The sequence below is a fragment of the Mytilus galloprovincialis genome, chromosome 4, assembly GCF_965363235.1.
Source record: "Mytilus galloprovincialis chromosome 4, xbMytGall1.hap1.1, whole genome shotgun sequence".
Lineage (NCBI taxonomy): Eukaryota > Metazoa > Mollusca > Bivalvia > Mytilida > Mytilidae > Mytilus > Mytilus galloprovincialis.
In genome coordinates this window covers 30976215-31264572 of record NC_134841.1, presented here as the reverse complement: position 1 = coordinate 31264572, position 288358 = coordinate 30976215, and the positions used below count along the sequence as shown (strand labels likewise).

General features: G+C 32.0%; 10 protein-coding genes and 1 long non-coding RNA gene across 25 annotated transcripts; 5 read left to right on the top strand and 6 right to left on the bottom strand.

Annotated features, from left to right (window-relative positions):
• Nucleotides 1-30643: 30643 nt before the first annotated feature.
• On the bottom strand, nucleotides 30644-36367 carry LOC143071879 (uncharacterized). Of its 2 annotated transcripts, XM_076246519.1 has the most exons (5): nucleotides 36059-36367; nucleotides 35181-35244; nucleotides 33399-33479; nucleotides 31562-31992; nucleotides 30644-31028 (listed from the first exon to the last, which is right to left on the bottom strand). In XM_076246519.1, exons 1-4 carry the CDS (start codon nucleotides 36287-36289, stop codon nucleotides 31574-31576), a joined length of 795 nt encoding a protein of 264 aa, XP_076102634.1. In that variant the 5' UTR covers nucleotides 36290-36367; the 3' UTR covers nucleotides 30644-31028; nucleotides 31562-31573. The 2 variants fall into 2 exon arrangements, with proteins under 2 accessions (XP_076102634.1, XP_076102633.1); XM_076246518.1 differs by having other exon boundaries at nucleotides 30936-31992.
• Nucleotides 36368-50987: 14620 nt separating this feature from the next.
• LOC143071878 (uncharacterized) lies at nucleotides 50988-58659 on the bottom strand. 2 transcript variants are annotated; one of them, XM_076246515.1, is made up of 2 exons: nucleotides 58545-58659; nucleotides 50988-52353 (listed from the first exon to the last, which is right to left on the bottom strand). In XM_076246515.1, exon 2 carries the CDS (start codon nucleotides 52351-52353, stop codon nucleotides 51274-51276), a length of 1080 nt encoding a protein of 359 aa, XP_076102630.1. In that variant the 5' UTR covers nucleotides 58545-58659; the 3' UTR covers nucleotides 50988-51273. The 2 variants fall into 2 exon arrangements, with proteins under 2 accessions (XP_076102630.1, XP_076102632.1); XM_076246517.1 differs by having other exon boundaries at nucleotides 58533-58613.
• Nucleotides 58660-65879: 7220 nt separating this feature from the next.
• LOC143071876 (ras GTPase-activating protein 1-like) lies at nucleotides 65880-95919 on the bottom strand. The gene is made up of 25 exons (XM_076246512.1): nucleotides 95718-95919; nucleotides 89850-89999; nucleotides 89057-89192; nucleotides 88688-88758; nucleotides 87801-87918; nucleotides 87345-87429; nucleotides 86711-86855; nucleotides 85845-85920; nucleotides 84622-84760; nucleotides 83690-83772; nucleotides 82356-82429; nucleotides 81816-81906; nucleotides 80803-81044; nucleotides 78956-79032; nucleotides 78127-78302; nucleotides 77218-77377; nucleotides 76558-76700; nucleotides 75172-75287; nucleotides 74161-74247; nucleotides 73399-73466; nucleotides 72299-72387; nucleotides 71622-71699; nucleotides 71243-71374; nucleotides 67585-70312; nucleotides 65880-66592 (listed from the first exon to the last, which is right to left on the bottom strand). The coding sequence occupies exons 1-24, from the start codon at nucleotides 95891-95893 to the stop codon at nucleotides 70244-70246; spliced, it is 2781 nt and encodes a 926-aa protein (XP_076102627.1). The 5' UTR covers nucleotides 95894-95919; the 3' UTR covers nucleotides 65880-66592; nucleotides 67585-70243.
• Nucleotides 95920-95943: 24 nt separating this feature from the next.
• On the top strand, nucleotides 95944-115344 carry LOC143071877 (uncharacterized). Of its 2 annotated transcripts, none has more exons than XM_076246513.1 (6): nucleotides 95944-96145; nucleotides 98797-99173; nucleotides 100986-101212; nucleotides 105945-106014; nucleotides 107885-108073; nucleotides 112633-115344. In XM_076246513.1, exons 2-6 carry the CDS (start codon nucleotides 99002-99004, stop codon nucleotides 112860-112862), a joined length of 888 nt encoding a protein of 295 aa, XP_076102628.1. In that variant the 5' UTR covers nucleotides 95944-96145; nucleotides 98797-99001; the 3' UTR covers nucleotides 112863-115344. The 2 variants fall into 2 exon arrangements, with proteins under 2 accessions (XP_076102628.1, XP_076102629.1); XM_076246514.1 differs by lacking the exon at nucleotides 95944-96145 and adding an exon at nucleotides 96159-96274.
• Nucleotides 115345-120727: 5383 nt separating this feature from the next.
• On the bottom strand, nucleotides 120728-176048 carry LOC143071874 (treslin-like). The gene is made up of 18 exons (XM_076246510.1): nucleotides 175250-176048; nucleotides 174207-174501; nucleotides 169016-169067; nucleotides 168073-168358; nucleotides 167446-167695; nucleotides 165689-165800; nucleotides 165092-165234; nucleotides 164666-164857; nucleotides 163869-164020; nucleotides 163300-163400; nucleotides 161869-161962; nucleotides 160998-161080; nucleotides 158054-158275; nucleotides 142952-143045; nucleotides 142407-142440; nucleotides 139393-139503; nucleotides 124961-125110; nucleotides 120728-123762 (listed from the first exon to the last, which is right to left on the bottom strand). The coding sequence occupies exons 1-18, from the start codon at nucleotides 175940-175942 to the stop codon at nucleotides 121745-121747; spliced, it is 5082 nt and encodes a 1693-aa protein (XP_076102625.1). The 5' UTR covers nucleotides 175943-176048; the 3' UTR covers nucleotides 120728-121744.
• On the top strand, nucleotides 125309-138237 carry LOC143071875 (uncharacterized). Its single transcript, XM_076246511.1, has 10 exons — nucleotides 125309-126709; nucleotides 127793-127893; nucleotides 128783-128845; nucleotides 129262-129345; nucleotides 130169-130894; nucleotides 131500-131612; nucleotides 132093-132215; nucleotides 132997-133773; nucleotides 134814-134985; nucleotides 135581-138237. The coding sequence occupies exons 5-10, from the start codon at nucleotides 130285-130287 to the stop codon at nucleotides 136231-136233; spliced, it is 2448 nt and encodes an 815-aa protein (XP_076102626.1). The 5' UTR covers nucleotides 125309-126709; nucleotides 127793-127893; nucleotides 128783-128845; nucleotides 129262-129345; nucleotides 130169-130284; the 3' UTR covers nucleotides 136234-138237.
• An 8065-nt stretch (nucleotides 176049-184113) lies between the features above and the next one.
• LOC143071873 (ceramide glucosyltransferase-B-like) lies at nucleotides 184114-221595 on the top strand. Of its 6 annotated transcripts, none has more exons than XM_076246504.1 (12): nucleotides 184114-184235; nucleotides 199188-199414; nucleotides 203959-204158; nucleotides 207093-207205; nucleotides 212387-212528; nucleotides 213020-213122; nucleotides 214821-214922; nucleotides 215544-215659; nucleotides 216235-216422; nucleotides 217161-217247; nucleotides 217871-218063; nucleotides 218783-221595. In XM_076246504.1, the coding sequence occupies exons 2-12, from the start codon at nucleotides 199351-199353 to the stop codon at nucleotides 218969-218971; spliced, it is 1497 nt and encodes a 498-aa protein (XP_076102619.1). In that variant the 5' UTR covers nucleotides 184114-184235; nucleotides 199188-199350; the 3' UTR covers nucleotides 218972-221595. The 6 variants fall into 6 exon arrangements, with proteins under 6 accessions (XP_076102619.1, XP_076102620.1, XP_076102621.1 ...); XM_076246505.1 differs by lacking the exon at nucleotides 184114-184235 and adding an exon at nucleotides 193615-193711; XM_076246506.1 differs by lacking the exon at nucleotides 184114-184235 and adding an exon at nucleotides 195539-195615.
• Nucleotides 221596-231842: 10247 nt separating this feature from the next.
• On the top strand, nucleotides 231843-243780 carry LOC143071872 (uncharacterized). Of its 5 annotated transcripts, none has more exons than XM_076246501.1 (5): nucleotides 235400-235995; nucleotides 238238-238390; nucleotides 239056-239103; nucleotides 241128-241371; nucleotides 242747-243780. In XM_076246501.1, exons 1-5 carry the CDS (start codon nucleotides 235816-235818, stop codon nucleotides 242758-242760), a joined length of 639 nt encoding a protein of 212 aa, XP_076102616.1. In that variant the 5' UTR covers nucleotides 235400-235815; the 3' UTR covers nucleotides 242761-243780. The 5 variants fall into 5 exon arrangements, with proteins under 5 accessions (XP_076102615.1, XP_076102613.1, XP_076102614.1 ...); XM_076246502.1 differs by having other exon boundaries at nucleotides 235401-235995; nucleotides 241128-241350; XM_076246500.1 differs by lacking the exons at nucleotides 235400-235995; nucleotides 242747-243780 and adding an exon at nucleotides 231843-232107 and having other exon boundaries at nucleotides 241128-242166.
• Nucleotides 243781-253671: 9891 nt separating this feature from the next.
• On the bottom strand, nucleotides 253672-273863 carry LOC143071870 (coiled-coil domain-containing protein 122-like). 2 transcript variants are annotated; one of them, XM_076246494.1, is made up of 11 exons: nucleotides 273734-273863; nucleotides 263471-263619; nucleotides 262611-262841; nucleotides 261996-262156; nucleotides 261872-261887; nucleotides 260196-260309; nucleotides 259488-259569; nucleotides 257937-258064; nucleotides 257068-257207; nucleotides 256050-256106; nucleotides 253672-254079 (listed from the first exon to the last, which is right to left on the bottom strand). In XM_076246494.1, coding segments are annotated over exons 2-11 (1065 nt in total). In that variant the 5' UTR covers nucleotides 263472-263619; nucleotides 273734-273863; the 3' UTR covers nucleotides 253672-253944. The 2 variants fall into 2 exon arrangements, with proteins under 2 accessions (XP_076102609.1, XP_076102608.1); XM_076246493.1 differs by lacking the exon at nucleotides 273734-273863 and adding an exon at nucleotides 267323-267543.
• LOC143071871 (uncharacterized) lies at nucleotides 270219-272440 on the bottom strand. 2 transcript variants are annotated; one of them, XM_076246496.1, is made up of 2 exons: nucleotides 272353-272440; nucleotides 270219-271046 (listed from the first exon to the last, which is right to left on the bottom strand). In XM_076246496.1, the coding sequence occupies exon 2, from the start codon at nucleotides 271031-271033 to the stop codon at nucleotides 270317-270319; it is 717 nt and encodes a 238-aa protein (XP_076102611.1). In that variant the 5' UTR covers nucleotides 271034-271046; nucleotides 272353-272440; the 3' UTR covers nucleotides 270219-270316. The 2 variants fall into 2 exon arrangements, with proteins under 2 accessions (XP_076102611.1, XP_076102610.1); XM_076246495.1 differs by lacking the exon at nucleotides 272353-272440 and adding an exon at nucleotides 272167-272346.
• A 1839-nt stretch (nucleotides 273864-275702) lies between the features above and the next one.
• Nucleotides 275703-279912, top strand: LOC143071867 (uncharacterized). Its single transcript, XR_012976987.1, has 2 exons — nucleotides 275703-275991; nucleotides 278103-279912. It is a non-coding gene; the product is annotated as an uncharacterized LOC143071867 (long non-coding RNA).
• Nucleotides 279913-288358: the final 8446 nt, after the last annotated feature.

Here is a 288358-nt window from a genome sequence, read left to right as displayed (position 1 = left end):
CTATGTCTAGATTATTAGACTTATGGAAAAGCACTTGACAGATTATAATACTGTCTCCAGGTAAACTGATTAGCAATAAAGACAGGTGATAACAATTTCTCCAGATATACTGATTAGTAATAGAGACAATGATGGCTCTGTCTGATAAATATTTTCATTGATGACTAAGAAAAGCAAATAAGTATTTTACTTATTGATTCTGTTTAATTGACGACATTGAAATGCAGAGGATTCAATTTGAACAAAAACCAAATATGTTCTTTCAAATCACCAGCAATATCTCCGTCGAAAAAGAATCAACTTATAAAATATCAAACGCGTAAATCAATGGAATCATGTCAACAGCTTTGCACTGGAAGCTCATGTACAAACACCAATATATTCCTCCCACGAAATGTCATTCATAATAACAATGTACTAAATGAATTCATCAAAAATACCATGTTACAAATTGTGTACGCCAAACGCGCGTTTTGTAAGCGAAACTCATCAGTGACACTCGAATCAAAAGAGTTAAGAAGGCCAAATAAAATTAGAAGTTGAAGAGCATTGAAGACCCAAAATTCCTAAAAGCTCTGTCTACATGAGTCGGAAACAAGCATTGCTATTGTTTTACTCATTTTATTTATATTCATACATCAACATTTATTTGTTCAGTGTATTTTTTTGTTCTTGTTAAGGGAGTTCGCTTCTCTGTTAGGGGGATTAATAAAGGAATCCAAAGAGCAAAAAAAAAAATATATATAGGTCACCATGCTCGTTTTCGATAAATAAGCCGTTGAAATTTTGGCAGGAAAATGTTCTCTCTTGACTTTTCATAGCTTTATCATTGACAAGTTTAAGTCCTCAAAAAACTATTAAAAAATAATTAAAATTTTATAAGACTTTCACAAACAGCTTATCATTATACTTGTAAAAGAATTATAAAAAGAAAATGAGGATCGCCGGGCAAAATTTGTTAAGGCATTCAAATTGATAAAACCAGAGGATTCCGGAATCTGATGAAAGTTCCAAAACATGACAAGCAAACATCCTTAATATTTCTTTTTGGTCATGTTAAACCATTTACATTGATATTTTATAGTCTGTCTTTCTTTGTTGTAATGTTCTACTTCTGTTTCAGGTTATGGTGAAGGTTGTGGTATGAGTGTCAACAAGACAACTCTCCATCCAAGTCACAATGTGTAAAAAGTAAACCATTATAAGTCGAAGTATAGCCTTCAACATGGAGATTCGGCTCACACAGAACAGCAAGCTATAAACGACCACAAAACGGCTATTGTAAATAGGTACAAGGATTATAATTTTGTTCGCCAGACGCGCGTTTCGTCTACATATGACTCATCAGTCACGCTCTTATCAAAATAGTTATCAAGCCAAACAAGTACGAAGTTGAAGAGCATTGAGGATCCAAAATTCAAAAAAGGTGTGCCAAATACCACTAAGGTCATCTATTCCTGGGATAAGAACATCCTTATTTTTATTAAAAAGTTCAAAGTTTTGTAAACAGGAAATTTATAAAACAAATAATGAAAACAAACGGTCTAATCTATTTTGTAGTGCAACATTAAAATATAGTAAGACAAACTATAAAATATTAATTGAAATGGCTTTACTCGATCAAAAAGATATATAAATATAGAAACAAATAAATATAAACTGAACGAATACGTCTGATCTATGATACAATGTAAATACAATATTGATATATAAAAAAAGATGTAGGATCGATGTCAAAATGCCGTTGTTTTTTTATAATAGCATTCTCAATAAGAGATTTCAGCAACTTTATTTTAATTTGTTTACAATGTAACAAAAAGAAGTGCCAATGCATCATTTTCCGGACCAACATGAAAGGCTTTATTTTTATTCATACGTGCATTTGCTTTATCATACAGTTCTTTGAATAAAAATTAATTGGAATCTAGAAGTTTCTTTGGTGGCCATGTTTTTATTTCCCTTATACAGTTTTACCAGATTGAAATAAGAAGTTTTGAATGTGCTTCCACTGATTGTTTAAGCTTCTACTAGCTCTAACTCACATTTCCTTTGCTGTTTTTAAGCTTTTATACATCAGGTAAAAAAATTTCAGGTTTTAAATTGGGAAAAGCTTAGACGCAATCACAGCAAAACTAATTTTTGACGGACCAGTCCAGAAATGTATTGAGACCTAAAGGCAAGTTTTTAACCGTACGAAACGTTATGTGTTTTATCGTTGGAGCATTTGTGCGTAACGTAGTTAGTTTCCTACTGATATCGAATTGTTTATGAGTGTCAAAGAAATGGTCATATATGTCTCCTATATAGCTTCAAAAATGCGTCCCTACTTCACATGATTGGTAGCAATCCGAACTCTTCACTTACAATGATGTAAGGGGAATAATACATATATTGACAAATCATTTTCTAGCCCAGAGTAAAAGAGTAAAAGATGTATCTACGTCAATAGCATAGATGGGGGGAAATGTAGCTAAATGGATTAGTGTAAGCTACGTCAGGCGCGCCTTTCGTCTACTAACGACTCATTAGTAAAGCTTGATTCAAATCAGTACAAATAAAGTATGAAGTCAAAGTATCAATCGAAAGGTTTTGTCAAAAAAAAGTTGTCTACGATTGACATCAATATGGCATCCGTATGAAATAATTGTTTGTTTTTTTTTTTTAAATGCTCTACCATTCATCATTCCTTCCTTTGACGTTTAAAAAAGGATCAACTTCGGTTCAGAGGGAAAAAATTAGTAAATTGAACAATTATAATGAAAAATGATTACTACATGTCCAAGTATCTAACTTTCTTTTATTAAACCTTAAAAGCATAGGTTATTTTACTATAGTTTGTCAAATTCGGTTACGAATACACAATGAAAGAAATGTATTATGCATTACACATAAAAATGTCACGTGAATTCGAAATTCGTCCTATCTATTCCGTTAGTATATTTGGATGATTTAATTTCGATGTTGAATAAAAACCGATATATTTTGGTTTTATTTTACATAAAAACAAGTATGGACACAGACGCAAATTGTCAGTGGGGTTAAAGGTCGTTACAAATGTATTGAAAGCTAGACTGGAAATGTGTATTAACAAATTGAGTTGATGTGTACATGTCTTCATTCAAATGCATTGACTGATAAAAAAAAAAGGGGGGGCTTCAACTTCCACCCCTCTCTGTGAATTAGTTGTTTGAGTGTTTGAATATGGAGTTTGTTAATAAATAGCTGCACTGTAAGCGCATGATATGTCTTGATTCCTTTTAAGCTTGCTTAAAGGTTGACCTATTTTGTTTTGTACAATTATTAGTCTATTTGTTTTCTCATTTCAGTTGTTTTATATTTGTCATTTTAAGGTCTTTTATAGCTGACTGTGCTGTATGAGCTTTTGTCATTGTTGAAGGCTATTTGGGGACCTGTAGTTGTTAATCTTGTTTTAAATTTTGGAATGTAGCTGAAGTCAACAGACATAGACAATTCACCCAAGTTTTATAAAATGATGTGGAAGTGTTTATGTGAATAATTGAGATGGGAAATGAGGAAAGTGTCAAAGTGACAACAACCCAACCATAGAGTAGACAACAGCTGAAGGCCTCCAATGGGTTTTCAATGTAGCCAGAAACTCCTGCACTTAAAGGTGTCCAAAAACTATAAAATCCCTTCTTTTTTTAGCATATATAAAAATTCATAACACAGAAATGTATAATCTGAAATTTATTACAATCAAAAGGGACCTTAGGTCAATGGTGTAAACAATTCACCAAAGTTTAATTAAAGGTGATGGATGCATTTTTGTGTTATTGTTCAAAATTGGAAAATTCTCTCTTTTTTAAGGATAAAATCTCTCTTCATAACATGATAATGAAAATTCTAAAATTTATAAAATCGATGTGGAGCTTATGTCAATAGATATAAACATTTCAACAAATTTTCTTGAAAGTAGGGGGAAGTGTTTTCTAGTTATTGTCTGAAGTGTGGATGATGGACTAATAGACAACAGTATACTATAATATGTTGTGTGTGAGGCATTGGTATAATAAAATGGTTTCGAATGAATAATGATTAGAAACTGTTTAATGCAGTTATTGAGGGAACGACAGTGAAGAAATTCCTGAGATCAATGCGTTTGAATCCTAAGAATTCAATTTTTGTTGAAATGAAACAAAGTTCAATTTTTAACCCTTTGGATCTTAATGTAAACCAATTTGAAAAAGGGACAATCCTGTGCAATTGAATATTTCTTGCTATTGTGCAATACTGTGCAATTAAAAATTTCTTGCTATTGCACAATACTGTGCAATTGGAGATTTCTTGCTATTGTGCAATACTGTGCAATTGAAAATGTCTTGGTATTGAACAATACTGTGCAATTGAAGATTTCTTGCTATTGCAGAATACTGCGCAATTGAAAATTTCTTGCTATTGCACAATACTCAGTTAGTATAATAATTTTTGACCCCGATTTGGACCAACATGAAAACTGGGCCCATAATCAAAAATCTAAGTACATGTTAAGACTCACCATATCAAAGAACCCCAAGAATTCAATTTTTATTAAAATCAAGCTTATTTTAATTTTGGACCCTTTGGACTTTAATGTAGACCAATTAGAAAACAGGACCTAAAATTAAGAATTTGGACATGGTTAGATTTGGCATATCAAAGAAGCACAATACCGTATTTCATTTTTTTGATGAAATCAAACAAAGTTTAATTTTGGCCCCTTATTCCTTGGGACCAAAATTAATCCAAACCTACCTTTTGTGGTCATAAACCTTTATAGATTTCAATTAACTTATACTAAAGTTATTGTTCAAAAACCAAGAAAAATGCTTATTTGGGGCCTGTTTTTTGGCCCCTAAATCCTACACTGTTGGAACTAAAATTACCAAAATCTATCCCAACCCTCCTTATGTGGCCATAGACCTTATGTTAAAATATCATAGATTTCTGTTAACCAACTTAAGTTATAGAGCAAAAACCAAGAACAATGCTAATTTGGCCCCTTATTCCTAAACTGTTGAGACCAAAATACCCCAAATCAATCCCACCCTTCCTTTCATGGTCATAAATCTTGTGTCTAAATTTCATATATTTCCATTTTACTTTTACTGAAGTTAGAGTGCGAAAACCGAATGTCTTTGGATGAAGACGATGATGCCAACGTGATACCAATGTACAACCAAAAAGTTTTCAATTTTTGCGGTTGTATAAAAATGATGTCAAATCAAATTTTTAATGGAGTTTGCAACAGTAATTATTCAACTACTCATTTTAATACATCATAAAGTATTAAAGTGTAAATGTCATACAGTCATGGTGATGATGCCTCCGCTAGCATATAACGTTATAAAGGTACATAAATCAAGAACTGTAAAAGTGAAGCTGCTAAAAATTGAACTTAAACCAAGTTTAGAGGTACCGGTAATAAGCATTTGTATACACATTTCACTAAATTTAGTTGAGACAAACTTGAGAAATTTTTCCATTTGTGAAAGGGGATAACCCTAGAATGATAATCAAAGTGCTTGTAATCCCTGAATGGCTATTAAAGACTGCTTAAATTTATCAGTTGGTAGTAAAGTGAATTTTGCATTGTATATTGTATACATAGCATTATTTTAAGTCGATTCAACTACTTTTCTGGACAGAGACAGATAACTCCAATTTTCAAAGAAGATTTCATAAAGCAATGGTTTTAGGTAATATTAATTCAACAACCATTCTGGACAAAGAAAGATAACTCCAATTTATTGCCTTGAATCTACAAAAATGTTTGTTTTTGGCCCTCAATTCCTCGACTGTTTGCCCCATAACCCACAAAATAGACCCCAAACTTCTACTTATGGTATTAAATATTATGGTACAGTTTCAAAACAATTGAAATACTTATACAAAACTTTTTGTACTGACACAAGATTAATGCTTGTTTTGGGCACCTTTGGAACCCTTATTCATAAACCTTAGGGACTATATATATATAACCGCCCCAAAACAATCCCAAGCTTCCTTTTATGATTATAAATATTATGTTATAATTTAATGGCTTCCTTTTTACTTATACTGAAGTTATTATCTGGAAACCATCCGTCTTGGGAAGACGACGACAGGATACCTACATGTATTTAACTGCAAAAATTTCTGTGGTTGTATAAAAATTTCAAATATGTACAATGAAATATAGTTTCAAAATTGATAAGCCTAGATAGGCCTTATAATTTTTTCCCCACATAGTTGAAGGACCATTTACACTCAGGACTGAGTCATAAGTAGGCAGTAAAGTCTACAGATGTATTAAAACAACCTAGCATCATATTGCTAGTAGTGGGAGTAGCATTCTTGGGTAAATTTGTTCTTTTTTTATATAATATGTTTGGTTCAAATCAAAATAGAATGCTTTTATCTCCCTAATACTTACATTGTAAATAGAGGTGGTACTACTTTGACAAATCCTTGTACATGAGAGTCTTCTGTCAAATCTTTATTTCACAAAGAATGAATTACATAACAATGAACTGAGCTCAAAGCAAAGTACTTTAATAATACACTTAGACAAAGAGCTAAATCCAGTGATATACTTTGTACTACTGGTCCTTCATTAACATCCATTGACCAAAACCACATCTCAACGACATTCCATACTACATGGTTGGATTCGGAAGTCCTGAAAAAGACATGATTTTTTTTAACATATTTTAAGTATATATATACACAGGTTAAAACTTTCTTGTTGTATAATCATTCCGTATCTAGCAACTATCAATTTGCTTAATGCACATATTGATATATGTTGAGTGTACCTCTGTTGGAAATAAGAACACACAAACCTCCACCTAGTTTTAGTCAATGGACAAAACATTCAAAACTATAAAATATTATAGATCTAAGACTTGTCAGTGTCTATTTACCATTGCCACTGAATCAGTGATATATGTATTGTACACATAATTATATACATGCAAGACTAAAATTATAAAGTACATACATGTTTGTATATAAGACTAAAACTGACATTCAGTCTTTACAACATCTTCATTCCCAAAGTCATTTTCAAATCTGACTTCATGGTAAAATAAGATTCCATATCTACAACCAATTAAAAGGAAAAATCTCTCTGATAGACTAGCATTTAAATCCGATTTCTAAAATGGAAGCTAGGTCACCTTGGAACTTAGAACTAAAAAAAATCAAACAATATATCTGATATATTTCAAATGCATGTACATGAAATAATATAAATCTCTAAAATTCACCATATTGTTCCCTTTTTCATCTTCTGTTAGATACTGTATATCCAGTGGCGGATCCAGAAATTTTTTTAAGTGGGGGCCCACTGACTGACCTAAGAGGGGGCTCGCTCAAGTCATTATTCAGTGATTCCCTATATAAGCAACCAAATTTTGTCTCAAAAAGCAGGCCCCCCCTAAATCTGCCTCTGATATCAACCTCTAGATGTCTTTCAATTACATTCAGTTTAGTGTGGGTTGATCTTTGATTGTTGTACATGTTACAACCAGATTCCCGGCAGGGGGCAACTTTGTAAGACCGCAGAGGTTCAAGCTTAGATTTTGAAATAAGGGGGAAAATGTAACCTTTTCAATTTATAAAACAGGTTCAACATCATTTCTGTACATATATAAACATATTCTAAATTGTGGACACACCTTCATTAAATATTCTACTTCAATTAGTGGAGGAGATCAAATTAAAAAGTTGCAATGGTTAAATACTCCAATCACAGTCTTTCCTGCTAAAATCTCATGTGTAGAATGTGATAAACGGTTTTTGGGTCTATATATTGTCCTTGATATTGAGGTTATCTTGACACAGCAAAATATAAAGAAAATGTAAACTATGATCTGGAAATTGACTTCGTTTTCCCAAAATAAGCCCACTTAAACTGAACTTTAAATGCAAAAGACCTCTAAATGGCTAACAGATATTGCTATATAAAAGAATAGTCCATGATTATACATGTATAATGATATTAAAGAATTCATGAAATTTACACTGATTCTGTCAGTTGAATGGACTAGAATGAGATAAGTTATATACATGATAGACATAAAGGTTTTTTCCAACAGTTGTGGTGTAAATTAATTCAGTTGTATTTTATGGTTGATATATTTATGTATATACATGTATGTAAATCATTGGCTCTTCAACCAATGATATTTTACAATATCAATTATTTGTTTATTTTTCTAATGTTGGTATTTTTCAGCATACTAAAAATGTTTTAGCACAACACGAGCACAAGCTTTATAGGGTGTCCTCACACAGGGTTTCCGCTGGCCGTCGCCATTTTTCCCAATTTGCGAAAAAATAATACTTGTGGCGATGAAAATTTGTCATTTGCTTAAGAATTTGGCGAAAGAAATATATAGAAAGATTTATTTTCCTCCTTCTTGTTTATTTAGTTTTTTCGAGTTTCTCAGACTTTAACTTATCAGACAATACTCGGAATTCACCTTGACCTCATTAAGATTTTGACAGAAAATCAATTATCAGCTGATTGCAATTTACAGCTATCGACAACAAAGGACTAATTAATAAAGGTGTTGATTGAATTGTTTGTCAAAATGATATGGTTGAATGACTTCCACTAAATGTCACATACAGGAGTTATTTACCACTTTTCGACTCATGTGTTTGAAGAACTCTTTTGACGTCTCCTCTCCATGTAAAGATAGTTTAGAAAAGAAAGTTGTTGTTGTGACAATAAATGTTAAAGGGCAAGAAAAATCTCCAATTTAAAACTTGAATTATCCTTTGACTTTGATGTAAGTAATTGATCAGGGAGACTACTTTAAAGTCGTTTGAGTGACACACGTGTTTCAAGCATAGTTTACCGTCTAAACTTTTTCATTTAAGATGGTCAAGAAAAGATGGTGGTTATGAAGAGGGGGGGGGGGGAATGCATTCTGGCATCACAATTTCAAATGACAGAGGATAACATATGATCTGTCCATATACATGTATGGGGGTATCTTATTGAAGTATTCTTGCCAAATGAAGATTAAACAGTAATTCTTAGACATGACAATAAAAGAGGGGGGATAGGACCTTTATCGGGACTCCGAGATCGGGTGTTTTTAAGCTCGGGATTATCCCCCCTCATAAAATGTGCACTTTTTTCAAGACGATTAAAAAATCAGCTGAATTTGACAAATCACACTATTTGTTTTCCAAAAATAACTGTAATTGGATGGGGGTTCTGTGTATTCACATTATTTTAACAACTCTCCTTGGGCCGAGAAAAAAAAATCTGTGTTTCAGGTAACCTGACCGACCCTGTTTTTTAGCCCCGACCCTAACTTTTTTATTGGATCTTTCAAAAAAAAAAAAACAATAATAATTATCAACCGACCCTGTTTTTGACACAGGCTTCTGATAAATGACATAATATTTTTTCTCTCTTGCTTCCTCTTGCATAGAAAGCCAGTAAAACATTTTATTAATGTCAAAAGGTATTCCAAATAGATTAAAATCCAAGAAATTTGCACAGCAGGTGCTTCAAAAACATTGCAAATGGCCCAAGACCACAATTAATGACCCCGCTTTTCGTTGTTCACGAATGTAGTTCCTTTTAATTAGAGTGTATTTTTCCTTAATTTTTTTTCTTTCCCTTCCCCACTCATTTCTTAGATTTTATTGGGTGGAAATGAAAGATGAGAGGTAAAATAATTTTTTGGATGTTGTATTTAAAACTCATTTTGATATGGAATGAGTGATTAGGCCAAGTGCAAAAAGGTCATATTTACAGTTTTCGGAACATCTCTTGACTTGTCCATAGCCATTAGGGGTATGGATGTATATTGGCTAAATTTGTAAAAGTGATTGCTTCAATCTTTCTGAATTTTGGATATATTTTTGGACTAGTGCTATACATAAGACACACAAAAAATTTGACAAAAGTGCATGGTGCAATTTTTTTAATGATACAAAATGTTCTAAAGAAATGATAGAGAAATTAATTGTGGTCTGTGGCCAAATGGCACACTTCCGGTTTTTGAAACTAATTATGGATCCGGACTTGGAAAAAACATGATAAATACTTAATAACTCAAATATGAAATTTTGAATCATCACCAAAAAGTATACAGATATTTAGATTAATGTAACTAAGAAGTGTTTAAAGTTTTAAGCCATAATCAAGAATTGTTTTTGAGATACGGTGTGACATGTGAAAAAAACACCCCCCTGTTTAAGTTACAATGTGCCGTAACTCAAAAAGTTTTAATCTTATTTTCACCAAAAAGTATACAGATCATGTGACCATCATAAGAAACAACTATATTAAGTTTCATGAAATTTGGATAAGTGGTTCTCAAGTTACGGTGCCACATGTTTACGCTGGACAGACAGACGGACACCTGACATTTGTATACCATAATAGGTCCCGTCTTTGACGGACGTATAAAAAGCAGTACTAAGCGTGCATGTTACGCTAGAAACATATTCAAAGAATAGTTTTATAACTTCTTAATGTCATATCCAATATTTATCAAAACCTAAAGGGGAGTTACATGTATCTTACTTCCTATATTTTTTCGTGGATGTCAATACACCTAATCGCTATTTATTCCATACCGGATGAATTCTAAAATTACACAACTTTTTCATCCAGTTGAAGCTATCTGGGGGCCGTTGAAACAATTCACCATGCACAATACTTTTTAATGAGACCCGTTTTAACTTATTGTAAATACTTAAAACAAAATAATTTTTTACTTCAATTTTCCATTTCGAAAAATAGTGGATTATTAACTATTAAAGTTTCTTGATGATCGCTTTCTAAAGTTTTTCCTCCCTCAGCTCTCTAGTAAAAAACCTTTATTTTCAGTCGCATGACCCAAACAGAAAGTTGTACATACAGTGTATTACTGTTTTTCCCAGATTGGACTAAATAGCGATAATTAAATAAAGTGTAGTATGAAATTCAAAACAGTGTAGCTGTGGCCATTGATTGACACATTAAAATCATTCATTGACTGGGACAATTTAGGTGAAAGTTTGTCTGTAACGACCAATGCTCACTATGTACTTTTTAAAGACACTTAAACTATGGGGTCACCAAAGGTTCTCAACACCTAAAATAAAGTAATTCGAAAAATTAATCAGAAATGACACGATATTTTGATTTATATCAATTATATAAATCAAAACACAAAGGTTATTCCTGATTAATTTTTCGAATTATTTTATAATTAAAGGCGTTAAGAAACCTTTGTTGACCCCACAGTTTAAATGTCTATCGTAGGTACGTCATGAACAGTGGTTGTTACAGACAAACGTTCACGTAAATTGTCCCAGTCAATGGATGATTTTGATGGGTCAATCAATGGCCACAGCTACACTGTTTTGAATTTCATACTAATTTCCGGGATTGTTGAAAACTTGCATATTCATCACTATCTGATTTTGTGGTTTTAACAATTTAGACAGACAAATAGCAATAAGGTGTTTAGAAAAAGATGACCTAAAACCTCCTTCATATAAGACAAAAAAACATGGGAACTCATACTGAATGGTCAAATGTGTTCAATATGAAAATTTGGTAAAATCACAAATCAGCCGTTAATGTAAATGGACTATAAGTATGACTTTTGAGCAAATTTAAAGGGAAATGACGGGGAAGGGGCAAATTAGCTTTCAAGGGGAGCAAATGCTGTTTAAATTGGTAAGCGGGTTTTAAATATAGAGGGAAAGTGGAGTCATCTTTTTAGACTTTAGTTACATGTAAATATAACTTATGTAGACTTACCTTCTAATTCTATAGACTATTTAAAAAAGACACACACACAACTCGGAACTATTTCTAATTCACTTGGACTACTGATATTCAAACCTAAAAACAAAAAGAAAAATATCATAAAATAGTGATTGAAAGATTCATAACACTTTAAAAGGATAATTCAGACACGTGTTACACGGGGAGCATGTTTGTTTACATATAATAATGTCACGTGATCGCGCACTGACCTCGCATGCTGCATCGCCCTTACAATTCACTAATACATGTACATAACCATTTTCATGCAAACATGCAACGTGAATGTGATTGGTTATCAAATAATACAAAAATAATGCATGAACCGTTGAAGAAGAAATTATTTCATCAAATAGAGTGGATTTTCACTTTCGACACGAATAGGTCGAGTTGACATTCCTGTCATCGGAGATAGTATTGAGATAAAAGGGATAAAACGGACCGTCAAAAAGGTCTAGAGAATCACATCAGTAGAACCTTAACATAAATAAGTAATACTTGCCAACATTTCTCTAATTGATAACCTATAGAACTGAAATTTCACAAAAATACCGGTAAATAATTTTGTTGTGATGCTGGTTTAATAATTGGCGCTAAATAAATATTCTTACTCCTATTGCTTCATGTAAAAAAAAAATGTATAGAATTGAATTCGACTACAGTTCAGAATAAAAAATAGTGAATATGCAAAAGCCAGGTAATATGTTAATGATAAAGTGTGTATAAATTTTCGTAAACGAAGTTAACCGTATACTTCCCCAAGAATTACATTTGAGCGCAAAGTTCTGTAATTGTGTGATATGGTTTTGGGTTTATGTAACATAATTTAGACTGGGATCCTGGCTAATCTTGACCTTACGACGCGCAGCTAGATTGGGCCGGATCCCAGTCTAATGTAACATCGTAGAACTCAGGGTAACGGAATTTTTTGCGTTGCTATTAGATCATTGAGGCCATCTATTTTTATTGCGGGTTCCACATATTTAAATCGGAATCATAGAAAAAATGGAATGTTGTGAGCAGAATCAAAACAGAAATGATGAACACTGCAACATTTCCAGAAAAATATAAATAGGATGGAGGATCTGTGTATTCACATTATTTGTAAAACTCTCCTTATTCATGTGAAGCGTGTGCTTTACATCGAGGCTTATTCTTTACATCGAGGCTTATTATGCTAAGCTAATCATTGACGCCACAGTACTTCAACCAATCAGACAATGTTTATTTGGGGCATTCGATCGATTTTAACTCAGATTTTGGAATATTTCAATCGAAATTATAGAAAAATGGAATGTTGCTGGTACATATAAAATACAAAATGATGAATACTTTTAGCTAAAGATAATTTGGATGGGGGTTCTGTGTATTCACATTATTTGCACAACTCTCCTTACTGATGCCATATTTTGGAATTTCCGTGACCTAAATGGTTCGCGAAAATTAATATTTTTATATATAGTATAGTAATAACATTAACGGTAAAAAAAATTCTGCACAAGGTGCACACTTCGGCAATAAAATTGTCGTTAGTGATACCGAGGTCAAAATTAATGTTGCTAAAATCACTCTTCGGATTGGATAGTGGAAATATCTCACATTGCGTCTCGATTTCACAAAATTCTTTCTTCGCTAGGAGAAATCTTAACCCCTGTGCTGAAATTATAAATAATTATGAATGAAACCACTCATTTCCGTTTTTCATCGAAAGAAGTTTATTCGTAGTTTTACCTATCAAACTTTATTTTAGGGTCACTGATGAGTCTTTTTTAGACAAAACGTGCGTCGAACGTACAAAATTTAAATCCTGGAATCTATGATGAGATTATTCACAATCACTGGGTCGATGGTCGAGGTTTCTCCTCGACGGTATAACAAGCCCAGGTTGACAGGAGTTATAATAAATATGGTCATAATCATAAATTAAGTGCTTACAAAACTATGAATAATTTGAAATATTTAGGAATTTCTACCCCAGGAATAGTTTATATTAGCTGTTCTTATCAAATTTGATAATCTATAAAATTTATAAACGAACAATCCAAGAAAGGTTTGTCAAAAAAAATTTAGTCAGTATCAAAAACCATCATGACCGAAAGTCTAAACACTAAATTATTGGCATGCATCCGAATTTCTGAATTTTATTTCATCGGGAAGGTTCAAAGCTAAATGTTTGGTACGCCAAAGATGTACAGGCTCTTTTATGATTTTGATTATCTGCAAAATTAACCACATCATCAGCATCAAGTAAAATGGAAATTTTCTCATCTTGTAAATCAATACCACACGCATATGATTCTAAGAACGAAACTATACCATTTATATAACGATACAGATACATATAAGAACAAATTAAAGAATCTGCTTTCTACCAATTTGCAGCTTTTTGCCTGATTTAAATTTCAGATAATTAGTTTTACTAAATGGCTGATATGATTCCAGCCTTTTAGTTTTCATGGTAACATGGACCATTCACAAATCTTTGATATTAAAAGTTCCTTATGAATTCAGTATACGGATGTGTGTTTATTGCTTAGTTTGATTCTTACTGATATCTAATAGTTGGTTTATAAGAACGCAGTTTTCGATGTACAATAAAGTGTATATTTTTATTTCATTTCGGTATCATCGTTAATCTATTTGCAGGATGATTGTGTTGACTATATCTCTTTATTTTAAGCATTAACAATTCATGGACGATTCCTTGGTACCAAGATAGTGATATTTATATGTTTTAAAGGTGATAAATGAAAATATGAGTAAACATCGTTACAAGTAAACATTTAAGTTCATTGCCTACTACTACACACCTGTTGAACCATGCATACTTCACGAGGTAATCTATAAATCGGATTTCGTTTGTTTGACAATACAACATACTGCACCGAGTTATGTTGACAAATGTAAATTCCTATGTTAACTCAATAGATGGACGAAAATGAGCTAGAATTTATAAAATTAATTGTATTCTATGTTTGAGCATATATGCTAAGAACAAACTAGTCGCGCAAAGCATAACGCCAATGATGATTTCCCCCACGAAAATAGCGCATCCATATTAGTCTTGCTAATTTATCTGCCTTGGTGGTGACAAAAAAACTAATTCTAATCAATAACGTTAAAATCATGTGTGATATTGTTGTATTGGTAATTTCGAGTTTTTCTCGTAGATATACTTTATTTTTTCCCTTATGGTATACTTCTAAAGTTGATAGCAGTCTATTTATAGTGTCTATTTAGACACGTTCGATCTGAAAATCCACATAATTTAAACGCCCGGTTTTTGGCAATGTTTATCTTTTGTTATTGAATTTATTGATTGTGGAGGCATACTAGTATTTTTCAGATTTTTTTTATGCACTTCAACTTATTGACATAATATATACAATTGAATTCATATTGAAGCAGTTTTCTAAAAAAAAATATCGAAAGGTACCAAAACCGTTTGAATAGTTGATGTTAACTTCAAAAATGATACACGATGGTCTTAAAATATATATTATATGGTAACTGACGTTGTTTATCGTCTAAATAAAGTGCTATAGTATTCTTTTAGTTGTCTTTGTGAATATTACTTTATTGCTTAATTTAGTTTTGGTAATATCCATTTGACGTGGTTTGGTACTTATACATCCCGTCATTGTGTTTCTGTGCTATGGGTAGTTTTTGTATTCTTACCTTTCATTTTTGCTTATGTGCTTTTCAATATGCCTTTTTGTGTTTCTTTCATGCCATATTTGATTGTTTTTATAGTAATTTAGATTATAGCATTATATTGACTGCTGTACTGGTAATTTTATCTTTTATGTCTGGATTTATTTTATTGTTAATACTCAATACAATTGAATTGTATGCGACTGTCAAACAAGTGAGAGGTTTATCTAGCTCTAAAACTAGGGTTAATCGACCATTTCTAAATTACAAAATGCATGTACCAAGTGCAATATCGTGTATAATTTTGATTGATTTCGGTATCATCGTGTATCATTACTCCAATGGTATTTCACAGTTTGATAGGATGATTGTGTTTTTATAAATCTTATTTAGCATGGACGATTCATGGACGATTCCTTGATACAGAGATAGTATATGTGTATGAAATGTGATGAATGAAAACATGAGTAAACATCAATAAATGTAAACATTAAGTTCATTGCCTACTATTATACACCTGTTGAACCATGCATACTTCACGTGGTTATCATTTCATTTGTTTGACAATACAACATTCTGCATCGAGTTATGTTGACAGATGTAAATTCCTATGTTAACTTAATAGATGGTCGAAAATAAGCTAGAATTTGTTAAATGAATTGTATTCTAGGTTTGAGCAAATATGCTAAGAACAACTAGTCTCGGAAAGCATAACGCCAATTATGGTTTCCCCCACGCTAATGGCGCATCCATATTGGTCTTGCTAATTTATCTGCCGTGGTGGTGACATAGTAATGTGCTAGGTTTCAGCAAATATGCTAAGAACAAACTAGTCGCTGAAAAGTCCAGTGATGATTTCCCCACGATAATGCAACATCCCTATTGGTCTTGCAAATTTATCTTTCTTGGTGGAGACGGAGTCATGTGCAACGTCATTATTTTGACTCAGTGCGTTTGTATTTAAAAGCTGGTGATTCTTATTTATAGTTCACTTGTTTTCATCCTCAATTTTAATGTATTTAATCATTACTAATGGAACATTATTCAAATCAAACAATCTTGTCTTTAACATTATTTATCGACACAGAAGGTATAATGTAATGCTTTGCTGTTTATATACCTGATGGTCAATAGGCATGGCTTTGACATTAATACGAATTAATGCTATTTTACAAAATTTGTTATCTTTGATCTTAATGACCGATAATTTCTTTTCTCGACACAATAGAGTGATATGAAAAACTAGTCATAGGTAAAATAGCGATAAAAATATTAGCATTGGTCATTTAAGCTCGATTGCTTTTCCCACTTTCCCCATATCAGCTAAAGAGAGAAAATCAATCTCGTTGAAGTGACCAACAATAATCTATACATATCTATTTGTTATTAAGAGCGTCCCATTCACCATCTCTGTATCATTAAAAAGGTGTCAATTTCGTAGTTTCAGAGGAGGAGATAGAAAATAAAATTAATGTAATCTTAACTCGCAACTATCAACCCTGGATTTCGCCAGATAAATTTTAAAAGATGAATTCTACTTATAAAAGACCTTCTACAAATTTATGTTTTTAAAGTGCGAATTAACAGAGAAATGTTCCAGAGAAAGAGTTACAAATACGAATCTCCACAAGAATTAATTGAACTAATATCCACTACTCTATCACCACAATATCGAGATATGTGTTTATAGGATCGAATCACCTTCATTGCAATAAAGTTCCAATTGAGAAACTAATGACGATCAGTATCTGCATTCGGTCTGTTTAGAATTTTCTATGGAGCTCTGTGTTTTTGTAATTTTCTTTTTTTATTATAAGTGCTGTTTACCCGAACAAACAAGCAACACGAAATTGGTTAAGTATTGCTGCTATGTTAACCCAGTTTTTGTCAGTAAAATTTATTTGATACTTTATAAACTAAAACTTTGGTCATGGTTTATACTGATAAGAACAAATACTGTTCTATTTACAAATACCTTCCGTGTATTATTTCTTGACTGTTTGTTTTAGTTCTCCATGTCCTTCTAATAGATTTAAATGTTACTTCTCATAAATCGGAACCTATATTGCACATCTGTCCAGGGATTTTATTTCAACGGGTCACACGACAGGCCACATGTGGAGCAGGATCTGCTTACCCTTCCAGAGCACATGAAAACACGACCTATTGTTGTTGGGGTTTGTTTTACTCAGTCTTTAGTGTTGTGGTTTTCTGTACTGTTGTTTGTCTGTTTGTCTTTTTCCCATTTAGCCATAAAGTTGTATGTTTATTTTCGATTTGTGAGTTAGAATGTTCATTTGGTATCTTTTGCCTTTCTTTTTCTTACATATGCGGAACCAAGAAAATATATATAAATGTAACCATTATGTCTGGAATCTTTAAAAGAACATTAACTAGTATATTCGTAGGAAAAAATGAAGATTTGATGACTTAGTAAGTAATTTCCTATTGCGTGCATTTTCCAATTTTGGCGCAGATCATCCTTGTTGCTTCGGAAACAAATAAAAGTGTACATTTCAATATGGTTCAATTGAAATGGCTGTGGTATCAGTTTGAAATTATCATTATTTATATAGGGTCTTCATCAATTCTTAACGTTGGGAAGGGTTTAGAGGATAAAAAAAAATTAACAATTTTTGGAAAATGGCCACTACCAGTCCTGCACTTGCCTTAAAGTTGGTCAGAAACGATGACATGAATTCTATTTATAAAAAGATTGAAGTGCTAGGAAACCTTGTAGTTGCAGAGGAAAATATCCAAATGTGAATTTCAATACGATTTTAATTGTTATGATGTCCACATTGAATATTTCAAACTTTTCAAACGTCCTTTAAAACATTTTTTGAAAGGCATGCACAGATATTAATTGGCTATCTAATTGTATGATCTTTATATTGTGTATCTGAAACTTTGCGTAGAAAACACATATTTTAAACTAAGTTCTCATTATTTAGAATACGAAAAATTACATCGTTTTTATTCAAAATGCTCTTACTCTAAAAACTAAATAATAACGCTTAGAAAACTCTCTCCAAAGTTGTGTATTTCGTTCCATTCAAAAATTTATGTTCTGAAGCGAAAACAGCACTCATTACATTAATTAAAAGAAGTTTACAGTACACAACGTTTGATGTGAACACGGCCTCATTTGATTTTACAGTACACAACGTTTGGTTTGAACACGGCCTCGTTTGATTTTACGGTACACAACGATTGATGTGAACATGGCCTCATTTGATTTTACAGTACAAAACGTTTGATGTGAACACGGCCTCATTTGATTTTACAGTACACAACGTTTGGTGTGAACGCGGCCTCATTTGATTTTACGGTACACAACGATTGATGTGAACACGGCCTCATTTGATTTTACAGTACACAACGTTTGGTGTGAACACGGCCTCATTTGATTTTATTGGCATCTGTTTTTTCTTTATTTTAATTAAATAGATGTCAGTACGGTGACCAATTGCTTTTATCTACTTCTTTAAAACATTAAGACTTATGCGAAATGCTGTTGTTTCATTGGCTGTTACACTTCATATTCTTATTTCTACAGTAAAGGTACTAGTTTTGTCAATTGGGCGATCATATATAGAAAAATAATTTAAAGTTTTCATTATGATACATGCAAACAAGTTAAATGTACTGACGTAAATGCTGATTATCAATTGCTTATTAAATAAAATAATCATACTTTCATAACCAAAATACGATACGAAATGAGAAAATCAAGATGATTTTATAATTTATACCAATGTTTATAATACTAATTACATAGGGTGCTAGTGACCTAATACGATATAAAATTATATATACAATTTCATATGGAGTGATATACTGACCCTTTATTTATCGTATTAAGTCACTAGCACACTAAGACAGACTATCTTAACATGTGGTATTTAGACTAGTGGTCTTTCAAAGTAATCAAGTTTTTAATACCGTTATTATTAAGAACCTACTACAATTGGTATATACACAAAAAAAAAATGCCAACAATAACAACTTGGTAACTTTAAATGTTTTTTTTAATTCATTTCAATCGCTTATCATCAAAGCCATATTGTTTTTATAAAGGGACATAACACCACTACCAACCGTAATTAACCTGCTTATTTACTCCATATATATTATACACGGTTTCCACGCGGATGCCATAAACCAATAACAATAGTACACAAAACACAACATACAAAAATAAAAACTAAGCAACACGAACCCCACCAAAAAATGAGGGTGATCTCATGTTCTCTGGAGGGGTAAGCAGATTACCGGATAATAAAGTAGGTGATTATAGTTGTTATTTTGGTAATTTAAACGTGGATTTCAAACGTCCAATTTGCGATTTTTTTTTCAAATAGTGCACCAGCAAGGGAAGTTTGTACTATGACGTCAGATGCGATGTTCTGAAGAAAGACAACTCTTTTCTTCAAAACGAACAAGAAAAAAACATGAAAATTGCTCATAACATTTTTGAAAGGTCGGTGACATACACTTTTTTTGGCTTTATTTTGAAGAGTACACGTGGCACTTTCCTTCTTGAAATTATTATAAAGAAATCACTGGTAGATATTTTTTGATACTGGAAACGTTTTTCATTTTTACGTTTTATTTTTGGCGGGAATGAGATAAATCATATTTTTAAAGATCAAAACAATACGAGGCTTAAACTCTTGAACATGTATTTGATAGATACAAATCTACTGTTTAATGTGAAACAAGAATTATGCTAGTAGGTTTGATATAAAGGAATTTTTTGAGAGTTTATATAACAAGCAAATATAATGTCAATATTCGGGAAAACACGAAACTGGGGTTGCTATAGCGACAAAACTAAGTCGGTGACCCCGAATTTTTTTCATCATTTTTATTCTTCAAATCATGAAATACCTTCACACAAAATTTTAAGGAAAAATCACTGGTAGAAATAAATATGCTGTTTGGTCTTTAAAAGAAGTTTACAGTACACAACGTTTGATGTGAACACGGCCTCATTTGATTTTACAGTACACAACGTTTGGTTTGAACACGGCCTCGTTTGATTTTACGGTACACAACGATTGATGTGAACACGGCCTCATTTGATTTTACAGTACACAACGTTTGATGTGAACACGGCCTCATTTGATTTTACAGTACACAACGTTTGGTGTGAACACGGCCTCGTTTGATTTTACGGTACACAACGATTGATGTGAACACGGCCTCATTTGATTTTACAGTACACAACGTTTGGTGTGAACATGGCCTCATTTGATTTTATTGGCATCTGTTTTTTTCTTTATTTTAATTAAATAGATGTCAGTACGGTGACCAATTGCTTTTATCTACTTCTTTAAAACATTAAGACTTATGCGAAATGCTGTTGTTTCATTGGCTGTTACACTTCATATTCTTATTTCTACAGTAAAGGTACTAGTTTTGTCAATTGGGCGATCATATATAGAAAAATAATTGAAAGTTTTCATTATGATACATGCAAACAAGTTAAATGTACTGACGTAAATGCTGACTATCAATTACTTATTAAATAAACTAATCATACTTTCATAACCAAAATACGATACGAAATGAGAAAATCAAGATGATTTTATAATTTATACCAATGTATATAATACTAATTACATAGTGTGCTAGTGACCTAATACGATATAAAATTATATATACAATTTCATATGGAGTGATATACTGACCCTTTATTTATCGTATTAAGTCACTAGCACACTAAGACAGACTATCTTAACATGTGGTATTTAGACTAGTGGTCTTTCAAAGTAATCAAGAGTTTTTAATACCGTTAGTATTAAGAACCTACTACAATTGGTATATACACAAAAAAAAATGCCAACAATAACAACTTGGTAACTTTAAATGTTTTTTTTAATTCATTTCAATCGCTTATCATCAAAGCCATATTGTTTTTATAAAGGGACATAACACCACTACCAACCGTAATTAACCTGCTTATTTACTCCATATAAATTATACACGGTTTCCACGCGGATGCCATAAACCAATAACAATAGTACACAAAACACAACATACAAAAATAAAGACTAAGCAACACGAACCCCACCAAAAAATGAGGGTGATCTCATGTGCTCTGGAGGGGTAAGCAGATCCTGCTCACCATGTGGCACCCATTGTGTAGCTCATAATAGTACAAACCCGGTAATAAGTCTAATTCGGTAGGTCACATTCTTTAAAAGGAAACGTGTTACGATATATGGAACATATCCGCTATCATCTGTGAAACGGATATTCTATAACGGTCAATCAACTCGTGATGATGTCCGTAAAATTTACGAAGGGGATGGTTTCAACTTCACTATTTGGAACTCTTGGTTTAATTGCTTCCTTGTGAGCAGCAACCCTTAATCAATGAAATCATGATAGGATAAACAAGCCCGGGAATATTGTATCAATTGGGATATATACCCAATATGCAGGCGCTATGGAATGTTGCTACATAGAAATGGAAAGTTCCAATTGGGAAGCTGAAATCATCTCTTTTAATGTAATGTTTTGTTTTCAACCTACCCTCATTGTCAATTTCTAGATGCAAGTCAAAATATGAGGCAGAATTAACTGTATCTGTTGTATCCTTTATCACTAGTTCGGTGGGATAGATGCGTCAACATAGTCAACAAATTTTGTATTATTTAGTGAGAGTAGTTATCAAAGGTACCAGGATTATAATCATGTATTGAAAAACACGTACTCCAAACGTAACAAATATGTTGTCCATTCTTTTATGAAACAAAGCAATCCTAACTCTTTCAATTTGTGTTTTATGGAGAATACTTATGTAAAGTGTAGAAAAAAGCAATCCTAACTCTTTCAATTTGTGTTTTATGGAGAACACTTATGTAAACTGTAGAAAATTCTATTTGCCAGATGAAGGAGTCTTAGATTGTATGTACCCTAAAAGATCTTTGGAATTTTTTAGTATCCACATCTGATTCAGGCCAACTCTTGAATAGGCAGTTTCACAATAACTTTGAAGCCCAGCTTTGATTGCTGATAAAATTAATGTTAATAATGTAGAAAGAAATTTCGCGGAGCACTTGGAAGACCCAGATATATACCATTGTTTGAAGGGTCACTTATGTAGTTTATGTATCTAATACAGTGGTGGAAGATCCAGTTCTTCGTGTTTGGTTGTAATTCCAAAGGAACGTAGAACAGACCTATGATTATCATCTTTAGTAAGTGTTGTGGGGTATATTTTGGGTTTCCAAGTGAATTGCTAATCCCTAATTCATTTATCAAACAGTTTATGTAATGCAATTTACACACAAAACCAATGTTGTTTGGGGCTTTATCTTTTCGAGGACAACAATATATTTGTCATGGAGTAAGACAAGTGTTTTGTAACATTTCGGTTTTTGAAGATTGGCGTTGCATGTGTATTGATAGACCTATTCAGTTTCTAAATTCTGATTTGTATCAACAAACTCACAGCCTTAATGTATTCGGAAAGGAGTATCGACGTATCCTTCTTGCATTTAACCCATTGACTGGCAGAATCCTAGACCTAATTCATCAGTATTTTGAAGTTGTATTTCCAAATGATGGATTTTGGCTCATGATATTTCGGACCTTAGGATAACACATTTTGCAGGTAAATTTATTGACAATGTTGAGGTCACCGGTAATAACATGGCAAGCCGGATTATATATGAATGGGGAACTAAGACCAATCAGGAGGTTAAGACTTTGAGTCGTGCAAGTAATTTAAAATTTTAGCAATTGGTTTGGTATATGTATAAGAAATGATTGATACAGACTGATCTTTAAAATAGGAAGGTATTTCCGATTGAACTAATTTATGATGAAGGATATTGCCCCGAGTATTTGTATCCATTATACGTATATTGGCTAATTCAGCCATTCAGTCAAATATAAATGTACATCAATCTACAAAACAAGAGACGTTTGAATTTTAAGTTTAATGAGTAGTGATTACTTTTCACACAAGCTTATTCTGATATTCCGAATAACTGCCTAGCTTGTGTTACCCAAACCCCCTTATAAAAAAATTATATTCTCGTGTGCAAATTAATCTCTACTTACCGTACTTGAAATAAACATTTTGTTTCTTAGTTTTTAGATTGGTGTTTATTTATGGTTGACTGGAAGGCTGTGTTTGAGCCCATATATCTATGACTGTTTAATTAAGAATAGGCCGTTTTGTGTTTCAACGGATAATGGAGAAAATTACATTAGAGTATTTTCTATACGTTTGGTAATAAAACGAATTCTACTCTCACAAGGAGAACTCATTTCTCATACATGTGTTGAGTTTTGTTGTATAAATGATTTATGTTCGCCAAAGCCTGGCGAATAAGAACATAATTTTCCGTATGCAGCTGCCTTTACCACGAGACCATTCGTAAGAATGTCGTCCAGCGCACAGCGCAAGTACGATGAGAAAAACATGATGTAAACAAATTTGCACAGGAAGGTAAATTAGAAATAATCTTTCTTAAATTTCAATTTTTTCACGTGCTCAACGTTGATTGATTATCAGTGTCACAATCCAGTAAACTTCCACAAAGAACACGAACGTTGATTAGCTTGCGATAATCAATCACTGAATGAAACATTAGTTGCCGAAAAAATGTTAAAGAGTATAAAAAAATTTTACAAAAAAACGGGAAATAGAGAACTTTGCTTAGTATATATGCATACATTGGTTTAACTATTTCAATAACATTATAATTACAAGAAAATTATTTAATATGACTTTAAGGGCATACGATACAGTTACAGGGGAGGTAATGACGTTGCTAACGTAAAATGTTATTTTCGCGACGTCAAACTGTGACATATCGGGAAAAGATGTATTTTTCGACTGATTTTTAGCATTAAAACTGATTTAATTTGAAAACGAGTTCATGGACCCCTATTTTTCACAACAGCAATTTTTTTCATTTTGCAGGGAGATTATGTGATCCAAATTTTATAAAACTGTAAATAGAGGATTTTTTTAAAATTTTGATAAACATGCAGTAAAAAATGACGTTTTTTCCTCAATTCATAAACATTTGATAAATATGAGTTATTTCTGAATAAAAAATTGCATATTTTTTTAGGATACTTATAAAATACAAAAATTACCGATTATTTAACAAAAAATAATTTGTGTTTATCTTTTATCACAAAAAAGTTATGTCTTTCTTTCGAAAAAGAAATTACGGCCACAAATCTGAATTTTGAGCATATATACAAAATTTCGACCTAATTTTACTCAAAAAGTAGCACATGAAGGTATATTTTTTATTACATATTTGATTTAATCAGGTAAAAAATAGCCTATATGCAAATTTTCATGAACTTGTAAATACAGGATCAAAACTGTATCGTATGCCCTTAAGTATCCCAAGTTCTTCGGGAATTTTAGACTGTGTTAATTCCTCGGTTTGATACTTACTAATTGCTTACTCGTTGCAAACATCAGTAATGCTAAAACAGTTTTCGAAGCAAAATATAGTATATAACAGTATAATCTATTTCGGTATCGTTGTGTTTCAATATATTCAATGTTATTTCGCGGGTTAAAAGGTTGATTATGTTTTTAGATATCTTTTTTTTTAGCAGAGCGATTCCTTAGTACAAAGATAGAAATATTTATATGTAAAGTGATGAATGAAAACATGAGTAAACATCATTACAAGTAAACATTAAGTTCATTGCCTACTACTATACACCTGTTGAACCATGCGTACTTCACGTGGTTATCATTTCATTTGTTTGACAATACAACATTCTGCATCGAGTCATGTTGACCGTAGTGATTTCATATCTAGATGAAATCAAATGACCTACCGTTTGTATTAAACCTGCATTTTAATCAAGGTTTGGGCAAACATGTTGAAAACAAATTAGTCGCGGGACGCGCATAATGCATGTGATAATTTTCCCACGTGAATGGCGCATCTCTATTCATCTTTTTCGTCTGCCTCGATGGTTACGTACTTATGTGTTTGGAAGGTCGTTATTTCCCTGGACGATGATACCAAGAACTAAAAATCAATTATTGCTGCTTCTCCGTCGAACTAGCAGCATTTTGAAGAAAGAGTAAAGTCTTTGTCTCTTATTTAGAATAATAAACCTGCTGAAATATGGTTCATTTTTTCCTACTCACTGTAACGTTCAAAATTGGGTTCAGTGCATTTGTATTAAAAAGAATATAAGTATAACACATCGTTGACCTGTTATCATCCTGAATTATGTGTTTCGTCATTGCCATTTGACGTTAAAAGATATTAATCAATCAATCAATCTTCAATCAATGCTTTTTACATTATCAATCCAAACAGTATGCATAATCTAATGTATTGCATATTGCTTGTTTAGTTCAAAATACTGTTATACGTACATGCTAATAAATCCGATCAACAACTAATCATATAGATATAATATCATGAATATGCCAATATGCCTGTTTCACTCTTTTTATTTGTTACGCAATGTGTTTATCATGGCTGCATAACGTCAGGTAAAATTGTGACTGGGACGACATGATGATAGAGCATGCGCTCTTCGAGCTTTCTTCGGGTACAACCAAGCGTAGACAAAAGATGTTTTATGCATGCAATTTTTTCTTCTTTATTTCTAAATGGGTACAATTGACAGATTCTCGAGTTTTCACCGCAAATTTTAGTCGCTAGACACAATGAAAAGCCCGTTCTCTGCTCTCATATGATTTCAAAGTGTACATTGTGACTCGTATTGGATATTTCACGCTATCAATGCAGAGGAACTCGAAAATATTTACTCTTCGGTGACGTCATGCTCATCGACGTAACAATGAGAAAGTAATTAAACGCCGGCTGAATAATCACGATAAGCATATTATTAGTTTACTGCATATAAATATCATAAGTTATCGGTTGTCCCACTGTCAATATCACTCTGCTTAGCTCTTAACAAGTTGAATATCACGTCGTTTTTGTGACGTCAAATACGATGATCAGTAGGTTCCGAGCATTCATTAATAAGGTATTATTTAGTATTATTTTCAGGGAATCAGGCTCTTGTGATTCTCTACATTATTGTTACATTAAAAATGTGGAGTGTCCTGAAGTATATAGCTGTACTTAATATAAATAGCTTTTTATGTAGTGGTGACTGACAAGGTTAATAAATGAATCTATATAGTATATTAAAGGTCACTGCCTACAACAATATACCTGCTGAACCTGACATATAAATCTGTTTATAGTGACATCGGCAAAACATGGTCACGAAACGGTCATTATGAAGATCAAGTCAGTAATATAACCAAAAAACTTAATTGTATTCGTAATGTAAAAGCATTTTGTGATGCTTAGAAATGCACAAAGAAATCCTAGTCATATATTTGACCTTGATCAAATGTATTTATGTATTATGAGTTTGGTACATAAATAAAAATAAAAAATCACAAAAAGTATCAATTAAAGTACTATTATGTTATGTATGCTTTACTATCCCCGGTATACACAGAGACTCGTTGTTTTTAATCAGTGTTTTTTCATATATTTATTCATACAAGTAACTTTAGTACCAAAATGAAAAGTTCGTTAACTAGCAAAATATTAAATACGAGAAATATCAAATTCAGAGACAGATTCAAAACGGAAAGTCCCTTATCAAATGACACAATCAAAAGCTTAAGCACATTAAAGGAATGGATAACAACTGTCATATTCCTGACTTGATACAAGCTTTTCTTAATAAAAATGATGGATTAAACCTGATTATATAACTAGGTAAACCTCTCGCATAAAATTCCATTTTATTGACAACGATGTCTGAACAAAACAAACAGACATAATAGGTAAAAATGTCAAAAATAATGGTACATCAGTCAACATTGTGTTATAATCATTATCACTATAAAAACAAACAAGAATCACAAAAAGGCATATACATGTAGTTAAAGCACATTAGCAAAAATGAAAGGGAAGATTTAAAACATTTACCATAGTATAATATATATATATAGTAAATACAATATAACACAATGACTGGGTGTGTAAGTACCAAGCAACGTCAAGTGGATATTACCAAAAAAAGATTAAACAGTATAAGTTATATTCACAAAGAAAAATAAAAGAATATTAAAACACGTTATTAAGATGATAAACAACGTCAGTACCTAGGATTTTTCAGTTTATGGGTATGGAATAAGCAATAAACACACTCAAAAAGGACAGGCTACATTCAAAGGCATCCACTATATTGCAGGCTCCTGAATTGAGACGGCCGCATATAAAATGTTGTGGGATTAAATATTTTGTGATAGCTCAACCCCTCTCTAACATGAAACAGTTGTGTAGAACATTAGAACAACTTATAAAATAAGTTTGAATGGCACGACGCATGGAAAAAACCTTATATAAACTTGAAGGCCAGAAAGAAAAGAACAAGGACCAAAATAACCAATCTAACACACATTGGTATACAGTATTGTATGTGTGATACAGCGCAATCAATATACTCTGGTTTAACAAATTCTAAGTATTCATTTTAAACCGACATGACTCTTCCGGATGAACCATGTAATACAAGTTTTTAATGTAACCTCTTTGGTCATTTTAAAGCATTTGTGTCTGTCTTTCTGTAGTCTGTATATTCATGCATGTGAATTTGATGTGTAATATATATGTGTATATCTTCATACCAATGTAAATTGATTCGTTGAGACATCTTTCGATCTGAATCACAGTGTTTGATTGCTGGTCTCGCCTGCCTTGAGGGAAAATCAAAATCACCAGTGACTAGAACGTGGATATCAATACGATCTTCTTTCAAAACTTCGGGTCAGAAAACTAATTGATCCATATATTGAAAAGGAAAATTCAAAACGGAAAGTCCCTTATCAGACGGAAAAATAAAAAGCTCAAACACATCAAACGAATGGATAACAACTGTCATTTTCGTGACTTAAAACAGGTAAATTTTCAATTTACGTCCGATCCATAGAATATGGTGTTATGAGTTTAACGGTCGTCCCAATTAATTTCGTAATTCAGTGCACCTATGTGTTTGTTTAACGGTCTAGACGACAATTTGCCAACTGCTGTTTATAATCAAACACATATTCATCATGGGCGATTCCACGGTTCAAAGTCTTAATTTCTGCAGAATGAAAACATTTGTAATTTTTTTTAATAAATATATAGAAAGGTTCACGTACAATCTACTATAATACACCTATTGAACCACGTCTACTGCACGAGGCTACCGCATGCTGATTTTAGGTTCGTCAATATATGGGTTATACTGACTTTTTCAGTGAAGAGTTCATTCACACTTAAATAGATATGAATTGTTACAACTCAATTTTCTGATTATTTTTGTCCTATCTCATTAGACATGTATATCATTTGTTTACTCAAAACTGTCAACACTGACTACATATTTATTATCCTTGGGGAAAGGTGGTTGAAATATACAGAAATTAAAATCTTGTCTATAGTGTGTCGCACCTCTTAAGGTGTCAGTAAAATGGCAACCACTTATTTTAATATTATCATAGCAGTATCTATTTCTAAAGGCGTAAAGAAAGAAATTATAAAAAATTGACATGTATCAAGTCTAGAATATAGTCTTTTGATTTTGTCGAAAAATATTTAAAAAATATTCTTTTAATGTGTATACCCTACATTTTCATAAGAAGGAAATCATCGTTTGTTTGTTTGTTTTCTGACAAAACACATGTATCCCAGAGCCTTCGTATCTCCAGCCCAAACATACCTCAGACCTAATTTCAGACCACCACAAGTGGAGCTGATAAATCATATCATTGGAGCACATATCTCTATAATTGGAGCATGTAGCCAAAAATCATTGCTCAAAGAAGTCCATGGCCTATAATATGAAGTCTGAGTCTCAAAGATAAAAAATACAAGCTTAGTTTTGTAGCAATGTCAAGCACCAAATGATTTTGGTGGGAGTCTTGAAAATCAAGAAAAGCCTGGCACATGGTACTAGAAGTCATCTCTTCACAAAATTGTAGACTTGACAGTTAAGAATTCATTCTACCTCCTGCAAAATCTAACCTAATGGCTATGTAAAGGGAATGAACACCGAGTAAAAGGTAAAATCACAAAAATATTGAACTCCGAGGAAAAATCAAAACGGAGAGTCCCTAATCAAATGCCAAAATCAAAAGCACCAACGAATCAAACGAATTAAATGGATGGATAACAACTGTCATTTTCCTAACTAAGTACAGACATTTTCGTATGTATAAAATGGTGGATTGAACCTCGTTTTATAGCTAGCTAAACCTCTCACTTGTATGACAGTCGCATCATATTCCAAAATATTGACAAAGATGCGTGAACAAAACAAACAGACATAATAGGTTAAAATGTCAACAATAGGGGTACAGCAGTCAATATTGTGTTACAATCTTGATCCTAATCCGAGTAAAATCGTAAAATACAAATGATACTTAAGGCATAAAATGGGGGTAGTCAAGTAAGATGAGAGCTGTTAGTATCAGTAAAATAATCTATATTGAGGAAAGTGGACAAACAATATAATACAATATTTACTGAAAGACAAAAAAAGCTTACCATTATAAGGTATTGAAAAATATACAACAGTAGTTTCATACTTTTAATTCGACAAAAAGCATTACATTATTTTGATGGTAATGAAATTAAAAAAAAAAGCAAACAAACGTCACACATTCACACTACCAATATTTTTTTAAAAACAATATGAATAAAATCGTGAACTGTGGTCTTTTATATGCTAAATATTAGATATATAATGTGCATGACAGTATAGATACAATTTAAAGAAAAAATTGTTCTCGATCATTAATAAAATAAGTTTTTTTCTATTTTTTCTATATTTTTGGAATACAATTTGTCTTTTGCATTTTTCGTCTGTTTTGAAGCTTAGCTCTTATAATATTTGTGTGTAAAATGGATTAGTAAAATTGTAAAATTAGTAAATTGCTTGTTACATTTATACATCTGATTGATTTTGAAAAAAGTTTAATGCAATTCGTTATTTAAATTTGATTTGGTTATTACATTTAAACGCTGCCAAGAAAGAGAATTAACACTGAAATAGTTACATTAAAAATTCAAACTCTAAACATCTAATGAGGTTATATCTGAACTACAACAAAATTCAAAACTAAAATGAAAATTACAACACAATTTAAAGCTTTGGTAAGCATACTTACATCTGTATTTTATTTTAAAAAAAAATATGCTATACTTTATATACAATTATAGTGCGTATGTGCGCTAAAGGGTAAAGATTTCTTTCGTGTTTGCAGTGGGAACTAAATACCTATCCATCATTGTAGACAAAGGAAGATAACTGCAATACTCAATATTGCTATTTAAGAACAGATTGTACAATGTATTGAATCAATTTGCAAAACAATGGTGTTCTTTACAATAATGGTTAAATGCAAACACATCATCTGTAAATCGGATATCTGAGTATTTTATGTATAAATTATTGAAACATTGCTATGATGTTAAGGATGTTAAAGAAGTTCCCATCAATGTACTATGTTAGTGATTGTGTCTAGAAAATATAGTTTTCAAGCCACTGTAAGTGAACGAATGTAGTCTTTACCCTAAAAAATGGGAAGAATTTATATCAAATCACCACAAATGCGTTAGTTTTTATATAAGTTATGATGTTAAATTAGATATGATAATGATTTTATGTTAAAAAAAATATTTACATTTGCAAACTGATTGAGTTCATAACTTGTTTTGCTAGTATTATGCATTCTGTCTACATCTCAGCATGTTGATATATGTGGGTACTTTACACCGGGAGAAAATGAAAAATATATAAATGGGAAATAAAATCAAAAATTCCCTTATGTTTTTGGTTATTTTAAATGAAAAAAAAACACATATTTCAGCTGTTCATAATATTTTGTTTTCACAAACAAATGATTCAGTGTTTTTTTTCAGCTATATATGATTCTTTTAAAGTTCTTTAACTCTGACTTTCTCACAACCTTGTAAAAACAAGGAATTATTCGAATCAGGAATAATTTTGAATTGATGGTTTATCCTATTTAGTTGGGTTAGTTTTTTACTCATACATTTCTTATCAATTTTCCAAAATTCAAAATTATTCCAGAATAAATAATACCTTGTTCAAAATTTATATCATATAAATTCCGAAAATGTTTTTAGGTGGACTGTTGACTTGTGAGATGTTAGAAACCTTGACATAAACTTCGTCTCCAGCTGTTAAATGTATGTCCGAACTCAGATAGGTGTCAAATCGACCGAATATGTCGTTCCTGGAGAATTCATAGGGATGACAGGTACTCAGCACCTCAATTTCTTCATTGTTATCGATATTTGAGAGGAAGATAGAGTGAACTAGAGAGGATTTCTCAGTCGGGGCGACTGATTGTCTGGAGTTGTCTTTCTCGTAGTGGTAACTAATATCCAACATGCTGTACACGTGGTAATATCCAGTGGCTGGAACACGCATGCGCCCGCTGTGCATGGACATTCCATTCAAGAGCAAACAGTTGTTGCCTAGGTACCATTTCGTTACTGGATGTGTCTTCACTGAAGTAAATGTTAAAAAAATATATCAGTACTATTTTGATGTATATATCAAAAATCTAATAAATTTGTTCATGCATTTCAGAAAGAGAACGTGAATTGAAATTTCAATAATTTTCGTGGCCCAGGATCACAATTTCATCAACAATCGCTTATTCAGAACAGAACTTCAACTATCACTTTTTAATTCGATTAAAACTATATACAAAATGATCATACGGTCAATCATGGTCAAAGAATGCATCTGTGGTCAAGGTTTTCGTCCTAATAGAATCAAAGAATGAGTTCTATAGAAAAGCTTTCACACAATGGTTATAAGGCAGTTTCAAAGAAGGTTGAAATGTGATTTCCAATAGTTATCATGAACAACCACTCAAGCCATGTTGGCCTCCCCACCAACTTAAAATGAGAATACAAATATTTCAATATTGACCAGAATCACAGAAAGCTTAAAATGTTCATGATTTTCTTCCAATGTGAACCAAATCAGAAAGACTATGAACTTCCATATATGAACCATGTTGATTAATAGTTGATTGAGTTGGCAGCAGTTACAGACACGGTATGGGACTATGCGTAGCCAAATTTGTCACCAAATAAAAAATTAATGAGGCTCAAGTGTAGAGCGTCTATAAATAATCAATAAAAACTTAGATTATATTAACATTTGAATAAAAACTGTATATATAGGAAAAGATTTTTTGGAAAATCATATCAATAGAATAAAACATTACTTTTAAAATGCGATAAGAATCAAATAATGAGGTCTGTAGAAAAGCTTTCACACATGGATATAAAGCCAGTTGGAACCAAAGGTAGTCGTTAAGGGATAAAAAAAAAGGTCTGAGCACAACTGTACGGACAATACTATAAACAAAAAAACAGCGATGAAAAGATTGGTTAGTTGGGGTAAACATTTTCAATATTTCTCTGTTATGAAAGTGGTGAACAATAATCCAAATAACACGTAAAGATGAAGGAAACAACAGCACAAATGAATGCAAGAAATTCTGTAAAACATTTTTTTCTCACTTGTACGAGAGACAAACAAACATATAGAATGAGAAAATACCCAAATAACTTAAGTATATGTAGCCAAACCCACACTTATTGCTTTTACCCTGGGATAAGTAATATATATTAAATGACAACAGTCGAAGGGCGATAAATCTTAGTAACAAGAATAAGTTACAAATAATAATAAGCAAACTTAAAATATAAAAATATCGATGAACCAATATAAATCTGCACAAAGTTATTTATAAGATTATCTCTTTCGGTATGCATAATAGTATTAAATCATAAATATAAAAATATCTTTTGAATGCTTGATTGCACAGAAATCGCCATAAAAAATTGAAATATATAAAAAAAAAAATTTTTAAAAAATACATTTAAAAAAAACTCACTGTCTTCCGATGGTTCTCTCATTTCTCCTATCATGTGAGCCACAGGTTTAACATCGCCAATATAACCTCCATAAATTTTGGCTAAAAGTACAGAACAATATATTTCAGTAATAAATTTTATAAATATTGAAATCTTTTAATGTACTGATTCAGGTGAGATGGCTCTCTGGTCGATGTTGGGAATCATTCCACGTCTTCTTATTTTCGTAAGGGTACTGATTCGGGGAAGATGACTTCAGAAAATATTAAAAGATGAATAATCAAAATCTCCCATAAGAAATATTGAAGTTGTCTTAAACATGTTATAAGTGGACAACTAGTGTGGTGACATTAAAATACTTTCAATGAATTTAATATATCCCTTTATTCTGAAAGAAGGTCAATAGTGAATTTTAAAATATTTTGAACAAAATTAAACGAACTTATTATTATGTTACATGGAGAGAGTCGTTAATAAATAAAGCGATTCTACGATTCTACTTGAAGTTTAAAACATATTTTGAATTAGAACACTATTTAAAACTAAATATGACAAAGAACCAGTAATCTATGCATGCTAGACCAGTTTAGGTGCAGGATATCATCAACTGAATCAGGCAACTGTCTCTGAAAATGCCTTATTAAATATATAGGAACTTTTTTCAAAGAATAGAATAGAATAGAAAATCTAATTTTAAGTCTGGTTTACATGAAACATTTTACACAAGATCTGTAGTCAGTAGAGCTTTTTGCTGACATTATAACAATAACAACACAACATATTAAGACCGAGACCCTCAAATCTGCCAACAGTAACAACTTGCAAGATTTTACTGTGTTTTCTAAAGGAGTAGGTCCGGTAAGGACCGATTTTGGCCTCAAATTTCAGGTTCATCTGACGAAAGATTTTGACCACTTTTTAAACACTTAAGTGTCTATTTTATTTTAATTAATTAGTTTATGTGAAAGATTTTAACAGATTTAGTCATTAAAAACGATCCGATTCAAGCTCAAATATGAAAAATCTACCTAATATGCCGAAAAATGTCACTTTTCAGATGGTTTTTGGTAAAAATGAAAGTGGCCGCATCCGTGTTCATCCTCAACCTTTATATATGTTATGTATTATCAAAAAATACAACTTACATTTCAATATTAAGGATGAACACGAATGCGGCCACTTTCGTTTTACACGAAAACCGTCTAAAATTTAACTAAAATGCTAGAATTATGAGGATTTCAGTAATTTAGCATGACTTAATGGTGCTAGTACCGGATATATGTGCATTGTATTGTCAAAAACAGCCCATATTTATGTAGCAGAAGCATTCTACTGCCCAATAAATAACTAAAGGTTTACATTTTAACAATTTTGTAAAACTGCTATATTTTGGGGCCAAAAAGGGGTCTTACTGAACCTACTCCTTTATTTCAATCATTCATCATCAATTTTTTCATCTGTTGTCTAGGCGGTGTTTCAACGTTTCAGATTTTTCCTCGAGGCCGTGTTGGTTTATAAAGGACGTATCATCACAACTAACATTCTTTTAAAATAAATACAATAAACCACTCCTGCTTACCCCATAAGAAATATACACGGTCTGCACACGGTTGCTTTTTTAACAATGATATTACTAGAAATGTATAGGAGCCTATATATTCAGAGCAACATAAGAACTTGAAAATCTACTATGCACCATTCAACAAAAGCTAATACTGGTGTATTACACAACTCTTCATAAACAAACCAAAATTACCTTGGATAACAAATCATGTCCCACTTTCTTTTTTTTAATTACTCACCAATTCTTGTATTATAGATTTTTGTATAATCCGAATCAACTTCAGCATAAGATTTGTCAAAGTTCTGAAAATTTGAAAATCATATCAATAAATTCGTACCAAATTACGTAATAAATATTTTTTTCTCCAAACAAAAATAACATTAAACTGGTATTCAAATTGTACTGAATAAAAAAATATTCACAGAAACATAATATACTTGATCCAACGCAACTTTTAATAATTTGGAATGATCTCAGTGTATATAAGCCACGCAATGCAAGCTTTTCTAAAGTCATATAATTCAATCGGAGACTAGTATACATCAATATAACTTCCCAGATTTAATTATTTTATCTATATATATAGTAAGTTTTAAATTAAAAGACTAATATACATTCAATAGCAAACATATTTTTAAAATGAGTAATTTAGATAGAAATATGAAGAGTAAAATTATATAAAGCAAACGATCATTTGTGAGTTGTTAACTTTTCAATCGGACGCTATTAATTTCAAATGTAGATCTAATTTGTAGTTCAAAAAAGTTGAAATTTTCCCGCCAAAATAACAATGAATAAGCTTGTACAGTCACGTTCACTGGTCACGCGTCTGTATTCAAAATGCCGGATCTTTCTACTTTCGGTTCTAAATCTTTGTTAAAATTTGATAATTATATCGAGAAAATTAGACTTGTGATTTCTTAATTTGATTATAAAAACCCTAAGAATAATACATAAATGTGTGTTTGTTTTCTAAACGATTTATAGAGCGTAGTACATTAATTTTTATTGATTTTTAATATACAGTTTGTATATAACATCCTGGGCGGACAATAAAATTTTACGCCATATGTTTTTCTCAGACTCTATATGTCTATCCGATTAAATGTTTCTTACCTCTTCTAAATACATATTCAGCCTTTCAGCCCTACATCCACAACATACTTGACTTTCACTTTTAGGACAAGGAAGGCACATATACCCACATTCTTCTCCAGGGGTTCTAGGTTCAGGCATTACCCATAAGATGATCAAAACGATAATTAGAATCACAACATCTGTTACAAATACTCCGAGTGTAAGTAGCTTTGTTTTGTCCTTCTTCAGATTATCGAGTTTACTACCCATGGCTACAGAAATAGGTCAGTACTACTGTCTGAAATATCAATACAATGATATCACATACCAAAGACAACCGGAAGTATATATACAGCCTATTTTTAGTTTTTAGTTTTAAAAAAGACCTGAGGAAAGTCTGGAATTTTGACATTTGGTTTTACTTTATTGGTATATATACGTATCATTTCAGTGTTAAGCACCAGTTCATGTGGAACTCTCGGTCCCTCTAACCATGCTAACAGTGCTTAATTAATCTATTTTGGGGTTTTAGTTTTCTAAGAAAATGTGCACCGTATTTTTCTGAGAAATCCGCGTTCACTAGTCTAGTCTGCTTTTCTAAGACATTGTGCATTATTTCAAGACTAGCGTCTGTCACAGTGTAACTGTTCCGGGTATTGTCAGATGTACAGTGTCAGTTGACCATGCGCAATTATATATGATACTAGAACACACCCGCGAAATAGCAGGCATTCAGAGCGTAGGAAAATGTTTTTTTTTATCCCTCCTCCTTTATTTCCAAAATTCCCAATTTTTGGTTTTCTATCAATTTCAATATGAAAATACATTTAGTATGTTATGAACATTTAAGTTAGGAGCCTGTAATTTAGTGGTTGTCGTTTGTTTATGTGTTACATACTTGTTTTTCGTTCATTTTTTTAGCATAAATAAGGCCGCTAGTTTTCTCGTTTGAATTGTTTTACATTGTTATTTTAAGGCCTTTTAAAGCTGAGTATGCGGCATGGGCTTTCCTCGTTGTTGAAGGCCGTACGGTGATCTATAGTTGTTAATTTCTGCGTCATTTTGGTCTCTTGTGGAGAGTTGTCAACATGGCAATCATACCACATCTTCTTTTTTTTTTTGTAATCAATGAATTTTGTAAAAGATTTAATGACTGGAGAATTTCAGAAAAGGTATCAAAAGTTCACATGAATAATTTTAGCGCTTATCTGTATATTATGAACATTCATTACCGAGTTCATTACTGAGGGAGGGTAGGAGGGGTCCTGATCCCAAATTCCCGGGCTTAAAAACATGAAATCCCGAAATCCCGGGCTTGAAATCACGAAATCCCGAGGTCCCGAAATTCAAAAACGAGAATTCCCTGATCCCGAAAGGGTCAATCCCGAAATCCCGAGCTTAAAAACACCCGATCCCGGAGTCCCGATAAAGGTCCTATCCCCCCCTCATTACTATATAAATAAAGTGTATTTACTTTCAATTCTAAGTTTTCTAATCGATCCATGGTGGTCATAGATATAGTATACAGACCATTAAGGGCATACGATACAGTTAACAGGGAAGGTAATGACGTTGCGAACGTAAAATGTTATTTCGCGACGTCAAACTGTGACATATCGGGAAAAGATGCATCTTTCGACTGATTTTTATCATTTAAACTGATTTAATTTGAAAACGAGTTCATGGACCCCTATTTTTTAAAACAGCAATTTGTTTCATTTTGCAAGGAGATTATGTGACCCAAATTTTATAAAACTGTAAATAGCGCAATTTTTTTAATTTTGATAAACATGCAGCAAAAAATGACGTTTTTTCCTCTATCCATGAACATTTGCTAAATATAGAGTTATTTCGGAATAAAAATTGCATAATTTTTAATGATACTTATAAAATACAGAAATTACCGATTATTTAACAAAAACCATTTTGTGTTTATCTTTTAAAACAAAAAAGTTATGTCTTTCTTTCGAAAAAGAAAATACGGACACAAATCTGAATTTTGAGCAAATATACAAAATTTCGAACTCATTTTACTCAAAAAGTAGCACATGAAGGTATATTTTTTATTACATATTTGATTAAAGGAGGTAAAAAATAGCCTATATGCAAATTTTCATAAACTTGTAAATACAAGTTCAAAACTGTATCGTATGCCCTTAATAAATAGATAGTAATGGATAGTAAACTTGAAAATGATAGCAGATAGAATTTTGAAAATACACTTTATTCGTTCAAAGTATACAGAAAAACGCAAACCGGAAGTCTAATCTGACTTAAAATTTTGTCCAATGACGGGACAATATCCGGATGCCTTTTTTTCTCGTTTTTCTCCCAAAATAACTCAATCTGAATAGTCATATGAATGGATGACAAATGCAACTATGCACTGTACCTATAGGACACAGAGGCGTGTTGATTAATTTATTGGGGAAAGAAGAGAAGCGACACACAAAATGAGGTCTTCTCGTTTAATAGTATAGATATCAGCAATAAATGCTGTCAATCTTTTTTTTCAATGATGAAAGCAAAACATGAGTATTAAATCTCCCCCGCGGATGTATAGAAATTAAAAAAAAAGTTGGTTCACTTACTTCTACTGTGAGAGGAGGCCCGCTTCAGTCACACCTCAATGATTCCCTAAATAATTACCCTTTTTTCCACAAAAGGGGGAGGGGCTAGTCCCGTTTAAATTAGCCTCTGATGTAAGAGTGGTTCTACTGACGGTCGTTGTCTTCTTTTTTATATTCTAAATTTTAAAAAATTCTACAAAATTAACGAAAGTTTCAATAAATCTTTATTACGTAATTTACTAGTGCATCTCTTATAAATGAGAGTGGAAAGTTATTAATTGATTTATGTAAAGAATCCGGACTCAGAATACTGAACGGAAGAACTATTGGAGACCCTTTTGGGCAAATGTACATGTATAACATATAATGGTTCCAGTCTTGTAGACTATACACTTGTGTCTTCTAATTTATTACAATGCATAGGAAACTTTAAAGTTAGTGATTTTACTCCAATATCAGATCACTGTCCTATCAGTTGCTCTTTTCTTACTTGCTTTCAAAAATGTAAAACTATAGAGACAAAATTAGATCCTCTCCCTGGTAAATTTTTTGGGGAAAACAAAGCAATTGATTATTATACTACAAACATTCAAAACTCACATGTAAAACAAAGACTAGATGAATTTGTAAATGATAAACAGATTGATTCTAATTCAGCTGCTGAAAAATTCAACGCTATTTTGTGTGATACAGCACTTTTATCCACTAAGTTTGTTCAAAAGAAAATCATGAATAGGCCTATTAAGAAAAATAAAAAACCATGGTTCTCAGACTCTTGTCATGACCTCCATACTACAGTTAAAAAGTACTGTTTACTTGTAAATAAGTTTCCAGACAATGGATCCTATAGAAAATCATTTTACTCATTCAAATCTAAATTAAGAAGAAGGTGTAAACAAGAAGAAAGAAGTTACAAGAGTCAAATCTGTGACCAAATTTCACTAAATATGAAAAAAGACCCAAACACATTTTGGAATTTACTTAACAAATTAAGTTCTCTTTCAGAAATAAAAGAGGAAAACCATTTTGATCAAGAATTATTTATAAACTACTTTAAAAAAATGAACAGTACTTCTAATATCCAAAACAATAAATTCCATGACATAATTATTGAAAAATTAAAGCCTTAAAAAAGACACTAAATACATGCAACTCTGACAACGAATTAAATAAACAAATTCAGCCAGCTGACATTTTAAATGCAGTTAAAACACTTAAAAATGGTAAATCATCAGCTGAAGACTTAATTTCTAACGAAATGATTAAATGCGGTATGCCAGTATTATTAGAACCCCTATTAAAACTTTTTAACCTAGTATTTATGAAAGGCAGCTTCCCAAAATTATGGAACAAAAGTCTGATTACTTTAATTCATAAAAAGGGGAACAAATCTGACCCCTCTAATTATAGAGGTATCTCATTGACTTCTAATTTGGGAAAATTATTCAATAAAATTATACACACTAGACTTATGAAGTTTATTAACACCAATAATTTGATAAGTGAAAATCAGATTGGCTTCAAAGAAAAAGCTAGAACAGCAGATCATATCTTCTCATTAAAGTCTATTAATTGTAGACAAATATAAAACTAAAAACAAGAAAATTTTTGCAGCATTTATAGATCTGCGAAAAGCCTTTGATACTGTCTGGAGGAAGGGTTTATTTTACATTCTACTCTAAAACAGACTTCCAGGCAAACTTTTTAACGTCATCCAATCAATGTATAATGACAACAAATGCAGAATTAAATTTCAAAATGGTATTAGCCATGAATTTATATCAAATTGCGGAGTAAAACAAGGGGACGTACTTAGCCCCACTTTGTTTAATATTTATATAAATGGCCTTGTAAATGACCTTGATCATGCAAACACTTAACCAATTATTATAGGAGATGTTAAACTAACATCATTACTATATGCAGATGACATTATTTTATTGTCTGAAACCCAAGAAGGGCTACAAAATGCACTATAAAATGAGTTAACTAAATTTTGTTCCGCATGGAAACTTGATGTTAACAAACAAAATCAAAAATTATAATATTCAATTCTAATGAAAAATCTCATTGTAATTATTTTAAAGTAGAAAAAGAACATCTAGAGACTGTTAAATCTATTTGTTACGTTGGAATAACTATAAATTCAGTCTATGGAAGTAGCGATTCGATAAAAGCTTTTCTTATATCAACGAGCGATATTGTCTTATATCAACGAGTTGCATTGTTGGAAATTTCAGACGAATGTTAGCATTTGTACGAAGAAAGGCATATTTCTCGGTATAAAGTAAAGACTCTTTTCTTAAAACAGGGTGATATTTAACATGACATACGTCTGGTGTATAATTTTCATGAGTTATTTTATGTAATAACAAGCAAGGTGTATTTAAACGAGAAAATTGAATTATTGAATAAATGAAACATAAATGCATGATTTATCATTTGTAGATGTACACATTCTATAAATATCATGTAGCAAATTCAGTGGAATGCAATTGAGATGAATTCAATTGTTTGCTACGCCAAAATCACCTATAAGTCAACAATACTGCTATATTTTAAAATATCAATGCGACATTTGTCTTATATCATAGCGATGATTTTTTAATATCAAAAATTTATTAATGCGATACTTTTCTAATATAACTGCTATAGTTTTCTAATATAGAATTAATACGACGACACTTCACAATGCATGTCAAGAAAACTGCAAACATAATTCACAAACTCAGATCATGACCAGTTCAATGTTTTAGGATCAACATCACTAAAATTTCGTAACTGTAACTCAATTAACGCTTACATGAACTTATCATTCCGAAAATGTTGCTTGACCCTATTGATAGTTGAAAGTGTTAACAACCTGTTCAGTCTATTGTTTTCAATCACATGGTTTAACCAACTAACTAACATGGTTAACCCCGCCACATTATTTATGTATGTACCTTTCCCAAGTCAGGAGCCTGTAATTCAGTGGTTGTCGTTTGGTTATGTGTTACATATTTGTTTTTCTTTTATATAATAAGGCCGTTATTTTCTCGTTTGAATTGTTTTACATTGTCTTATCGGGGTCTTTTATAGCTGACTATGCGGTATGGGCTTTGCTCATTGTTGAAGGCCGTACGGCGACCTATAATTGTCAATGTTTGCGTTATTTTGGTCTCTTGTGGACAGTTGTCTCATTGGCAATCTTACCACATCTTCTTTTTTATAATTCTATTTGAAGTGATGATGCAATGGCGGAATTTAAAAGCGGTTGCAAATACGTCTACCGACCTATTAGATTATAATTTACTGGTCACACTGCTATAGTCTACCCACCTTGGTAATATCGAAATAGACAAAAAATATCATTACTTAAAAGAAACATTCATTCGAACAATCCAATCCAATACAGCTCCAAATTACAATGAATATTCAAATGGTAAAATCAATAATCCAAACAAATTAAAATGTACAAATGCTGATGTCCCGCTCTTTGCAGATACCAACTGAGTAGCCTCAGACTATAAATTGGACAACTTCAGATACAACGAAAATCAAAAATTTTGTCAAACAGAAAATATATTTATTATTTTAAAACATAGCAAAAGATATTGAGAAGGAAGACAGTTCTTTTTGGATATCAAAGACTTTTCCCCGTTGGTAAATCGATATCTCTATGAACATAATCAGCTCGCCGCGTGGACGCTCTTTTACATCGCGATGACCGTGAGGGTATTCCGATGTATTGTTGCCGCAGAGATTTGACTTTCGTTTTTGGCTAGTAACCGATCGTATAAATACGCGAACTTTTCTTAGTGCAAAATAACAATCCGTATCGCTTGTTATAAATTCATTTCTTCAATGAGTACTAAAAAACATGTTTAGAACACAAATAAATAAGATGTAAATGTCTTTTCACGTTAAAAATGTGTATATTCGTTCATTCGTTCATTGTGTATTAATTTACGTTTTTTGATTGAGTTAAGTCTGCCAATTGATATTTTATCGTGTGTTTTACTATGTTGTGATGTTATGCTATTGTTTCAGAAAAAGGGAGAAGGTTTGGATCCATTAAAACGTTTAATCCCGCTGCAAATGTTTGCACCTGTCCAAAGTCAGGAATCTGATGTACAGTAGTTGTCGTTTGTTTATGTAATATATACGTGTTTCTCGTTTCTCGTTTTTATATATAGATTAGACCGTTGGTTTTCCCGTTTGAATGGTTTTACACTAGTAATTTTGGGGCCCTTTATAGCTTGTTGTTCGGTGTGAGCCAAGGCTCCGTGTTGAAGGCCGTACATTGACCTTTTATCATGGTTTACTTTTTTTTAAATTGTTATTTGGATGGAGAGTTGTCTCATTGGCACTCACACCACATCTTCCTATATCTATATATCTTTTCTATATTCATAAATTTAGATTGTTCAGTTGGGAGGACTGGAAAGCAGTTATTTATAAGGGGAAATTTTAAAGATTTATAGATATAAGAAGATGGTGCATGAGTTCGAATGAGACAACTTTCCATCAAAGTAATAATTTGTTTAAAGTAAACCATTATAGATCAAAGTAGGTCCTTAAACACGGAGCCTTGGCTCAAAGCGAACACCACGCTATATAGGAACAAGAACATTGCTAGTGTTAAACCATTCAAACAGGAAAACCAACGGTCTAATTTAAAAAAAAAAAAAGGAGATTCAAAAGTACAGGTCAATCATTCTGATACTTTGATAACGGCATTGTTTATTAAACTCTTATTTGATTAGATTTGCTTCCAAAACCAATTGAGAAATTTGTAAGATGTTTTCAAAAACAATTTGAATTTAAGCAATGGTCTTAAAACTGCTTATCTACATACAATACTACTAAGAAGTAAAATTTAAAAAAATACTGAACTCCGAGGAAAATTCAAATCAGAAAGTCCCTTATCAAATGGTATAATCAAATGATAAAACACACCAAACGAATGGATAACAACTGTCCTATTTCTGACTCGGTACTGGCATTTTCAAATTTTGAAAATGGTTGATTGAACCTGGTTTTATAGCACTTCACCTCTCACGTGTATGACAGTCTCATCAAATTCTGTCATATTTACAACGATGCGTGAACAAAACAGCCATAATAGGTAAAATTGTCAAAATATGGGTACAACAGTCTAATATTAATACTAATCGGTACTAATATTGATATAACAAAAACACCGCTATGATATTTTAAAAGTATCGCATTGTTTATTTATGTATATAAGAAAAACACAGCACTTCAAATTTTAAACTGACATAAACTTAAGCTTCTAACTAACTTCTGCATGTATATTTAGACTCAATTGTTGTTTATATTTGAACAATAAGTTTTAAAATTAGTATTTTCTTAATTTTTCGTTGCCGAAAATAACATTTTCCGCATGGAATGTCTGCATATTTACAATTGATATTAGACAATATCGCTATGTGATATAAGAAAAAAGTAAAAACACAAAAATACTGAACTCCGAGGAAAATTCAAAAAGGAAAATCAAAAATCAAAAGGCAAAATCAAAAGTCCAAGCACATCAAACGAATGGATAACAACTGTCATATTCCTGACTTGGTACAGGCATTTTCTAATGTAGAAAATGGTGGATTGAACCTGGTTTTATAGCTAGCTAAACCTCTCCCTTGTATGACAGTCGCATCAAATTCCATTACATTGTCAACGATGCATGAACAAAACAAACATACTCAAAGAGTAAAAATGTCAAAAATAGGGGTACAACAGTCAATATTGTGTTATCATCTTAATATCACTACATAAACAACAAATGTAACAAAGTAGCACAAAAAGGCATACATCAAATTCAACATTCTCATTTTGCTTTTCCTATACGGCTGAATTTATCTATGTAAAGTCTACCCATAAATGAAAGAAGGTTTTCATTACTGGTGTAAAATTGCGCGTTTGAAATTCGCACAGGTAGACATAAAAATAATTTTGTCGTATGACGGCATACATAAATGCAGACTCACGTAAAGTAGATATAACAAAAAACAGACTTACAGTAAAAATAATAAATAAAATAATGGTGTGGTTCAAAGTATGACGGGATACATAAGTACAGTTTCACGTCAAATACGGCTGAATTTATCTATGTAAAGTCTACCCATAAATGATAGAAGGTTTTCATTACTGGTGTAAAATTGCGCGTTTGAAATTCGCACAGGTAGACATAAAAATAATTTTGTAGTATGACGGCATACATAAATGCAGACTCACGTAAAGTAGATATAACAAAAACCAGATTTAACAGTAAAAGTAATAATAATAAATAAAACAATGGTGTGGTTCAAAGTATGACGGGATACATAAGTACAGTTTCAAATGTATATCATAAAAAACAGACTAAACAGAAAAGGTAGTCTTATTGAATAAAATAGTTTTGTCATTCATAGTATGTCAAGATCCTTAAGTAAAAGTAATATCAATAAATGAAATAATTTTGCCGTTCAAAGTATGTGGTTTTACATAACCACAGAGTCACTTCAAATGAATATCTAAAAAAGACATATAAAAGAATACTATAATACGTAATTAAGATGATAACAAACGTCAGTACGCAAAATCTATACTTCAAGACCATCTTGCATTATTTGTGAAGTTGATACGGAATATTTATCAACAAGTTCTGGGTATCTTCCGATGAACTTTTTTAGAAAAAGGACGAGACGTTCTTTGACATATCCCTGGTTCATCAATTTTCTGCTCAGACACTGGTGACGTTTTACAAAGTCTGAATAGGAGCTGCAAGCTCTTGAATACCTAATAAGTTGGGAAATGTATATTCCATATGCAGGTGAAGTTGGTATATTACTACTAAGGTGGGAGAAATTGATAATTTCAAAATTAAAATCGTCTCGTTTGTCATAGATTCTGGTACTGAGATGACTGTGTATGTCAAATTCGAGGTATAAGTCTAAAAATGAGGCAGAGGAAGCCGTGTCTGTGGTCTCTTTAATTTCTAGTTCTGGTGGGTATATTAATGGAATCCAATCAGAAAAGTTCGGATTGTTAATGGAAAGAACATCATCAATATATCTGAAAGTGAACTTAGGACCACGAGAAATCACCTTTCGGAGATTTTCATGTTGAATTATGTTTAGATCCCAAGTAATAACATGGCCAGAGGGGCTGTAATTGTAAGGCGAGTTGGAACAGTCACATGTCAGAGGTTTATTTAGGTATTGTTCTAAATCAAGGTCCTGTAATGCTTGTTTATAGTTAAATATTTTGGGTGCAATGGTTTTGGTGTAACTGTAGTTAAAGTTTTTATCGATACGCCTTCATAGACTGAAATTGTTCAGGAAGTTTAAGTCATTCAAAAAAAAATCTTATGGAAAAAGGAAGAAAAGCTTGGTTTAAAATTAAAAAAACAGTCTCTTTAGATAATTCCTGCAGTATGCTTGAAAAATTATTTGATACTTTAGTTGTTCCAATAACTCTTTATGGAAGTGAAGTTTGGGGTGTAAGCCAAGTGTTCAAAGATTCAGATCCATTTGAACATTTACATATTAAATGAGACAAACAGAATCCCTTTGTACTTTAAAATTCACCTTTCAGCTATAAAATTTCTAAACCACATTGTAAACTCGCCTAACACTTTAGTCCATAAAATATATAATAATGTAGAGAAAACAAGTAAATGGGTTAACATTGTAAAAGACTGGTTAAATAAATTAGGTTTTGGTCATCTCACTTTTAATACTTTTAATTTAAAATATCACATAAATAGTATCCAACAAAGAATCTATGACCAGGCTTATCAAATTATGAATTGTTCTATCAATAAATGTGAAAAATTAAATTTCTTTTGTCATACTAAAAGAATTAGAAAAAGGCCCCCATATATTGATATATGTAAATTCAAAACCGACCGATCAGTTTTCAGTAAATTTAAACTAAGTGCGCATTCCCTAGCAATTGAAAGAGGGCGTTATACCAACATTGAAAGAAGTAAACGGATTTGCTTATCCTGTAACAGACAAGAAATTGAGGATGAATACCATTTCTTCTCAATCTGTCCATGCTATAAATCATTAAAGGATACCTATATACAAAATATTAATAAAAATCTTAATTTCAATTTTATTAAATTGCAGTCCACTATAACACTAAATCATCTGACTGTACTTTTAAATAGCAATCTACCAGTCATTATAAAAATTACCATAAAGTATATTAATGATTGTCTTTTATTAAGAACATCTGTATAACTTTTTTTAATTTGCAACCTAATTTTTGTTTGTGTTCTTTTTTTTTAATTGTTCATGAACATTAACAATGTGTTAACTGTTGATATTTATAGCCTTTTTCTTCTTCGCTGTGAATACCACTGTCACTCTAATATAATTATAATCAATTTAACTATTGTCAGTTTATTGTCTTAATTTTGTATGCCATAACCATTTAATGTAAATGTGTTTGTGCGAATAAAATATTGTCTATTGTCCATAACTTAAGTAATTATAATCATTTCAGGGGTTTCGATACCAGCACATGAATTCTTCAGTTTTATATTATTTGAATGATAAACATCATCAAGTTCCTCAATATTATTGAACCTCTTCATAAACAATCCTCAAAGGGTGACTGGGGTTGAAAATATTGTCACTTAGGCATTCTTCCTATCCAATGTCATTGTGGCAGAAAAAAAATGGTTAAAAAAAACGCACAAAAGTGGGGCGTCTGTTTGGATAAGGATGTACGAAGCAACGTCTGGTCATAATGGGGACGTTAAATCCAATCGGATCCCAGGTATAAAAAAAAAGTGCCACGCTCTCCGAGGCTGTACGTTACTAATAACCCTTGCAACAACACTTTGATGGGACAGTAGTCGTATGTTGCCCGAACGGTTGAAAGTAAAAATGTGTGTCCCTATCCAAATTACCTTCATTTTCCAGTGGCAGTCCAAATGTCCCTCCACTTTCTTCACTATCGGCCTCTTACATTACCTAATTATTGCATTTTAATATTGTTAATTTGTTCTCGTCCCAAACATGCATTAATATTTGTCACAGGACGTTATAAGCAAACAAAAATCAAATATCATAAACAGTGAATAGGTTAAATTTCCATCAAACTTTCAAGGATTCTTCATTACACAAGGGAGCTATACCAGTTGATTTTTAGGGTGGCAAGGATGAAAAATGTTGTCTCTGTCCTGCCTTGTTTATTCTGAATTTTTTACATATATTTTCATCCTGCATTTTTAGCTCGACTTGTCCGAAGGGCCAAATCAGCTTTTCTAATCACTTTGCGTCCGGCGTCCGTCGTCGTTAACTTTTATAAAAATCTTCTCTGAAACTACTGGGCCAAATTAAACCAAACTTGGCCACAATCATCATTTGGGTATCTAGTTTAAAAAGTGTAACCAGTGACCTGGCCAACCAACCAAGATGGCCGCCATGGCTAAAAATAGAACATAGGGGTAAAATGTAGATTTTGGCTTATATCTCTGAAATCAAAGCATTTAGAGCAAATCTGACGTGGGTAAAATTGTTAATCAGGTCAAAATCTATCCGCTCTGAAAATATCAAATGAATCGGAGAACCCGTTGTTAGGTTGCTGTCTCTAAATTGGTAATTTTAAGCCGGAAATTTTTCCGTTTTTGGTTATTATCTTAAATATTATTATAGATAGACAGGTAAACTGTGAAAAGCAATTAATGTTCAGCAAAGTAAGATCTACAAATAAGTAACATGATCAAATTGGTCAATTGACCCCTTAAGGAGTTATTGTCCTTTATAGTACATTTTTAACAATTTAGGGATCTACCATTTGATTTTTATGGGGGCTAGGATGAAAAAAATAGGCAGGACAGGAGTTTTGAGTAAAAAAAAAGGCAGGATGAGACACTTGCAAAAAAAAAAGTCAGGACGACAATTTAGGTAAAAAAAAGTCAGGATAAACTAAAAAAAAAAGACAGGACAGAACAGAGTGAAAAATAAAAAGGCAGGACAGAGATTACAGCTAAAAAAAATGCAGGACAAAATTTTTCATCCTAGCCCCCCCATAAAAATCAAATGGTAGCTCCCTAATTTTCGTAATCTTTTACAAAAATCTTCTCCTCTGAAACTACGAAGGCAAATTTACCAAAACTTGTCCACAATCATCATTAGGGTATGTTTTTAAAAAATATGTCCGTTGACCCGACCAGTTAACCAAGATGGCCGCCATGGCTAAAAATAGAACAAAGGGGTAAAATATAGATTTTGGGCTATAACTCTGAAACCAAAGCATTTAGAGCAAATTTGACAGTCACATGTAAAAATTGTTTATCAAGTCAAAATCTATCTGCCCTGAAATTTTCAGATGAATTGGACAACCTGTTGTTGGGTTGCTATCCCTTAATTGGTCATTTTAAGGAAATTTTGCCGTTTTTGGTTATTATCTTGAATATTATTAAAGATGGAGATAAACTTTAAACAGCAATAATGTTTAGCAAAGTAAGATCTGCAAGTAAGTTAATGACCTAAATGGTCAGTTGACCCCTTCAGGACTTATTGCCCTTTATAGTCAATTTTACCAATTTTTCTTAAATTTTTGTAATCTTTTACAAAAATCTTCTCTGAAACTACTATGACAAAATGTAATCAAACTTGTCAACAATCATCATAAGAGTATCTAGTTTTAAAAAGGTGTCTGATGACCCTCCCCGCAAATCAAGATGGCAGATATGGCTAAAATTAGTACATAGGGTAAAATGCAGTTTTAGGGTTATAAATAGATCTGACTGGTGGCAAAAATATTCATCAGATTTAGATATATCTGCCCTGAAATTTTCAGACTAATCTGACAACCAGTTGTTGGGTTGCTGCCCCCGAGTTAGTAATTTTATGGAAATTTTGCAGTTTAATGCTATTATCTTAGATATTATTATAGTATCTAATGATATCTTATACTATAAATTGTGATTTTAACCTTATTTTATATGATTTCCAAAGCATCAGTAGATACAGGTGAGTGACGCAGGCTCTTTAGAGCCTCTAGTTTTGATGCAAAGTTACTAATCTGGCCTTTTTTCTGTTCCAATTCCTGTCCTGCCTATACAAATTTCATCCTAGCGCCAACCACCCCTCGAAATCAAATGAAGTGCTCTAACTCAGAGAAAAAAAAACAAATTTTACTATCCAGACTATGTTTGTAAGTATGGATAGTAAAATTTGTTTTTTTCTCGAAGTTGTTTAAATCACTCTAAACTAGGTGAGACATGCACAGAAGTCATAGGCTGATCCCGAGGGCCTGGGCCCCCTCCCTTTTGTGGGAAAAATTTGGTTGATTATATAGGAAATCACTGAAGCATGACTGGAGCCCCCTCCCTCTATATCTGTATCATATACCTAAGCGCCTGTGATCTTGCCAAAATGAAAATGTCATATATGATTAAATTATCTTTCAAAAAACTAAGTGTAGCTATAGCTTCTTATAAGTGTTTTATTTTTTTTTAAAGAATAAAACCTACAAAATATATGCTTATTTGAATTGCGAAGAAAATGCTAGTGGTTCTGAGACTGTGTTATAGTGGTCTCAGTGTGGTTGGACTATTTGTGTCCCTCATCTTACAGAATTGCTATCCTTCCCAAAATATTGTCTGTAGGATATCTTCTCTACTTTGTCTGTCTGTTCCTTTGTCTGTATGTCATTAACAAATAACAGGCTATTATATGAACTTGGAATTATTTTTAATTATGGAATTTGCTTGATTTCTTGTTATTGAAATTTTTATTAAATTTCATGTTTATTTTGTACTGAAATGTTCTGTGCTGCACACAACACTTTCTATTACAAAGAAAATAGTATATTTTCAATAGAATGTACTGTGCCGCGCACAGCACTATCTAACCAAAATACATTGTATAGAAAGTGTTATTAACCGCTCAAAAGATTATAATACCAAATAAACATGGAATTTATTAAAAAATTTAAACACAAGAAATTATGCAAATTCCATAATTAAAAATAATTCCAAGTTCAAATTAAAGCCTGTTAAATGTTTCATGGATGATGACTCAAGTATGCATGGTATTGAATTTCTGTGGTCAATAGGTCAAAGTTCAAGGTCGCTGCTACTTTTTATCATTCCAGTATTGGAGAGTTGGTTGCCTTTTTGTAAAGATTTGAGCGTTTGTAATCTATAATACCATTTTAGTAAGGTTAAGTACCTTTTTGTTACTGATGTGTGTTTGTTAACTTATCTTTCATATGAGTATTTTCGACTTTAGTGCGTAATTTACCAGTTTGTGTGTTTAATGTCTATCATACAAGTATTGCAGAGTTAGGTACCTTTTGGTACTGATTTGAGTTGAAATGTATATTAATGTTTTTGTTTTCATATTGTTTACAGTTAGGCACATTTTTGCAAACGAAAGTTAAAGCATGAGCAATTTTTGACATTGTTTTATTTGCAAACATTGGCAATACTCTAGTTCAGTTTGCGATTTTCTACATCATTCCGTAAAAGAAAACCAAAATTATCAATTATAAAACTTCATGAGTTTTAACTTGGCTAACAACTCAAAAGGTAAATAAAATCACAACTATGTACATGTATATATACTAAAAGACTAATTTGTATTCATCGATATCATTTCACAAACTATATGAGACAACAGGCAAGTGCATATGACATAGAAATATAAAAATAAAAATCTGAATTTGTTTTCATTTCTAATTTATTTTCCCTCTTACTCTTCCAGTTCTCCTTTGATTTGAATATATTTTTGCTTGAGGCACTAATTTGAAAATATTGACTGGCCCCTTTAGGGATAATCTTAAATCTATATAAGTATGCTCCCAATGATGTTTGGTATAACTCCAAGGAGGAGGCTTACGTTTAACACCTTTCACTTTTAATGTCATGCACGCTTTTTGTTGAATTTTACTCAGTTTATAGAATTTTCCACATTGATGTCTAAACCAAAAATGCTTAGCTGGATCTACTGTTGGGAAGAAATATTCAGGAGGAGCTAAGTACGTAAAGTTTTCATTTGATGCTGCCATATTTGGATTTAACTGCATATAATCATTTAAAACTAATGTCATAAAATGTGGTCCTGTACTGTCAAGAACATTCCACATATGTTTGAATCGAGGTAGATTTTCCATCATGTTCTTCATAAACGGATGTTTTGGTCGACAACCAATCAATGCATTTATAGCTAAATTTTCAAAATTACTGTCTAACACAGGATGTTCGTATGGTTCCTGACTTACAAAACATGGATACTTTTTTAACCAGGGATCAATGGGTTTAAGACTTTCCATGTCCATATCTGCATAAACTCCTCCAAATTCATGTAGAATTATATATCGTAATGAGTCTGCTCTTCGTATCCCTTCATTGTAACCATTAAATGTGTCTAAAAGATGGGGATACTTTTCTTGAATTAAATGTCTTGCACTTTCATCTGTCCATAACATGTATTCCCAATCAGGATGATTCACCAACCATGTTTTAATCCACTTCATAAATTTACTTGGAATTTCTTTATTTTTCCAAGTCTGATGGAGAATTTTAGGAATTTTATCAGGACCTTGGTCGGGGAACTTTTCAGGATATTTTAACCCATATAAATCTTGTTCCCTTAAAATGGGAATATCAAGGTCTTGGAATGCACCATTGTCTTTTATCTGTTCAAACTTAATCAAACAATGAAGTGCCACCAGTAAGACTATGCCAGACATAATAGTAGGAACTGATTCTCCCCTGGCTATGGTCTTCATTATCAGTCTTTTCCAAGCCATCATCTGAGAAAATATATGTACAAAATATTTATTTTCATACATCAAAATATCCATTTTATTCAATTTAAAACAACTGTTGCTTTATATATTATATTTCACTATAAAATTTGACTATGAAATATTCAACAGTTCCATCCTCTTTCCACTGATCATTAGATTATACATGGAAATTTGCATAAAATTTGAACCATTCACAAGCCAGATGACAGGTGCTACTATTCCTACTAATGGAGCAGGAACCACTTAGTGCTGACCTTTCCAGGGCACATGGGTTTACCCTGTGTTTGCTAGTATTTGTCTTGCTCCATCAACTTAACTTATCAGTCCCTGAGGGTATAATCAGCTCAGTAGTCAGTACTTTGGTACTGACATGATTTAACAAAGTGAAACTTTTCTAAAATTGTCCATTTACAAATTTTGAAATTATTAAAAAACTAAGGTTTCATCTCCCTCAGGTAAAGTTGAATTTAGATAAATTTGGCTATCAATTTTAGGTATTTTTGTCATATAGCTCTTCAACGGTTTCGGTACTTATACATCCTCGGATTTCAAATGTTTGGCTTTGAGCGTTCCTGATGAAGTTAAATCCAGAAAAGTACTTCTGACGCATTGAAATTATTAAAAGTGTTGTTTTCAATTTTTTAACTTTTTTTGTGAATTTTCAAATTTTTTTTCAAAAACACTGTAAGTTTGAAAAATAACATACTGTAGTGATGATACATGTACAATACATCAGATGCATGTAAAGTATCTATGGAACTGATGGAATATATGATGTTTAATGCCTAGTGGCAAATCAGGACACAAATATGTTAATTGTGTAATGAATATATACACAAAGTATGAACCCTGCTTTGTACTAGCTATAGATTGATAATTGACAATATCAAAGAAAATATATTGTATTCTAGAAAATTTCCATTCAGAAAATATCTAAAAATCAATTGCTTGTTTTAAAGCATTATTGGGCTTCAATCTTACATTTGTTTTATTGAGAATTAATTTTAATGACTGTCATTGACTGTTGATTGCAATAATGAAACTATAACATTTTTTTAAATAAATTATGTGAATGGCCTTTACTCAATGATTGTTGAAGGCTGTATGGTGACCTATAGTTGTTTAAAATTTCTGTCATTTGGTGTCTTGTGGAGAGTTGTCTCATTGGCAATCATACCACATCTTCTTTTTGTATAGTCAGCTTGGACATGTTGGAATGATGTAAAATGAACAATGTAGGAAATGTAAGACATAAAAGGGATTTTTTTTCCATACAGCTTGACTCCTATAGTAATCTGAAGTTCTTTTGGACACATTTTCTAATACATGTATATACAATGTATGCTCTTTAAATTAATAGGGTAAAAAATAAAGACATAAATGGTATGTGATGCTAAGTTCGAATTGGATATTGTGATAAGTTAATGGTGAAAGTACACCAGGTGAATAGGTACTAGGGCAAACTGTTTTCAAAGTAAACAACCTGCATCGGCTGTACAGGTAGTCCAAATAATTTTGACCTCTTGCTCAGACTTTTTTTCTAGGACACCTTCACAAATGTTCCTTTAGGGTGACATGTCTTCCTGTACAGGTAGTCCATATAATTATGACTTCTGGCAAGGCTATTTTTTAACATATCACAATGATATTAAAACAGCAGCAAGAATTTTAGTAAATAAAAAGTGGCAACATAGATGGGATAATAGTGATACAGGAAGATTTTATTATAACTTTCATCAGACTGTCACCAAAAATCGACATTTGATTATCCAGATCATAAAACAGCAAAAATTATTAGAAATTTAAGATCCGGATACTACCTAAAAAATTACCAAAACAAAATCAATCAAAATATAGACCCCAAGTGTGAATGTGGTCAATTAGAAACTGTGGAACATTATTTATTATTTTGTGAAAATTATGAAGAGGCACGACAGAAACTTATACATGAAATATACTTTAACACAGGATCGTTGCATATTGATTTGGAACTTTTATTGTCAATGGAAAAAAACGACAATGTCTCTGTCTCTAATGAAACACTAATGCGATTGTTGGGTGACTTTATTTGCGATTCGCGCCGGTTTGTTTAAATATACAATTCCTTGGTTTGATTAATGTAATGTTAGATTATTTTTTTTATTTTTTCCTTTAAATTTTCATGTTAATTAATAAATGTATATATTTTTTAATTTTTGTAAAAATATGTTAAGCAGTTGCCACCTAATAGTATATATTTTAAAGTACAAGTGAGTTGTTTACCAGAGTGAAATATACAGCCCGTAACAGAGAAGCGATGTTTCTTTACCGTCAAAATTAGCTACATTATCGACAAACTGAATTAACTAGTGACCGAACTATTGGTACTTTAACGTTAAAAAGATTGACAATGCTGACAAACTTTCAGGTGTCGATAATCAAGTTTAATACCGATAATATTGAAAATAATTCTAATAATATGAAACAAAATATGTCCATGCACCATTTCGATTGGGCGAAAAGTAGTCATTTCTTCAAAGTCAGAACAGAAAAAAAACGATGTATGGAAGGACGTCTTGATAGTAGTATTTCCTTTACAATTTTACCCAAAACTAAAAGAAATATACTGGTAAACAATTTAAAAGGTGTTTGATAGAAATGAAGTCCTTTATTTTTTCTGACTACAATGTATACCGTATGTGTGATGGATTTGAATTCAATCAATAACTTTGAAATGTTTTCTCATATGCATACACAAAAGGGAGGACTGGTATTTGTACTTCTGTTAGAATGTCTTCGTCCGTTTCACATGCCAAACTTTTTTCTAGTACAGCCGTTTAAACGGGAAAATTTTGTTGAGAATTTTTTTTAATATGACAAAATAACGAGCAAAACTTTTTCTTGTAATGGCACACACAGAGAATATTTTTTTTAGTAAAAATCAGTAAAAAAAAATTCTCGAAATATACCATGGCCAGGACCTGACAGTTTTTAGCAGTGTACAAATGAAAAATGTTTGGTTATCAAGAGATTCTGGTTTCTCTTTTTGTGTGTCATAAACATTCAATTCGGATTTGAATTTAATTTACCGAAACATTTCCGTAAATTAAATCTTAGGACGGTCAGAACGTTTTAAGGACGCAACAGATCGAAGTACAATTTTAAATAGTACATAGATGTGCAATAATTCAGATTCCTGTACATGTTCATGAAGTTCTAAACTTTGAATGTTGATTTCTTAAAAAAACACCATTTTTTTACAATAAAAAATCTCAAAATGTCCGTTAACAATGAAAAAGTTTGACCATGAAAAATCACATATCTAAGAAAAGCAGTCGTTTAATTGATTATAAGAAAGTTTCAGTATATCATGTCAAATTTCTTTAATTTGAGAGTTTTCCTTTAGTTACAAATGTAGCTCCATGTCTGATGGTGAAATAAAAATGAATGTCTCAGAAAGTAGTGAATTAGTTTCCATAAATGACAGATGAATCGGGCCAAGCTTAGTAACTTACAGTAAACAAACTACTATAACATTGACGCACTCGTCGAACCTTTTAAAAGATTTGTGTTTATGACCAAAAATTTATATACAACTTTATTTATAAATTAATCTGAATTTCATAGCGCATCGTCACAATAATGAAAGTTATACAAAAAATCTATAACCAGCAGATCTATACTTCTATAAAGAAAGTATTATTGTACAAAAGGGTATTTATTATAAAATGGTCCTAACTATAGAATAGATAGTTTACCACAGAAATCTTAAACGGAAGTTTCGACAATTTTAAACAGAAGAGATTTGAAAATAAATTTAACTTTAAATAAACACTGAAATAATTTTAATACCTCGAAGGTGTAAAGAATAAACCAACAATCTCAATCTTTAAAAGTGTCTTCATTGCACTAACCGACGAGTTCATGTTTACAGTAGAAACAGTGGATGTGACTCCAATAAATTCATTATCATTGTAGTCATGAATATTTATTATCGTCTCCTATTAGACGATATTACTAGGAGACGTTATTAAGAATCGAACGATGGACAGTCAGTGCGTGAATGCTTCTTACTACCTGATTGGAAGATATTACGAGACGTGAATAATCAAAGTTTATTAATTGGTTAGGACAATCCAAACCTAGAAAATGTCCTTCAATCCCATAGAGTATCGGATTTGTCCTCTTTATTTTAGCAATTAGATTTTGCCTGGTCATTAATCATGCATATTCATGAAATTGGTTGGTATACAGGTAACTTTTATCTATAAATAGACGAATCTTCTGGAGTTTCGTAAACAACAACGTTAAACGATAATATGTACTATTTCATAACGTGTGACCTCACGTGTGTGGTAAAACTTGTTGATTGATGCACGTGGCTATTGTAGTAAATGAATTAACCTACAAAGCGAGAGCACTTTCCATTTTCATCAGCTAGGAGACGACTAGCCCTTTTGGAAAGACTAATACTTGTCGCTTATATTAAATTGATAAAGATTTTATCGAGGTCGCACCAACTGTTTTTACAGCTAAGATCAGTTACATGTGACATGATCTCGTCGATTCGCACGACGAAACCATTGTTTATGACAGAACACACATTCTAGATTATGTATTTTTGTTTCCGTCAGTTCGAAAGTATTTGATCATTTCAACTCCTTTGTATTTCATAATATGTGTCATGAACAAAGACATATGTTCGATTGAATAATGATTTCCTCGTAACAAATGATAGAAATTTCGGAGATCCCGTATTTGATCCTTTACCGTTAAAATGAAAATGCCAATGACTAGAGGTTGATTATAAAAAAATGTTTTACTGTGTTAAAAAAACTTCGACTTAAACAATGAAAACTTACACGTTGGACATGAAATATTTTGTCGATGAAGAAAATTAAATTATGTCACCTCTGAAATAAGTTTGTCGATAGCGTAACTTAGACCCTGTTCACACTAGGACATTTTTATCGATTTAAACTAGACCGGTTCACTTTAGATCGGTTTAAGGGCTAATGTGAACGCATTGAATCGATCTTCAATCGGTCCAAACTAAAACACCAAAAGAGGTAGTTTAGTTTGAATCGATCTAAAGTAAACCAATCTTACTTTAGATGTGAACGCAGAGATCGGTTTAAACTAGTACGATTGAATCGAAAATAACGTATGCGCATGTATAGCGACAAAACTATCTCAGAGGTTCGTTGTTTAACCCATATTTCTCTGTTAAAAGACCTTTAAAACAAACTGTAAACATGTTGTCTTCGCCATAGCATAGATTTGCGAAATCTGTGTCTTCTTTTCTTATGTTGATTTTTTTTCTTTGCAGGAACCGCAGTATTTCCGGCGTCGTATTGTAACTTCGTTGCTACAGTTATTTTTTTCAAAATTAAAGAAAACTGCAATAACACCAGTATCAAAATTTTAAATTGTAATTCAAGAGAAACAATAACTTTATCCAATTTTTTTTTCCAAGTGTGTGTATCAGTTTAACAGCACATGAATTTGATAAATCAGTTCTATTTATACACAGTGTTTACAGTTTTACGGGCCAAAAGGTTAGATCGATTGCGTTTTTAATTGTAGTGTGAACGCAGTGGTTCATATTAGACCGATAGAGATCGATATGATTAAAGATAATGTGAACGCTAACTGGTTTTATTTAGATCGATTCAAATTAGATCGATAAAAAAAAATGCTAGTGTGAACAGGGTCTTTAATATCCTGACGGTAAAGAAACGCGAATTCGATCACTACTCTGTTACGGGCTGTATATACACGCGAGACTTGAATAATTACAAGGGAGACAATCCAGTGTCAACAGCGACACCTACAGAATACAGAATACAATGCCTTCAAGGCATCTCAGAAAAAAACCTTTTCTCTTACTCATTGAGCATGTTGAGTCTGCATGAAAACCAAATAAGAAGCACATGTTACCAATTTTCAATTTTTCAAATTTATCTGACAAGGGAATGACCCCATCATCAGGTTGGGAACAGCGCTCCTGATCATGAGACATGACCTGAAGGTGAGACATACAGTCATCATACAAAAAATTGGTCTTTGACACATAATTTCCCCATTTCCATTGTCAATTTTATAACTGATTTTAAGATGATCTCTATCTTCTTACAGGTCATTAAAACATTGAATAACCAATAAGCACACAAATAAGCTATTGGATCAATAAAGTTGCTAACTATTAGTATAACCTTATCAGTCTATAGAGTGTCTAAAATGTAACATCGATTTGTTAACCAGGAATTGTAAACAGGAAGTACAACGGTGTATGTAAAATTTGATAATGCTGGTTGATTGATTTCCGGAATTGTCTCAAACTAAGTCTACTCCCTACTGTACATATAGAAAACTGTAGATTCTAATATGACGTCCTTAACCCAGACAACATGAGTATGTTGGCCCAACATTGGCACAACGTATATCATTGCATTGGTCCATCGTTTTATTTTAACGTTGGCCCAAGTTAATATAGTCCACGTATGCAACGATATGTAACCATCGGATGTCGATGGAATATTGTATACCTAAACAAGGAATTTGAGGAATCATTGACCTAAAGAAGAGGAATAATTTTTTATCAAGTTCCACTAATGTGAAATATACTATCAGACATATAATACAACTCTTGTATTATATGTCTCTGATCCTATTTAAACAGAAAACTGGCCATTAAAAACCTTAGATAATTGTTTCTGTATTTGTGTTAAATTTTAATTGATCAAACTTATAAAATTGTTTAAAACTCAAGCGGAAATATGGTGCACTCTGACACTCTCACGTACGTGGATAGCTCTAAGTTTGGCCCGACGGAATGCCAACTTTCGTTTTCTTGATGATCGTGATAGGTGACATCTGAACTGACAAATTAATTTCTCTAATTTTATGGAAATATATCCCTTTCCGAACCAATTGTATAAAAAAATTATCAACGTGTGGTTGCCGGTAATCTCAGAAGATAATTGGTTGAGTCAAAGGGTTATAACCTTTCTCAGCTCTCTGAATTGATCAAAATGTTCAAACAGGTGTTCATAGAAAGTGGAAGGCACATTTTGGTTTAGAAAAGAATTAAGGTAGATTCATGGTATATCGCCATCTTGGATTGTACAATCACAGTACAAAATCGGTCTAGTTATTTTCCCAAATCAGCAAATTTGGAAACAGATTTGCAATTTAATGGTTAGACTGTTTATTTATATAAAAAAAAACTTGTTGATTTATTGTATTATTCAAAATATTTTAACAAATATCAACCTTTTTTGTTTTTAAAATCATTTTTTTCAAATGAGCCATTTAAGGGGAGATAACTCTTTTAGTACAAAATTTATACTGGGCTAATAGGGAATTTTTTTATTTTTACTTGTGGCAAGAAAACAAGTTCGGTGACACCATGTTTTCTTTTTATTTTCTTAAAATATATTATGAAACCTATCTTCTCACAATTTATTTCAAAATTCTATCTCATAGAATTTTTTTTATGCGCTCTTATGTGTTTTTTCATGAACAAACTAACCAAATTTAGGCAATTTTCAACGACTCATAGCTTGAAAAATAGCACGGTGACCCACACTTTTTATTACATTTTTGAAAAAAACATAGTAAAATCTTCATTTTGGCAAATTATAAGAAAATTCTGTCTCAAAAAACATTTACTTATGATCTAATTAATCATTAGAGAAACAGATTATTACACAGTTACGCGTGGATTATCGGATTTATCCAATCGAGATAGTTAAATTATCAATTTTAAATCCGATAATCCACTTGTATCAATGTAAGAATCTATATTTATCATAAACCGGAGTCTCTGTATAAACCTCGTATTAAATACACGTATGTACGAAGACAGGTTTATCAAGCTACAGTATATGGTTAAAGCAAAGATGGGAAAAGGAGTCAAGCATAGGGCTATTAATTATAAAGTAAGACCCGTTTCTTTAACTGCGATATGTTGTAAAATTTTTGTAATATTTTAACAAGCAGCATTCGAAAACATCTCACAAATAATAATATATTTAATGACCAGTGGCGAATCCAGGAGTTTTGAAAGAGGGGGCGTAGTTTTTAAAGATTGCCGAGCGGAGCGAGGCGAAAATTTTTTTGGGCCCTTTTTAGGACTAAAAACATAAAATAAGTGAAATATGCACTTTTTAAATGGTGCCTGACGTGGGGCATGCATATTTTGTAGTTGCTATTAAGGTGTAAGTGTTGGACATTTTCGATGCTGTATTGATTGTCTACCATAAAATGATAGTATGGATCCAAAGCCATGTTCTGATACATTTAATGTGGGATTTTTCAGTAAAACATAGACATGGACAATTCTCGCAATTATGTTGCAAGTTAAGTTAGAATAACTTCACTGATTTCTTGTTGTAAACAAGATATACGCTGGGCTATTCAATTGAATTTGAAATACGAACGACACGAGTTAAAAAAGACAAACAAGCAATTGTTATCCAAATGTTTGGTTGATATGTTTCACCAACAACATTAAGGGAAGTAAAGGGTTCTAAATCAATCAAAGGCTAAGAATGAGTCTGAAATGACAACGAATTTATGAATGACGGCCGACAAATGGAGACATAAAGGCCACACCCAGCAGCCAGGTTGCAGTCTGGTCTTGAAAAAAAGTATTCCATATATATCAGTTCGGCGAAATAGACATTCCGGTCAGACATGAAAACCCCTGCCACAAAAAAATATGCCCGCTTTTATTCAGCATGTTCATTTAATGCTAAATAATTCTGTTGGGAATTTTCGTTTCTAATAGCAAAAAAAGTGGACAAGATTTTTGTTTTGCGTCCAGAATTTTTGCTTAAGGCAAAAATCAGAGTCAATTTTTTTTTCTCTCAAATATCTAAGACTGTCTCCTCAAATCAAATGGTTCGTACTTACGACTTTAAATCTATATAGAGCTTATACTGACTGGGGATCATTATTCAAGGCTGGGGCGTTTGGGGTCAAACATGTTTCCGTAGTTCGATAATATTTCTGTGTAACTTTTTTTCATGAGAGTGTAATAGTCAATACTAATAGAGCATTACTTTCTGTTTGGTGGAATAGTGAAAAAGAAGTCAATATGTTCTTGCTAAATCCTGTGTCGCTTTGAAGGTGTCATGATTGTTATCATCAGCCTACGCAATGTGTTACTGTAATTTGAATTTCAAAATGACAGAGACGTTTTATTCGACGCACTGCAGGTCAACTCCACCACAGCGAATCACATGATAATCAGTAAATTCCAGCGAAAAATATCTTTATAAGTCAAGAATTGTCGCATAAAAATTAAATAGTAGTACACGGGAAATGGCAAAGTTCACGAAGTCTAGTCTGATTAATCATTTTACAAAAAAAAAAAAAAAGTCCGAGCAAAAGGCTGGGGGGGGGCGTATGCCCTCTACTCCCCCCTCTGGATCCGTCACTGAATGACAGTCAACATGGGTTTAGGAGTAAAAACTCAGAGTCATTATCAGTATACAATTCAGATATAGCAAAATCATTAGCAAATGGCAATCAAATAGATGCTATCCTTTAAGATTATTTTTATAGCTTTTGATAAAGTCCTCCATGAAAGATTAAGTTAAAAAAATAGATCTTTACGGCATTAGGAATCAAATGTTAAATTGGATAACAGATTCTTTACGGCTGAAAGGCAACACCAGTTTCTTTTAAATGGTGCTAAATCTGCTAAATTAGCTGTTTACTCTGGTGTTTCTCAGGAGGGAACAGTATTATAGGCACAACTTTATTTTTATTCCTCAATAATGACTTACCAGAACATGTAACTTGCAATGCAAGACTTGTTGCAGATGACTGCCTATTGTATAGAAATGTAAATAATAATTCTGATGCACAATTACTTGAAAAAGATTTATATAGTTTAGCACCATGGGAACAGGGCTGGTAAAGGAATTTTAATCGTGAAAAGTGTTATGTTATACATCTCTTCGTATAAACTTATAAAAAAACACTGAACACGTAAAGTTAAAAACCTCATGTACACACTACTTTCCATCCCAGTCGTCGATCTACTCTTCCCCTGCCTGGGATTCATACAAAAAGCACCACATCACTTAGGTTGAGCAGATACAGTATCGTTTTGGCCATACTGCCAGTTCGCCAACACTGCCAAAAAAATCCCACAGTAGTTTCGGCCAAAAGGCATGCCAGTTCGCCTACAGGTGTTTCGGCAATATCACCCAAAACATGCAGCCCATACATTTAGTCGTTTCGGCCACACTACTAGTTCGCCCATAGTTGTTTCTGCTACACTGCCATTTCGCCCAATTTTTTTGGCCATACTACCAGCTCGCTTCCAGTTTTTTCAGCAACACTGCAAAGAACTACCCACAGTCATTTCAGCCACACTGACAGCTCGCCAACAGTCGTGTTAGCCATACTGCCAATTCACCTACAGTTGTGTCGACCAGACTGTCAGTTGGCCCTCGGTCGTTTCAACCTTATTGCCAGTTCACCTACAGTTATTTCAGCCACACTGACAGTTTGCCAATGCTTGTTCGCTTACATTTGTTTCTGCAACACTGCGAAAAACTCGCCCAGTTGTTTGATCTTACTGCCAGTTCGCCCACAGTTGTTTCAGCAACATTGCCAAAAACTGCCCACAGTCGTTTCAGCCCCACTGTCAGTTCGCCTACAGTTGTTTCGACCACAATGCCATTTGGCTCATAGTCATTCGCCCACAGTTGTTTCAGCAACAGTGCAAGTTCGCCCAAAATTGTTTTGGCCATACTTCCAGTTTAAAAACAGTTGTTTCAGCCACATTGCCAAAAACTTTTTGTAGTCGTTTCAGCCCGTATTGCATATATTGCCAGTTCGTCCACAGTGGTTTTGACCACATTGAGAGTTCGCCCTCAGTTGTTTCAACAACACTGCCAGTTCGCCCACAGTCGTTTTGGTCATACTGCCAGCAGTTCACTTAGGCAGCAACCATTTGATTTTCTGGGGGGGGGGGGGCTATGTTTTTTTTTGGAAAAAAAAGTTTGTTTCTAGTTTTTGGAGAAAAAAAAAATTTGTTTCTGATTCTGATAAAAAAAAATTGTTTGTTTCACCCTCAGCTGCCACTATATGTTATGCTAAAATTGAAAGAAAAAAATTGTTTTCGACTTGTCGTGAAAAAAATAGATTGTTTTTCGCCACAGGCGAAAAAAAAAAAATTGTCCAGAAAAAAAAACCATAGCCCCCCCAGAAAATCAAATGGTTGCTGCCTTACAGTTGTTTCGACCACAGACACTACCAGTTCGCCCACGATCATGTCACATACCGCCAGTTCATCCGCAGTTGTTTCAGCAACACTGCCAATCGCACATAGTCGTTTTGGCCATACTGTCAGTTCGCTTTAAGTTGTTTCAGCAACACTGCCAAAAACTATCCATAGTTGTTTCGGCCAGATTGCCAGTTCGCCCTTAGTCATTTCAGCCATCAGTCTGTCAGTTTTCCCATAGTTGTTTCAGCAACACTGTGTTCGCCCACAGTTGAAAGATACAATGTATTTAAAAAGTGTAAAAAACATAGATGTTTTTATCAGAGATACATGTCCCTGCTCTTGTCATAAATAATAAGGCACTGGATACGTTTACATGGAAGTGTAACAATAAGAAAAATATTATTGTTACATTGGAGACTAATTGCCGAAATGCAAGGTTGGGTAAGGAACCGGTTAATTTCGAATGTAATAATAATAATTGGGTCTACGATTACGGTTTGAAGTAGCAACTAATAGTGTAATAAATAAATTTGTAATGAAAGAAAAAATGTTCAAATTTTTGATGAATTTTTGAAAATAATCAGCCCTATGCAATTTTTTTATAGCTTATGTTGGTTTTTGTCGAGCCTGCAACTTTTGTCGCAGAAAGCTCGACATAGGGATAGTGATCCAGAGGCGGCGGTGGCGTTATCTAAATTCTTAAAAGATTTATGTTTTAAAAGGTGGAAGACCTGGATGGTTCATACTTTGTATATGGATGCCTCATGTTACGAAGTTTCCGTCAGTCACATGTCCAAGGTCCTTGACTTCATTTTCATGGTTCAGTGACTACTTGAAAAAAAGTTAAGATTTTTTTGTTATGTTAAATTCTTTCTTATTATAAGTAATAGGATAACTATATTAGGTATGTGCGTGCCTTGCAAGGTACTCATGCCTGTCAGTTTTCACTTGACCTTGACCTCATTTCATGGATCAGTGAACAAGGTTAAGTTTTGGTGGTCAAGTCCATATCTCAGATAATATAAGCAATAGGTCTAGTATATTCGGTGTATGGAAGGACTGTAAGGTGTGCATGTCCAACTGGCAGGTGTCATCTGACCTTGACCTCATTTTCATTGTTCAGTGGTTATAGTTAAGTTTTTGTGTTTTTGTGTTTTTCTTGTATTGTATGCAAAAGGTCTACTTAATTTGGTGTATGGATTGATTGTAAGGTGTACATGTCTAAGTGGTAGGTGTCATCTGACCTTGACCTCATTTTCATGGTTCAGTGGTCAAGTAAGTTTTTGAGTTTTGGCCTTTTTTTTAATACTATATGCAATAGGTCAACTATTTTTGGCGTATGGAAATATTTTATGATCTATATGACAGTCGCGCAGGTTTTATTTGACCTTGACCTCATTTTCATGGTTCATTGCTCAGTGTTCAGTTTTTGTGTTTTGGTCTGTTTTTTTTTAAACTTTAAGCAATAGGTCAACTATATTTGTTGTATGAAAGAATTGTTAACTGCACATGCCTGCCTGTCATGGTTCATCTGACCATGACCTCATTTTCATGGTTCATTGGTCAATGTTTAGTTTTCTTGGTTAATGTTAAGTTTATGTGACAGTTGTAATAAAGCGTTATATTTAAGACTATCAACATGATATCAATGATTGGCATTTCAGCGTGTGCACTCTTGTTAAGAAAATTAATAAGATTTTTCAATATTTTTTTAAATGGATAATTAAAATTCAAAAATTGGGTGCAATGTTTTTTCCTTTGTTTAAAGAATGTTAAGATAGAATCAACCATACAATATTCCTTTAGAATTTTGATCTAGATTAGCAAAGTACTTTCAGACAGATGAAATTAAGATTTCCAATAAATTTCATCCGGAACCCATGTAGAACTGTCTTGTAGTACTAAACTCTTATAATCAGTACAGTGTATTATAAGGTTTGAAAAGATGCTGCATTGTAGATGGATTTGACTTTCGGTGTTTTAAAGCCAATTTTAAGCACCACTTTTGGTCTATTTTGATGTGGCCATTTTTTATTGGTGGAGGAAGCCATAGTGCCGGGAGAAAAACACATACCTTTGTTATGAAATCTGACAATCCTAGTCAATAAAGATTTGAGTCAAGTGCACACACACGAGCAGGGTTACAACTCACAACCTCAGTGTTGACTGGCTAGTGATTACAGTTGTAACTACTTAGACCACTCGGCCACAAATGCCCCTGCATTGTCGATTGAAAGCAGAAGCAATATGAATATTGACCAATGAAAATTCAGAAAACATCCAGAATGTAGAAAAAAGATCATTATGTATTTCAGCAGCCAGAGACTGCACACTTTTATTAAAATATTGCACATGTGCTTCTTTAAAATATTACAAAATATCATTAAAAAAAATCTATTTTTACCTTAATAGCTAACTTATATGACTGTTATGTACTTTCTTAATATAATAAATCAAATAAAAAACAATAATTTATTTAAGGGATTTAAATTAAAGTCAAATATAAATATTAAATTATGTTTTCATATGTACAGAAATGTTAGAAATTCATAAACATACTTTATCATACATAAAAATGTTATAAACTGGCAAAAAAAGCGTCTTTGTACGACAATGCCAAATGTAAAGGGAAACCTCCTAAAACTTAGTCTAGAGAGTTTCTAGAACTAAATGCAAATGACAGTCTATAACTCATCTCAAAATTAACACTACAATGTTATTAGATAAAGTTTGATCAAATTTCATATAATATTCCTAGACCAAGAACTTTTGTGGTATGATTACCCGACAACAAAATTGGACATTGACTTTTCAAACAAGAAGCAATTATTGGAAGGTATTTTTGTTTAATTTTTCTTCAATTTATTGCGAACCCAATTGTACCTTTCCATATATTCACCTGATAGTTACCTGTCCATTTAAACTTTTGGTAGTTCTATTGTCCCATTCAACAAATACAACAGGTATAATATTTGTTCTCTGTTTAGTTTATTCACTGGGACTTTTAAATTTCTTCTATAGTGCCTAACAAGATTTTGTGAGGTAGACGAAATTGACTTTAAAACGATCGTATTGACTTTTGATGTGCAGAAATAGGCAGATCGGACATATTTTGACTTTAGTTACTTACTTCTTAAGTTTGGGATTAATTGTAATCAACATATTCCAATGAGACTGAAAAATGCTTTTTTTTTATTATGATAAATAACAATTTTACCTGCCGTAGTCGTGCGTAAAATATATTTCGGTATTTCTCTTACGAAAATGACTTGTTTAATGGAACAAAACGTATTATTTGTAAACTTTCTCTTTACTCTTCACAATAGGCTTTTAAAAAATAACCTTTCAACTGTATATTCCGAAAATTTTGTGAAAATCGAATAAGTGGCAATTCTTACCTTTCATACCTTAACTTTCATTGATAAAACATAATATTGACTCGTCCAGTGTCCAGTTTGAAGGTCATTGTAGTTACCGTACACATTCATGCACGTTCTAATTAATCAATAGTCATGTATGAAAAGCATAAACAAGTTTGAAGGTAAACTAATAACAACTTAATCCAATCAAATTGCCTACGATTCAATAACAATGACCAGTCCACATCATAAAATGTATAGGGGTAAAATGGGTAGGGAGAAAATGTCAGATATATTAAGTTCATTATTTTGCAATAACGAGTAAAAATTTGTTAATCAATAGATTTGTTATAATTTCATAAACATGTCGTTATGTATTGGTATAGTTTTTGGATCTTTCATTGGCGTATTTAAGGCTGTAGAAAGTTTGGCCTTCAAAAGTCAACATAATCATTGACTTTATAAAGAAAATTCGCCTTTTTAAAACATTGAATGTTTCACAAATAATACGCGACAACAAAGCAAAATCATTTCTTAAAACACTGCAAAAAAAATAATTCTGATTGATGCAGTGGTATTGTCATAAATTGCACTGGAGTGAACAGTGGTACATCAAACGTCGAATTCCCTCACACAATGTTATCACACACTATAGGAGAAATCTATTACTCATTGATTAATCTACCTGAGTAAAAAGATTATCTGCTAAATTGATGGAAATAACATGTTTACTATTAATAAAAAACTGCATATTATTTTGTGTTTATTCAACATTAATAATTATTTTTTTTCAATCTGTTCAAAATAAATACCAATTTAATCATAAAAAGTTTGATTTAAAAAAAATAAGTATTGTTCCTGTCAAAATTTGCATTTTCTAGTTTTTGTTTGGTTATAGAATACTTATAAGAAGGCATAAATATATAAACATCACCATTTTTAGGGGTTTTTTGCCAATTTTTTTGTTGAAATAGGAATAATGTGGATTTTTTTCAGAAATCAACTTTTATTAATGTTTGAATTAGTGTTTACATTCAACAGATTGAAAATATAATAAATTCAAACTTATATGCAGTTTTTAATTAAAAGTAAACATGTTATTTCCATCAATTTAGCAGATATTTTTTTTACTCAGGTAGATTAATCAGTGAGTGATAGATTTCTCTTAGAAGAAATTTAAAGGTCCCAGTGAATAAACTAAACAGAGGACAAATATTATACCTGTTGTATTTGTTGAATGGGACAAATGAACTACCAAAAGTTTAAATGGACAAGCTATCAGGTGAATCTATAGAAAGGTACAATTGGGTTTGCAATAAATAATCAAGCATATGAAGACTTATTAAAGCTTATTTCTATATCATGAAAAACTTTCAATTCTATTATTAACAGAATAATTAATTGTTGTTTCCTTGTAGGAATTTTGACATTAATAAAGACATGAGCCAGCCCACATATGAAAGGATTCCCTGATATTAAACAGTCAAAACATTCAATAAATGTTAGACACAGGCTTATTATAATGATAATTTATTTAACTTGGCACAGGTTTATGACTTTTTTTCATACAGTTTGCATAAGAGACAGGAAATATGTGGTATGACTAAATGTTAACATGGACATCAAAAACTATAAGAAAATAAAGAACATATATTAGAATTGTATTCTGGTGTGAATGTGAAAAGAAACTACAGGTAAAACGTGGCTTAGTAAGGAACTATATTCTAGTAAACAAATTTTCATTTTGAAACAATGTTTCCCAATTGCTATCTCTCTCATTTATTAGCAAATAAAATATTTTTTAAGTTTGAATTTGTTTCAAAGCTACAATGTAAGACTTGTATAGAACTACAAACAAGTTGGCTGATTAATATTACATTTACGAACTGTGGTCTCAAACTACAGACATCTTCCAAGTATGCCAAAACCCACTATTGTAGATTCTATATTTTAGTGGGTACCAATTTTTTGGTGGATTGAGAAAAAAGATTGTATTTTTTTTATATCTGAAATCTGCATATAAGCCTGTCGACTTTTTTTATTTTTACAAAACATTGAAAATCATGCATGGTCCACCTATAACCACAAAATCCACATAAATTGGTATTCCATGAAAATGAATTTACAGGAATTATTTAAATGACTTCCACCTTGTAAAGTAACAGCAAACTAAAGTGTTTGTTGCTCCCTTTTTCTTGTATACTGTTGGTGTGCAATTTCAATTCAATACTTTTCCATAGTAGAAGCAATGCTGGGTTTTCAGTACCTTGCATGTAATAAGAAGGCACTTATTTCATATGATTCCAAAATGGTGCTATGTATACCTTTATTATGACAATTTAATTGATTTGGTCAGCATAAAATGAATATTCAGTACCAATAAGTGTTTAGTCTGGGAAAGTTATTAATTAAAAATATCCATAAAAAAAATTGTGATTTTTATAACAAATCTGATAAAAAATAGATTAAAATATGCACATAATAAAAAACTTTTATATAATTTACTTCCTTTGCAGATGAAAATGTAGTAGAAATCTCTTTGGGACAATAGATATTTTACATGATTTATAAATGAATTTAATGTTGAGGATGATTAACAGGTAGAGAAAAAAGTATCAAAAGGAGGCTCTTAGTTAAAGGATATCTAAGTTGCCTGAATTTGATATCAGAATGTTCTATCTTTCCAATAATGTAATGAGAAATATAAAAGTTTAAAGCACTTACAAATCAGTATCACAGGCAGAAAAAATACATTTATTTGAACACATAAGCTTGAGGCACCAATTCATCATTTGTGTCATACATTAACAACAATGCTATCAATAAACAAATACAAAGACCAATTTCAAAACAGAGCACGACATAAGTTATTTCCCTTTCTTTATGAGTGAATTCTTAATAATATTCATTATTCTTACAATGAAGATTGCTTCCATAAAGTAGCATATATCTTTAAAGAATTTATGTGTTTAAGCTAACACTTAAATTTAGTTCACTCAAACACATAATTTGAAAAGAAAATAAGTTTTGAAGGTCTTTTGAATTCTTAAAGATCACAGCTTTGACATAAAAAAAATCTGTTAAATGCATCAATGGTGGCCAATGTTTAAAGCTAATGTTAATCTGCCACTACTGTTATATCACAGCCTATACTGGTTCAACATAAAGGTAATGCTAGGAAACCAGTGGATCATAATCAACCAATCAGTTGCTCTATAAGTGAACTACACTTAATGAACCAATCAGATTCACTTTTACAAGTGATCGAATAAGGATTTGAACACATTCACAATTAGTTCTTCTTTCATCAAGTCATATATCTTTTCTTGTGATCTGTCAAAATTTCTGTTACTGCAACCAGTTGCTTTAATGAAGGCTGAAAATCATAATTATGTTAAATTTAGACTTTTCAATTAAAATGAACAATTACAGTATAAGCTAAAGCACAATTGTGAGCCACTCATATACCCCACTCCCCCACACTGTTACTGTGTAAAACAAAACTTCATGGGCTTCCTGTTAAAGTTCAAAGATTCCTAATTCATGTAAAAATCATCTGATAATAAATTTCTTGTGGATATGCACTCTACATATTATGTCCACACTAACTAAAAAGTTTCATGAAATTCTATTGTGAGGTATCAGAAGAGTTGCAATGACAACATTAATAGTTGAAAATGGTGTATCTCCTATTAACAAAATTGAATCATAATTTCCTAATGCTATGCACACCAACATAATATGTCCTAATTATCAACAGGGTGTCATGGAATTCTGTTGTGTGGTTTAAGAAGAGTTGAGATAACAAACTTGTTGAAATAGTATATTTAGACCAAAATTTGAAGTTGTAAGTATAAAAGAAAAAAAATCAAATCATTATTTCTATTACTTTGAAATGTTGACCTATTACAAATGTTATGTTTCTGATAATGTGTGTTTAACTTTTGAATTAGCATCAATACATTTCAGTTTGAAGAAGAAAAAAACTTGATTCCTGAATTAAGCTTTGATGATTTCTGAACTTTAAGGTAATGTCAATGTATAGATTTGTAGAGTTAATCATGAACTGAGTTGTTAATGTCTATGTCATTTTGTCTAAAGGAGACTTCACACTGTAAATCATACCACTTCTTCTTATCTTTATATTGGCTGTTGTCATAGATATTAAATATGATGTTGTATTATGTTCCTGACTATTGAAAACAAATTTTTACACCATTGTCAAATTCAAAATTCAAAATTTATAATTGTCAATGATAAAATGAAAGTATTTAGCTATGACAATGAACCAAATTGTTATTCCTACCATTGTTTCACTGAGTTTCTTCAGATCATTTAGGTGTGTGGCACATATCTGATGTACAGTAGCCAAATCTCTGGCTAGATCGTCCACTACCGATTCTGTTGTCTGGCTGTCACAGATCTTATCTTGGTTTATCTTAAAATTCAAGGTTTAACAAATATTTAAATTAAGGATGCAGTGAATGGTTTAAAATTATAACAATTTTTTTTAATAACCTGTGAGAATATTATATTAAGTTGGCTTAAAAGGGCTAAAAATATAATTGGTTTAAAGTAATGGAAGATCAACATAATATGAATTGAATATATAGAGATTTTACCACACAAAATATTTGTTAAGATTGATTTTAATTTCCAAATCAGGAAAAATGCTCAAAACTTACAGATAGATTATCTAGAAACATAACCATTCTTGGCTTATTTTTCTTGATGAATGGGTTGATAACTTCCATGAACGATTCCTGAAAACAAAAGAATTGAATTATTCATTATGTAACTCTGTAGTAACAGTCCTAACATTAATCCAATGAATAAATAACAAAATAGTTTTGACATGACAAGCAGAAAGTATAATATATAGAACTTGACTTCAATGTTTGAAAAGAAATCTGTTTTATAATGTAATGAGCTGATTAGCATTAGATGCATTTTTTTTCATTTTGTGTCAGTTAAGAAAGTTTTTTTTTCCCTTTCACATCGTGAGAGTCATTGATATTATTCAATAATCTTAACATTTCCTGTACCATCTATCACACTAGGATACAAAACAAAACCTTTCAAATTAAAAATACTTCTGGACAACCACTGGTAAGATCCACCATGTTCTATTAAAAGCTGCTTTTAATACATGCTATTTTTTTTAAATACATATTTTCCCGCTACCTTTAAGTACTGAGATGGCAAAATAACTGAACAAATATTGAAGTACAGTCAGAATTATTTTTTTTCTATCCAAACTTTTGGTGTCCATCTTTTTTGGTGACGGATAGCCCAGGAACATGTCATACATATTGGAATCAGAAAAAATTGTAAATAGTGAACAGAACTGAATAAATCTTACCTTTGCACCAAATTCTACAAGGTTGGCTAAGTTCTGTAAGGCTTTAGCTATTAACTTCAAGGTTCTGGAAGCTGTCTCTGTTGGAGTTTCTGTATTAAACAGTGTATTGTAATACATTGTTTTCTTTATATTAACAAGTAAACAGCGAATTATTATTTCTTGATTTTAGTTTTTACAAAATTTATGAACTTTTTTTTAATGTTTTGTTGTCTTGTAGGTTAACTTGTGTTGTTATCTTGTTTATAACATGTTGTGAAATACATCATGAAAACAGCAAATACCATGTATTTCACAATCTCTTTGCCATAAGACTTTGTTTCAAAATTCTATCAAATTAAAAACTGTTCTTTAAAAAAAAACTATTTTCACTGAATGATCTATCAACCTGAAACCATTTCTTCATGAAACTGTTTGGACAAATGCATAATCATAATTGTGAATGATATTTCCAGGATATCAATTTTTAAGGATTGAGGGAAAAGGAATTTTATGGATACTAGATATCATTTATGCATACAAGCTTTATACAAGAATTTTGTATGATTTTAAATATTTAAATTCACTGTTTTTAAACCTTTACTCACAAAAATTACAGAGAATTAGTTTTCAACAAATAACAAACTATCAATCAATCATTCCACCTCATAACTGATGATTAAAACCAGAAACATATTTCTCATTTTTTTTGTTGAATGAATGATAGGCTTGAGAAATGAATATTTTCTTTTAATATCATGTGGGCTGCTTAAAAGTTAACAAACAAATTTCAATGTAATTTTCTGTAAACGATGGGTCTATTGTCATTAAATTGATTGTTTAATGTGGTACCTATCACTACAGGGAGATAACTCTGTAAAATCAGCTAAACGTTTTAATCACTTTGTGGTGTTAAGGAAATATTTAGCTTTTCAATGATCAAAATTAGTGTTTGTCAAACTGCTATCTATCCAACCATTTTTTTCTGAGAAAGTGATTGGTTCAAGTTTTCTGAAATTTTTATATTTTTTTCAAAGGGTCAAAGTAAATATTTTTTGAAAATTGAACGTGCCAAATTAATTTTAGTCAAGGTGTTGGGTACCACCTTAAGAAACATAACATACCTGTAATTAAGTTGAAAGACTTTGGATTCAGAATAGCTGGACACAATAACCGTAAAAATACAAAACCACTGAAATGTAATAAAACGAGAAATGTTAAATATGTATACTGTAAATTCAGAATAAAGTGCGAACTAAATCATTGCAAACCACTGATTAAAGGTCAAAATTCAAGATCAAATTAACGAGATTTCAAAAATTTTGTGAAATAAAATCATAACTGAAATTCTGAATGCACGTCTTTAATATTGTGAAACCAGTAACTGTCACACTTTCCCATGAATTAAACATCACAGTAATTTAAACTTATTATTTTTTATGTGACCATTTAGTTGATTGACGAATCAATCTGATTGTTAACCACAATCCCATTGTTGAATCAGAACAGTTACTATAAAATATTCTACTTTCATTGAGCAGCAAATATTTATACTTGCATCATAAAAAGGATAAAATCTTCCGATTTATATTTTAATGTGCTAGCTCACAAGCTGACATTTTGCAACAATATAAAAATATACAGATTTGGTGTGATTGCCAATGAGACAAGAAATTTTCGCACTGCATGGACACATCATTTTGACTCATAGCCACCAAGTATTTGCTTCATAATATTGTTTTCAACAGAGAAGCAAAGTCAGATTTGTAGTTGTGACAAGCTGCAGCTCTGAAGCTATAAAAGAGTACATGTACCAAAGACCATTGAGAAGGTTCCTTTTGGATTTTGTGAAATATGTAAATGCATATGGTCTGAAACTATCCTACCTTACAACCCTCGTCTTCACACTGTCATCACTGGGCCATTTGACAGCAACAGTCTTTTGTAAACAACCACATATATAGCGTAAAACTCTACAAAAGATAATATCATTAATAGCTAGTAAGTTTTTAAACATTGAAGTAAAATAGGCCTAATCAAACACGACAGTTTGCACCTAATTCATTCAGCCAATTTCTCTTCCTTCACATGTTATTATCAATTTACTGCTATGTTTTTCAACTTTTTTTAAAAGAAATAATGTCTTAGGCAAAAAAACAAAAAAAATATATCAAAAAATAAATATTTAAGCTGATATGAAAACTGAAATCTTGACCCAAGGTTTTATTTCCAAGCAAGACAAGTTGTACAAATCTTATTCAGACGCAATCTATGACTTCAGTACACTAAATGTCATTTCATTGGTAGAAATAACTCAGCTGACTTCCATTTAAAAAAATATGTTATGTTTAAATGAGGATTGTTCTGACTGATTCAGATCAGGATTCTAATAGTGTTCTGTTCATCATTTCTCTCTATATATCATGATATGAATATCTGCCTGTCACTTAATTTCATTTATGGACTGATTTAATGTAAGGTATAATTTGTTTCAGGTTGGGTAAAACAACACAGATTAGGAGTGTGGATATCTAAATTTTCATGGATATCAATTTCTTTGTGGATTGAGAAAAATACTGTAATATTTTTTTATATACTTGATTTTTTTATTTGGTTCTGCCAAAAACTGCATACAAGCCCACAGAAATTTGCACTTTTATAAACATATTCCTGGTTTATCTACACATCTGAAATCAACAATAAACTGTTGACACAGAGATACATGTATGCCTCACCAATCACCAGAAAATTCAGAAAAAGACAATCAAATGAACAGTAACATTGCCATCACACTTTATTTGAATAGTTACAAAGGACTAACACAAAATGATTTACACATATAGAAGACAACATGTCCTCATTCTAATATTCTGAGGACTAACAAACTATACACTTACGGCGGACAGCTGTCTTTAGAATTAAATATACTCTCCGTCATTTCTGTCAGATTCTTCTGAAAGTTATCCCTGTTAGTGACTATGTTTTCATTTGGTTCTAACATGGCTGGATTTAACTGTAATGTAAAATATCATCATAGGGATCCTTCACATGTATAATACTGTTATAATATATGTAGGAGAATCACGAAACTATATGATTTCCTAGTAAAATATCATTGTACAGACACTTTACCTGTATAATACCAGATAATACTGTTATATGTATTAGAATTCCAACCACAAAACCATATGATTTCCTATGTAAAATAATTCCATTTTATTGTATAGTTCAACAAGAGTGCCTATGCTAAAATTTCTCTACTGCTTTAGTGAACATAATTTATTTTTTGTTAAAAGTCTTTATGATAAAAGATTAACTGAAGATATTATATGAACTAAACATTATCAATGATCTAAATGATGTCAAGGTCAGATGGACATGGACACCTTACACCAAATATAGTTGACCTACTGCTTAAAGTATCAGAAAACACTCCTATTCACCAAAAAAAACAAACTTTGACCAATGAAAAATGAAAATGAGGTCCTGGTCAGATGAATCCTGCCAGACAGATATTTACACATTACACTCGTTTCATTTTTTACAAAATTAATTTGATCTATTGCTCTAATGTGAAATAAACACAATGTTATTTCAAACGTGACAAAAAAAACCATCATTTCCCACTTTAAACAAGAATGTGTCCTCAGTACACGAATGCCCCACTCGCACTATCATTTTCTATGTTCAGTGGACCGTGAAATTGATGTAAAATCTCTAATTTGGCATTAAAATTAGAAAGATCATATCATAGGGAACATGTGTACCAAGTTTGAAGTTGATTGGACTTCAACTTCAACAAAAACTACCTCGACCAAAAACTTTAACCTGAAGCGGGACAGACGGACGGACGGACGAACGGACGAACGAACGGACGCACAGACCAGAAAACATAATGCCCCTCTACTATCGTAGGTGGGGCATAAAAACAGAAAGAATTTCAATGGTAAACTAAGAGTGATGGTATAAACTACTCGCACCCAAACTTCCAAACTTTTGTTGACCAATCATTACTAGTTATTGATAAACAGACCCATTCCTGATCACTTAACCAGACTACTGAAGAATGAAAATGAGACTGAGGTCTGACTATACTAACATGGTCTAACCCTGAAAATAATCCATACAAATTTTGGTTAAAAACAAAAGTTTCAAGAGACAAATTTTGTATACAGTAACATCTTGTTCCTGATAAAACTCAAAATAACTCATTTTGTTCATGCACTAAAATAAAATTTCAATTAATAAAAAGAGAAATTGTTGTAAATTACTAAAGTACCCACCTCACACGACAGTTTACTGTCTATAATCTTTAGGATATATTCCTTGACAGCGTCACTGACAAACTGAGAAGCCGTCATTTTCATGTACTGGTCCATTAATGTTGTGGCAAGAGACGTAGCTCTAAATAATGTAGATACTTCCTCTGAAATATAATAGGAATATCAGCATGAAATGTACACAGAGTTGTGAAATTTGGTGGCTCATGAATGAAGAATGTTGAAAATATACCATTTTACCCATGGTATTTCATCTACATCTGTGTGAAAACATCATTTACAAATGTAACTAGAATCAATAAATCAGAAAACGAATTGTTTCCTTGTTTTTTCATACAAATATTTTGTTTGTAAATGGATTACAGAATTCTATCAAATCCTTAAACTAATCAAAATGTAGTTAATTTATTGCTCCAACTTTTTATTCCGTTTCATTAATAATGGTTATTAATTAATGTAAAGCTCATGAATCTTAATGCTCTGGATCATCTTGACCTTGCTGTAATGCTAGACTTTATATCATTGCTAACCCAAGCACATGTCAAGCTAATTGCAGGATATACTTATTGTTTTAATTGTTCATTTGTTCTCTTCCTGAACATGAATCACATATTTGCCACTGGAGTTCCAGCAAACAATCAATCAATATTTCTAATAACCTACCTTCTCTATTAATTTCAAAATCATTCATAGTTTTCAGTATAACTTTTTCTTGCTTTTCGTGTCTGAAAATTTGTAGTAAAGCTTTGGCTAGTGGAATTCTTTCGCTGCTACACATGTTGAAAAGTTCTAATAAGTTTATCAGATCACCATTTAATATAAGCTGAAATTAATAAAGACACTTATAATATAACCGCCAAAAAAAACAAAATAAATTTGAATAAAGAAGAGTTAAAAGTGAGTTCCGAGGTTTAAATTTCCCCAAAATTACCCTCTTTGAACTTTAAAGACAAAAATATTTGATTTAGTTATATGGCTAACAAAGAGAACTCAAGCTTATTAAGTGTCAAAAATATTCAGTGGTATATTTTGCCATTTCAAAAATGATGATAAATATCTACCCAATTTAACAGTTTATAAATACTTTACATTTAATTGATTTCCTAACATCTTCACCACAGAATATAAACACCTAACAAAGTTTCAATATTTCAGTTGTATTCATTGATTGATTGGTTATTGCTTTATGACACATTAGCACAAAAAGAGTTGTATTCAGCATCTCTTTCAACAGTAATATGTTCCATTTATCCTTCGCCGTGATAAGATGCAGGTTGGAACTGACCCATGCTTTTGATGGCCTCAGATCCGGTTCCTTTAAAAACTACTGTAAATTCAGAAATTATTGCAATTTTGTCATTTTAGATTCAACTGCCATTTTAATTTTTACAATTTTGAGAAAAAATCTTGTTTAACATGTTTAATTCATATGAAATATTTCAAAATGCAAGTTTAAATTATTGCATTTACAACTCTGTCGCATTTTTCGCAATAATTTCTGAATTTACAGTACTTTTAATTCAGAGCTTTTACTTTTAGGGGATTAGAAACCTTGCTAGTGGTCGGTCTTACCTCCTTTAATGTGGAGTATTTATCTTCAGGCATGATAATCTCATGTTGGTACCTAGCCCTGATTCTAATGGAGCCCACATCACCGCCTTTTATTATACTATTAGAAGGATGTAAGGGATACCATTTATCAAGGGTCTCTCCAGCCTCAAAATCTTGATATTTTATCACAATCTGAGCTGTAAAATACAATCCAACACTGTCATTCACATATAAAAACAGTTTATCACTAAAACATTAACATAAACAGTTTACTACTATGTTATGAACATATAAAAACAGTTTATCACTATGACATAAACATAAACATTTTTCTACTATGTCATGAACATAAACAGTTTACTACTGTGACAAACAAACAGTTTACTACTGTGACAAACATAAACAGTTTACTACTGTGACAAACATAAACAGTTTACTACTGTGACAAACATAAACAGTTTACTACTACTATGTCATGAACATACTCCTTTAACACAGACTATGTCATACACATAACAAGTTTGTCATCTAAGAATTTAAGAAGTTAAGCATTCTTGAGGGAGAAAGGTATAAAAAGTGTTCAACTTTTAGTACACTTTTATGGAATTTAGTGGTTTCCTCCTCCAATTTTTACCTAATTCATATTTTCTTGTATAGGGAGAGACAAATAGAGTAAAGTATGCAATTTGTAATTATAAATCTTCCTTTATAGTTGCTGACAAAACATCCAATGTGTAGCTAATATATAATTTTGCTCCTACAGGATATTCACACATAGAACTGAACAATAACATGATGTGATCATATCTACATAGCCATCATATAAAGAACAACACAAATTAAGACCTACCAATTTCTGTATCTTTTGATCTTCTATTTTGATTATAAACATTAATGCTGAAACCATCTACATCACTTGGTATATCTCTAACAATAAAGAGAAAAATAGCATTACTTAAATGATATTCCACAGAATAAACATATTTTTTTAAATACAGATCTTGTTTTTCTATGTTGAGGAATAACACTATTGTTTCAGAAAGGAGTAAAGGTTGGTAACTTATAAAACATTTAAACCTGCTGCAATTGTTTGCAACTGCTTGAAGTCAGGAACCTGATGTTCAGTAGGTGTTGATGTGGTTCATAAGTGTTTCTTTGTTTTTTATATAGATTAGACCGTTGGTTTTCCCATTTGAATGGTTTTACATTAGTCATTTTTGGGGCACTTTTATAGTTTGCTGTTCAGTGTGAGACTTGGCCCTGTGTTGAAGCCCGTACTTTGACCTATAATGGTTTACTTTTATAAATTGTGATTTGGATGGAGAGTTGTCTCATTGGCACTCATACCACATCTTCTTATATCTAAGTAGTAAGTATTCTATTTTGCAAATTTTTTTTAATAAGTAAATAGTTATCAAAGGTACCAGGATTATAATTCAGTATGCCAGACCCGCTTTTCATCTACATAAGACTCATCAGCGACGCTCATATCAAAATATTTATTAAGCCAAACAAGTTCAAAGTTGAAGAGCATTGAGGATCCAAAATTCCAAAAAGTTGTGCCAGCTAAGGTAATCTATGCCTGGGATAAGAAGATCCTTAGTTTTTCGAAAAATTCAAAGTTTTGTAAACAGGAAATTTATAAAAATGACCACATTATTGATATTCATGTCAACATCGAAGTGTTGACTACTGGGCTGGTGATACCCTCAGGGACGAAACGTCCACCAGTAGTGGCAACGACCCAGTGGTGTAAATAGTTATCAAAGGTACCAGGATTATAATTTAGTACGCCAGATGCGCGTTTCGTCTTCATAAGACTCATCAGTGACGCTCATATCAAAATATTTATATAAATTATGTATATTTGACAAAATTCATACCCATTTCTGTTATGTCAAGGAAAATGAAAGAATGCGAGTTATTGTATACTTATGATACCCCCACTATAAGAATTTACGGACATAAAGTTGAAAGATATCTAGTAGTGATAACTCATAAGTATATAGCATAACAGTCTAGCATGCTCACATAAAGCTTGATATAAAATTTCAGAACATATGATTTGTAGATCCTGAGAAAATTGCATTTAACCTTTGAAGCAGTGGTTTAACCATAGTTTTTAATTAATTTAAAATCTTGGAAGCTAAATCCTACAAAAAAACGGTAATAATTGAAGAAAAAATATTTTCATCTTTTATACCCTTTTTAAAGTCCACATAAAATACTGAATATTCAAAACTTGGCAAGGAATGCTTTAGTATTATCATCTTCGCTAGCCAAGGGTTAGGATACACTCCTGTTCTCTTCACCCTGGGCGGATTGAGATAAAATTTCAGAGACAAAAGGTAAGGATTTTTATTGGTTGCAGTAGAAACTCAAAAAGCGTCTATAACATGATCACATGGAGATGTAGAAAGTGTTTGTAAACAATTGCCACTTGTTTTTTGTGCAACAAGTCTTTACATCACTAAACATACGACTATATTTAGTGACAACTTGAAAGTTTTTAATCAACTAATAGAAGTTCCTGTGTATGTTTCATGCACAAATGCATGAATGTTGACGTATATTTTGTTTCCGGCTTTACCAAGTGTGTAGAATTTAGTATTTTGAACAAACAAAAAATTCAGATATATCTTTTCCTGCCAAAAAATAATCTATGAAACAATTTGAATTCAGACAATTACCACTTACTCTAAGACAAACTTTTCCTCCCAGTAACTTTTTAATTCTTCCTTCACAGCTGTCCGACAAACTTTAATTGTGCTATTTAAATTCACTATACAATAAGGGTGTGGTAAGGTTTTAGTTGGTAACTGAGGGGCATCACCAATTTCTACCGTCAGGGTACGTAACTCCTTCAATCTTCTTGCCATGGCTTGTGACTTGATGGGTTGAGTGTTTACACAGTACGGTTTGAGAACTTTTAACCATCGCTGAAATGTCATATCATATCTTAATTCACAAATAATTTAAAGCAGTTGGCACTGCTAAAACATGCCCCCAAACCACATGTATTGAGAATAAGCAGTGCTTTTAATATTACTAAAAGACAATTTACAGAAAAGTTCACACTATTCAAACATTCACTGTTTATTGCATTGTATAAAGCAATGAAATGAAAAATGAAACACAGCAAGATTTAACTTTCCTATCTAAATCTAAATTGTGAAATAATTGATGCAAAAATTTGATGAAACACAGTATTAACAAATTAAACTGCAAGCTACTGCTCAGGGCTATTCCAGAAAAAAATGTATGGGGGGGGGGGGGGTTGGAAGGCAGTTTTTTTTCAGCACCTGCCACCCAGACAATTGTAATTGAGAATTATAGTGTGAAAAGTTGCTCTGATACCCATCACCCATGTATTATTAATACAATGTGCCTTCCAACCCCCCCATACATTTTTTTCTGGAATAGCCCTCACTGAATATACCCCGCCCAAATATGGATAATTTTAAGTGTAAAAATATATATGTGTTCCTTAAGCAGGAAGTAATTGAGTGATGAATCTGAAAACGCAATACATGGTATAGCTGACTTATATAAACCCTGAAACCAAATTTCAGAAATCCTTATGATGTAGTTTCTGAGAAAAATGTAACGAAAAAATATTCATGGGACGGACTGACAAACAGACAGACAGACAAAGAAGTAAAACAGTATACCCCACTTTTTTAAATGCTTTTCTAGAGCTCTAAACCTACCTGTGCATCATCACCATTCTCAGCACAGAGATAATATAACTGGAAATGGTTGTAGGGGTTGGCATTGGTGATTAACTGGAAACAGTTTGGTCTGAAATTATATAGTAGTTATTGTATAGTAAGGATAAAATGTCAACAGGAAACAACTGGACATTTTACATTTATATTATGCTTGGTTCATAAAATAATTGATTCTAACTGAAATTCAAGTCAGTTATAGGAATGTAAAAGTTACATCTTTTACTTCTGTACTAGTATCTGTTATAGTACTATCCTGTAATACTTGTATGGTAAAGATAAAATTCAAGAGGAACTCAATGTTAGACTACAATAAAACTTAAACAACCAAAGACTAATTTTGAATGAAAGAACAAATTTGCCCTTTTGACTTATGTACATGGCAAGAAGGCAAAACATGCATAAATTTGTACTATCTAATAATTGAAATTCCTTTAATTGCAGAATTTTGACATTTTGATACTTAGTTCATTATATTCCTTACTTATATGTCTTAAACATGTTCATCTGATAATCTCATACCTGCCAAAGAAGCTGTCATGGACTGGATATAGTGAGCTGAAATTTAAGTCTATCAAGCCTTTAGGTCGAGATCTCTGGAAAAAGAAAACATCACCCTGTATTTGTATTGTCTACTTCAAGCAGATAATAATGAGGCCATTTTCCATTTATATTATTTCAATAAATATTTTTCCTTGTTTAAACAGATGAAATAAATTTAATTTAAAATTTTGAAGATGACAAGAATAATTAAAAAATTAAAAAAAAGATGTATTTTAACAACTACAAAAAAGCGAAAAAGTAAAGCTGGAATCAACTATTACCAGTCAGGGGTGGTACTTAAACAAGTGATTTCAAAATCACTTCTTTGAGTGATTTTGGCTGTGAAATATTTAAAATTTTTGCACAGACTTTTCAAAATCACTGAAACAAGTAATTTGAGAAGTTAAAATTTAATCACTTCAATAAGTGTTTATCACATTTTTTGGATATTTTTCCCACAAGCTTGGTTTTTTTATTGGAAAAAAGACCAGAATTCCATTGAAAAAACATCTATGTACATGCAGAAATTGTCATTTGCTTGATAAGCCTGCCAGTGTTTACAGTTTATTTGAATATGCAAAAAATGGAATAATTTGTAGATCAGGACATAACCTTAAAATAAATCATTCTAATTCTAAAGAAAACCAATCAGGTCACCTAATACTGTTGACCTTTGTCTGATAGTAAGAGTAGTTAATGAATATTTGATTACAGAACAATTCCCAAGGGTACTTTTATAAGCCTTAGCGCACTAACTTACTGCCTAAGCGCACTGGTGAAATTGATATCAAAAGATAAAGGGATAATTGATTTATGTAGGAAAATTATAGAAAAGTTTGTGAAAATATGGAAAATCAATGAAATTAGCATTTGAAGATCAAAGAAAACACCAAAATCACTTAAATAGGTGATAACTGAATATAAAAAATCACTGAAATAGGTGATAATGAAATCACTTGTTTAAGTAGCACCCCTGACTGATTACATGAATACACTTACAAAGTTAAACAATCTTGAAAATAAATTACAGCAATATCAACGGGTCAGGACTTCAATGACAACAAAATATTGTTTGTGAAAATAGGATTGTTTAGAGTTCAAAAAAGAGTGACAATTTAAATATTTCTTTATTTCACATTATGACAGTCCTACTTCTTGGACTATAATATCCTGTTTGTTCAATTTCAATGTACTGAAAAAAATCAAATATATCTAGAGTGGACTTTGACCTGATAGAACATGTTGATTGTAATGAGTCTGTTTAGTGCATTTGTTATTTCCTATCTATCAATGTTTCAATTCTTAAAACAAACCTTTTCATTTTCTAAATAGCACAGTTGTTTTTCACTACCAATCAACACAAAAAACATATTTTTCCACTTTTTCTTCTGTGTACCTGTAAATTATATAATGTATCTTTCTTGCTAAACAAAGTAAAATGAAATCAAGAAATCTTAATATATTCAAAAGATGACTTAACTGAGTGATCAAGAATTTGATGAAAATATAAGATAATGGTATCTTAAAATAAGAAAAAAAGTTACTGGAACTGACATCTTTAACGAGTTATTTTCAAGGTACAGTAAATTGATTAAGACACAGATTTTGGCCAATTCAGCAGAAAACAAGTGAAACTGCGAGCTACTGCTCACTGATGATACCCCCGCCGCAAGTGGATAATATTAATAGTGTAAAAATATGCAAGTGTTCGGTAAACAGGAAGTTGTCAAGTGATGAATCTGAAAACGCATCACACGGTATAGCTGACTTATATAAATCCTGAAACCAAATTTCAGAAATCCTTGTATTGTAGTTCCTGAGAAAAATGTGACGAAAATTTTCAACTTGGCTGTCATGTGTAAAATCAGACAAGTGTTCGGTAAACAGGAAGTTGTCAAGTGATGAATCTGAAAACACATCACACGGTATGGCTGACATATATAAATGTTGATACCAAATTACAGAAAGGGTGGATGTGTAGTTCCTGAGAAAAATGTGACGAAAGTTTCATGGGACGGACTGACTGACGGACTGATGGACGGACGGACGGACTGACGGACGGACTGACGGACTGACAGACAGAGGTAAAACAGTATACCCCCCCTTTTTTAAAGCGGGGGTATAATAAAAATAAAAATACATCTATCTCTTTTATTTACTGAAATATTGCTGAACGACCTCTTTCAAATTATGTGCACATTAAATCATGCTGTTAAAAAAAAACTGTATGGATAATTGTCTTTACCTTTTCTTATATGTAAGAATCCTTTGAAATCAAACTTGTTGGTTCTCCCGATGAAGGTACCCTGTGAAGTATTTCTAATTGATTCATACAAGTCATCTGCAGAACCATCAAGCTCTGACTTCTTCTTCTGACCTGTCTCCTGTAAAACGAAATAATTTGAAAATCAAAATCGTCATTATTTAACTTGACCTCTATTTTGTCATCAGTAACAACATCTTAAAATTTGGGAAGCTTTGGTAGAACAGTTAATGTGTAAATGCACGGACACAACTGGAAACTCCATTTTTCAATCTTTCAAGAACCATAACTCCTGAACGGTAAAGGTCAAACTCGTCATTATTGAACTTGACCTCCATTTTGGTCATCAATAACAACATATTAAAATTTGGGAAGCTTTGGTAGAACAGTTCATGCGTAAATGCACGGACACGACTGATAACTCAATTTTTCAATCTTTCAAGAACCATAACTCCTGAACGGTAAAAGTCAAAATCGTCATTATTGAACTTGACCTTCATTTAGTCGTCAGTAACAACATATTAAAATTTTAAAAGCTTTGACTGAACGGTTCATGAATTAATGCACGGACAACATATGATTGCCGCCCGCCCGGCCGCCGTACATCCCCAAATCAATAACCGACATTTTTGTCACAAAAATCCGGTTAATAAAACTAAGACCATTACCCTTATCAATAGACCTTATAGCTATTTGGAAATCTGCACCGCTTGACCTGAGAATCCATACAACAATCACTTTTCCATAGTGGCGTCAAAATTTTACAAGAAAGTTTGTTATGTCCAATAATGGCAGACAAATAGCAATAAGGCATATCTGTCATATTTTTTTTAGATTTGTTTAATTTTTCATGTTGGGTTGTTGTTTCCTTGATGAACAAGTAACATGTTTTTTTGTTGTTGTTTTCTTTAGATTTACTATTGCCTTGCAGACTCAACAGAATACTGTTAAGAAAGTCAAATTTGAATAAATGATTACATATATAGCTTTGGTTGTTAACATGCATATATTTATATGGCATACAATAAACAACATTACATTAATACTAGATGTTTTGAGTTTGTTTTCCATAGTTAAATTCTAATACTTTTTTCAATTTTTAAGTTTGTAGCTAAGTAGAAATAGAATTGTTTCCTACCCTAAGTACTGCCAGTTATAAGGATTTTCAAGTTTGTGGTCGAAGTAAAAATATAATAGTTCCTTACCCTAACTACTGGTGTGACTAGTGTAAAACCCTCCACGATTTCTTCTTTCTTGTAACGCTCTATAATACCATCCAAACTATAAAATAAAATGAAAACACTCTGAATTCCTGGCCAAGGGTGAGTTACTACAAATTTTTATTATATAGCATGGCATGACATTTACTTTTCAATTTTGTAGTTTTAGTATTTTCTCTTATCAAGGTATTTGTAAATAAATTTTAAAATATGGCATTAATTGGGCTGCATGTAAGTCATGTTTTTAAAACTACATACTAATCCTTGTGTTTAGTTATATAGTTTTAAAGATGTTTATTTGCTTATTTCATAATTTTTCTTTAGAATGTACAGCTTAATCCTCTTAAAATTTATTAGCAGTATATTGCTAGAAATATAGATTTTACCACTGCATCTAGCGTAAAACGATATTTATCCACTCAAGACAGTTCAATTGTCAAATGTAAAACGTGATGCTTGCCGAGCGTTTTAAATATTTAAAATTTAACTGTCTTGAGTGGATAAATATCACATTGGATGAGATTTTGAGGTGGAATCTGTTTCTCTAAAGATTTATAGTCGATATCAATATTTTAAAATTTTCTGAATCACCTGCAAAAAGATGTGTTCTTTCTGTATAAAGTCATCAGATAGGGTCGCCTTTTTTCAGGAATTCACAATAAGAAATTCAGAGAAAAACAAGAACATTTGACGTCATAATCAAATTTTGACCAATGAAGAACTGAGATCAAATGAACCACACATTGATTACACATTGATTAAAAAAAATAATCAACGGGTCAGAAAAAGGAAAAATCAGCTAAGAATTAGAGAAATTTCCAACTCTAAAAAATAAAACAAAGGACACAAACCTGTCAAAGTATCTTCCTCCCATCAGTAACTGACGTTCATGTTTCTCTATCCTAAACCTTTGTACTATTTTGTCACATAGTACAAATAACGAATAATTTCCTGGTGAGTTCTCACTTGGTCGGACTAAAAAACTGCCTTGACCTCCTATAATAAAGAACATATTTTCTCATTATTTATAATGTTGCAACATTTATTTGTCATATCTTCCAGATTTTTATTTGACATATATGCCTTACTTTTAGCCTTATCTTCATGGCTTGTAAATTGCCATATCTGCCTTGCTTCAAGTCAAACCTCTTGTCTTTTTATTTGCCATATCTACCAATATACATATATTTCTGCCTTTTTTATTTTTAAAGATTTCCCTTTCTTGATTTAGTTTCACTTAGATTAAACGATATTTCAAAAAATATGGGATGTGACGGAGGGTTGATTTTGTTCCCTTGAACAATGCTCAAGAGCATTAAATGGTACTGTATACACATTACTTTCAAACCCAAGTTGTTTTATGCAATATTTCATTTTCTAAGTGAACTTTATCATCTGTAATTGGCTATTGCACAGGATGTTGAAGGTTGGATCATGTTAAATACTGACAATAATAGTTATTTTCCCCCCTGGTAGATACATTACCTTGTCTTAGCTTTTCTACAGCATCTTCTTTTGAAATGTTTGGCTGAAAATAGCATAAACTCTCGTCTGGATCAATGTTTCCATTCTAAAAAATAAATATGAAAACACTGTGGCATTTTTCATCTATTCATCAGCTATATACCATATCTGAATTTTGACAAATCAATAAACGCAAAAAAACAAAGATGAAAGACAGCAACTAATGACAATGGTATGGAACTTGTGTTACAAGAGAGTAAACATACAATGTATTGTATACTGGTTAAACCACAACAGATTACATTATAAAACACAATTAATTTTGCTCATTGTGTGTAGTAATATAGGAACTAAATCATATAACTTTAACTTTAACAAAGCACATTTATCCTGTTAATCAACTTTAACTTTTAATTTTCTCTTGGTAGAAACACTAAAAGACCAGAACACTTTTAAACATATAATTTTTTTCTTTACCAGATCTTCCACTAAAGCTCCATGAATCTGTCCATGCTCCCCTGAGGTCTGTGACTTCACCCATAACCAGGAATTTCCCATCTCATTTAACACAGTAAAGACATCTCCCTTATCAAAACTGAAATATTCAAACATACTGTTTTAACACAGTTTTCCTAGTTTTAGCTCAACGATATGATAGGACCCAGAAAAGTACATTTTGATACTACTTGGAATCTTTAACCTTTGACAAAAATTCAAAATCACTGGCATTTGTGTATAAACTTGTAAAATGGTTCTCTTTTCATTTTCATAATTTTGCTCAAGATTTTATTTCTTAAATGTTAAATGCAAATACTTCTGCCCTAAGTTTCGTAAAATTCCATGAAGATTTAACAAAGTAATTGATGTCTTAAATAAAATAAGAATGCGTTCATGGACAAAATATAATGCAAATTCAATAATGTTCCCATTAATAAAGGGACATAACTCTGGAATGATGTAAGTGATGCAACCAATATTTGAGCTTGATTTAGCAATTTATCTATATAAAGGGGCATAACTCTAAAATGGTGAAAGTAATGTGGACTTTCACCACCACCTCAATTCAATAATAACATTAAGTAGAGGCAAAGAAAAGATTGATTGCTGAAACAGCATTCATACAGGGACATAACTAGAGAAAGGTGATGGTAATGCCACCCAAATTTAGGCTTGAACTGTGTTTTAAAATAAACATTGTATTTATCTAAAAGTACTTTCTGTAATTAATTAATTGATGGTTATCTATTAAACCCTTGTTGATCTTTTGGCATATATTATACAATTCATAAAATGTGTATAACTTACTATTACATGTATGTTCATGTGCAAATTAAAATAAATTTGTAATAAATAAACAACTTTACCTGAGTTCATCTGTTTCTGGCATTTTAGAAAATGGATAGATAGCAACTACTTTCCTCTTATCATCAACTGGCTACAAAGGTAAGATAATAAACCTAAGTATTTACATTAACATTACAACCACTGCCACCTCTATTTATTGTCATCACTTTTCCTTTTTGATTAGGACAATTGACATACAAATGTATTAAAAAAAAAGTTTGAGTACAATTTGCCTTTTTCAAAGATTCAATATTAATTCTTATCGTCCTTCCCTACGCCTCTATCTATATTACTGGTGTAAACAGACAGAGTAGCTGGAGAGAACCAAGAACTGTAATTTTAACCACATTTCTTATCTTTATATTTTAACCTGTGCTATTGGTATTTACCTCAGGTGGTTCTACAGGGGATTTAAGTTGTTCCTCCTTCAGTAAGTATGACACTGATGTGTAGTAACCTATAAGTAGCGACAGAGAGTCAAAACGCCTCCCACCAATGTAATAATCACCACAATACGCTGAAATCCTGAAAATAATAAAAATATACATGTACGTATAGTTCTTCCCTTGACAGGATTATAAAAGATGCTAAAGTTACAGCAATACAAGTTAAACATCTCCTACTGATATAAATTCTTCATCATCCATCCTTAAAACAGGAAGAACATATTAGTCATAATTATGATGATAAACAGAAACTGTTCTAAAATGTAAAACAAGATTTACCCCAATTCACACTAACTGACACTTCGTCAAATATGTATTAATTGGCAAAGAAACATTCAGTGTAAGTTAAGGCTCTGTATAAACATTGTAAAGGCCATACTTTTACCTATAAAGGTTTACTTTTTACATATTGTGATTTGGATGGAGTTTTCTCATTGGCACTCATACCACATCTTCTTATATCTATTACATATTTGTTTGTGACAGGATGATTTTAAATGGGACTAATCACATATATACATGTACTTCAGAGTAATATTTGTTCATATATCTCAATCTTTTTTCTTTTTGAAAAATCTTCATCACTTCTTATAATTGACCATTGCTAAGCATAAAATGCAACATCTAATGGGCTTGCAATTACCAGTACATTGTTAGACTGTAACTTTAACACTAGAGAACAACTATAACCTGTAAACATGTATTTTGCACCTCTGGTTCAACAATAATCACTTACTTGAAATGAGTCATTCCATTTTTCCCTAGGTATGACAATACATATGATCCTTTGTTACTTTCACTTTCACGAACAAGGTAACATCCCACTTCTCCTGCAGTTCTCAATCTTTCTTCGGCTTTCTGTCTCCCCAGACAACCATGATACCACCTAAAAACATCACATCAAATAATTTATGCTACATATTAGTTACACATTGTTCTCTCTTTTAGCATCACGGTAACATAATTCAATAGTAACACTGTTAATTCCTTGTACAGTAAATGTGAAATTCTATGTTAGTTTATCCTGGATCATGAATTTCAACAACTACATTTTGTAAACTTTCCTCTACATGCTCTTTGCCAAGATGCTTTTAAATTTCTAGTAGGGTACACTGATTTTATCGATTTTATTTAATAAACAACAATTATAAGCATATTTCAGACTAACATGATAATTTAAGGATGCCAAATATTTGTAGATAGTTTCTATGATGAATCACTTCTTCCTGTCCAGGAAATAATATCTATTGTTTCAATTATTATTTTATTTATTAATTTGAATTGTTTCCCACAGAAACCAGAGCAGGAAAAAAATGTATTTAGTTTATTTAGCCTACAATGAAAATAATATATACCGACATTCATTTACACAAATAGACATTCCATTGCTATACTGTACATATATATTCATAATTGTATCACATTTTTAAACCAATTAGTTTATAGTGTTTTGCAGGTATAATTATCACATATGACTTTTCCACCAATATAATAAATGTAAGAATATAATCAAGTATTTTGACTTGTAAGTCAAATGTCAAGGTTACATAAAGGTCATGGTGATATGATACACAGTATTAGCATACCTGTCAACCTGTGACAATGAAAATTCAGGTCATGACCTGCATTGAAGAATCAAATCTCAGGTCATAACGCGTACAAACTTTTTCGAGCTGAATTTCAGTATTTATGGTACATTTTCTTATAATGTATATGAAAGATACCAAAACATGAATGCATGTTCACTTGGTTAAGTCATTTTAAATCTTATTAATTATTATTTCATTGCACTTTAGAGATTTTTATAAATTTGTGTAACACAGTCTTATGTTCTTTGTTTGAGAATACTGGCTTTATTTTTTTTTTTTATCTTTATGACTACTGCCTATATTGCCATTAAACATAACACCTTTCAACTTGTAAGGAAATTAGACTATGATAAAATATAGTTAGTTATACAGTTAAAGGAAGTATAAATGTAAAAAATAATTTTCAACTTTTTTTTAAAAATTGTATAAAGGTATAATGTATTTGAATTTTATATTTTTAAGATTAATCTTTTTCACCCATAAAACGTTAATATAAGGAATAATTTTGAATGGTGACAAATAAGGGGAAATAACTCTTAGTTAAAATATGTTTGTAAACCAAAAGTGCAATTTATATACGACCTAAAGCTAAGGTAATTGGTGTTAATTAACAGTGTGTTTGACACCAAAGCTGTCAGATGAAAAATTTGGTTGATTATATAGGGAATCATTGAAGCATGACTGGAGCCCCTCATAGGTCAGTCAGCGGGCCCCCCCCCCCCCCCCCTTAGGAAAAGTTTTGGATCCGCCACTGAAGGCTAAGAAATACGGGTGAAATCAGGTCATTTTCAGAATTCCCGGGTTATTTCAATGACCCGGCTGGTGTCCCGGGTGATCCCTCAGAATTGTGAAAATCTCGGGTCACACCCGCAGAATACGGGTCAGTTGACAGGTATGGTATTAGGGTACTTCAACTTCATGCCAATAATATAATTATAAACCTGTGTACAAAGATGAAAAAATAGTTTTAACCCAAACAAAGTTGTATAAAAAGAAAAAGAAAAAGAAAAGACAGTAGAAGTCAACAAAAGGAGACATAAATAACAGTTTGATACAACAAGAATTACTGAACTAGGTTGCTGTAATTCAAATTTTACTTGAGTTACTGAGAGTTAGGCTCATTTTTTGTAGATAATATTTTACTGATAATATCTATCATTTACAGTTTCTCTATAGAATTTCTATACTTTGGGCAACACACAAATAAATGGTACGAAAGTTACCCCCACTTGTAACTACAATATATTAACAAGAGTCAATAAAGGGACATAACTTGAGAACAGTGAAAGTGATGCCACCCATATTCAATCTTGATATGTGTTAGTGGTAATAATTTGTGTTGAAAGTTCAGATAACATTTGGTTGAGGCAAAGTAGAGTGTTAATCAGCAAATTCAGGTGTTTTTTCATTTGTAAAGGGACATAACTTAGGAACAGTGAATCTAACACCAGCCAAATTCAAATTTCAACTGTTTGGTAGAAATAGGAATTATGTTAAAAGTTTCATTTGGTTAAGGCAAACTTAAGTAAGAAAACAGAAACAAATTTCAGGTCATGCATACAGATAGATAAGGGTAAACCTTTTAAGCCCCCTTCAAGAGCATAAAAACTTTTAAATCAGCAAAAATCCTCATTTCAACCTGAGCAATTACTCTTTGAGGAGTCATCAGACCGCTAGGTAGATTGATAAATGGAACCACTTCTTGCCACGTATCCTGTTTAAATTGGTTTCAGAAATCTTGATTTTCCTTTATAGTCACCATTTTTGTTTATCTGTGTGAATTGCAGATCACTTCAGCTAATTGTTGCCTTTATACTGATTTTGATGGCAACAATTTAATACTTAGCTATAAGTTAAAGCGATTTTGAAAATATTGTTAACTTATGCATTAAGCTTAATCCACATTTTGGCTGCAAGATTATTCCCTGAGGTAATATTAATTTACAGTAATAATCCTTTGCAACAAAAAGAAAAGCTTTAATTCCACAAATCCACAATTTTCATTAACATACTTTCATTTTATTTCATTTTCATAGAGGAACAAATAGCATACATATGATAGATTCAAGAATTTCTTTTTTACATCTTTTTGTTGTAAATGTTGCAAGCCCATTTAAAAATGGGTCCCTTAGAAAAAAAGATTGTCTTCTAAGTTGGTTATTCTTCAATCTTCCAACTTAATGTGTTTACAGATATTTATAGCATGTATATCATGTATATATTTTCAATATCAGTTGAAAGAATAATTGAGGGGATTTTGGTTCTGCTTTTGTTTTCCTGTTGATTGTTGACTGCTCATGTATATGATTAACTTTCCAGAATGATATATAATGAGTACAAATAAACTCATCTTTGATACCATGCCAGGATTAAAAAATTTAACAAAGAGAAAATTAAAGCATACATGTATATAGTGTAATATTCATGCCTCCATTTTTTTTTTTTTTTTACTTTTTATTCAATGAGTCGACAATGTCATTGGTCTAGATGTACAAGAAAGATATTTCTATACATTTATAACATGATAAATAGATGAAAAATTAACAAATACCGGTAATAACAATACTTATGCATGTTTTTCAGCATCGAAAAAGTCATTTTGCTAGAAAACTTTAGTCTAGATACTCATTGATTCAAACACTATTACTGGTCAAACACCCTCCAATCTAAATTGGACATGTTGGAAGGAGACATTTGTAGGATTGCAATTAGGGATATGGGGGCCTGCCACCTAAACCCAATCAGAGGCCTTGTACCCTGACAGGCCATTAGGGGGCCAGGGATGCTAAGTGATGATCAATTGATATTCAAATCATAGGCTGAATTGATTTTGTCAACAAAATATTCAGGATTCTAGTATTTTATTGTGTCATTTAAGAAAATCTGAGATATTTCAAGTGACAATATATAATGCTGACCATTAAGGAAACATTTTTGACAAGATAATCCCAATTTGTTTTTTATGAACAGGCGCACATTGTTACATAAGTATGTGCTAGTAATAATCTATTGTCTCTTTGACCCCTTTGGAATATCAGAATGGGACATTTACACTGATCTGGAAGGTTTTTCTCACTATGGGTCCTGGGCCCCTCAAAAAAAATTCAATGGGCCATTTTAAAAAATAATGGGCCATGTTGTCAAATGAGTGGGCCATTTTAATTGACTTCTGTAAAAAAAAGATATCAGTATATTTTGGCAAAGAGGTGTTGATACTTACCTTTATGATTTTAAATAAAATCATGGATATTGCCCCTGTGATTTTATAATTTCAATTTCAATGAACATAAAATAACTTCTTCCAACCCCAACAATATTTAAGTCAACCTTTATTTACAATGTTTAAACTGGTATACGTACTGTTGCCTTTTTCATGTTCTTTTTTTGTACATTAAATTTGGGTCTTCGTCGATACCATACCTATTCTACACATTCCGTATCAGAGGACATTTCAGGCATTTCCTCTGCACTTCTTGTATTATTATAACTTCATCACAGTGACAAGAATAACATATATAGTACCATTCATAGAACATACATTAACAACAAATCGCTGAAGTCATGTTTACAAAATGTGAAAACGAGCCAAAGACCAAAAAATGACAAGGACAGTAAGGCGTCTTTTATGGAGACAAAAACTATATTCCTAAAAAGTCTTGGGGTTCTTCAATCAAAATAATAATAAGCTAAACTATAAATGAGATTATTATTAGAGTTAAATCTCGTCTGTACTAGCCATATTTAACAAATTTAAAGTTGTTTATAAACAAATATATCATGAATGATGGTTAATTAAGTTTTTCGGGTTATCAGTTAGACCGCAAGGTTCTATTATTACAATAGGAAAACACCGAGACGTTAAATCGCATGGTTCTATTATGATAGGGAAACACCCGAGACGTCCCAAAAATATATAGGTGCTCCTATTATTGGAGGAACATTACACAGTTGTGTACACACACATGGCGGCACGGAACACGATCGGAAATTCATTTGACGATATCTAAACATTTTGAAACAAAGTGAAAAATATCATGCGCCACATTGGCGCTTACATTTGTCACTGTATGCGCCATTTCTTGTCAATATGCGCTATAGGCACAGGGCGCACGTCCTTCCCGATCACTGCATTTAAACCAAAAATGGACAAGGTGCAATCCCAATGATCTCTCATTTTTGTAGATTTGCAATATTTCAACCCAAACAGCTATGTCAATGAAGGGTGAGGGTGAATCTCCCTGGTTTACAGTTGAGTTAGCAGGTGTGATATATCGATGGTCATTGTTAACAACAGAAAAAAATGAAAACATATTTAAATGACCAATTTATAAATTAAGGGATGGATCTGACATTTGAAGTAGATCCTAAAATGCTCAATCTTAAGGCATGTTGGCACAAACTATCCCAATGTGCAGGTTTTCTCTTTTGTGCTTTTGCTCAGCATATTTTCCTCTTTGTGCAATAAAATGGTATGCGCTGGTTGCATGTAAGATTGGGACATGACATAGCATGATGAGTAAATAATAAGTCGACAGTACCACTGCAGTTTGAAATATGCAAGTCCTAGTTGCAGAACCGTAGCTCTATTCCGCAAATAGACAAAATATCATAACATAAGGACCTATTAAAGAGCTACATGTACCATTTTGAAGCTTCCCTGAATCAGTTCTTTTAAAATAAATAAGTCTCCCTAGCTCACATTATCGTATTTTTAATAAGCCAAATGATTTTTGAGGAGGCATCAACTTCAAATATTGAAAATAAATTTGTTCAATTGATTTTAAAGCCCATTAAAAGGATATTATTATGTGCTGTTTTACCAGGAAATAATTATAATTTATCCTAATTTGGATCTGTCAACTAATTTATAGACATTTTGTTATCTTAACTTCGCCTGCATTGGAAATATTTTTGCAAAAATCATGCTGATTATCAAAAACAGTGACTGAATCATCTATGTGATTCACGTTGTAATATTTATTTACAAAATGAAAATTTTAAAACGAAAAACACACCGGTTTTCGGGTGGCGCATTCATTTTGATGAACAGTGTCTGCTCAACATTATCTTGGTTTTCTAATGAAGGATCTTCATCATCTGCATTTTCTGTCGTTGTGTCATCAGGGCTCAATGCAGGGCTGGACAGACTGTGACCACTTGTTGATGGTGAAAATTTGTTTTTGTCGGCCATTGTTACTTTTACGAAGATGAATGAGCACCTACATTTTGATTGGACAAAATTATTTCCCGCCAAATTTGGCAGATTCATTCATCAGTTCTGACCTTTACTTTTGAAATAATTTTGAAGAACATTAATGTTCTTCTTCACTCCAGCTTCAATTATTTAGGTTTTCATTCACCAGGTGTTCAGACCTTTCGACTGAGCAAATTTTCGAATTTTACGATGTAGAAAAAAAAAGAGGGGCGAATTTTGGGAAATAGGGTGAGTTGGTTCTTGGTTGAAAAGTGGGGGCGAGTTGTCGTCCTCTAAGAATTAAACAGAAAGTAGAAATTTTGCTAACTGATAATAAATATCAGGGAACAAAACAACTATCGGAATAAAAAGAAGAAGGTACGTCGAGCCAAATCAAAATATGATTTAAGGAATGGGAAATATGAAAAGGGTTGAAAAGCTGATACTGTTTTAAACATGTTTAAAATAATGTGTAATTTACAAAACCGAAAGTAGACATTAGTGTGAGTTCGTGGTCTAGTGGTTAAGACCGATGGCTACAGTGCTGAAGGTCCCGAGTTCGATTCTCACTCGGGGTGCTAAAAATATCAGCACATCAGAAGGGTAATTTTCACCCTCACACACATCTCTGGTACCCAGACCGGAGTTTAAACTAGAATGGGTACTTTGGGGCCTGGGTTGGTCAAAGTTGTCCCTTACTTTGACCTGGAGATCAATCTTCTGATATCTCTCTGGTTTGTCTGTTTCCACCAAGTGGCCCGGTGGTTCTCTCCAAGTACTTCGGCTTCCTCCACCATAATAACAGACTGCCTGGTGTCCTAGCACTCCCTTTGTGTTGGGTGGGGATTGATTGTCCTTGTAAAAATAATTGTCGTATAAACATACGTTAGTGACACATCTCCATTAATCCCGTTAGGGAGTGTACATGGATGCCACTGTACCCTCGCAGTTTTCGAGGGGTTCTTCGGATATCGGAGGCATTTACCAGTACATACATGTACATACATACATCGCCCGAGTCAAGAGACATTTAAATTAATACAATTACATGTCTCTGTCTAAGCATAAAACAGGGACAGATTATTCTTCTTTATAGTTAGTATAGGCTGTCCCTGATAGAAACGAGCAAAAAGAGGAAAGGTATTTTTTTGAAAAAAATCTAGTTTTTGTAGGAGCACACGTACAGCTCATTCTCGAGGATAGTAATTACTAACTGTCAGTCGTTTAATGGTTATTTTTGGCTACCATTAGCGTCAAATTGGTTTAAATCTTACTGTGATTCATCCAAATATCCTTATCTGCTTATTGTGATTCGTCAGAGATCTCAAATAAATATTGTTACCATTATGTTAATAAAAAAATTAACATAGAATTGAGAATGGAAATGGGGAATGTGTCAAAGAGACAACAACCTGACCATAAAACAGAACAGCAGAAGGTCCACAATAGGTCTTCAATGCAGCGAGAAATTCCTGCACCCAGAAGCGTCCTTCAGCTGACCCCTTAACAAATATGTATACTAGTTCAGTAATAATGATTGCCTTACTAAACTCCAAATTATACACAAGAAACTAAAATTAAAAATAATACAGGACTAACAAAGGCCAGAGGCTCCTGACTTGGGACAGGCGCAAAAATGGGGCAGGGTTAAACATGTTTATGAGATCTCAACCCTCGCCCTATACCTCTAGCCAATGTAGAAGAGTAAACGAAAAACATGAATAGTCAATTTCAATCGAATCTTTTATCGTCTTCTAGAAAGTACATTAAAAGTCGTGCACCATTACGGTTAACGTTGTTTGGCAAGAATTTTTACTGTTTTTCGTCTTGAACATGTTGAAGGTAGCCACATTTAACTGCCCTCATTGTCTCAACCCAAAACAACACAAGTTACTAGCTACTTCAGTATTTGAATTTCTTCATCTTTTATATATTGTTTTAATATTTATGTATATTTTATTTTATTCATTCGCAGATGTTAATCTAAAGACTCTTTTTCCTGGCTGTGGACTTTTTCATCTATAAGTTAAAAAAATTCTCTTCATTTCTACTCAAATAAATTTTGAAATTCTTTAACATTTCTCAGCGATTCTTCCTTCATTGTAAACAGTCTGACAACCATAAAACAATTTTGATGAAAAATTTGTAGAATCTTTGTCCAAATGAATGTTGGAATCACTATAGTTTATTTGAATCTGCAAGTATCCTAGCTGTTACTAATTGGCATATATTTGTAAGTGCAACTTTCATACCAATTGAAAAGCCTGATTTTGGTGATATTCTGGAGTCAAACATAATATAATTTTCCTTCAAATTTAATTTCCTTTTCTGTTCAGTATGGTACTTTTTTGTCCAGAGTTATTTTTTCAATTAGATATTATAGAAAAAACTTGATTTTAATATGACATGTTTCTTTCGCTTTATGATAATAAACCATGCATGCTCTAAATCCAATATTTTTTTTTGCACATGCGTATATTGACGACTGCAGAATAATGAATTTTATCAAATTGGCATGCATTTAATATATTTCATTAAATTCAAACACTTCCAAACTCTTAAATGATGCACATATTGTTATTTATTCATTTATTATGACTGTAATGTGTTGCATTCCAAAATTGACATATTTGACCTAGATACGACAACTGAATATTTACCACCAGAACGCTTGAGTTTATACAATTTAAATAAGCAAACAACAATATATCAAATCAAATCAAGTTCAAAATCATTTTAGTCAAATCTATGAAGTTAGCAGGACTGATCAGGACTAGTAAGGAAAGGGAGCAGTATAAAAAAAAGTCCTCGATTTATCATTGATTTGATACATTGAACAATAATATTTTATCATGTTTGTAGAGATAATCCAAAAAAAAGTTTTTTTATTATTTTTCCAGGACTTTACAATCAACAACAATAACATTCAAGAGGAACTATCCAATCCACAACAATAATATTTCAGAGGAACTATCCAATCCACAACAATAACATTCAAGAGGAACTATCCAATCCACAACAATAATATTTCAGAGGAACTTTCAAATCCACAACAATAACATTCAAGAGGAACTATCCAATCCACAACAATAACATTCAAGAGGAATGAGCATATTAGCCAAAATATTTCCTCTAAATGAAGATGGTGCAAGTGATAATTATGAAAAGTTTAAAGCCTTCTGGAGCCAGGTTGAAGGATGTAAAGTTGAAAAGATTGATATGAAGAACTATACCCCACCTAGAAAAGCAGAAGACTTTAAAAAACAGTTAAAGGATTGTAAGTTATAAATCAAACCATGTGAGATTATTGTTATGAAACAATCAATCAACAATCAAGGGAAACTTCGCAAAAAAATAAAAAATTGATATTATGTCCATTCTGTATAAAAATGCTCAAATTCATAAATATTAAAGTTTTATTCTGCTAGATAAGTGATATCACCATCGATTTTAAATTTAAAGTATCAATTCTCTGCATGTGTCCATTTTGTCATCCTTTCCAATTAGGAGCCACGATATGTCTATAAACCACAAAGGACATAAACTACAGTAACCAAATGAAGTCGTAATTGCGTGTCGGTGTCAATGAAATCGTACGATTGTTTTATCCAACTTACTAACTTGATACGGAAAATGTTATTATTTTTTAAATAACCATGGTTTGTCGTTTAAAACTGTTTATATAGGAATTAGTTAAAAAGTCAAAGTTCAAAGTCATAAATGATAAATGCCAATGAGAAAATTAACTCTCCTCCATCCAAGTCACAATGTATAAAAAGTAAACTATTATAGGTCAAAGTACGGTCTTCATCAAGACGCCTTTGCTAACACCAAAAATCAAGCTATAAAGGGCCCCAAAATGACTAGCAGGGGTGTGGAAATGCTATGCCCGACTCGCCCGACTCGTACATTTGAACAACCGGACAAGTAATTATTTTTGTCTTGGTTGCCCGTGGACAAGTAAAAAAATATACAAGACGAAATTCAAATCCAACAAAAACATAAAATTAATTTCAAAATGTATAAAAATGTTAAATTCATGTAAAATAAACCAATGTTCAGCAAGTGAAAACATCAATGTTCATTACGATAAATATTACATGATACTGGAAATAGATCAATTACCAAAATAAATAAAAATAAGTATGCGAACCAGAGTCGCGTAACATTGCATTGGCTTTGTCCATTGACCCGGGATCGTCGATCAAGTTTCAACCATCATTTACTGGAAGTGTCATTTCTTTAAATTTTGTATCGAGATTCAGATTGATAAATTAAGTTTTTGTCTTATTTATAGATGAAAGGTCAACATTATTTGTTGTCAAACTGACAAATAGAAGAGACGCTTTAATTGCACATCAAGACAATAAATAAATAATCAAGAAAAAACAAGTGTGTCAGTTGAGAGAAACACCACAAAATCAATAGTTAATCTATTATTTAGTTTACATTTCTTCAATCACTGTCCTCAAATTAATTATAATTATTATGTACCTACTGGCTACAATTGTTATTCCAAAACTGCTGCAAAATTGTCCTTTACATGTCATTTCATTGGTTGGTTTGCTGTTAGGTTTCTGTCCCATTGATGTTAACCCATTTCCTACTTTTCTAAATTTTTGACACATATAAACAAATGGGTTTCATTTGTTTGTGATGCACAATAGTGCTAAGTAAGAATCATATATTAGCTAACAAGAAATACTTCAATATTTATTGGGATCATCAGGGCAAGTAAAATTTTTTCCGGACAAGTTAAATTTTTAGTTTTACTTGCCCAGGGACAAGTGCTCACAACAAATATTTCCACACCCCTGACTAGTATAAAACAATTCGAACTGAAAAACCAATGGTTTAATCTATATAAAAAACAAGGATCAAGAACCACATCAACAAACTTCCTACAACCACTGCATGAACAACATATTCCTGACTTAGGACAGGTGCAAACAAATGGTGCTGGGTTTTAACCTTCACCTTAAGCTAGCTCACTATAAAATAAATGTAATTGCTGTCATAATAAGATAGATAGGTAGGAAACCTAGAGTTGTAATGTAATGTATATAGTATAACACTATTTTTTTGCCAGTGAAAAATACATTTGAGGAAGGAGGATATGAATATCTTGTATTAGCTGTCAGTTCACATGGGGTCGAACAAGAACAAGACACTGTTGAAAAAGATAGTACCGGTAATGACAAAACAGGAATTGAAGTGTCTTTAGAAATTGCATGGCGATCAAACAGATACAAAGTAAATGAGCTGCTGAAAATATTCGAAGACGTTAAAGATAAACAGAAAATTTTCATAATGCAGGTACTATCATGATTTAATTTGCACTTTAATCTTCAATATGTTCATTGCTTTGAATCCTTTCGTAAAGGTAATTTACATATCTAGAAATGTCAGTTGTTTACGCTCTGTCTAAAATGTTAAAAGAGTAAAGCAGCATTATATTTTCTTGCCTATGCTCCTTTCAGTCCATTCATTCCTTAATCCTTTAAAGTAATTAGTTTATGGTGTATCGAAATGAATATATATGTACCAAGTTACAAGTTGACCTTTTGATTTAATTTTAAAATCAAGATAAAATAAAAATCTAATACTAGTACACAACAATTGCAAGTACATTATGTGACATATGACAACTTAAAATAAACTGGTTTAGAACAACCAATAAACATTTTTTAAAACTAAAACTATACATTTTTAAAAAGGTTCTTTGGCACTATATATATATATATGTCGTGTACAAGTTGCAATTTTGTACAGGTTATAACATTACAAAAATAATGTTATAATTTGTACAATACCAAAATACAAGTTATAACATGTACAAAAGTACCTCGTACATGTTATAACATGTACAAAATATTGCTTAAAAACGGGTTTAACCTGTACACAATTTAAAAATAATAATATAACAGAATATACATTCACGATTGAAATTTATCAAATAATAAAGAACAATAATCAAATGCAAAAGACAGTGCATTTTAATATAGTTGTTTCTTATGATGGTCAAATGATCTGTATACTTTTTGGAGAAAATAAGATTAAAACTTTTTGAGTTACGGCACTTTGTAACTAAAACAGGGGTGTGTTTTTTTCACATGTCGCACCGTATCTCAAAAACGATTCTTGATTATGGCTTAAAACTTTAAACACTTCTTAGTTATATTAATCTTAATATCTGTATACTTTTTGGTGATGATTCAAAATTTTATTTTTGAGTTATTGAGTATTTTGTAAAAAAGGGGGAGGGTTTTTTTTACATGTCGCACCATATCTCAAAAACGATTTATGATTATTGCTTAAAACTTTACACATGTCTTTGTTATATTAATCTGAAGATCTGTATACTTTTTGGTGATGATTCAAAATCATTTTTGAGTTATTGAGTATTTTGTAAAAATGGGGGAGGTTTTTTTTACATGTCGCGTTGTATCTCAAAAATAATTTATGATTATTGCTTAAAACTTTACACACTTCTTTGTTATATTAATCTAAAGATCTGTATACTTTTTGGTTTTGATTCAAAATTTTATTTTAGTGATATTTAGTTTTTGTAAAAAAAAAACAGGGTTGGGGGTTTCACATGTCCCGCCGTGTCTCAAAAACAATATATGGTTATTTCTTAAAACTTTCTCTGAAACTATTTATGATTATTGCAAAAAACTTCCACACAAGACGTCAGGCGTATCATGCGCTCATGGCGCAGCTGTTTATTTATACTAACAATGCACAAATCTTTGCCCCCACTTAAGGATATCTTACGGACCATCTCTCTAACACACATATCACTCATTGGGACTTCAGACACATTTAAAGTTGCATTCGCAAGAAATTGAACCGGGTCTATACTCAAGTATCCCTTTACTTGTCCAACTAAGTCTTCAGTTCCAATTTTGTCATGTTTGTAGCCGCCATATATTTATTCACATTCATCACCAAGCCTGTTATGTTTTTCGCATATGCAGGGCCCATATCAATGGACTGATTGTGAATGCTAACGTTATCGCCTTAGGAGAGAACAGTTTATCTAGTTTTTGAGTTTTTCGTCAAGGCATGGACTTGTACCTGCCGGCCAGAAAGGGTCACCTTTCGTGCAAGCTTGATGTCAGTATTTGAAATTTCAGATAAACCCTCACTAGTATTGACAGCAGGAATATCACCACCAGAAAGCCCTCCTCGAGGAAGTATACCAGTAGATGTCATTCTGATACTTCCTCACTAACCATGTTCGCATCACTTCGTTACCATTGTTTCTGTTTCTAACTCATTTGTTCGTTCATTGGTGTCTTCTGAATCATGACTAGTCAATTAATCATCAGTTTCAATGTTTGTGTCAGTAATAATGTCCGTCTCTGAAATTGTTTTCTGTTTCGATTTCAGTGTCTGTATTATTTTCTGTCTCGGTAAAAATGGGTTTTCACTGTCAGTGTTATTTAGACATACATGCCAAGTGACATGATATTCGCGTGTGATACACGCTTTTTCAACCGTTTACACACGAGGATTTTGTCACATGGCGTGTACACGCTTTTCACCACTTTACACACAATTACACGCTTTTCGTTCTTTTCATTTTTTGGTCTTTAGTGATATCGCTATTCTCGTTTTTTTTCCTTATTCGGTGATAAAGACCGAAAAATTCGAAGTAATTGCTTGGCTGCCATTTTGTTTATTTAACTATATGGAGAAACACTTGAAACAGTAAAAGGTAAGTAGTTTGTGATTAGTTTTAAACGATTTTGTGTCTTTCTTTCAAGTACACTTTATAGGGGAAATGTGCACAGAAAGAGGTCACTTTCAGGGCCTGTACCTTCGTCTTAAGCGCAGATTGTTAAGCCAAAATGATGTGTACGGCAAGATTCAAAATTTATAAATTATATTTTGGAATTTGAGTTTAAATGATCGAATGACAAGTAACGCATAATTTGTGCATTCTATGATGCAATGATAAAAAACAATACATGTGAGAGGAGAAATACAATGTAGCTATTTGAATAAGCATTAAACATGTTTATCTAATGGAAATCAAATTTATAAAACATTTTTCTTTTTCAATTTCAGTTTCAAATCTAGCCAACAGATTTCTACAGGCCATGGGGATGAAAATATCATAGCACTGTTGGATCAGCTCTCATAGTACCAGCTATCTTCTGATGAACTACCCAGTTTTGACCAGCCAATAGCAATGGGAGCAATGGCAGAGATAATAGATGACATTTTACAGTGCCAAAAAAAAGACATTATGACATTTTTTCAAATCTTGATGAAGCTACATGTAATTCAGTCAAATATCCTACTGTTGGAGAGCATTTTCAATTATAAAGAAATTGACACTGAATTCTAATCAGAACTTGACTATGTTACATTTATATTCTGTGCTGCTATTAAATAAATGTAACTAAACTTGAAACTGGCAGCTGTTTTGAATATGTGCCTAGTGGTGGTGCTTTACAATAAAAGTTAACAGTAGAATATATATTGTTTTTTATATTAACAAATTTGTATGTGAAATTATGAACATTACTTCATTCATATTAAAAGGTGCGCATCTACGTCACGCGTTTTCACACGCTTTTTGACATGTCATGTCATGTCATGACATGATTTCCCATTGTCAGAGGTTGGCAAGTATGTATTTAGATACAGAACTTGCTTCAAATATTGCTTCTAAGTCTTCTTCTGTTTGTATACCAGGTAAGAATACCGTATAATCATAATTAACTACATGTGAATTTAAAAAGTCTTTAAGGTATTATATAATCATAAAAAACTAGTTATCTGGTCAATAACTAACTGTATCAAAAAGGTATCACACTAGCATGAATGAACAATAAGTTGAATAACAAAAAAATAATTAAAATATCATTGAGGTTAGTGGCATTTGTTGTAATAATAGAAACATATCTTTATTTTCAAATTTTGTACAAGTTAAAACCATTTTAAAGCAATATTTTGTACATGTTATAACATGCATGAGGTATTTTTGTACATGTTATAACTTGTATTTTTGCATTGTACAAATTATAACATGTACAACATTTTTGTACATGTTATAACCTGTACAAAATCGCAACTTGTACATGACATATATATCATAGGTTTGAACGTTGTTTTCAATTAAGACTTGTATATATATACAACTCGTCTAAACATCAACCCAACAATGTTAGATCTGTAAATTTGCTTTCGCAAATTTTTTGTTCTTCCCTCGCCGGAATTCGAACCCATGCTACTGAGATAGCGTGACACCAAATGGCCTGCACTGTAGCCATCCCGCTAGACCACACAACCACCTGGGCTTCACAAAAATAAAGCTTTTGGTGGTCGTGTGTTTCCTTTCCTCGTCAGTTTTAATCTAGCGTCGTACTACAGTACATGATATATAAGGCATGGAGATGTTATTGTTACAGATCAGCTCAATTATCTATAGTAAATAATGTAAGATACAGTCACAGAAAATAATTATATTTATAAGTACGTCTGAGTCAGTGACAACTCTACAACAGATTTATCCATAGGATATATATATATCTTTTGACTTAATTTTCAGTTATTAAAGAATTGTGTACTCATAAATAGTCATCTACCACTCCTTATATAATTAATGAAACCTGTAAATTTTTAAACTGCACTTGAAGGTTAATTTACTGCAAAAATATCAAAGGAAGATGTTTTTTATAGCACAATTGAATTGATGTTAATAAAAACAACCAGTTACAGTAACTTACTGCAGGGATGGTTGAGTTCTGATGAATTTGTACAGAATAATTGGAATTGAAATTTGCAATTTACCACTAATAAAAATGTTTTATTTCAGGAAAAACACTTTTCTAAATGATATCATTACTGTAAGTTATGTTTTACATTAGAGCTATTTTTCTAATGCTTATAGTGCAAAGGTACCATTGGCTTACTTTCTTTGGTTTTTAAAAGTTTGCGCATAATATATCTATTAAAGCTTACTTATTGGGTAGCTGTTTCTGATGTCCTTTCAGGGACGGCAAGAATGTAAATTTGTATTTATATTTAACAGATGTGCAGAAATAGATCAGATGAAAGAACAGTGACTAAACTAGGGAGAGACCAAGGAGTGCATCATTCAAGTTAGTATGTAGGGTCTTTATTATTTTTGCCAGTTGAAGCGATAAATAATTTAAGATGAGCCTTATTTATACACACAATTATTATACTGATATATCATTAATATATAGATTTATATTAGCAATGTCTTAGACCCTTTTCTTTGAAAATCAGTGCTGATCAAATATTTTTAACAAGTTATGCCCCTTGGAAAAGTTCAGTATAAGAAAAGGAAAATTACATTTGCTTTGAATCCTCCATTTTTCTAAGATATTTATAAACTGTTACAAAAATGTGTGCAACAAGGGGGACATTAGAACTCTTTTATTTTATATTCAGTATTGGAATAACAGTAGTGGGACAGTCAGTGTAACCCTCCTGGGATGTGTAGTTGCCTATTAGATCCTCTGGATACCTGATATCAGATTTTGGCAGAATTGAGACATAAATCAAATAGAACCAACAATTTATTTACAAATAACAACATTCATATAAATCATAGTCAAATGAAATGAAAAAGAATAGTAAAAGTTCAAAAATAAGATGTAATGAAACAGTAATAGTTTGCAAACAAAATGGTATTTCAGGTCAAATGAATTCAAATAAAAAAGGAATTTTCAAAATCTGAGTTGAAAAAGTAAGTGAAACTGTATTTCTATACTTTGTGGTGGGTTTCAGAATTAAGTAAAGCATAAAAATATAATGCCAAATTAGTTGCTAATATTAAACTTGTTGTAAACATTTAGCGCACTTACAATATGAGTACTTTATTAAGTACACTCAACATAGAAGTATTTTATTAAGTACACTCAACATATGAGCATTTTTTTAAGGAACATTCACCATAGGAGTACATTTATTAATGGCACTCACCAATATAGTATTTTATTAAGAACACTCACCAATAGAGTATTAAGTAAGGGAGACTCACCATGGGGGTACTTCAATAAGGACATTCACCAATGGAGTATTCTATAAAAGAACGCTCACCATAGGCGTATATTGTTTAAGAATAATCATATGAGTATTTAATTAACGGGATAAGTTCACTCATCATTGGAGTATTTATCTATTACATTCACCATAGGAGTAATTTTTATAAAGATAGTCACTCATCATTGAAGTATTTTATTTACTACACTCAATGACAGATCCAGAGGGGGTTTTCTGGGGGTTGGAACCCCCACTATTTATTGACAATCAATACATTTGAATGGGGACATATAGTTTAAACCCCCCATTTTTTATCCTGGGTTGGGACCCCTTTAAAAATGGCTGGATCCACCCCTGAAACTCAGTCACTCACCATAGGATATTTCAGTAAATCACTCACTATAGGAGTGTTTTATATAATAGACTGTAAGTATTTTTATAAAGGTGTTTATTCATAATTTGTTTATTTTATTAAGTACACTCACCATAAAATGATTCTATTAAGTACATTTATATATTGGCCATGAATATCACTGAGCATCATTTGATTTCTAAAAAACAAATTTGTAGGGTTCTTTGATATGCTAAATCTAAGTGTTTATTTATATTTTTGATTGTAGACACAGAATTCAAGTTGTTCCGAATTGGGGTCTGAAATTAAGATTTCATAAAAAAATGAATTATTGGTGTTCTTTGATATGCCCAATTCTACAATGTTTTAGATTTTTGATTTTGGACACACTTTCAAAGTTAATCCAAAAGTTAAGTGCTTTGTGTTTGATGTTCATGTTTAATGTGCCTTAATGTGACTATCTTTTAAATTCAGATTTTTAATGTAGTTTTAGGGAAAGATATGTATAAATAACCATCGAAAAGCGTGTCAAGTTGCCTTTAAGTCTGTAGCTACAGTTGTTTAAACCATTGTATGACTTTATAATTCTCAACCATTGTTTTTTTCAGATACTGTACCTAGTTTTGGGAGTCATGTACCTGCAAATGGTAATCAACAGACACCAGAAGAACTTTCAACTGGAGCCAGTGGGAGATCTCTGTCAACAGGGGCTCTGAATAGTATGCCCTGGCCTAAAACCTGGAAATTAGCACAGCCATGTATCAGAGACAGTATTGTTATGTTTTCGTCACCATCAGGTATATTTGTTATGCACTTGTTTGCTGAATTCATCTGGAATTTACTAGGAGGGAGGGGTGAGATGCATGCTAATGTTCAGTTAATTTCCCTAGACAAATACTTATAACCAGTTTACTATGCAAAACATTCCGTCCTTAAACAATACTGAATTGCAGACCCAAATAACATCATTGAAAATGCCATATGTTTTTGATAAGCTAACTGTGTACTAAATATCATTGATTTATTATTATTATACCCCAGGCAACGAATTTGTGGAGGGTATAATATTTTTGACCAGTCTGTCCGTCTGTCTGTCCCTCTGTCAGTCCTGTTCTTGTCATCTCAACTCCTGAAACCACACAACAGAATTTGGTGAAACCTTTTTTTTTTTAAATAACTTTCTTAAACCATACTGGATTTCTACCAAACTTGGACAGAAGCTTGTTTATGATCATAAGATAGTATCCAGAAGTAAATTTTGTGAAAATAAAATTCTTTCCTTATTTTTTCCTTATTTTACTTATAAATGGACTTAGTTTTTCTGCGGGAAAACATTACATACACTCTGTGGTTAAAGTTTTTAAAATTTAAATAACTTTTTTAAATAATCTGGATTTCTACCAAACTTGGACAGAAGCTTATTTATGATCATAAGATAGTATCCAGAAGTAAATTTTGTGAAAATAAAATTCCATTTTTTCCGTATTTTACTTATAAATGGACTTAGTTTTTCTGCGGGAAAACATTACATCACTCTGTGGTTGTAGTTTTTAAAATTTTACAGTGAGTTGCTTATAGGTGTTACTGTAAAACTTTACCTATAGCTCAACCTGTTTTTATACGCCCGTCAAAATTTTGACGGGACGTATTATGGTATACAAATGTCCAGTGTCCGTCCGTCTGTCTGTCTGTCCGGCGTAAACATGTCGCATGGTAACTTGAGAACGACTTATCCAAATTTCATGAAACTTAACATAGTTGTTTCTTATGATGGTCAAATGATCTGTATACTTTTTGGTGAAAATAAGATTAAAAATATTTGAGTTACGGCACTTTGTAACTAAAACAGGGGTGTGTTTTTTTTCACATGTCGCACCGTATCTCAAAAACGATTCTTGATTATGGCTTAAAACTTTAAACACTTCTTAGTTATATTAAGGTAGCACAATACAAAGATTTGTTCACTCCCAATCAGACAACTTTAAACTGATGTAATTCATTTAATCCTTCTTTATATATTATAGATGAGGTACCAAAAGAAAGAAGAAAGATTCATCTTTCAAATTGTGATAATTTCATTATGACATAATTATTACATAATTAATTATTATGTAATAAGTTCCTATATTGTGATGTCCACACTTGAATGAATTTAGCGTCTTTGTTCTTCATAGCATCCTAAAATATTTAATAGATTCTTGTACAACACAGCTTGACCTCCAAAACTGTGTCTCAGATTTCCAAAAACATCAATAGAACAAATTTTATACCCAATTGAATTTAGTGGTCTCTTATGAATTATTGTTGCAAATTTCATTGTAGATGTATGAGAGAATGAAATACAATAGGAAAAATCTGAGACACAGTTTTGGAGGTCAAACTGTGTTGTGCAAGAATCTATAAAATATTTTGGGATGCTATGAATAACAAAGAAGTTAAATTCATTCAAGTGTGGACACCACAATATGGCAACTAATTACATAACAATTAATTATGCAATAATTATGTCATAATGAAATTATCACAATTTGGAAGATTAATCCTTCTTCTTTCTTTTGGTACCTCATTTATAAAATTTAAAGAAAGATGAGTGGAATTACATCAGTTTAAAAATGTCTGGTTGGGGATGAAAAATCTTTGTATTGTGCTACCTTAATCTTAATATCTGTATACTTTTTGGTGATGATTCAAAATTTTATTTTTGAGTTATTGAGTATTTTGTAAAAAAGGGGGAGGTTTTTTTTACATGTCGCACCATATCTCAAAAACGATTTATGATTATTGCTTAAAACTTTACACATGTCTTTGTTATATTAATCTGAAGATCTGTATACTTTTTGGTGATGATTCAAAATTTCATTTTTGAGTTATTGAGTATTTTGTAAAAAAGGGGGAGAGTTTTTTTACATGTTGTGCCATATCTCAAAAACAATTTATAATTATTGCTTAAAACTTTACACACTTCTTTGTTATATTAATCTAAAGATCTGTATACTTTTTGGTGATGATTCAAAACTTTATTTTGGAGTTATTGAGTATTTTGTTAAACAGGGGAGGGTTTTTTTACATGTCGCGCCGTATCTCAAAAATAATTTATGATTATTTATTAAAACTTTACACATGTCTTTGTTATATTAATCTAAAGATCTGTATACTTTTCAGTTTTGATATAAAATTTTATTTTATTGATATTTAGTTTTTTGTAAAAAAAAACCAGCAGAAGGTCACCAACAGGTCTTCACATGTCCCGGCGTGTCTCAAAAACAATATATGGTTATTGCTTAAAACTTTCTCTGAAACTTTTTATGATTATTGCATAAAACTTCCATACAAGACGTCGGGCGTATCATGCGCTCATGGCGCAGCTGTTTATTAAAATTGACAACAACTTGATTAAGTATTTATATACTGAAAAATTGCACTAAAATGAATGGCAGTAATACTACGACTGGTCTTCACTCTTTGCCATAGAAATCGTACAACTACCCGAGTTCGCTTGAGGCATTTTGAATTTATGAGAATTTTCCAAAACATGGTTTCTCAATGAAATAAACATTAAGGGGGTGAAGCTATATCCATGGAGATGTATAGATGCCAATTAATACAACTGCATATCAAATATCATTGACTTATCATAAGTGGATCCCCTGAACTAATCATAGATCTACGCAAAGGTTTCAGTCAATAGATAAAATTGAGAATGGAAATGTGGAATGTGCCAAAGAGACAACAACCCGACCATAGAAAAAAACAACAGCAGAAGGTCACCAACAGGTCTTCAATGTAGCGAGAAATTCCCGCACCCGGAGGCGTCCTTCAACTGGCCCCTAAACAAATATATACTAGTTCAGTGATAATGAACGCCATACTAATATCCAAATTGTACACAAGAAACTAAAATTAAAATAATACAAGACTAACAAAGGCCAGAGGCTCCTGACTTGGGACAGGCGCAAAAATGTGGCGTGGTTAAACATGTTTGTGAGATCTCAACCCTCCCCTATACCTCTAGCCAATGTAGAAAAGTAAACGCATAACAATACGCACATTAAAATTCAGTTCAAGAGAAGTCCGAGTCTGATGTCAGAAGATGTAACCAAAGAAAATAAACAAAATGACAATAATACATAAATAACAACAGACTACTAGCAGTTAACTGGCATGCTAGCTCCAGACTTCAATTAAACTGACTGAAAGACTATGATTTCATCATATGAACATCAGGCACAATCCTTCCCGTTAGGGGTTTAGTATCATACCATCATAACATATATGAGAAGAACATAACCTGTGTCATGCCAACAACTGGTTTTTGAATAAATGTGTTTAGTTTTGATGCAAAGACCCTATAAGTGAATCAATATTAACGCCAAAACATGCAATCTTTAATGACCTGACAACAGTATCGTAACTATATCCCTTCTTAATAAGTCTATTCAAAGGTTTTGTTAGTTTTTGAGGTGAATACTGACACCTTTGTGCTTTATAAAGAATATTTCCATAAAAAATTGGATGCGAAATACCTGAACGTATAAGAAGTCTGCATGTTGAGCTATATTTACGAATGATGTCCTTATACCGATGATAAAATTTAGTAAATGTTTTGACTAGTTTGTGGTATCAAAAACCCATGAAAGACCATGATTTAGAATGCAGGGCCAAATAATTTTCATGACATTCAGATGTACCAAATAGCATTGACTTACTGTTAGTGATTCCCCAATGTGTACTGTTTTTTTAGTCCCCTTAGTACCGTCAATTTTGTCGGTAGGGGAATTTAGGTTTGCACTCTGTCTGTCTGTCTATCTGTCAGTCCGCCAAATCAGTTTTCCAAACCTTTTTTCTTCATGCTTGAAGATAATGATTTGGTATTTGGTATATTGTTTTATCATGACAAGTTACAGATCAAGTTTTAATTTTGTTTCAGTCAAATGATTTTGTGCAGAGTTATAGTCCTTTGAGTTAGAATAATCACTAAAATAATCAGTTTTTCAACACTATTTTTGTCATTCTTGAAGATATTGATTTGACAATTGGTATAGAGATTTATCATGACAAGTTACTGATCAAGATCAAATTTTATTCTGATCTGATGATTTTGTGTAGAGTCAGTTTTCAACACTTTTTTTCTCATGCTTGAAGGTATTGACTTGATAATTTTTACATTTATATAGTTTACACTATGACAAGTTATAGATCAAGTTAGAATTTTGTTCCAATAGAATTAATTTTTAACTGATAGCGGACTATAGCTATGTATTTTCTCACAATACTCACAGAATGCTTGTTTTTCAAGCAATGTGTCATATGAACATAAAAACATCCCTTATAATGATGGTGTTGGATTTTTTTTCAGGTTATTTGTCATATCACAATTTAAACATGGAAGATGCTGGCGGTTGGATATTTGTCAGTATGGAGAAATTGCTGAAGAGTTTGAAGGGAGAGAAGATCTCGGTCATAGACTTGTTCTTAATGGTGAACCAAAAAATGAGTGAAACATTTACAATTAATGACAAATATATAGGGTTAAGTAGCTTTAATCATATGTTAACACAAGATATAATTATCAAATTCAAAAACTAAGAAACAGTCAAACAACGGTATACCAATGTTCCAAAGTTTGAAAAGATAATGACAATGTATAAATATGATAATTAATTATTTATATATCTTCCTTGGATAATGTTACATGTTTTTTTAGACTCATTTACTTGTTTATCTACTTTTTATGCCCCATTTTTATACCGCATTTATTGGCATTATGTTTTCTGGACTGTGGGTCTGTTCGTTCATTCGTCTGTTTGTCCCACTTCAGGTTAAAGTTTTTGGTTGAGGTATTTTTGATGAAGTTGAAGTCCAATCAACTTGAAACTTAGTATACATGTTCCTTATGATATGATCTTTCAAATTTTAATGCCAAATTCTGACCCCAATTTCACCGTCCACTGAACATAAAAAATGATTTGGGGCATCTGTGTATTTTGGACACATTCTTGTTATTCAATGTTTACACCATTTTAAACATGAATATTTTTACGGGTTGTCTGATTTGTCTGAAAATTTTGACTCCATGTAAGATTTGCTCTAAATGCTTCAGTTTCAGAGATATAACCCCAAAACTGCATTTTATTTTACCCCTATGTTCTATTTTTAGCCATGGGGGCCATCTTGGTTGGTTGGTAGTTGGGTTCATCAGATACATTTTTATACGACTGCAAAAAATATTGGTATCACGTCATCATCGTCCAAAGACGGATAGTTTCCAGATAACAACTTTAGTATAAGTAAACAGAAATCAATAAAATTTTAACACAATGTTTATAACCACAAAAGAAAGCTTGGGATTGATTTTGGGGGTTATGCACCCTAATGTTTAGGAATTAAGGGCCCAAAGGTGCCCAAAACAAGCATTTGTCTAGTGTCAGTACAAAAAGTTGTGTTTAAGTATTTCAATTGTTCTGAAATTCTACCACAATGTTTAATACCATTAGTAGGAGGTTGGGATATATTTTGTGGGTTATGGGGCAAACAGTCTAGGAATAAAGGGCAAAAAAGGGGCCAAAAACAAGCATTTTTGTAGTTTCAAGATAATAAATTGGAGTTATCTTTCTTTGTCCAGAATGGTTGTTGAATCACCTAAAACCAATGCTTTATGAAATCTGCTTTGAAAATTGGAGTTACCTTTTTTTGTCCAGAATAGTAGTTGAATCAACTTAAATCAATGCTATATACAATATACAATGCAATATTCACTTTACTACCAACTGATAAATTAAAGCAGTCTTTACCATTCAGTGATTACAAGCACTTTGATTACCATTCTTGGGTTATGCCCCTTTACAAATGGAAAAATTGAAGAATTTTTTATACGCCCATTAAAATTTTGACGGGACGTATTATGGTATACAAATGTCCGGTGTCTGTCCGTCTGTCTGTCCGGCGTAAACATGTCGCACCGTAACTTGAGAACAACTTATCTAAATTTCATGAAACTTAATATTGTTGTTTCTTATGATGGTCAAATGATCTGTATACTTTTTGGTGAAAATAAGATTTAAACTTTTTGAGTTACGGCACTTTGTAACTAAAACAGGTTTGTGGTTTTTTTTTTTTCACATGTCACGCCGTATCTCAAAAACGATTCTTGATTATTGCTTAAAACTTTACACACTTCTTAGTTATATTAATCTTAATATCTGTATACGTTTTGGTGATGATCCAAAATTTCATTTTTGAGTTAATGAGTATTTTGTAAAAAAGGGGGGAGGAGTTTTTTACATGTCGCGCCGTATCTCAAAAACGATTTATGATTATTGCTTAAACTTTACACACTTCTTTGTTATATTAATCTTAATATCTGTATACTTCTTGGTGATGATTCAAAATTTTATTTTTGAGTTATTGAGTATTTTGTAAAAAAGGGGAGGTTATTTTTTTTACATGTCGCGCCATATCTCAAAAACAATTTATGATTATTGCTTGAAACTGTACACACTTCTTTGTTATATCAATCTTAAGATCTGTATACTTTTTGGTTTGATTCAAAATTTTATTTTAGTGATATTTGTAAAAAAGGGTGTGGGTGGGTCACATGTCCCGCCGTGTCTCAAAAACAATAAATGGTTATTGCTTAAAACTTTCTCAGAAACTATTTATGATTATTGCATAAAACTTCCACACAAGACGTCAGGCGTATCATGCGCTCATGGCGCTGCTGTTTATTAGTTTCTGTTCTCTTTACTTTGTTTCAACAAAATTTAATGAAAAGTGTATATAATGCTTATTACCTCTAAACTCAGTTTAATTCAATTTTTGGCAGCTTCACTTTTACAGTTCTTGAGTTATGTCCCTTTATAATGTTATATGCTAGCAGGGGCATCATATATGGCCCTTTGGACACATTCCCGATTTATTTTTTAAAAAGTTACTATTAATCAATATTAATTTTAACCATGACTGTATGACATTTAATATTTTAATATTTTATGATGTATTTAAATGAGTAGTTATTGTTGCAAACTCCATTAGAAATTTGAATTGAGATCATTTTTGGAATAAGGGAAAGGGGGAGGTGACAAAAAAATGGGGGAGGGGGGGGGGGTTCAATTTTTCTCATTTCAGATTTCAGAAATTAAAAAAGAAAATTTCTTCAAATATTTTTTTTAGAGAGGATTAATATTCAACAGCATAGTGAATTGCTCAAAAGCAAAACAAATTTTTTTTAAAGTTCATTAGACCACATTCATTCTGTGTCAGAAACCTATGCTGTGTCAACTATTTAAGCACAATCCGAATTCAGAGCTGTATCCAGCTTGAATGTTGTGTCCATACTAGCCCCAACTGTTCAGGGTTCGACCTCTGCGGTCGTATAAAGCTGCACCCTGTGGAGCATCTGGTTAAATTTAGATACCCTTATAATGATTGTGACCAAGTTTGGTTAAATTTGTCTCAGAAGTTTCAGAGGAGAAGATTTTTTAAGAGTACAAAAATTTACAAAAAATTGTTTATTATAAAGGACAATAACTCCTTTTAAAAGGAGTCAATTGACCATTTTAGTCATGTTTAACCTATTTGTAGATCTTATTTTGCTGAACATTATTACTGTTTACAGTTTATCTCTATCTATAATAATATTCAACAGTTTATCTCTAGTTTATCTCTATCAATAATAATATTCAACAGTTTATTTCTAGTTTATCTCTATCTATAATAATATTCAAGATAATAACCAAAAACTGCAAAATTTCCTTAAAATAATAAATTCAGGGGCAACAACCCAACAACGGATATCAGATTTGTCTGAAAAGTTCAGGACAGATAGATTTTGACCTGATAAACAATTTTACCTCAGTGTCAGATTTTCTCTAAATACTTTGGTTTCAAAGATATTAGCCAAAATCTACATTTTACCCCTGTGTTCTATATTTAGCCATGTTGACCATCTTGGTTGGTCAGCCGGGTCATCGGACACATTTTTTAAACTAGATACCTTAATGATGATTGTGGCCAAGTTTGGTTAAATTTGGCCAAGTAGTTTTAGAGGAGAAGATTTTGTAAAAGATAACGACGACGGACACCAAGTGATGAGAAAAGCTCACTTGGCTCTGTGGGCTATGTCAGCTAAAAAGTGCCTGTTCATGAGTAATCTATACCAAACTAGGCAATTTGCTCATTTTGTAGCTTTAAAATTAGCATGGGGACCCATACTTTTTATTAATTTTTGGAAAAAGCATGGAAAAATCTATATTTTGGCAAAGTATAAGATTCTATCATATATTCATTTAGTGATAAGCCAGGTCCACCAATGTAATTTTAATTTTATTTTAGACTATCTTTAGAAGGTGAAATAAAGTGGGTTATATGACTATTTGCTGTGCTTTATGTTTTACTCTATATACATATAAACTTTTGTACATATCACTATTCAACCACTGGATGCAAGTTTTATTTACTGTTCAGTACATATATGATCTGTAGATCCTTACTTGGATCCTAAAACTATTAAGATGGAAGACAAGAATATAAGTCTTTATCATGTACATAATGTAGTTATTTCCTATTATAGCTATGAATCTTTTCTTATATTTAGCAAACCACTGTTATTTACAGCTTTTTTATATTATTTTTATCATAACTAACATATTTACATTTTCAATCACTGATAATTAGCAGGTTAAAAAAAAAATAACCAAGGATTCTAATTGTTGTCATTCTACAGTGCCAAATGAGCCCAATATTTGCTTTATGCCTTGTGCCATTGGTTTTCTCTTTTCATGTCAGGGCCTTTTATAGCTAACTATACAGTTTGGGATTTTCTCATTGTTAAAGGCTGTACAGTTGCCCATAATTGTTTACATTCACTTCATTTGAACTCTGGTGGTTAATTGTTTCATTGGCAATACTACCACATCTCCATATTTTTACATGATACAATTTTTGAGGATTTATTAACTTGAACAAATGAAAAGTATAAATATAATCTACCCCCATTTTACTGTCCTTATTTGCAGCTTTATTTCAAAGAGTACTAAGCTAAATGTTAGCTTGAAGTATGCGCTAATTCATAAGTAAAACATGAAACTGGTTATTGTTGAAAGATACATTTGTATCACTTAAAGAATAAAGAAGGTTGGTGTCAAAATACAGACAACTTGTACTCAAAGTATAAAAAATTAAGTAATTTAATATTTAATATTTTTACATTTTAAAAGTGATGATCAATCTGTTGTTTATAGATCTCACAGATATCTCAGTTTTGTATTATGATGATGTGCTCAAAAAGGTTTATAAAGTATTTTATTTGTATCAACTTTGTATGTTTTACATGAAATGTATATAAAATATATTTTTACTAAAATAAAAGAAGATATTTGTTTACAGCTTTTTATTATTAATGTAAAAATAAGAAGATGTGGTATAATTGCCAATGAGACAGCTATCCACAAAGGACCAAATGACACAAAACAAATTTGTTAAGTCACTACACCCTTCAATAATGAGCAAAACCCATACCAGTCAGCTATAAAAGGCCCAATAAAACAGTTTATACAAGTAAACCAAAATAATGAACGAAAAACAAATCTTAATGATATGCAGGTTTTGTCAGTTAAAATATGTATATTTATCTCCTTAGAAGATACTCTTTTTCTTCATGCAAATTAACCAATGCCCAGTATATAAATTACACTGAGAACAATACTATTGTTTAAAGTCAATTTGACAATTGAACTGACAAAAGTTTAAAAAATACCTTGACCAAGAGCAGATGACTCTGTGGAAGAGGTTCATTTGGTTTGCAATTACCCCTTACAAAATTTGATTCCCTTGAATTCAAAACAAGAGTGCACACGCTGAAATGTCTCTCCTTCTTTACTAATCATTGATATTATGTTGAGTCCTAAATATAAAGCCTTATTACAACGGTCACATAAACTTAACATAACCAAGAAAACTAAACATTGACCAAAACACAAAATCTTAGTTATAACCACTGAACCATGAACATGAGGTCAAGGTCAGATGACACCTCCCAGTTGAACATATACACCTTAGTAAATATACTAGACCTATTGCTTATAGTATCTGAGATATAGACTTGACAACCAAAATTGACCTTGTTCACTTATCCATGAAATGAGGTCGAGGTCAAATGAAAACTGTCTGATGGGCATGAGGACCTTGCAAGGTACACACATACCAAATATAGTTATCCTATTAAGAATTGAATGCTCTTTTTTGTAAATTTATTGGGGTGTAAAAGCGTTGACCGAAGTACATGTGCGCACGGTCAACACTTTTACAACCCTATAAAGTTACAAAAAAAAAGCATTCAATACTTATAATTACATTTTTATCTATAGGATCATGAAAACACGCCTTTTATCAAGTTTTTATTTCATTTACCTGTGCACTTTATTGTGGGACCTCGTGTCATCATGAATGAGAAGTTTTATTGAGTGATACAACTGCTTAAGGAATAACACATGATGTGCCATTAGCCAATCAGAATAACGTATTGTAATGAAACATACATCTAATGTAATTATTTACTTATACTAAGAGAGAATTTAACATTACAAAAAATCTTAACTTCTTTTTCAAGTAGGCACTGAACCATGAAAATGAGGTCAAGGACATTGGACATGTGACTGACAGAAATTTGGTAACATGATGCATCCATATACATAGTATGAAGCATCCAGGTCTTCCCCCTTCTTAAAAATAAAGCTTTTAAACACCGCCTACGCTGGATCATTATCCCTTAGTCGAGCTTTCTGTGACAAAAGTTGCAGGCTCGACAAAAAATCAAATTGAAAATCCTTAAACAAACCCACATTTTGTAATCTACAACTTCAATACATCCAATTGATGTTTAAATTTCATATCAATTGATCAAAAAATTGATTGGTGTTTAAGGTCCAGTGGCAATTATCACATGTATTCATAGTCATACATGATTGATTTGTTGTTATTAGCTATGAACTAGCTCTCAGTAAATGCAAGTACTCTAAGATGTTTACTTTTTGTCTTTTGTGTGCTTTGTATTGATCTGATGATCACAAGAGGCAGGTGTGCTGGACTCTTATAATCTTGATTGACTAGGACTGTCAATTTTTCTATGGAAGGTCAGTGGTTCTCTCAAGCTTTCGACACCTATATAAACTTACCAATAGAGCTGATAGTGTTTAAAGTGGCAGTAAACACATATCAGTCCAATCAATCTTAATAGTTTTCAGTTTATCATTTTGTTGTGCTATCACACCATTGTTCCAGGATCAGGGGGTTGGTTAGATTCATATACCGGTAAACATGTTTAATCTTTCAGTATGTGCCTATCCAAGGTCAGTAACTTGTTATTCAGTGGTTGTCATGTGCTGTTGTATAGTATATGTTTTGTTCACAGATCAAGATGTTAGTTTGTACATTTTGTTATGTCTTGACCTCTTATAGATTGCTATGCACTATATGTTTTGTTCATTGTTGAATGCTGTACCATGACACAGTTGAGATCTGCTGTCTCTTGGTCTTCAGTGGAAACTTGTCCTTTTGGTAATTATACCGTATTTCCTTATTTTTATACTTAGTAAGGTGTTTACCCGTTCTTGATCCAGATGAATGTTAAAAACCGCTACTAGTATTAATTGCAAACTTGTAATAAAAGGACACATTCTTCAGAACAAGAGTGCACACACTGAAATGTCTTTCCTGTTTTATATATGATAGAATAAATGTTGAAAGTCTGCAATACAAAGGTTTTACTACAAGTGTCACTTAAACTTAACTTTATTAATGATTCATGTAAATGAGGTCAAGGTTATATGAACAACACCAGACAGATTTACATGAACACCTTTCAATCATTCCATACACCAAATATAGAGGCCCAGTTGCTTATACCAGTATTATCTAAGAAATAGATAAAAACACAAAAACTAAACATTTTCCACTGAACCATGAAAATGAGGTAAAGGTCAGATTGAACTCACCAGTCAGAAATGTACACCTAACAATCTTTCCATTCATCAAATACTGTTTACCTTTTGCTTATATTATCTGAGATACAGACTTGACCACATAAACTTAACCTCGATCACTAATTCATAAAATGAGTTCCAGATCAGGTAAACCCTGTCTAACAAACATGTAGACCATGAAAGAAAGCCAAATACTGAATAAAGTTATTTGATTTTTTCATAATAAGTGAGTGTTTTACATGACATTTATTTCTTCTTTTCAAGCAATCACTGAACCATAAAAAATGAGATTGAGGACAATTGACATATGAAAACCTTGTAGCTTATTGTATTTGCAAATAAAGCATCCAGGTTTGCTACCTTTTAAGATATAAAGCTTTATACATATAGTTATAGCACCATTGCCAATCCTGCTTGAAAGTTATCCCTATATTTCAAATTTTGCGACAAAAGGCATGAAAAAAACTAGACCAGTTGTAATTAAGTTTATTTGATAAATATAAGATTGATCTTAAGTCTTGATACATGATAAAAATTAGATAAATAATATACATAATTACTATTAATTACAACCACATGTACATAATCATTATTAGTTACAAATTCATGTCAAATCCATTGAACAATCTGTCTTTATTAAGTTTAATACTTGTCACTGAACAACCATTCGTATGTTTTGTTAGGCAAAGACATTAAATGTTTCTGTTGCTTCACTGACTTCAATGATTAAAATATTTCAAAATAAATTTTATTTATGGACTTTTGTTGTCATAATTATTTGATTTGATAAAATTGATTTGACCTATTATGTTTTCAGAAATTCAATTAATTTTTGTTTGGCCTAACATTTATGATTAACAAGCATGAAATAATTTTGAGCACAAAAATATATTTTCTTCTGAAAATAAAGTTTTACAGAAACCCATTTTTTGCTGTTACCATCACTGGATTCAAATATCTGTCTTGTATACTGGTACTATCGAAGGCGAGACGAAAACCAACAAACTTTGGTTTTGTATACAAATTATACACCCTAATAAAGTAAATGTATCTTATCCATGTTACATATAAATAAATAAAAGTAGCAAAAGTGAAAATCATTAGAAACAAGAGGGTTTGATTTGGAATACAATCAAATTATGCAAATAAGATTACTATTACCTAAAAAGTATGCAAACAAATTTCCTATTAGAATATTTCATAAAAGCTGAATGAGAAAAAATGAAAATTTAAGATTTGTTAAAACTAATAGCTATCAGCAGCCAAAATTATTAACTTATTGAAATATAACCGTCTACTTCAATGCCAAATTTACTTGAATGCAAACCAGTAAACCATTTTCTGATATTTAAAACAGTTTCTGAGTTGACTAAGAAACAAAATTTTTATAAAAATCAGACACGTTTTAAATTTTCAAATTTATGTGGTTTTAAAAGAAAAATAACCTTTGATCATAATACAGGAATCAACTACTGTATTGTGTAAAATAATTTAGTTCTGCATTAATGATCTTCTTATTCGTCCTGACATTTTTTGTCTTCTAATGTTTAAACTGTCTTGATCTATTTTAGGACTACCATCTTCTTTTCCTTCTCTTGTAGCAGGAGAGTTCAAGATAGGGGAGCTAATTAAGTGACAGAGACTTTTTGCTGATACACTTGGTGAGTATTTCCTGGCAGATGGTGAAATTTTAGAACTCCCATCTTCTGACTGCAGCACTTTTGAACAAGGACTTTTAATAGTTTTTATACCATCTTCCACATCTTGATCACCAACTATTTCAAGACTTTTTAGTCTTTTCTCAAGCTTTTTCTTTTTTGAAGAACCAAATACAGGTGAATCTGTTCTTACAAATGATATATTTGATAAATCTGTCAATTTTGCACTTTCAGTTTCCTGACTTTGTGAGGAGGCTAAATTTCTTGACCTTCTTGTTGGTGATAGGAAGACTTCATCATTTGAAGCTGAGAAATAGTCCATCGAATCATTACTTGTTAGAGAAAGAAAGTCTTGTGACTTCACACTACCTTGTGAACTGAGAAGATTTGTGTCGAAGCCCTGACTAGATAACACGTCAGATGTGTTGGAAAAATTCTTTGAAAGTAGCTGTGAATGAAGCGAAAACCCCTGTTTTGGTGATTCAATTGACTTTAAAGAAATTCTCTGCCTTTTATTTGGTGAAGATAAAGACTTTTCAGGTGATATACTTAAATTTCTCTTTCCAAATGTTTTCAGTAGTATTTTCTCCCCATCATTAAGAGTGCCAGAATTTATGTCTAGTTTTTTTATGTTGTTCTTTAATGGAGAGAAACATCTTCGCTTAGCTGGGGAATCATAAGTTTTACCTTCAGGGGAAACTGCTAAGCTTCTTTTAGAAGAAGTTCTAGGCTTACAAAACATGAAGTCTTCAGACTTCTCATTATTTAAATCCAGCTGCAGTCTATCATCAGTATCTAGTTTATCGTTGATCCTTATTCCGACCTCATCATCACCAGAACTACTACCATTTGACTGAGAACTTTTTGAAGAACCATTTTCTTCCACATTGTCTTGTTCATCTATTTTAAGTTTAGGACTTTCAGTATATTTAATTTTTGTCCATTTTTTCTTACGTGGCCAACTATCAATTGAGCTAGGTGTTTTTACAACCATTCTTTTTGTTGGTGATGGTGTTTTCTCTGTCTGTGGTTGAATATTAATTTCTTTCTCAGTTTTAGTCTCAATCTGATAAGCTGATGATTTTTCTGTGGCTACTAAATTCTGATTGGTCAAGACCACAGTAGCATTATTTATCTCAAGCTCATCATTATTTAAATTCAGAGCTCTTTTTCCTCTTTGTGGTTCACCTAGTGTTGCAAATTTCACTGGAGTTTTACTTCCTGTTCTATTTTCTGGACTTTTCATGAAAAGTTTAGCTTTAACACTATGTCTAGTAGGTGTGGACGTAATTTTTGACCTTGTATTCTGACTTGGTGACATGAGTAAGGTATTCGTTGTTAGTGATCGTGAAGGTGTTCCAGTGACTCTCTGACCTTTAATTGGAGTGTGTGACCTTGTATTTAGACATGGTGAATCTGGTATTAGTACTTCTTGAAATGACATCTTCACAGGTGTAAATGACAACTTCTTTATTGATCTCTTTGGACTTTTCTCTTTAAAGAGAGATTTTTGAGACGACAAAGCCTTACTAGGTGTTTTTGATCGAGTATTCTGGCATGGTGATTGCAATGCTTTGCTCAATGATAATTTTTTGCCAGGAGTTTTTCTCACTGAACCTGGACTACTCATCAGCTGAGATAATAAAAATGAAGAGTTTCTGTCTGGTGACTTCAAGTTAAACAAACTTTGTCTTTTTGCTTTTTTTACAAAGTTGCTAGTCCTGCCAGCAATTCTGTCAGCAAGTTCAAGGCTGTTTGTTAAGCTACGAGATCTATTTACAGGTCCTGCAGAGTAAAAGGATCTTCGCGTAGCTTGTTTTTTCTCAGATGGACCCTGTTTTTCCACAACATCTGAAAAAAGGAAATCTTTTGAAATCAGATAAAAGAATATGGCTTAAATAAAACAGCTGTGATTTACACATTTGTTTGCTTTTTTTAACACTTTATCAAAACATCAACATGGACAATGTAACAATCGGCATTTTTAATTTCTCTAATTACATATCCTTCAATATCAATATCAAATTACTTTTGTTATGATATCATTATAAAGTGAAAAGATGTCCTGTAGGTTTTCTTCAAAAAGGTCAAAATTATCTAAATTTTCAATCAAAGCCAACATCTATATTCACAAAATATGTCTGAAATACTTTGCCGATAAATACTAAATGGTTTATGATATTTGTATAAATGGTTATGCAGTGAGCTGACAAAAAAAATTGTTATTGCTCTTGCAATTCAACAAATTTCTTGAAAATGTGTTTTTTTATGATGTATGGACCTAAATAAAATTAGAGCAATCCCTGTAAAACTTGTATGTTAAGGTGTGACAAATGTGTGACAAATGATGACTTTGCATTTTAGTTCAAAGAAGAGAGTTTTGCTTTTTTTTTTGCTGATATTGTGACAAGTGTTTTTTTTTAAATGAAACAGCTAACAGTCAGAGGTAGGACAAAAATATATTGAGTAAATTTTCAAAAAATCATCAAATTGAAAAAATTTCAAGAGCAACTGAAAAGAATTTTACATTATAAGTCTGAGTCTTTTGTAAAAATGCATAAACTGACTTGTACAAATCTTCCTAGCCCTGAGTGACTAAGCTCTCTCTCGAGAGAGAGTTACAACACAGTTTGCATAAATCTATGTATGCTATAATAAAGAATTTATAGGAGGAAAGTATATACTGTAGATTCATTATTATTCGTTGGATATCAATTTTCGTGGGTTTCGTGGGTACAAGTGAACCACAATTTCAAATGTTCAACGAATTACAAATTTTCTATGGCTTTGTGTGCACAGATTGACAAAACCACGAAATCAAATATCCATGAATATGCAAGTTTTCCTTCATCCACGAAAATTGATACCCACGAAAATAAATGAATCCACAGTACTAAAGCAAATATCAAATTCATTATATAATAAACAGAAAAGGAAGAAGTATTTTTTTTACTTTTAATATCTATAAGTAAATAAAATGTATAGCCTTGAACTACATGTACATCAACTTAACTGTTTTTTTTGTATTGTAGATTTATATTGTATTTACCTAATTTGACAGGAGATTCAGCGACAACTTTTATATCAATCACACTCTGGGTCCTTCTACGCTCCTTTTCCAACCTTTTCCACATATTTTGACCTTTTTGCTTGTGAGATGGTGTTTCAGACACAAGTTTCCTATTAGATGATTTCATATCTGTAAAATACACATAAATGTTTGCTGATTTGGGGTTACATTTTTTTACATGTATTATATTTTATGCTTAAATACCTTTAAATATATAATAAAGAATTCTACTAGTAATACATTACCACATGACATGAAATAATTGAATTAGTTTTCATTTAAATGCAAATAATAATGAAAAGTCTTAAGAGCAATTCTCTGTAAGCATCAAAGTGACATGGAAATTGTATGTCACCAAATTTGATGAAATTTTGTATGCAGTCTCAATTACATATACTAACATTGAAAATAGTCTTGTTTTGGTTTTCTAGTATGTGGTTGCTATGGAAACCACACATTCATAATATCTGCTGAAAAAGGATGATCTACAATGTCAAAAGTGGACCGACTTCATGAGTTTTGAATATGATAGTGTGGTAATATTTTCAAAATCCAACTTGGCTTTTGAAAACATACATATTTAAGGTTTCTCCTTTTGATGGAATATCAATAAAATTCAGTTTTTAAAATATGTAAAAAATGGACAAAAATAGCAAAAAATCAGGATTCTGAAAATTGAGATTAATAGCAATTTTTAGAATTGTTTCAAGCAAAAGTGCAGGCATGAAGAAATGCATAGTATAGCTCCCCATTAACTTTTAACCCTTTTTTAAAATGTGTAAAAAAATTGGAGATGGTATATTTTTGGTAAAAAAGATATTTTCATTTAAAAGTGGTTACCTTAGCAACAATTGATGAAAAGGGTGCTATGACAAAATCATATTTGTCTGATGCAGGCCAACTATTTACTTCTTTTTAGCATTAAATATTGTATCTCAATATGTGTGCAACTATTTTAATGACAATTTGCTTTTATTTTCCCATATAACTGTTGCTATGGTAACATTTATGGTGATTTTTCATCATAAAATTGTTATATAGTCAAGCAAAATTTTATAATAATTTTTTAAAAATAGCAGTTTCTAGTTTTGTTTTCTTATTTAAAAGCTTGCCTGTTATATATCTTTATGTTTAGTTTGTCTGTTTTGTAATCATCAAATAGGTTCTCCGATAGTAGGAGAAATAAAGATTATAGCTTAAAACAGATATACTCAAGCTCATTCCCCTCTCCTACCTTAATATTCTCCTGTCTTCTGCACAAACAACAACAAGTGTTACAATGACAATTATGGTAACCACAAGTTATCCCTGCATACCCTAGTTTATCTAATGATTAAGAATTTCAAAGCATGGTTTGCCATATTCATAGATACCATTCTGATGTAGAATGCTCACCTTTGTATCATGACTTTGTAAGTAAAGAGGAAATTCATATTGTGTTGACTGAAAGTGGCATTATACCAACAGCGGAAAATTGTGGTGTATTGACAAGAACTTATGAAGTATGTGAGGTTCATTTCCAGCATCTTCTTTCCCTTAATTTGAAAAGAAGTCGAAGAAGGCTGTGCTTGCTCCCCAGTTTTATAAGCTCACATCCTGATATAGACCACAGTATTGATCAGGATATCCAGGCTAAAAGTAAAAGGAAGAGAGTAGATAGGACCTTATCCATTGACCATATCAGAGTGATCCAAGACAAGTATGGAATTGTTCTTGCTGTCAACACTCGTAAGTTTAACAATATAAATTAGTATTGCCTAGGGCCTGAAAAATATATATCTGTATTTCTGCTATCCCGACCATGCAAAGGTCACATTCAACTGTACCTTAATCCTTATATATTTTGGCAATTATCAATTAAGCACTATTAAAGTCGGGATGCATTCATATTGTGGTATGATTGCCAATGAGACAACTGTCCACAGAGAAATGACACAGACATTAAAAACTTAGTTCACCATACGGCCTTCAACAATGAGCAAAGCCCATACCACATAGTCAGCTATAAAAGGCCCTGATATGACAATGTAAAACAATTCAAAAGAGAAAACTAATGGCCTTATTTACATAAAAATTGAACGAAAAACAAATATTTAACACCATGAACACATGAACAAACGACAACCACTGAATTGCAGGCTCCTGACTTGGGACAGGCACATACATGAATAATGTGGCGGGGTTAAACATATTAGCGGTATCCCAACCCTTTCCTAACCTAGGACAGTGGTATAACACTACAGCATAAGAACAAACTATAAAGAACAGTTGAAAAAAGGCTTAAAACTCATCAGATGGACACAAATACAAGTGGACATGGCAGGGTACTTGTACATCCCGACAACAAAAAGACACTAGGAACAGATCTGAGAGTACTCACAGTTATCTGACAGCTAGTTCAAATTTTAAGCCACTAACAACTAATAAAAAAAATCATGTAATTAATGCCTGTCTACCGTATACTTACCCTATTGTTTTGCATGTTAGCAGAAAAACAGATATCATATTAGGCCTAAACAACTCGAGAATGAGAAAGGGTTCTCCAATAAAAAGGTTACTTTTGAAAAGAGGTTCAGTAAACATAGATAACACTACATTGACATTTATACAAAGAAGATAACAGGACATGTCAACAATGATAGACCATACAACAATAGGAAAAACAAACAACTATTCACAAATTGTACACAACATATATGGAAGTGAGCATTAAGACAGGTTTTTGCTAAAAAGAGGTGACATTGAATGGTTTTACTGTATGTAGTTACTTTTATATTTTCACTCATTTTATAGTTTTTTTCTTTTTTTCAGCTGTTTGCCTTAATTGTAGACTCAGAGTTTGCAAAATATCACAAGAGACATGTACAGATGTTAGCAGCAGTGTACAGACTTTTACTGCAAACCAATCAAAGGTATGGGAGTTTATTCAGGAAAAATTTAACACTATTTCACATGTCGTAAAATGTATGATTATACTCAAGTTAAGACAAGTTTGGCATAACCAACTCTCAAAACTTAAACACAATGTCAAGATTAATAACAGGAAGCTCCTGGTTGTCATGGTTGTTTTTGTCAATATTAATACCCCCACTAAGGTGGGGTTGTACATGTATATATAGTGATCATGTTACTGTATGTAAGTCCTCAACAACTAATAACAGAAAGCTCCTGGTTGTCATGGTTTGTCTTTGTCAATATTAATACCCCCACTAAGGGGGGGGTACATGTATATATAGTGATCATGTTACTGTATGTAAGTCCTCAACAACTATAGCTATACCAGAACATGAATTTCATTAAAACTTTTACAAAATATTTGGTTCCCAGTTATGTGTACCTGCTATATCACTTCATGATCAGAATAATATTTAGGTTTTCCCTGTAGCAAAACATGGTCTTCGACAAATTCCTAGAGGGGGGTTCACATCCATATTCCACAACTCCTAAACCAAGGAATTTCTGTATTTCCATGAAACTTTTAGGTAATTTTCATTACATAAAGCCTTTGTGCACCTCCTGTTATCTTATTGTATTTGGTTTTAAAGAAAACCACCATTGTATGTATGTATCTTACAAGTTTTATTATCTTTAGAAATTACACTTTTGTTAATAGTTACCTGTCTATTCTGTCATTTATTGTATTTGATTTGTAATTTGTCCTCATGTAACACATATTTTGTGTCTGAGTGTAAATAAAGAATTGAAATTGAAAATTGAAATGTACCTCATCAAATTTTCACACAAAAAATCTTGTTTTATATACCATTCACTTTTGATTCAGCATAAATTTCTTTTTTTCAGACAGTAGCAATGGAGTACTCAGAAGATGTAGTAGGAATTGACTTAACTGAAACTGTTGATCATGTAAATATTCCAGCATAATTATATAGTACAGTGTATACCTTATGTTTTTTTATCAATAATTATGAATGTAATGCTTCATAATTTGATTCAAAAGAGTCAAAAATAAATTTTATGGTTCAATAAATTCAAAATAAATTATTGCCATTCATTATAAATAAATTTCTATTAAAATTGCTTGAATGCATCAAGTAATACTAAAAGAATTTTTTTACCAATAAAAAAGTGGGTGTGTCGCCATTAAAGTTGACTTCATTGAAAATAAAAGTAAAACTTTTAATCAATTAGAAGACAGCAAAATCACAAGATTTATTTATAAGTTTGTGTAAGAATTTCAAAATGTCTTCCAAATGATGTATGCAGTTGTTCTTGAGTTTTCACTTGATTTGTGAATTTTATGGACATTTTCTTCTTTACAGTCAAGAGCAAAAAGAAAACAAGACGATGCTTATAGTCATCCAGAAATATTTGAAGAGGAGTTTCATTTTTCTGCATTTTCACAGGTAATATGATATAATCAACTACATGTATGACTGTTGTCCAGTTTTATATTTAATGTTTGCATTGTTTAAGAAGTAGTTCTTTTAGATCATGGTTTATACTCATTTTAACATGGGTAGGCATTATATTTATTAATATCTTTACACTGGGCGTTAGCAAGGTCATCTTCGCTAGCCAAGGGTTATGATCCACTCCCGCTCTTTGAAGAGAGCGGGAGTGGATTGTAACCCTTGGCTAGCGAAGATGATAAATATAATGCATACCCATGTTAAAATGAGCATGGAGGAAATGTTTTGGGGGACATTTCTTTTGCTGAATGTGTTTAATGAATGGCTATTATCTATTTTGAATTTATTGAACCATACAACTAATTTTTGACTCTTCACATTGAATAATCCGTAATGTTCAATAAAATCAAAATAAATTATGTCCATTCATTATAAATAAATTTCAATCAAAAATAAGGCTCAAAGAACTTTTTATATTATTTATATTAATAATAACAACGTACACACATGTTGGTGTTTGAATACACAACGTCAGAGTGGGCGTGTTGCCATCAAAATTGACAACATTGAAAATACAACTAATAATTTTAACCAATCAGAAGGCAGTAAAAACACGAAATTTATTTATTATTATATGGCTGCTTTTTTTTCCAGTCTAATTTTGATTATGTTTTTTTTCTCCATTGTGTAAAAGGGGTATATAGGGGCCAAAAATCACATTTTAACATGCTAGGAATTCATATCTTCCATCCAACAAATGCCTGTGTCTAGTAAACTTTTGTGTCCACATTTGCTCTAAATATTTTTTTTCTTTCAGGAAACACAGATGAGTAGTCAAACAACAGTCAAAGTAGTCAAAGAACCGTTCATCAGATAGAAAGTTTGGAGAAATTAAATTCATTTCTACTTTGTGAGGGATTAGATACAATATCTATGCCAACAAGTCTATGGGCCTCATATTCGAGGAAAACACAGTTGAGTTATATGAAAAAAATAAGTGCATGCATCAGGGCAATTGTAATGACTATTTTTGAAGAGGATGTAGACATTATCTTGCAACAGTTAGCATCATATGATTCCGGTAATGATGAAAGCAGTTCCACCAATACAAATGAAACTGATACAGAACTGTTAAGATCACTAGCAGATTCTTATTCAAAGGCAGAGTCATGGCAAATAAGAAGACAAATTTTGTCTGTCATTTCGGTACAATTAAATTATAATGAGACAGAACAATTAATACCAGGCCTTTCAGAGTACAGATATTATGCAGCTAAGAAACATTCTAACAAAGAAGGATGTGGGATGCCACCCAAGAATAGAGAAGATACTCGAAATAGAATGGATCATGCAAAACTAGATTCCTTTCTGGACTTTATAACATCTTCTCATGTTATCAAGGACCTCCCTTTTGGAGAGAGAAAATTAAAGTTACAAGATGGTAAAAAAATCGAGACTCCCAATATAATCAGATGTATGGGACCAGCAGCAATAGTTGATCAATATAAACAGTACTGCATAGAAAATGATTTCAACCCATTAGGTATTTTACTTGACTTTTGGTGATTGTCTGGGTTTCATTTAGTGGAATTCCGGTATAGTTATGTCAGGGGGAAGGGGGACAGAAGGTGGTTTGGAGGAGGGGGATTGATGAAAATCATCTGCCATCAACTCTTCGTACAGTTTTCAACCCACATTCTTCAAATTCACAGGCTGATAGTATACGTATTGAAGTGCTATTTTTTTCCCCCAATTTTTCCTGACATTGGAAGTTAATTTTTTTTAATCAAAATGTTGAAAGACCTATTTATTTTGTGTCAAAAACAGTTTAAATCCCCATACTTTGCAATCTGGCCATTTGTGACTTTGACCCATATTTTGAATATATAAAAAATAATTTTTAAGTAAACATACATGTATTATGCATGTAATTCCATATAGTTACATATGTACATGTGGCTAACATGATTTGTCTCACATTCACAGTCATCCATTTTCAATTTTGTAATGATAAATGCATTTTTCACATGAGAATTTCTATTTGCAGGAAAGTATTTAGTAAATTTTTACAAATGTTAAAACTATGCTTTTAGATGTGAATTGGTATGATTTACCATATTAAAACATTTTTAATCTTTTTATCATTAGGAGACAGTACTATGTTCAAGATTCTATCCGAATGTACTGCTACAACATGTACAATGAGAAAATCTCTCGAAGGTTTAGATTACTACCTAGCAGAAGGAGTAAGAGCTTTTAAGGTAAGTTGCACCTACATTTGTAGTGTTTTGAACTTTTTTTTTTATAGACAAAAAAGGGGGCATACACATTGTTGTTATTGGGCTGTTGCTCACTATTGAAGCCCACAGGTGACAATTAGATGATGGAATTGTTCTATCTTATATCAATTTTTGTGTTTCAAATTAAAATCCCATGAAAAACTTATTTTCAGTTGCATGTAATCAAGGTTATGGGAAATGTGTGATTGTGAAACAACTAATTTAAGTACCAACGAAGCAACAATTTTTCATGAAACCAAGAAAATTGAGATCCATGAATCAAAATACTTTCACAGTGAGACAACTTTGCTTTGTTTTTGTGACATCATAAACTAAAAAGTCATATGTAAGTCTTTTATTTTCTTGTTTGTTTAATACTTTGTTTGTAGGACTTCTTGTGTCATGATAGGCCATGCCTTCTATCCTTTGACATAATATCAAATTCAATCTTCTACATTGCAGGAGTTGGAGGATGTTCTTGCAGAACTTCACAAGATGGGATCCATCAGCCTTTCAGATAATACTTTTAAACAACATAAAGATTTATTGCTAGAATGTAAACGTTACTTGAAAGTAGATTATAAGGTACTACCTGTTCTGATTTATTAATATTTACCTGGCCAAAGTCTATACCAATAAGCTTGAACAAAATACATAACATAATATAAAAAAGAAGATATGGTATGATTGCCAATGAGACAACTATCCACAAAAGACCAAAATGACACAGACATTAACAACTATAGGTCACCGTATGGCCTTCAACAATGAGCAAAGCCCATATCGCATAGTCAGCTATAAAAGGCCCCGATAAGACAATGTAAAACAATTCAAACGAGAAAACTAACGGCCTTATTTATGTAAAAAAAATGAACGAAAATCAAATATGTAACACATAAACAAACGACAACCACTGAATTACAGGCTCCTGACTTGGGACAGGCACACACATAAATAATGTGGCGGGGTTAAATAAATCCACTTTGAACGGAAATAAAAGAGGACACTTTCACTTAAAAAATATGGGGATGGTCGTTTTATTTAATAATTTATACAAAAAAAGATTGCAGGAAGAATACACAATGAAAAACACTGCAACAAAAGGCAAATAACAAACCACTAAGGTAGATAAAACATATAACATATTGAAAAAAAAATAACAAAAAAAAAATCAACAGACTTGGTACAGACACAAAGTTGTGGTGGCTTTGAACCGGTTTATGAGCGCCTTAACCTCCCTTTTCTCTATCATGTGACTCTTGTGTTAAAACATACAATACATGAACAAAAAGATTGACTACAAAATTTACAATACCTGTATCTCTAAAAAAATCCAAAAAAAAATCATGAGTTTGATATATTTTAGGTACACATCTCAGAAACATCCAATATTTCGGACCATTGCAGGAAGTATGCTCTTTCTAGTCAGGACCAGGACCACTTTCAGTCGTGTTGTGATCATGATCATGATCATGTTTGTGAGCACTGTGAACAGATTTCAGAACTACTGCATGCAATAAGTAAGCTAGTGAATGAATGCGAGGTCCCAGATAAAGATATTTACCTGTATAAATTTTCTCAGGCAAAAGAGAAGATACTTAATTGGAAATGCCATATAATCAGATCTAGGAACCAGGGTGCTGCAAAATCTGATCTTCTTGATTCATTGGAAGAATCTGAGGTTGTAATTGTCCTTGATTGGGCTATGAAGTACTTGCCAAGACGGTACAGGGAAGACCAATCAAATTGGTATGCCAAGAGAGGAATTTCCTGGCATATAGGTGTCGCTTTCCGGAGAATAGGAGGAAACCTACAGAGTCTTACATTTGTCCATATATTTCATAGCCAGATTTCACAAGATTCAGTAACAACAACATCTGTGATTTTAGACATCGTTGAGGACTTGAATACAAAATATGAAGACATTTCTAAGGTGCACTTGTGGTCTGACAATGCAGGCTGTTACAAATGTACAGATACTATTAATGCAATAGCAATGAGTGGGAAAATAGCAGCCTATAATTTTTGTGAAGCGCAAGATGGAAAGGGAGCTTGTGATAGGACAGCAGCAACTCTGAAGGCAGGCATAAGAAGACATATTAATGAGGGCAATGATGTTACTTCTGCTTCACAGATGAAGAAGGTAATCTTGTTTGAAATATAATTTGTTGTCTCGCATGTTACTTATCGGCAATAGCAGCAGGGTTGACAAGTTGTATAAAAGCTTTATATTTTAGAAATTACACACAACAAATAAATAGAAAAATAAGTATAGGCCTTTCTTTAGGTTATTATTTTAAGAAATCTCGACTACAGATACAATAAATTTAAGGGAATTTCCTTATTTAGCATCAAAAGCTCTACTTTTCTTGTTCTGACTTATTAACACTGACAGTAAAATAAAGGGATTGTTGATGTTTTGTCAGGTTTTGCGGATGTTTTACAGTCATCATCAAGAATTGATTGACTGTTAAAGTGTTACAGTGACACAAATGACGTTGGACATGCTTGCAATGTCATAAACATGTCTTGTTCCTCTCCTGATTATGACACATATTGGATTGACTTTGTTTGACCTCAGGACAGTTGCTGTTGACTGAGCACCTGGGTTCACTCCAGTTTATACATGTTATAGGAGTTTGTCTTGTCCATGTTTTTATGGCCCCGCAACGAAGTTGTCGGTGCCAAATAGTTTTTCCCTTGTCCGGAATTCCGTAATTCCGTAATTACGTCATTCCGTCATTCGGTAACAAACCATTATACAGAGTTTTTTTCTAAACTCCTTTAGATATTGGGCTGATTTTTGGTATGTGAGTTAACCATGATTAGTTACAGATTAAGTTTAAGGTTCGTTTCGCTCCACTAATTTTTGCCGAAATTACGGGCTTTGGACTTTTGAGAAATTGTTGAAAATCCCAGTTATACAGACTTTTTTTATAAACGCCTTCAGATATTGGACTGATTTGTGATTTGCGATTTTACCATGATAAGATTCAGGACAAGTTTATATACAGTTTTTTTCTATACGCCTCCAGATTTTGAGCTGTGTGTTTTTGTTCCAGGGTTTGGGTGTCCCTTTAACTTGTCTTCAGTTAGCTATATATAGAGTTTGGTCAGTTTCTCTTAAGAAATTAGAAAATTTGTCTTTAATAAATTGACATGTTTGTATTCTTGTAATTTCAGGCAATCGAATCCACAGTAAAAAATGTTAAGTACATTGTCAAAGTGGTTGATTCCAAGACAGCTGTCAAAGAAAAATCATGTCCAATCATCATTCCTGCAATTTCATCTTTAAATAATTTTTTGTTTCTTGATGAAGGAATAAAAGTTTGGAGGCATTTCAACATTGGAGAAGGTAAGAGTTACACGATTGACAGTAAATAAAAGAATAAAAGACTGTCAGGTATGGTCTTACTCTTTTAGAGTATGCATTGGCCTAAGGTTGTTTTTTTTCGTTCATAAATTAATTGATTGTCTCTTTGATATTGATTATAGTATTCCTCTGTTGGAAGAAGCACAGACAACATTGTTTTAAGTTGATTGTATTTCATATGAGGGGTTGCTTATTTATCATGTATCGTCTTCTGGAATTAATACAAAGAAGATAACAGGACATGCCAACAATGACTGACCATACAACAATGAATGTTACTATATATGTATATATATCTATATAGCTTATTTTTATAGTAATTTTCATGCTATTCATGAATGACTTCCTGGCAAAATTGACATTCATTTACTGTTTGGATCCCTATGATTTTGAATGGCATCAAAAATGAAAAAATGATAAAACAATTATAGCCATTATATTATTTCAGTCAATATATAATTGATAATAAACTAAAAATAACATATTTTTTATAATACTGTATATCAGTATATACTTTTTTATAATACTGTATATTGAGATAAAAAAACAACTTTTAACCATGTGTTTTTTTTTTTAGGCAAACTACTTCCTAAACCATCAAATTACAGTGTGAACCTTCCTCAACTGAATATTATCAATGATTGTTCAATCGGTGTTGACTTTCATTCCTTGGGAAGACCAAACCCTAAAGTAGAAACAGCTGTGGATCCAGTGTTGTCTGGGATTTTTACATGTGAAACAGACGGATGTGTCCAAAGTTTCAACACGCATAGAGAGCTTGAGGAGCATCACTTGGTTGACAAGTGTGTTATCACTGCTGAAAAACATCCAAAATTTCAAAAAGTGGAACTTTATGTAGAAAAGTTAAACACTGCACAGATAACTCAAAGGGATATTGAATTAGCTCCTGCTAATGTAATTGAAGGACAAAATAGACAAGCCATGGGTTGGGCACTGAAAGCCACAAGACTTAATAAAAGGTTTAGTGAAAAGCAAAAAAAATATCTGATTGCCAAGTTTAATATAGGGTTACAGACTGGAAACAAAGAAGATCCTGACAGTGTAGCAGAAGAAATGAAATATGTTACCCAGAATGGTTCACGAATTTTTTCAAGTACAGAATTTTTGACACCTCTGCAGATTTCCAGTTTTTTCTCCAGACACGCGAGGAAATCTGATGCTTTGAGAGAGACTTTGATTAGTGAAGTGGAAAATTCACTTACAACATGAGTTTGACAGATAACATTGTTCTAAATGATTTGTTGAATCAGAATGGTTCTTTTTATTAATTGATAAAATTATGGTTTTCTTTTTTTGGTACAAGATAAGTATATCATTGAGGAAAAGCTTTTTGCATAACTTTGTTATTTGTATTTTTTCTACCTAGCCAAAGGCGAAAGCAGGTCTAGGAGTTTAGTCGCTCTGTCCATATGTCCATCTGTATATTATGTGTAATTATGCAAAATATCAGGAAATTTGGATTCTCAAATTTTTATGGGAGTTATGTCCCTTTGAACTTTGAAATTTACTGAAAATCATCATGTATCAGCTTTTCATTACAGCTTCTCTTAAATTACTTAACTGAACTTCAAGAAACTTTGAATGTAGAAAGATCACCATTAGCTGGGATCATCAGTGCCAGACAATTTATCTTTTTCTTCAAAAATATGAGTTTTTTTTAGTGTTATTGAATGATAATTCAGAATCTTGCAATTCTATAACTTACTCACAAATACCTTATAAAAATAATTTATTTACTTCAACAATTCTTCAATAATTTCCCTTTCATATTGTTTCTCTGCATTACATTGGGTTTAATTTATAATCATTCAAAGTGAAGAAATCTAAAGCTTATTTACATTAAAAACATTACTGAATTAGAGTAAGCGAAGTAGGTCAGGAGAAGGCTATTGCTCCTTGTTTATAATAATGATATAACTTATTGATCAGTTGGAGGTGTGTTTCGAATTCAATTTATCATTACTGTTCATAGTATGAAAGGGGTGAGCTCTATTTCACAAACAATATACTGGAAACATTATTGGTAAAACATTTATATATGTATTTTTTTTTTGTGTCTGGTTTGGTATGTTATTTGTTTATGTTTTGATTTTTAACCCTCATTGTAATAATGAAGATATAATATTTCTATTTTATTGGAGGATTTGTCACAAGTCTGCTTGAAAGTTTTGTGATGGTTTGTACATGAACATATTAATACAAGTTTCTCAAATGATCATACTTTGAATGACAAGACCTCATTAAGAATTGTTTAGGAACAATTGATAAAAAAAAATCCCGCCAAAACCTTATTTTTTCATCCTTTTCAGCAAATTTCCACTAAGAGTAGGAAAATTTTGATAAAAAGATTTAAATTGTATAATTGTGTTTTAATCTAGTAACAGACACAAATATAATAGGCTATACAACTTGACTTGTTAAAATAAGGTCTTTTTGATGAATTTAGCATTTTTTTCTGTCATTTTCCAGGGGTAGGGGAAGGTTTTCCAACTTTATTTAGCATCCTTACTTCATTTTAGATTTAATTTTGGCATTATAGGAAAGGTGAAAGACTGATCTATTGAGAAAGTGGTAAAGTATCTATGTTTTATGCATTTAGTTGTACATACTAATAAAAAAACTGCCTTAACCTGTATTTGCCTATTTTTCAGAAAGTGCCATGGCAACAATTTTCAAAATAATTTTTTTTTAAATTCAGCAATATACCATCTCCAGTGATTTTATATTTGATAGAGTATACATTGGTCTTTATTCTGATATAAAGTTTTTTTCTGTCGATGCCTGCGTTCTTTTATAAATCTTCCCTAGAAAAAGGTAAATTTTCATTTTTTTTCTGAAACCTAAAAATACTGATCTTCGGTATTTTTGATTTGCTTATACCAGAATATTATGGACGGCTGATGTTATTTTGTTATTTAAAAAGTCAAGTACTATGCTTGTTTTTACAATATCAAAAGTAATTTTATTGCTCAATTTGTACAGATATGTGTACACAAGTCCAAAGTTACCCCAATTTCACCTAAAAAGCATTGAATTTGAAGCCAAAATTTTAGGTCAATGGTTACCATAGCAACCATACACATGAGAAGAGAAAAAACATTTTTTTTCTCAATATAATCATATTTGAAGCATATATGCCAACTTTGGTGAAAATCTGACACCTATGGTTTCCCAGTCCCTATTGATTCCTTTGATGCTAACAGAGAATTGCTCTTAAATATTGACAGTATTTGATGATATATACCTATTATTCACCTTTTGGGAATTTGATTGATACATGAGTTATCTCCCATCAGAATGAAATTACTGTTGTATGTAAACAAAACAACAGCTAGGTTTGAAAATATTCATTGATGGTTGAGGAAGCCAGGTTTTAAAATTGATCTAGTGCCATGGACAGCCATCACAATTGATCCTTTTTAGAACCATTAATATTTTAAGTCAATGAACCATGACTGAGTTACATGGCTCAACAATCTCCATGTAAATGAGATGTGCCAATGCTAATACAACTACATACCAAATACCATTGACTTATTATAGGCCATTCCCAAACCTAAATACAAACATTAACTTGTAAACTATGAAAAAGTTTCAGTCAATGAACCATGAAGAGGGAGTGGGGCTATATAATCTCCATGGAAACGATTCTTGCAGATGTCAATAAATATGCATACCAAATATCATTGACTTAACATTAGCAGTTCATCTTAAACTGATCTAATCACAAACTAATACATGTAAACTAAGATAAGTTTCAAAGTCATTAGACTGTGACTGAGGGGAGAGGCCAAATACTCTCCATGGAAATGAGATGTGCCAATGCTTATACAACTGAATACCAATTAACATTGGCCTCCACTAATGGTTCCCCTTGAACTGACCTAATCACAAACTAAGACATGATAACTTCTGCATACCAAAAATGATTGACCTACCACTTGTGCTTCACCATAAACTAATCACAAATCACATTGTTAACGCCGTGGCCGCCACCTACCTACATGTATGTCTCGTTTTTTTACTCTGTCAAGGCGAGACAAAAAAAGTTTACCTACTGGGATATATGCTGTACATACAAAACATACATCTACTTATTTACTAACTTACACTATATCTAGTTTTATGTGTGATTCCTTACTATTCTGATTTATCAACTTGATAAAAATACTGTCTGCAAAATAGTTAGTCACAGGGTGGTATTTTATTTCATTTACTCTTTATCACGATTTTATTAATATAGTTTCCTTTTGTAAGAAGCAGACTATACACAATATTCATTGATGTTCTATGATCAGCATAACTAAGCTCACCAACAAAAAACATCATAAGATTGACAAAGAATAAAAAGACCAACTGTACACCTACATTTAGGACTTTTCAAAATATGAGAAGCTTTATTCCTCTTCTTTGCCGAGTTCTTCACTGTTTCCATGACAGCAACTGACTGTCTTCTCTCTAACTTCCTCTTTTCTCTATCTGTAAACAGTTCATAAAAATACTTTTGAAAAATCAGTATGATTATTACGCTGCTCAATTTTACTAAATATGTATTTACAATATTCCTCCTTTTTTCTGAGATTTGATTTGAAAATTCATAAGACTTTTGCTTATAAGCCGTTGTTGTGATAACTATCAAATTTTTGGGATACGATTGCTTTTAAGCAATCTGCAGACTTTTACCGTTGACTCAGGGCTCATTCCCTCACGTCAACCGTTTTATTCTAAACATTCAGCAACATCTCAGACTCTTATGATTGTCTTGCTTTAAAGGTAAAAACAAGCAAAAGGATTGAACATAAACAACTTTCCTGTAATGTTCTTCTCATAATCTTCATGTTTGATTTTTCCCTTGACTTATATGCGTGTTTTTAACAACACGGAAAATCAGAATTAAGCAGTATTTATATTTAGTGTTTTTATAAATTTAGAAACACGTCAGAGGGAATTCCCCAGTTTTGATAAATGCGAGAGTTCTTTGAATTCCGATAATTCTATTTCTGTCATATAAGAACTGAAGTGGAGTTTTCTATATTTTACCGTTATGAAACTGATACTGTACTCTCATAAATAAATTGAGACTCATTTATCATATCATAAATTAAATAAACGTTCTTGTTCCAAATCGCGGGTTTGTTTATGTATTAATGCGCATGCGTATAGTTTTCTTGATTTCAAGGGGTATCAGATTGAGTGGTTGTTCTGGATTCCCCGCTTATTAATTAATTTGAAACTCATTGGATTCTTTCTATGTCTGCCTGCTATTGAGGGTTTAATATTGTTGTTGCATAATTTAAAATCATATGCATCATTTAAATTAAACTCAATGAAGTTTTACCTATAACACCCCTTTAGCCGAAATGGAGTCTTCCATATTATCGTTTCAAGTTGTCTCCCTTTCAGAAAAAAGTAAAAACACAAAAATGCTGAACTCCGAGGAAAATTCAAAAAGGAAAATCAAAAATCAAAAGGCAAAATCAAAAGTCCAAGCACATCAAACGAATGGATAACAACTGTCATATTCCTGACTTGGTACAGGCATTTTCTAATGTAGAAAATGGTGGATTGAACCTGGTTTTATAGCTAGCTAAACCCAGAAATATTTCCCGTCAAAATCGTCAAGAAAAAATTAACTCGTTAGATGTCGATAAACGTCGTATTATATTAAGAACGATCTCAATTTAAACAGAGGAGTGTGTACGGAAGGATTCATGCCCACTGACCCAAAGGAAATTAATAATTAAAGAGTTAGAAATGGGGTTCCTCCTAGAATTAACGGTGATAAGATACGAAGTGAATAGTCCGAGATTACTGGGTACAAGTCAAATCGGCACCCATAGAAAAAGTCAAATCGGCACTTCGTTAAATCGGCATCTAGTCAAATCGGCACCTATTTAAAAGTCAATTCGGCATCCAATAATATTTGATATAATATATGGGACTGGGAAATGGGGTTCCTCCTAGAATTAACGGTGATAAGATACGAAGTGAATAGTCCCGAGATTACTGGGTACAAGTCAAATCGGCACCTGGTCAAATCGGCACCCCATAGAAAAAGTCAAATCGGCACCTGGTTAAATCGGCATCTAGTCAAATCGCCACCTATTTAAAATTCAATTCGGCATCCAATAATACTTGATATAATATATGGGACTGGGACTATTTAAGTTTGAAATTTAAGTATACTAGCATAAAAGTCCCCCACGGTCCCAGCTTGTCTGGCAAATCAGCCGTCGGACATCAGAGTAATCTCGAACTATGAAGTGAAATACCTTCCCTCACTCTCTCTCTCAGTGACTGCTGTGGAAAGTAAACTTGGAATTGATAGCACACAAATAAAACACAATAAGTACATTGCTCGTACACTTGTATCGGGTATTAGCTATTTTTAAAGTTGAGTGACGATTCAGATTTATATTACCTTTGCAGGTGCAGTTGAATTAGTTTTGAAAATAATACTATCCAGCTGTACCAGGCCTTGCGGTCATAAAAAATTTTCGAGTCAGTTTTTTTGTACTCGTACTCGAAAATCAACCAATGAAATTGCTTGATGTCTTGTTTCGAGCATGATTTTTGTGCTCCAAGCACTGAGCAAATTTTTATGCCTTCAAGACCAGGCCTTGATAGTCCAAATAATTATGACGTCTTGAAAGGCTATTTTATTTTTTTTTCTTTGACGCCTTACTTCGACGTCGACAAGGACGTATATTAGTTATACGTCCTTGGACGTCGAAGTAAGGCATCAAAGAAAAAAAATATAATAGCCTTCCAAGACGTCATAATTATTTGGACTATGGCCTTGAAGGCATAAAACTTTGCTCAGTGCTTGGAGCACATAAATCATGCTCGAAACAAGACATCAAGCAATTTCATTGGTTGATTTTCGAGTCCGAGTACAAAAAAACTGATTCGAAAGTTTTATGACCGCAAGGCCAGGGCTGCCAAAAATGTGTGAGACTCACACATGTTCCTGCTTTTTTGCAGCAGTATCCTTGGATCAATTTTTTCCTCTTTGATCTTTTCTATTTTGGCCAAATCTCACGAATTTGCTTAATGAAAAGTTGACAGAACTGCTATACATGTGTCAATGAAAACTATATGGCAATCGTATCCCTCAGAGCATTCTGCTCTTTGATTTGAAAATTTTTGTGAATTTTTATATACATGTATTTATACAGTATTTTTCTTTATGTGGTCATACTTTGCATTTTACTTACTTTAAATTTACAAATTATTATTAGGTTTTTATCCATCCGAATAATGAGATTGGGTGATTATACAATAATAAGAACTGACATTATGAATTTCGATACCCATATCTGTTTGCATATTTTCCTGAAATAAAATAACTTTATAGTGTGCTGTGAAGATATTCTCTTTACCTTTTTCTTTCCTTTTGTGCTTTGTGCTTGTTTTCTGAAAAAAGAGGTAAAAAAAATATTGATCTGTACAAAAGTAAAATTAGGTGTCAAATCCACAAAATATAAAGAGAAACTCCACTATTCACCTAAAATATACATAAGGTTAGTTCATTCTACAGACTTGGGGATTGATTCAGTTTCTAATTTGTGTCATTAACCTTCCATTTTAAAAGATATCTACCAAACAAAACTAATCTTTAGCATGAATATTGCATGATGACATGTTTTGTTGTATTACTTAGGAATCATAGATTTATTCTTAAGAGGAAGCTCTGAGCATGCATGGAGGATGCTTGGAGCTTTTTAAGTAGGCTTTTCTCAGCAGTTTGTGAAAATAATTATAATTTTTTTTACTTATTTCTGGTTTATTGCTTTTTAACTCAAATATTTGTTAGTATTGGCAAAAAATAAGTAAAAATTGTAAAAATGCTGCAAATAGTCAAGTTTCTCATTATTTTGGAAAGGTTAATGTACTTGCAGTACATGTAATAATCACTTAACTTTACCTGGTCTTTCTCCTTTCCTGATTTAGTAGCTACTACTATCTGTCTTTTAGGTCCAAAATCTGCAAGACTTGGATGGTGTATTAGCTTTCTGGACCTATAATGTAAAATCATACTTCCAGCCACTAACATACAGAACAAAAAAAAAATTGTAACTCCAATGCTTAACTACAAAATAAACTGTCAACACAGTGATGTCTCACCTGTAATTCCTTTTGACAGTTTAATTCAAATGTTGAAATTAAAATGGCAATACTTAAAATGTAAACTATATATAGAACACTCATAGCCTTAGATCCATAACTGAAAGGTACCTGGTCAAAGATCTCCATTGAAATAAGATATGCCAATGCTAATAAAACTGAAAAACTGAATACAAATTATTATATGTTATTCAGGTTTCAGACAGGGTATATACTGTGACATTCCTGGCTTAGCGTTTATATCCCCTGAGCCGAAGGTGAATGGGATATAAGCCCTAAGTCGGGAATGTCACAGTATATACCCTGTCAGAGACGTGAATTACACATATATTACGGATTACCACTGACTTAATGTTATTTTCCAGTTCAGGTATTTGTTGAATATTCACAATGCAGCATGTATATTCATTACATGTTTATTGTCTTTTAATATTTCAAGTAATTCATTTAAGTACACGTTTTTTATCTTGACAATTTTTTTTCCGTTAAAAATAGTTTCAATAAAGTTTTTTGATATCATATTTTGTGTTTGTATGTGTGTGTGGCTTTGTTTTTTACAACACATATATTGAAAAACCCAACCTGATATGTTCAGCATACATTAAGGATTTTCTAATTTGCTGGGAACATAATTTTATTGTGTATGTAATAATTTATATTAACACTTTTAACATTTAATTTAAGTATTAAAAGTGTAAATTGGGTGATTTTGTATTAAAAATGTACTATTGACTGAAGCACGTCATTATTTTCCCTCTGACATTCCTTAGTGTTCTGTATAGCGTTTGACTAGGTCACATAGTAACCGGTGTTATGATGACGTTATTGAGGTTCTTATTGGGGATAAAAATGTCGTATATACTCTGGCAGTTTCCTGAATATATACTGACATCTCTGTGTTGTTATCCAATCACAGACCTCGACACATTTGTAACCCGTAATATAATTATACATGTACCATTGATTTATCATCAGCAGTTCTCTTTAAACTTACCATTACCTAAACAAACTTTTATATGTAAACTAAGCAAAAGTTTCAGTCAATAGACCATGATTAAACCCATGCATAATATCCATGAAAATGTGACATGGAAAGGATAACTGTACAATTGTATACCAAATAGTGCCTTAACATTAGTGGTTCATCTTATAAACTGACCAAGTTTTAAAATCAAGAGAGCATGCTTGAAGGGGTAGGACCAAATAATCTCCATACAAGCAACATGTGCCAATATTAATACAACTGCATATACTAAATACCATTGGCCCAATAAACTGACTTAATTCCAAATGAATTGCATTGTCAGAAACACAACTCTGTGTGACTTTGTTGAGAGGAGACAATTCATTTGTAAATATTCAGGTTTGGAAATCAATATAGGTCAGCTGATACAATCAAATGTCCACATGATCTCAAATATAAGGGGTTCCATCCGATTATATTTGGTGTCAACTCTATTTGTCACTATTTGTTACTATATCAGTTACTGATCAGATTAAAGACTCAATTAACAATAAAAAATCAATTCTTCAGAGAACAATTGAAGGTCTTTCCACCTCGATAATAAGAATGAAATTTAAAAATTGATGTTAGAAAATTTCACTCCTTGTTGATGTAATTTGGTTCTTCAAATTGATATAAAAAAATAAGATTAATAGGTATATGCAGAAGACTTAATTGTTTTATTATGAACAGAAAATCATTTTTAGCAAAGGTCAAAATCTAGAACGTCAAATTGACCTTTGACCTTGACCTCAATTTCAAGGTCATAGGTCAGTGATCTCAAATCAAAAGATCCCAGGTCAATCATTTGTATGGTTGTGGAGAAATACTGATTTGAAATACATAAGGGGAGAAAACTCCTATTTATAAGGGTTAACCAAAACACTTTGACCGAAATAGGTTGAAGTTGTGCCTAATTGTAAACAGTTATTTGGCAAACACATCATATCATTTACTGTCACAGTTTCTGTGGAATAACGATAACAAGCAAAATTCTAAATTTAGAACATGACCTTGACCTTTGACCTTGACCTCAATATCCTTCAAATGGACCAAGGACTTCATATCAAAAGACTGTAGGCCTCTATGATTTAAAACGTATGAATTTATCCAACAAATCGTCTATCTTAAATTTTCAAAGGGAAATAACTCCCATAAGATGTCTTTCGATCACTCAAGTCAATTTAAACCAAATCATTCTCAAGAGTAGACGAACAATTTGGTGAAAACAGTTTGCTAAAATCTTTTACAGTTTTAGAGATATAGCGATAACAAGAAAAAAGGGACGCGGGGAGATAACTCCTATAAGAATAAGTGTTCGGTCACACAGGGTGAGTTTTGAAACCTCCATTACTGTACAACATCATTGGCCAAAAAATCCATTCGATATGTTGTAAGACAAAAAAGCATCTCGGACGGCAGAAGAAAAACAAAAAAAAATTAAAAACCAATTGTTCAGAGAACCATTGATGGTCTTTCCACCAGTAAGGATCTTTTTTTATATGAAAATATTAAAAATTTGGTTTTAAATGTCAATTGAACCGTCAAATGACAGCATATTGAACGTTGATTCCAAAAATGTATGGTTTCTATGGAAAAAGATATAGATAAGGGAGATAATTGTTAACTTCCGGTTCAAACGACGTAATTTCCGGTATAGTTTGATAGTTTAATTGACACTGATTCCAAAAATATATGGTTCTATATACTTTTACATTTATTTAGAACAAAAAATAGCTACTTCCGGTAAACAAAAGGTCACTTCCGGTTGGCTTTTACAAGGTCACATTGCTTGCAACCTATTGCAAAAAGTCCCATGTCTTTATCTTGTATACATATGAGGTAAAAGCAAAGGTCAAAATCTAGAACGTTAATTTTGCCAATGACCTTGAGCTCAATTTCAAGGTCATCAACCAAGGACCTCAAATCAAAAGACATTAGTCCTCTACTTTATATTGTTTATGAGTTATATTATCATACATATGATATAAGATATAAAAAGGGGGAAAACTCACGTCAAATGTCTACGTACCCTTTCGACTAAAATTTATGTGTTACTACATGTCGTAACTAACAATTTTATGAAAATATCTTGTCAATATCTTATATGATTTCTGAAAATAAGAGATAACAAGCCAAAATCAAAATTTTGATCATGACCTTGACCTTTGACCTTGACCTCATTTTCAATTTTTTGGACCAAGGACCTCAAAACAAAAGACCCTAGGCCTCTAACACTTATGGTTTTCCAGTTAAAAATGCATTTCACTTATACCAAATATAAAAGGGGAAATAACTCTCATATGGAGTCTCCGGAAAGCTTCGAACAAAATAAATCAAATCATCCTGAGGATATAACGAGCAATTTGGTAAAATAAATTTGTCGGTTTCTTATACGGTTGCGAATATTAAGCGATCACAAGAAAAACAGTGTTCGGGGAGATAACTCTTACATTGAAAAGATTTTGGTTACGCGGTGTCAGTTTCAAAAGCGTATTAATTGCTCGATATCATATACCATATATCTAAGCGACATCTTGCGAAACAAAAAAATTGCGAAGGAACAAAAAGTTGGCGGAAGAAAAAAAATAATAATAATCAGAAGAAAACCAATAGGTCTTTCCACGGAAAAGTGGAAAGACCTAATAATCAGAAGAAAAACAAAAGGTCTTTCCACAAAAAGTGGAAAGACCTAATAAATGAAAAAATAAAAACTGGTCAACACCTGTATCACAAAATTTATAACTTTCATTCAGTATCTGAAAACATGTTCTTGACACTAATGAACAAGGTGGAATAATGGATGCTTAAAGGTGTCTCCAATAGTCCTCTTTAGCTTTAATCATAAATTTCATAAATATATTTTCTTTTAAATATTTATATATTCATGATATTCATGTTAATATGCTCAAGCTCTTTGATTATTTTTTCTAGAATAATATCCATGTAGACCTTTTTTTTTTAATTTTTTCTGAAAGTCAATCATAATGAGCTCAACTTTCAGAGAACACTCAGATTTTACCTAAACAAAATTAATGTGAAGATATATAACTTTATGTTTTTAATTTGCATTTAACAGGTACATAGGGTAAACACTTTGTAAAGACAATGATGTTTTATCATTTTATGGGCATATTGTAATCATGGTAATGAAAACAAAACAAAACAAAAATTAAAGCTGTTACCAGTAAATGTTTAGTGATCAGTTGCAGAGGTAAAAGTTTAGAGGAAAGATGTCAGCAACTTTGGACTTGGTGGACAGAGATCCCAATGGAATCAACAATCATATCAAGGTTAGGAAACATATTTCTTATTATAAAAAAAAATATTTAATGATCTTCAATGAAGAAATGCATATTAATTTTAACATTTCATTCCCAAACTATCTCTGTTATACTTTTCAAAACGGAAATTTTTAGAGCTCTATATTTACTTTGAAAATAAAAATTATTTACAGAAGTTTCATATTATAAGTTTTCAAATGAAAGTTTAGTTTGAAAATAAAGTATTTTTGAACAGTTATAAAAAAGAGATATAATATGATATGATAATTATAAATTATCATTGATCATCGCAATGAAATTGTTTTTTATCGCCTGAGCTGGTACAGGGAAAGTGAAAAAAGCAATCCAGTTGAGATGACCAATGATTATCTGTTTATCACTATTTTACCTATAATGAAGATGTTAATTTCAATGACAATGGGCACCTGCAAGCTTAGTTTCTAAAAAATTCTAGCAACACAATTTTTCATATCACTCTACTGTGCTGAGAGAGGAAATAATCAGTCAATAAGATTAAAGGAAAATTTCATTAAATAGCAATAATTAAACATCTTCAAGATTCTATTCAAGAAACTTAAGTTTCCTAAACCAAAAATTAATTGTTCAAGACAATTTTATGTTTTCTAGACCATCCTTGTGGAATAATTGGCTGCATCTATCAAAATACCACATTTCAGTATTTTTAATTATGAGGCCATTGGATAAATATTTAGTGTTATTGTTTTCATTGCCAATGAGACCACTATTCACTGAATGAAATGGATGTAAGCAACATTAGATTACCATACAGCCTTCAATAATCAGCAAAACCCATAAACCCACATCATATAGTCCGGTAGTTTGAGGAAATTACAACTAACAAACAAATTACAACCTCCACACTTAAGTTTGAAAAACATTTGCAGTAATAATTTTCTATGGAGAAGACTGATTTGAATAGTTCTATTTCCTCAGGTAGATTTCCATGATGTTATGGCAGAACCTGATGGCGTACACAGCTTAGATTGTGTGTGGAAAATATCTAACAAGTGTTTTGAATTGTGGAAGAATGTCTGCTATGTGATCATGACTACCTGTTGTGGAATCTGTATAGCCATGGAATGGGGATGTGAATTTGCTGCTATTGCCTTCTATCACATTTGGTGCATCACACCCTGTGTGAGGGTCTTAGAAATTAATTGTGGTATGACACAAAAAGTGTTTACTGCATGTATAAATGGTTGTGGTGTGCCTTTATTTGAAGGTTGTGCAGTAATCTTAAAAGGATTGAAATAATAATAAGTGCTAAATAAGTTTACAGATGTTATTGGTATTTTAAAAGAAGATTGAACAATTAAAATTCTTTATATTATTTATAACCATTCTAGATTAATGTTTGATAAAACAATTATAATATTCTAGTCTATTTATCTTAACAAAAGTGCTGAAATGCCTCGCCTGCTTTACTGACAATTGATTTTTTGTTGATTTCTTAAAGATAAAGGTTTTACTAAAAGATTTCAACACTTTCAAAGATCTATGATTACTAGAGCCTGTGTTGCTCACCTGATATTTTTTTTTACAATTGATGCATGAAATAATGCAACCGTTATGCTTTTGCTTTGTATTCGAGAGATAAGCCAACAACTGCATTTTACCCCTCTGCTCTATTTTAAACTATGTCTGACAGGGTTCTCACTAAGGATTCTTTAAGGCGAGTCAAGGGACTGGTCATTTTTAGCCATGACGAGTCCAACAGTAAGAAAAAGATATTTTATAGCAATAGAATTTATTATTTCAGTCTTCATGACCTAATAGAACAGTGCAATGAGGTTCTGATTACTATTAAACTTATGCTATAAAATGATGATGTGATTGTTCAGTTTATACAAAATATTTCAATCTTCCAATCATGAAAATGGTAAATTCAGACATATTTTCATGAGTCCAGGACTCATGGACTCACCTTATTGAGAACCCTGTCAGTTGACAGGCAGGGTCATTGGACAAATTTTAAACTAGAAACACTAATAATGATTGTGACTAAGTTTGGTTAAATTTGTCCAATAGTTTCAGAGAAGATTTTTGTTAGATTACAAAATATCTACAAAAGTTTGTTAAAAATTTACTATAAAGGACAATAACTCCTTAAGGGGTCAATTGACCATTTTGGACATGTTGACTTATTTGTAGATCTTACTTTGCAGAACATCATTGCTGTTCACAGTTTATCTCTATCTATAATAATATTCAAGATAATAACCAAAAACTGCAAAATTTCCTTAAATTACCAATTCAGGGGCAGCAACCCTGATTTGTCATAAAATTTCAGGGCAGATAGATCTTTACCTAATAAACAGTTTCACTTCATGTAAGATTCACTCTAAATGCTTTATTTTAGAGATATAAGCCAAAAAATGCATTTGGACATATTTTTTTAAACTAGATACCTCAATGATGATGGCAGCCAAGTTAAGTTAAATTTGGCGGCAGCCAAGTTTGGTTAAATTTGGCCAAGTAGATTCAGAGGAGAAGATTTTTTTAAAAGTGAACGGATGACAAAGATGGACGACATAACAAGTGATGAGAAAAGCTCTCAAGACTTTTCTGGTCAGGTGAGCTTAAAAGATGAGATAAACCGTGTCAGACAGACATATATGTACCATACAATTTTTGTATAAACCTTATATAGTTGACTTATTATGTATGCTAATTGAAAAACAGAGTGAGATCAAAACACAAAAAACTTTACACTGAACAATGAACCATGAAAATGCACCAAATAAAGTTGACATATTGCCCATATATAGCTGACCTATTGTTAAAAGTACTTGAAAAACAGAAAAAACCTGAACATTTCAGGGATCTCCATGGCCTGTTTAACGATGGCGCCCTGCCATCGTTCAAATGTCTTGCGCCATCGTCAAATGACTCGCGCCATCGTTAAATTGTCTTGCGCCATCTTTAAATTGCCTTCCGCCATCGTTCAAAACTTCATCGTTTTTTAGCCCGATGCCATATTTTTTTATCAATTATAATCAAATGCATGTAATTGCATAACCCTTAGGCTTTTTATGTTATAATCCAATACAGTTCTAACGCCTGAGGGATATCCGGATTAAAGATCGGTGATCACTTGTACCTGAGCTTGTACAGGTAGATCAACAAACCAGACAGGAGAATACTATCTGAGGATAGACGATCCATTTGTCGAATTAATCAATTAAGTTTCAGCAAATGATTAAGATAATTTAGATTAAATAAATAAATTAATAATCCAGTTACAAAGAAAACAGTTTAACAAGTCGAACACATGCTTTATTTTGACTTAAGCAATCAGCATCCTCCTTTTTTAAGAAGTACAAAATAAGAAACAGTAAATATTATTTCATTGCAAATAACTCGAGTACTGCTGTAACGATAATTTAGAATTACTTTAAAAGTTTAAAAGTAAAAACTTAAATATTTCCTGTAAATAAATATCGTATCGTAATTAGGGCCCCGCCTTTAGGCGGGTCGCCCTATAGTGATCAGTCCGTCCGTAACACTTTAACTTTGTGTCTGCTCCATATCTAGAGAACCATTATGATTTCATACTTTATACTTTACATGTTTATTAACCACCACCAGAGGGCGTGTCAGGATGTATGTACAACTTCCTAGGTCAAAGGTCAAGGTAAAATAACTTTGGTTTCAGTTGACAACCCTGCGAGTGGTGAAGATCGTGTCCACTCTATATCTTGAGAACCGTTATGATTTCAAAGTTTATACTTGACATCCATTTTAACCAACACCAGAGGGTGTGTCATGATGTATGTACAACTTCCTAGGTCAAAGGTCAAGGTCAAAAACTTTGGTTTCAGTTGACAACCCCGTGTCCTGTGGTGAAGATCGTGTCCGCTCTACATCTTGAGAACTGTTATGATTTCAAAGTTTATACTTGACATCCATTTTAACCAACACCAGAGGGTGTGTCATGATGTATGTACAACTTCCTAGGTCAAAGGTCAAGGTCAAAAACTTTGGTTTCAGTTGACAACCCCGTGTCCTGTGGTGAAGATCGTGTCCGCTCCATATCTAGATAACCGTTGTGATTTTATACTTAATACTTTACATGTTTATTAACCACCACCAGAGGGCGTGTCTTGATGTATGTACAACTTCCTAGGTCAAAGGTCAAGGTAAAAAAACTTTGGTTTCAGTTGACAACCCTGTATCCTGTGGTGAAGATCGTGTCCTCTCTATATCTTGAGAACCGTTATGATTTCAAATATTATTATACTTGACATCCATTTTAACCAACACCAGAGGGTGTGTCATGATGTATGTACAACTTCCTAGGTGAAAGGTCTGTCTGTCTGTTGGTCTGTCCATCACTAACAAATTTGATCCACACTATATTTTGAGAGGACAGCTGTTATTATTTCATACTTTATACCTGACAAACATTTTTAACTTAACATATATATTAACCAACTTAAAATCTTAGAATAAAATCACACATGAGACTATGTAATAACTTCAAATAATGCTTCATATCAGATTATCCATACAACTTATTTACCCCACGTTATTGACAGCGGGGCCCACAGAGATGGCTCCCATCTCAATGGTATCTAGTTCCGAATTCATTTCGTATATAACAATCAAATTGATACATCCGCGTTTCCGGTTTCCATTCAGACTCAAAAGATGCATGTTGCACAGCATCAATTTGCCAGATAAAGTCATTAAAAACCTTTTCATTTGTCAACGTTTGCTTTACAAATCTCTTTAACCTTTTATATAACCTGTACGAATCGTTTTGTTGTTGCTGCAAATCAGACATACCGGTAATGGGTTCTGAATTTGACAGTGTCCATGAAAAATAAGCTCCTAATCATATGATTTTTAACCCCCATAACAATTACCAAAAATACAAGAAATCTACATGGGGACCTTCATGACAGCTTTTGGTCATTCTCGACTAAGGGGGGACCATGAAGACTTGGCATTTGAATGGTTAAAAACGGCAATAAATGAAAATATTGATACTTATAATTCTATAATGAAAATTCAAATAAATATAATTTAAATAAGCAATGAATTAGCATGTTCACCATTACTTGTATGGAGGGATAAAATACTTCCGATCGCGCTTCACTGTACAGCGTAGACACGGTTTGTAATGGTGAAAGTTCCTCCATCGTTCAATTTTCATCCATGGAGATCCCTGCATTTACTGAAGTCCAAACAAAGAACCATGAAAATGGGGTCAAGGTCAGATGAAACCTGCAAGACTGACATGTAGTCATTATTATTATTCCATACACCAAACATAGTTGACCTTCTGCTAATAGTTCTTGAGAATCAGACCTAATAACCTATGTTTAACCTTGATCTCTGATCCATAAGAAGAGGTTGAGGTCAGGTGAACTCTGTCTTTGACCTAACTTACACCAAAACATTAACCTCATCTGTGAACCCTGAAATTTGGGTCAAACCCTTATTTGGCATATATCTTTTATAAGGTTCATAAAAATTCCTGACCGCAATGGCCACGAGTCTGTAATTCAATGGTTGTTATTGGTTCATGTCTTTCATATTTGTTTTTCATAAACTGTTTTGTCTTTCATAAACTGTTTTGTCTTTCATAAACTGTTTTGTCCTAAATTACGTCTTTAGCTTTCTCAATTGAATTGTTTCCTAATTTTCTTTTTATATTGTCTTGCAGAAATAAATTTCACATGCAATAAACTACACGCTAAGTCATATACCCTTTCAATCAAAGTACTGGTATGATGGTACTTATATGTCAAAATGAAAAAAATAAATACTTTTAAGTTTTTGTAATTCCTCCAGTCAAACTTGTGATTCCTTTGCTCAAACTAACAACTTTATGTTAGTGCTGAATCAATAAACCCTGACATGTTCATTGTAAACATTGTTCAAACATTTTATAAAAACAATAAACTTTATGACCAAATTGTCATAAATAATGTATTTTGTTATGGAAATGGACAACCAGGAAGCTAAAAGATTTATAGCTATCCTCAATGACAGTTGACTGATCAATGGTAGTTGAAAAATGTTGTAGATTTCAAGGACCTTCTTTAATAGAGACCATAATAAAATTAAAAACCAATTGTTCAGAGAACAATTGGAAGTCTTTCCACATCAAAGAAAGTTTGATAAGAAGATAGTTCTGGTTTGTTGGAAGTCATTTTTAGTCTTCAGTAATAAGTTTATCATTCTATCTGACAAAATATATGGATTCTGAGTACTTTTATATGAGAAAATTGCAAAAAAGGTGACTTCCGGTTTTCTCAAGGTCACTTCCGGTAGTCATTTTTCAAGGTTATATGTCACCTAACCTTTTGTACAAGGTCATATGGCTTTATAATGAACTTAGTTGAAGTTATAATCAAATAACCTTATATTCAGACACTTCAGGGGCACTAACTCCTATAAGATGCCATTTAATTGTATCAGACCAAATGTAACATATCTTCATTACAATAAAGAAAACATGTTGCACTTGTTCTTTAATGTATATCTTTAAAAGATTGGGAGAAAATCTCAAAATAAGGAAAAGTCAAAATTTAAAATTTGACCTTGACCTTTGACTTTGACCTCATTTTCTAAGTTAGGACCCAAGTGTTCTTTTATATGTATCTTTCAAAGCGTTGGAGAAAGTGCAAAAACAAGCAGAAGTCACAACTGAGAACTTGACCTTGACCTTATTTATTTATTTTGTAAGGGTAGATAACTCCTATAAAATTTCATCAAATCGATTCGATCCAAATTAACCAAAAATTCCTGAGGATGTAATGAACAATTTGTAAAAGAAATTTAGTTGATATCATTTTTTGTTACAAAGGAGATGCACTCACTTAATAAACAGTGAATAGGGAGATAACTCTTACAAAGAAAATAGTTTGGCTTAGCAGGGTGAAATTTAAAATCGCATAAACTATAAGATACAATACAAGAAATATCTAAGCGACATATTACGAAACAAAAATTTCAGAAGTTGGCGGAAAAAAATAATAATTATAATTAAAAACCAATTGTTCAGAGAACAATTGAGGGTCTTTCCACAAGTTAAGATCTATTTTGATATTAAAGTATTAAAAATCAGTCCAACATGTCAGTTCCTATGGCTTTATGGTGTTTAAATATGAATTTAAAGCAAAGGTCAAAATCTAAAACGTCCTATTAACCTTTGACCTTGACCTCAATTTCAAGGTCACAAACTAAGGACATCGAATCAAAAGACCATAGGTCTTAAATATGTATGGTTAATGAGTAAGATCACTTTACTCATAAGGACCTCAAATCTGAAGACCCTAGGTCTCTATCACTTATGGTTTACTAGTTAGAAATGCATATCACTTGAATCAAATGAAAAAGGGGGAATAACTCTCATATGGACTCGCCATATAGCTTCGGTCCAAATGAATATCCTTATTCTTAAGATGTAACGAGCAATTTGGCAAAATAAATTTGTCGTAATCTTTTACGGTTGCAAAGGATTAGTGGCCACAAGAAAAACAGTGTTCAGGGAGGTAACTCTTACAACATAAAGTATTTTGTTACGCGGTTGTAAATTTTTAAAGCGTATCAACTATACGATATCATATTCCAAATATCTAAGCGACATCTTTTGAAACATCAATACTACGCAAGAAAAAAATTAGGCGGAAGAAAAAAAATAATAATTAAAAACCAATTATTCAGAGAACAATTGAAGGTCTTTCCACCAGTTAATATCTATTTTGATATTAAAATATAAAAAATCAGTCTAAAATGTTAGTTCATATGGCTTTATGATGTATATATATGAATTTAAAGCAAAGGTCAAAATCTAGAACGTCAAATTAACCTATGACCTTGACCTCAATTTCAAGGTCACAAACTGAGGATTTCAAATCAAAAGACCTAGTCTCTAATATGTATGGTTAATAAGTTATATCACTTTAAACATAATTTAAGATATGATAGGGGCTAAAACTCCCATTCATTGTTTACGCACCCTTTCAACTAAAATTATTTAGTTACCACATGTCGCAACTAACAATTTATACAAAATAATTTGTCGATATCTTATAAGGTTAATGAAAATGAGTGAAAATAAGACACATTCAAAAATTAGAATATGACCTTGACCTTTGACCTTGACCTAATTTTCATTTTTTTGGACCAAGGACCTCAAATCAAAAGATCCTAGGTCTCTATCACTTATGGTGTTCCAGTTTAAAATACATTTCAAAATTTCAAATACAAAAAGGGAAATAACTCTCATATGGAGCGTTCATATTGCTTCGGTCAAAATTGGACAAATCATGCGAAGGATTTAACGAGCAATTTTATAAAATAAATTTGTCGTAATCTTTTACGGTTGCGAAGGAGTAGTGGACACAAGGAAAACAGTGTTTGGGGAGATAACTCCTACAAGGAAAAGTATTCGGTTACGCAGGGTAAATTTCAAAAGCGCATAAACTGTTCGATATCATATACCAAATATCTAAGCGACATATTGCGAAACAAATGTTTATCGCAAGAACAAAATTTGGCGGGAAAAAAAAAATCAGAAGAAAAACAATAGGTCTTTCCACAGATCAGAAGAAATACAATAAGTCTTTCCACAGAAAAGTGGAAAGACTTAATATTAATAATCAGAAGAAATACAATAGGTCTTTCCACAGAAAAGTGGAAAGACCTAATTAATAATCATTGTTCTGTGAGAAAACCTTATTATTAAATTGTCATATTTATTATCAAAAGTTATAAAACAGTGATAAAAATACTACCTGGTTTTTGAGATCAAGATAAAATATGCTATTCCAAATAAGCTAGTTTTCATGAAGAAAAAAAATCACAATTTGGAGGGATAAAAAATAAGAATGAAGAGCTAACTTTAAAATATTTTGTGTGATGTAACATCTGATTTGCATCTAATTGTTATTTCCAGAAGTAAAACAACCATGTCAAATATAGACATGTGAGGAGTCCCTTTATATACATAAGGAATATATGAGATCACTGCTTATGTATTACACAGTAAATTTGTGATGTCAAAGTATTAGTGCAATCTTACTGTAATAATGCTAATAAACTCTTTAGAATTATTTGTATACTTTTCCTAAACAAAGAAGTAGGATATTTGTTTTTATAAACTATCCACTCAATTCAAATGTATGCATAAACCAATAACATCTGCAACTATTTTTGTTTTTATATACACAACAAAGTAAGCAAATTTTGTTCAAAGAATTCAAGCAAAATTATACTTCATCAGACATGTATGTTTTATTAGAATTCATCTTCTTTTTGGGATTTCTCTTACTTCGTCAAGTGGTACGACGAGTCAAATGTCATACATCAGAAAACCACAGTACTTTTCAAGCTAATCACAATAATTTAACATTGATCAATGGTCAAGACCATTTGAACCCTTTTAGAAGGATATGTTCACTTCACAATCATTATATATGCCAAATCTAGTTAACAGTTGACTTGTAGTATAGCACAATGGACATTATCATAAAAACTTAATATTGACCATACAAAAAAGAGATCTTTCTCTCATAATAAAATATACTGGGGATTCAATTTTATTTTCGGTGTTTCTAATTTTCATGGAAGGATGAAAAATTTAATTCTTGTTGATATCTAATTGAGTGGGTTTTACCAATTCTGTATGCTCAAGAGTCAAATGGCCCAGTTGTGCAGATTGTTTCTTAACAATAGAGAATACTCTAAACTAAAAGTTTTAATATTTGAAGAAATGACCAAGTTTCTAAGTCTAAAACAAGAATGTGTCCCCAGTACATGAATGCCCCATGTGCACTATCATTTTCTATGTTCAGTGGACCGTGACATTGGGATAAAAACTCTAATTTGGCATTAAAATTAGAAAGATCATATCATAGGGAACATGTGTACTAAGTTTGAAGTGATTGGACTTCAACTTCATCAAAAACTACCTTGACCAAAAACTTTAACCTATAGCAGGACAGACGGACGGACGAACAAACGAATGGAAGGACGAATGAACACACAGACCAGAAAACATAATGCCCCTCTACAATCATAGGTGGGGCATAAAAAAATGAGAATCAATTCCTCAAACAATTCCAGAATAGCATATGCACAACTTCAACATATGTGCATCTTGCTTTAAAGATTGAGAAATCTGGGTTGAAAATTAAAGGAGTTGAAAACACAAATAATATTCCCACTTTACCTTGCACCTGCACATGTTTAATCAATCATATAGCTATATTTAGTTCTGTTTGAATTTTGCTTGTTATGCATAGTTATCCTGTACATAAGGAATATCTATTATGGAATGCTGTCTGAAAAGATTGTTTTATTTGGCAATTACTGAATTATTTCATTACTCAATTTATAAATCGTAGCTGCAACCTTTGAAAAACTGAACCTGTATATAGAGATATTTCTATATGGTAATTTGTTTTAATGTCAACAAACTTTGCACCTTTGATATAAACAATAATGAAAGCCATATAGATATGCAGGGTAAGAAATATATGTAAACATGCATATATTTTATTAGGTGCTTTAGAAAAACTAGAATCCAGCAAAACCTTTTATCATAATGTTAATTCAAAATAAAAATAAAAATTTCTACCAGCTACTTTTTCTTTCAGCTCTATCAATGAGTACATCTGATACATTTGATGGTGGTTGTGACAGACTCACGTCTCCACCACAGCTCTGTAATGATTGGTTGAATACTGATGAGTCTCCAGCACTCTGATCAGGTGACAGTATGGACTCCAGCTCAGCAGGATAAGGCTGCATCAACTCATCATAAATACTACCCAACATCTGGGGTAAGTTGTGAATAAAACTAAAAATTGAAATTGTATATTTATCTATTCCTATGAAATGCTGATTAAGTAAATTACTGTGGATTCATTTATTTTTGTGGATTACGAAAAAACTTCCATTTTCATGGATTTTTGAAATTTGTGGTTTTGTCAATGTCTGTGTACAAGGCAACTAATCATGTTTCAACGAAACCCACTAGATTTGGTATGTAACAAACATTAATAATGCACAGTAGAATACTTCCACAAACCAATCATTATTTAATTACAGTGATTTTTATAAGTGTAATCTTACTGTTAATTGACCTGAAGACTATTGCCATATTGGTCAAAATCATTTAAAGCAATTTAAACCCAATTATCATAAATGCAAGGTTACTATGTTTTCATATTCTCTTTTCAGTTAATCTTGGTGGTTTTTTTAAAATTCATCTTATACATGTACCTCAAACTTGTAGTTTGATATAAGGCTTGGGTGTGTATTTTTTATTGAAGGCTTAATATCTATAAACTCATGATACTTGTTAGTACTCGAGTACTCGGATGAATCTTCAAAAATAAGATTTTAGGTGGGATTCTGTGTTTTTGTTACCACCTTTCATAAACATATTAATGAATGACAAACGTACTACAAAAATAACTTGATCAACAGTTTAATATGTGTATCTATCCTCCTTTTTTCGTGTCAATTAAATAATGAATTACCAAAGGCCGTTTCTACAAATAACCTATCATAATAGCAACAAGTGAAACTGCGACCTACTGCTCACTGATGATACCCCCGCCGCAAGTGGATAATATTAATAGTGTAAAAATATGCAAGTGTTCGGTAAACAGGAAGTTGTCAAGTGATGAATCTGAAAATGCATCACACGGTATAGCTGACTTATATAAATCCTGAAACCAAATTTCAGAAATCCTTGTATTGTAGTTCCTGAGAAAAATGTGACAAAAATTTTCAACTTGGCTATCATGTGTAAAATCATACAAGTGTTCGGTAAACAGGAAGTTTTAGAGTGATGAATCTGAAAACGCATCACACGGTATAGCTGACTTATATAAATCCTGAAACCAAATTTCAGAAATCCTTGTATTGTAGTTGCTGAGAAAAATGTGACGAAAATTTTCAACTTGGCTATCATGTGTAAAATCATACAAGTGTTCGGTAAACAGGAAGTTGTCAAGTGATGAATCTGACAAACGCATCACAAGGTATGGCTAACATATATAAATGTTGATACCAAATTACAGAAAGGGTGGATGTGTAGTTCCTGAGAAAAATGTGACGAAAGTTTCATGGGACGGACTGACTGACGGACGGACTGATGGACGGACTGACGGACTGACAGACAGAGGTAAAACAGTATACCCCCCCTTTTTTAAAGCGGGGGTATAATTATTGTTTGTGTATGTGTTAATGAACCAAATTAGAAACATGCCAGTAGAACTATAAATATTTGCATATATAAGTAAAACAAAGTAGACAATATATATCATCTGTTCCTGTTGAGTTGGTATTTTTTATAGTATGACTTGTCCATAATTTTGTCAACAACAATATTGGACTTCAAATTACTTGTGCTTGTTGTTTTGCTTAGTCTTAAGTTTTCTGTTTTTTTTTTTATGGCAATATCATTTGTCTGTTTGTGTTTTTCCTTATTTTTCAGCGATGAAGTTGTCAGTTTATTTTTGACTAATGAGTTTGAATATCTCTCTCGTATTTGTCGCCTCTCTTTAAATTGTAAATTAAACAATAATTTAGTTTCAAAATGAAGACTAATTAAATTAATTTAAAAGTCATACCAATAATGTCTACATAGAAGTCTTGATTAACAAACAAAGGTAAGTTAACGGCTTGTGATGAGTTATTAATCCATGAAAGTGTTGATCCATGTATAGAAGTCTTGATTAACAAACAAAGGTAAGTTAACTGCTTGTGATGAGTTATTAATCCATGAAAGTGTTGATCCATGTATAGAAGTCTTGATTAACAAACAAAGGTAAGTTAACGGCTTATGATGAGTTATTAATCCATGAAAGTGTTGATCCATGTACAAACACCGTTAAAAATGTTTCTAATCAGTTGGGTTCACCCCAGGGTACTTTGTTTTGTTCTTGTCTAGAAATATGATCTAGTCAACAATTTCAGATGAAAGACTGTTTGACTTTCTATTTTTTGTTACAAGTAGTGCACATGTAAACATTTCCTTGTAAGGAACAGACTACTATATACTAGTACCATGAAAGTAACATTGAAATATAATACTTCCATGCTAGTACCAAATAGAAGTCTCAGGATAAATGTATTTACGTTGTTAATGAATTTTAGATAGTATTATGAAGGTGATATTTCAACGGAACTAAAGTCAGCGTAATGTGAGTAGAAATATCTCAAGATTTATAGCATGCAAACGAGTATCTGAGTACTAAAGTTATACTCAAGTACTCTACCTTCCGAGTGAGTAACCAAGTACTTGAGTACTCGTTGCCATCCCTACTATAAACCCTTCTGTGATAACCTAAGTCTAGGGAGAATGTCAAAAACAGATAGTAAATGAATTTATATTCTTAACAAAATAAGTACAACAGTTAATTAGCAGAAGTTCTTATAAGGCAAGATTTCAAATTGAAAAAAAGAGCATTTTTTTATAAATCTTGAGTATGTCTCGTTGATAACATACATTCAATATTTTCTGTTCAAGAGTCCTGAATAAAATATTTACCTGAATATATTAGACTTACTTTTCAACCAAACTATTTTTCATGAACTCTGACAGCAACTTTGGCTCTGTTATAAAACTGATTGTTCTTAGCAATGTTACTATCTACAAAATAAACAGACAAATGGACCGGAATACTTTAATAGACTCGCTTATGTGAAAAAGAAAAATCCTTATAAAAAAATGATAAAAAATGATACACCAAACAATTTCAGATGACAACAAAAACAATTTAACTTTTTGTTTTTTATTCAATATTCATAGTATGTGTATAATCAAATCTTTAAATAAGACATGTATAAGATGTTTCTCGTACAAATAATAGATAGCCAAAGGATACACATGGTGCTCTTGTTAAAGTAATTTGAACTCAAAGGGACAAGGTTCTTACTGGAATATTTTTAGCCAAGTCTTGAGACTAATTGATTTTTTAAGTGCACATGTATACTATACAAATCCTTGATACTATACAAACCAATCCACAAACCACAAACCACAAATCACATATAGTTGACTATCTTGCTGTGAATGAATCAGGAATTCCAAAATTTGGTATGGTGAAACTATAATTGTGCCATACAAGACAACACTTACTTTCAGTTTGTAATAAAATGCCTATTAATTTTGAATGTCTGGTTATTTTGTATATTAAAAATTCTTGCAAAAATATACATGTAGATAATATACTGTAAATTCAGAAATTATTGCAATGTTTTTATTATTGAATTAAACAGGATTTTTCTCAATATCGCAAAAATTAAAATTGAGAATATTAGTTTAACATGAAAAAATAGCAATAATAAATGCATGGAATAATTTCTGAGTTTACAATACTGGAAAGCTTTGATAAAAAAGACATATTTTTGTAATTTTGATTGCTCGCACCAATATACCTCATCTACTTTATCTTCTAAGACAGATGCATTCTGATCACCTCCATGTATCATCGACTGAACCTCTAATCTTAGCACTATCTGTAGTTGATATCTATATAGAAACAGATATATAATGTTTACTATTTCATGGTCAGCATAAAAGTGTTTTCAATGTTGAGTGTGAATTTAATTTAAATAGTTGTGTATAATTTATCTTAGCAAGTGTTACTGTTAAGGTTCAAGATACCCTCACCATGATATTGGTGCAGATCCTGTAATACTAATTGTTGATAGCAATATAATACTTCTTATTATCCTTTCCTATGCATATGAAACCCTGCTCATGGCTCTGAAATTCTCAAATCTCGACTTTAAGATGAGAGCAGGCATTTTCAGCAACCTCAAAATGTCAGAGAAGTTATCAAGCATCACAATATTGGAGGAGATATTATCAAGCTTGCTTTCTTAAGCTTCAAGCATAAAACTGTTTTAGGGATGGGAAAACAACCAGTGAAAGAACGATAAACAGATAATCAGGTTTCCTTCGTATAGATATGGTAAAATATCAGAAACTCGACACAATGAGAAGCTTTTGTTATTGTTTGCTGAGCTAACTCGCAAAAAAAACCGATAATCACTACACATTCACTTTCTTATGTTCTGCGGGAAATATTACGTTGCTTTACAATAAATTCTGTTATCATACTATTGATAGTAATATAATACTATACATTCTATTTTGTACTACAATAAACTTAATGTTAGGCTGGCAAAGTCTTGATTTTAAGTTTCTTCTTGCATCTTCTGTTATTTTTCTTGTCCTAGATACCGGTATGCATGAATAATCTAGCATTGATGCCAAGCTAACAAAATTAAGCCTAGTGATACTTTATAGATTCATGTAGTTTATAATAGTAGAGATACTTAACTTCTCCTGTCTTGAGCAATATTTAAATAAAATTAAGAGTTCTCCGTTGTAAAGTGAAAAATAAACTGAACTCGTGTTAAAAGTGAAGATAGTGTTGCCTGATATATCCCAATGTTCATAATTATGAATATCATAGCTGTTTTAAGGAAATTCATGACTCGTGTGATGAAATAAACATTTTGCCGCTATTTTTTTCCAATCAACAACAAAGGGAAATAATCCAAACTTTAAAATTAGGGGTAAACTCATCCTATGATCGACTCGGACCATGACAAGACTAAACCACACACTCAAAATTGTGTCACAAAAAATAAAATGAAAAAATAAAATAAAATGAAAATACCGACCTACCTACCCTATTTTTTTAAAGCATGTAACCTTAAACAGACATATACTTTTTTTTGGACCTAATTGTAACTAACTGTGTTTACCCTCTGTAAATAAATAATTTATTATTATTATTATTATAATCCAACTAACACCACTAAACATTTCAGAAATATTCCTCAATAAATTCTTACTCCCTGATCTTCATCTGTATGTCATCTTCATTTAGATGTTTCTCTCGTAAACTTTCCGGGGATAAAATTATTCCTGATTTTAACAACTGTTCACAAGCCTCCTAAAAATAATAAATTCCTGTATCTATGGATCATTAAAATAGAAATGTTAACATCGAACCATCATCACTCTTTTGCATGAGGTCTATCTTTCAAGGAATAAAGTCAGGAATGAAAGCTATTCCAGCATAAATTTTATGACAAGGGCAAGAACTCTTGTTGGAATTAATTCTTGTATTGCTTGTAGTATATTTGAAACAGACTTAAATTTAAAATTGTCCAACAAACTATAAAATTGAGGTCAAAGCCTGACATACATGTTCACCTATTAAACAATCATTTCATAAACCAATTAAAATGCAACTATTGCTGATAGTATCTAAGCTATATAAAACAAGAAAACTTTACATTGGCAGATGCATTATTAAAATGAAGAAGTGATGGATTGCAATGAAGCTGTTTATGCAATAAATTCCCATAAATAATGTAATACCCTTATAAAAACGCTTTTATAAAAGAATGTGAACTACCTGCGGGTTGTCTTTTCCTGATTCTCTCATATAATATAAAGTTATTGTAACTAATGGTTGTACTGCTGCGTATAATGAACTGCAATCTTCATTCACATTTCTATCATACATTGTGCACAAGTATTGTTTTAGCTCATTTTCATCTTTAAAATCTACAAGTAGAAATGTTTCTATTGTGTTATTGTGCTATGATACATTTTGTATGAATTCTTGTCTTTAATTTTTGCTAATGTTCTTTGTTTATATGCTGTTATGTACTTCCTTGTTACATATTTGTTTGTTTTAAAGTGATTAATATTATGACACAATGTTTACTGCTGTAACCCTATTTTTTGACACAGACTTTTCTATAGAGCATGATTTAAGTTCATATCAGTTAAATGATAAAAATTCATTTAAAATTCTGATAAGATGAAAAAATATAGCTTAGAAATTAAATTTATTTTAAGAAAGAACTTTTTTGCATAATCAATACATAATCTCCATAACATTTGGATAAATATGTTTCACACATTTGTTATGTTCCTGTTCCCATCCAGGTGTATTTCAGTGGTTGCTGTTTTGTCACTTATATTTTTGTTTATTTGTATCGTTTCAGCTTATTTTGGTCATCCCAGGACCCTTTAAGCCAAATTAAGGTATAAGTTTTGCTCATTTCTGAAAGTAGAACTGTGACCAGTAAGGGTTCACATCTTAGTCCTTTGGTTGACAGTTGTCTCATAGGCAATCAAACCATATCTACTGTTTTCTATATTTGTGTCAGGTTACATAGCCTATTGTTTATATCTAATGCTTACCAACATTGGTCGGTGTATCAATAACTGGTTTACTTTTAACTGTTAGCCCTTCTGTTTGTTTAATGGGTTCTTCTTCTTTTTCTTTAACTGCCTGTTTACTACGTGTAAGAATCATTTGTCCTCGTGATGGTACAGAATCCTTCCTTTTATCATCTTTCAATAGATTATCATCTGAGTGGATATTAAATTTATCTACAAAAATTATTGATTAAAAATGTTGAAATGTCTTATGATAAATGCAATCTATTGAAATTCAGTTTAATTGAAATAATCATGAGCGTCAATAAAATAAATTAAATATACTTCATTTTTCTTCACTTCTAATTCTCAACTGGTTGACATAGATCTATATATAGCTTTAAAAAAATAATCAAATTTTCACTTCTTTTACAACAGTTGGTATAAGAGTGTTTAGATTTTAATTACCATTGTCTTGTGTGACATCAAGTCCTGAACGCTGTGGTGTATGGTCAATAAGCTTTGGTGGACGGCTCTCTATATGGTAGTTTTTCTGTAACTGTCTCAAAGTCTTAACTTCACTGTCAGATAGAAACTCTAACTGGGAAATTCTGAAATTTGTAATAAATTCAATTAGTATTCTTTTTATATGAGACCAAACATTTTTAGTTTTGATGATTGCACAACATAATTTAGTTATTTGATAATAAAAATTAAGTCAAGGTATTATTATAATTGGTTGAATGGAAAAAAGTTGCATTCATTTACCATTTTTTAAGGAATGACTGTAATGTTTTTTCTGTCTAATTGGAATAACATAAAAATATGGTGCATACTTTAAATTAATGCACTACACGGGTTGTTCCTTGTGCACCACAGTTTTTATGTTATTTCTTCATAAACAGAAAAAATATTACATTCATTCTTTAAAAATTGGTAAACTATCTGATCTAATACATAAAGGTTACATAAGAGTTAATGGTACAAATACTGAAAAGTAATACTCCTTTCTTTCCTCCTACGACAACCCCAGATTTGTATTGCCCACAAGAGAAAAAAAATTACCTTTCATTGAGTTTATCAATTAAGGTGATGAAAGGTGCCTGACAACCTGGAAGATGGGTCTTATCTACACATTTTGGATTAAATACTCCTCCAATGGATTTTTTCTTCTCATCTGTAAAAGAGGAAAACTATAGTGAATAATATATCTTAGAGTATCTTCACATCTTGGATTAAATACTCCTCTTGTGTAACTTTTTATCTCAACTGTTACAGAGGAAAACTATTATGAATAACATATCTTAAAAGAAGTAGGTCCGGTAAGGGCTGATTTTGGCCTCAAATTTCAGGTTCATCTAACGAAAGATTATAGACACTTTTTAAACACTTAAGTGTCTATTTCAATTGATTCAAATAGTTGATGTGACAGATTTTAACTGATTTAGTCATTAAAAACGCTCTGATTCAAGCTTAAATATGAAAAATCTATCAAATATACCAATAATCGTCACTTTTCAGATGGTTTTTGTCAAAAATGAAAGTGGCCACATCCATGTTCATCCTCAACCTTTATATACATGTATGTTATGTATTATCATCAAATACAGCTTATATTTCAATATTATGAATGAATGCTGCCAATTTCATTTAAGATGGAAACCGTCTAAAATCTAACTAAAATGCTAAAATTGTGAAGATTTCAGTAATTTAGCATGACTTCATGATGCAAGTACCCGATATAAGTGCATTGTATTGTCAAAAACAGTCCATATCATGTATAAATTGTAAAATGATGTCAGTGTTTGGTAAACAGGAAGTTGTTGAGTGATGAATCTGAAAACACATCACACAGTATACATGTGTAGCTGACTTATATTAACTGTGACACCAAATTTCAGAAACACTTGTAATGTAGTTCCTGAGAAAGATGCAATGAAAAATATTCATGGGACAGACAGACAGAGGTAAAACAGTATATTCCTACTTTTTAAAGCGGCGCTCACATAAAAAGAACAAAGTTGAAGAAAACAGAACCTTATCAATTTGGCCCGAGAACAATCATTTCGTAGTGCATTTCTTTTTGACAATAAATTCAAAATTAAAATAAAAAAAAATCACACCTGATCTATCTCAATTACATTTTTACATTGTAGTAAAATACTATTGGGACAAATTGTATCTGAATTATAGAAAAGTCTACCAGCTCTAACTCAAAATATTGACAATTCTATACTAAGGGGGTCTAAAATTCAGTTTGACAGTTTCAGACTTACTAACATAAACATAAAGATTCAGCATCAAATTTGTAATTTCATTCCATTACTTAATATTTCATGCATGAAATATCAAAAAATAAATTGGGAAAGTGCATGAAAAAATTTTGCAAGTTATACACTGTTTACACAAGGGACTATATTCGTAGACAACAAAAACCAAAGGACAATAACTGTGTCCTTGGACCGTATGTAAGAATTGTTGATGCAAAAGTATGATGGCTTTAGCTTTTTACTATCCCATTCATAAGTAAGATGTCTATGAAATAGTCATAGAACTTTAAATATCAATTCTGCCACCCCTGTTCATGATGCCATTGATGGTGATATATATGTTTAAGAAACTTGTTTTTAATCAATACAAAAGCAGATAAATTCATACTATTAATTGTTGAATGCCATGACAACTGTTAATATCATGAAGAACAGGGAAATATAATATGAACTCAAGCTTTACAAAAGTCACTATTAATTAAGTTGTACATTGATCTTCATCATGAGTTGATGACCATCAAAACTTAAGTCTTCAATATTCTACATATTTACCTGTGTTTTTTTCTTGTTTGAAATTTGGTACTTTACTGCTACATAATTTTGACATTAATCCCTGCCAGTCTTTTACATTGGTTTTGACTGGTATCTCAATATCTTCGGCCGCAAAGGTCTCATCTTTCTTTTTAACCAGCTGTTTTTCAACCTCTAAAATGACCTCTGTTGACACTAGGGTCAAGGTTGCTGATACAGATGTTAATGGTTTCAAAAGGAAAAACTTTGATAAATCTTTTGCAAGCAACACCTGTTTATAGAATATTATTATATATACTTAATTATACAGATTTATATAAGAAATCTCCTACCTGGTTTCAATAAAGTTCAGAATAAATAAAGTACTATTTTTCACCAAAGTACATTCCTCCTTTTTTTTTCATGTTGAGCCCCTTATTAGTTACTACAAGGGGGTTAATTTTTGTGATGCTCTCCATTGCGTGATAATTGCATTTTGATGATGTATTAGATTAAAAGAAGATCAGAGTTTGACATTCACAATGAGTTATATTTACAAGTGTTAATTAATTACTGCAAAAAGTTGGCTAAATTGTACTGGGATAGTTTAAAATATCGCAAAATTGTATACATGTGCGGGGGACAACAAACAAATAACAGTGCACTTACAAGATCAAATTTTCCATTTAAAAGCTGAGATATTATATTCTGAAACATAGAAGATCTTTGAGATTTACAGGAATCAGTACTGGTTCCAACACAAATAAATACTTCCTCGTTGTGAGAAGAAAGTGATGAAGAATGGTGTAAAGTACTATATACTTCTAGTACTGTCAAATTCTGTAGTAATTCTAGTTTGTTATATTGTACTGTAATCTCTCCGTCAACACTTGGTAGATTTAATGCTACACAATTCTCCATCCCGTCACTAGATCTTCTTATAGTACATGTATCTCTACAATGAAATTAAAAAAATTAAGAATAATATCTTCCTTGGATTCGTTGGAAACATTTCTTCTAGTCAATCACTAAAGGAGAAGTGGCCATCACAAATAAATTAGTTTTGGTTGCTGTCTACATATATGTAATTTTATTCTATGTGATGTTAGAACAGTTAGATCTGTGGTAGTTTTTCCTGTACTTATTTATACTGATCACAGGTAAGAAAAATAACAGATTACCTCCCTTTGACAGAAGTCCGTGTATTTGTAAATTAGTGCAATGAATTATTTATGAAGTTAAGTAAAATGGTAAAGGGAAGCAATTTAGAAAAATATAACCATCCACTATATCAAAAAAGAAACTACTGAAAACTGTAAGAATTTAAAGAAATTGCACACAGTTGAATATTTATTTTGACCTTTCATGATTTTCCATCTCTGTACTCTACATAAATGATCACTGTACTTTCATTATATAAATTAAAAGAAGTGATGATGTAGGATTGCCAATGAGATAACTATCCATTCGATACTAACCAACCACGTAGTGACAAAGATATCTTTTTCATTGCAATTTTTCTTTACTCAAAAATTTATTCCAAAACAAATTTTGTTGATTGTTAATTAATACTGTCAAATTAATTACAAGATTAAAAGATAAAATTACAAACCGTTTATGAGTTTTCTGTAAAATCTGTATATCAAGCTGGCACAATTGTAAACCTGTAAATAAAATGTATATATACTTCTTTAATTAAGAATAAAACTAAACCTGTTTATAGCTGCAGTGGCAAGTAAAGACTTTAAAACTACAGGCTCTAAAAGTCTGTCACTCACCTAGGTCTGTTGCACATTTTCATTAATGGACTATTTCCAACATTGTTGACTACTATTCATCATGTTCATGGCTAAAATCTCATTTTGTTAAATTATATTGCTGATTTTTTTCTGTGTACTGTTTCTCTCTTTAATCTATAGTGATTTGTCCAAAAACACAACCAAGGTAAAAAAAAATTGTCATGACAGGGCAATAATATATTCAAATATGAACATAACTGACAAATTTGTTTGAACATGTATGCTGACCTATTAACACATCTCGTACAGTGATCTGGAAGGATTTTTTCTCAATGGGCCCAGGGCCCCCCAAAAATAAATTTAATGGGCCATGCTGTCAAATGAGTGGGCCATTTGAATTGACTATAGTAAAAAAGTGTATATTTCAGCTAAGAGGTGGTGGTACTTACCTTTATGATTCTAATTAATATCTTGGATATTGTTCCTGTGATTTTATTAATTTCAATTTCAATGAATAAACAATAACTTCTTCCAAATTGGACAATATTTAAGATAACAATAAAATTGAGAAAGGAAATGGGGAAAGTGTCAAAGCGACAACAACCCAACCATAGAGCAGACAACAGCCGAAGGCCACCAATGCTTTGTTTACAATGCTAAAACAAGGATTTGTATAGTTAGACAAACTATACAAAACCTTGGTTAAAACTAGTACTGTTGCCTTGTTCATGTTCATGTTTTTTTTTAAATTGAATTTGGATCTTCGTCGCTACCATACTTATGCCAGACGTTCCGTATTAGAGGACATTTCTGCACTTCTTGTATTATTATTACTTCATCACAATGACAAGAATAACAGTAGAGAGTATCATTAATTGATAGAACAAAACAACAATTCGCTGAAGGCATGTTTACAAAATGTCAAAACGAGCCAAAGAACAAAAAATGACAAGGACAGTTAAGCGCCTTTTATGGAGACAAAAAAAAATCATAAAAAGGCTTTGGGGATTTTCAGTAAAAATAATAGTAAGCTAAGCTAACTTTAAAGATTATGATTAGAGAAAAAATCTTGTCTGTACTAGCCAAATTTTAAATTTTAAGTTGTTTATAAAAAATTATATCATGAATGATGGTTAATTATGTTTTTTTGGGTAATCAGTTATACCGCATGATTCTATTATTACCATAAGAAAACACCTGAGGCGTCCCAAAAATATATATATAAATAAAATATATATATAAATAAAATAAATATATAAATAAAATATATATATAAATAAAAAAAAAATATATGTGCTCCTATCATTGGAGGAACATTACACAGTTGTAAACACACACATGGCGGCACGGAACACAATGATGCTCAGAAATCCTTTTGACGATATCTAAACGTTTCGAAATGAAGTGAACAAGAGTGCACACGCTGAAATGTCTCGCCTTCTATACTTATCATTGATATTATGTTGAAAGTCCTAAGTATAAAGCTAAGCTTTATACAACTGTCACATAATTTTAACATTAACCAAGATAACTAAACAAAGACCAATGAACCTTGAAAATGAGGTCAAGGTCAGATGAACCATGCCAGGCAGACATGTTCAGCTAACAATGCTTCTATACAACATATATAGTTGACCTATTACTTATAGTTTACGAAAAATAGACCAAAACACAAAAACTTAACACTAAGCAATGAACCGTGAAAATGAGGTCAGGTCAAATAAAACCTGCGCGACTGACATAAAGATCATAAAATATTTCCATACATCAAATATAGATGACCTATGGCATATAGTATTAGATAAAAAGACCAAAACTCAAAAACTTAACTTTGACCACTGAACCATGAAAATGAGGTCAAGGTCACATGGCATCTGCCCGCTAGATAGGTACACCTTACAATCATTCCATACAACAAATATAGTAGACCTATTGCATATAGTATGAGAAAAACAGACCAAAACACAAAAATTGAACTATAACCACTGAACCATGAAAATGAGGTCAAGGTCAGATGACACCTGCCAGTTGGACATGTACACCTTACAGTCCTTCCATACACCGAATATACTAGCCCTATTGCTTGTAGTATCTGAGATATGGACTTGACCACCAAAACTTAACCTTGTTCACTGATCCATGAAATGAGGTCGAGGTCAAGTGAAAACTGTCTGATAGACATGAGGACCTTTCAAGGTACGCACATATCAAATATAGTTATCCTATTACTTATAATAAGAGAGAATTTAACATTACAAAAAATCTGAATTTTTTTTTCAAGTGGTCACTGAACCATGAAAATGAGGTCAAGGACATTGGACATGTGACTGACGGAAACTTCGTAACATGAGGCATCTATATACAAAGTATGAAGCATCCAGGTCTTCCACCTTCTAAAATATAAAGCTTTTAAGAAGTTAGCTAACACCGCCGCCGCCGCCGCCGGATCACTATCCCTATGTCGAGCTTTCTGCAACAAAAGTTGCAGGCTCGACAAAAATATTGTGCACCATGTGGGCGCTTACATTGGTCACTCTATGCGCCATATCTGTTCGATATATGCTATAGGCGCAGGGCGCAGGTCCTACCCGATTACTGCTTGTAATACTGATCAATTTGTTTTTTAAAGTTTATAACTATGTATTATCATAATTATAACTTTCAATATATTTAGACAAATACCACAAAATAATCGATAAAAATTGTCATTTACATGATTTTGTAAGGGCATTTATTCATATCATAAAGAGTCAGGGCTTCCTGTTTCCCATGGAAAGTAAAACAATTGTTGGATAAATGAAATTCACAGATACCAGTTTCCTGTCAGGTAAGTCAATTATCTCTATGCATCTATGTGGTACTTACCAGAGCGTCATATTATTGTTTGACAAAGTCAGTTATTGGACAAGTTTAGAAAATGGTTCACTGAAGTAATCACTTGTTTCCTTGCTTTAATTGGTTGCCTTGATTTTTTATATTTTTAAATAGCATTTAAAATCCCTCGCCGGGATTTGAACCCATGCTACTTTGATATCGTGACACCAAATCGCTTGCACTGCAGCCGTCCCGCTAGACCACACGACCACCTTGGCTCTCAAAAAAAGAGCTTTCACAGGCCGTGTGTTACCTTTCCTCGTCAGTTTTAATCTAGCGGCGTACTACAGTACATGATACATGTATATAAGGCATGAAGATGTTATTGTTACAGATCAGCTAAATATATATACAGTGTTCCAGCTAGGATTTGAAAATAGAGGGGCGCGTTTTTAAAAAGGGCACTTTAGCGCGTTCTCACTGAAAAAAATCAAATACTTAATGTTACCACATAAAGACATATTTTTAGCAAGCATCTAGCTAAGTTAAATAGCTATTATATACAAGTTTAAAAACTCTTTATTTAGAACATATAACATGCATAAGTTAAAATCAAACTGATAGCAATAATAGACATTACTATATTCATTTCTCTTTCAGAACTATAGATTTTTTCAAAGAAGAGTTCAAATGCAAATAAATAAACAACAATGACAAATCTTCTGTTTTTCTTTTTGAAGAAGGTTGTCACACATTGATCAATATTAAATTTAGTTTCATCACAGTTAAATTTTACAGTTAATATTTTTGTTAATGTCTGTGTTTTCAAGTTTGCCCTAGCTGCCTGTGACTTGTCTTTATCAATTTGACCTGAGAGAACATTTTCTCCACCTCTGCTGTACTGAGTGGTTGTACATTATACATGTCATATTGCAACACTGAATAGTTTTGCAACAAGAGGGTACATAGATAATAGGTTTTTATCCTAATAACAAGGTGAATGAAATAGATCTAGCAGACTAGATAAGGGACGATCTGTAAGTTCTGCTGATGACACAAGAGCTATAAAGTCCTGTTATTGAACAAGGAGAGTTTCAGGGTCCATGTCAAATGTATTTGCCAGAGCTTCTATCTCTGTATAACCATACATTGTTTCACTGTTGTCTGTTCAATTCAACAAGCATCTCCGTATATTTCATGTTGAGCGTATCTAATAAAATCAATAAGTTTGTCAAAACGGATTTCAATCACAGGCACTTGTTCATTGGAAGACCCCCTATCAACGTATATTTACGGAAATATACGTTGATAGGGGTCTTCATGAATGGATAGAAACAAGTGCCTGTGATTTCAATAAGAAAATTGATACAAAAATCGGACTTTCGAGAGCTCCGTTATCGGCACAATAATAAATTGATTCAATTTTGTAAGTTTATTATCAATTCAACAAGCATCTCCGTTTACTTCATGTTGAGCGTATTTAATAATATCAATATTAAAGTTAGTCAAAACGGATTTCAATTTAAGAAAAAATGATATAAAAATCAGACTTTCAGGTGCTCCGTAATCGGCGGAATTTACAACAGAAGAACAATCGCGATATCTGAAAGAAACCTTTCTTCTTCTCGATTTTTCATAAAGGTAAAGAATTAAATTATTTTTTTACTTTTGATGGTCATTATTCTTGAAACAAGAAGTTATAGACTGGCAAGTCATTGATATTTTCTTCTTGTCATTTCCGAGTTGGTCAATTTTTCTTTTTTTCGTTGGTATTTTGCGTGTTGACCTATTGGAATGATTCTTTTTAAATGAACGTTATTTTATAAATAACAAATACAATAGAAATGAACACCGTTCTGCCGTTCACATTTATTTTATAAATTCTATTTTGCATCGTAACTTCGATGTTTGGTGCTTTAGGGCAAAGGGATTAGACAGGGTCGTAAATTTCACCTGATTAAGTAATTGACTCTAATCAAATAGGTGATTATATACAGGTAACAAGTGTCAACAATTTTAATCTGTTGTCTTAATGAAGACCTCAACAAAATGGCGACGATATGAGGAAAAAAGATTGTTTTTTAAGCGCAGGGGCACTTAAAAAAGGCAGAGGGGCGCAAAATTTTGGGGGGCGGGGCGCGGCACCCCTCCATTTCATGCTAGCTGGAACACTGATATATATATATATATATATATATAAAACACATACTACTTCACAACTACAATTCCATGGACCAATTCCAAACTCACCATTATACATCAATATACCCTGATGACTAGAGCCCTTACAACTGGCAAGGTGTTGTTTACTGTTCCTTGAGAAATAGAATTCAAAAACTGAGGTAAATGGTAAAATAGCATTAGTGAATTCTTTTTTCTTTCCTCTCTCTTCATTTTCATCCTTTTCCATACCAATATTCTGGACACTAAGGCAGGATAATGGTTGTTTCCCATATTGTATTACTGCATCAATAGGAATAACTTTGCCATTAATTTTTTCTATAGCATCTTCTACAAGTTTGAGGCTCTGAATATCAAAACTATTCTAAAAAAAAAGTTATCTAGAATATTAGTAAACTACAATGTATAACCTGTATTAATTTATGAGTACTGTACATGCGATTCCAAGGTTTACATGAAATGATGAGATTTAAGATATTTTTTGTTACCTACATAATATAATTGACAACTTTCAAGTTCGATGCATTTCTGTCAAAAACTTTGGTCTTAGTGAACATCATTCATGTGTTTAGGGGCTTCGTAACTTTGGCCTATGTTGAGCGAGTGGATGGAAAACTATGATGCTATTTTGCACAGATTATTCTGCAAATTATATTCTCATATTTAACAATCTGACAGTCACAGCACTGCTCTTACATGTATTAGGGAATTGTGATTAAGTACCTAGATTATTTCTAGTTTATCATGCACTATAACGATCACTAAGACGCTTGATGAAGGTTAATAGTGCAGGGATACAGGCGATCCCCTCTATCTGGTAAATGATGTCAAAAAGGCGTGCATAATTGACGAGTTTCTCCTGGTGACGGACAAACTCGAAAGTGGTCTATTATGAAGTTGAAATTTAACTACAGTACAATGTATGATACATTCTATTACATAATTTTAAGTTACAGCTACAATATGTACACGTAGCTGTAGAAATAGTTATTACTTTCTCTTATATATATTTTCTTCCTAACCAGGCATGAATTTGTGGCTAACTAACATGACTAAACTGCAATAAAATATTTTTATAAGTGAAATTTTGTTTTATCTACAAATGTGCTTACATCATGTACTTTAAAGTCTGTATCAATCCAAACCAACTTTAACTTCAGTCCATCACAAAATTTAGCACACAACGATGTTGGCATTAATGAATCCAAGAAGACATCAGAATCCAAAACTTTTTTCTTGGCAAATTGGCGTAAACTTGCTGCTGACTTTGGACATTTTGTAAACATGAATACATAATTTGCAGAGGCCTGTTCTGTATCAAGATTAAGTGATCCCTTTTTTTGATGAATTTTGCGTCTTTTGACTGGTGAAAAGAGATCAGGTGTTTCCCATTCAAAGTCTTGTGTCAGATCAGTTAAGGATCTAGTTAAACAATCAGACGGAGACATCTTACTGGATTTTCTGCTGGAAGATTTTGCATCAACATTTTTCTGCACAAGTTTAATTCTCTTCAGCAACTCTCTTTCAAATTCCTCGAAATATTTTAACTTAAATTCTTTAAAGCTATATTTTTCAACCTTAATACAATGTAAACGTGAATCGAAAAATTTATAACCCCATTTCAGTAAATTGTGTTTTGTTTTTTTCTGTTTTGTATTATGAGGAAAATCAGCAGAGAGATGACCTAAGATTCGGAAAATAGACAAAGTAAGCGTTCTTGAATAGTGTAAAGAAATCTCAAGCTCATCTTCTGAAAAGGTGTCTATTAGGAAGACTGCTTGACAGTTTTGACTTGTTGATGACATTTTTCATTCCGGTACATTCAGCTGTTGTTGAAATTCTTGTCATCTTGCTTTTTTGTTTTTGGAAATCAAATTTGGCGCCGCCATTTTACCTCGAATTTTATTTCCGGTTTCAACAAAATATTAATTTAGTCCCGGATAAGGAACCAGAAATTGAGGATATAAAATAAAATACCAAAAAGAATATTCTCACTCACTCATTCAACTTGGATATTCGTAATGACAGAAAGCAATGGAAATTGTCATTTAGATTTATTTTTGCTGCTGGTATAAAACATTCTTTCAGAGATTTTCAGGAATGAAAATTGTTTGTTTTTCTGTCACCGTATTTTAAAAAGAGTCTTTTCCAGACCAGGAATGGCATCATTTGTCACTATTATGCATGTTTTCTCTGCTTATTTCACCGTCTCTATCGCAGCATGCATAGGCGGATTTAGGGGGGCCCAGCCCCCCCCTTTTTGGGAAAAAAATTGGTTGCTTATATAGGGAATCACTGAAGCGTGACTGGAGCGGGCCCCCTCTTAGGTCAGTCAGTGGGCCCCAAATTATGAAAATTTCTGGATCCGCCACTGACATGACATTAAACAAGTACACGTATCTCATGTACATTTTTGTTTTATTTGATTTAGTTTTCATTTCATCAATAAAATATACGGGATAATATAATAATCATCTGTAATATTTATATCCTAAAAACCTTGATATTAAAATAAAAGACAATATAACCTAGTCAAGCTATATGATTTATCGAAATTGCAATACAAAATTATACTGGGCAGTCAGTGGATACAATACAGTTTATTTGAATATATACTGATCAGTCTGGATATCCCAGAGAATACCAAATATAAAGTTAACGTCAACATACAAACTGATAGCTAGTATCTATTTGATGACGACTGCCATATTCCTAACTTGGAACATGACATTGTTAGAACCTAGTTTTCTGGCTAGCCGAACCTCCCGCTAATAAAGCTTGTATGTTGTATATCAGCCTGGATGTTCCCGAGTATGCTGTATTAGTTTATATGTTCTGATAGCCTGGTGGATGTCCCGGGGTATACCGTATGATTATTTTGTATGTCATAACAGTCTGGATGTCCCCAAAGATGTTGTATTAGTTCAAATTTATGTTATAACAGTCTGGATGTTCCAAAGTATGCTGTATAAGTTTGTATGTTTTAGCAGTCTGGATGTACGCGAGTATGCTGTAATAGTTATATGTTATAACAGTCTGGAAGTCCCGAGTATGCTGTATTAGTTTGTATTTTATAGCAGTCTGGGTGTACGCGAGTATGCTGTAATAGTTTGTATGTTATAACAGTCTGGAAGACCCGTGTATGCTGTATTTGTTTCACGGTATGATATAACAGTCTGAAGTCTGAATGTCCCGAGTATGCTGTATTAATTGTATTAGTTTGTTTCCTATTAGCAGTCTGGATGTTCCCGAGTATGCTGTATTAATTGTATTAGTTTGTTTCCTATTAGCAGTCTGGATGTTCCCGCGTATGCTGTATTAGTTTGTATGATATAACAGTCTGGATGTCCCGATTATGCTTTATTAGTTTGTATGCTATATCAGTATGGATGTTTCTCTCTTTCTTTCTTTTTCTACAGCCATCAGAACCATTGGTATCCGAGTAAACAGCACAATAGTATTTGTATTGTATTAGTATAATGATAAACTATACAGGCAAAGGTGTGTCTTGTTTAAAGTCATTTTACACATTTTTAGCACGTATTATCAAATACAAGTCAGTTTAAATATGAACCATAAAAACTGCATTTTATCACATGTAGCTTGGCACAATTTTTGCATTTAGTTAAGAAGCAAGCTGATTACGTATATTTTCCTGCTATCAGATAAAGGAAAATTAATAAATCACGGTAAGGTATCTCGCATTTTTAAAGTGTTTTTTTTTCTTTCTTGAATGTCATATTGGTAGACCCCGTGATAAGACGCAAAAGAATCGAAAAATGAATCTTGATACAAAGCTATATTCATCCAAAGTGTTTTGATCGCGAAATATTTGGCTGTCTATTGAAAAATTAAATAGGACAGAAAAGCTGATGCATAAAATTTTCATTATTGTTCTTGTATGAATCAGATGCGTATATCAGGGATTTTGAAAAGGTGGGGCGGGGGCCCCAACTTTGCAACACTTATTTGGAGTGTAACAGATCAAAAGTCTTAATACATACATGTACCTCGATAAATATTTTGGTTTTTTTTCAAGTCGATAATTGAAATGTTCGTCCTGAGAAAAAAACATCCAAACTGAACTGTACGCATGCAAAAAATTAAGGAAAGGTTTTCTTCCCGAAAACTTATATAATTTAATTTTTAACTCCTGTTGGCTATATAATAAATGATAAACCTAAAGTGATTCAGGAATGACAGAAAACAATAGTACATTATAAAAAAAAGATGTGGTATGATTGGCAATTTGTCAATGAGAGAACTCTCTACAAGAAACCAAATGACACCTAAATTAACAGCTATAGGTCATCGTATAGCCTTCAACAATGAGCAAATCCCATGCCACATAGACCAGGCACTTGTTTTATCCATACGAAGGTCGACTACTCATATTATATTTATATGGAAAGTCGACCTTCGTATGGATACAAACAAGTGCATATGCCACATAGTCAGCTATAAAGGCCACGAAATCGCAATTGTAAACCAATTCAAACGAGAAAACCAATGGCCTTATAACTATACAAAAAAATGATCGAAAAAAAAAAATATGTTGTGACAGGAACATACATACACAAATGGCGGGTTTAAAAATGTTAGAGAGCTACCATTTGATTTTTAGGGGGAGGGGGGGTGGCTGGGATGATTTATTTTGTCTGGCATTTTTATAAGCCCGTCAAATTTTGACTGGACATATATTGGTATACAAATGTCCGGCGTCCGTCTCTCCGTCCGTCTGTCTGTCCAGTGTAAACATGTCGCACCGTAACTTGAGCACAACTTATCCAAATTTCATGAAACTTAACATAGTTGTTTCTTATGATGGTCAAACGATCTGTATACTTTTTGGTGAAAATTTGGGAGTTTTTTTCACATGTTGCGCCATATCTCAAAACGATTCATGACTATTGCTTAAAACTTTACACACTTCTTAGTTATATTAATCTAAAGATCTGTATACTTTTTGGTGATGGTTCAAAATTTTATTTTAGAGTTAATGAGATTTTGTAAAAAAATATGGGGGGGGGGGGGGGTGCAGAGGGAGGTTTCACATGTCGCGTCGTATCTCAGAAACTATTTATAATTATTGCATTAAACTTCACACACAAGACGATGGGCGTATCATGCGCTCGTGGCGCAGCTGTTTATTTCTAGTTGTGATATCTGTCCTGCCTTGTTATTTTTCACTCTATTCGGTCCTGCCTTTTTTCAGAAATTGTCATATCCCGGTTTTTTTTGGCAAAGTGACTCATCCTGCCTTTTTTACTCAAAACTCCTGTCCTACATTTTTTTTATATTAATTTATCCTAGCCAATTCACCTGTACACAACTTGAACTATCATAAATATTAATGATTAATATATATATTTATTCTTATTTTTGGCTTAAAAAGTATCATATGTTCGGAGATATTTCACCATGAGCATCTGGAGAAAAATGACTTAAACTGCAGTAGACAGTCGATGTACGGAGAGAGAATAAAACTTATTGCTATGCTGAATATTTCAATAAAGATATGCCGGTGGATTAGAAAATAGAAGCTTTTGCTGATTATGTTTTAGCCACATATGTTGCCCATGATGACACAGTGCTTTGTTCCCACCATGCGTATGGGCTTTATTATCATTAGGAATTATTATGAACTGTTTTGTGCATTTCATTCTTCAATGTTTGTGTTTTTGGACAATAAAGACTTTAAGTGAAGTTACAAGCTACAACATACATTACATTAATAAAAAAAAAAGGAAACATTTGCCGTGTAAACTGCCAGTTCTTAGTCCGAATAAAGGAGTAGGGAAGTCATTTTTCTTTTAATTGGCGCAATCGTAAGTTTTATTTTTGAAGGGTTCATAGTGTATTATTTTCTACGTTGGGCTTTGTTTGCCTTTTGGTCCTTTACTTTTTATCAAGATTCAGCAGTTTATCTTTGACTTACAATGACTTATGAGTTCTAATGTTCCTCTAGTTTCTTTTGTCCTTTTTTTCCCAAAATCAACAGACCACAACTCAGAGAAAAAGTAAAAATAAGATCCATATGAAAATTGGGTATAGCGCATATAATTTAATTCCTTAAAACTGACATTACCCAAACTTTAACAGAAGACCTTATCAACTGTAACAACTTAACTGACCTTATCACAAACTTGCTTACCCTGCCGGAAACAGCATGCCTTTGTATCGCCTTGAACACTTTGGGACAAAAAAACAACCTCAAAAATGATTGAAATAACCAAATGTGATTTCATTGCCACTTCTCTGATACATAAATTAAAGAATTGAAATCCTTAGGTTACTGTTCATTCATGAAAAGGGATATTCGAATGGCAATTTTAGTTAAAAATTAATGTAAAATAATGATTTCATAGATCTGCAATATTTTTAACACTCAATCTTCAAATACAATAACTATTAATCTACAACCCCCTCCATAGCCAAAAAGATAACAATGTTTTATCAAGTGATTGCAATAAGGAGAAAAAAATTGTACTTTTGATAAATTGATTGGAATTAAGGAGTAAAATTACAATTAGCAAATCTCTTACAAATAAGTTCTTTACTGGATTTGTTTTTCCTTCAGCAAAATCATTAGTAACACTCTTTCCCAAAAAAATTAAGCAAAAGAACTTTCCTAAACATTAAAAAAGCTATGAAAGAGCAATATGAATTTTTTTAAATTGTGCTTGAATTTTATTAACATCTTTAAATCCACTAAAATGGTCAATTTTTGGTTTCTTGGACATATCTAACCTTTGCTAACATACCAACACTTCTTGTTTTAAAAGATAACTACAAAATAATATTAAATAAATTTGAACGTCTTCTCTTCTCAAGTTTTCTTAAAATAATTCTTTTCCAAATGTTGTCAATTTTTTTTGTAAGCGACTACATTACCACCCCTGTAACTGTTTCGTATGCCCTAAAATTATTGAGATTACACACAAAAAAAGTTAATGACGAACTTAGTAATACCATAACACAGAATATTTCAGCCTCAACGAAATTCAAATGTTTTACCAACAACATGAAAAACATTGTAGACAATGATCTACCACTGGTGGTGTTACGTCCCTTTAGAAATACAAAACAGTACTGAGAAAAATCTTAAGGTTTCAACAGACGAAGAAAGTGATGATAAAATGAAATAAATTCATAAAACACATTTAATTCTAACAAGTTGTCATTGTTGGCATCTGTTTTTGTAGGATCAAAGGAAGTAGTTTCTTAATCATGTTAATGCTAACTGTATTAAAGACTTGCAGGCTCATTTTGATAGGTAACTAGTCTGAATTTTACACGTTAAGATAGTCGGTAAGATAAATTCGTTACATAGTGTGCTAGTGACGTAATACGGTATAAATGGGGTCAGTAAATTCCATATGGGGATTCGAGCTTCGCTCTCATCCCATATGTTAAAATATACCTTTTCACTGTTTTGGTCTTTTGGAAATATTTTTTGTGCTGTATTCAGACCTCTTTACCAAGAAATTCATTTTGCATGCACACGTATAAAATGCAGTTTTTATCCAACACAAGCTGATATATGGGTCATTTTCAAAAAATGTCGAATTTTCAGTACACCCATGCTAAAATTTTTATTTCTAATGGAAATTTCAGTTGTAATGGTTTAAATGAAAGCTTGTCGGATTTGTGATTCAGAAAATTAATAATAAACACACCTTACATCTTTTTTTGATAAGATTAAACTGCATTTAAGTCCGATTTTAAGGGTATTTGTGTGCGTACAGTGTCAGAAAAACACATTTCAAATGATTTTTTCCGATTTTCTGATCGCCTTGATATCTGCAAAAGGGACTTTTTGAGAACATTAATTATTACTCTAACGAAAAATCGTAGCTTCTTTATCATTGTATGTAATATATTATCTACAAACTAAATTGAATCATCGTACGGGAGGTTCATGTCCATCCTGTTACCGCTACTTAAATCAGCCGTTAAATTATTCTCCCTATGAATGTTGAATCAGTCAGTGTTGATTTCAAAAGTGCAAAGTAATCTTTACATTTAAAACGCATCGTTTCTTGAACGACAGTGTAGAGAAAAGAAATTTCAAGACATTTAGTGACAAAAATAGAGTGTACTTTTTTCATGTCTATACTGTAACCAACAATTTTGATTAATTACACCAACAGTATGCTTGTAAAAAGTGCAATAACGTGTTGGAAACCAAATTCACAATAGAAAACCATAATCACTTCACCAAAAGGAGTAGTTATTTTACAGCAATCAAAAACGAAGAAATTTGTCTATCCTGTTATGTCTATCCTGTTACTATGGTTGCTATGGTTAAATTCTAAAAATTGGCAAATAATCTATTATTTTACAGAATGAATATAGATAGAAGATTATTCTCTTGAAAACCATTTAATTGGCTACGTAAAACAAGCTTAACATTTTATCTAAACCTTTTCTTAAAAACCCAAAATTTCTTTTGAAAATGGTAACAGGATAGACAAAATATTGTACCATCGATCAAAAAATGTTTCAAGATATTCTTGTATGACATCATTAAGATTGCATATTTTAATATGTTGTTCTTAAAGTACTGTTTGTTTTGATTTGCTTATGTAGAGGGTAGTTTGAATAAGTAAATTTTAATAATTTTTTCAATTTCAAAATTCGACATTTTTTGAAAATGACCCATATATGTTTGAACGTTGTTTTCAATTTAGTAGATATAGAAAGATGTGGTATAAGTGCCAATGAGACAACTCTCCATCCAAGTCACAATTCATAAAAGTAAACCATCATAGGTCAAAGTACGATCTTCAACATGGAGCCTTGGCTCACAGTGACACGTATACAACAGTAAGCTATAAAGGGCCCCAAAATTACTAGTGTAAAACCATTCAAACGGGAAAAGCAACGGTCTAATCTATATAAAAAACGAGAAACGAGAAACACACATGAACCACATCAACAAACGACAACTACTGAACATCAGATTCCTGACTTAGGACAGGTGCAAACAATTGCAACTGGTTTAAACGTTTTAATGCTACCAAACATTCACCCTTATCTGAAACAATAGAGTAACGTTGTATCTATAATACCCCGTTCTAGATAGTAAAATCTGACCCCTTCCAATGCAAGGCGAAAAAAACGTAACCCCATTTCAGCCTGACAATTAAGCTGAAAATGCAACCCCGTTTGTCAGAACATACCCGGTATCATATACATAGTGAGTATCCACTGGGTAGATGTAGAATGGCCATTGGGGAAGTGTCACACAAAACAACCATGTCATAGATATACTGAGGAAGATGTGAAATGAGTGCCAATGAGACAACTCTCCATCCAAATAACACTTTATAAAAGTAAACCATTATAGGTCAACACGGAGCCTTGGCTCACATCGAACAGCAAGCTATAAAGGGTCACAAAATTTAGTAATGTAAAAACCTTCAAACGGGAAAACCAACGGTCTAATCTATATAAAAACGAGAAACGAGAAACACGTATGAACTACATAAACAGACGGCAACTACTGTACATCAGATTCCTGACTAAGGACAGGTGCAAACATTTGCAGCGGGATTAAACGTTTTAATGGTACCAAACCTCTTCCCTTTTCTGAAACAAAAGTATAACATCATGAATAGATTTACTTTTTTGGACTGGTTGTTTACAAAAGGTGTCCAAGTCACCCATCGGATGGGGGAATCAGTATAAAAAGAAATCCAAGTGTATGTGTTTAATTAATGAATATGATAAATTGCCATACAATACAATATTAGCAAACAACGATAGGTTGTTTTTTTTTTTTTTTTTTAAAGGGGGGCGTTATGTAGTGCCATAGCATGTTCTATATGCTTTTACAAATAAAAAAAATATTCAATATTAAAAAAAAGATTAAAATTCAATGGTAGTGTATAATTTGTAACCTTTAAGCATAAGTTTATTTAAAGGATCACTTTAAGGAACTAGATCGGTACTCCTATACCTTTTTTAAATAGTCTAGAAAGGTCTAGATAAAGTCCGAAGTGAAAGTGTGGGAAATTTTGACACATAATGACACGTTTCAGCATTTTAAACACATTATGCAATGATGTAGGGAGAAATTGAGGAATTTTAAAGGTATATAAATTACTCATACAATCATGCATAAACATGTCAATGCAATATTTAAAAGGAAAGCAAACATTCAAATACATATTGCCCATTTTTACCAAAGCTGAGAATATATAAATGAAACGGACTAAAAGACGAAAAGTGTTATAAATAGTTATTTGTTTATGACATTTGAGGGACAATTATAAGGATTTTGTGACAACTTTAAAGTGGATTTTTTTCATAAAATGCACATCCTGGGTCAAAATTAAAAACCAGGACAGATATTTGCAGAAATCCAAATTATCATGTTTACTATTTTCAAAGAGATATATTAAACAGGTTGGGAACAAACCCCCTGTATGGTGATTATACCTCTATAGAGGGATAATCCTTCTTTAGAGGGATAAAATTATCCGTCTATAGAGGGGTATTTTTGTTTGCACTGGATTTAAAGCAAATTAGGGCAGAATGGCATTTTCTAGTTATATTGGCTATAATCTCTAGCATTATATGCATCAACATATGCACTTTACTAAAAATTGGGATAACCAGTTTTCTGCTAAAGTGACAAAACTTGCAATCTATTGTAAACCTATCTGAACACCTGATCAACAACAAAAGGAATAGTTGACCTTTAAATTTCATGTTAAATCTAACAATAGAAATTCTGTTCAGTGAGGCATAAGTGAGTAGAATTTACCTGATCATCACAGCTTTCAATCATGGTGAACAATAGATTTTATATTTAGTCAGATAAGCATCAAACTGGGCATTTGCATATTAAATTAAGTACATCAATTGGTGAATCAACTGTTCCAGGTTACTGCCATAATAAGTAGAGAATGCCATTCTGCCCTATATTGATAATTTTACCCCTCTATAGAAGGATTATCCCTCTATACAGGTATAATTACCATATAGAGGGTTTGTTCCCAACCTGTTAAAGCATTATAAAAGATATAAGGCTTAGCTATGGAGCTTTTTTTCAAGATAAGCAATGTGCAAAATAGTCGGATTGAAAATCAATTTTGTGTTAAATAAAATAAAACTGAACAATGAAATACAAAGCTACATGTAAAATGGTATCATGTCATCGTCAGAGTTGTCCGAAAACAGATGGTTTCCAGGTTATAACTTTAGTATAAGTCTATAGAAATCCATAAATTTAAACACAAGGTTTATAATCATTAAAGGAATGTTAGGATTGATTTTGGGGGATATGGTCATAACAGTTTAAGGCAGCAACCATTTGATTTTCTAGGGAGGGCTATGGTTTTTTTTGGAAAAAAAAGTTTGTTTCCAGTTTTTGGAGAAAAAAATAATTTGTTTTTGATTCTGAGAAAAAAAAATTGTTTGTTTCACCCTCAGCTGCCACTATATGTAATGCTAAAATTGAAAGAAAAAAATTGTTTTCGACTTGTCGCGAAAAAAATATATTGTTTTTCGCCGCAGGCGGAAAAAAAAATTTGTCCAGAAAAAAAAGACATAGCCCCCCCCCAGAAAATCAAATGGTTGCTGCCTAAGAATTATGGGCCAGAAAGAGGCCCAAAAAGGCATATTTCTAGTTTTCAGACAATAACTTTTGTTTAAATGTAATATGATCTCTCTGAAATTACACCACAAGTTTCTATACCACAGAAGGATTGTTAGGAATGTCTGTGAGGGGTTGTGGCTCAAACTGTTTAGGTAATAGTGGCAAAAAACGTGGGAAAAGAAGGGTTTCTTGGTTATTAAATGGACAATTAAGACAATTTTAATGCAGTGTAAGGGAGGTAATCCAAAAGTAATCCAAACATAATATGTTGGATTACCTCCCATACACTGCTTTAATTTACTTCAAGAAGTTACTATAAAAGTTATGCTGATGTATTAATTTTCTTTTATAAGACTTTTAATTTAAACATGTATTTAAATGGGTAATTATGGTTGCATCACCAATGGAAGTTTGAATTGAAATTATGACCATAACTTCAAGGAAATTTTTTTTTTGGAAAAAAAGTGGGGGAGGTGAAAAAAAAATTTGGAGGGGGACGGGGGTGGAAAAAAGAAATTGGGGAGGGGATACAATTTTTGTTTCGGGTTTGGGTAAATATGCAACAGCATAGTGTATTGCATAAGATTAAAAAAAAGGGGGTATTTTATTTTTATTTTTGGGAGGGGGGCAATTCGCAAAAGCATAGTGTATTAGACAAAAGTAAAAAATTGAGCATATTACCAATTTTATGTTCTTTGACTACAGTTGTTCTGTGTCCAAAACCTATTATGTGTCAAATATTTAATTACAATCCAAATTCAAACCTGTATCAAGCTTGAAAATTGTGTCCATTTTAGCCCCAACAGTTCAGGGTTGGACCTCTGCTGTCGTATTCAGAAGTGCTTTGCCCTTGGCAAGACGGACAGCACGGACCTATCTTCCATATTTATTTTATTGATGTAACCTTAAACAGATATATATTTTTTTTTTGGCCTCTCAGAGTAATTATTTTTTTGTATTTATTTTTAAAATCAAATCCAAATTTTACTTCTAAATGGTCATGGTGTTTATTTAGACTTATATTTGCATGACTTGTCTAAATTTAATTTTGAGAGAATTATATATAATATTTACATTGTTTAAAAGACTTCCTGGAAAATTGTAATCAAATAACATGTTTGTTTAAATAAACTTCCAACAATGGCACATTATCAATAACCTCTTTAAGGGGTCCATATGTATACTTATACAGCAACTTTATAAAGTTTTAAGTAGCAGGATGACATAATGGAAAAAAGCAGAGCATTGGTGTAACATAATAGAAAGATGTGGTATGAGTGCCAATGAGACAACTCTGCGTCCAAGCCACAGGTCTCCATCAGCATATATGTATATATATTCATGTATCAATACCAAATATTTAATGAGAATTTACAGATTTATACAGACACTGGTCTCTTTAATTTATTTTGGGCATGTCAATGGTTATATAGCCAGTCCTGTGAAACAGTTGTAGAAATGAGATGACATATGGATGACAACTCTTAATGTTATTTATAAGAAAACTTATCCGTGTGGAAGACTGTACTTTGACCTTTAATGGTTTACTTTTACAAATTGTGACTTGTGGGAGAGTTGACTCATTGGCACTCATACCACATCTTCTTATATATCTATTATATTTATATTATTTTCTACTTCCATGACTTTGGTTCAAGTCTAAAATTTATATAAACAAATTCAAATTAAAATATTTATTATTTAAGAAATAATTCATGGAAGCCATAGATTCGCTAACGCTCAGGATATAATTTGAATATCATGGCCCAGGCCATGTGTAAAATTCCAACAATCTATGGCTTCCATGAATTATTTCAATTCTAACAGGACAAATACGGTCATTAAAAAACTGAAGCGAGGGTGGGTATGCTTTGTATGTGGCTGTTCTTTTTTACTCCCTGTTAGATAAAGCTCAAATATCTTTTATAAATATGTAACTTGCGTAGGTTATTTCGAGAATAACTGCTAGAAAAAACTTTTTAATTCTTTAAGTTCTCAAACCCAACATTTGTCATTTTTAATTTACATGTTTTTCTCGTAAGCTTCCGTCAAATCAAAAGTTAACTTTTGGTAACTAAGGAGCCGCCATGTTGACTTGCTGAAATGGGTAAATATGCGAATAATGCAATAGAATAGAAAATAAAACAAAACATACCTCAAAAAATCATTTTTAATACAATATCATACGAATTCCGATGGTTCACGTAACAGAAAATTTTCAAGTTTAGTGGTTTCATTTGTATGACGTCATGTCTTGAAATGACTTAAATGCGCCAAAAAGATTAATAGACTTTCGTGGAATTTTATTTAATTTTTATACGACCGCAAAAATTTTAATTTTTCGTCTTATATTGCTATCACGTTGGCGTCGTTGTCGTCCGGCGTCGTCGTCGTCGTCCGAATATTTTTAGTTTTCGCACTCTAACTTTAGAAAAAGTAAATAGAAATCTATGAAATTTTAACACAAGGTTTATGACCACAAAAGGAAAGGTTGGGATTGATTTTGGGAGTTTTTGTCCCAACATTTTAGGAATTAGGGGCCAAAAAGGACCCAAATAAGCATTTTCTTGGTTTTCGCACTATAACTTTAGTTTAAGTAAATGAAAATCTATGAAATTTTGACACAAGGTTTATGACCACAAAAGGAAGGTTGGGATTGATTTTGGGAGTTTTGGTTCCAACAGTTTAGGAATTAAGGGCCAAAAAAGGGCCCAAATAAGCATTTTTCTTGGTTTTCGCACAATAACTTTAGTATTAGTAAATAGAAATCAATGAAATTTAAACACAAGGTTTATGACCATAAAAGGAAGGTTGGGATTGATTTTGGGAGTTTTGGTCCCAACAGTTTAGGAATAAGGGGCCCAAAGGGTCCAAAATTAAACTTTGTTTGATTTCATCAAAAATTGAATAATTGGGGTTCTTTGATATGCCGAATCTAACTGTGTATGTAGATTCTTAATTTTTAGTCCCGTTTACAAATTGGTCTACATTAAGGTCCAAAGGGTCCAAAATTAAACTTTATTTGATTTTGACAAAAATTGAATCTTTGGGGTTCTTTGATATGCTGAATCTAAAAATGTACTTTATAGATTTTTGATTATTGGCCCAGTTTTCAAGTTGGTCCAAATCGGGGTCCAAAATTAATCTTTGTTTGATTTCATCAAAAATTGAATAATTGGGTTTCTTTGATATGCTGAATCTAAGCATGTACTTAGATTTTTTATTATGGGCCCAGTTTTCAAGTTGGTCCAAATCAGGATCCAAAATTATTATATTAAGTATTGTGCAATAGCAAGAAATTTTCAATTGCAGAGTATTCAGCAATAGCAAGAAATCTTCAATTGCACAGTATTGTGCAATAACAAGAAATTTTCAATTACACAGTATTGAGCAATAGCAAGAAATCTTCAATAGCACAGTATGGTGCAATAGCAAATATTTTCAATTGCACAGTATTGCGCAATAGCAAGAAATATCTAATTGCACAATATTGTGCAATAGCAAGAAATTTTCAATTGATTGGAGTTATCTTTCTTTGTCCAGAATAGTAGTTGAATCAACTTAAATCATTGTTTTATACAATATACAATGTATATTTTTACTTTTACTACCAACTGATAAATTAAAACAATCTTTACCATTCAGTGATAACAAGCACTTTTTTTACATTTTAATATTTTATGATGTATTTAAATGAGTAGTTATTGCTATTTCTTCAAACATTTTTTTGAGAGGATTAATATTCAACAGCATAGTGAATTGCTCAAAGGCAAAACAAACATTTTTTAAAGTTCATTAGACCACATTCATTCTGTGTCAGAAAACTATGCTGTGTCAACTATTTAAAATCACAGTCCAAATTTAGAGCTGAATCAAGCTTGAAAGTTGTGTCCATACTTGCCCCAACCGTTCAGGGTTCAACCTCTGCGGTCGTATAAAGCTGCGCCCTGCGGAGCATCTGGTAATTTTTTTTTATTTCTCAGAACTCTTGTGCATTACTTCTTTTTATTATGCATACGAATAAGAATAAATGTTATTTTGTCTTTTTTAATTGCACTTTTTAAAACAATAAAATCGGCAAAGGATCTGCAAATAGGTTCCAATACATGTAGATTTACGTGGGAAGTATATTGTAACAGCCATTATTATGCATATCTCTGAGTCTGCGCTAAGTATATTTTATTGAGAATTTTATCACAGTGTTGTTTACAAAGCTAAAGAAAACGTCATATTAGAATTAACTAAAAGTCCCACAGGGGCCATTTACTATCAACAATTATGATGAAATACATACTGTAAATTCAGAAATTATTGCGTGCTTTTTTTATTGCGATTTTGTAATTTTAGACTAGAATGAGATTTTATTTTTTGCGATATTGAGAAAAATCCTGTTTGATTCATATAAAAAATTTCAAAATGCGAGTTTAAATTATTACAATTATAACCCTGTCGCATTTTTTTCAATAATAAAAACCTCGCAATAATTTCTGAATTTACAGTACACAATATAAACAACAAACATGATACATCATGATCAATCCAATTGATATCAATAAATATTTTATCAGTGATAATTTCCTGCAGTTAAGTGTCCTGAAGAACCTTTGGTGATACAACCTATCAGTTTAAGTGTTGTCAATTTGGTATCTCCATTGACCAGGCTCAATATAGATTTTTATCTTGTTAATAGTCACAATTAGCAGTCAGAGCTCAGACATAAATAAGTCTGAATCTGCTTTTGACTCATAGAGGTCTAAATTTGTAAGTTTTAGGATTAGTCTCCCTTTAATGCAAGACAAAATACGACTTACATAAGTCAAATGTTGTTAAGCAAGAAATAATTGACCAGAATCAAAAAGTTGCAAATATCGACTCCTACAAGTCGATAAGTGATCAAAATTGGTTAACTTCAAGACCCACGCATATTGATAAGGAGGTCATGCATCTAAATCAAATAATGACAACATTGAAAGACAATGCTTTGTCTTCTAAAGAAAAATATGAATGAGAGTCTAAAAAATCGGAGATAATGTTAATTAACCTTACAATGCAACCACCTGGAACTACACTTAATGAGGAAAAACATCTGTGTTTAGCAAGGATGTTCAATTAGACAATTACATATAGATAGCTCAAGTCCTTGTGAACTCTCAGACAGGTTTTTGCTGTCATAGGTTGTGTAGTTTGGCCACCAAGTGAAATTAAGTTTTTTCATCAACATAAATAGACCTAAACAAGTCTGTCATTTTATGACTTAGATAAGTCTAAAATTGAAAACTCATTTTATGATAAATACATGTTTTGACTTCTTTAAGTCAAAAACAAAAATAGACTTGTTTATGTCTGAGCTCTGACTGATTAGTATGTGATTTTAACAATGAACTGAAAAAATGACTAGCACTGTAGGTGTATATCAAGGGTATTTGGGATAAGGAAAAACCAGATGAAGGTGCAATTTAGAAAATTAGGGGTTGAAAGGATATCCATACCCAGAAATAGTGAAATTGTACATTTATATACAGTATATTAAAATTTGGTTTTGATCTCATCATTTTTTTTTAAATCTTTATGGAAAGAGATGTTCTCACATTCAAATCATTAAAGGTGACATACCCAGCAATTTTTAAAAGGGGGGTTCCCAACCCAGGAGAAAGGGTGTGTGTGTGTTCAAACCATATGTCCCCATTGTTTGTAAAAAAAAAAGTTGTGTTTCAACCCCCGAACCCCCCAATGCTATTCCATTTATGCTGCTATTTTTGAAAAATCTAATTGTTACATGATTGTTCTGTCTCCAAAACTCACATATTAAGATTTTTCACAAAGTAAAACTGGTCCAAACATTTTCAACACAAAAGACATTGTTCACACTTAGACAATTAGATCAATTTTGACTAGATATAATTGGTTCACTTTAGATCTAATAAACATGTTGAAGTCCAAATGTGAATGCTTTTAATAGGGCTAAACTGAAACAAGCTACACTGCTGTGTGTTGTCTTAGTCTGTCTTTCAGATAACAGTTACATAATTCTACATATTTCAAATTGATTTTACAAGTCTAAAAAGATTGTCTTTGAAGTTCAATTGATTAAATGTATTTTATATCCATTGAAACTAAGCTACTATGTAAAATGGACCAAAAATTGTTTACTTAGTTGACAAAGAAAAATCTGTTTATAGTATGTATGTTATAAAGATCACAGGTGTATCATATATACAGTAGAGCAGAACTAGTATGATATGAAAGTAAGGAGATGTGGTATGATTGCCAACAAGACAAGAATCCATCACAGACTGAGACAACCATCCACCGAGACCAATTGCAAATGAACAAAATTTCAATGAATAGAAATCTCCGTGCAGCATTTAACAAAGAGCAGAACTCAAACTTTATACTACATCATATTAATGCTATAAAAGACCCCTGCATGAACAAATTTGTAAGGGTTTCGTGGAACCCAGTGTCTCCCCGTGTTTTGCTGGTATTGCTGTTGAATAGGTCAGGTCACCATATTAAAATAGAGCTAAAAAGATTAGGTTACTATATTAGAGTTAACAGATACCATCAAAAGTTGTGAAGTCACCATGTTAGAGTTGAACAGGTAAGGTTACCATGTAAGAGTTGAAACATTAAGGCCACCCTATTAGAGTTCTCAGATACCATATGAAATTGTTAGGGTTGAAATTAGGGTTGAAATGGTAAGGTCAAAGTCATTGTATTAGAGTAAACAAATACTTCATGAAATGAAAATTATATACTAGCTGTATCTTTTGAGTTGAGGTCACCATATTAGAGTTTACTGTAATCAAATTTAAGGTTTGCCTCCAAATCATCTGCAAATTTCAATGGGATAATAAGGTTTTAAGTATTAATTTAAATGTTGACAAGAGCAATGATATCATCCCTTTCCAAAACATGTCACTGTTTTTTTTTATTATTCAGAAATGCCACAGGCTTTGAGTGAGAATTAATATTTAATTCCCTGGATCATTCTACATGTTTAGATTAAGTATAAATTTATTTTATCAGAAATTATCAGATATATAGCTATTGTAAAGATTTTGTTTTCTTTGGAATTAGGATGGGTATTCAACTATAAAGTTTGAAATTGAAATGTTTCAATATATTGTTAGCTGAAATGAAATGATATTTTTTTTATTTTAAAACGTAAATATTTTGAGATTAAATTTGCTCTTTTGTTTTTTTAGCTGTTTTGAATATTCTATTTCAATGCAATTTTTAATTTAATTTAATTTAAATAATTATTATATCTGATCTTCAAAGTGAATTTGGAGTGAAATGTATTAGTCTCCCTCTCTTGTTATATTAGTATTCTCTGGATATGTATAAGCTGTATATTGACTTTTAGTCTGCAAATTATTGCTTCTCTAATTAATGATTCAAGATTCACATAAAAACACCTGTAAACATGCTAATCAATACCAAGTGATAGTTTACAATACAGTATATATATATATATATATATATATATATATATCTATACCAAGATATTTTCTTAAGATTCTTAATCCCTTCCCTAATCCCTTAATTTTCTTTTAAATATTCATGACTGTTCATTAATTTTCAACAAAGATCTCTGAATTTTAAAGATGATTTTAGATTAATATATATACATGAAGTTATCATTAGCATTGATAATATATATAATGGTATTTTGTACAGGTGTAAACAGGTGAGTTGTAACCTTTCATATATAACTTACTATTACTCGTAAATTTTAAACATATTACTAGTAATCATATTTCATTGAAAAGGTTGTATGAATGTGATCACATGACACTATGAAATTCTCACTATAGAAATTAACCTAATACCAACAAAGGTATAGCCATTCAAAGGAATACGCAGGTAAATTCCAGGTCAGAAAGAGGGATAAGCCACAAGTGTTTTAATATATATATAAATCATAATTCCTTATTTTTATGGATGTATAAACTGTGATACAGTAAGTTGTTAATTTGTGTACACTGTGTTTACAACAGCATTTTAAATGATATAGTTAATTGGTAGATAATTGAAATAGACCAGGGTAGGAATTTGTTGCTTTTGTAGAAACTGGTTTTTAGATTAGTTGATTTTTGAACAAATTTGAATAAAGTTATTTATCAGTATAATTCTAAGTAATTTGTTCAGATTTATGAAAAGGACAGCTGGTGGTTTTCTAGTATCTAGTAAATATAGTTGTTAGTTGTTGGTGTTTATCTCTTTATACAGTTGTTTTGAATTTCAAATATTGAGTGTGTGGGGGAGGGGGAGGGATCATTATACAATGTTTTAAATTTTCAATATTGTTTGGAAGGGGTTTAAAATTAAGATATTAAAGGTTCATATATTTGTGGAAAATGAATTATAATGCTAGTTTGAATGTAAGATGAATTTGTTTCACAACCTATTGAGTATGTAGCTGGGTCTTAGAAATCCTCTTTTCTGCAATTTATTTAACATGACTGGTTTTAATGTACTTACAAAATGTAGACACCTTAGTAAATGTGTTCAAAAGCTTGGCTTGGTCACAATTGGTCACAATTCACAAACCATGTAAACATAAATGTACAACATCAATTTGAAGCAGCAATTGAAAATTTAGTGCAGTTTCAAACCTAAATTGTGACATTTTTATATTTGTCAAGAGAAAGAATACCCTTTGTTTGAAACAGCAACAAAAAAAGTTTTATTTGTTTTTATAAATTATGGAAACATATTTTGCCTTACTTAAAGTCCCCAAACAGGGTATGAAAACCTTGTACAACAATGTGTCACCTTTTAAGTGCTATTTTTAGTGTTTGATAAAATATAACTAAAAATACATTATTATTGATAACTACTATATTTATAGGAAGTTATATCTTTATAATCAAAATCAATTTCAAATTTCGTAAATGAATTCATGCCCTACGTCACATACTTTCTGTTTTTTTATTTATTTATTGATAACTACTATATTTATAGGATAATCAAAAATCAATTTTAAATTTCACCTTCATGTACCTGTGTTATTGTAAAATCGTAAATGAATTCATGCCTTACGTCACATACTTTCAGTTTTATATGACACATTTAACTATACATAATAACGATAATATTTACTGTAGTAGCTGACTGTTTACCTGTGGTTATTACACCTTTATGTATATTTTACAATCTCTTTTGTTTTTATTCATTGGCCACATTATAAATTATTGGCTATAGATAAACGGAGCATTTATAGTCATAAGAACATTTACTCCGTAAATTCTTTTGTTTGGAAAATCAATTGAAACATTATTATATCAAAAATTTTGAAATGCCATCTGATCAGCCTAAAATATCTCAAGCTCTGGATAATTTGAATGGAGTTGTTATTTTTGTTTAGCCTCTTTGACACCTTAATCTTGTCATTCCAAGGTTGGTAGAAATTAGTTTGTTACCTAGGATAAGCCATATTGTGGGAAAAAAACAATATCATTTATTTTTAGACAACTCTCAAAGATTTGAAATATACCTAGAAGTTATGATAAAATAGAACTCTGGGTGCTGGATTTTCCTCGCTGCCTTGATTAGACCCAATTGTGGCCTTCAGCTGTTTTCTGTATTTGAACAGAAAGTATGTTTTTGGTCTTGTGGAGAGTTGTCTCATTGGTAATCATACCATATCTTCCTTTTATATTTATTTTAAATTCTGGCCACCTTACTAATAGGATCACCCAATCTTATTTAACCACAGGGTATGATTCATATTTGTATAATACTGATTAAAGAATTATATAAACAAATGTATACTCTCTCTTGGATTTTAAATCATATATAGAAGAGTGTTTTAAAAAAAGGAGTTTGTTAAGAATTTTCTCATTTTCCTACACTTAGATCACAGTAAGTACACAAAATGAAGTATGTTAGAAAACACAAGTGTTAAAGATTATGTGACAGACATGTTCTTGCTTGTAATTACATAATTTAAAAGAAAACACAGAAATTACCTTAATTTAATTAAAATGTTAGCAGAAAGCTGTTAGCTAGTAAGTAAGTTTGTTTACTGGTGAGATTTAATTGGCTCAATGAGATAACGAGATAAGTTCAATCTACCTGGGAATGTCACACATCAATTGTTTACCAATAATACAGGTATCAATAAGCATTGGAATACAATTTAAATATCAAATATGTTGATCAGAAACATATTGTGTATATACACGATATTGATTGATTCAGTCTGATAGATTGGAAGTTGACTTTGAGTCAGCACTAAGTTAAGAATTGTTTTGAAACTTCATGCGGATATTAGTCAATTCCCGTTCAGGTAAGTGTGACAAATATCTCTGTTGATAACAGTGCCATAGTTCTGTTTATAATATTATGTATATGCAGACTTGATATGTAAAATGAAAAGCAGGTATGAATTTCTAAAAGAATTAGAAGGAAGTAAAAAATTGTTCCATTTAATATACATTACAAAATATGTTCCATTTAATATACATTGCCAATTTTGTGCTTTGGCAATCTAATTGACTAAAACTAGAATTTGATATTAGGAATTTTATGTCTCGCTTGACTTACTGTCCTGTCATGGTCACATATGTGTTTTGACAGGAGTATTAGGGGCACATTTTTGACCTTAAACAAACAACCAATTTGAAACCTAAATTGATATATATGTAATTATACAATATTTTTTCCAACTGGTGTGTGATGTAACTATGTGTGTTAAACTTTTGAGAATAATACCATAATATACTTGTATTTAGTAAAGGTAATCCTTTAATGTTGACCTTGAGATATGTTTTTATTTGTAATATTAGTTGCTGTGACTTATTGACATATACATGGACCTTACACCATTTATTCATATTTATAAATAACAGGTTTAGGCATTCTGTATTCAGCCAATATTAGATTTTTTAAAGATAAACCGCCTTGAGATTATATACATTTTGATTAAAAAAAAAGATTCCATTTAAAGCATCCATTCATAAAATGTTTACTCCTCCATAATACCTTTGACAATGAATATTAGCTGTGTCATGTCCTAATAAATATATAATTAATCTTAGGCATATTACTGATACCAAGCTAGCTTCTCTTTGTTTCATGTTTTCAGTGGTGCTTCATTCATATAAACAGTTATTTTATTTGATAGCTTTATAAGAATATACTTTTATGTTGAATCTATAAAGAAATGCACATTTGCTTAAATAATTTGTAGTTTGCATTTTCCAAAAAGAGTCAAATGAACACAAATATCTCACTCATAAATAATCCGGACTCATGGAATTATTGCTTGCACTGTAAATATTTATATACAAAAGAAGATGTGATATGAATGCCAATGAGACAACTCTCCATAAGAGACCTAATGACAAAGAAATTAACTATTTTAGGTCACCATAAGGCTTTCAACTATGAGCAAAGCCTATTCTGCATAGTATGCTCTATAAGGACCCAAAATGACAAATGGAAAACAAATCAAACGAGAAAACTAGCAGCCTACAATGTAGACCTGTATTCTCGTCAGTCTATTGAATATTCTATATATCGGCTGGTTTTTGTTTTGCTTAAAGCAGATGAGACAGCTTTGCATCATAAATAAACCATTATACATCTTTCATTTTTGTCCTTCTGGCTATAGAAGACTACCATGCTGGTATAATATTACAATTAGTCAATATGAATGACAGATGTTTCAGCAATGAATATACTTTTGATAATGATTAGGGGACGACCATTTGATATTATGGGGGGGGGGGGGGGGGGAGGGGGCCAGGAGGATTTGTTTTTGATCGGTTATTTATTTTTGTAAACTAAGAGGACAGATTATTCATTTTCTGCACTATTGCAGCAAGATTTTTCATTTTCATCAAAGCAAGGGACTGATTATTCATTTTCACAACTATATTTTTGATATTCGAAAACATACAATTTTTAAATGATTTTTTTATTATAAATAATACATATAAAAATTTTTTTGCCTCGCTATAGTATAGTCAAGTCATTATGTACCATTTAATTACTTAAAATAAATGGTTCAGAAAAGATTAACCACCCCCTTCTGCAGAAATGAATCTTTTAAATTCCCAACTGCATATACATGTATTGCATACATACATAGTATTAAAGTTTAGTTATAACTAGGCACTTTTAAATGTATTGACAAACATACTACGGCGAGCGGAGCGAGGCAAAATTTTTTTTGAAGGGTTTTGAGCCACCGAAGGCCCAAGAAGCTATAGAACAAATGATGCAAAATCATGCTTTCTGGGTGTTCCGAAGACCCTTTCATAATCTGAAAATGAAGTTTTGTTTTAATAATTTTTTGACAATATTTTGAAAAAAAAGCAAAATGTATAAATTCAGTGTAAGACTGAAGTTTCTAGGGACGACATCAAAAGACCAATGTGCATGATAAAGCAAAAATGGAATTCACATAGTTAAGTCTGGGGCTGCTGTTTTTTTTTTAAACTCATGATCAACTTTATAACAAAATTACTAGATTACAAAAAGAATGCAACACTAACAGAATACAGAAGGGCAATCAATGAACAAAAGACAAATAAATAAGAAACATTGATCCTGAAAAATCAGGGCTATAAGTCTGAGGGAAAACAGAACTTTCTTCTTGCAAGGCCGTGAACACAATTTGATATGGAGACAAGCATTTGGTTTTGAAATTTCCTACATGTAGTTACGGCCCTGTTGAGGTAAGGTTTCCTGAGACAATATACCTCAAGTAAAATGAAACCAATTTTCAGACATTTCAAGTATATTTTAATAATATTTATACTTTTGTTATTAAAAAATTTGGGAAGTGTTTCATGATTTTTTTGAGGAAAAAAGATGAATTTATGAAGAATCTGGTTCCATCTCATACTTTCGATTAGACCTGCTGAGTTATTTATTTTCTATACATTGCAAGTCAGGTAATTTATTTTCAAACTACCACAGAACAAACCATTTATTTTTGTGATTATCAAGGCTGAGTTATTTATTTTCAAAATCCTCCTGTCAAAGATAATAGTTGAGAATACATGAATTAAGGAAGAAAACATTGCATGTTATGATTTGTAATTCAACTATAGAAAGCCTAAGTATACAAGTGTCATGTCACAAAGTCTTTACATTAGAATATAAGAAGTGAGTATTGTCTGCTGTTGTGTTCACATCGTATTTACAACAATTATGACTGCAAAGAATATTTCTTTCGATTTACAAAAATGGTTATTTTAGACTTAATACTTTTTCGTCGGACTGTGAATGTACTTCTCCCCTTATTGATAAGAAGTTTAATAATGCAGAAGGTAGTACAACAAAACTTAAATCTCTGTTTGATATACTAGAGACTTCAAAGCCAGGCCTTAACTGGTAGAACCCAGTACTTATAAGAAGAATAGGATTACTTTGCATATTTTCATCCTTTTATGAGCTAATTCGATGTACTTTTTATATTTCAGATATAACTGAACTATAAAGAGTGTTGAGATTACAACCATAGTACAAGGTGATATATGTATGTGATACTTCACCTAGGACTAGAACACAGAAGAACTGCAACCAAATTCAAATTATTTCTCATTGTATCAGCTACCCTGAAGTCATTACAAAGTGTGTCATGGAATGATAGCTTATAAGGACAACAGTGAAAAGGTTTCAGGAGGTACTAAGTCGTTTAGTAGTAAAGGTAACGTATAACCTTATCTACTGTACAACCTGCATGACATTATATAACCATTTCAAATATTCCATTTGCAATGTTTGAAGATTTTGCAATGATTGAAAAAAACCTCAAAGCTTTTCCTAACCGAACTAAACACGATCTTGCATAAAAACACTTGTTAGTATAATCCCTTCCTTCTATAGCTCACCCATTGAGTATGGAAGACTTTTTACTTCCCATTCCTTCTTTCATATTGTTTTACATTGAATGTTTGCTACTGATTATGAACAACAATCAAGCAGTTGCCAACTGGTTTTATTGAAACCCTTTTTGACAATCATAAAACTGGCACAATTAAGTATAGCATTTGCTTCTGTAGACATTTATCATCAGTACTAGATAAAGTGGTAGAATCTGCCTCTCTGATGAATGTTCAACAATATGTAGGCAAACTTTGCTGTTAGTCTCTTGCAAGGCTGTAACTACCATTGAGGCAAGTGAGGCAATTGCCTCACTAAAATTTCGACACTGATTTTTAAATTATTTTTTTATACATATATATATATATATAATAGTCATTTGTTGCTAATTTAAAATTTAAAATTATTCCTTCTGGATATAACTCAGCATCTCAACGGGTGATGTTTCTCGATAACTTTAACCTAGTAAGGATAATCATCATGGATCTCTGGTTAAAAATAGGCTCTTGTCGAAACAGGAAAAGCGAGACTGAAGTTAAATAAAATTGAGAATGGAAATTGGGACTTTGCCAAAGAGACAACAACCCGACCATAGAGCAGACAACAGCAGAAGGAATTATTCTAGTAAACTTATTTTTTGTGAACAGAGTCTGAGTATTGAATATAACTTCATTAGAACTAATCCAAAACGATAAGTAGTCTGACAAATCAAGTGCTGTGCATCGCGAGGGAACAGTCCTGTCTGCGTATTCACCAACTTTAATCTTTCTCTTTACAGATAAATAATATAAATAATATGAAACATGCATGGATTAGATTTTATCAATGTTTCTTTAACCTTAAGAATTGAAAGAACATCCCATATTCCAATTTGGCATTATTGAGGAATGGTAGGACCTTCAAAACAGGATTTTGTTTTTACTATTCGGGACTAGTCTACGGAATTTCGTGTCTTTATATTCAAGGTTTTGGAATTGGACACTCCCAACCCCTAACCCCTAAATTTATATATTCTGGAACTAAAATACCACTGACTATTTCCAGTAATAATTTGAAATTACGGACTTACATGTAAACGTCAAAAACTCCATTCCAATTCCCCTGTACCCATATCATATATACTTACTCTAGATTGAATCATATACATGTATCTTATCTTATTCTATCCCTAGTGGCGAAAACTACTGTCCAATCCCCTTGTACCCATAGCATACTAGTAAACTAACTCTAGATACAATCATATATATGTATCTTATCTCATTTTATCCCTAGTTTGTTTACTCTTTGTCAGCATAAAAGCGAGTGAAAAATTTGTAACTGCGACTGTATGATGATGATTACAAGAAAGCTTAATTCCCTTTTGCAAACAAAACTGCTACTACGGAATTGCCGATGGAGATGATATCGGAAGAAGACATTGATCATTGTGTTGATGATAATGTGCTACCTCTAGAAACACAGACTGCCCTGAAACGACTGAAAACTTGGAAAAGAGCATGCATGAGTAGCGAGAGATTGCACTGTCTTGCTATGGTCCATGTTCATCACGATAAGGATGTCAGCAGACCAAATATTCTGAAACAATTTGAATGAACCTGCCATAGAAAAATTTGGCAAACTCTACTGAATCAAATTGATATTTGGATGTTCTTACATAAATGTATAAATTTAAATAAAGTTGTTAAAAATTTGGTGAAAGTAAAAGTCCTAAAACATGAAAAAATATAAAAATGTTCAAATTCAAAACATTATCAAACTCTCTGGAAATGCCTAGAATGCTGGATTTTGCACCATTTCATTTCATATCCTCCAAAAAAAGGCTCAATTATTTTGCCTCACTAAAATAATAAGCCTAGTTACGGTCTTGCTCTTGTGGAGTGTTGTCTCATTGGCAATCATACCACATCTTCTTTTTTATATTTGACATTCTTTTCTCGTGATCTACAAAAAAAAAATTGAAATTTTCCTGTGCAATGTGATAAGCATGGCCCCACGCACTTTGTTAAGAGGATAGTAGAAATGACAAATTGATTAAATGAAAGAATTTTCTTTTCTTTCTATGAAATATGAGCATCCCAAAATTATCCTGACCAGATATTTACGTGCAGATAATCTGACCCAAATAAAAATGTGGAAATAGAGTATGAAGTATAACCAGTGTTTTCTTTGTTCACGTCATTAAATCCATCATTAAATCCGTCGTTAAATCATACATATCTGATATCAAGCATCCCACATAAGTCTGTATATACGAACCATGTGTACCTTCTAAACTGGCGTTTTAACTGATACGGTAAATTAATCTATTGTTCCGACTATAAGGGAGTGAAATGTGAAAATTATATCCTAGTGATACCATCATGCACTTCAAAGTATGGACATCATGAAGTTAAAATACAAAAAGATTCTTACTTATATGGCTTTCCCTCATGCCTAGTGAATTTGATAGGAATTTAGATATGTAGTTCATATATGGAAAGATTCTAACCTATGAATTTCCTTCATGCGTAGTGAATTTTATAGGAATTTAGATACAGCACATAAATATCTAAATAAATTTATTATTTATGCAATTACTTTTAGTAGCTTGTATAAAAGAAATAAATTGAAAATTTATGAACTGTACGAAAAAAGGTTGGAAAAATGTACACTTAAACTTGTCAGTATCAAGGGTTGCAATTTGAATGTTAAAATTGAAAATGTCAGCATAGATATTTCATTGATTTTAGTCATGTAATTTGGTTAATATTCATCTTTTCAGAAGCAAATCCTATACAAATAAATATACCATACTGTGCTATACAATTTAACAGTTGAAGTTGTGAAATTTTTATTTTAAATGATTAATTTAATCATGTTTATAGTACACCTGAACTCATAAGCGACAAGGGATGAATTAGTTTAAGTGCAAATATTGAAAAATGTCAGCATAAATATTTCATTGATTTAAATCATGTAAATTTGGTTAATATTTATCCTTTTTCCAGCAGTTCCTTTACAAATAGATAAAACATACTGTGCTGTACAATTTTACAGTTGAAGTTGTGAAAGTTTTGTTTTGAAATTTATTTTTCAAATTTTCATAAAATTTGTTTTGTAATGTTTCTAAAATCATTCTTAATGCAAACATTTAGAAATAAATCAATTACGTTTGAATCAATATTTCATATGTATACTGCATGATATGTTGTGGTATAAATTAGCTGAATTTCAAATAATAAAGTAAACTTTCCCTTATATAAATATATATGTGTTTGCGCTTATAATACTGAGTAAGACTCAAACATGCTTATGCTGTAATGGTGGTATTTACCATTAAAAATATGTATATCAGATCATTAAGGAATGCCTGTACCTGTTTATTGATTTTGGAATATTGTGTCTTTGTTATATGACATAAATATCCATGGAAATCCTGTATGTAGCATATAATGAAATGAAACTATGAGAGAGGATCAAATATCTATAGATTAATTTTAATGTGTTAATAATCTTTTAATCGCTTTAAGTTATATGAAATCTTCTGGATTGCGTCGACAAATCTGTATCCATTCCATAGGTTTTTTTATATTCTACTAAATTGATGGTTTTTTATATCCTGTGGAATAGGGAACGTATGATGGTATATCAATGTCCGTCTGTCTGTCCTTTTGTCTGTCAGTACATATGTCATTTTACTTTAACACAACATTATAATTGACTACAGAAAGCTACATTTTTCTATTTTTATGCCCCACTAAGGGATATTATGTTTTTTAATCTGTGTGTCTGTTAGTCCGTTTGTCCAATTATCTGTGTTAGTCTGTTAGTCCGTTTGTCCAATTATCTGTGTTAGTCTGTTAGTCCGTTTGTCCAATTATCTGTGTTAGTCTGTTAGTCCGTTTGTCCTGCTTTTACATGTAATTGATGGAGATTTCATATTTGGGGAAAAGAATAACTGCAAATTGCTCAGCTAACATGTCACAACTTTACATTCATGCTCATTTTCCCTATTACACCTATTTAAAATGGCTAAGTTGTTAATTGGTTTACTTACATGTAAAAAAAAAAAATGACAGAAAAATAAGTCTAAAAACAGATGCAGCTCTGTTCACCAATGGTTATACATGTCATTGATTAAAATTTCAAATCAGGAAACAAGAATTACCTGCAGATCTTTAAATTACACTCTACAACTTAACATGCATGCTCATTTTCTTAAAATTACGTAATTCATTCTAAGCAGGTTCTAATGTGTAAATCATATTGTATGTATGTAAAAATTGGCAGGAGAGGAGTTCTGAAAAGAGATGTAATTCTGTTTTGTCTAAGCAGTTATAAGTATTAAGTTATTAAGTTGAGTTTATAATTGTTGATTTTTCTTTTCAGTGATGTCTGTATTGTTATTCCAGTGTATAGGAGTACCTACTGTAACTCTGATATTTGCCTGGTTGTGTATGTACTTTGGACTTTCTGATACCTATAGTTACTTCCCTGAGGTAGCTACAAAGAAATTGTATGATATAGACAGCAACATTGGTATACAGTCACAGTTCTGGAGTATAGCTAATGTTTCTCGTTTCTCTGCTGTAAGTTACTGTAAACCAACTTATTTTCATGTATACTTTTTATGACCCATTTATGGGCATTATGTTTTTTGGTCTGTGTGTCTGTCCATCCATCTGTCCCACTTCAGGTTAAAGTTTTTGGTCAAGGTAGTTTTTGATGAAGTTGAAGTCCAATCAACTTGAAACTTAATACACATGTTCACTATGTCTATGATATGATCTTTCTAATTTTAATGCCAAATTAGAGTTTTGACAACAATTTCACAGTCCACTGAACATAGAAAATAATAGTGCGAGTGGGGCATCAGTGTACTATGGACACATTCTTGTTAAACATGCTCATAGGCGGATCCAGGGGGAGGGGGTGTCCTTGGGGGCCCAGGCCCCCCTTTTGTGGGAAAAATTTGGTTGATTATATAGAGAATCACTGAAGCATGACTGGAGCGATCCCCCCCCCTTAGGTCAGTCAGTGGTCCCCTTATGAAAAGTTCTGGATCCGCCACTGATGCTAAATCCTTTCTAGTCTACTTCACAGCCATTTATTTTCCTGATTTCTTCACATTCTCATTCATTATGTAAGGTCAAAGTTTGACAGGTTTGAGACAATTTATACGTATTCGCAATATTTTTCTCCCTTTAAACAGACAAAATAAAAAGAGTAAGACTCTTTTTGTCGAGCCTGCAACTTTTGTTGCAGAAAGCTCGACATAGGGATAGTGATCCGGCGGCGGCGGTGTTAGCTAACTTCTTAAAAGCTTTATATTTTAGAAAGTGGAAGACCTGGATGCTTCATACTTTGTATATAGATGCCTCATGTTACGAAGTTTCCATCAGTCACATGTCCAATGTCCTTGACCTCATTTTTATGGTTCAGTGACCACTTGAAAAAAAAGTTCAAATTTTTTGTAATGTTCAATTCTCTCTTATTATTAGTAATAGGATAACTATATTTGATATGTGTGTACCTTGCAAGGTCATCATGTCTGTCAGATTGTTTTCACTTGACCTCGACCTCATTTCATGGATCAGTGAACAAGGTTAAGTTTTGGTGGTCAAGTCCATATCTCAGATACTATAAGCAATAGGGCTAGTATATTCAGTGTATGGAAGGACTGTAAGGTGTACATGTCCAACTGGCAGGTGTCATCTGACCTTGACCTCATTTTCATGGTTCGGTGGTTATAGTTAAATTTTTGTGTTTTGGTCTGTTTTTCTCATACTATATGCAATAGGTCTACTATATTTGTTGTATGGAACGATTGTAAGGTGTACATGTCTAGCAGGCAGATGTCATGTGACCTTGACCTCATTTTCATGGTTCAGTGGTTATAGTTAAAATTTTTGTGTTTTGGTCTGTTTTTCTCATACTATATGCAATAGGTCTACTATATTTGTTGTATGGAAGGATTGTAAGGTGTACATGTCTAGCGGGCAGATGTCATGTGACCTTGACCTCATTTTCATGGTTCAGTGGTCAAAGTTAATTTTTTGAGTTTTGGTCTTTTTATCTAATACTATATGCCATAGGTCAACTATATTTGGTGTATGGAAATATTTTATGATCTTTATGTCAGTTGCACAGGTTTTATTTGACTGTGACCTCATTTTCACGGTTCATTGCATAGTGTTAAGTTTTTGTGTTTTGGTCTATTTATCTTAAACTATAAGTAATAGGTCAACTATATATGTTGTATAGAAGCATTGTTAGCTGTACATGTCTGCCTGGCATGGTTCATCTGAACTTGACCTCATTTTCAAGGTTCATTGGTCTATGTTTAGTTATCTTGGTTAATGTTAAGTTTATGTGACAGTTGTTATAAAGCTTAGCTTTATACTTAGCACTATCAACATAATATCAATGATTAGTATAGAAGGCGAGACATTTCAGCATGTGCACTCTTGTTTAAGACAATTATCAATTATTAATTGAGGCTCTTTTAAAATGGTCTGATATTAATTTTCCTAAAAATGCTTTACTTGTCATTCTTTTAGTTTAAATAAGCTAACATCACAATATAAATCAAAATGTAATGGCAAACAGGTTTTTTTTTAAAGAATTTCCTATCAGAAAAAATCTCGGCAGAGGGTTCCACTTGTGCCTTGTTTGAATTTTCACCAAAAAATAAAAGATTTTTTTTTATTCTGCCTGCTGACCCTTTAAAATATTCTTGTGTTAAGGAAAACCACCATTTAATTTTCAATGGTGTTATGAAATTAAATCCTCATTTTACAACTTTTAAATGACTATTGCAGTAAAAATATGTCATATACACTGATTGACCTCAGGTCATTCAGTGTAACTCATTCATAAAAAAACCCAACTGAACTAGTTAAGATTGGTCTATAAACCAACAGTAACTGCTACCATTGATAATATTGAATTATAGTGTATGGTTGGATGTATAATGAATACAATGTATTTCGTAGAATGGGTTTTAATAGAGGATAAGCTCCATGAAGAAAAACTTTTGAAAAAATAGTCATCTAATGAGAAAAAAGCCTTTGAAATTTGTAGTTAATAAAAATTAACACTTTATCACATTATTTCCATATGAAATTATTGTTAGTAAATGAAGAAACTTGAGATTGTATCAGTTTCCATTGAAGAACTCACTTATTTGTTACCCTTGTCTGAAAAGATTTGTCACAACTTAAGTCTGACATTATATTCTGTTCCAAGGATCATAGTTATTTCATTATAAATGATTAAAAATCTCATCATTAAGGTATGTACAGGAGATGACTTCATTCACTTTGTATGTTACCTTGACCTCTGACCAAGGGTAATTTGTTTTTTGCTGACATACTTAGTCATATGATCAGTTTAACCTACAGGCATGGTCAAGTTTTAGCTAATTATACATATTAATGATGTCTTATTTATTTTTCAATTAAAGAATACAAAGTGGACAAGTTTTGTGTAATCATTTTAACCTTTGACCTTTATGTTTTCAGATGTATTGGTTTGACGAACAGACATGGTCCTATGTAACCTTTATTTTGGCCATCTTGCCATTGATAGTGTATGCAGTTGCCATTGTAGTTATATCAATATGTCATATAGGAGGGTAAGACTCTTAGTATTACTGTTTATCCTGCAATTGGGTGTCCTACTATACAGATACAGCCCTACAAATATCGCTATGCTCTATCTGTATACTATACATACATGTATGCTGTATATGTGTACTATACAGATATCGCTTTCAAGTTCCGCTCACTGCTGGACTGAGTATTGTATGAACCTGCGTGACCTCAGAATGTGTATTGCAGTTGCGTTCCAATGACGTATTGTTTGACTTTATTCAAATTAACGATTACTATTATACGTTCGGTTTGTTTTCTAACATTTCTTTAGAGCAATAAGAATTACATCAATTTTTAGCTCACCTGGCACGAAGGGCCAAGTGAGCTTTTCTCATCACTTGGCGTGCGTCGTGCGTCGTTGTCCGTCGTCGTTAACTTTTACAAAAATCTTCTCCTCTGAAACTACTGGGCCAAATTAAACCAAACTTGGCCACAATCATCATTGGGGTATCTAGTTTTAAAAATGTGTCCGGTGACCCGGCCAACCAACCAAGATGGCCGCCATGGCTAAAAATAGAACATAGGGGTAAAATGCAGTTTTTGGCTTATAACTCAAAAACCAAAGCATTTAGAGCAAATCTGGCGGGGTAAAATTGTTTATCAGGTCAAGATCTATCTGCCCTGAAATTTTGAGATGAATCGGACAACTCGTTGATAGGTTGCTGCCCCTGAATTAGTAATTTTAAGGAAATTTTACAGTTTTTTGGGATACGATTGCTTTCAAGCAATCTGTAGACTTATACCGGTGGCTCAGAGCAATTTCCCTGACGTCAATCGTTTTATTCTAAACATTAAGGAACATCTCAGATTCTTATGATTGTCTTGCTTTTAAAGGTAAAAACAAACAAAGGGATTGAACTTAATCAACTTTCCTATAATGTTCTTTTCATAATCTTCATGTTTGATAATTCCCTTGACTTCGATGCGTGTTTTTAATAACAAGGAAAATCAGAATTAAGCAGTATTTATATTTAGTGTAGTTATAAATTTAGAAACACGTCAGAGGGAATTCCCAGTTTTGATAAAATGCGAGAGTTCTCTGAATACCGATAAATCTATTTCTGTCATATAAGAACTGAAGTGGAGTTTTTCTTATATGTTACCGTTTATATGAAACTGATATTTGAGATTGTACTTCCATAAAGAAATTGAGAACCATCTAGGTCGTTTAATAAGCATTTAATATATCTTGCCCCAGGGTTTGATTTGGAAATTATGCGCATGCGTATAGTTTTCTTGACTTTAAGGGGTTTTAGATTGAATGGTTACTCTGGATTCCCCACTCAATTAATTAATTTATAACTCATGGGATCTTTTCTATGTATGTCTGCTATTGAGGGTTATTGTTGTTGCATAATTTTAAATCATATGCATCATTTAGATTAAAATAAATATATTTCACATCGTAGAACACCCCTTCAGGCGAAATGGAGTCTTCCATATTATCGTTTCGAGTTGTCTCCCTTCCGGCAGTAACTTCTGTGAATTCTGAATATAAACAAGACGTCGAGTATTAGCTCGTTCTGTCAATAAACGTCGTATTATATTAAAAACGAATGCAATTTTAACCGATAAATGTGTACGGAAAGGAGCCATGATGACTGTCCCAAAGGACATTAAATATTTAAAGAGTTAGGAATGGGGTTCCTCCTAGAATTAACGTAGGAAAAAAGGTGATAAGATACGAATTGAAATCTACATCTACATCATACGACGATCCATCAGCACATTGATGACTATACGTCGGCGCATCGCTAACAGACACTTAATAAAATATAATAACCAATGAGTGAAATAAAATACCTTCTCTGACATCTCTCACTCTGAGTCAGTCAGTGACTGCTGTGGAAAGTAAACTTGGTATTGCAGTAGTACAAAAATAAAACACAATAGACCTAATTACATTGTTCATACACTTTTATCCGGGTTTGGCTATTTTGTAACATGTCTGTTTGTCATTTGAATTAGTTTTGAAAATAATATTATCCAGCTACATGCATACATGTGTCAATGAAACAATGGCAATCGTATCCCTCAGAGCAATCTGCTCTTTGATTGGTTATTATCTTGAATATTATTATAGATGGAGATAAACTGTTAACAGCAATAATGTTCAGCAAAGTTAGATTTACAAATAAGTCAACATGACCGAAATGGTCAGTTGACCCCTTTAGGAGTTATTGCCCTTTATAGTCAATTTTTAACCATTTTTCGTAAATCTTAGTAATCTTTTACAAAAATCTTCTCCTCTGAAACTACTGGGCCAAATTAATCCAAACTTGGCCACAATCATCTTTGGGGTATCTAGTTTAAAAAATGTGTCCGGTGACCCAGCCATCCAACCAAGATGGCCGCCATGGCTAAAAATAGAACATAGGGGTAAAATGCAGTTTTTGGCTTATAACTCAAAAACCAAAGCATTTAGAGCAAATCTGACATGGGTAAAATTGTTTATCAGGTCAAAATTTATATGCCCTGAAATTTTCAGATGAATCGGACAACCCGTTGTTGGGTTGCTGCCCCTAAATTGGTAATTTTAAGGAAATTTTATTGTTTTAGGTTATTATCTTGAATATTATTATAGATAGAGATAAACTGTAAACAGCAATAATGTACAGCAAAGTAAGATTTACAAATAAGTCAACATGACTAAAAAAGGTTAATTGACCCCCTAAGGAGTTATTGTCCTTTATCCCTTTCCTCCATTGACTTTTTTTTTTTTGCATACTTGATTCGCGTAGGATTTTTCAATAAAATGCTAAAAATATGCTTTAAAGTATAAACAAATTGCGAAAAACAAATATTTCATCAAATAAATTCAAGTCAGATATTCTTATGAATATCCTTTTCATATTGGATATAAATTTTATAAAGTCTGAAGCAGACACTTTGTAATCAAAGTATTTCAACTGAGGTACTACACAGGCGTCAAAAGGTGTCATTATGGAGTAAAGGGGGTGGCGTCAAAAGGCGACATTATGGAGGAAAGGGTTATAGTCAATTTTTAACAATTTTTATAAAATTTGTAAATTTTTACTAACATTTTCCACTGAAACTACTGGGCAAAGTTCATTATAGATAGAGATAACTGTAAGCAGCAAGAATGTTCAGTAAAGTAAGACGTACAAACACATCACCATCACCAAAACACAATTTTGAAATGAATCCATCTGCTTCATTTGTTTGATATTCACATAGACCAAGGTGAGCGACACAGGCTCTTTAGAGCCTCTAGTTTTATAACATACACAAATGAACAGCAATCTTTTCTATGATGACCATTTTCAAAACTTGAATGTGTATGATTGTGTAATAAAATCAACCATGTCAATTTCAGCTTGCATGTTTAGTGAATGTCAAGTCTAAAGCACAGGGGTTTCATTATCTTTCATGTTGACTGGTACTTTCCACGTTTCTAGGTGGTACTTTTCAATTTATTCCATGAATATCTTATATAAAAATTTCTACATTTAGGCGGTACTTGTCAATAGCATAGGAAGGTAAAAGTACCGGGTACCGCCTCCTAATGAATGGCCTGAAAGCATAGGACAACTCGTACACTTCTGTTTCAAATTGGACAATGTTTAGCTACTTGTTTTTACTGTTGACATTAGTTGTTATATTCAAATAGATAATTATTCACCTTGAGCGATGTATTATTATTGACCATTCAAGTTTCTTTTTTTGCGAACCCGTCTTCAGCTAAATGTGTGATTTTAATATTACTACGTGGGCCTCAAAGAATTTCATACAGGAGTAATAACTCACTAAAGCTCGCATAACACCTGTTTCTTAGCCTCGTACAAATACAGCTGATATTTGACCCTAAACAGCTATTGTCTATATATTTTACTTTTCCTTTAATGGTGCATTAAAGTTTATGCTCCTGTCATAGCATAGGGGTAATTAAGTGTTACCCTTGTCTGTCCCGTACATCCGGTCCTCAAAATGGGTTTTTGTTCTCTAAATTTAGTTTGTCTCTACTAAATGTAATCAAACTTATAAACACAATGCTTTTTACCTCAAAACATCTCTACTAAATGTAATCAAACTTATAAACACAATGCTTTTTACCTCAAAACATAGATCAAGTTAAAGGGGCCTTGGTGGCCGATTGGTCTAATTAGATACTACTGTAATCACTAGCAGGTCAACACTGATTGAGATTGTAATTTTGATCCTCTCTCATGCCGATGCACTTGACTTCAATCTGAATTGACAAGGATTGTCAGTTTTCCTATCGAAGGTCTGTGGTTTTCTCCTGGCACTCTGGCTACCTCCACCAACAAAAACTGGCTGCCACGAAATAAGCCCAAAAGGGATGTTAAAAACACATAAAATCAAATCAGATCAAGTTTGAAATTATGTGGAGTAACACTTTATAAATCCTTCATCTATATGAGGAAGTTAACTCCTGCATATTTAAGAGATAACTGTATTGTATTTGAAGCTTTAAGGACGTCCATCGGTAGTTTTACTGTCGCAAATTAAGTTTACCTGGCGACGCGGAGCGGAGACAGGTAAACGGGTATTTGCGACAGTGAAACTACCGATGGACGTCCGCAAAGCTTCAAATACAATACAGTTATCTCTATTCTAATGCAAAACAAGTTCATAATTAAATTTCAATCATTATTTTAGTGTAAAATCTTCATTAAAGAAAATTCCGCGAAAATATGTTATCTTTTTTGGTCCCTACACTAGGTGACGTCATAGGTATGCTGCCGGCGTCAAACATAAACACCGGGCGTATGCTGACTTTTGTGCCGGTTCAGAATGTAATAAAATTTGATAAAAAGAAGATTTTTAGCTACAACAAGTGAGTTTTTTTGGCTTATTATTGTAGAAATTACATGTCAATACATTCAGCAATTCAAAATGTCGGCTTCCTTAGTTACAGACAAGGAGATAGTTAATTTTACGCTAACTGTCATCCAATCAAAACCATTGATATAAAATAATTGCATTAGAATTACAAGCTTAGTGCATAGACACATTCTCTGTTTATTTATAACCAGACTGTGATTCCATGATTTCATTTCTTCATTGGTCTGAATTCAATTATGGCATTCTATTTTCTTGCTTTCTTGTAAATGTATTAAAAAAGAAAGATAAAGATTGTAAATTTATATTATGACTTGTTTATTATTATATATTTGCAGGCATTTCCATTTCCACAAGAAGGAGGAGCCATTATTGTCACATGAGTCTTTACCAGGGGTATCAATAGTCAAACCATTAATGGGAGTTGATGATTTACTGGTAGAAAACTTAGAAAGTCATTTTAGTCTCAATTATCCAAAGGTAAAACCAAAAGAGTTTTATTGTGTCCTTATCAAAAATTGTGTAAATATTCTTTTCATATTTTTTCACTTTAAAAAGTTTTGTTTTTTATACCAAAGCTCAAATGGGTGATAAATAAACTTGATTAAGATGTGGATATTAGACTTGACTGAAACTTTTGAGAATTTTAACCATACTATGCCATTGTACACCTCATAATTTATCTTTGAATCCCTCAACAAATCATGGAAGAAATTACATTGATTTTTGATTTGAAATGGCAGCTCCTATTAGTAACAAACACATAGATTGAGAATACAACTTTTTTGTTTAACTTACATGTATGTCACACTTGTTTTTGACATAAGTTCTATAAGGTGTATATTGTTCTAGCTAAAGTTGGTCTAGAGAGTCAGATCATAGTTTCAATTATTTATTACTATTTTTAGATATTTTTTAATTGATACCAGAAATCAGAAGTACTAACATAACATGTATAATTTCTGTTGTAGTTTGAGTTGTTACTGTGTACACAGACTGATGATGATGAAGCTATACCTGTTGTAAATAAACTAAGGAAGAAATATCCACAGGTCGATTGTACATTGTTCACAGGTAATTTATGACATTAGTTTTTAACCGGATTTTTGTGACAAAAATGTCGGTTATTGATTTGAGGTGTACGGCGGGCGGCCGGGCGGGCGGTCGGGCAGTCGGGCGGGCGGGCGGCAATCAAATGTTGTCCGTGCATTAACTCATGAACCGTTCAACCAAAGCTTTTAAAATTTTAATATGTTGTTACTGACAACTAAATGAAGGTCAAGTTCAATATTGGCGATTTTGACTTTAACCGTTCAGGAGTTATGGTTCTTGAAAGATTGAAAAATGAAGTTTCCAGTCGTGTCCGTGCATTTACGCATGAACTGTTCTACCAAAGCTTCCCAAATTTTAATATGTTGTTACTGATGACAAAATAGAGGTCAACTTCAATAAAGACGATTTTGACTTTTACCGTTCAGGAGTTATGGTTCTTGAAAGATTGAAAAATGGTGTTTCCAGTCGTGTCCGTGCATTTTCTCATGAACCATTCAACCAAAGCTTTTGAAATTTTTATATGTTGTTACTGATGGCAAAATAGAGGTCAAGTTCAATAATGACGATTTTGACTTTTACCGTTCAGGAGTTATGGTTCTTGAAAGATTGTAAAATGGCATTTCCATTCAAGTTGTTGCATTTACTCATGAACCATTCAATCTAAGCTTTTCAAATTTTAATATGTTGATACTGATGACAAAATGGAGGTCAAATTTGATATTGACGATTTTCACTTTCACCATTCATCAGCAATGGTTCTTGTGATATTGCCAGGACACAAATAAATATTAATAAATCCGGTTTGCTGTCGTTGTGACAGCCTCTTGTTATCAAAATGTTTCTTTTTGTAGCAATGAAAAATATTTATGGCAAAGATATATAGGCTCAGAGCTGTTATAATCAAATTTTTATGGTGGTTATAGGAATAAACATGTCTGTTTTGGGGTCTTTCCAATGTTGTAAGTGCATAATGAAATTTACTTACTGCATTATTACATTATTTGGCAATTTTCTCTTCTACAATGTAAGTACAACTTGTTATAAACAAACAGATGTTTATGAAACTTTACACAGTTGTAAAACATTATCAGAGAATGTGCAAACAGAAAATGAATCCTGAATCCACATGGTAAAGGGGAGATAATAGAATTAACTAGAGGTGGTAATAGTCTCCTGTATGAAAGGGGTATCTTTTTGTGAATTCACTCACAGTTCTATTATCAACAGGGTTGTTTAAAAAAAAGTGTATATGAAGGGGTGTGATAATAGCCATAATAGCCCCTGAATTGCAAAAATTGTCTCAAACTCTTTAATCAAATAGAAATATTATGTAAATGTTATTGAAAAATGATTTGGAAATTGTAGCCTGGTTTTATTCAGATCAGAAATTAAGTTTGCATATTATTACTGATACCTTATTTGAAGTATGTTTATGAGTGAATTTATAATACTTTGCTACATTTGAATTCAGGTGGCTTTATGATGCATACCTTCTTTTTATTGAGAAATAATATTTCTTCCAGATGGATATCTAAAAATGAAAAGCGTCAAATGAGGTGTACTGTATTGTAAAAGGTCTATATAATAATTTGTTATATGTTCTTACTTCATAGATAAAATTTGCAGGGTTTTCACAACAAATTGCATAAGTTGTAAACCTCTTGGTATGCAATGTAGGACTTGGTTAACTTAATACTTTACATGATTTTACTCTTATAGGTGGAGGTCCAGGCTGTGTAAATCCCATGGTCAACAATATGGCACCTGGTTACTGGAATGCTAAATATGATTTTATCTGGGTCAGTACCAGTAGAATTAAAGGTATGTGTAATATATTTTGATACCTTTAGAAAAAAGATATAACTATGAATAAGCTATATTGTATGTCTGACAAATTTTTCAAACCTGAAGGTTTTTTTTCAGTAATTGAAACTAAATATCAAGCTTTTGATAAAAGAAGAAAAAACTTGTTGATTTTACAGTTTTGAAATTTTTTCATTTTCCAATACAATACACCCTATGATGGCAAGTCTGTTGCAATACACCATTTTGTGATTTTTGACAAGAACATACACATGTGTTATCGTATACACATTTTAACCTTGATCTATATACAAAATTCTTTTTTATTATATTTTAGGAAATTATGTAGATGGAAAAATATTAAGTTTTTTGTACTATTGATGAATGCAGCTAATGATTATACCCAAAAATTATGTAAATTGTTAAAATGACATAGAGATTACAAAAATTTCCTCAATGATCTTTCTTAGATGTTATGATAATGCTAACAGTATATTGGAAAAAACAAAACAAACACACATGAATTCTTGTGGTAAAAACATATTATTTAATCGTAGGAAGATCTTTGAAAAGCTAGCATATGAATCTTTTAAATATGCAACTATCACATTGTATTGATAATATTTTTTTTTTTCACAGCCTCGTCGGATATAATCATGGATATGTCCTGCAAGCTTCAGAAACCAGATGTAGCCTTAGTCCATCAGATGCCATTTTATACAGACTTACCAGGATTTGCTGGAACTATTGACAAGGTACCATCTAAGGGAGATAACTAAAATCAATATGAGAGCACATATTATTTTTTTTTATCATTGAAGCAACTAATTACTTTGTAACTTAACCTCATATTTAGATTTCTGTGTTAATATTTGGAAGTTCAGTTTGAAAAAATGTCAGGAACAGTAAAGAAACATAATTGAATATTTCAGTGTAAAATAATCCAACTTTTATCATAAATTTTTGAGTGATTATTTGAGGGCTGTAATGGGGATACTTTCATGACAAATAACGATTTTTCCAAATGACTGTAACAGTAATTTTTGGTGCAATACAATAAAATGTACACTTTCTTTTAGATGATAAAAAATTCGACGGATTTAACAAATAACTTTATATTTTTTCCATAATAATTATAAGGATTATAATTTGAGACCTCTGAGGAATCACAGGGACTTGTTGATGAATCACACTAAAATAATTACCAATTTGATGCTAATGGTAGCTGAAAATGACCGTTTGATGCCTGACAGTAAAAGACATTCATACCATCTTATTGTTACTAAGTTTTATACATTATCAAATGTTTGTTATCTTTCCTTCTTTACAGGTACATTTTGGTTGTATAATTGGTCGCTGTTATCCAGCGTTTAATTTCTTAGGCCTTTGCTGTTGTACAGGGATGTCATACTTGTTTAAGAAGCCTGTGCTGGAGGAATGTCAGCCTCAAGGGGGACTGATCTACTTTGGAAAATACTTAGCTGAAGATTTCTTTTTATGTACATTATTACATGAAAAGTAAGTACTCATTGATGTAACACAATATCAACTTTTCATATTTATCAATATTTACCTTCAATTATTTCTTGAACAAATCTTGAAAATAAAAATAAAACACAGGAAAATCCTTTGATTGATTGTTGGTGTTAAATACCCAGTACTATTGGCTATATTATGGCAGTCACTTTTATGAAAGGAAAAAAAAATAGTTTGGCAAGAGAGAACCAAGACCTTTGAAAGGAAAACTGACAATCCTAGTTGATCTAGACTAGTTTCAAACGCACCTTCCACTCACAGAGTTCAAACTTCTTTGAAATTATTGTTGTTACTTAAGATTTTATTTAAATTATTATCTTGTTTATATTCAAGGCTATTATATCAAAATGTATGTTGGAGGGTAGGAAGGGAAGTTTTAATTATTGAATATGGTTCATGGGACTTTTTTCAGTATGTGTCTTATTACCATTTATATTGTAAAATTTTCTAAATTATGGTTCTTGGTTGTAGGGATATTTTGAAAGTCCCTTTCTAACCTCCCACATACTTAATGGAATAGACCTCACCTTGTATTATTTCTATTCCAAATTATCATTGTGACAGAATATTTTAAAGATATGTTAAACTGGATTTTAAAGAAAACCATTGATAATATAGAATATAAGGAAGGTATTTTACTGACATGTCACAATTTCGTTTACTGTCTCTAATGAGATTTGTTGATTGATATTTGTTTATACTTTTCCAATTATTTTACAGAGGCTACAAGTTAGTAATGTCAGCTTACCCAGCTCAACAGAATATTCCCTCATCATCTGTTTGTTTCTACAAGGATAGAATGGTCAGGTTGGTATCTTTATTTATTTTGGTTTCTACATGCCATTGGTATAATTTCTCAAGAACTACAAGTCAAGGTTTTCTAAAAATTTGAAATCAAACTTTACGTGAGCATGTTATACCCTGTGATGTGTTTTTACATCCATCAGTCATCAGCTTATATTTATTTACTGCAGAATGCATGGAGTGTGTAGGTAAAGGTAGAATCTTTGGTTAGCTTGCTTGTTAGCTGAACAGTGAACTCATTATTAGGTGAGGTATTCTACCCTCCTTTAGGAGTAGTCTAGTCCTACAGACAGATAGATTGGTTATCTGTCGGACTAGTCTACTCTTAATTGAGTGTAGTACATCTAACATAAAAAGACTTCATGGATCATCTAACAAGCAAACTAACCAAAGATATTACCTTTACCTACACACTCAATGCATTCTGTTGTGATACTTATTTCAGGGATATCAGAGTGCAATAGCTGCAGTTCCATTTATTCAAAAAAAATTACAGTGATAACAAGACAAAGGATCCCATTGTTTAGAAATTAGGAGAGAGAATAATAACGAAAAAGTCTAAATATGTAGCCTTTACTTGGGGTCAAGATAATCTAATGAATCATTTGTTCTTATTTTATTTGCAGATGGCTGAGGTTACGCCTTAACATGATGACATTTACAAGTGGTGTTCTAGAACCGTTAGGTGACATGATTCCTTTAGGAATTCTAGTTAGTCTAAGTGTCAATCATTTCTTCAGCATTAGTGTAACTTATTTCCTGCTGTTCCATTTCACTTTATGCCTCACATCAGATTATATACTACTGAAACGGTACCAGGTAAGTTGACTAACAAATATGTTATTGTGGATTAATTTTTATGCCCCATCTACTTATTCCTCATCTACGATAGTAGAGGGGCATTATGTTTTCTGGTCTGCAGGTCCGTTCGTTCGTCTGTTTGCTTCATTTCAGGTTAAAGTTTTTGGTCAAGGTAGTTTTTGATGAAGTTGAAGTCCAATCAACTTAAAACTTGGTATACATGTTCCCTATAACATGATCTTTCTAATTTTAATGCTAAATTAGATTTTTGACCCAAATTTCACTGTCCTCTAAACATATAAAATGATAGTGCAAGTGGGGCATCTGTGTACTATGGACACATTCTTGTTCTATATACAAAGCTTGTTATCTGACAGAATGGATAGTTGAGGATCAAGTATTTTCACCATTCATATTTGTTATTTTTAAATTTGTTTGTTCTTGTCTATCCTGTTCTATAGATATACAAATAGAAGAAGAAACTGTATTAGCCCACCCAATTTGAATAGTAAAAAAGGTCAATTCAAAGTTTTGATTGCCTTGATGTTCCATTTATGAGTTATGCAAATTAAATTATTGATCAATATTTTGAAAACATTAACTTTTCTCCCTTTCATGAATTGTATTCAGAAATTTTTTAACACATTGAAAAATGTTGAAAAATGATGTATGTTCATTCACCTTAATATACCATTGTTTGTTAAAACACAGATTATCTATATATTTTTTTTTTTCAGAATGGTCCACTTATATTTTCAAAATGGAAGTTTGTGTTCTGTTGGTTTGTTACTGAACTTATGAGAACTGTAACCTATTTTGAGGCTATTTGGCGGCCTCAGACAATATTTTGGGGTACAAAACAATTTAGGGTACGTCTAGGAGGAGTTACTGAAGTAGTGCGAGATACTAAGAAGACTAAATCATAGCAAACTAGTCATTACTTAGAAAGGGAGATGATTTACCTAAAACAGAAAGTAGACAAAAGGAGATTACCCTGTCGGAAACAGAATCAAGTACAGAAAGACTTAGAGAAAGTGTATCATGTTGCATTTTAGTTTTGGGCTATGTTTGATTGGGAATTCAGTGCTTTAATGAAGGATTTGTAAGGGTTGTTTAACAACAACTGTCATCACTAGGGGATACACATGCATATAATCATGATAGTAGTGTTTGATAAATTTGGGAAATATTATTCAATTATTTTTGCTAAATTCAGATCATTAGTAGATGATAGAAAATTCTAAGACTGTTCAAGATTAGCACATGTTTGTCTAAGCTTAGTGATCGAGACATCAGTGATTTATAAATCTAAGCCATTATAGATTATATAGTAATTTTTGGATGTAGTAGACTTGTGCATTTTAAACCTGTCCAGTAATTAATATTGATTCATTATTGATATTTTTCACATTCAGTGCAATATAATAAAAATTTTATCAAGCAAGTTTAAAATTATTACTCCACAATTATGATGAAATATTGACATCTACTATTGTTTTTTGAGAGGTAATAGTACTTTATTTTTTTCAATTGGTATTTATATTGATGATATAAATGCACCAATTTTGGGGCCAAAAACGGTGAATATTTTTTGTAAAACACAATAGTTTATAGATTCTTTTAATTTGTAGGCTCCACATTTTAAAATATTTTGTATTTGCAATCATCAGTTCACCTGTCTTTCATGATTTTCATATAAATAACCAGTATTTTGCATTTTATTAGAACTGGTGGATGAAATGTTTCATTTATAAAGGAGAATTTTTTATAAGAGCTACCATTTGGCTAGAATTGTGAGATTCTTCAGTCTTTCACAAGTTTTATTATTTCATTATAACATTATTGATAATTTCTGTTCACTTTTAGTGCAGAAATGTCATTTGAAATATAAATGTGATATCTCACAGCCTAATTTCTTAATATGAACATCTGAAGGGCATTATTATATATATATCATACTTTTTGAATTTTGTTTTTCCAGGGGCTTAATAAAATTTCATATTCCTTTTTCTGTTAATATAAAAGTTGATCTGTAATAATGTATTATTCTTTTGTACAATTTAAGTAATCTCTTTTTTTTTCATCTTTTATAAAATCTATATTTTTTATACTATATACAGTTTAGCCCAAGACTTTATGAGAAAATGAGTGATTTTTGCAAATTTTATTTTAGAGTTTTGTATATTTTTATTGGAAAACACAATGATTGAATTAAAAAAAAAAACCAGGCATTTTTAAGAGATTAATTTTGGCCAGGTTGCCAAGATAGCAAATTTCAGCAATTATGCATGTATGTAAACAAATTTTTCTGCAGTTTCTTACCCAGTTTTATGAAACATAAAATGTTTGCAAACCAATTGAGGTTTTGTACATTTTATAATGGAGTTGACAAAAATAATTCCCCATTTTTGAAAATCTGTTTATCCTTAATTTGACTATGGTCCATTTTTCAATTATCTTTGGATGTGTCTATGTATTCATTTCTTATTTTTTGAAGGATTGTTTTGGTAAAGTTTTGAAGTTGTACATTATGGTCGATGTTGATAATAGACCTAATTCTGTTAGATACATGACAATCAAAATAATCATAGAAAACAATCAAACATCAACAGTGAGGAATATCAGTGGTTAGTGAACGAGCCAAAATCATTTTTAAATGATGTGTGAAAATACAACTATTATCTTATTTAATATTTGAGAACCAAAAGATTGCTAAGAAAGAGAAATTTTTATTTCAATAATTTTTATTTAAAATAATTTTGCCTGTTTCAATAATAGCGCCCTGATTCATTCTAATTAAGGAAAATTGAAAATGTTAGAATATCCTGCAAACTGACTTTATAAAAAAAATATAATAAAAAAGTTTAACAAACTTTGAAAATTGTGTTATATATATTTAAATCATAAAAACATTATGGAATATGTTTACTACTTTTGCTATAGATGATAAAAATGTAGTGCAAAAGTAAAAGAATTGTAAAGAATTCAATATTTTTCTCCCTTCTATGTCTCTTTATTATTTTATCTTTAAGGAAACCAAATCAGAACTTCTAAGTATATAAAAATAAGAAGATGTCTTAGATGACTTAGAAATATATGTTCTTATTAGAAATTGAATTAAAAACATCATCCAAATCTTTAAATGTTATAAGTATAATTATTGTTCTAAGATTTATTTTTAAACAACATTGACCAAAATATGACATATCAGGGAATTTAGATTTTTATTTTGTTTTGCTGTTACATTTATTAATTTTGCTTTAATAAAAATTAATTAGTTAGATTTTTCTTCGCATATATTTTATTTCATGTTTTTTGTTTTCATCTGGTAAATGACAATCATTTGAACATATTTCATTTTGAATGATAGCGTCATTTCAACTCATGTTCATACTAGTCTTAGTGTAGCAGATATGAATAAAGGGAGTCAATGAGACAGCAACCCAACATGAAAGACTATGATACCTTGAAGTCAACATACAGTCTTTAACACAAAAAAGTGTGATTATGATATGTCAAGTTACAAACCATTTAAAAAAAACCCAAAGGATATAGCTTATCTATCCATGACACAAAATCATTACATGCACTGCAATAAAACACAAAAAGTAAAGGAACAGTGTAAAATGGTAAATAAATTTAACAAGGTCTGTCAAAGATTAGCTATCAATACTGCATTCATTGGTAAACATATTTAACAAGGACTGTCAAAGATTAGCTATCAATACTGCATTCATTGGTAAACATATTTAACAAGGACTGTCAAAGATTAGCTATCAATACTGCATTCATTAAAGGACAACAAAATAAAAAATGACTCTTTCATGGAATGTTTTCATAAACATATTGGGATTGGTCTTGATAACATGATTTGTATTAAATATGTTGTACAGACATGTGAATCATAGCTTTATTTTAATTAGCATTAAAGTTTACAGGAATATCATACTGATGAGTCTTTTGAAGACGAAACGACACGCGTCTGGCATATATACAAAATTTAGTCCTGGTATCTATGATGAGTTTATTAACATTTAATTTTTTACTGCTGAAAAAATAAAACCAGTATTAACAAAGTTAATTTTTTAAACCAGATATTAATAATCGAATAGTTTTCTAGTCTTAAGCTTTAAAAACATTCTTGGAGAAGACCTATTTATTGTAATGAAGTTCATTCATCCTTTGTTGTATCTTTAGACTGATCATTTACCATTGTGAGTGTGTAATCTTTCATTAAACTGATGTTTTTATGTGTATCATTATTTGTGATCCTATCACCATGACATTTCTCACTGCTAAAATTGTATTTATTGTATTGAATGAGTCTCATTGTTATGTATTGCTACTATTTTTTTATTCTCCTCAAATCAAAGCATAGTTCAAGTAATTCTATAAAATTATTTTGTCACTACCATTTTGATCATTTCTTCATTTTATTTTAATTAAATGAGCTCTTTCAACTTAGATGACACTTAAACAGGGAGATTCATAATAGTTTATTTTGATATTTTTTACAAACCAAAGTTATATTTAAATTTTCCTACACAGACTGAATGTCAAACTGTCTTTTTTTGCCTTTTGTGGGTGCCATATAATAGGTTTGAATGAAAATCTTATTTCTAAAAGTTTGAATTTGAAAAATTTGAAAAGGAAAGCTTTTTTTTTTATACAAATAATGATAATTGATTGAAATCATAAAATTAATTCTTTCAGCCTCTAGACTAATCAGAAGAACATGTTATAGATGATGATCCAAACATCAGGATATTTATCATAAACAGTTGTATCGCTTATTTGTTATGAAAGGCTGATATATTAACACATTTTCGGCATGTGGAAGAAATGATTATAAATTTCCTAACAAGAAAAAAGTGGGGGGAGGGACATATAAGTCTTATCATTATATACTTTCTGTTTTGGAAAGAAGGAATGCTTTAAATTTACAACAAATAAGTCCCGTCTTTTTTTCTGTAGAAAAAAAGTCAACATACTTGCATCAAAAAGGTTGTTGTTTATATTGATATACTTAATATAATTCCTTTTTTATCTGACAAATCCAGTGGCAAAAAGGTTTAGTGATTGACAACCTTTTTCTTTAATTTACAAACCAAATTATTCCATTCAGTATTTACTTCAAATTCCTCGTATTTTCCATTGAATTTCCTCAAAAAAGTCAAAAAGTAAATTAAAAAAAGTCATTTCATTTTAGAAACAACCTCTTTATTTTGCAGTATAAAGACATTGTACAAAACTGAGTGTTAATCAACATTTATTATTTTTATTATTTTTTTATTTTATGAATATTTTGACTTTTCTTGATTTAATGGTTGATATAATTATACCTATACAGCTATTAATGACAAAACCACTGTAAAAATTGATATTCAGACAAGTGTATTTTTGTTGCTTTTTCTAGGTTGCCAAATTGTTCTAAAGCAGCCTTTATATCTAATTGTGTGAGGTTTTTGTTGTTCAGTATAATTTCTTATATCTGTTAATATATCTGAGTTTGATTGTTAAGTAAATTTTTAAGATCAATTTATATTGTAGCCTCTTTACATGAGTAAATCTAAGATCTGTGAATGCATGGTTAGTTTTCATGGTCTGTGAATTCATAATAATTTTGTATAGATGGTCTGTAATTTTTGTCTGCGTATATGAAAATTGTGTATAAATGATTGTTAATTTTGTTGTAATTTTTTACAATTAATATTTATATCATCTGTTAATCTGTCCATGTCTACATTCCCATTATATTTTATGCAAATATAGAATATTTTGTTATAATAGAATTGTTTATTTTATTTGCCAAGTACACAGATAAAATAGTGTAGAGTGAATAAACCACTCCAGTGGCAGATCCAGGGGGGATTACTGGGGTTGAAACCCCCCTTTTTTTAACAATCAGTGCATTTGAACATATGGTTGAACCCCCTTTACCCTGGTTGGGAACCCCTTCTGGAAATAAGGAAATTCAAAATCAAGTATTCTGATCTGATCATAGGAAACACGCAAAAATGTGCCTTTCTATTTTAAATTGATACAAACACATTTTACAAGAATTCAGATCTACAATAATAAAGCTTTCAGTTGCCAGGTGCTACCTTTTCTCATCAGTTTTTATCTAGGGTCGTAACACAGTACATGATAAAGATGGAATTGTTACATATCAGCTGAATTAGCTGTGGTAGAAGATCTTACAAATTAGTGAGGATGTAGTCACAGAAATTATTATATTATGATTACATCTGAACCAATGACAACTGTATGACAGATTTCATCCATCAGAACACCAGTGGTGGTGATACAAGGCTGAAAACACATTCTGTATATATAATTCTTCTGAATAACAAACCAACAATGTTTGATATTTTGTTGAAGCAAATTTTTTTCTTCCATTTGCCGGGATTCGAACTCATGCTACTGAGATTTTGTGGTGCTAAACTACTTGACCACCTAGGCCCTATTTGATATCTTAATGCTAAGGGCAGGAACTGTTTTATCTTCTGTCTTATATTTTTCTTCTTTACTGGACCCAAATTAGTTTTATCCTGAACCTTGACTTGGTTTTCCCTTGCTTATTAGTCATCTACTTGTGAGAAAAAATATATGGTTTATGATGTGTTAATCTGATGCAAAATATCACTTAATCTTTGGTATGTGTTGAGAAGTGACCAATTTTCTACTACCAAGAACTTTTTATACGACCGCAAAAATGGAAATTTTTTTGGTCGTATATTGGTATCACATTGGCGTCAACATCGTCGTTGTCGCCGTCCGAATACTTTTGGTTACTATGAAATTTAAACACAAGGTTTATGACCATAAAAGGAAGGTTGGGATTGATTTTGGGAGTTTTGGTCCCAACAGTTTAGGAATAAGGGCCCAAAGGGTCCAAAATTAAACTTTGTTTGATTTCATCAAAAATTGAATAATTGTGCATGTAGATTCTTAATTTTTGGTCCAGTTTTCAAATTGGTCATACATTTAGGTCCAAAGGGTCCAAAATTAAACTTAGTTTGATTTTAACAAAAATTGAATCCTAGGAGTTCTGGCCCAAGTATAGAATACGTTTAAGTAGTTCCGGCAATATTCGAAATATCCATACGCCAATACTTTAAATATGTTTAGGCGCGCAACAATCTGAAGGCCTAGTTCCGGCAATAATCGAAATATTCATTCGCTGAAACATTAAATATGTTCTTGTGGGTCGGTGTTTTTAGGGGTTAACATAACAGCTGTTAATATGTCAATGTGGATAGGGACTAGCATGAGGTTGGATACTCAATTAAATAGTCAGCAAGTTTACAGGTCAGCAGGTCAACAGGTCAGCAGGTCGACAGGTCAGCAAGTCGACAGGTCAGCAGGTCGACAGGTCAGCAGGACAACAGGTCAGAAGATGTTTCATGTTATCCATAGATTATTAGTCATTAAGTCGGGATGTTGTGTAGAGGGAAGGTTTGGTACTCAGTTAAATAGTCAGCAAGTCGACAGGTCAGCAGGTCGACAGGTCAGCAGGTCGACAGGTCAGCAGGTCGACGGGTTAACAGGTCAGCAGGTCGACATGTCAGCAGGACGACAGGTCGACAGGTCAACAGGTCAGCAGGTAGACAGGTCAGCAGATGTTTCATGTTATCCATAGATTATTTGTCCATAGGCGTTTTCCATAAATTTTTAAAGGACATTGCAATCTTTAATGAAAACAAATGAAACGGCCAATAAAAGATAAACTAAAATGGATTAAAAAGCGCCACTGTAAACTTAAAGAAAAAGTAATTGACGAGTTTTGTTTTGTTGAAATTTAATTTTTCCTCTCAAATAAAATATACAATCACTTCTTTTATATATTAGATGAAAAACTATAAATAGCTTATACTGTTATTGAATGTGTTGATGCTTATGTTTTTTTATCTGTAGAACCGTTTGCCTAAACTTTTAAAAATTATAAAAAAAAGAAATAGCTACATTTTCGACTTGTCGGACTGTCAATCAAGCTAATTGTTGACATGTCGCTGTCGACCTGTTGACCTGTCGGCCTGTCGGCCTGTCGACCTGTAGGCCTGTCGACCTGTCGGTCTGTCAATCTGTCAACCTATCGACCTGTCGACCTGTCGACCTGTCGTCCTGTCGACCTGTCAATCCCAACTTAATATGGCGATTAAACATAACTACAATCTTCAAATAATAAACCTGGAAAATAATTTAACTTGTATAAAAACCGATTTACTTCATTTGACTTAAATATAAGTCCGATGGTACTACAATCACGTATTCTATACTTGATCCGGAGTTCTTTGATATACTTAGATTTTTTATTATTGGCCAAGTTTTCAAATTGGTCCAAATGGGGGTCCAAAATTAAACTTTGTTTGATTTCATCAAAAATTGAATAATTGGGGTTCTTTGATATGCCAAATCTAACTGTGTATGTAGATTCTTAATTTTTGGTTCTGTTTTTCAAATTGGTCTACATTATAATCCAAAGGGTCCAAAATTAAACTAAGTTTGATTTTAACAAAATTTGAATTCTTGGGCTTCTTTGATACGCTGAATCTGAAGATGTACTTAGATTTTTGATTATGGGCCCAGTTTTCAAGTTTGTCCAAATCAGGATCCAAAATTATTATATTAAGTATTGTGCAATAGCAAGAAATCTTCAATTTCACAGTATTCAGCAATAGCAAGAAATCTTCAATTGCACAGTATTGTGCAATAGCAAGTATTTTCAATTGCACAGTATTGCGCAATAGCAAGAAATATCCAATTTCACAATATTGTGCAATAGCAAAAAATTTTCAATTGGAGTTATCTTTCTTTGTCCAGAAGAGTAGTTGAATAAACTTAAATCATTGTTTTACACAATATACAATGTATATTCACTTTTACTACCAACTGATAAATTAAAACAATCTCTACCATTCAGTGATAACAAGCACTTTTTTTTACATTTTAATATTTTATGATGTATTTAAATGAGTAGTTATTGTTGCAAACTCCATTAAAAATTTGAATTGAGATCAGATTTGGATTAAGGGAAAGGGGGATGTGAAAAAAAATTGGGGGAGGGGAGTTTAAATTTTTTTTCATTTCATATTTAATAAATAAAGAGAAAATTTCTTCAAACATTTTTTTGAGAGGATTAATATTCACAGCATAGTGAATTGCTCAAAGGCAAAAAAAAATAAGTTCATTAGACCACATTCATTCTGTGTCAGAAACCTATGCTGTGTCAACTATTTAATCACAATCCAAATTTAGAGCTAAATCCAGCTTGAGTGTTGTGTCCATACTTGCCCCAAACGTTCAGGGTTCAACCTCTGCGGTCGTATAAAGCTGCGCCCTGCAGAGCATCTAGTTGATAAATATTCCGTATCAACTCCACAAATAATACATGATGGTCTTTATGTATAGATTCTGTATAGTGACGTTGTTTATCATCTTAACAACATGTTATAGTGTTCTTTCATCTGTTTTTGCTCTTTTATTAATATTATTTTTACTGTTTGGTATGTTTTCTGTGATATCCATTGTCAATGTGTTGGCATTATTTTTCATTTTTGCTGGTGTGTTTTGTAAGGCAACTTTTTGTGTTTCTTTTGGTTCATATGACGCGACTCTGTACTTTTAAAGATCTCACCAATGTGTTATCATACCTTAGCCGTATTTGGCACAACTTTTTGGAATTTTGGGTCCTCAATGCTCTTCAACTTTGTACTTGTTTGGCTTTATAACTATTTTTATCTGAGTTTCATTGATAAGTCTTATGTAGATGAAACGCACGTCTGGCGAAATTATAATCCTGGTACCTTTGATAACTTTTTCCTGTTATATGTCATTATGTTATTGTTCTATTATAAAGTTGAAAATGTGAAATTATAATTTTTTTGAAAAGACATTGAACAGCAAACTATTTTATATTTAATTCTGTGTGACCTTTACATTTTGTTACGTCAAACATGCAAAGCAATGCATGTGGTTGTAAATCTGATAAATGCTTTTTTGTGCTTTTTCTTACATATTTGTTTGTTATGAGATTGTGACACAGTGATGACTGCTGTACCATATTTTGACTATTTTACCTTTAATGTCTGTTTTATTCACGCATCGTTGTAAATATATAATGAAGTTTGATGCGACTGTCATACAAGCGCTATAAAACCAGGTTTACTCCACCATTTTTTGCATTTGAAAATGCCTGTACAAAGTCTGGAATATGACAGTTGTTGTCCATTCGTTTGATATGTCTTGTCATTTGATTAGGGACTTTCCGTTTTGAATTTTTCCTCGGAGTTCAGTATTTTCGTGATTTTACTTTTTTTTTTAATTTGTTCATATTCCTTCCAGAATTGTTGAACATCCATCTCACGGTCACATAGATATATATCTGGCATTCATTATCATATAACATCACCTACATTATGTGAAATAATGAACAGTTTATTATCAGCCTCACATGAAGTTGCTTACCAGTATTTGAAATCACTGATGAAAGTATTTCAAGTAGATGTACTCCTTATAAGACAAATACAAAATAATTTTTTTTTATCAGTGATGCAGCTTCAACAGGAAAGTTAAACTTATGATTGGATAAGAGCATATGCACCATGTCATTTTCGTTTCAAGACTATATGGTGTAGGGTTTGATAACTGACTAAATTTCAAACATAGCTGATTCAGAATTTGATTAATAAACTGGATAACATTACAATTTTATTTGATTATAAATAAAAATAAAATAGTGTAAAACGTCCTTATATATCAGAAAATTCTGTTCAAGACGATTCACACATGTTGCTGGGACAGTTAGCTAAATTAACTCATCATAGATACCAGGATTGAAATTTCCATCGGTATATCACTGTGCATTCAATATACATAGCGATGCTTTGTATATAATCAGCACTTCCTTCATGCCAATCAGTATATGAACTCGCACCAAATTTTGATTAATGGTACAAGTTGCATAGATCACTATCTTATTAAATGAAGGCAACAGTAGTATACCGCTGTTCAAAAATCATAAATCGATTGAAAGAAAACAAATCCGACTTACAAACTACAACCGCGAAAAAAATATCAATGATAAGAGGAAAACAAGGAAACAACAGAAACACTGAAGTGCAACAGAAACAAACGACAATGCAACATACATAGAAACGAACTATTAGTTAACAACTGCCGTTATTAAGCGAACTTAAATAGAAAGATTTCAAAGATGTTTCTAGTTACAATTTAAAGATAATTTTACATTTGAAAATATCAGAAATGAGAAAAAGCAGATGAGTGGTAAGACCAGTGTTTCTTATGAATTAAAAGTAATAATATTTGATACTGTCCTTTCACGTTGTTATTTGGTTTGGATCACTAATGAACAGAAACTATGCGCATGGCACAACACATTAATGTGGCAGCTTTTAATTTTGTACTTAAACTTTTGTTATCTGTAAATTTCATTTTGAAATTACAGTAAGATAATTTAAGATAAGATAATTTTTATAAACCAATCATGTTGCCCAAAATTTGAGCTATACAATTGAATGAATTACAAAATAAAGCACAGAAAATGGTTAGAATGATTACAGTACATTTTAACAAAAAATAACCTGATATAAACCAAGTTATTGACAAAACGTATGTACACATCATCGTAAAATATAATTAATAAGACAAACTAATGTTAACGTTGTTCTATTGTTCGATGATTAAAACAGTCCTGGTATTTGAAAAATATATATATATCTTTATCCACTAAATCAGAGAACTGCAAAAAGATTTCAAGCTTTTACATTAAAACTTTGATATGTTGATTCTGCGACAGTTAACACGAAGTCATGAAAGGGACTGCGTTGGAATAATCAGTGGATTGTCTCAATGGTTCAGACAAAGGATATTAAATAACAAAATACTAGTAGTTTAAAATTCAAATTTAAATAGCAATAAATAATTCGAGTACTGAAACGAAATGTAAATGTAAAAAAAAAAACCAATTGTGTAAACACTAATTAATTTTATTTCTAAACTAAGTATGTAACATATGTCTAAAGGTTAATGTTTAACTGCTATAATACTATGTGGTTCAGTTACCTATTGTTTTTAAAAATTGTAGACCTATATTGTAAAAAGAAATGTCAACCAGGTTTCATAAATGAAGGTGACCGTGGTATACTGCTGTGCAAAAGTCCTAAATCGATTGATGGAAAACAAATCCGGGTTACAAACTAAAACCGAGGGAGTCACATCAATTATAAGAGGAAAACAACAAATCAACAGAAACAATAAAATGCAACAAAAATCAAATTGCAATGCAACATACATACATAGAAACGAACTCTAATTTAGCAAATGCATGCCATTTTCCTGACTTGTTACAGGACAGTTTAAGAAAATATGGTGGGTTGTAGATAAGGGAGCAATAAACAAAAGTAATATAAATTAACGCGACGGTTGTTTTCCGATGTTCAAGTCTCGTAAATCGATTAGAAGGACAAATCAAGGTCAAAAACAAAAACTGACAAAATCCCAAAAAATCAAAAAGGAGCCGGACCGAGTGCATCGACATGGCAAGTATCCTATGTTATGCATGCATTATCCGTCTTGCGAACTTACACTCGGTAGAAATGTGACAATCGGAAAGAGGACACAATCGATAAAACTGCAGATTAGGCTACTAGACTGGTATAAATTTTTGTTGTAATATGTATTTTGATTGAGTGACGCTATTTCAATTGAACAGATTTTACACTAGTCCTTTTTGGGGCCCATTATAACTTGCTGTTCAATGTGAGCCACGGCTCCGTGTTGAAGACCGTTCTTTGACTTATAATAATGATTTATTTTTACAAATTGTGATTTGGATGGACAGTTGTCTCATTGGCACTCAAACCACATCTTTTTATATCTTTTAAAAAATCTAATCACGAAAACATGCTACTAGTAAATTGAGAAACCGAAACAACGTATCGGTCTAATAATTCGTGAAGGTGACCGTACGACATCATTCTGTAGTTATACTTTAAAATAAATCTGTCGAAGCAGTTTTTGTGTGAGGAGCACACCCCTGTTAATGCAGTACGTATAGCGTGAAATTCAATATGAACGAGCGTGCCGCGTACCGAGTTAACAGATAACAAAGTATATATGTATATTGACACATTGTGAACAACATGTTGTGAGTAAGTTCGATAAACATGACTCCAATTGAGTCGAACGGATGACATATTACTACATATTTCGATTTGTTGATATCACTACACATTGGACTATACATAATTGTAATTTGATTTCAACATAATTTGGGTAGTTAGTTTTTTGTTTGAATTGTTTCACATGTTGTTATGCAGAGGCAATTCATAGCTCACTCACGATATAGAATTATTGTTGCCCATTGTTCAAGATCACATGTTGAACTATATTCTTACATTCATGTACTTTCGTCTATAGGGAAGTCGGTAAGACAACATTGTGGGATTCTACTGACTTTGAACAGTATTATGTTATTTCTAGTAATGATGATATTTTTTTGTTTGAGGAGCATAACCCAATGAGAGTTCATTTGATTTTCATAGAGTGCTCCTCTGTTGTATATTCTGAGGTGAACTGCCAGTATTTGGAAAATTAGGGTCATTCGATCTTTAAAAACACAATCGATAACACTATTCACGGGTAAAATATATTAAAAGCATTAAGACGAAGATTAAAACTTTGGTTTAATTTTAAATTAACAATACCTTATAAGTGTGTTAATACATACTAGAAAAGATCCTTTACATAATAATCTTAAGAACATGCATATTGTATACCAAAAGTCACAATTTCTTTTTTTTAATTGGTTAGGTGAGATGGAGTTGTCATATCTGTTCATGTCACTCACGGCATTGTTTCCAAGAATAGAATAGACATAGAAGAGGTTTATTTAATGTAAAATTTACAAACATTGCATCTTTAAGTTTTATGATATAACAACATGACATCAGGACTCCCTATAGTAGTTGGAGGGAAAGATCAAGCAAACAAGTATAGGAGAGCACAGAGCCTGCGATGGACGTCTTTGCTCACTTTGAAGGTAAGAGTATACTTTTTTAAACCCAATCTTATCGAATGCATGAGCAAAGACTGTTACAGTCTTACCATCTTCTTGTTACACACTTTCCAGGTATGTTAAAAATGCAAACAAGACAGATGGCGTGAATGATTTTCTAAATTTAGATGCCATTATTTTTTAAAGATCCCAAAAAGGATCTTTTCATCAATTATTCGGAATGCTCATAGCCAAAATTTTAATTTTTCAATTTTAATACCACCATTCCTCGTGTGAATTGAAAAATTGTCTACATGAAATAACTAACTTTTCAATATAAATATGGTAGCATACGCTATAAATGCATTTCTTATGATACTACTAGGCATATTTTGCTAATAGGAAACAAAAAATTAAGACATGCTACACAAAGCATTAATTCATCAATAGGTTGGAGTTTCTTATTGAAAACATGATTTTATTTCAATTTGGAGGTATTCCAATGGGAAACGAACTGTGCGTCTCTTCTTGTCGACCTCTTTTTATTTCCATATAAGACGGAGTTTTTTCAGACACTTGACAAAACATGAAGATGAAGGAAGACAGGTCAATCGATTTCACATGCAGATATATTGATGATGTTCATTCCATGATCAATCCAAACGTTGCTGATTGGGTTCCATTAATATATCTAATAAAAATTAAAGCAATAACAGAGATGGCCTTTTCTCCGCCACATGTTTAGACTGATTTCTCGAATTGGACATAAACGGCCATTTCTGTTACAGAATCTATAACAAAAGAGACGATTTGAATTTGAAAATTGAAAATTTTCGCTCCATGAACTAGAAACTTACAGAACAGATATAATATGGAAATCAGAATTCAAACAGTAGCTATTGGGTAGATGTAACCCTTTGAGACTGATTGTTAACCTGCAGCGATATCGAATTTGGGACGGATAGTCAAATCGCATCGAAACGGACAAAGTGATAGTCAACCTATAGCTCACCCGACTCAGTGTTAGTTAACAAACAGTGATACCGACCGTGAGGACTAATAGTCAACCTGCACCGATACTGACCCAGTGATATATAATCTGCAGCGATATCGACCAAGTGATAGTCAACCTATAGCTCACTTGACTCAGTGATAGTTAACAACCAGTGATACCGACCGTGCGGACTAATAGTCAACCTGCACCGATACTGTCCCAGTGATATATAACCTGCAGCGCTATCGACCAAGTGAAAGTCAACCCTAGCGATACCGACCTTGGGGACTGAAACAGTAGCTACTAGGCAGAAAAAAACATTAAGTCTGATCGTTACCTGCAGCGATATCGACAATGTGATAGATAACATGCAGCGATGTCGATCATGAAAAAGTTAATACCAAGCAATACCAACCTTGGAGACTGGAAGTCAACCTGCAGAGGTACTGCTTTTTATGCATTTTGCAATACCGACCTATTGATAGTTAACTTCAGCAACACTGACCTAGCTGAATGACAGTCAACCTACTGGCATAAAGACCTTGGGGACTGACGGTCAACCTGCAGTAATAGTCAATCTTGACGGAGCCGAACCAGTGCTAATCAATCTCGACGTTAGTCAGTCTGGACGAAAACGAACCAGTGCTAGTCAATCTGGACGAAAACGAACCAGTGCTAGTCAATCTGGACGAAAACGAACCAGTGTTAGTCAATCTGGACGAAAACGAACCAGTGCTAGTCAATCTGGACGAAACACACCTAATGATACCATCGTCAATCTGAACGGAACCACCCAGTGATGGTCAATCTGGACGGATCCGAACGCGTGCTAGTCGATCTGCACGGAACCGAAACAATGCTAGTCAATCAGCACAGAACCGATTTAGTAATAGTCAATCTTGACGGAGCCGAACCAGTGCTAATCAATCTCGACGGGATTCAATCTGGACGAAAACGAACCAGTGCTAGTCAATCTGGACGAAACACACCTAGTGATACCGTCGTCAATCTGAATGGAACAACCCAGTGATGGTCAATATGGACGGAACCGATCCAGTGATAGTCAATTTACACAGAACCGACAAAGGAATAGTCAATATGGACGGACCATATCCAGTGCTTGTCAATCTCCACGGAATCATTTAAAAATTTGTTTTCATTTACAGTCGTATTCAATTACATTGTCAGATATTCTGTGTACTACTAACATAAATTACAAACAGGAGATAATATTGAGATTACGGTAGAAGAAAAAAAAATATTGAGAAGTTAAGGATTATTTCTCATTGATGAATGATGTTGATTGAATAGCAATTATATTTTAAGCCGAAAACGGTATTATACGTTAGTGTTCGCAGAGCACCGTTTTGTGTTAGGCATTCACCAATCAGTCAACACCCCGGAGAAAAGGAACTAACGGAAAACTAACACTCATATCAATATAGGACCTTAATGCGTTAATACCATTATGTGAGAACTACAGAATAGTAACATCTTTTAAAGTATCTAAAACTGTTTAGAGAAAGCGTAATTTGTTAAAAAGCTGTGAAAATGTCATAAGTTCCGGTGGTAGATTATTCATCAATATAGATATCATGTTGCATTATCCACCAAATAATATCATCATAGATATCATGTTGTATAATCCACCAAATAATATCATCAAAGATATCATATTTTACGTCTTGTATTCGCATTTCATTTTTAAAAGAATCACCAGTGATGTTAAAAAAATGTTGAAAAAAGCCAAATTAAGTGCGAAGTTGAAAAAAGTAAAATAACAAAAATACCGAGCTCTAAGGAAAACTCGAAGCGTGATTCCCTTATCAAATGGCAAAATCCAAAAATCAAAATACAATGAACGATTGTAAAACAACTGTCATATATATGTTTGATTTGGTAAAGACTTTTCGGCAGGCAAATGGTGGATTGAATAATGTTATATAGCTATCTAAACCTATTATGTACATACCAATTGGTAGAATTTCATTAAATTGACAACAATGTGCAAACAAAACAAAGAAAAACAAGGAACACTGTAGAAAAATATAACATTACAAAGTATACTCCTCGTATCAATTATGCAAGAAAAGGATAGATAAAAAATGTTCATTCTCTCTCTCGAAAGATTTTAAACAGTACATTTATACCAAAATATATATTACTCGTGGTTTAAACGCTTATATATATTAATAGGTTTTGTAAGTTTTTAGACTTAACGACCGTACCCATAATTGCCCTCGTTTTTAAATTTCTTTTTAACATGGAATATAAAATGTATTCAATTAAGGAACAATTCAAATCTTTAAAACTATTATGATCCAGGATTTGTCAAAACGAGATCAAAGTATTGTATGTGAATCGATCAATTTTGTAAAATCATTCTGTAGGTAGGAAATTTATTATTGAAAAATTGGATATACATACAGAGAAGATTTACAGATTTCCCTTTCAATGTTTGTTTTCAACTTACGTAGATACTTCGTTCATCCTGTTTGTTTACATTAGATAGTAAATGAAGTAGACTATAATCGTCGTGATGGATTAAAAACCCGTTAAATCTACTCTGAAAATATTCTTTGTGAGTTGAATATTGATGACATTAGTTATATCAAATCTCTAATCATATGTAAACACATTTACTTTAAACCTGAAAAGAAAATGAAGTGTGATGGAGATATATATCATTTTTAAAACTTGGATGGAAAAATAATCATTCAGTGATATCAGAGCACCTTCTTTCTATAAAAACTTAAATAATGCCGTCTGGGGTGATGAGCTCTCCAGAATCTCCAGTGCGTCTTAATTCACCAATGGCATATGTGCATCCCAGACTAACAGAAAGAGGATCTTATGTTCAAAGATGGAAAGCTTTACGAGACAGAAACCGGAATCTTCCTAAACTTGACTTCAATACACAAATTGCTGCTAGTCTACAAGTAGGTATTTTGATTAATTGAACCAACAGCAGTCCTTATTTTCGGTTTATTTTGATTATATTCTGTATTCAGCTAATATTTAAGAGTGGGAAAATATTTATGAAATTCGACGCGTGAGATAATTTTCTTATCGATATTTGTTTCTTTCTAATACAATTAAAATTATAAGAATTCAATAAATCTTTTGCTTATTTAAAATGTCGGTAATTTTATTTTTCTAATGCACATTTGTTTTGTTAAGAAAGCATTTAGTGTGTTACTTTATGGTAACAAGGAAAATATGCGCATGGCAGGTTACTCAAAATTCTATGGATAGTTTATAAAGAAAAAAAACCAGCATAATTTGAATTTTACTGGAATAAGATATGTCCAGAAGTTACCTACAGTGTCATCATAACTACCACTACAATTAACTTCAAGATTGATTTATGCATTGACAATGAATAAATTCAACATATCAAGCTTTCACTATAACACAGAATCAATTGTTAAAAGGTCGAAGGCGCTATTTACAAATCAATGAGGTAAACCCCGTTAGGATGTTAAGCTTTAAATTTGGTACAAATAATAAGTTGTACCAAATACGACTAAGGTTATCTTTGCCCCTTAGTCCTTAAAATGATTAACATGTTATACCGATATACAGTATTTCAGAAATGTAACGTATAAATGAAATTAGTATTTGATTCCAACACAAATAGTGTTGACTATTGGGTTGATGATACCCTCGGGAACGAAACGTCCATCAGCAGTGTCATCGACCTAGTGATAGTTATAACTCTGCAAAGACATCCATATTATAAATTGGTACGCCAGATGTACTCCTGGTCTACGGTGGACTCAACACTGGCAATCGAAACAAAAAAAAACGAAAGCTTACATTATTCGACGTTGACGAGCGTATAAAACGAAATTTTTGAAGTTGTAACACATACGGCTACCATATCCGAATTGTACAATGTGTTTTCGCCTGACGGTGACATATTCGATTGTGTTCGTATTCTGAAGAGGACATGCTTAATTTACAGCAACTGTCAGTTATTCTTTTATGGACAGTGTTTTATAGATTCTTCAGAATGTATCAATATTTACCTCAAGTAACAATGCTTAATTTACAATACGTGTTACATTCTCTGACTGAATATAACACTTTGTGAATCTGGTTCTTTGGGTTTACTTGCCTCAGGAACGTTGAAATCATAAATTTGAAAGACAAGGATGTTATCGACCTTAATACGTTGTGACATCATTACCAAATGTGAAAAAATCTACAGTTAACTTGTTTTGTTTAGGGTGTTGAAACCTTAGTGTTTCTTAATCATGTCTGTGCCAAAGCACTGATTACTGTGCTGCTGATACTATCATGACTAGTATTATCAGATGTATCAACCTATTGCTGGTAAATAGAAACACTACTTTATCAATTTCGTACTACCTAAGCACTTTCCAGGATTTACTCTAATCAGGAAAGATCAAAACCAAACATTTCTAAGTCATGAAAGTAAAAGGAGTTAACATGTGAAAAGCAATATAAACAAAGGGGATCTTAATGATAATTACATTCACCTGTAGTCGACTTCCCTTTCATGTCTTAATAATTTCTTTGATTATCAACGGAGAATAATTTCTAACATTATATCAGTACCGAAGCAGTTCTAAGTTGATGATACCAACGATAACTAAGAGTTCACCAGCAAGGGTTTCGACCCATTGCGTGGAAATGTAAATATGGAAATAACTCTTTATTGAGTTTATTCGTTGGAGTTTATCATCATAAATATATACATATTGCTGGTAAATGGAAATACCAATTTCGTCCGTCCGAGCCGCTTTTTTTAATTAATCTTCATCCAGAATGATCAAATCTGGAATTCGTGTTTTTTAGTCTATAGGTTTATGGTTTTCATTTAGTGGAATGACCATTGTTTGTCTTGTTTAATTTTTCTTTTTTTTTGTGCAACAGCACTGTCAATTTGTTTTCGACTTATGAAAATGAATAATCCCTTTGTATCTTTTGCCTCTCTCTCTTTGAATATGAAGGATGAAAAAACTTCTGTATCTACGATATATTCTATTCATTTCTCCAGTTCATGATTTCCTTTGTTCCTTATGCTTTTTGAAAGGGTGATCTTTCACTTGGTCAAGTAATATATAACAATTGAACAGTAAGTGCTGTACTGACGAAGCATTTCTATGGCTTGTATATAATACATCAGTTTTGTATCTGAACGTCTATTTACAGAGACAGAACACTAAAGCTCATCTTGGTATAACAAGGTCATTAACACTGGACAGTATGAAACTTCCTTCTATTTCTAATGGCAGCATAGCAAATGGTTCAACATATACTACAAAGAGTAACAAAGAAAGAGGATCAAAGAAAGTCGGATTACAGGTATCTTAATTTCATTATTTTCTATAAAATATTTGTTAGAAAGAAATCTAGTAAAGAAATAATTACTTTCCGGTACCAAATCAGGAATAAGACAGTTGTCCATTCTTTTGATGTTTTTGAGCTTTTGATTAAACAATTTGGTAAGGAACTTTCCGTCTTGAATTTCCTGTGGAGTATTTTTTTTATTTTACTTTTTACAAGTACATCGGAATATGTTCTTAGTATTCTGTATTCGGAAATAACCAGTTTAATTACAAAAAACAAATTAAAACCAAATAAACATACGGTTAGTTGTGACATTCTTTCAATGGATAGATTTAATCATTTTAAAAGAAGAAAGGTAATAACTAGGATGAAGTCAATAATATTAAATGGTCTGTATGGAAATGGCATTATTTGCGAGTAGATTAAATCATAATCTAGTTATTTTTATAACCGCTAATCCTTCAATCGTATAAAATAAGCTGGTATATTCAGCTTATTTATTATAAGAAGAACTCCACTTTGTTTGTTATGTGTTTGTATTTTGATTATTCGAAATACGAGTTTTAATCGTTTAATATGATTACAATTGTTATTACATTGAATAAGTGCCCTTATTTACGATTGTGTCGACATTATGTTATTTTCATCATAATTTTACATAAAGTGTTGATTTTATAAAGGTGCTGATTCATTATACGAGATGGCGGTATAGTCCAGTTGGAAAATCGGTATACGTTTTACTCTTCTTGTATTTTATATTGACTTTATTCATTTAATATATATTGTTTTGCTGTTGTTTGCTGGAAACAGTATATATAGAGGTTTCTGTTTTTAGTAAGGAAATATTTCAGTGGTGATGAGTCTACAAAAAGTTTAATTATTGTACAAAATCAGTTTCTTTTGCACTTATCATTATTCTTTTTTTTTTTAGAAATAAACACAGGCATAATGTGCAATTGGTCAATATTAATAGGTAGCACTTGGTATAGGCTTTATACAAGGTCGGGGTATGATAATTCCGCGAATAAGAAACACCACTTATGTCCTTTCAGAGTACCGTAATATGTACCAGTATAACATAAATCAACAAGCGCTTCCATTTGAAGACTATCAATATAGTGAAGTTACCAAATTAATGTTATTCTATATTCAAATGATTTTATATCGACGTGTCACTAACGATCAACATAATAACTTTTCTAGAAGAAAATTAACATAATTCAATGACCAATTTTACATATTTAATACTAAAGTTCAATAAATATCGTTATACTGAGACATTTTATACCTTCAATCATAATTATCATTTTTAACGAGCTTGTGCAACTAAAAGTGACGATGTTCCTCACACATCTAAAAAATAAATTACTAGTAGATACGAATTAGATAAATGGGACCCTTTAACAAGTTGTTTCCATGTATTCATATCTTTATAATGATTTGCTTTTTCAAGTTTTCTATTTAGTATAGTTCCTCTCAAATCTCCTTCAGCAAGAGACAAAATAGTTTCGCTATCTTTTACTGACTATCCTAATCTGCTTTATAATCCAGCATGTTTACTGTTTCTGATTCCCATATATCTGGTTTTTGGCAATATATTTTATGCTAAGCATCTTTGTTTTCTTCTTATATATATCTACCTATAAATTCAACATAGATACCAGGATTGAAATTTTATATTTGCACCAGACGCGAGTTACATCTACAAACGACTCATCAGTGACGCTCGAATAAAAAATGTTAAAAAGGTCAAATAAAGTACGAAGTTGAAGAGCATTGAGGACTGCAAATTTCTAAAATTTCCTGATAATTTGGAGGAACAACATGTTCATCTTCGGGGCTGAACATGTTTCGCCAATTTTCAGCCTTTTGTAAGTCATTTATATTTCACAGATTTGCGTGCCTCTTTCTAAACAAATTTAAGTCTAAGACGAATATTTTCATCTTAAATATCTGAACATAATATATGTCCATTTTTCTAAAAGGTTCATAAAGTATTTTTTCAGATAATATTATCCTTGCGGTAAATTCAATACTCCTAAACATTTTGCTTGTAGTCAATACTGTACTATTCAGCTGTTTTCAGTCGAATTATTTTGTTTAATTTTTGTGATTCTTTCAATTGTTTCATTAGTTATCAAAAGTACCAGTATTATAATTTTATACGCCAGACGCGCGTTTCGTCTACATAAGACTCATCAGTGACGCTCAGATCAAAATAGTTTAAAAAAGCCAAATAAATACAAAGTTGAAGAGCATTGAGGACCCAAAATTCCAAAAAGTAGTGCCAAATACGGCTAAGGTAATCTACTCCTGGGGTAAGATTATCCTTAGTTTTTTGAAAAATTCAAAGTTTTGTAAACAGAAAATTTATAAAAATGACCATATAATGTTACTTTTATGTGTCTTCTTGTCGATTTATGAGTTTTGAACATATTTAAACTAATGCTGCATAAATTTGACAGGTAAATAGCAGGAATTGGGAACCTCCAAAATGTAGATTGATTACATAAGATGTGTCTAACAAGTACTGATATTTATGAAATTGATAGAAAGTTTGGATACGACATATAGTTACTATACTTTTAATATAGGTTAGGATCAAAATGGAAATTTGCCTTTAAAAACTTCAAAAATTAATTTACTTAAGTTATAATATATAACTGTTGTATAATGAAACATGATATCTATAGAAAATAAATCTTCAGTCAACAAAATAATACAAGATCTAACGCATAGTATATTATTGTAGGAAACAGAAAGTATTTTATCCGACACTAAATTAACGAATGGTACACTGTCCAAGTCATTACTGAATGGTACATTGTCCAAGTCATTACCAAATGTGGCTGATGTTGATAATGAAGTTAACAAACCAAGCAATAATTCGTCAAAGCACAGATATGAAAGAATAACGCAAAAGAAAACACTCATAAATCGAAAACCAGACAAAACAGAAAATGAGGACAAAGAAGGTCAGCCATTAGAACAATCTGGTATTTATCAATTTGACATTACTGGGGAATTCCCTACTTCTGGAGATGTTACTCAACGATTTTCAAAAAATACGATTGGAACAATTTTAGAAAATGAAACACTTTCGGGTCACAATTCTCGACAGACACGGTGCAGATTAGAAAATGACCGTATTGGACGTCGCAGTCGAAGGAAAAAGTGGCGAGATAATTGTAAATGCATGAGATGTGAGATTATGCATCGGCAATATGAAGAAAAAGATGACCATTATACAAAATGGGGAATTTACCCCTGCCAACAACATTTAGCTAGACAAAAATATTTTAAACAATATTTTTACGATAGTGACTAATGAAATTTCCGGATTGATTTTAGTGCCAATAATGATAGGCAGTGCGAATTTTTCTTAACTACTGTATCTTATTTGGGTACTTCTGGATATTGATAGCATTCATTAATCATATGTAATTTGTTCCCATTTACAATTTTTCTCAAACACTCGGAATAGATGATATACCGCTGGATTTGTGTTCCAATTTCTGACAATTTGATTAATTTCTGACGTTTAGGCATTGCCATTGCTGATTTATAACTACTCAGATTTATACAATTCCAACTTTTATATCGTTATACAGATTTACGTATTTTTGGTACCTGATTCTTAAGTGATCAGTGTAATATGATTGGTTGTGTTCGACGTTCTTAAGTATATACATTTTCAACGAATGGAAATTTAACAGACCTTTATCTCATTTAGTTCTTTTTTAAGAACCAAAGATACATATTGTTAATGTCATTTCACTTTATTTGTTTATATATATATATATATATATATAAAGAAGTACAATACGATCATTGTATGTTTTTCGTGATTCGCTTATTTATCAAATGATAAATGATATCTATAACGATAATATTGTGTCGCATAAAACTGGGTTATGCTATTGATTTTTTTGGGTCAAAGTTGATAATCTTTAAAAGAAATTTTTGATTTGTATTTTTACACGTATGACATATTGATTATAAAACAATATCAATTGCTGTACAGCTCAGCACACTCTAATCGTTTATATTAAACTGTTAAGCTTTATGACTTGTATTAATAACCATAGAAAGAATAAAACCAGGTTTAATCCACTATTTTCTACTTAAGAAAATGCCTGTACGAAGTCAGGAATATGACAGTTGTTATCCATTCGTTTGATGTGGTTGAGCTTTTGATTGTGCGTTTACTTAGGGACTTTCCCTTTTGCATTTTCCTCGGAGTTCAGTATTGTTGTAATTTTACTTTTTATCATTCTGTCTTTCACAATTAATCGTTTCAATAGTTTAAAAGCATTTAATTATTTCTATTACATTGATCTAAAATTAATTTTACTTTGCAATCTTTTGCAGGTACCTGTAAATAGGATAACTCTAACATTGATGTAACTAACAATCCTGCAACAAGGCACGAGGAGAATAATCACACTACTTAAGTTTGTGCAATATTTAATAGAAACTCACACTGATTACATGTCTTGCATCAGTAACTTCATATTCTACAAGTACATACAGTACACTGAATCGGATATTTTTGTGCATGTTTTGATTTTTTGTTCTCGAAGTTTATATATATATAGTCATGTTAAACCAAAGTAGCATGTAATGAAATTAAATGATAGTTATATGTTTGGTTTAGGTACTGTAAATGGTTATCAAAGGTACCAGGCTTATAATTTGATACTGTAAATGACACTCAGTCTTGTTGAATTGTGTGGAGTACCATACAAATACTCTTTAATAATTGCACATGCTCTTTAGAAAATAAACCCTGCAGGTGAATAAATATTTACTGCGCCTAGAAACGAAGAGGAACATAGTCACACTTAGTCTATAAACAAGAATTTGTCTATAGTACACGGATGCCCCACTCGCACTATCATTTTCTGTGTTTAGTGGACCGTAAAATTGGGGTAATAACTCTAATTTGACATTTAAATTAGAAAGATCATATCACAGGGAACATGTATACTAAGTTTCGAGTTGATTGGACTTCAACTTCATTAAAAACTACCTTGACCAAAAACATTAACCTGAAATTTGCACTATCATTTTCTATGTTCTGTGAACCGTGAAATTGGGGTCAAAACACTAATTTGGCAATAAAATAAGAAAGATCATATCATAGGGCAAATGTGCACTGAGTTTCAAGTTGATTGGACTTCAACTTCATCAAAAACTACCTTGACCAAAAACTTTAACCTGAAGCGGGACGAACGAATGGAAGGACAGACCGACGGAAGGACGAACGAACGGACGCACAGACCAGAAAACATAATGCCCCTCTACTACCGTAAGTGGGGCATAAAAATCATTTTAGATGTAGAATGTTCATGTAATACAATTTAAAAACATTTCTGTCTTTTTTAGTAAATTATTTTTGTTAACATCTCATGTTTTTGAATATACACAATCCCCATGAATCACCCTAAGCTTTGGAAGGCAAGTGTAGTTCTAACCGTCACAGTTTCAACTATTTTTTTCACAAAGAAAACTGAATGTCCAAAGATACCGATGTTTAAAGAACGTGGTAGACCTCTTGTAATGGCAAAAATTCCCCGCAGTTAATGGATGTCACAATTTTAACATAAATCGCAGTTCATTATTCATTATTCAAAGACTCTGATAATCTGCAGGAGATTACTTCCCCAGTTTATTAGCACGAATGAAGAGCAAAATAATTAACGTTACATTTTCTTTAAATGCACTCTTAATCTTCTCACACTGAACAAAATAGTATGATCTACAGTCACATAATTATCTTATTCAAAGAGGATGACAGCATGTCTGACCTTAGACCATTACGTTCATCCTTTCGACTCAACTGATCTCTTACCTCCGTTTTTGTTTTTTACCTGTATCTGTTTCTTCTTCTTTGATTTATTAATGTTGAACATCGGTAAACTACTGCTGCCTAAACCCTGCATAGCCTGTACAAATGGAAATGACAAATTGTTGGTTACGTAGGCTCATTTTGTAATACGAGTACATTAATATTTTAAGCTAACGGAGATTTATATCTTATAAAAATAAGATGTGGTATGATTGCCAATGTGACAACTCTCTACAACAGACTAAATGACACAGACAATAACAACTATAGGTCATCGTTCGGCCTTCAATAATGAGCAAAGCCCATCGACTAAGGAAAGACACATAAAGAATGTGGCGGGGTTAAACTAGTTTGAAGGTGTCAACACTCCCCTAACTTGGGACAGTGGTGTAACAGTACAACATAAGAACAAACTATCAAAAATATGTTGAAAAAGGCGACAAATAGAATTCCATCTAACAAAAACAGAGTGGACGTGGACGGATACTTGAAAATAGCATAGAAAGATGACCTCTAGTATCATTCTGTAAAATCGGACGGTAAGGGAATACGCCATTTTAACCACAGCATTTTTATTTGGATTAATACCAATATGGTGTGTTCTATCATATTCCTTCGGAAACCACAATGATAATATAAAATCTTATTAAAATGAATTCAGGGTAATGTGTAGCAGGGTACTTTATACTATAAAGTTAGTATAATAGTGCCAGTGTGTTGATTCAAGTAAAAGAATTATCAGCACACGTCTTACAGTGAAATTCACACGAAGAGGATCTGATCTGACGTTTCATAGCGACGTGTTTGAGATACATTTAAATATGCTGATTGATGTGTTTACCTTAGGAATGAGAAACTTACAATTTAATAGAAACCTATAGTAGCAGCATTTGTCATAAAGTATATTTTTCAATTATCCATCTGTATAAAAAAGAATTGCGATATGTTTTTCAATGAGAAACCCATCCAGCTGATCCCAAGAGACATAGATTGAAGCAAGTTTATGTCAAACAATAAACGGAAAACAAAAAAAGACTTTCTTCAACCAACGAAGATCCCAAGATGGCAGGCTCTTGACATTTGGACAGACACATACAAAATGTGGCGGGTTATATATGAAATAAGAGAAGGTGGTATGATTGCCAACAAAATAACTACCAACAAGATATCAAAATGTCATCGTTTGGCCGTCAGAAAACTCCATACCGAATAGCAAGCTATAATTAAAAGGCACAAATATGATAAAGTTTAAAACAATTAAAACAGGAACATCATCGACCATTTAATGTTCAAAATCAAAACGAAAACAAATAAGTATATATGACTAACAACAACAAACGACAACCAATGATTTATTAACTCTTAACTTTGGACAGACATATTTGCAGACGCCAACCTTCCCATATCCTGGGACAGTGGTGATATAGCCCTTAATAAAAACAAACTGTAAAATTAATTGAATGACTCAATATGATCGATACATAGTCCACTAAATCACAAAGTTCAAAGTTCAAAACTGAGACTAATCGCAGAAACTGTCAAGCTGTTTTCAAAGCCAATAATAACTGTATCCAAAATATCTTTGATAGGGCTTATACCTCACAACGCAATATATCAAACTGTAAAAATTAATTGGACATTGATTGATTCATTATATTTGCACGAAACAAAACAAAATTTAGAACAAAAGACACAAATACCAATCTAAGAGTTACTGGAAGTTAATTTAAAGTCAAGTACAATAAGAGGAGGTGGTATGATTGACAAAAAAAAAAATCCTTTGACCTTAATGGTTTACTTTTTACTTATTGCGACTTGGATAGAGATTTGACTCATTTACACTCATACCACATCTTCTTATAACTGTATATAACAAATTATTTTGTATTTCTTACAAGCCATACTTTTTGATTATGCAATTGTGTATCCTCAACATAAGGCACCTCAAATTGTGGCCAACATGTTTTGCACCATACTTATAGATATATAGTCTTAACAAAAAAGTAATACAATGAGGTATATTCCTACTATTGAGTTCAAGTAACTCCAAAAAATATTATTTCTTTTTTAATAGCATGGTTTAGGTACAATACCTATCAGACCTTAAATTTTTATTCAAATATCAATTAAAACATACTCAGAACACCAGTTAATTTTTTTCCATTGTTTCCCTCCAGTAAAAAATATAGGTTTTTTTTCACAAAATTCATATAGGAATGTGCAAGTCATTCTTGTGTTCCTTATATTTTACAAAATTATATAAAAAGTAATTTGCAGTTGTATTCAATCCAATAATATCACCTGCATTTGACTCCTTAGTGGACAAGACTTCTCTATTTGATCATTAATGTGTGCAAAAGTTTCTAGTCAATAAATTACTAAGCAAGGGGCCAAATTATTTCATTGGAAATGGGATCTGGCAATGATTTTATGGGAAAATACAAAAAATAATAGACATATCATTAAGGGTCACCCTTGAACTTAAATAATCACAAATTTAAAAAAAAAAGTAAAATCACAAAAATACTGAACTCCGATGAAAATTCAATCGTACAGTCCCTAATCAAATGGCAAAATTAAATGACAAAACACATCAAACGAATGGACAACAACTGTCATATTCCTGATTTGGTACAGGCATTTTCAAATGTAGAAAATATTAGCAGGTGAGACAAAGCCAGATACAGCATGCCTAAGTCTTGCTTTAATCAGTTTGTGGCTAGGGTGGCGAATCTAGAAAACTATATACGTGTATTTAGCAAATAAATTTTTAACAAAATGAGTCTTCTTTATGTTTGCAAAATGTAAACATATAAAAAGTTACATATAAAAAAAATTATCGAACACCAAGGTAAATTTAAATAGTAAAGCCCCTTATCAAAAGTCGAAAAGGGAAAATCAAAAGCTCAAACAAATCAAACAAATGGAAAACTGCTGCTTATTTAATTTCTTACTTGGTAAAACATTTCCTAATAAATGGTGTATTAAACCTGGTTTTTTAGCTAGCTAAACCTCTCACTTATATGATTGTCAAATGAAATTCACATAAATATAATGTTTGAACAAAGCAAACAGACATAATAGCTAAAATAAATGTCAAAAATAGTGATATAGCAGCCAACATTGTGTTATATTCTTTATATCTGTAAAAACAAACAAATATGTCAACAAACAAAATGACTGCATATAGACAAAGCACATAAACAAAAATAAAAAACAAGAATACAAAAAATGGTCTCAGCACAACACCACATAGGTTGAAGGTGTAAGTACCTAGCAACGCCAAAAAGAATATTACCAAAAAAGAACTAGACAGTAAAAGTTTATAATTTACAACAAAGACAAATACAAGAACACTATAGCTCTGAATTAAGATGATAAACAACGTCAAAGAATCTATATTTCAAGACCATCATGCTTTTTTTAAGTGGAGACGGAATATATATCAATAAGGGCTTGGTATCTTCCGATGATTTTTTTTTTTTATAGAAAAAGGACTAGACGTTCTTTGACACAACCCTCGTTCCTAAACTTTCTGCTCAGACACTGGTGACGTTTTATAACAAGCTTTTGGATACAAAATGAGTTTGAAAAGTATATAACCTATATGCAGGTAATATTGGTATTTGCTACTAAGGTAGGAAAATTGATAATTTCAAACTTAAACATGGTAAAATCGTCTCGTTTGTCATAGATTTGGTACTGAGATGACCGCTTATTTCAAATTTTAGATATTAGGCCTAGAAAGCCCTGTCTCTGTCTCTTGTTGCTTAACTATGTAGTTCTGGAGATTATATTAATGAAACCCAATCAGAATTGTTTTAATTGTTAATGGAAAGAAATAAACTCATCATAGATACCAGGATTGAAATTTTATATTTACGTCAGACGCACGTTTCGTCTACAAAAGACTCATCAGTGACGCTCCAATCAAAAATTGTTAAAAGGCCAAAAAGTACGAAGTTGAAGAGCATTGAGGACCAAAGATTCCTTAAAGTTTTGCCAAATACAGCTAAGGTAATCTATTCCTGAGGTAGAAAAGCCTTAGTATTTCAAAAATTCAAAATTTTGTTAACAGTAAATTTATAATTATGAACATATCAATGATTACTAAAGTCAACACAGAAGTGCTGACTACTGGGCTGGTGATACCCTCGGGGAAATAAATATCCACATCACCAATATATCTGAATGTGAAATTAAATTACCAGACTTCTTTAATCTTCTGCGTTTTGACAAGTGTCTCAAGGAACTTATATTCATATAAAAATAAGAATTTACATCAAGGAGAGACGCACAGTTCGTACCCATAGGAATGCATAACAGCATGTTGAAAATGTCTATCTCAAAGATCAAAAAATGTGTTGTCAATAAGAAACTCCAGCATACTGATCACTTATTCTGTATAGCATATGTTACCTTTTTTCACTATGAACAAAGGATGCCAAAGCAATTTATGTATAGCCATTTATGCACCATTTTTATATTGAAAAGCATTGTGGATTATTTCTTTTAGACACATTTGAAATTTCACATGGAGAAATGTTGGTATACAGGGTTTAAAATCCAAAGTTTTGATTGAATTAATTTCTTTTGAAGTTTTAGAATATACACATGAATTAACAGCTTCACAATATTTCTAAGGATCTTTTATTTCACTGGGGACAAATGTTATGTCAAACTTAGGAACAATTCTTTAGTAGTAAAATTAACGGTATCAATTTTCTTGCACCAGATGCGCATTTCGACAATACATGTCTCTTCAGTGATGCTCGTGGCCAAAATATTTGTAATCCAAAGCTTATATAAAAGATGAAGAGCTATAATCCAAAAGGTCCAAAAAGTATAGCCAAATCCGTGAAAGGAATCAGAGCTTTGCATGAGGGAGATACATTCCTTAATTTATAATAATTTCTATCATTTTGTAACAGCAAATTTTAATAACACAAAAAAAATCCGTATTTTCATGCCAGTACCGAAGTACTGGCTACTGGGCTGGTGATACCCTCGGGGACTAATAGTCCACCAGCAGAGGCATCGACCCAGTGATAGTAATAAAATTAACGGTATCAATTTTCTTGCACCAGATGCGCATTTCGACAATACATGTCTCTTCAGTGATGCTCGTGGCCAAAATATTTGTAATCCAAAGCTTATATAAAAGATGAAGAGCTATAATCCAAAAGGTCCAAAAAGTATAGCCAAATCCGTGAAAGGAATCAGAGCTTTGCATGAGGGAGATACATTCCTTAATTTATAATAATTTCTATCATTTTGTAACAGCAAATTTTAATAACACAAAAAAAATCCGTATTTTCATGCCAGTACCGAAGTACTGGCTACTGGGCTGGTGATACCCTCGGGGACTAATAGTCCACCAGCAGAGGCATCGACCCAGTGATAGTAATAAAATTAACGGTATCAATTTTCTTGCACCAGATGCGCATTTCGACAATACATGTCTCTTCAGTGATGCTCGTGGCCAAAATATTTGTAATCCAAAGCTTATATATAGAACATGCAGATGGGCCGCAATATACCAAATGTTTGAACGGAATTTTGTAAAGCCTAAGTATCCAATTCAAACAAGGCAAGTCCTCGAATTAGCTGTTCAATGTAATATTCATTGAAGCCATGAAGGCAGGACTTATGATTTGCCAAATGATATGCTTTAGTATGTGGGACTACCTGAGTGCCCATTTATTTCTAATCTTTTTACAAGACACCCATAGTAGTAAGATTTACATACAAAGACAATATTATTTGAAGCTTTGCACTCAGGAACAACAACATATGAATCTTGAAGAGATGATAGACATTTCACCGCTTTTTGGTCTATAATATATACTAAAAAATTTAGAAAAATCAACATCATTAGTACTGCTGGTGGACTATCAGTCCCCGAGGGTATCATCAGCTCGGTAGTCAGTATTTCGGTACTGACATGATTTAACAAACTTTACTAAAATTGTCCGTTTATAAATTTACAAATTATTAAGAAACTAAGGTTTCAACTCCCTCAGGCAAAGTTGGCTTTAGATGAATTTGGCTATTATTTTAGGTATTTTTTGACATACAGCTCTTCAACGGTTTCGGTACTTATACATCTTCGGATTTCAAATGTTTGGCTTTGAGCGTTCCTGATGAAGGTAAATCCAGAAAAGCGCTTCGGACGCAAGAAATTAATAACGTGTTGTTTTCAATATTTTATAGAGTTCACCATATGAAGGTGGTGTATACTCATGGCAAGATTCTATTTATACCTACTACATGAATATCATTAATCTTTAACCAAGTGATATAAAGGCAAATAGGTGTAATTCGCAATCCAAACCAGATGCTCCGTAAGGCGCAGCTTTATACGACCGCAGAGGTTGAACCCGGAACAGTTGGGGCAAGTATGGACACAACATTCAAGCTGGATTCAGCTCTAAATTTGGATTGTGATTAAATAGTTGACACAGCATAGGTTTCTGACAGAATGAATGTGGTCTAATGAACTTAAAATTTTTGTTTTGCCTTTGAGCAATTCACTATGCTGTTGAATATTAATCCTCTCAAAAAAATGTTTGAAGAAATTTTCTTTTTATTTATGAAATCTGAAATGAGAAAAATTTACCCCCCCCCCCCCAATTTTTTTTTCACATCCCCCTTTCCTTTATTCCAAAACCAATCTCAATTCAAATTTCCAATGGAGTTTGCAACAATAACTACTCGTTTAAATACATCATAAAATATTAAAATGTAAAAAAAGTGCTTGTTATCACTGAATGGTAAAGATTGTTTTAATTTATCAGTTGGTAGTAAAAGTGAATATGCATTGTATATTGTATAAAACAATGATTTAAGTTGATTCAACTACTATTCTGGACAAAGAAAGATAACTCCAATTGAAATTTCTTGCTATTGCACAATATTGTGCAATTAGATATTTCTTGCTATTGCGCAATACTGTGCAATTGAAAATACTTGCTATTGCACAATACTGTGCATTTGAAGATTTCTTGCTATTGCACAATACTGTGCAATTGAAAACTTCTTGCTATTGCACAATACTGTGCAATTGAAGATTTCTTGCTATTGATGAGTACTGAGCAATTGAAAATTTCTTGCTATTGCACAATACTTAATATAATAATTTTGCATTCTGATTTGGACCAACTTGAAAACTGGGCCCATAATCAAAAATCTAAGTACTTGTTTAGATTCAGCATATCAAAGAAGCCCAAGAATTCAATTTTTGTTAAAATCAAACTAAGTTTAATTTTGGACCCTTTGGACTTTAATGTAGACCAATTTGAAAACGGGACCAAAAATTAAGAATCTACATACACAATTAGATTAGGCATATCAAAGAACCCCAATTATTCAATTTTTGATGAAATCAAACAAAGTTTAATTTGGGACCCTTTGGGCCCCTTATTCCTAAACTGTTGGAACCAAAACTCCCAAAATCAATCCCAACCTTCCTTTTATGGTCATTAACCTTGTGTTTAAATTTCATAGATTTCTATGTACTTATACCAAAGTTATGGTGCGAAAACCAAGAAAAATGCTTATTTTTTTGGCCCCTAATTCCTAAACTGTTGGGACCTCAACTCACAAAATCAATACCAACCTTCCTTTTGTGGTCATAAACCTTGTGTTTTAATTTCATTGATTTCTATTTACTTAAACTTAAGTTATGGTGTGAAAACCAAGAAAAATGCTTATTTGGGCCCCTTTTTGGCCCCTAATTCCTAAACCATTGAAATCAAAACTCCCAAAATCAATCGCAACCTTCCTTTTGTGGTCATAAACCTTGTGTCAAAATTTCATAGATTTTTATTTACTTAAACTAAAGTTACAGTGAGAAAACCAAGAAAATGCTTATTTTGGCCCTTTTTGGCCCCTAATTCCTAAAATGTTGGGACCAAAACTCCCAAAATCAATCCCAACCTACCTTTTGTGGTCATAAACCTTGTGTTAAAGTTTCATAGATTTTTATTTACTTAAACTAAAGTTACAGTGAGAAAACCAAGAAAATGCTTATTTTGGCCCTTTTTGGCCCCTAATTCCTAAAATGTTGGGACCAAAACTCCCAAAATCAATCCCAACCTACCTTTTGTGGTCATAAACCTTGTGTTAAAGTTTCATAGATTTCTATTCACATTTACTAAAGTTAGAATGCAAAAACTAAAAGTATTCGGACGACGCAGACGACGACGCCAACGTGATACCAATATACGACCAAAATTTTTAATTTTTGCAGTCGTATAAAAACCTCTAGTTCAATAGTCTGAAAAAATTATTAAGAATCATAACCCCGACATAATTCTTCGACTAAGAAGCAACAAGGTTTATAGAGTTCCCTGGAATACCAATACACATTTTTTACAAAACATTTGATTGAACTTTTGTGAATGTTGTTAAGGAATTTAGGTTTAGGAATAAAATGTATTGGTCTGAAATATAGCAAAGATTGTGCCAAATTTACATAAAAGCATAGTTAACATAAATGAAAGAATATAAAAATCAGGCGATTTGGTATGATTGCTAATGAGGCAACCATCAGTGGCGGATCCAGGGGGGGGGGGGTTCCGGGGGTGCGCACCCCCCCTTTATTTTTGCTGATCAATGCATTTGTATCCGGACATATGTTTTGCACCCCCCCTTTGCCCTGGGTGCCCTGGGTTAGCACCCCCCCCTTTCGAAAATTCCTGCATCCGCCCCTGACCATCCATCACAGACCATAAGACATATATGTGAACAATTACAAGCCACCACACGGCCTCTTATAACAATAAATACACATGCCACATGGTAAAGTTATGAAGGCATGGGATGATATAATGTAAAACAATTCAAAAAGAATAAACAAACAGCTTGATTTATAATATAACATTAAAACAGTACTATAAGTTATGGTACAGGATCCCTCACTCACACTATCATTTTGTATGTTCACTGGACTGTTAAATTGGGGTCAAAACTCTTATTTGGTCTTAAACTTTGAAAGATCATATTATAGGGACATGTAATAAGTTTCAAGTTGATTGGACTTCAACTTCATCAAAAACTACCATGATCAAAAACTTTAACCTGTAGCAGGACAGACATATGAACAGACTGATGAATAGACACACAGACTGAAAAAAAATAATGCACTATGATGGGGCATAAAAAAAAATTAGAAGACCACCACTAGATTCAGGTTGGGACAGCATCATAATCATATTTATAAATGTTCAATCCTTTGCTAACCTGGGTCAGTTGTGTACCTACACAACATGAAATCAAACTGTTAAAGTAAGTTTATATACCTTGATTCATCAGATCTGTATGAGACACAAAAGTATATAAAATAGGCAAGAGAGACAAATTAATGACCTAAAAGTAACCAAACTTGCCAAAAACTAGTTACAGAAATGTATATAAAGAAATGCAAGATTTAAAAAAAAATCATTTTTTTTCCATCATTTATTTCCAATAACACAACTGACAAATAGTTTTATATTTAGTCATATAAATACATGTGATATTATAATCAAAAGGTTATATAAACGCTGCTTTCTCACTTTAAAATTGTGATTTTAACAAAAAAAAGTTGTACTATCAACCAAAGTTTTGGCATCAGAAATATTTTTTGATTTTCATTTCTACCAAAGATGGTTTTAGCAGATGTTCTTATTTCGTCTTTCTTTTATTTCACAATGATGGAGTGAGATAACACATGTGACTACTGTCCCAGTCTATTGTTTAACTCAGCTATAGTTTTCTGAAGAAGGGAAATCTGATCATGCCACTGCCGACTACTTTGTTGTGCAGCCTTAACTTGTTTCTTAAGTCTTGTCAACTGTGCTTGGTTCTTTTTCTACAAATAAAATATTACAAAATGATTTACAGCAAATGAAACAGAACATCTGTACAAATCAATATTTTTTATTTGAGAAATAACTCATATTAAATTATAAAAAATAAACAGCTGCGCCATGAGCGCATGATACGCTTTTGAGACACGGCGGGACATGTGAAACCCCCCCCCCCCACCCTGTTTTTTTTTTTACAAATATCACTAAAATAAAATTTTGAATCAAACCAAAAAGTATACAGATCTTTAGATTAATATAAAAAAGAAGTGTGTACAGTTTCAAGCAATAATCATAAATTGTTTTTGAGATACGGCGCGACATGTAAAAAAAAACCTCCCCTTTTATACAAAATACTCAATAACTCAAAAATAAAATTTTGAGTCATCACCAAAAAGTATACAGATCTTTAGATCAATATAACAAAGAAGTGTGTAAAGTTCTAAGCAATAATCATAAATCTTTTTTGAGATACGGCGCGACATGTAAAAAACCCTCCCCCTTTTTTACAAAATACTCAATAACTCAAAATAGATTAATATAACAAAGAAGTGTGTACAGTTTCAAGCAATAATCATAAATTGTTTTTGAGATACGACGCGACATGTAAAAAAAAACCTCCCCTTTTTTACAAAATACTCAAAAACTCAAAAATAAAATTTTGAGTCATCACCAAAAAGTATACAGATCTTTAGATTAATATAACAAAGAAGTGTGTAAAGTTTTAAGCAATAATCATAAATCGTTTTTGAGATACGGTACGACATGAAAAAAAACCTCCCCCTTTTTTACAAAATACTCAATAACTCAAAAATGAAATTTTGAATCATCACCAAAAAGTATACAGATATTAAGATTAATATAACTAAGAAGTGTGTAAAGTTTTAACCAATAATCAAGAATTGTTTTTGAGATACGGTGTGACATGTGAAAAAAAACCACACCCCTGTTTTAGTTACAAAGTGCCGTAACTCAAAAAGTTTAAATCTTATTTTCACCAAAAAGTATACAGATCATTTGACCATCATAAAAAAAAACTATATTAAGTTTCATGAAATTTAGATAAGTCGTTCTCAAGTTACGGTGCGACATGTTTACGCTGGACAGACAGAGGGACGGACGGACAGACGGACGGACGGACACCGGACATTTGTATACCATAATACGTCCCGTCAAAATTTTGACTGGGGTATAAAATCTGTTTACAGCGCCCTTTAATATTTCAGGAACTATATCACTAAAAGAAACCCCAAAAAGTATATCCAACCAAATTTATCTAAGATTTACTTTGACTGAGAAATTTCGAACATTGATTTCTTGGTAAAAATGTATTAATGTAAAAATGTATGTAACATAGCATTTTATAAGTGTGGAAGCATGGAATACTCGGCCCCAGTGGGAACTACTGGATTCATTAATATTCTTAGGATACCAATTTTCATGGATTTTATGGGTAAAGGTGAACCAAGAAATTAAATATTCAATGAATGACAAATTTCCTATAGGATTTTATGCTTTGATAATGCAAAGAAATTAGATGTCCACAAAAATGCAAGTTTTCCTTAATCAATGAAAATTGGTACCCACAAAAATAAAGAGTAACAGTCCTCCTGTATCTACTCTGACATTTCAACCTGTCACCTATAATATGTCCATACCAGGATAGGGACCTTGTTGTGATAGTTTGTTGGTATGTAAGTATTATTTGTCATAATTAAGAATTGGGTATAAACAATTTTGGTAGTCGTTTTCAAAACTCGCAAATAGTCTTGACTTAGGACTTGGCTTGACATATAGCATTGACAATTATGTTTTGCACAAAACCTTTCTTGACCTTTTTATGTATTTTCTGGTTTTATTGTGTTGCTGAGTTACAGTCTTAATGATCTCACATCTCTTTTTATTTATATGCAAAATGAATCAAAATAAATTATAACTATATTAGCAGCGCACTTTGCTTTGACAGTAAACTTACATGAAGAACATTTAAGGAAACCTGTGCTTGACTTTGCTTTTCTTTCTCTGTTTGAATCTTGATATGAAATATAAAGTGCAACATCAATACACATTAAAACATTGACAGCTTAAGGTGGTACCTAACACTTTCACTAAAATTTATTTGGCTCGTTTAATTTTGATAAAATTTATACAAAGTATTTACTATGACCCTTTAACAAAAATATAAAAATTTCAAAAATTTTGAACCAACCGTTTTGTCAGAAAAATTACACTGGTTATATAGCAGTTTGACAAACACCAATTTTGATCTTTGTGAAGCTTATTATTCCCTTTACAACACAGGGTAATTAAAACGTTCAGTTGATTTTACAGAGTTATCTCCCTGTAGTGTTAGGTACCACCTTAACACATAAATATTTGCAAATTAGTATTTATAACATACATTTAAGTTTTCCTGCCAACAAATATTTTGCAGTTTATGTAGCATCTTCTTGGGCAAAAAAGTATGAACATAACTTTTGAGTTTATCACAATGTGCGTTATTCTACATAAAGAACTCTGTATACTCCTGAGACTTCAAATTGATCCTATTATTATATGTAATGGAAATGATTCCATCGACCTTTCAGAAAGAAAGAAGTGAATATATATGTTTATATAGAGTATTGCATTTCCTTTTTTTATATACTTTTATGTCGAAATTTTACTTCTTTTTGTCAACCATTCTAGTGAGAATTTAATAATACCTAGGTCAAAACTGCTGATTGGTTGGCATCACATAAAATATTAAAAGTGTTGGCTACTAAATGTCTACTGTTAATTGCATGCATTTATTATTGCGATTTTGTCAATTTAGTATAAAATGCTATTTTAATTTTCGTGATATTGAGAAAAATCCTGTTTAATTGATAAACAAAATTTCAAAAAGAATTGTGTTCAAATTATTAGGATTATAACCCTGTCCCATTTTTTACAATAAAAAAATTACAATAAAAAAAACATTGCAATAATTTCTGAATAACAGTATATCTTACCTGTTCTTGTGTTTCCTGAAGTATAAGTTTTAACTGTTCTACCTCATTTTGAACTGTCAAAATGTGTTCTTTTATTTTGTTTTCTATTTGACCAGATAGTAACCTCTCTGTATCACATTTGTTCCTCTCCCTTTTTTCACCTACAGATAAATTATAAATATTTCGTAAGGTCATTAAAAGGCAACTCAATCATTTCATGATGAACTTTTTTTTCTAATTGGTAGAAAATTAATGCATAATATTACCTATCTTTGAGAAATTCTAATTAGTAAGGCATTGATAAGATATGGGAATCTTGTCATGATATCTCGTACCAACTTAAAACTTCTTCTTCATTTGGTCTCTGGTTTAAGTTGTCTCATTGGTAATTATACCACATCGTCTTATTTTTACAGTCTTTGATTAATTGTATTTTTAGTAGTTGTCTCATTGACATATGCCTCCCATTTTGAATTAGTTTTGTCCCTGTTTCATTTGAAAAATGAAATTTTATTTGAAAGATATACAATAAAAATAGACATCTGTTTTCTTGTGGTTGTTTTTATCTCTTGGTCAGCCAACAACACACCAAAATGAAAGTTCTTTTGAAAACTTAAAAAAAATAAATTTAAAAGGTGTGTTTAAATTCATTGTTTGTAATTTTCTGATTTTTATCTTTCATGTACACCAAATCTCTATTGTAGCGGAAAATAAAGTTTTATATATTATACATATATATATATATATATTGGTAAACATACCACATCCTTTTGTCTTTTGATTAATTGTTTGAACTTCCCGCTTACCGAAAACATTTTTTACTCATGATAGTCAAGTTTTCAGGCATATTAAAATCCTTCAATGTATACCCAATAATAATTTCCACTTACATTCAGTTTGTAGTTCCTTAATTTCTTCTTTGATTTGCCGGAGTTCTTTGTGTACCTCAAGGTCATCTTCAAACTCTGCCACCACTTGTTTATGTCTTGATATCCTTTCTTTGTACTTGGTATATTGCCTGTAATCAAAATTATTCTCCATGCAGTTTAATATCATAGTAGTAGAAGAAAGCACATTGATATTTATAAATTTTTCATATAAAATTGAGAATGGAAATGGGGAATGTGCCAAAGAGACAACAACCCGACCATAGAAAAAAACAACAGCAGAAGGTCACCAACAGGTCTTCAATGTAGCGAGAAATTCCCGCACCCGGAGGCGTCCTTCAACTGGCCCCTAAACAAATATATACTAGTTCAGTGATAATGAAAGCCATACTAATTTCCAAATTGTACACAAGAAACTATAGCATATAGCATACTATAACAAGTGAAACTGTGAGCTACTGCTCACTGATGCTACCCCTGACCTAATACTTGACAGTAAAAAGGAAGTTGTTGAATGATGAATCTGAAAATGCATCACACAGTATAGCTGACTTATATAAACCCTGAAACCAAATTTTAGAAATCCTTGAAATGTTTTGTTTCCTTTTGAAGCCCGGGTCTATTTTTGTTTAAAGTGGGGGTATAATTAGATCTGTGATACAGAGTGGTATGGTATATACTATGGTTAAATATCATTTAGGTTACAACAATAACTTCACATACTAGCTGCCATGCTTTTCGATGCATTGTTACTACAACAACTTTTTTATAATATGAGATTTATGACTGAATATATTTTGAAAAATAAATAGTATTTACCATACCACTCTGTATCACAGATCTAATTATATCCCCACTTTAAACAAAAATAGACCTGGGCTTTAAAAGAAATATGCCTATGAAGTTTTGTGTTTCTTACAAATTTTCAGGCATCTGAACATGACTTTGTGATAACAGAAACATGTTTGAATATGCCGAACAATTCCTTGCTTCTAATAGTAGTTATTTCTGAGTAAAAGCATACTGGTACTTGAAATCTGATTGATCAATAACATACAAAATAAAAAATACCTACGCAAAATGTTTTTATTTATTTTGATGTACTAGAGAGTACCAAAAATATTAGATATATAACATTGATTAAATTATTCAAAACAGAACCCAAGTGTTTCACCTGTTTATAAAAGGTCTCAATAATACATGGTGTATCAAATTTAGTATTGTGTATTCATTTATTTTCTTTAATAGGTATCAATTTTCGTGGATTAAGGAAAAGTTGCTTTTTCATGGATATTTGATTTCAGGGTTTTGGCAATCTCTGTATATAAAGCCTATAGAAAATTTGAATTTGTGATTCACCTCTATCCACAAAACCCAACCCAAATTGGTATCCAACAGTATATGATAAACTATGAGATATTTCCACGTCATACTGTTTGTGTATTGGGTTCTACTTATTCGCCATAATCAGTTTTTTTTCCGCGTCTCTCTGCTTCATATATTAAGAGGAATTATTCGTGACATACAAAAATACTACACCCTCAATGTTTTTACCTATTATTTTCTTCTATATCTTCTTTTAAATCTTTAATACAATTTCTTTCTTTTTCAGATTCTATAACTAACTGTATAATTTCTGTAAAAAAATAAATCTAATCACAATTTTCTGATCATAATGAATGAAAAGATAAAATTGTTTAAATGAAATAAGGCAGTTACCCTAAAAAGAAATCATCAGTTTTAGTGTAAACTCCCTCATTTTTTTTTTTTTGGGGGGGGGGGGGGGGATTTTAAGAGCAAGATATCAACATATCTATAACATTATCATTTTCAATTATCATTTTCAAGAAGTTTGCAATACATACAGTTTATCTTTGTCATTTGAACTCTGGTGGATAGTTGTCACATTGGCAATCAAACCATATGTCTATTTTTTATTTTTCGGAATGAGAAAAATTTGAATGATAACAAATTCGGTTTGACAAGGGATATTACTTTGCTTCAAATATTGCTCCCTAATTATGTCTTATTTGTTACTGTAGATGCATGATTATTCGTTGGATACCAATTTTCGTGGATTTCGTGGGTACAGGTGAACCACGAAATTAAATATTCAACAAATAGCAAGTTTTCTATAGGCTTGTATGCAGAATTTGGCAAAATCATGAAAATAAATATCCACGAACATGCAAGTTTTCCTAAATCCATGAAAAGTGGTACCCAAAAAAAAATAAATGAATCCACAGTATATGCAATACAAACCGCTATCAAATTCTTTACATTTCTTGGTACAAGTTCTCTTTTGCTCCTCTATAACATAAATCTTATGTGTCACACTAGTCAGTTCCTGGGTTACCTCCTCTTTCTTCTCTGTAACTATATAGTTATATAATGGTAAACCAAGAACTATAACTATCTATGTAGGCATTCAAAATATATTTACAAATCAATAGCATAAAGATGTTAACATACGTTTTAATAAAAAAAAAAAAAAAAAATTAACGAATATGTCTAGCCTGTATATGTTATTTTAATGAAGTGGTGCAAATGCTGAAATATGAATAGAAAATGTGAACTATACAAAACTTTCAAAGACAATTATGCATGATTAAGGGTAAGAGGCCTACTCAATAGATATAAAGATAATACTGTGCTTTTACATCAGTAAACCAATGGCACATCAAAATCTTGCCTGCACCACTTTGTTGAGGCTATACAAAAATAGAGATCTCAAAAAAATTGCAATATATTAAATTTGATTGTTGAAAGGTTATATCAAGTTGAAATATTAATGGTTGAAGCCCTAATAAACATGTCAACTTTCTTTCTTTGATATAAAATACATTATTTAATCTGAATTAAAAAATTTGTAAACGTGCATCAGAGTATATTGGACTATAATATATATAGATTTTGAATCTAGTTTTGACTATAATCATTTCAGTTTTAATCTAAATTATGTTCTTCCATTTCTGAACTTAATTCTTTACCCATATCAATTTTATTTTAAAAATGAAAAATGAAACATAACAAACAAACAAATTTAAACAGTAAATACATGCAATCTATATAAACATTCACATAAGAATCATTAGTCATAAATATTACAAATTTCATGATTTAATAAATTATGTTATATTCAAACAAGAGGTATGGAATTTTTTTGTTGTATTGCAGAATTATAGAACAACTAAGGAGGAGGGTTTGCATGCCCACAAAAACACTTTTCACACCTTCTGTATGTGTCTGTCCAAATACCTGTGATTTAGTTGTTGTGGTTTGTTGGTGTATATCATATTTGTTTATCGTTTATACACCTTATGGCTAATCCCGGCTGACCCGGCCGCTTGAACTTTTGACGCATAGAACAATCACTTTTCCATTGTGGCGTCAGATATTTTGTTTTAAGACGTCAAAATTTTACGGGAACCTGTAAGATATATAGCTGCTAAAATTCTATGTCAGTAGGTCTCTGATTAAGGATTGTCTTATTGGCAATCATACCATAGCTTCTAATTTTTATATCCAACAACTTGAATGTGGAAATTTTTCAATAAGTGACCAGACAACAAAATAATTTGTAAGTGAGTATAGTGCATGAGTGAATTTTCAGTGTTGTTCAGTCCAGAGTTGAATATTTTTTTATGTATCAATTTTTGAATTAGTTATTTTTTTTTTGCTTTCATTCTTGTTTTGATGCAACTATGTTGACAATGTATTGAAATATTGATTTATATTTTACTGGAAATCACTGTACATGTATTTTCTTTCAATTAATATAAAATATTATTTATTTTTCATTGAAAAAAGATGAAATTGTGTGCTGAACTATTGTTTTCATTGTAAATGTATAAACAACAAGAAACATTGTGAACAAGACACATTGTAAACAAGAAACAAAAAACATCATGATAACATTACATTGTATATCTGTATACCTTCTTTAAATTTTCCCTGAAAACAAAAACAAAACAAAAGATATTGCTATATGATTTTATCTAAAAAAAAAATTGAATTTTAAATTTGATTTAAGATGTAAACATTCTCTACAAGGCTTTTTACCTGCAAAGTCTTCAGTAACATTTGTTGCTTCTGTATTTCACTGCTTTGGCCTTTTTGCATTTCAACCACTTCATTAAAGGCCTGTGGAAGACCCATTACACTATCTATTGCACTATCCACCATTTCACCTTCTAAATCAACACTTGTACTTTTACTGTAATCTGAAATCAGATATTCATTTTTATTAGGCCAAATAAAAAAGTATGTGTGTTTATTGTCACATGCTGAAAAAATCAGGGTGGGAAGGTAAGTATTTTTTTTTATTGAGTCTATGGGAGCAACATTGTGACTTTAACAGTGCTTAATCAAAAATGGCCAAACAAAATTTAGGGTAGGGGATAAAAATCAGGGTAAGTAGGGGTACAGTTAACATACATACTTTTTTATTTGGCCTTATGAGTTCTGTTTCCTCCCCCCGCCCCCCCCCCCCCCCCCCCCCCCCCCCCCCCCCAAGGACCTAAAATCTGGAGCTTAAAATTTCTATGCAAAATAGACATGGATTTGTACAAACAATGAAATTACAGTACAAATATACCTATGTACAGTGTACTAGTATTCTGAAATGGCAAATTGTGAAATAAACAATGACAAGCTTTTCAATTATATTTTGCTTACCGCAAGTGGGTAGAAATTCTGTTTTCACAAATGTTTCTGTATGAGTAGAACTGTCAGAATTTAGCACTGGGATATGCATTTTGAAGTGTTCATTACTAGGCTTGACAATGCTACCCATGTCTGGTATCTGCCTTGTGAAGTGTTCATTATGTTCTGAAGGGCTACAAACTGTTTCTTCAGATTCATTCATGGAAGACTGTAGTGTCACCTTAGAATGTTTTTTGTTTTGCACTAAAATAAGATGTGAAAAAATCAATTTAATTGCGATTTTCTAGAGTTCTTAAATTTTTCATGTTATACAAAAGAATCATTACTCACACACACACACATACATTTACAAAGACATTTAAAAAGATGTATCCAGCTTAAAATTAACTTAGTTTAATCTGATAAACAAACAATAAATAGAATGTACTTACAATATAATTTCCCTTAATCTTATATATAACTTTTTATGGCTTATATAATTACCAGTATTAAATGGTAAACACGGTAACCTGTCATAAATTAAACAATCAATTTCAAAACTCTAAAATACTAGTTCCATAAACATGTTTCTATTTATACAATTGCTTATGCCATATCATGATAATGGATACAAATTTAATAGATTGTGCAAAAGTCTATGCTTCCGGGATTTTATAAAATATACAGGTACAGTTAATATGAAAACAACAATTCATTTAAAAATATGCATTTCATTTAGTAATAATAAATATTATATACCTTCTTAGAATTTGAAGTATATAAAATCATTATAAAATCAATGCGAACCCTATCAAAACAATATTCCATTTTAATACAAGTATCAATTCAGAATAAATTATAAATAAAACCTATGGAATAATTGAAATACCTACTGTGTTGAGATGTAGGACTGACCACTGGGATTTGTCTAGGACTAACTATAGGAACAAATTGTGGTCTGTTTGTGGTTTGTATTCTAATCTGTGGCTCAACATGCTTTACTATAGGACTAATCTGTATCTCTCTTCTTAACTTTGGAGGGCTACAATGTAGAAACTCTTTACACTATCCAGCTTTCAGTGAAAGAAAAAACAAAATTGTCCTTATGACTTCATCATAACCTTTTAGCTAAAATGGCTGAATTTACACCACAAGTTTTACTCTGAGAAAAGACAAACTTGTGCACCTGGAATAGTTTTAAGGCATGACAGGATCTAGATAATTAAGTTTTAAATGCATTTTATGCTTCAGAAAATTATAAACTTTTTTAGATTTTTCTAATAATTTTTTCATTCCTGCAGTAGGTGCCAAAATAAACTTAAGTTAGGAAACAAATGGGACAAGGTTTGAGAAGTTCCCATCATATAAAAACCAGGTGCTCCGCAGGGCGCAGCTTTATACGACCGCAGAGGTCGAACCCTGAACAGTTGGGGCAAGTATGGACAAAACATTCAAGCATGATACAGCTCTGAATTTGGATTGTGATCAAATTTTTGACATTACATGGTTTTTTTTTACACAAAACAAATGCCAAGATTTTACAAATCAATTAAAGATTTCTTCTTCAAACTTTTTAAATCTAAAATTAAATAGTTGACACAGCATAGGTTTCTGACACAGAATGAATGTGGTCTAATGAACTTAAAAGGTTTTTTTTGCCTTTGAGCAAATCACTATGCTGTTGAATATTAATCCTCTCAAAAAAATGTTTGAAGAAATTTTCTTTTTATTTATGAAATCTGAAATGAGAAAAATTTAACCCCCCCCCCTTTTTTTTCACATCCCCGTTTCCCTTTTTCAAAACTGATATCAATTCAAATTTCTAATGGAGTTTGCAACAATAACTACTCATTTAAATACATCATAAAATATTAAGATGTAAAAAAACTGCTTGTTATCACTGAATGGTAAAGATTATTTAAATTTATCAGTTGGTAGTAAAAAGTGTATATACATTGTATATTGTATATAACAAAGATTTAAGTTGATTCTGGACAAAGAAAGATAACTCCAATTAAAAAAAATTCTTGCTATTGCACAAATAGGATATTTCTTGCTTACTATTCTGGACAAAGAAAGATAACTCTAATTAAAAAAAAATTTGCTATTTCACAATATTGTGCAATTAGATATTTCTTGCCATTGCACAATACTGTGCAATTGAAAAGACTTGCTATTGCACAATACTTAATATAATAATTTTAGATCCTGATTTGGACCAACTTGAAAACTGGGCCCATAATCAAAAATCTAAGTACATGTTTAGATTCAGCATATCAAAGAGGCCCAAGAATTCAATTTTTGTTAAAATCAAACTTAGTTTAATTTTGGACCCTTTGGACTTTAATGTAGAATTTGAAATTTGAAAACAGGACCAAAAATGAAGAATCTACATACACAGTTAGATTTGGCATATCAAAGAACCCCAAGGATTCAATTTTTGATGAAATCAAACAAAGTTTAATTTTGGACCCTTTGGACCTTAATGTAGACCAATTTGAAAACTGGACCAAAAAAACTTCAATAATCAAGAATCTAAGTACATTTTTAGATTCAACATATCAAAGAACCCAACCGATTCATTTTTTGTCAAAATCAAACTAAGTTTAATTTTGGACCCTTTGGACCTTAATGTAGACCAATTTGAAAACGGGACCAAAAGTTGAGAATCTACATATACAGTTAGATTCGGCATATCAAAGAACCCCAATTATTCAATTTTGATGAAATCAAACAAAGTTTAATTTTGGACCCTTTGGGCCCCTTTTTCCTAAACTGTTGGGACCAAAACTCCCAAAATCAATACCAACCTTCCTTTTATGGTCATAAGCCTTGTGTTTAAATTTCATAGATTTGTATTTACTTATACTAACATTATAGTGCGAAAACCAAGAAAAATGCTTATTTGGGTCCCTTTTTGGCCCCTAATTCCTAATCTGTTGGGTCCTAAACTCCCAAAATAAATACTCCCAAAATAAATTCCTTTTGTGGTCATAAACATTGTGTTTAAATTTCATAGATTTCCATTTACTTAACCTAAGGTTATTGTGCAAAAACCAAGAAAAATGCTTATTTGGGCCCTTTATTGGCCCCTTATTCCTAAACTATTGAAACCAAAACTCCCAAAATCAATCCCAATCTTTCTTTTGTGGTCATAAACCTTGCGTCAAAATTTCATAGATTTCTATTAACTTAAACTAAAGTTATGGTGCGAAAACCAAGAAAATGCTTATTTGGGCCCTTTTTGGCCCCTTATTCCTAAAATGTTGGGACCAAAACTCCCAAAATCAATACCAACCTTCCTTTTATGGTCATAAACCTTGTGTTAAAATTTCATAGATTTCTATTCACTTTTACTAAAGTTAGAGTGCGAAAACTAAAAGTATTCGGACGCCGGACGACGACGACGACGACGACGACGACGACGACGCAGACGCCAACGTGATAGCAATATACGACGAAAATTTTTTCAAAATTTGCGGTCGTATAAAAATGGTGATTTTAACTGTGTACACATGTAACTAAGTCATATGAATGGGCTGTATCAAATGAAACTCATGTGTTTTTTTACTTTTCTATCTTATGCAGACTGGGAAAAAATGCACAACAAATTCCAGGTTAAGTTTTTTAATTTTCTGAAACATAAAATTGAGAATGGAAATGGGGAATGTGTCAAAAAGACAACAACCCGACCAAAGAACAGACAACAGCTTTTATATATCTGGGTCCTGTCATGCCTTAAAACTTTCCTAGATCTATGCATCAGTTTGTCTGTAATCATAGTAGATTCTGTGGTGTAAAACAGTCATATTTTCAATTCCTTTTGAAAAAAAAAAAAACAATAACATATACATGATATATATATATATATATTAAAGTTAAACTTTATTTAGCATGTCTAATTTTTCTATATCTTTTGTTTCTTTTTTTTTTTATTCTTTTTTTTTGGAAGCACAACCTACATGTACAGTAAAAGACCTACAATCATGATACAAGTTACATTGTAAGTACAAAGGAGATACTTCAATAGGCTATTTGCCAATTCCCGTTATTGACCCTGTAATTAGAGATCTGTTTTTTAGTTGTCTCCCTTAAGAGGGACATTAAATTTATTATTTACAATGGAGAGCTAGTAGAAAGAGCAAAATTACCTATGTGTAGTTTTGATAAAACTATATACATTTGATAACAGAATAGTTAGGGGTAGAATATGGGGATGAGAGCAGATTCTGTGATCATACTCCTAAATCCCTCTACTGTACTGCATGATACTATTTGTTGTGGCAGATAGTTCCAATTTATAATTGTTTGTGGATAAAATGAATATTTATAACGTTCTTTAGATGTTTTTATTTGCCTAAATGAGTGTGGATTGCTATGTCTGGTTTTATTGTAGTGGGATCAAAAGGTTGTGTGTAGGGACTGCAACAATTTCATGAATGATTTTGTAAAAGAAAACAAGTCTGTATCGTAAACGCCTAATTTCGAGTAGGTACCAATTTAAAATGATTTAGGTCTGTCATCATTTCAGTAACTGAGCTGGTGTTATGGAAGCGGTTGCATGAGAAGCGTGCTGCTCTTTTCTGATCTTTTTCGATTTGTGAAATTTGCTGTTTTTGATGTGGATCCCAGATTGTTGAGCAGTACTCTAATTTTGGTCGGACAAGAGCTTTAAATAATAGAAGAATGCTAAGCGGGAACGAGTTAGATATGGTATACATTAGCATGTAAAATATAATTTAAACCTTGTGAAATGTGTTTCCATGTAAACGTTGCAAAATTGTCAAAAATTGTTGTGAAAGTTTCTGGTCGGATTTTCTACCGGAAATTCTATTGAAGGTATATTCTTAAAACAAATTCGGAGAACTTATGTTTGAATTCCGGGAATTTGTTTTCATTGCTATACGATAGTTTACAGCCCATTAGTGCCAAGGGTTCGGTAAAATTCCTCCCCTTGTTTATTTCGATCTCCTGTCAAATCATGTAATTTCGCTGCCTCCATGAATGCATGGCAATTGTACTATGATATAAGACTTCTGTTTATATCATTTACATTCGATGTTCAAGTTTATCGGATTTCTATTTCCGATGATAAACCGTTCAACCTTGATAGTAAAAACAAAATCCAATAAAACGTTGAATGTAAATGATATGAACCTTAGAAGTCTTATATTATAGGACTACCATTTAGTTCTTTATCCTAACTAAATGTTTTGTGGTGTGTATTACAAAAATAAAGGCGGTGCCTTAAAAACACCGAAATGCCTTAACAATCCTACAATACTGGGCTGTTTACAGAATAAGAGAGATTTAAAGCTATCCTTTTCTCACATATTTGTTAGATATGTTGAAAATATATCCAAATGTTAAGTACGTATATCCATCCCCTCTTTTTCAATTCATTAAACAGACAGCTCTGAAGAATATGCAATAATCGAACATTGATAATTTAGCTGACAATGAATTCAGTACATTTTTCCAACAAGTAAAGATCAATGAAAACATTTAATATGATTTGAAAACATGGTCAATTCAATTAACGTAGGATCTTGTGGTTTCGTAGACATTAATAATTCAACATTTTCGATTTGCACTTTTCTTTATTTCATATACTAACATAACGTGTATATATTTTGTGATGCATCTGATGTATAAATCGAAAAGGACGATAGACAGTAGTTTTATCAAGAAGTTATGGAGATTGTTTCCGAATAAAATTCCTTAATAACATCACAGTGGATAAGAGACTAATGAGCCTCGTCTAGTGCAAGCAACTGACATTCCCTACCTGTTACGCTGACAGAAAAGCCCCCATTTTGAAAGCACGTTTTAATGTTGTGTTATGTATCTGACAAGCAAATGTCTTGGAATTATTCTGTAGTACATATGCCGACCAAACATAGGGGAGAGGTTAATGTGTCAGATTCTAGTCTGAGATTACAATTTGAACTATAGAAAGTAATATATAAAGATATGTAGGAGAAATAATCTATATAAATAAATTATCCCAATATAAGAACTGTGTTTTGTGATATAATTCCTGAGATGATATAGCAGTTTCATTGGTTTCCCCTTTCTCTTTGTTCAAAGAACAACTTGATCATCTGGACCCCTTTTTTTTTTTATAAATTGGAGCCTTGTTCAAGAACAGTTAAAAGAACATATGCTTCATTTTTGTTTTCTTTTTATGACCAACATCAACATCATGGTAAATTTTAAATAAAACAGGCTGTATACTTTCTATCAAATATGCCAGTTATCCGGAAATACCCCAACAAGGTCTGTATTATATTCATTTTTCAACTTACAAAATATGTCAAAGGTTTAAGCATCCCCAACTTAACCATGTGACTTGGATTTTTGATTTGTCAATATTAAGCAAACTGTTGATATTTTCCAAAACATGATAATAGTTCAGTTTTTGTCAAGCCTTCGACTTTAATTGAAAAAGTGAGACATACATGATCTTCACCACTTCGTAAAGAATATATATATTTGTACGTACTGTGTATCGATGGTGCAATCAACACATAATCTGGTGTATCATTATTTACAAAAGAAACGTTTTTGTTTACTCTGAATTGTTACGGTTTAGTCAAATTATTCTTATTTTGTAAAAGTAGTAAATAGGTGGAGGGTGTCTTTTTTCCTTTTAAATAATGATGTATTTACTAATTGTAGCTGGATTAGGTTAAAGAAATAACAAAAAAAAATCGATACTGTGTTTATTTTTTGAGAGACAGTCACATATGTCCACTTAAAGCCACTTGCTTACAGTCCATCCGATATTTTTATCAATGCATAAAGGGGATAATCATTTAAACAAGATCAATTTTGAAACGTAAGTGTATTGATATATTCTGAGCATTCAGATGTCATTGTACAATATAATGTGTGGTTAGTAGAGAGAACTACCCTATTAGTGTACTCCTAAAGCACAGTAGGTAGATTGATGGTTTGGTTGGTAGATTGGCGGTTTGGTTAGTAGATTGGTGGTTTGGTTGGGTGATAGGTGGTTTGGTTGATAAATTTCTGGTTTGCTTGGTAAATTGGTGTTTTGGTTGGTAGATTAATTGGTGGTTTGGTTGGTAGATTGGTGGTTTGGTTGGTAGATTGGTGTTTTGGTTGGTAGATTGTAGTTTGGTTGATAGATTGGTGGTAAGGTATGCCATTGGTTCCGGGATCAGGTTTCACTCACCGTGTGGTGCAACTGTAGTTTTTAAAGGAAATCCTATTCTACTGATAAAGGTCTAAATGTAGGGTTAACAGAATAATGAATAATGGCAAAAATGTATTGTTTGGTGAAAAAAAATCCAAAAAACTAGACTAGAGAATAATGGGGTGCAAAAGTATAAAGAATAAGTGTGTAAAATAAAAAAAAAAAACTAAGGTTATAAATTACTGATTAGAAAAATTAATGACAAACGGAATAACCTTATAATTTACAGATATTTATTAAGCTTAAAAGAGAATTTTGCAGAAGAAGTGATAATTTCGTTAAAAGAAAGAAAAATGTCCCAAAAAATTAAAGAATACAGAAATAAATGTGTCTCCCTCGCCTCCACAACCACCCTCACTGATCCACTACAATTTGATACATCTTGACAAAGCCAATTCATTAGCATAATCGTTAACCTGAAATTATATCAAACATTTTTATTAAAACAACTTGTAAAAAAATGTTTTGAAAGATTTGTCGTAGCTGTAAAATTAACTGGAAATATTTTTGCGCCGTTACATTACAATAGCTCCTGGAATTTTGCCCATCCTTCTTCAAGAGTGTCAGCAAATCCAAGATATTTTTCACAATACGTAGTAAGCCCATCGGCACGTTCTTTTATAAAATAACTAGCTAATTCCAGTCTTCTTTTCTTCATTCGTTCACGATCGTTCAAATCTGTTCTTTTCTCTCTTTTCTCATGTACAGAATCTTGTTCTGGTGTTGTTAGATCTTCTTTAACAATGTCTTGTGGTATAACTTCCCAAGCAGCATCGTCATCAATATGATGATCAAATGTACCAGTATCGTCATGTAAATCCACCCGGAATAAACCAGCTGAATCTGGTAATGGAAAATTGGTTGTGTTTGGATCACCACTTGGTATCGATGGATATCTAGGAATATTACCACAGCATTTTTCATATAACTGAAAAAATCTAGCTAGTAACTCTAAATACTGAATTTGATACATAGTTATTTCGACGTCTTGTTTTAAATCATTTTCAATTCCTTTAGCATCTTTAAAGATATCTTCTGTGTATTCTTTATCACTGTATTCATTTAGTCTCCCAACCTTACTTCCTTGTTCATGTCCAGCCGGTTGACTTTCCTGTCCTAGAGGAATAGAATCCATCGTTCTTGGCTCCTCCTGATTGTAATTCAGATCATGTTTCAAAACTTGCCTATCTGGAGACTTTATTCTTGTTTCTGTAACTGAACTTTGCCCACATCCCATTATTTAAATATATCTGAAATAAAACTTGACCTCTATAATAAACAGTGACTCAAATGTTTAAATTGAAAATAAATCTTTAAAAAAATAAAATATATATCACTGACTGCAGTCATTTTACATAAAGCGAGCCTTTTACAGATTTTATATGACATATACATGTTAAAATTTGCTGTCCCTTCTAGCTCACCTGTCCCTATGGTTTGTCATCACTTGACGCCATTGGTTGTCGTCTGTCGACGTCGTAAACGTTTAGATAATGAGAGTATATTTACAATGACACATTGACCTCCACAAGTTATTTCAACAGCTAAACTTGTTCCAGACTTTTTAATGAAAATATTTTATTTCTTTTTTTTTTTATTAATATTCAAAATGCTATATGTCTTTTTTAATAGCTCAAATTCTTGTTTGTAACTAAGTGTGAAAAGCTTTTGGTCAAGAAGAACAAAAGGGATTAGTAAATCAATTTATCTCCTTCATTTTTGTAAGACCTGATAATAATAAGGAAACAAACAATTTAAGGCCCGTTTTACTGAGATGACAGAGGTTCCGTACTGGAAAGTTATTGTAAATCAATACACGAGACTGGATACATGAACGTTCACATACTGTATTCTCTATACTACAGACGACAGACGCACAAATGACAGTCTTTTCTGCCATTGACAGCACACCAACAACACCTTCTTTGTACACATGGCGGTAAAAGAAATAAAATTCAAAAACAAATTCAAATTTGCCGACAGCCCGTCGTACGCGATGGACGCCAGATATAATTGTATAATACATCTATAATCGTGACATATAAATCAGTAATCAATTTTCATTTTCATTTACCAATCATTTCATTATGTACAAACACAGGCAAAATATACATACTGTACGTTTAATAAAATTACCCCTCATTGATAGCCAAGGCCGACCAGGAAAAACCGTATTACGGAAACCTGTGCCGGAATCAATGCTCGAGCCTATCTCAGGATAATGACGTCGGACCTCGTCATTTCAAAAACAGGTTTTCGAAAATCAAAATTTTTGTTATAATGTACAACAGATAAATATCATCATTTAGAAAAATGTAGTTTACACGGTCAATACGACGGCTAGAAGTGAAGCTACCACAGAAAAAACACCTTATATATGACCACGAATCAGTCCTCTGATTGGATAGATTTTCTTCGGCCTACCGAAAATTGACGATTCCCATATCGAGAATACAACATTTTCCCGCTATACTGATCGAAACGCGGGAAAATATTATTATTTTTCCATCCAACATATATACACAATTAATCACAGTTCATAAAGCATATATTTACAAAACAGTAATCATGGCAACATATATTAACCCGCCGCTGCTCGTAGATCGAGAGCGGGGCGAACCGGTGCGTCACATCGTTCTCGCTATTTCTCTCCTATCCCTTTTCGTTTTAAAAGCATGATCATAGAAACGTTTTTGACCAATGAAAATAGAAAAAAGGTACTTATAAACAAATAGTTTCCAAACAATGAAACATGTCAAAAGCAGATTAAATTAAGACTTAGTGTTTATTGACATTATTCACTCTATATACAGTTTGGGTGTTCACAAATAAATTACATTGATGACCATTCTTGTCAAAAAATATTCTCACGACCTAATCTTAATCTTAATCCATAAATATCTCCTAATGCTAAAACGACTAAAACATGTCTTTTATAGATTTATTTGAAAAATAGCTCAAAGACTTGTTTTCCGACTAAAATGCACTTCTATATAGAGAAATAAAAAGATTGAAAATTAATTAGTTACACATAAGAAATAATGACTGTTGATACCAAACACGACACAAAAAGATGAAAATGCTAAAATTCACAATTTCACGCATTTTTACAACATGACAAATCTTTCACTCGCTCATTTTTTAATGCTTGGTCGCTGCGTGGGACCAGCGACCAAGCATTAACAAATGAGCGAGTGAGAGATCTAATTTTAATTAGACTGGGTTTTAAGTATAAAATTTGTATTTTCGAATCACTTTTTGTTTTATGTCGGAACCTTTTATAGCCTATTATACGGTGCGAGTTTTTCTCATTGTTGAAGGCCGTACGGTTGCCTATAATTGCTTACATTCATTTTATCTGAACTTTTCTGGATAGTTGTCTCATTGGAAATTAAAACCACATCTCCTTGTTTTTATATAGCAAAAATGATAAGGGTTACCGTAACAAGATATAATTAATGAAGACAGGTGAGCGATTATAACTTTTATGAGCCTTTTGTTGCTTATTTTGTATTAGACCAGAATTCTATCAAAATGTGATATGGACTGTTTACTTCTCAGCCAGTATACTAGCCTGGTTTCGAAAATTTTGTGCAAATATAGCAATGAAAAAAATGATAAACAGGTCTATAAATGTATAGAATACATGTAAAACCTGACGAAAGATAGTTTAGTGCTTAATGATGAGTATATCAAAGGGATCAACTGACTCGTTGTTGCTTACCAAATTAAAAACAAAAAATAAACCTGAAGCTTGCCGACGGTACGCTTTTTTGTCCGTTTCACTCTGCAAATCGAAACATATTCCGATTTATAGCTTCAACGAGTTCTTATACTAAATGCAAACCAAAATTCTTTAAAATCCAAAAATCTGCCCAATAATGGTTACTTCACCTTAAATTACATCTAAATATTTTAAATGTCTTTTATTACTTACATGTTCAAGTTTATAAGAGATCCATCTACATTCAACTCGTCTTTTTGCAATACAGAACGGTCTAATTGTTAACTTATTGACATTTTTTAGCAGTATGCAAGAGTCAACAATGAATTTAAAAAGCATTTCGCAAGTATTAATATAATTAAATGACCAAGAACAATAATGTGTTATCAAATTTTTTAATGTTAAGACTTATTATGACGAGTTGCTACAACAAACCAGAAATCGAGTGTAACTCTGGGTAGACAAAGGTTAAAAAATGGTATACAGTCATATATATTTGCAATCTGTCTCTAAAATTTTAAAGTAAAATCTGGCAAGTCTTTTTTAATGAAATTTTACTTCAGGTAATCAGGACGTCAGCTATTTTAAGGTTGGATTTTTTTTTACAAAGGTCGAGTAAGGAAGTATAATTACCTGAATACACAAGGAACAATATGACTAAATTATTTGGTAGAGTCAACTTTGCCTGAGGGAGTTAGGGCCTTTGTTTCTTCTATTTAAGACAAGTATGTTGTAAATCATGACATTACCCGAAAGCACATACTATTGTGAAACCCTCCAGAACTAACTTCCCTCCAACAGTGGTATCGACCAATGCTATAGTAAATGAAAATAACACTTTATATAAATTTAGTGCGTCCGACGCGCTTTTGTGTTATAACGTTCACCAGGAACGATCAACTTCATAAAAAAACATTGTTGAAATAATTAAGAGGGGAATACAAACGCTTGCATATATAAGTAAATAATGTAGAAGTATTAGATTTTCGATATTGCAAATTTTTGAATGCTTGATCTCAAAAAGAAATTTCAAAGTTTTGTCCAGATCTAATATCTTTTTAAAATGCGTCAATTTGACTGGTAAATGGTCTGTTGAATAAAATAGCACAACTATTTCATTATTTTCTATATAGAACTAGAGGCTCTAAAGAGCCTGTGTCGCTCACCTTGGTTTATGTGCATATTAAAGAAAGGACACAGATGGATTCATGACAAGATTGTGTTTTGGTAATGGCCAGTGATGTGTTTGTAGATCTTAATTACTTTACTGAAAATTCTTGCTGCTTACAATTATCTCTATCTATAAAGAACTTGGCCCAGTAGTAACAGTGGGAAATATTTTGTAAAAATTTACAAAATTTATAAAAATCATTAAAAATTGACTTTAAAGGGCAATGCTTTGGTTTCAAAGATAAATTACAAAAAAACTGTAAAAAATGACTATGAAGGGCAATATCTCCGTAAGTGGTCAATTGACCATTTAGGTCATGTTGACTTATTTGTAGATCTTACTTTGCTGAACATTATTGCTGTTTACAGTTTCTCACTATCTTTAATAATATTCAAGATAACGACCCAAAACTGCAAAATTTCCTTAATTTTACCAATTCAGGGACAGCAACCTAACAACAATCATGTTGTCTGATTTATCTGAAAATTTCAGGGCAGATAGATCTTGACCTGATAAACTATTCTACTCCTGTCAGGTTTGCTCTAAATGCCTTGGTTTCAAAGATATAAACCAAAATCTATATTTACCCCCTATGTCATATTTTAAGCCATGGCTGCCATCTTGGTTGGTTGGCCGGGTCACCGGACACATTTTTCAAACAATAGATACCCCAATGATGATTGTGGCCAAGTTTGGTTAAATTTGGCCCAGTAGTTTTAAAGGAGAAGATATTTGACGACGGACGCCCAGTGATGAGAAACTTGAGCTAAAAATCATACTATTAAGGTATAAAAATTATTTGTATTTCGGTGGATGATCGAAAGCAAAATAAAATGTTGAACGTAAAGATTGAGTCGGTTCTAATAGCTCATATTTATAGCTTTAAAGTATGTATTTGGTTTTGGATTTTCATATATTTTGACTTTGAACATCACTCAAGGAACATTAACTATTTTTACATGGTGAATAAATTACGAATTACTATTTTATTTTCATATTTCATAATATGGACAGATATGCGAGATCGAAGACGCACGTATTTCAACTACAATTAATCATTAAACTTATTCAGATGAAGGAAGTTTGTATTTCAACCCAAACGAATGAGTAAATAAACTTTGTCGATTGAGATCGTACGCAACATCATCATTACAGTTTCCTGGCAATATAACACACTAATCAGTCTAATGGATTACAATATGTGTGATTCATAATACACATGTCTGGATGACATTCCTTTATTACTCAGAACGGACATCAGAAGCGTGAACAATTTGCTTATCGTTCAAATAGTAATGTAGTAAGTATATAATTATATTTACATTTTAACTGTCCATATACTATCAGTGACATTAGTTACATGATGGTGTGTTAGTGACCTAATACGATATACAGATAAAGGTAAATATAGGTTCAGTCAAAACTTTTGGAAATTATTATTCAGCTTTACATTTTTGTTTTGTTTTCAGGATGAGAACCTATTATCAATTGAAATCCCCGGGGGTTTGTCATTACTAAAATTCTGACCTCGATCATTTCCGGGCGCATACGACACCTTTTTTTGCGGGGCTTGTGACTTTTGTACCAATTTTGAAATTCCAAATATCAATGTTTTTATTTGCGCCAAAGCCAAGTTTTCATTGCACTAATTATTAATTTTTCATTGCGCCAATTATTATTTTTAATTTTTCATGACGCCAATTATTAATTTTTCATTGCACCAATTATTAATTTTTCATTACGCCGATTATAGTAATAATTAATTTTTCATTGCGCCAATTATTAATTTTTCATTACGCAAATTATCAATTTTTCATTGCGCCAATATTAATTTTTCATTATGCCAATAATCAATTTTTCATTGTGCCAATTGTTAATTTTGCATTGCGCCAATTGAATTTGAACGGGTAAGATCTTTTTACACTATAAATAAAAACAAACAACGACCCTGAATCGATTAACTCGCACTACCACCGAATATTTCAATTTTATTGATGGCATACCTTAAGAAAATCAATATACAAGGGCATATCCAGACATTTTCAAAAGATTCATTGATAGACCAACCCCCGGAATCCCTATTTCTGGTTCCGCCACTGAGATAACAACGTATGTAAAATTTATTGCTCTTGACATTTTAGCAGCCGGAAAAATAACATGATCATGTGAGTAAAAAAAAACTTCGTTAGTGAAAAGTATCGGATGTATGGTAGAAAGGATATCACAAGGTCGCATTTCATCAGACATGTTACATACAAATACTCAGACTTGTGCTTTTGACGTCAGTCAAACTATTACTATTTTATTTTTCATAAAGTGCTGTTTTACTTGTCAATGCATGCATGGCTTTAAGTGTCATATACGCGATAGTTTACAAAAATCTCAAGCAGGTTGTAGCAAACAAGAAACCTAAATATGATTATTTAAGGGCATACGATACAGTTTTGATCCCGTATTTACATTTTGATAAAAATTTCCATAAAGACCTGATTAAATCAAATATGTAATAAAAAATAAACCTTCATGAGCTACTTTTTCAGAAAAATGAGGTCGAAATTTTGTATATTTGCTCAAAATTCGAATTTGTAGCCGTATTTTCTCTTTCAAAAGAAAGACATAACTTTTTTGTTTTGAAAGATAAACACAAATTGTTTTTTGTTAAATAATTTGTATTTTCTGTATTTTATAAGTATCCTAAAAATTTATACATATTTTATTCAGAAATAACTCATGGATGTAGAAAAAACATCATTTTTTGCTGTATATTTATCAAATTTAAAAAAAAATTGCACTATTTATGTTTTCATGAAAATTGGCACACATAATCGTTAGATTGACGTTGAATTTGAAAATGTAAACATTTGAAGGAACTTACAAGAATAAGCCAGTGACATCATCGATTGAGCTTTTTGTTCTATTAAATAATAGTTTTTTTATTCAAAGAATTTCCTAAAAACCCTTTCAGTACAGACACACTAACATGTCTTGAAATTTCCCAAATGAATGATTTCCTATAAGGTCAAATAGTCGGCTTCTAGGAGCTAACCCCCAAACTTCTGCTTAAATATTTTACTCCCATACCCCTGCCTCAATAACTGCCTCTTCTATAAAAAGGCTAATTTACGGTCTTCAGATACACAAAATCGTGCTCAATAAACAGAATTGAGGGAGAGTGTGAGTTATTATTCATATTATGAATTATAAATAGGAAGTTATGTTTAAAGGTACTAGTAAAAAAAAAATATTTAACAAACAAGTGTATATTATTTAGTGTAAAAAGAAGATAAGATGACTCGAACAACAGCTTTCATTTTTTTGGGGGGATAAAAAAAATCCAAGAACAGCCAAGCACACGTCTTTCTATAACATAAGTGTTTTTCTAAACAATAATGCATATTTTCTTAATTTCAGATATCAATATGAATATAAATGACGTGCCGTCAGATATCATATTGGAAATTTTCACATACCTACCTCAGCCTGTCTTAGTCGCCACCATTAGACTTGTTTGTCACAGATGGAACGAACTGTCGTCTGCTCCAGGTTTATGGCATCAACTTAATTTGTACCACTCTTCAATATTTCTATCGGCGTCTAAACACAAATTGGATGCTTTGCTTCAAAAAATAGGTCATCATGTTAAAGCACTTAAAACCAGAGTTCCGTGCGTTTATACAAAGTTTGGACCGAGGTTCTTTACAGATTTGAAATCTTTGCATATCAGAATGTATGATAATGATGACATTGAAAAGTTTGAAGATATTATCGACTGTTTTAAAGATCTGGAGACATTTAAACTTGACGTATCAACGTTTGAAAGATTAACTAGTATAATTTCAATTGTCAAGCGACTCACAAATCTTCGAAAGTTTCATTTGCGCCATTTCTTTTGCAATCATTCTTCAAATCTCAAATTGATGCCTCATGTTTTTCAAGTTTTATTTCAAAATACAAAATTACTAACCCATGTTACACTGAGTTGTGGAGATATTTATTTGGATTTAGCAATTCAAACTTTATCTGAGAAAAATCCTAATTTAGTGGAGTTAAATTTGAACAGATGCAGTGGACTTACTAGTACTGCGTTCACAAGATTAGAATTTTCTAAACTTAGGTCACTTGTTCTCGATCGAACGCCTGTTGATGATCAGGCCTTAAAACTTGTAGCGGAAAATTCGCCTTACTTAGAAACTCTTTCGATTTCTAAATGTAGGAATGTTACAGACAAGGGACTGTATTATATTGGTATGAAATGCATACGGCTCCGAAAAATAACAATCAATATGTATTCATCGGGTCTTGATCAGTGTTGTCAAGTGACCAATTCAGGTCTTCTAAGCGTTGCCGAGGGATGCAGTGATTTGCGACAATTAATAGGAAACTACCACCCATATATTAATGGTGATATTTTTTCTAATATAAGCCAGTTATGTTCGAATATACAAGTTCTAGAATTTGAAAAGATTAAGAACGTGACAGACGTGGCTCTTGTTGCCATAGCAACACATTGTACATTATTACAATGTGTGAATTTCAGTGAATGTGACGGTGTTAGCGGTTCTGGTGTGAGCAGATTTCTTCTAAACTGTAAATGGCTGAAGCAAGCGAAATTTAATTCATGCATGGATGTTGCTAACATTTCACTAAGTTCCACTATATGCCAAGAATATAACGACACAGAAAGATCAGAACAATGTGGAAAGAGTTTGACAAAATCCAACTCATATATACAAGTATTGCATTTTCGATATTGCAAGTATTTGACTGCTAAATCTTTAATAGAAATTTCACAGTTTTGTCCAGATTTAAATGAGTTACGATTAGCCGGATGGACTGCTGCTTCTGATACAGACGATGCGTTGGTACAACTTTTAACTAACTGTCCCAACCTTCAGTTACTTTTATGTTCAGGTATTCAAGATACAGAGGAAACAAATTTCACATCCAGAACCATAGAAGCAATAGCCAACTATGGACACAATATAAAGCAGCTTCACTTTTCATTAAACTATTTTATCACAATCGATGACCTACAAAAGGTCTTGTCTATGTGCAGCAACCTTGAGCAAGTAACCTTCTATGTAAACGAAAACACTGCACTGTATTTCAGAGACATTGAGCTTCTAATTGCCAATTGTGATACCAAAAAGATTGGTCTCAATTCTTATAAACGTTTGATGACAACATGCTGTCAGATTTCTATTAAAAACTGACTATTTGTTTTCTTTTCTACATATATCTGACACGTTGCACATTCGTTTTCGTCTGGGTCGACGTTAACTTTTACTTCGTATTCACAAAAGCGTATTTCTAATGCGAATTTGATAATTCCAATTAGCCAATTCAAATCAATTCGAATTAAAAAAGAAGAGTGTGTGAACGCGATTTGCGAATTCGATTCGCATTCGATTCGAATTCAATTCTAATTAAATGTCCGTGTTGCTTAATAAGTCTTTAGTTTTCTATGTTGTGTCTTCTGTACTATTGTTTGTCTTTTTATTTTTAGCCATGGCGTTGTCAGTTTGTTTTCAATCTACGAGTTTGACTGTCCCTCTGGTATCTCGTCCCTCTTCTCAGTCAGAAGTATCACGGGACTTATTTCAGCTAGATATACAATAGACCTCATTCATTAAGAAATACCATACATCTGATTTGAATGAGAAATATCATAAACGGTATTTCAGTGAGAAATGCAATAAATGTTATTTCAATGAAAAAAATCGTATATTTATTTCAGTGCGAAGTATGCCATGAACCTTATTCTAAAAAGAAACACCAGCTACCCTTACTTCAATGAATATATTTATTGCTATTATTTAAGGTTCTTTTGAGTATATAACTCTTCAACTGTTTCGGTACTTATAGTTTATACATGCTTGGACTTCAAATATTCTGCTATGAGTGTTCCCGTTGAAGGTCAATCCAGAGAAGCGCTTCAGACGGATGAAATTTATGAAGTGTTGGCTTTTTTAACAGTACTGGGTCGATACCTTCGCTGGTAGTCTATAAGTCCACGATGATATGATCAGCTCAGTAGTAGATACTCAGGAACTGACATGATTAATAACAAGTAAAATAAAAATAAATACTGAACTCCGAGGAAAATTCAAAAAGGAAAGTCCCGAGTCAGATGGCAAAATCAAAAGCTTAAAAACACATCAAACGAATGGATAGCAACTATCATATTCCTGACTTGGTACAGACATTTTCTTATGTATAAAATGGTGGATAAAACTTGGTTTTATAGCTAGTTAAACCTTTCACTAGTATTGACAACGATGTGTGAACAAAACAATTTGAAACATATACAACATTTTTGAAATACTAAGGCTTTTCTACCTCAGGAATAGATTACCTTAGCTTTATTTGGCAAAACTTTTAGGAATTTTGGTCCTCGGTGCTCTTCAACTTTGTCCTTTATTTGGCCTTTTTAGCATTTTTTTATTCGAACGTCACTGATGAGTCTTTTGTAGACGAAACGCGGTCAAATCTTGAGACGTATGCAAAAAAAATCCCGTTGACCGACTTCTGAGGCCTGCTACTAATGATCCCGACACCAATGATAGTCGTGTCATATAACATAGATTACCTTAGCTGTATTTGGCAACACTTTTGGGAATTTTGGATCTCAATGCTCTTCAACTTCGTACTTTATTTGGCTTTTTTAAAACTTTTTTGGATTCGAGCGTCACTGATGAGTCTTTTATAGACGAATCGCGCGTCTGGTGTATATATAAAATTTAGTCCTGGTATCTATGATGAGTTATTTATACCATTGTGTAGATAAATCAATTTAGATTTACGGCATAATAAGTTTAAGTAGGTTTGACAACCGAGAAATCGAAAAACAAAGGGGATTCGGGACTGGGTGTCATTTTTCAAAAAAATTAGTAAAGTACCTTGTGTTATATTAAGGTATATAGGGAAAACAAATTCTGAGACAAGTGCCTGTGCTCAAAAACCTAGAAGTATGGGCTGATAACTGGGGAATGCGGCTCAGCGCCAAAAAAATGCTACATCCTAAGCATCAGAAAGAAACAAGAGCCATAAATTCTACAGTTTAAATGGACATATACTACAACAACTCCATCATAACCCATACCTAGGCCTACAAATTTCGGAAGACCTTAAATGGACAACCCACATATCATACGTGGCAAAGAAAGCAAAATCAACACTAGGCTCTCTAAGAAGAAATTTGAAATACTGCCCACAAGAATGCAAAAAAAAAAACCCCAGCCTACATCTCGCTCGTCAGATCAACGATGAAATATGGAGCCATAGTATGGAACCCCTACACGTTAACAAACATAAATAAGCTTGAAAGGATACAACGTTAAGCGGCAATATTTATCACCAGAGATTACAAGTCAAGAGAGGACGGATGTGTCCCCAAAATGCTTGCCCAACTGGAACTATACAAGACCTCCAGACCAGACGAACAAGCCAGAAGTTAATATTTATGTACAAAGTGGCTGAGGGGCTGATTCCCGCTATTGAACCAGACGAACTTCTCAGAAAGGCACGTCCTAAGAGAAACATAACTGCCAAGAAATTTGAAGAATACCAAGCAACATATATTGTGGAAAAGTAAGCAAAGAACAACTCTAAGTGTTTTGATCTTTCACCAAGCAAAACACCACAATACTTAAACTCATTATTTGTAAAGACAGTGATCGCGTGGAATCAACAAGACGACACTGTATTGCGCACATCAAGCGTAGAGAGCGCTCTCTCAAACCGTTGTATTTAAGCCAGTATTGGTATCGACAACGTATTCATACAGATACCCATTTAGTGCATGGCTTCACTTGACAGCTTTTCAAAAACACTGTTAATTAACAGTTACACCAATTACCTTAGCTTTAGGTCGTAAATAATTAGTATATTTTAAAATTATACCCAACTAGGAGCAACCCAAGGGCCGACTGTGCAAGGGCTGTATATAGCTTGTCAAGGTCGTTAAAAACTAACATCATCAGATTGCAAATGACCGTGCAAGGATTTGCAAGGGCTGTATAGCCAGTCAATGTCGCTAAGAAACCGTGGCCGTCAGACTGGATATATATTTAGTGTATATTATGATTTTAAATAAGGCTTATTTTTGTTGTTTTCAAGCAATTTCATCTGATATAGATGCCCCCCCCCCCCCCCCAAAAAAAAAAAAAAAAAATCCAGAACGTGTCATTATTTTCAAAAAAAAAATTAATTGCGTGGTTATTTACATTACTAAGGTCAGAGACATATAATACATATATGCCTCTGCTAAGGTTAACCAATGTGCCAAATTTGAACTCATTTAATTTGGTAAAGTAACATTCGGGAGGTTTTGCATGGTTTTCTGGCAGATTGGCTCTTAAAAGTAAACACAAACTGAATAATTTAAAGCAGTTGTTGCTTGATTTGATCTGATAAAGTATTTTAAGGTGGAATGGGTGTCTTTCGCCATCTTGGATTGTTAAAAACAGAGAACCTAAGGTCCACATTTTCTATCAGACAAGTTAGCAAAATTTTATGCAGGAATGCAGATATTTAATGTGAATTTCATTTAAAAGAACAGATTTATAAGAATATAACTTGTAGATAATAATATTTTTACAAGTGTAGATTATTTTTGGTTGTTTTTAAATGTTTTTTTTTAAATTACATTTAAGGGGAGATAACTCTAAAAAAGTGCATTTTCTGAAGGAATCTACATGGATTTTTCCTATTTTGTATTTTAGCCGGAAAAAACGAACGGTGACCCTATCTTTTCTTTTGACATTCTCAAAGCATTGTCTGAAAGCTATCTTTTCCTAATTTATTTTGTTTAGTTTCTAATCACAAAATGGTATTTTTTCCTGTATAATCCATACAAAATCTGTCATTTTGTCACAACCTGTAGCTTGAGAAAATGCGCAGTGACCTATCTTTTCTATTATATTTTTGAACATATATCAATAGATACTACGTTTTGGCAAAGTATAAACACATTCTATCATTATTATTTTAGACTCCCATACCACCTTAAAACAGGATTAACGGTAACGTAGTCATGGCTAATAGGTGCAATAAAATAGTGATATATCTATAATACTAAAATTACGAGGTCCAATTTGTCAGCCGTCATCACGTAAAAACGACGAATCAAAGAATTCAACTTTATATATAACTAATATAGTACCAAGGTGTAGATTAAAAATAACACCACTCCAGGCCCTTTTGTTTTCCACGTAATTAATATTGCCGATAATTAAGAAGTTCCGGGTCGAGTCCGATACCGATACCAATAGTATATTCACCTGTTACCTATTACCTTATCTGTACGTTCCGCATCTGACAGGCGCACCACCAAACGGTGTATTCAGAATTAATATGCTATATACACGGGTCATAATCACAGGATTGACACTACTAAATTGTAGTATTTTAATCAGTAAGACTTTCTAAGATAACAATACGAATACTAAACATCTGGACTAAAAATAAGGCATATAGGCATTGGCGGATCCAGAACTTGACCTAAGCGGGGGCCCGCTGACTGACCTAAGGGGGGGCCCCCGCTCCAGTCATGCTTCAGTGATTCCCTATATAATCAACCAAATTTTTCCCACAAAAGGGGGGGGGCAAGATTGTATACAATGAGGTGACATCTAAAGTGACAAGGAGGGTTTCCGGAGGAAGAGGGTTCATGGATTCCATTTTACGAAGATAATCTGTAGTGTCTTGAATGTGGGAAGGAAGATTTTCTACATGAGATCTTAAATGAAAATCGACGAATTCCGAGATTTTCTCAGTCGGATGGCCGTTTGCGGATACAATGGGTCTACCACTTTAGATGTCACCTCATTGTATACCAACATACCTCATGATGACGGCATACAATCTTGTAGGGAAATATGGGACTCGCGCAACATTTTAGAACCACCTACTGAATGTTTAGTCCAGCTGCTTACTCTGGTCCTGAAATGCAACAATTTCACCTTTAATGGTGAGCATTACCTTCAAATTAACGAGACAGCGATGGGGACGAAAATGGCACCGTCTTACGCCAATATTTTCATGGGCAAATTAGAAAAACAAATTATTGCAACATCTTTATCCAAACCTTTGTCTTGGTTCCGTTTCATTGATGATGTTGACATGAAATGGATTGAATCTCAACAAAAACTGGATGATTTCATCAGACATGCAAACAACGCCCACCATTCAATTAAATTTACGTATGAAATTTCTGACTCTAAGATATCTTTCTTAGACACAACCACATCTATAAAGGACGGTGTCATATCAACAGACCTTTACTGTAAACCCACAGATAAACATCAATACCTTTCTCCCCAAAGCTGTCACCCCAAACACTGTACAAAAAGTATATCCCGTACAGTCAAGCTCTCAGAGTCAAGCGGATTTGCTCCTCTGAGGAGGCTGTCACGAAACGGTTACAGGAACTTCGCGGATTTTTGACAAAACGAGGTTATAAGAAATTGGACATAGATAAGGGGTTTGCGCGCGCTAACAATAACAGCCGCAATGACCTCTTACAGTACAAACGGAAGAGGCGCAGCAAAATAGTCCCGTTTGTTCTTACATACAATCCAGCCTTTAATAACCTTTCACGTTTGATCCGTGCCAATTGGCAAACTATTGCCAAACACCCTAAATTATCCAAGATCTTTCCCAATCCTCCTGTCTTAGCTTTTCGGAGACCAGCAAGTCTGAAAGACTTATTTGTTAGAGCTGACGTCTCCTCAAATAAAAGCTGTTCAATTGCAGGATGGTGCAAGTCATGTGGTAACAGACGTTGCCTGACTTGTCAACAAATACTGAATACTCAAACATTCAATTGCCACTCGACTGGGTCTGTGTACACTATATATTGCAATGTAACTTGCAAAACCCAGAATGTTGTATACCTCCTTCAATGTCGATGTGGCATGCAGTATGTTGGCGAGACAGAGCAGCCATTTAACAAACGCATGAATGGTCATCGAAGTGACTACACTTGCAAGCCCGACCTACCCGTAAGTCGTCATTTGAGATCACCTGGACACACACAAGCTGATCTCAAAAACCTTACCATCATAGACCACAACGAGGGTTGGTCGAAGGTCGACAGAGTCGCTCGGGAAAGATTTTGGATAAGAAAGTTACGGACAGTCTCCCCAGAGGGTATAAATGAAAAAACATAGAACGAGTCCCTCATTTTCCTGTGACTACCTGTTTCAAACAACGCCGGATTTAGTACTGGCTTTACAGTTCGAAATTATTTTTAAAATAACAGTTTAAATTACAGGTTTTCATTGATTCGGGATGATGTATAAGTACGTTGCCACGTTCAATTATTTTACCTCATTATACAATACTTATTTTTTCAATCATTATTAGACTGATATTCGTTTGGGAGGCTTAAATATGTAGTTTCTGTTGTAATTGCCCTACCGTTGTCTAATTTATACCATCCTGGATCGGTTAGGACATTTTTGATTTTTTTGTTTGAGGACTGCCCTCAATGCAGTTATAACATCTCAACTGTCACAACCTTTGGAAATCTAGAGTTGTGCCATTTCACATCGTACATAACTATTTTTATTTTTGGCATATTTCTGTAGTCTTTGCGGTGTGTTTGGAAATTTAAAAATTGTTCCAGCGTTCGCTTAAATTGTATAAATCAAGATTTTGATTGAGTCTCAATTTGAATTGACATGATTCATTTGTCATTGTGCAATTACCGAAGAAGGATATCTGTTATCCGAAATATCTAATATTTGTATATTTTATAGTTATTTAATGGTGATGTTGTACCCTTTTTGACTTGTTATATATATATATATATATATATATATATATATATATATATATATATATATATATATATATATATATATATATATATATATATATAATAATATTTTTAAATTTGCAAACTACATTTCACATCAAATAATAACAGTTCGTTAAAATATTGTCACTAGCGCTTTCATGCCTTCTGGCAATCTTCAGGCGACGTTTTTTTTAAAATGTCGTCAAGGACATTGTTAAAGGGAAATCACACTATTGTTTATACGCATCGCTCTCGGCGCCGCCATAGTGTCGTAACTGTATTATGACGTCGCCGTTTTCGTTTCCGCCGTAAAGGTTGCTAATTTATGAAAAAGCGAACGCTCGAAGGGATGTTCCACTAAAGCAGGAGAAATGATAATGGACATATCATATTTTTTACAACTGATATGTTGTACTAGCGAGTTTCTAGATTGTATTGGGGTTTACCTGCGGAATACAAAATAATGGGCAAATACTGCAGAATAAAAGGCAAAAAAAAGATTGAATGATGAGGAGCTAAAATATAAAGAATAAAAAATATTGGAAACACAAAATAAACATTAATAAATGAATGACCCACTATCCAGACCATTATGATAAAAAGGATCTACCAATACAAAACACATAATCATCATGCATAATCAACACTAAGAACGTTGGAATTTCATAGCATATTCAATGTATCTTAGTACCCTCTCCGACCATTTTCTCGATAACGAAGTCGGTGAAATATATATATTTTTTTAATTTTCTGATGTACATGTTCAATATCTAATTGTATTCTAAATTTCCAAAAATATTATGGACTCATCTTGACCTTAAGTGCAAAAATGAAAATCCTACTCGAAATGGACAAAATGTATGGCGAAAAATTGCCGAAGGTGATCATGAAATGGCACAACTTTGGCAGCGTATCGCCGCGATGCGGTATGTAGGGTTCCGCGTATATTTTCGGGGGGGGGGGGGGGATACATATAGACCAAGAGTAATGTTAGCGTATAGCTATCGGAATCTGTAGTTTTCTGTTCAAAAGAGGGTTGTAAATAAGAACAATGAGTTTCAACTTACAGTTTTCTCATATCACATGCATGCAACGTCATAACTATTATAGTCTTCTATACTACATGTATAAATAATTCATCAAACATCTCATTTCATATTTAAGTATTTATCCGGCTCAGACTGTCGGGTTTTTACAAAGCAGAGTCAAATTCATATGTTCTAGTTCTGAATATGCATTAAACTTGCCACTGGACGTAAATGTGTGAAGTCCTATTTGAAATCGTTATTTATTTCACATGTGACGACAGAAATGATCTAAGTGTCGTCCATCTTTCCCAAATGTTCCTTTGATATCTAACGCCTCTGAACCCTGAACAGTTGAGGCAAGTTTGGATACAATATTAAAGCTTGATACGGTCTAAATTTGGATTGTGATAAAAATTTTGACATAATATAGGTTTCTGACACAAAGTAAATGTGGTCAAAGGTATAAAAAAATCTATTGTGCAATACTGTGCAATTGGAGATAACTTTTTGAGATATTTCGAAAAGTTTGCAAAAAAAAAACATGAAACGCCACCCCTCCCCTCTTGGAGTAATTACCACCAAACTCAATCTCAGCCTTCCCTGTGTGGTATGGAACCTTGTAGTACAATTTTAGATAGATCCATAACACAAGTTATTGTAAAATAGTAATTTTAGTAAAATGCTTGGTTGTGGCCCCTAATTTCTGAACGTTTTGAGCAACTACATACGTCAGCCTTTCATTTGTGAATTGGAACCTTGTGGTACAATTTCAGAAAGATGCATAACTTCTCAATGTCACATTAGAAATTTATGAAAATCAAAAGGGTATTTACATC

Bases quoted from the DNA above. Each gene is read 5' to 3' on its own strand.
- LOC143071879 (XM_076246519.1), bottom strand. From the start codon at position 36,289: ATGGGTAGTAAACTCGATAATCTGAAGAAGGACAAAACAAAGCTACTT. The intron at 35,245-36,058 runs GTAAGAAACATT...TCAAATTTTCAG, and splicing joins TGAATATGTATTTAGAAGAG to AACTTTGACAAATCTTATGC. The intron at 31,993-33,398 runs GTGAGTTTTTTT...CATTTACTTCAG, and splicing joins GAGAGAACCATCGGAAGACA to TGAAGACACATCCAGTAACG.
- LOC143071878 (XM_076246515.1), bottom strand. From the start codon at position 52,353: ATGATGGCTTGGAAAAGACTGATAATGAAGACCATAGCCAGGGGAGAA.
- LOC143071876 (XM_076246512.1), bottom strand. From the start codon at position 95,893: ATGGCCGACAAAAACAAATTTTCACCATCAACAAGTGGTCACAGTCTG. The intron at 82,430-83,689 runs GTTTGTTTTAAG...TTCTTTTTCCAG, and splicing joins GCTATTTAGAAAATGAAAAG to AGATCTCGACCTAAAGGCTT. The intron at 71,375-71,621 runs GTAAGTTTTGAG...TTGAATTTTAAG, and splicing joins TGTTTCTAGATAATCTATCT to ATAAACCAAGATAAGATCTG.
- LOC143071877 (XM_076246513.1), top strand. From the start codon at position 99,002: ATGAGCATATTAGCCAAAATATTTCCTCTAAATGAAGATGGTGCAAGT. The intron at 101,213-105,944 runs GTACTATCATGA...TATATTTAACAG, and splicing joins AGAAAATTTTCATAATGCAG to ATGTGCAGAAATAGATCAGA. The intron at 108,074-112,632 runs GTATATTTGTTA...ATTTTTTTTCAG, and splicing joins TATGTTTTCGTCACCATCAG to GTTATTTGTCATATCACAAT.
- LOC143071875 (XM_076246511.1), top strand. From the start codon at position 130,285: ATGCCAACAAGTCTATGGGCCTCATATTCGAGGAAAACACAGTTGAGT. The intron at 131,613-132,092 runs GTAAGTTGCACC...TCTACATTGCAG, and splicing joins AAGGAGTAAGAGCTTTTAAG to GAGTTGGAGGATGTTCTTGC. The intron at 133,774-134,813 runs GTAATCTTGTTT...TTGTAATTTCAG, and splicing joins CTGCTTCACAGATGAAGAAG to GCAATCGAATCCACAGTAAA.
- LOC143071874 (XM_076246510.1), bottom strand. From the start codon at position 175,942: ATGTCATCAACAAGTCAAAACTGTCAAGCAGTCTTCCTAATAGACACC. The intron at 169,068-174,206 runs GTGAGTTTGGAA...TTTTATTTACAG, and splicing joins GGGTATATTGATGTATAATG to GTTTACAATTGTGCCAGCTT. The intron at 143,046-158,053 runs GTAGAAATTTTT...TTTACATTATAG, and splicing joins GCTGAAAGAAAAAGTAGCTG to GTCCAGAAAGCTAATACACC.
- LOC143071873 (XM_076246504.1), top strand. From the start codon at position 199,351: ATGATAGCTTATAAGGACAACAGTGAAAAGGTTTCAGGAGGTACTAAG. The intron at 204,159-207,092 runs GTAAGTTACTGT...TTATGTTTTCAG, and splicing joins ATGTTTCTCGTTTCTCTGCT to ATGTATTGGTTTGACGAACA. The intron at 213,123-214,820 runs GTAATTTATGAC...TTACTCTTATAG, and splicing joins CGATTGTACATTGTTCACAG to GTGGAGGTCCAGGCTGTGTA.
- LOC143071872 (XM_076246498.1), top strand. From the start codon at position 235,816: ATGCCGTCTGGGGTGATGAGCTCTCCAGAATCTCCAGTGCGTCTTAAT. The intron at 235,996-238,237 runs GTAGGTATTTTG...GTCTATTTACAG, and splicing joins AAATTGCTGCTAGTCTACAA to AGACAGAACACTAAAGCTCA. The intron at 238,391-239,055 runs GTATCTTAATTT...GATTTTATAAAG, and splicing joins CAAAGAAAGTCGGATTACAG to GTGCTGATTCATTATACGAG.
- LOC143071870 (XM_076246493.1), bottom strand. From the start codon at position 267,342: ATGGAAACACATTTCACAAG. The intron at 263,620-267,322 runs GTTTAAATTATA...TCTACATTGTAG, and splicing joins ATGGAAACACATTTCACAAG to CCCTCCAAAGTTAAGAAGAG. The intron at 254,080-256,049 runs GTAAGTTTACTG...TTTTATTTGTAG, and splicing joins TTTCCTTAAATGTTCTTCAT to AAAAAGAACCAAGCACAGTT.
- LOC143071871 (XM_076246496.1), bottom strand. From the start codon at position 271,033: ATGGGATGTGGGCAAAGTTCAGTTACAGAAACAAGAATAAAGTCTCCA.